The sequence below is a fragment of the Solanum lycopersicum genome, chromosome 8 (genome assembly GCF_036512215.1).
Source record: "Solanum lycopersicum chromosome 8, SLM_r2.1".
Taxonomy (NCBI): Eukaryota; Viridiplantae; Streptophyta; class Magnoliopsida; order Solanales; family Solanaceae; genus Solanum; species Solanum lycopersicum.
In genome coordinates, this window is record NC_090807.1 from 58,381,006 (window position 1) to 58,600,305 (window position 219,300).

Genomic DNA, 219,300 nt, shown 5'->3' on the forward strand with positions numbered 1-219,300 from the left:
TTCATATCCTTTCCATTGTATATGGTAAATTATATGTTTGTAAATAAATATTTTTAAAAAATAAATAAAATAAATTAGATAATGTAAATGTTATTTTTGATATATTAAATTAAACACTTCAAAAGAAATAATTCTGACTAGTATAATTAATTCAAACATTTACCAGTTTTACTAATACCACCTATCCATCAGCATCAATAAGACTATCACCAAATGGTGTTGGATATTTTAACGTCATGACCTAAAAAAATAAAATAAATGCTCGAATAGAAATTTTCTTTCATTGAAATTTTTATTTGAAATTTTTTCGAACGAGTGGAGAATAAGTGATTATAAGCTCTATTTAAAATACTTGATATGTAGTTAGCTTAAAAATATGTGCTTTAAAATATAAATTCGACTTAATTATGAAAAAATTCATAATAATTTAATTGATTAACTAAACTTTAATTTTTATTCTCTTTTAAGTGTTGGATTTATTTCTTATTTTGTTAATTTCTATTCCATTTCTTCTCTCTCCGCTATTTATACTCCATATTTATGTATTTATATTAATAATATTATAGAAGAGTGAGTTCACTTTGTTCTTTATTTTTAGGTGATATTTTGTCATTTTATGATTGGTTGTTAGTATTTTTTATGCTTGGTAATATTTTTTATTTTTAGGTGATATTTTCTCATTTTATGATTAGTATTTAGTATTGTTTTGTGTTTATTCCACATGCATAATAATATTAGGATATCTACAAAATTATTTATGGTCCATACATTCTACATGGTTCTATTCTTTCGTATAATTTGTTATAATTTTTTTCACTCTTTATAAGTACATTAATTTTTAATACTTTTACTAATTTACTTTATATATTTTTAAATATTTTTTCTTTTATTTTTACTTATCATACTTTAATTTGACACATTTATTAAAAAAAATATAATAAGCATGACTATTTAATTACCACACTATTTCTAATAGTTGGTGTTTACTATTAAGTCTTGAAAATTTGAGAAATAAATAATTAATATTTAGTATGAAACACGAAAAAACTATCTTTCTTCATATTAACTATCGAAATTTGGACCCTTCCTAAAAGATCGAGCACTCATCAAGTCGTTGGTCTAAACTCAAAATTATAAAACTATAGCTAATCCTACTTGAATCAATTAAATTATAATTTAACGAATATTATTTAAATTAACTAATTATAATTATTTTTATTACTAATTTCCATAGGCCTGTGTTTGCATGGGCTTGCCATCCTCTAGTAATATATATATATATATAGTTTGTATTAAGAAAAAATCGTTATTTTAAAAAAAAATTAAATAGCAAAGTGAAATAGTATCCCAGGATTCTAACGTAGGCCATGCAAACAATTTTTTTTTACCACGTCACCTTCTATGGTTAGCATGACCTTCATCTATCGACATGAAGAAATGAATTAATGAACTTGAGAATATTTTTCGTTTTAATTCGGTTCAGTGAAAATATAATAGATTTTGATAAAAGAATAAGATAATTAGTGGCGGAGTCAAAATATTTAATAAGGAATTTAAAATATGAAAAGTAGACATACGAACTTGTGGAAGAGGGTTAGACATACCTAAAAACTAATTTTAATCACGTATAAATATTAATATTTTTCGCCGAGGGGGGTCGGATGAATCCCCTAATTAAGTATATGTTGCCTCCGCCTCTGAAGATAATATACTTTCGTAAGACCCTTATACGAATATATGCATGTCCCATTAATATTATAAATTAATAATTCTTTAAATTAAAATTACAAAAATATTTAATACAATTTAGTAAAACATGATTCTATTGTTTCAATCTTTTTTCTAAGAAATTTAGATCGGGTCAAAATTGATCTCTAACTCTTTCTATTGCATTTAAAAGTTCTAGTATTGTCTTTTTGAATTTCAAAAAAAAAACATTGAAAATTTCTTAATGTGATATGTTTCTTTATGGGTAATCGATTTCAAAGATATTGTATTATCTCCACAAATCATAATCTTTTATATTGAGAGATAAAATAAATTGCTTTTCATATACACTAAATTTAAAATAAAAAAGTAAATTAATAAAATAATAAAAATAGAAAAAAAAACAATAACAAAATTTAAAGTAGAATACGTGAGTAATACTACTACTATTACTGATAATACGGTAGGAAAGGAGACATTATGTATACTATAATTATCTTCGGACCTTTTATTCGTATTTGTATTATTTATAATTTTTCGATAAATGTTACATTTTTAATAAACTAAAGTTATATCATATCTATTTTTACGATCTTCATTTATTTTACATATCTAAATCTTATTAAAGCTAATCTTTCGTATTTCTATACATGAATTTAAAAATTTAAAACCTAACTAAACAATGTGATTTCTTCAGCAAATGAATGATATTAGACGTGTCTTAGCATAAGTAGCGGAGCATAAGGTGATTCCGCCACTATCCACCTTTTAACGCATTTCATTTTCATCATTATCACTGTGTCTTTCGTTCCACCATTACTTCATCTCTATTTTCCATACTATTTGTTTAGATTATAGAATATATAAATATTTTTAAGATAACGAACAAAAAAAAAACTTAATTACCTTTTTTTTAAAAAAATTCATTGTAAATATTTTTCTTCATTTTAGAGGATTGAAATTTAAAATAAATATTCTAACAAAAATCATGGGATTATTAAATAATATATACTATATATATAGGAAAATTGATTTATCTATGCATATCATAATTTTTCAACAAAAAGTGTCCTATTTTTGCTGCTATATCAAGAAATAATTTCTGAATCAAGATATATAATCTACTATCATTATCTACTACTTGATTGATAATTTATTCTTTTTAAAAATGTGTTAGATTATTTTCCTTAGATAAAAATAGTTTTGACACTTTAAAATAAAATAACAACAATAAATTAATGTGATACAGTAAATAAAATTTGATGACGCAAAAAATATATATGATTTTATTTCAATCTTTATAAAATTAAGAGATTGTTTCAGATAAATTCTAAGCTAATATAAAAAAAAAGCTAACGTGGGCCAATAAAGACATGTTCAGACATTTGATAGTCAATAAAGTATATAAATATTAGTAATTTATGATAAATTATGAGAAAATTGATGCATTATTTTGTGGGAAATTGATATGCATGTTTTAGTTATTCATCTATGTATTACTTATTTTGTGTTTTTTCATGCATAAAATTATACATAAATTCCCTAATAACTTATATATGTACTATTTCTGTAGATTTTCAAATTGTAGCTCACACATCATAGCAATAATCCTAACTAACTATCAAATATGATATTACTTATACGGTACCTAATATATAAAAATGAATTTCATAACCAACTACCAAATGATTTGCGCACTATTCACACACGTTATTTATGTCATATCAATAAATGAATGATGAGTAAATAATGAATATATTTTCTTTAAAACTTTTCACATTTACTCATGATATTATATATATATATTTTTTATAAATTTCTCAATTTTTGTTTATGTGACAGTATTATTTTTAATTAATCATAATTTTTTATAATCATACAAATATTATAATGTATAATATATTTAAGATCATTAAATATAGATATCGTTTAATTACAATTTTCTTTATTTTTGATCATACAAAAATATTATTTTTAGCCAAACGCAATCTTTTATAGTTATATACACATTATATAACTTATAATTTATATAAAATCATAAAAATTAAAAATCTTATAATCACGTAAATATTATAAAAATATTTCAAAACACAAATCTTAAAGTTCCCTTTTTCTTCCTATGATTTTTCATCAAATACATAGGTATATCTATCAAAACAAAGAGATATATAGTTCTATTCCATTTATTATTAATCAAAACCTATACCTCATATAGTTTGGAGTAAATTTTGAAGGGGCGACACCTTGTTTGGATGGTAATTTTTCAATAATAACATATATTAATAATAACATATATTGTATTGTTAATTTAAGTACTGTTATTACTTTAATATAGATATAATAATTTGATATTTTGGTTGTTATATAAATTTTATTATATCATATTATTAAAATTCATCGTTAAGTAGTAACAAAAAAAATTCATTATATATAACAATTGGCTTAGTGTAATTGTATCATTACTTAATATTTTCTTCTCATTTTATAATTACATATTATTGAATAGTCACATTAAAGATAGTAGTTCTATCACATGATTCTTTTAGGTATATCATCCAAATCGTAGATATGACATATTATGTAACAATATAGTTTATTCAAACATTATATATGTAACTTAGGTTACATTAGCATTTCCACGTGGCAGACTATGAAACAATACAATACGATATATTATGAAACAACATGTAATCGCAGTAAAACTTAGGTCACATTAGCATATCCACGTGGCAGACTATGACAACCTGTACTTTCCTAAATCTTTATGGTACGTCAGTGAAAAATAACCATGGTCTTTCTGTAATTTCCCATCAATTATATGCCTATTTTCGTTATTCATAAAAGCAAAAACCATTATTAATTACTGAACTTTTCCCAAATAATATTTAATCCAAACCGTCCATTCCAGCCAGCATTTAATCTCAACCGTCTATATGTTTCAGTTAAAGCCAATCTGCACCGTCAATAAAATATAAACGGTTAGGATCTTGCCACGTTTTGTTATTATGTCATTATATTTTCTCTACCAAAAAAGCTAATCGTCCACCGTTAAAAAAGTCATCAACGGTGATAAATAGGGACACGTGGCAACATTTATTAAAAATATAATTAAAAAGGGCTCAGATTTTCTGTCTAAAAATTGTAAAAGCCAAAAGGAGCCCTAGAGGCTTTTATTTCTAAAAACATTTGGTATTTTTTTGTTAGGGTTAAAAAAAAAAAATTGGTACTTATTATTTTAGAAAAATTTATTATTTTAAAAAGATAAAAATCAGTTAGGGTTTCAAATCGGACCAAATCAACAATCCCTCAATTTCTCTGATCGGAGCCCTAGAATTCATCCTCTTGCATGTGATGGATCTTCGTCATTTTCGATAATTCCGAGGTAAAGGTACGTGAATTTATTGATTTTGATGTAATCAATTGAGTTGAGAGGAAATGATGCATACAGTTTTTGTGTTTTTTGTTTAATTTGAAGGGGGTTTTGTGTTTGATTTAGTATTTTGTTGTGGAATTGTGGTTAACAGATCTGGAAGCATGTGTTTGTGTGTGAAAATGATGTGTGATGGGATATGAAATTTGGGGAAGTGGTTGTTTTATTGGGATTAAGTGATTACTGTAGATGGAAAGTGGTGTAGAAGAGAAATCTGGTGGTAGTTCTATAGAGAATTCGAAGAAACAAAGGTCTTTGGATTTACAGACACTATATAAGTCTGGGGATTTGAAGAAGGGGAAGGTTTCTGTTGGAGAGAGTGATGTTGATGCTAGGCAGAAGAAGAAAAAAAAGAAGAGGAAGAGTATAAAAGAGGTGTCATTGGACAAGCTTGAGCCATCTGGTAAAAAGAGTAGGAGTAGTAAGGATGAGGATCATGTGAATGGGGATAGTGTGGGACCAGCTGAATCGCTGTTATCATCATCAAAGTTGGAGAAAGGATTGGATTACAGCAATCGGCTGAGTGGATTTTCTCTTAAGTTACATATTAATGGTAATGCTATTCCAAGGCGACCACGTGGTTTTGTGGGGAGAAGTAAGTTTAAAAATGGTCGAGCTTCGCAGTTATCGAGGGTTCAGACTTCTGTCATTGGAAATGTGAAGATAGAAGGTGAACTTGACAAAACTGAGGGTGATCAGCTTCCAAAAAAGTGTGCTTTGTCTGGCGGAGAAGCTAAAAGTGATGAACGGACTTCTAAATTACCTAGTCATTCAGCTGGCAATGGTGTTACTGTCAAGGAAAAGAGAAAGAGAAGTGTTGACGATTCCCGAGTAAAGAAAAAAGATAAGGTAAGTTCAAGTCGGCATGCTAAAGAAGATGGTCATGTAGCTGTAAATAATGGTGAAACATCTTCTGGAAAGCACCTGAGTACTCGTAACAAGAGAAAGGATTCGTCATCTAGGAGTAGAAAATCTGTAAAGAATGATGTATCATCTGGAGATAATTTAGGAAGCTTTCGTCAAGGTTCTCTGATTGATGATGATGAGGTGAACCTTGAGCAGAATGCGTGCATGATGCTGTCGTCGAGATTTGACCCTAGTTGTACAGGGTTTTCTTCAAAAAACAGATCTTCAGCATCGCAATCTGCTGAACGTTTAACTCCTTTACTCACTTCTGGTCAGGATTTTGTTAGTCGGGAGGGGAATTCCTTGACTGGATCCGAATATTTATCTGTTGATACTGCTAGCAGAGTTCTACGACCAAGACAGAAGCTCAAAGAAAGGGGTATTTCTAGGAAACGGCGTCATTTCTATGAAGTTCTTCCTAGGGACTTGGATGCTTACTGGCTATTGAACCGAAGGATTAAAGTCTTCTGGCCATTGGATGAGAGTTGGTATTATGGTCTTTTGAATGATTACGATCCAGAGAGGAAACTCCATCATGTTAAATATGATGATCGAGATGAGGAATGGATAAACCTAGAAAGTGAGAGGTTTAAACTTTTGCTTTTCCCTGGGGAGGTACCGGGAAAAAGGAGAGTCAGAAAATCTGCAAATGCTACAGAAAGCATTGACGAAAGAAAACTTGACTTGGTGGTAGATGGTGACAGCCACCAAGGTAACTGTCCGGACTCTGAGCCCATTATATCTTGGTTGGCTCGATCATCTCGTCGAGTAAAGTCTTCTCCTTCCAGGCCATTGAAGAAACAGAAAACATTACAGTTATCTACACCTGTTGTGTCATCACCGCTGCATGTCAAAACTGACGGCACAAGCTGGAATTTAGGTTCCTCGAACAGCTGTATAGGCAGGACAGATAATGATGTTCTATTGCCAGAGAAACTGATTGATCATAGCATGGCTGAGAATTCTTTTGTCGAAAGTCATAGTAGCCCCAATGATGGAAAACCTGTTGTTTATGTTCGAAAACGTTTCCGTAAGATGGATGGGCTTCCTGTGTATGAAGCTGACAAAGCTTATGTAGCTAATATACCTACTGTTTCTGTTGCACCAGTTGTGGATGAATTACGGAACTACAAATCCAGTGTTATGTGCATCCCTGGCTCTCAGAGCGAGAAGTTCCCATCTGCAATTGATGATGAAGGGGTGCTAAGGTTACACAGGCCATTGCTAGAAGCTAAGCAATTCAGGGTGGAAATATGCCTACCCGTTTTGCCTTTGTTGCTGCTTGAAGCAGAACAGAATTGGTTATCTCGCTCTGTTTTGCTACTGCAGCATGGTGCCATTATGATAAGGTGGCCAACATTTTTTTTAGAGATGCTTTTTGTTGATAATGTAGTCGGACTCAGGTTTCTTTTATTTGAGTGTTGCCTCAACCATGCCGTGGCCTTTATTTTCTTTGTCCTAACATTATTCAATCAAGCTGATGAAGAGTGGAGGTATGAAAGTCTTCAGTTACCTGTAACTTCAGTAAGGTTTAGGCTGTCTTCTATTCAGGATTCTAGGAAGCAGCAATCTTTTGCATTTTCCTGTTTCTCCAAACTCAAAAATTCAAAATGGTTATACCTGGACTCCAAGCTTCAGAAACGTAGTTTGCATGCTAGGCAGCTGCCTCTGTCTGAGTGCTCATATGAGAATATCAAGTCCCTCAATTGCAGGAGTGACCAATTGCAGTTCAACGCTCATGCAGACCCTTCCTCATTTAAGGTATTTTCTAATGTGATCTGTATGGTAGCTATATCTTTTTTTTCTTCTCTGATCTTTGTCTTATTAAGGTACTTAGTGTTCTTAATTCTATAGAATATTGGTAGGATTGTATGATATTTCTCCTTGTTCTTCTTTCTGCTGTTCTTTATTTTTTCCCTTCCATCTTTCTAGATTTAACTATTTTGTTCTTTACATCCATATTTTGTTTACTTGCAGAAGAAGTTTGTGCCAGGTTATCTCCCCAAAGGCACCTCGACAGAGTGTTGCAGTGCAAGGTTTACTAGTTCTACTCTTAGTTCTGCAACTAAGCTTGGAAGAGTTCCTCCTTTTGCTCTTTCATTTGCTGCTGCACCCACTTTCTTCATATGTCTACATCTTAGGTTACTCATGGAACAACACAACTTTGCTTGTGTTAGCCTTCAGGAGAGTTCTATAAATGCTTGCCAGCCAGTTAAAAGTGATGGCAGCCGGGTGAAGTGCTCTGAGATCGCTGGCTCTGAGATTGCTGGCTCTGAGGATATTTCAGAAACTTCATTTACTGGAGCTAGTTCTGCTGGAGGGTCATCATTTGCTGAACGGCAGCTGGGAAGTTTGGCATGTAAACAACAGCTGGGGAGTATGCGCGTTCCATTGAAGTCATCTCAAAATTGTCAATTAGATGTTTCCGGGAGCTCTTTCACCGCCAAACTTTCTGAATTGGACACGTCTGATGTGACTGTTGTGTCAAACAATTTGGAATCTGATGATCAAGTATTGGACCAGTTTGTTGGATCTCCAGGGAGAAGACATTCTAAGAATTTATCTCACCGCTTGTCTAATGCTCGGCGCCATTCTGGTTTGGTGGGGATGAGTGTTGTAATTCCATCATCTGACCAAGTTGAGGGACTATCTGATGGAAAAGAAATTATCGTGGGAGAGGAGTCTCATTTGAGTCTGAATACAGGCAATGACCTGATTTCCAGCCCAAACCATACCGTTACAAGTGATGTGGTACGGAGCTCTAATATTACTGGAACGGGTGATCGCATGGTCCAGAGTCCCAACCCTTCAGGCCCAGGAGGTTTGCCACATCGTAACAGAAACAACTCTAGTTCTTCTCCTTTTGGAAAGATTTCACCTGTATGGGTTGATGGCAAGGCCAACTTTACAGGGGGTGGATTTGGCAATGGCCCAAAGAGACCTCGAACGCAGGTGCAGTACACACTGTCATATGGAGGTTATGACTTCAGTTCAATGCACAAAAATCACAGCCCACGAACTCTTCCTTATAAAAGAATTAGAAGAGCTAGTGAGAAGAAGAACGCAGATAGTTGTGGTGGTTCACAGAGAAATATTGAGTTACTAGCTTGCAATGCAAATGTGTTGGTTACTCTTGGGGGGGTCAAAGGGTGGAGAGAATTTGGTGCACGTATAGTCCTGGAAATTGCTGGTCACAATGAATGGAAAATTGCTGTCAAATTTTCTGGGGCTACCAAGTATTCATATAAAGTTCATAATGTTTTGCAGCCTGGCTCTACCAATCGCTTTACGCATGCCATGATGTGGAAAGGGGGGAAGGATTGGGTCCTGGAGTTCCCTGACAGAAGCCAGTGGATGTTGTTCAAGGAGTTGCATGAAGAGTGTTATAACAGGAATATACGTGCTGCCTCAGTTAAAAACATCCCTATTCCCGGTGTTCGTTTGATAGAAGAAATCGAAGATTATGCATCCGAAGTCTCCTTCATTCGCTCTTCACCGAAGTACTATCGACAGACAGAAAGTGATGTTGAAATGGCCATGGATCCGTCACGTATATTGTATGACATGGATAGTGAGGATGAGCAGTGGTTATCCAAGAATAACTTTTCTTGCTTTGGTGAGAGTAAACATGAAGAGATATCTGATGAATTCTTTGAGAAGGCCATGGACATGTTTGAGAAAGTTGCATATGCGCGACATTGTGATCACTTTGCGCCTGATGAGCTGGAAGAGCTGACGGTTGGTGTAGGGCCAATGGAAGTAGTTAAATCCATTCATGAGCATTGGCAGAATAAGCGGCAGAAGAATGGCATGGCTTTAGTACGCCATCTCCAGGTATGATTACATTGAAATTGACTACTTTAAATTACTTAACAGACTAGTGTCAGCATGCTCCTGTGTCAGTACACCTATAGGCTGTTATTAGCTGCTGAAAAAATGTATTTGACAAGTGCCAAATTGTTTGACTGGCAGTCTTGTCATAAACTTAAAATATTTCTTTTCTCAACAAGCTTACATTTAAACAAACTTTTAAGGGGTTAGAATCCATTATCTTTGGCCTTGGAATCTATTACTTGTGGGATTTGACCAAGTTTGGTAGTTTTTCCCCCTGCAAACGGAGAAGGGACAAAATTGTTTATGTGATAACTTACTTAACAAAAGAACTGTTCATACAATATTTCTTTGACTTTTGCTTCTTTCTTCCTTTTCAGTAATCTGGCACCCCTATGGTGCCTGGACCAAAACTATTAAAATTGTAATGCTTTTTGTTTGTTCCACAAGATGGTCCGCTTCAGTTCATAGTACTCGAGTATCTATTTGTAGAGCAATATATTTTACTTTTAAGTGGGCATCACGTTATGCCCAACAGTTTGACTTGGTTAATATGGACAATGTTTTCCTTCCCATTTTCTTTGCATGCCACCTTAACGGAGTCTGTATTGCATCACTTTGTATCATCCATTGACCTCCATATAATTTTTTTTTTTGAGAAGGTAACGATTTGTATTTCTATTTCCAAAAAATCAAAACCTGCCACAACATATAATTAAGAAACATTGTCCATATTAATAATTGGTCTTCAGTGTAAAAGACGATGCATAACTGATTCTGTAGTTTTTTCACGGACGTAGCACCTGCTGTCTATATCTCATCCTTTGTAAAATTAGGACGTGCCTTGGTTTTCCATGTCTATTTTCCATGACAAGTTCTTCTATGTCGTAGCTTGACTAGGATCTTATAACATGATTTACCTGTAAAGACTCCACTTTTACTGCCTGTCCAGTGTCTAGAATTACTTAAATTTGCCCTTTCAATTACCCAAGAGTGTGGCCTAGTGGTCAATGAAGTGGGTTGAGCACCACCGTGAGGTCACAGGTTCAATTCCCAGAGACAAAACAGTAGGTGAATTCTTTTTTGATGATAAGGGAAACCTGCAGCGGCTACCCTTTAGGTACGCACATGGTAAAACCCCTGCACCGACGGAATAGCTCGCAAACCACACAGAAGAGATAACCCGTGGAATTAGTTGGTATGCCTTCATGAGATTCCCCATTAAAAGAACTTCTGAAGATTCCATTCTGTATTGTTAAGACAGTCTTCCACAGTGCAGTGTTATCAGCTATCAGACTCAAAAAGTTATGAAAACATATATCTTGAACCCATCTTGTGAAGGCAAGAGCCAGCCTAAGTTTGTGTGCAATTAAGATGTGCCTTGATGAGATTTAATCTTTAAAGATGTTCCATTTTCAGACATGGGCCGTTTGATGGTTGAGAGATGAGATACCATGCCCTGTCTGTTTGTCACTTTAGAACTTCATGTGTGTCCCAATTTTATAAAGGAGAACTGTAAAAGAATTGTGCTGTTGTCTTTACTGTGCTTTTAATTGTCCTGGCTAGCTTTTGCTGCCTTGAAGTGATAAAAAAAGGCACCCCTTTGATTTTTTTATGTGAATGTTGTGTTTACTTGTAAGCTATTGATCTTGCTTTATCATATTCCGATATTATTTGCCTTCAGTTATCTGATGGTGATGATGTTGCCTGTTTAAGCATCAACTTTTTGCATGTCACAGTCAATGAGCTATTGAGACAATATAATTTAGTTTGTTTCATCCATCTAGGAGGAATTGTCTTGGATTAGTGGAATGCAAAATATACTTGAAAAAGATAGAATGCAAAATATGCTCACCAGAAAATGGAAGCAAAGGATACCTTGATACTTTATGATCTAACTGGTTTTGGTTGACTCACTTTTCTTTTGGTAAACTGGGGATCCTGGGTGTGCATTAACTTTTTTCTGAGAGAGTACACTTTTATGCCACCATGACTCCTCATTTTCATTGATTCATCCATAAAGGAGTATAACAATGCATGGAACCTTGCATGGTCCTTAAAGTAAGCTATTAGCTTGCTAAAACCCGAGCCATACCCTTTTTTATGGCTTGTTGATTACCTGAACTTTATTTTCCTTGACATACTCATGATGAAAGGTATAGCATGATATAGGGGACCTTATGTGTTTTTATAGATTCCATGGTATGATGAATATTTTGCTGGACACTGCAACAATATTTATGATTGATACCCTTTCATTATGTCTTGTCTTCATGTGAACTGTCAATTTTAGATTAATATCCTTCATGTGTCTTGTCTCTCTACTGATCATATTTTTATTTTTTTTGATGATTGTTAATTCTCCTCATATTTCTTAAAAGCCTTCATGATTATGTTTTCTGTTGTATTCCATGTTTTTTCTGTTTTCTGTTGGATTTTTTGATTGTTAATCCTCTTTTCTTCAGCCACCCCTTTGGGAGAGGTATCAGCAGCAACTGAAGGAATGGGAACAAGCAATGTCAAATGCGAGTTTTGGCTTTGCTAGCGGATGCCAGGATAAAGCAGCTTCCATGGAGAAACCACCTATGTCTGCATTTTGTTTGAAGCCTCGAGGTCTGGAGGTTCCAAACAAGGGCTCAAAACAACGATCACAGAGAAAAATCTCAGTTTCAGGACACAATCATGTTGTCTCAAGAGATCAAGACGGTCTTCATCCCTTTGGTACTTCTCTAGCCAACTTGCTATCATCCTTGCCCTTTAGTTTGAAAGAGTTCATTATTTTTCTTACTGTTGCTTAACTACTTTATACTTTATATTGATTTTTTAAAAATTTGTCATTTTTCTTCGTAGGGAGAAGATCAAATGGATATTCACATGGAGATGAGATGTTCATGTATCCAAACCATGAATATTCAGATGGTTCTCCTATGCTTCATGCATCACCCCGAGTTTTTTCACCACGAGAAGCTTCTGGGTTTGGATATTTTTCCTTGAACTCAGATGTGTCTGATTGGAATCAACCCAAATTTTATAGGAACAAACCAAAGAAGATTGGGTCGTTTCACTCTCACAGTAATCAGCATATGGTGGCTTCCAATGATCAGAGAACTATTGTGAAGCGAAATGGGGTTCATAGGTGGAATATGAGCTTACCTGGGAGGTCTAATAAGAAGCATTACCGTCATGAAGGATCTCGTGGGTCAGCCATTGAGCAATTTGACAGTTCAGATCTTCATGAGTTCAGGTTGCGTGACGCCTCCGGAGCAGCACAGCATGCTCTTAACGTGGCAAAGCTGAAGAGGGAGAAGGCCCAAAGGTTACTCTATAGAGCTGATCTAGCCATCCATAAAGCTGTTGTCGCTCTCATGACTGCTGAGGCAATCAAAGCTGCTGCTCTGAGCGCAAATGGTGATGGTTAGGTTGTGACTTGTGTCTGAGTATGGTGATTACCACCAAATCAAGTTCCTGATCCCTACGAATCAAAGCTTTGGGAGGTACTGATTGTGCTCGTATAGGATCCATTATTGTTGATAGCATTTAGTAGGGTTTTCAAAATAGGTTGCTGGAAAATTCTTGTAGCAGAGTCTTTACTTTTTGCCTAGGTCATGATTTTATGTACTTCAATTATACATAGTCTCATAGTCTTCAGGCAATTTCAGTACATAGCTTTTTAGCCTTTCGTTGCTCGCTAGTGTTCCGGGGGAAGCAGGTTTTCCAGTTCATTGTAACTGAAGGGCTCTTGCCTGTGAAGGGGGTGCATGAAATTTTGCTATGCTCATCGATCATTGTACAGATTTTTATCCATGTTTACCCCCCCTTCTTTTAGCTCTCTATTGACCTACCTACTTACCCTTAGCATAGTGCAATTGCCCAGAAATAATGTAATACATCTCTTGAAAAGTAAATTACATATTTTTGTTTGGGCTATATTTGCATTGAAGTAGAGCACCTTATTTGTTGGAAAAATAGATCAAGTATAGTGTCTGCCCATTAAATGATTTCGAATTTTGTTGTGAGTGTTTGCTTTTGCTTTATTTAATTCATTGTCGCTAAAAATTATTTTTGGTGTCGTAACACTACTGATGATCTGATAGAATATATTAAGAGCAGATGATGTGTCCTTAGAAGGCATTATGAGCCCATAACGATTTTAACTTAAAACTAACTGGTTATAAACATTTTTTTGAAGTTACCTCCAACACCCAAAAAGCGCACGAAGGTTTTATATTTTCTAAAAGATACCTCATGAATTCTATATGCTCTTAAATTAACTTATTTTAAGTCAAAACAATTTTTAAGCACTTTTGAAGAGTTGGAATGACTTAAAAAGTACTTACCAAAATGCATTTATTTACCAAAAGTATAGGTGTACATGACCGGGTTGGTTCGGATTCTTCAAATGTCAAATCAAACCATTTTGCCGGCAGAAAGAATAGTCACTTACATTAGCGAGAAGCAGTACTGAACCGGAGCCACATAGAGTTAGTTTCCCTGAAAGTCTTCTTCCGAACTTGTCAACAAGTATGTGTTGGATTTTTGAATTTATAAACCAAATCAAACTAATAAAATTCGAGTTTTTCAACTTCGGATTTTTTTCGATAAAGTATTCGTACGAATATATATTTTACTTAAACTTCAAATATTTCTTTACTTACCAAAATGTAACTATCTAAGTTATTTCTCAAGAAAATAACAAAAAATATAATATGATTAATGACACTAAAATATCCAACAAAAAAATAATAATAAAATCGCGTAAAACAAATATTGCAAATTAATAAGTCATAATGAAATTGGTCATAATTTAAAGTACTAAATCATGCTAAAATAAGTTAAGTAAGTATTAGTTACATGAATAAATATTAAAAGAAAGTAAAATTAGATCATGTATTTTAATTGTCTAAATCTATGTAAAACTAAAAAACAAATATTCAATATTATTGTCATTTTTAGTGTTGTATTTATTTTCCTTTTATTTAATCTTTATTATAATTACCAACATGCATGGACTATAATCTTTATCAGATCATTAAGAATTCTAACTTTCAAACATTAAATAAATATATTAAAAGACAAATACTATGTAAAAGTATAAGAGATATTTAAAAATTATATCAAAGTAAAGTATTTTTACGTATAAAATAAAATTTTAAAATTATATATATAATGTCGGGTTGGTTTGATCTCGGGTTGTTTTATTTTAGTTGAAACCAAACCAACTCAAATATAGTCGGACTTTTTTTTCCAACACCAAATTAAGTCAAACAAAATCACTAGTCGACTTTTCTTTTCAATTTGGCTCAATTTGCAAGTTGATTTGATTTTCAATTCGATATTGCAACCCCTCACAAACACTTTGTTTTGAGCTAAAATGAGTAAAAATAAACCAGCTGATAATCCCCTCACAATATTCTCAGACACATCACATCATCTACTCTTAATATATTTTTAATCAAAATCATATTCGAGGGAGGCTACTTCCACTAGTGTGTGTGTGTGTGTTTGCAACTAAAAAATCCAAATGCTACACACAAACTTTGAACTCAAATTGAGACAAAACTTGATGCATTTTATAAAAATATCAAGCAAAAGCAACCACCCCATAAGAAACATTTGAAATTACTTCGAACTTCATTAACAAATAAAGGTGCTAACGCTTATTATTGCTCAAACTAAAATTTGTGATTTGCTTTTTCAAGATATGTATTATATTATTTCGAGCAATTGCTCCATCAACATTATTAAACACTATGCTAAGGGTACGTATATAAGTCTATCAATAAAGACAAATAAGGTGCTATCACTTCTTAGCCCAAATACGTTTCTCAAACTATTAAGTGTAAAAATCTCACATCTAGGATAGGAGAAATTAAGAATTGTATTGATAAAAAATAATGTTGAGTTACAAGCTACGAGAAAATTGTAGAATCGTAACTTAACTATACTTAAAGTCAAACTATGATACCTATTACATCTATAATAATAATAATAATAATAATAATAATAATAATAATAATATAATTATAAATAATACAGTTTGTCGCCCCCTAACTTACCTAATAAGCTAGTCTTATTATCAACATTTGTCTCAATCATATTTTATTTTATATTTGGCCCTTTTTCACTAGAATGAACCTATTTTTACATTCCTATTAATATTCCTCACAAAATCTAGTTTTACATCATCCAGCGATGTTTAAAAGGAATAAATTATGGGTGATTCAATGATTCAATAGAAAAATGGTGTATTAAGGTACCTAAGGGGGGAAATCCAACAAATTTAGGGATCTTTTTATGAGTTCGGCCTTGTACAAAATTGATACTGGATACATAAAATTAATATTGAATAGAGTAGATGAAATTGATAATGAATACCGATAAAATGATTAACATAGATATATGAAATTCTAAAGAACAACTTTCACATATAGCAAATACAAAATTCATGTTTGTATGCTATAACAAAGTTTACATAATTGTGCTCCATAGCAAACATAAATATGTATAATTCTCTATACATATACAAAGAAACCAATTGTATAATTTGCTATACATATACAAAAGAAAGCAGTTGTACACTAATCAATTGTATAATTTGCGTATTTATAAAATGAGAAAGCGAGAAAGACAAAAGAAAATTGGACAGGAAAATATTTGTATTGTATGGTTATAAGTGTATCGGACGAAGATATATGTATTTGTAAGTGTATATACAATTTTATCTCGCTTTATACAAACAGAATCAAAATGTAATTTATATATTTCGTTTCTGTTTGTATAAACGAGCGAGATCTGGAGAGGGGAACGAAAATATATGTATACATATATAATTTTTTCTCCCTTTATACAAACACGAATGCATTTTATATATTTGTATTTGTATAAAAGTGAGAGGGAGCGAGCAGAGATGGAACAAGAAAGGGAGAGTGACGAGCAAGAGTTTGAGGAAGAGATGTGACTAGCAAACAGTTTGCAACAGCGGACAATTAAATCAAAGTATGATTATGACATTTAATTTGATTTATTAATTTGTCATTATACACAATTTTCCTGATCGTAAAATACGTGCATACATATATACTATAAAAAATTATAGATACAAAGAGTCATTGTGAATCATAAATACCATGATTTGACTTTTTCAAAGACATAAGTCATAATATATGAATTTATTATTTACAAGTGGAATTGATTTTTTTTAAAATAACATAAAATACAATTTTTTTAACTATGAAACAACCAATCAGATTGATATTACTGAAAAAAAACTATATAACTAAAATAAGCAAACTCTTCAAAAAAATTCATTATAATTGGAGTGTAATTGGAGTGAATCATTTTTCAGATTGATTTTTCCTTCTGTTTAATGCCCTCTCTCGTGTAATTGGAGTGAATCATTTTTCAATGGAGATTTGGAAAAGAAGGAATAAAGTAGGTTAACTAAATTGTTCAATGTCATTTTTCAGAAAGCAAAGATACTAAATTTTTAATGTGGAGATGGGGTTACTTCAAGGGTCAACTCTTAGTCCATTTTTATTTACTTTGGTGATGGATGTATTGATGCGAGACATTCGATATGAGGTGCCACAGTGTATGTTATTTGTGGATTATATAGTTTTGATTGATAAGACACGCAATGGAGTCAATGCTAAGTTATAATTATGGAGACAAACTTTAGAGACTAAAGATTTCAGGTTAAGTAGACTAAGACAGAATATGTGGAGTACAAATTCAATGATGCGATGCATTTAATATACGTGAAAGTGAGACTTGCAAGAGAGGTAAGTTCAAGTATCTTGAGTCTACATTCTAATGGAGTGAAACTATTGACAATGATACAACACACCATAGTGATGCGACGTGGATGATGTGGAGGCTGGCCTCTTGAGTCTTGTATGATAAAAAGGTACTATCAAAACTCAAAGGTAGGTTTTATAGAGTGACTGTTAGACCAAATTTGTTTTATGAGACTAATTAAGTGTTGAAAAGTCAAGAAATTTCATGTACAGAAAATGCATGTTGTGGAGATGAGAAAGTTGAGGTGGATGTGTGGTCATACTAAGAGTTATAAAATTAAAATTGAGGATATCCAGAATAAGGATGGTGTGACCTCTGTGGTTGATAAAATGAGAAAATTGAGATTGAGATGACTTGAACATGTGAAGAGGAGACGCATAGACACACTAGTAAGAAGGTATACGAGTTGGTTATAGAGGGTAGGAAAAGAGAAAGAGATGGGCCAAAGAAGTTTAGGGAGTGATGATACGACATAATATGACACAACTTCAGATTACCGAGTACATAAGTGTGGAAGTATCATATAAGGATAGAAGGGCAATAGGTATTATAATGTTGTCTTGCTTATACACGACCCTTGTTTATTATTATTTCTTAGTAATACTCTACCTTAACACGTTATTTTATGACATTTGATTATAGCATTATTTTATTATTATTTGACTACTTTTACACTGTTTCTTATTTTAATTTCTCTTTAGTGTGTTTGGTTGGAAAGAGAATATCTTTAATATTTTATTTTCCATTTTTTTAAATTTTCAATTGATTCAATATATCGATAAACATTTGATCTAAAAAATGAAGTTTGTCAAAAATAAAAAAAAATGACATGCCTAATAAAAGTAGGAAAATCAGTGTCCACATCCCATCTTTATTCTCGTACCATAATTTTTGGCGAATTCAAAATTAAAATTCGAAGAATACAATCTTTAAAAATTCTTAATATTGAACTCATTAAATTTTTTTTAAATTTATGTCTATTATTTATTATAGTTTTAATAAATTTCTACTCCGCGTCAAAGTAATGGTGCTTATATGTTGAAAATAAACATTCACCCAACAGAAAAAACTGCCAAAAATCCCTCTACACCTCTCCCTCCCACCCCACCCCCACCCCACTCTCAATCCAAAAAAAAAAAAAAATTAATTTTTTTTTACTAGCAACTTTAACATTTTTTTTTGCCTGTTTTCCTAGATCTCCAACAATTTCCCTTTCAATCATTAATTAAATAGTTAACATTTTATCAGGTAATATTTTCTTAAAATCTGCTGATTTAATTAATAACATGTTTCATTTTTTGTACATAACATGTTTTTTTGATCATTAGATTGATAATTTTGTTTTTAGTATTATTTTTTTCTTCTTAAAGTAAAACAGGTAATTGGGAAAAAAGGTTGGAGATGAATAAAATATTCAAAAAAATGAAAGGAGAGGAAAAGATAGAAAAGATAATTCGTGGTCTTTTAAAGCTTCAACACAACAGGAGATGTATCAATTGCAATTGTTTGGTATGTAACCCTACCCTTTCAAATTGTTCCTTTCTTTGATTTTATTTATTCGGTGCCTGCGTAGAGACCGAATCTAAAATCTAGAGTTAGTTAGACTTAATATATATATATTAAAATTGTTTTTCAATATGTGTATGTAGTTCGAGATGAAAGTAATGAGTTCAGTTGGACTTGGTGAAATTGAAATTTGCATATGTATACGTAGTTCGAGATGAAAGTAATGAGTTCAGTTGAACCCGATAAATCAACAAGTGAAATTGAAATTTGCATATGTATACGTAGTTCGAGATGAAAGTAATGAGTTCAGTTGAACCCGAGAACTGGACAAGTGAAATTGAAATTTGCACTTATTGGATAGTACTAGAAGTTTCGTGTGATTTTCCATTCGGGTTCAACGTTGGAATAGGGCATAATGTAAGAAAATGATAGTATATACGGAAAAGGCTCAAAAATATCCCTAAACTATTCGTAATAGCTCATATATATCCTTAAATTATATTTTGGCTCAAAACTACCCTCCCCTTCATACTATTGGGTCAAAAATACCCTTTTAATTAACGGATGTGGATACCACATTGCATGCCAATAGGATTCCACTGCCACGTAGACTAAATAGAAAGGGTCAAAAATACCCTTAAACTATCCGAAATAGCTCATATTTACCCTTTAACTATATTTCGGCTCAAAACTTTCCTTCCCATCAAACTATTGAATCAAAGTACCCTTCTTATCAACAGAATTTGTTAAATGTCATGTGGATGCCACATTGCCTGCCAATAAGGTTCCACTGACACATAGACTAAATCCCAATTACTTCCCCCTCATTTCATTATTTCAGAAATGGTATATTCACCCATTCTCCCTCATTTCGCGGCTAGGGTTTCATACTTTTCTTCGTGGCTGGGTTTCAAATTGGATATTCATGCTTGTAGGCTAGTAAATATTTTTTTTTCTTATTTTATTATGTTTACGATTTCAAAGCATGATAGTTAGGATTTCACAATTTTCCCCAAATTTCGCAGCTAAGGCTTCGTAGCTTTCTTCGGGGCTGAGTTTCAAAGTGGATATTCATTGTTGTAGGTTAGTAAATATTTTTTCTTATTTTATTACGTTTTCGATTTCAAAGTATGATAGTTAGAATTTTACAACTTTTCCGTCATTTTGCGGCGAAGGCTTCATAACTTTCTTCGGAGCTGAGTTTCAAAATGGATTTTCGTGGTTGTAATAAAATAAGAAAAAAGTTTACTAACCTATAATCATGAATATCTACTTTGAAACCCCGCGACGAAGAAAATTGTGAAACCTTAGCCGTGAAATGAGGGAGAAAGGGGGAAAAAATGAGTAATTAAGATTTAGGGATTTAGTCAATGTGGCACATGTGGAATTTGACAACTTCCGCCAATAAGGTCACTTTTGACCCAATAGTTTGATGGAAAGGATAGTTTTGAACCGAAATATAGTTTAAGGGTAAATATGAGCTATTTCGGATAGTTTAAGCGTACTTTTGACCTTTTTTCTTTTAGTCTATGTGGCAGTGGAAATCTATTAAAGTGTCATGTGACATTCATGTGGCATCCACATGGGATTTACAATTTTCGTTAATTAGAAGAGCACTTTTGACCCAATAGTTTGACGGAAGGGTAGTTTTGAGCTAAAATATAGTTTAAGGGTATATCTGAGCTATTTCAAATAGTTTAAAGGTATTTTGACCCTTTTCCGTAGTATATATAGCTGGATAAGGTACAAATACCCCATACTAGGATTTGACCAAATTCCATAGCACACCTTAACTAAACTAATGTCTTATTTCCCCCCGAACCCAATTTTTTTATGTAATTCTGTGCATCTTTTGGGTTACGTAACATCTAAATATCTTCCACGCGCTTCAACTGCATGTAGTTATGAAGTATGCAACGTAAGCCAAAAAGTGTACATATTTTTAAAAAAATGAATTCAGGGGTAATAAGACCTTAATTTAATTAAGGTGCGTCTTTGAGATTTCGGTCATAGTCTAGGGCTACTTGTGTTTCATCCCTATATATAGCTGATACTATGGTTGTGATTAAGTTATAGTGACATTAGTAAGTCGAGTTTTGGTCTTTTTTCTGTAGAAGTCCTTTAGTCATGGTTGCTATTTTGTTGTATATTTGTATAGTATTGGACACAAATGAGCTTAATTAGCACAATATGGATAGTTAGGATTCATATAGCTAATTGAGAAAAATACTTATTTTCGCACAAAGTTCCATCTACATGCAATGGAAGGCTTGTTATTTGTTGGAGAAAATGGCAGTAAGGCTCAACTCAGATCCCCTTATCAACCGATATTTGTATTTAACTTTGTTTCGAGTGATCAGAAAGGACAGTTTCTATTACATATGCTTCAATGTGTCTATCTTTGTTTATTTCCGAGTGATCTGAGGAATATTTTTGTTGCATCTTTTGTTCTACGCAGGGGCCACAATACATTTGCACGACTTTTTGGACATTTGTCTGCACACGTTGCAGCGGAGTGCAGTGAGTATCATCTAATCTTCCCTTCATGAGTACTCTGGAGTTATATAAACCGCGTTTTATTGTTATGTAAACAGTTAACAGGATAAATTTTATTTTCTGTTTGATTCTCTGGATTTGATGATTCATTTTTTCGTTGAAATGATTTTTCAGCCGTGAGTTCACACATAGGGTGAAATCTGTGTCAATGGCTAGATTTAGTGAAGAAGAAGTTAGTGCTCTGGAAGCCGGAGGTAATGAGGTATGCGTGCACATTCTGGCGCAAAGTTTACTTTTAAATGATTCTTGGATCATAGGCTAATTTATTTCTCATTTTTTAGCGAGCAAAGGAAATCTACTTCAATACATGGGATACGTATCGTAATTCATATCCAGATCCCAGGTAATTTTTCTTTCTATAAAGTTATTCCCAGTAATGTGGCACAATACTAATGTTGTTTTTGCATTACAGTGATCTTTACAGACTTCGGGAGTTTATAAAGAATGTTTATGTGGACCGGAAATACACAGGTGAGAGGGGCCGCGAGAAGCTTCCTGTAGTGAAAACAGTAAGTGTCCATTAAAAACATCTCATGCTAGATTGATCTGTCTTATTTTGATATAGGAAGTACTATAGGTTATGGCGTTTACACATCCGCCCAACCAATGGCTATTCATGATTCCATAATTGAATCAATTCCATACCGGTTCATAGAGGAATGCTATAGTAAAACTTTGTTTGAAACGATGTGGTACACAGCAGCGTGTGACTTGAAGGACACAATCCGTTGTGGATTTGTACATATATCTTTCCTACTCCTCTTCAGACACTTGTGTTTTGTATTCTGCAGAGTTATAAAGATGACTACAAGGAAATGTACAGTCCCGGAGCTAGAGATGCTGACAGATGTTCATCTGAAACATACAGTCCAAGAAGGAATGATGATATGAACTTAAGATCATATTCCAATATCGAGGATAGAAGAAGTCCCCGTAACTACAACCAAGGTGCGAGGTTTAACAGGGAGAGGAGCCTATCATCGCGCTTTGAAATAGTTGATGACAGGTTCCGAGATGATGGAACTAGTGATGTTAAGCGATATCAATATCATATATTCTCAAAATCAGAGCGTAGAAGTGACTCACCTGCTAGTTCCCCCAAAATACATTCGATCAAAGACATCTTGGGTGATAAAGTTATACCACTAGAGGTTGGTGAGTCTCCTAAACAAAGTGCTGGCGGGGTTACTCGTGAAATCTCTGCTAATGATGAGGTGAGATTTGTGATCATTTCAAGTTACTTATGACACTTCCCTTTGTAGTCAAAGTAGTATCTTTCTATATTTGAAAACTCCTTAACGTTAGACTTCTCAGTTTACCCTTAATGAAATGCTATTGTAGTTATAGACGTGTTATGATATTTTTAAGACCACGAGTTTCAAGAAATACTACAGTAGACGCTAAAAGTCTGTCTTTCTTAAATTTTGTGTCTGATGAAACATTAGCCTATAAAATTTGACAAGAGTATAAAAACAGCAACTAGAGTACCTAGTCCTGTAACAATGTATCTTAAATGTCTTGTTCTCTCCTTGTGTCGCCGCACACAATTCAATAGTTATTTTCATATGCATATATCTTATTTATCATTATCGATGAAGCTCTTTTCTCAAGTAAAATGATGAATTTGAGTCTTATTCATCTGTTATTGAATAAGATCACTATTCTCTAAGCTTGATTTCTGCTCGGATTAACAATAAATCGGAGGTGGTTTCCATATCAATGTTACATGATCTATAAAATTCTTAATTTCAGAAAAAGGAAAAGGAAAAGGATAAGGCAGCGATCGCCAATATTGATAGCTTAATTGATTGGGAAACTGAACCTCAGCCTCAGCAAGAGACACAACAAACAGAAACAGATCCACCTAAAGAGACTACAACTCCACCTTCTTCAGCAGCTAAGGTTTCCAACATGGATTTACTGGAATCTTTGTTTATTGACATGTCAACTCCACCAGTTGCGTCGACAGAAATTCCAGCTGCTACTGAAGCTACGCCAGTTGGAACTGTAGCTTCGACGAATGCCACTCAATCAGCTGGAGCTTCCCCTGTAGTTTCAAGTAGTTTTGGACCTCCTGTGGCTTCGTTCGAGAGTACCTTATTGTTTCCCAGACCAAATGATTCCACAGCGATACCGATACATAATCAGCATTCTGCAGTGCCCGTGGGGATCAATAGCCCCAATGTTCAACAAAGTACTGCATCATTTGGAGTTGCATATGGTCAGGTGAGAAAAGTTTGTCAAGTTACCCTAGTTATACGCATTACAAATGAAGCAAAATTTTCCGTAACTAGACGTCCAACAATCTTTGGCTGAAGTTGAAAAACAATATTTGGAAGTTGACGTTGTGTTTGGATATGAATTTCAGTTGAAAAAAGGTTGAAATTTTGTCTTGGGGAATCATTATTTCACCTGAAAGTTTTTCAATATTTCACCAGTATTTCAAATGCTGAAATTCAGTATTTGTAAATGCGGAACTTCAGCATTTGAAACGAGGCTTGATACAACTGATTCTGTTTCTCGTGCTTGTTGGCAGAAAAATACTTCGCAGCCTACAGGAAATGCTGAAGCACCGCCAACGGATCCATCACCTCTTCAACCATCTCAAGCTGCCTCTACGACAGCTCTAAATACTAGTCCATCAAATGATCCAAATACTAATGGAAGAAAAGAACTCCCAATGGTAACTTTCAAACTGAATTCTTAAGCATCTTAAGTAGGTCGATATCTCCAAAAAAGAGTGTTAAATGGGGATAATTTTGATACAGGACCTTTTCACATCGAGCTATCCTCCACTTGCTGCAGCTGTTCCAGGTTGGCAGTTTCCCCCTCATGGAATGGCGTATGGCATGCAATACCATCCGTCTGTAATGGTAAATCACATTTTAAAACTCAACCAAAATTTGAACAATGGAATAAGTTAATGTTCTAATATAAAATGAACTGATGATTACAGGCAATTTCAGCTCCTCCAAACTCAGCAAAAACAAGAAATCCATTCGATATTAGCCACGATGGCCCTCAAGTTCAAGCCCCAGAGGTACGTTTAATTTTGGTTTTAGTGAACAAATCCAGTTTAAGGGAGATAAATCTCTTAGAATGGAAGTAATGAGATGATTCCCTTGTGTCTTCCAATCATTTACATGCTCACCAAGGTTATTAACCTCTGGACGTATTTAGTTAGTACTACTAACGATTTAGCTAACAAGCTTTTCGTAACCCTGTGGGATATGTACCTACTATATCCCAATAGATCGACGTTCTAATTTCATTTCACTCTCTGACTCGAAGAAGTTCCTTTCTTTTTTTAGTTTCCTTCGATGTTACCTATGCAAGCAGCACTACCAACAAATGTACAGCCTCAGCCTTATGCTTTGGCAATGCATATGCCTCCACAGACAACTAACTATGGGATGACCATTTCTGGAGGTAAGATCGACTTCTTATGACATTAGAAATCAAGTAAACGAATGTGCTCTCTCCGACTGCTTAAGTTTTTAGACGAGATGATCATATAGTTCAATATGTACCAATTTGAACTTTTCAACTCTCAGTTCGTGATGACATTTGATCTTATCTTTTGCTAATGTTGCAGGGGCATATGCAGGGCAACAAGTTCCCAACAACATGGCCCTTGCCAAGTAATGTTTCTGTTCTATATTTTTGGCTTCGCAATCTTAGACCACATGTAAATTAACCATGACTGAGTTGTTTCCTAAGTTCTTATCATGTAAATTAACTAGCATTTCAATATTTCATCACAGTCCACAAGGGAATACTAGCTTCGGCAAAGATGATTCCGCCTTCGCTTCCTTAAATCCTCTTCAACAGTCCAATGATGCATTTTACGCACCAGCTAGATCAAACAGTTTTTCATCTGTTGGAGGAAATCCATTTGGATAGTCGAAAAACCAACATCAATCATATATATACACAAGACTTCACTTGTGTTCCAGTTTCTTGTAATACCACACACATGTATATCTTCTTAGGAGAAGTTAGTTTCAGTCATTCTGGTTAAAAGTGTATTGCTAGTAGCTGTATATATTCAGAGGCGGATTCAAGATTTTAACGTTATGGTCGTCCTGAACTCACAATTCTTTTTTGCTTACTGGGTTCAGGATTAGATTGTTTATACGTATTAAGTGGATATTGTAGATCCGCCTCTACATATATCAACTAGAGGTGAATCCAAGATTAAAACTGCATTTTGAATTTGGGAAAATGTGTATAACTGGATGTATATACATTGGTCTTTTTTGCACTTGTCCTGTAATTTTTTTCAATTTGAGAAATATAAAAGGATGTGAACTTGTTACAAGCCAATTATTTTGCATTTTTTGTTTCCACCGGTTGTTCTACCAGGATTTGGATTTTCGGGTTTTTTCAGCAAATTATTTATATAAACATATAATTTATTATTCACATATAATACAAGTTTTAATGATGGATAATACATTTATCACACATTTTAATACACTTATAATACAATGTGACAATTTTTTACCAAACAAATATAATATATTTTAAAAACAATTATAATTCAAATACATTGCATACATAATTCACTTTTAATACATATGACAGATTTATCACAATATTGCTATAAATGGTAATAAACAAAAGGTATCGCTAAAATCAGTAATTATTTTTTAAAATGTATTAATTTATGTAATTTTTTCTTTCCATTTTCAGGGATTGAAACTTAATAATTTTGATTAAACATATCATATTCATCCTATCATTGTTCTGATAAAAGTACTTTGCCAAATTAAAGTCACCATGCTAAACCTATAATTTGAACCGGAAAATAGTTTTGATTTTTTGTGCTATTAGGTTATCGGTTCTTAATGATTTGAGAATTTTCTTTTAAAGGATTAGTCAATAAGCCAACCGTAAATTAATAAATTAAATTTGTGTCATTCGATATATAAAATTCTTGTTTTATAATTTAATTTCATATTCTTAATTTTGGTTGGATCTCAAACTTTTGGTTATTCTATAATATGTTTGTATTTATATTTGAGCAAGATGCAATCTGTCAACTAATGTGCATGGTTGATTTTTTTTATCGCCTTGTTTCTAAGTGATTTTTTAATGTTAAATTTTTACGATTAAATCTATAACGACCACTAAACGATAAATCAATAATCAATAAATCAATATCTTAATAGCTCTATTACGATTTAACATATCTATAAATTGAAAAATAATAAACTTCAAAATCGAACAAAACCGATCAATACACGCCCTTTTCTCTCTCACTCTTTCAAAATTCAATTACTTAAAGAGTAAAATTGACCAACTTTTTTAGTCCTGAAATATGTTAACTTCATCCTAGACTCCAAATATTAGCTGTTTTGACACATTGTGGTTATTCCAAAATATTTGATAATATAAGTAGTAGTTTTAGAAGAACAAGAAATTATTTATACTAAACCCCCAACTCCAACCCAAATTAATCTACATTTATTGTTCTGGTTAGTAATATTCATCAATTGAAATGTTTAAGGAGAAAAAAAAAACAAATACTCTTATGATTAGGATATTAACTATTCTTAAAAAGACATAAACATATTAAAAGAAAGATAATATAAATCGAATATAAAATTTCTTTTAATTCATTGGTCTCATTTATTTCTTAATGTCAAATTTAACCTTGAACAATTAAAAAGAGAATATTGATCTTTTATAATACAAAAGAAACAAACAAGTAATTCGTGAGATACATGAAGGGTAAGCTGGTAATTTCACTTAGTAAGTTTGAAGGAAGTTCTTAAGAGTACACATAAAGCAAATTGACTACTTAATCTTTTAGCTTCATATTTGTGAATGTGTTGAAAAATTTGCAGAGGTTTCCACAATTTGCCAAGCAATTTCCAATATTTGCACCACCTGCCCAAGTCAAAATTTCATATTTCCAATAGTTTGTTAGAAACTATGATAAAGCAAAAAAATAATGTAAGTCTAAGTTGGTCCGACTTTTTCAAAATGGCATCAGATTCGTGTCAAATTCTTTAAAAATAGCGCATTTTTTAGGATTCAATACAATTTTAATAACATTTTTAAAGAGTCCGATCAACTTAGATTTAACGAGAGATAGTTGAAAAACGGAGGAGTACTTATTCCTTCATCAAACATGATTCCGTACCTAGGATTCGACCTTGAAAATCTCTAGTAAAGGATGGAGGACACCTTATTTCTTCACCACAATTGTCGGTGGTGGAACTATATTACTCTCTCTGTCCCATATTAAGTGTCTTGATTTAATTGTGCATGATATTAAAGAAATAAAGAAATACATACTATTAAATTAAAAATGTATTAGTACTTTAAAATCGTGATTCATAGAATATTAAAATTCAAAACTTCTGGGTTAGGTTCTTGTTTGTTTTGTTTGAGTCGATTCGATCAGAAATGTTATGCTACACAAAAGACTGAAAATTGTCCTTAGAGGGTTTACTGCACAAGACCCCTGCCCCTGCCCCTGCCCCTGCCGTCGAGCAACTTATTCATTGCTTTGTGTAAAAGCGCTTGGTAAAAAATGAATTTTTTTTAAATTTCTTAGAACAGAGATTTAGACAATAACTAAATTCGTAAGACACTTAAATTAAAATAGTATCATATATATCTTACTTTAACTCACTAGAACTTTCCTTAGCATCATAAATAAGAAAAAAAAAGTGAGATTACTTACCAAAGCTAAGTGGGATGCAAATCATCAAGAAACAACCACCTTGGCATAAACTCCCATAATTTAAAGGGGATGATGTTGTAGAAGAAGTAGGAGTACTAATAGGAGTGCAATTGTTCAAACAATTGTAATAGCATTGATAAGTTTTATCATCATCACTATTTTTTTGAAGAAGAAAACAATTATTGTAACATCCTCCCCAACAACCATAGACATCTCTTGTTGGTACAACTTCATCCTCCATTTTCACTATTTTTGACATCAAAAGCCATAAAATTATAATCATAACCATACAATTTATTCTACCACATCCCAACATCTTCTTCATATATAGTAGATGATTTCTTGATTTTTATTTTTTTTTTTGATTTGATTTGATCTATTCTACTATTTGCACTTATTAGGATGTTATCTCTATTTGTGTGTTTTTTCCATTAGTAAAAACAAATATATAATGTACCTAGGAAGTCGCAAAATTTAACTAAAATTTTCAACATGTGTCTTGGCCTTTAGTTACTTTTCTTGTTCACATAAAATCACTTTGTCATGTTTCATTTCCCAATGAAGTGTAAAACTCCTCTTGTTTCATTCTGAATATAGTAATAGATATGTTTGATCCGATATATCTTTCTTAAACATATCATGCGAAAATTGAAAGAGATATATTTTTATTTTTTATTTTTTATTTTTAATATTAATTACTTAAATTAAATATTAATTAATTATGAATATTATAATTAAATATTCTTATAAATCGTTCTTTCCAAGAGGATTGCGAAGTCTAAACTAGACAAATAAAGATAAATGAAGAGAGTATATATTATAAGAAAACATTGCTCTCCGTTTCAATTTGTTTGTCGTGGACTTAACTTAAATTTAGAAAAATAAAGAAGACTTTAAATTTGATAATCTTAAATAAAAAATATATAGATTGTATCAAAATATCATTTAGTCTTATAGACTTGTTTAAAATAAAAAAGGTATCACCTAAACTACTTAATTGTAATTTTAAAATATCAAATAAATAAAAGTAAACATTGAATTATATTTTCCACATTTGGACATTGGAAAATGAAACGTTTATAGTCACAGCTTTGCGTATTTGTTCATTCTACGCAATTTTTGTCTCTCATTTACTTTCTTTGGCTTCAAGCAGTAATTTTTTGTTTTCTCTTTGTTTGTGTTAGTTGGCTGGTGGCTTGCAAATTTAGTTATGGTTTAATATGAAAAGTATTTTGACAAAATCATAAATATAAATTGTTTCGAATGGATAATATATGAAACTGTTTAGAGAAAATTTAAGTTGATTGAGATTGAAAAAATTGATCTGTAATATGTATATTTTATTGTATAAACAATGTATGTAGAAGAATATGTATCTCTGATATATAGTTATACATTATCTATACACAATTATAAACTATTTATACAATATTAATATATTAGCATAAAAAGAAGTCACAGGTAACAATAACATCTTTCTTTTCGAAATGTTCATTGTTGCTGTAATTTCTAAAAGAAAAAAAAAAGATTCACATGGTTGGAACACGAGTAACTATTTGCAACTGGACAGGTTGGATCAAATTTGAGTAAATTATGAGTTAAGATAATAATTGAATTAAGATTCAATCTGAAATATAACGGAATATTTTGATTGAACAAAAAAAATGATAATATAATAAAAGTATTCTTTAAATATATGGTTTTTAATATGACATTATAATTTAATATATGAATAGAAAAATTATATATTTCTTTAGTTTTATGTTATTTTAACTTGAAAAGAAGTTTAAGAAAATAACAAAAAAATTGAGTCGTCAAGGGTGTATATATTTTCATCTTTCACCCTCAACATTAATTACTTTAGACTAAACATCAACTAATATGAATATTGTAGTAAAATATCAATGTAAATCATTGTTTTCCAAGAAGTTGACAAAGTCCAAACATAACAAGTAAAAGTGAACAAAGAAAGTGTGTGTACATATATATATATACAAAAAATTTCAATTTATTTATCTGATTTTGAACTGACTCAAAATTTAAGAAAATAAAAAAGATTGAAATTTTGTGGACGTACATTGATTTATTCACTTTGGATTTTGTACTACTTTTGAGAATAATAATTAATGTAAGTATTTTATTATAATACCTTAAATCTTGAAAAACAATTTGAAGAACAAGTAATTGACATTAAGACTAATTTTTTTTTAAATATGTTAAAAATGATAAGTACTCCTCCCCTTTATATTACTTATCCCATGTTGACATGTCACATCCCTAAGAAAACTTTTATAGGAAATGTATGTTTCTTATAGTATTATTAATATATTTTGAAACTCTAAATTTGATTAATATTAAGGATAAAAGATAATTAATACAATGATAAAATTTTCTTAATTTTCTAAATTGAATAAATAAAAAGAAGTATATATTTTTGATACAAGAATCAAAAAAATATGAAAAAAAAATAGGTGAAAATTTATTTTTAAATATTAAATAAGTAAAAGTGAACGGATGCCTATTTTCCTGAACATGAGGATTTGAAACGCTTAAAATCACCATTTCCTCGCAATTTTGTCTCTCATTTACTTTCTTTGGCTTCAAGTAATAACTTTTTTTTTCTGTTTGTTTATGTTAGTTGGCTGGTGACTCATAGATTTGGTTTTGATTTAAATATGAAAAATATTTTAATTCATTTATTAAATCAATTGAAAAGAATTATAAATATCTTTTCATATTAATTGTAGATATTAAAACGGATTAAGTTTTTTCCTAGAGCTAGCTAGATGGGTCATGACCTGTGTTAAGCACAAACTCAATCATAAAAAATGTAAGATAAAAGATGTATACAATTTATTTCACATTTGATTTGATATTTTATTTGCTATAATTTTGAAAGTATTAAAAACATCCTCAATTATTTGAAATGTAAATCTTTTTGATCGAATAATATATTACTTAACATTGAAAGGAGTTCATATAAGAATTGCTAGACTGTTCCCAAAAGATTTGAGTTGGTTAAAACTGAACAAAATCAATACAATAAACAATATATATATCTCTGATACATACTTATACATTCTCTATATATACTTATACAATATTAATACATTATATACACATATCCACACATTACGAATACATACATATAGAGATTTTGTTAAAAATAATTTCTAGTAAGTAGCCCTTTTTTTTTTAACTTTTATGAATCACATAAGTACAAATTTTTTTTCATAAATGATTGTAATAAAAAGAATTCACGGTATCTTGAACATGAGGAGCAACTTTGATGATCATCAACGAAATATTAATACCTAACAAGATTAGGTCCATATCACTTAAAGATACATAAATGTATCATGTGCAATTTTTGGGAATAATTACTTGTATAATGTATATCTTTTCTAAACTACAGTATTTTTTAATTAGAATAAATTACATAAATAGCAATGTATCATGTATAATTTTATAGATATAATATGTAAATATGAATTTATATTACATATATTTGATACATTAAATCTATCATGCTATTTATACATAAATTTTGCAACAAAAAAAAAATACATATAAATTCAACCTGTTGCTCCATCGATATTGTATCCTGTTTTTTTTTTTAATTTACTTTACGGTGCAGAATCAACAAAAGTTCAAATTTAGGTTTTAGTATATAAGTATATAGTCAATGTTAATGGGATCAGGAAAATATCATAGAGATGGCGGTGGCGGCGCAAAGGAAGAGACTAAGAGTCCTCAAAGAAGCTCAAAAATTCTTCAAACTCCTGACGATGATATTCATGACGTATCTTATAATAAATTCAATAGAATCTTTGATGATTGGAAGAAAAATTTTGAATTTTGAATTTTTTGTTGTTATTATGCGTTGTGATGGTGAAAATTCTGATGATATGAATATGACTGCGTAATTTATGGGATGTTAATTTGATTTTATGTTTCTTTCCCCTTTCTAGCATAACATAAACGATTTCTAATGTATCAACTTCTATGTATTGGGATTGTTATTGAAAAGATTTTTGAAAATTAGAAGAGTTGGGATGGAGAAAGTAAATAGCTTCTAACACTATGAGATTTCTAAAAAAAAATTATATTTAACTTTAAAATTTATATTTTATCCTTAATAAAATAATTTACTTTCACAAAAATATTTAAGAATTATATTAGATAACAATTCTTTTTTTTCAAAAAAATTCTTAAACACCATATATCCAGTCAAACGGTGCGATTAAAGTATAGGCATAATACATAAATATGTCCTTTAAGTTAGCTTCAAATCATACTTTTAACCTTCAACTTTGGGTGTGCACAAGTAGACACTTAAACTTGTATAAATTTGAATAAATACACACACATGTCCTACATGTCATCCTACATGTCATTTTTTGTCCTACGTGATGTCCTAAGTTCATTGTGCCATGTATTTATTTATTTAAAAGTTGGATAGTTAAAGTCTCTGTTTGTGCAATATGAAAATTGGAGGTCAAAGTTAAAATTGAAGCCAAATTTAGGGTTCAATATATATATATATTATGCCTAATGTATATAACAAGTTCATGAATCGAGTTGAATTAACTCTAGGAGATGAGTCACAATTAATATAAGCCAACAAAAACATTCATCTATAACTCTGAAAAGTATTGTAGCAAAGTCTTTTTTCTTTTCCTTTTCTTCTATTATTACTCTCGACAATCGTTTACTACACTACAAAACATTAATGAAGAAAACAAATAGCAGAAGAATATTTAAAAAATTACAAAGAGCAAATTATTTTGCTAATTACTATTCGTAACTATATGTTAGAGGAGGAGAGAGGCAATCGAGAGAAGACAAAGAGTGGAGAGAGGCAGATTTTATATGTATATATGTCGAATTGTATATGTATATATGTCAAATAATTGTATGTATGTAATGATATACAGATGTATACGTATATCTAGCGAGCGAGAGAGGGATGAGAGTGGAGAGAGACGAACTACATATGTATATCTTTCAGATGATTGTATGTATATAACTGATATAGATATGTATTTGTATATCCGGCGAAAGAGATTGGAAGAGGGAGGAGAGAGGGAAGAGAGTGGAGAAAGGCTAATTGTATTTGTATATCTGACATATTATCCGCGCAATTTTCCCATAAATTTACTATTTATAACAACTCTAAACATGACATCAGAATATCACTAATATTCGATCGATTAGCCAGATTTGTTGAAATTTAACTCGTTAGTATACATTTTACGATTTTTTAAAATCAAAATTCCTTATCAACGAACCAAATTTCCGATCGAACGCCAGTAGGGGAATTAGAAATTTTTATGAGGTAGGGATCGAAGTGGGGATAGGTATAAGTTGCATGAAATTTTAGGTGAAGCATGTTGTGTAAAAACAAGTAGGGGCTGGTCCTATAACACAATATTATAATAGTGCAACTACTATTGTACTTGAAATAATAAATTTCTCATGGAATTGCATGCATGAGCTTGAGGTTTTCACGGTATATAACGTTTCATTCTCTGTCTATTTTTATTTGTTTATTATATTAACTTTATCATATTTTTATAATAAGTCTGTCGATGTTTTAAAAAATGACTATAATTAATAAAATAAACGTTACGAACAAGGATTGTTAGGTAACTGATTAGAATTATGCAAATGTTAGTAATGAATGAATTAGTTATGAGGATATATGTGTACAGTGTATTATCCTGTGTAAATATTAGTTATACAGAGTTGAGTTATTTATGTATTACGTATTCCACTTTATATATCCTATATAAAAAAGTACATACATTTCCTCATTATACATATATTAGTTATGCTTATTTCTAGATTACAAATCAAACATCGTATTATTTTTATACATGAATAACTTACCTCTAATAATATCAAATATGATATTACTAATGCGGAATTTAATACCTACATAACTCAGCTCCAAAACAGCCAACTATATACCGAACAATTAAATTATCTCTTGATTTCTAAATAACTAAATAAAAAAGAAAGAGTATTTCTAATATGATAGATAAGTAAAAGTGAATAGTGAACTATCATTATGAACCTTCAGTGCCAAAAAATAAAACAATAAAAATAGTTATCTTTAAACTTGTTGAGACGATGACGGTCCTGCAACTGTTTAATTTTATACAAATTTAAATATTATTTGTGCAGATTCAAAGTTGGAGAACATTAGATGTCAGCTCAGGCCGAGTGTTCATATGTTTATGCATTATGTCTAAATAGAATGACAATTTTACTATATATTCATTTTTTGATATAATAAATTTGTTATTTTTTTAAGAAATGACTATAATAAATAATAAGGATAAATTAGAAACTAAGCGGACGAAATGAATATCATCATGAACCTTAGTGTGACCAAAAGTTGGTTCCCATTGAAAATGGAAATTAAATGCAAAAAGCCATGCAACAATTAAATACACCATGAATAAATAGTCACCAAATTAGTTGGGACTTTCCATCTGTAGCAGTGTACATATATACTACACCTCTCCCAATCATACCCTCACAATATTAAAGAAGAAGAAAAAAAAGAGATAGAGAAAACTAAAAAATATTCCAAGTGTCAATGGAGAGAATTACTAGCATTTTTGTTAGTTTTTTGATAGTGTTGTTTGTAGTTGGAAATGAAATGTATATTGTTAATGGAGATAGTCCATATGCTTGTTGGGGTGGGTGTTACAATAAATGTATATTATTAACTATGAAATCAAGAGTACCTTCAGGAAATGATCCTTGTTATGTCAAGTGTCTAAGCAAGTGTATTCCTACTTCTTCTTCTGAATACAAGAATTATTGCACCATTGGATGCTCCTTGGAGCTATGTGTTGCTTTTCGCTTCGGTATACATATTTATCTTTTTTCTCCTTTTTATGATTTTCTATCTGGTGTTTGATACATTTCATTTTAAAGCTCAAAATTGTGCTTGAAAAGTGTCACATAGAAGGTGAACCGTTCTCTTTCCTAGGGCTCAGATGGAGGTTCGGTACATACCAACCCCAACCCCAACCCCACCATGATCATTATAATTTCACCTATTTTTACATGTTGTGTTGGACTTTACACGTTCGTTAATAGGGGCGAAATTAAGAAGGGTGGACGGGTTCATTCGACAAAAAGCCACACTATTCACATTTGGTTTAAGTTTATTTTTATGAATATATAGTAATGTTGAAGTCCCTTTAGTTTTTTTTTCTGTTTTTATTTCTTCATATTTTGAACTCCACAATATGAATAATTGTCTAATTATATGATTTTGGATCACTTTTATACATTATGTCATTGTCTATTTTTTAGGATGAGTTAAGCTAGCTCAAGTTTTATTTTCTTAAACTATGATTTTGGATCATTTTTATACATTACGTCATTGTCTATTTTTTAGGATGAGTTAAGCTAGCTCAAGTTTTATTTTCTTATATTATGATTTTGGATCATTTTTATACATTATGTCATTGTCTATTTTTTAGAATGAGTTAAGCTAGCTCAAGTTTTATTTTCTTATACTTATATAATTAATCGATCTATCTCTATTTTTTATTTGTTCTAATATTGGACCCCTTATTTAATAATATTCACATCCAAGAATGCATGCATGCAAAGATGTTAAAGAGTCTCACATTGATTAAAGATCGATTGTCTAATGGACACTTTTAAGTTGTATTTAGTCTATTTTTTATATAAAGATGTTAAAGAGTCTCACATTGATTAAAGATCGATTGTCTAATGGACACTTTTAAGTTGTATTTAGTCTATTTTTTATATAGTAATGTTGTTATAGTCCAAATGGACCATTTCTTAATGTAAAGAAAGAATAGTATTTAATTAGTCAAAAAAGAAAGAATATGTGGGAAATTTATAACATTGTTTGTGAAATTTAATTAACATTGTGCTTATAATTTGATTATGACCTTTGAAAGCAACATATAGAAATTAAATGAGAGTGAAATTAAAGACATAGAACCCCCTTTTTAATATCCTTGTATTTCCTTTAATTTGTATTGCATTTTTTAATTAAAAAATCAAATATAATACAATCATTAATAATTTATTTTTTATTTTATTTTTCATTTGGCAGATGCTGGTGAAGATCTGGATGCATGCTATGGCAATTGTGGAAGAATTTGTAGGGTTTAAACTTTAGAAATATTTATTTCCACAACTCTCTTTAATTTTATATTTAAATTTTAAGTACTTTTTTACTTAACAAATAAATAAATTGTTCTTTGTTGTTTTGTTTTCCATTCGGTGTGTAATGTAACTGAAAAATTTAATAGCTGTATTTTGTTTCTTCCCTTGTGTACTTTGTTATAAAAGAATTAGTGAAATAAATACAATTACAAACTTGGTTGATCTAGTGGCATTTAAAGATTTAAATGTGCATGGTAGGTTTAGGGTTGAGAGAGTTAATTTAATGTTAATTCATTAATTAGAATTAGAACTAGGTCTTCATTATTAACTCAATTTGATCAGTTGGACAAATAGTGCTATCATTCAATAATCAACGTCAAAGTGTATTTTAATAGTTTAGACTGATAAATGAAATAATGAATAGTTTATGACATAACATTTATAAAAAAAAATGATAGTTTAAATTTATAGAAAGTGTCAATTACATAAATTTCCTATTTTTTAATTACATGAAATTATAATCTATCTCTAATAAGTTTCTAATTACATTAATTTTTTAGAAATTTTAAAAAATTGAATACAATAATTGAAGCTTGGATACATTAATATGTAGATCGAATACATTAAATACTATCTCGAATATATTTAAGAATAGTTCAAATACACAATATGTTGCTCAAATACATCGCATACTGACTCATATACATTAATATGTAGTTCATATTCATTAAAAACTAGCTATGATACATTCAATGTAATTTGGTTACATTAATATGCAGTTCGAATACAGTAAAAAAATAAAAAAAAATTAGAAATTTTTCAAAGTAATAGAGAATAATGGAAACGAGTGAACAAAAAATTTATAAATAACAAATTAAAGTGAATGTTGTTCAAAACAAGAATATAAATTAAAGATTAAATTGACTAAACCATCAGCTACCAAATTAGTCTCCTTGTATTAAAAAAAAAAGTTGTGTATAAAGTTGTGTTTTGTGTTTTAGATTTTGATCTAAAAGAGGAAATTAAAAACAAATTAAAGTTGTGTTTTGTAGGTTAGATTTTGTTGTTTAAAAGGTGAACACTAGTTATTGTCTCTCTTCTTCTTCTTTTTTTCCTAATTAATTTGTCTTTTCATTATTTTTTTTCTAATTATTTGTCCCACTGACTTAAGTTTACATGTTAAACTTTTCCCCAAAAAATCGACAACAAAGGCAACATCCTATTCCACCTAATAGCCTATTTTCTGTATATTAAATAGCTTCACAAATTTTAGAAAAACTAGAGAATGATTGTGCCTGTACGGGTCCAATATATATTATGGAAAAAAAAATATAAAGACATCATTAAAGTTATTTCGTATTTACATAAAGACACTTTAACTTTTAAAGTGTTCTATCATTTCACAAAACTATTTGATTTTTTTATAAATGAACCATTTTGACTCATTCTCAAATCTGAATTGTTACCACACACATAAAGTGCGTCATGCAGTATTAACAATCTATTATTGTACCTTTGCGAATTGGATACATATGATATAAATAGTGTTAATTAAATATAAGGCTCGAATATCCCAAAAAAAATTGTAGTACTACATCCTCTATCCAATATAAAATTTATAAATTTTAAAAGTAAAATTCAAAATCCAATTTTTCTTTTGAAAAGGGAAACTTATATAGATGCACTCTAATAAGAAAACATTTATCATATATGGTAATAATAATGTTTTTCATTTGACACTTATAATATATCATAATACAATTTTATTTGTGTACTACGTAAAACATTTTATAAAGCACACATAATACAAACATTTATCATATTTTAAATACATTGATCACTTTCTTAAAAAATAAGCATAATGTATTTTTGAAACACTTATAATACATCTATATTACATGCATAATTCACTTTTAATACATAATGCAAATGAATCATAATATTACATATATTACGATAAATAATATATCATTAAAATCAGTAATTATTTAAAAAAAAAATACTCACCCAAAGAATTTTCCCTATTAAAAAAAGTTCGTATTTCTATTTCGATTTTGGGTTGACCCAAATCCCCAAAATGTGCCCAAACCTGCAAATAATGAATAGAACTTAAATAAGGGTTCTAAAAGTGGCTATCTTGTGACATTTCTACTCCAGTAATGGACCAAATTTAAATTGGGCTTTCACTAACCGATCCGAAATCAAAACGGGTTATGGATCCTCCGCTAAAACCTCTAAAATCAGGGTTTTACACTCTTCAGTATTCTTCTCCATTTTCCCATTCTCTCCTCTTTCCCGTTTCTCCGGTGATCCCAAAATGACCAAATTCAGGAAATTGAATCGTCCGACGGGACATCGGATGTCCATGCTCAGGTTCCTCTTCTCTTCGTCATTACTCGCCTCTATGTACTCTTTGTGTTTCTTCGATAAGTTTATATGATTTCGAATGTGTTTGTTGTAGGACAATGGTGTCACAATTAGTGAAGCACGAGCGGATTGAAACCACCGTTGCTAAGGTAACTGCGGCTTTGTTTACTTACATTTGCAGTTTCTTAATTACGGATTTGTTTTGTGTTGTTTTTTTTCTGCAAAGATCTGTGTTTGCTATTGTTTGATTAGCTAGTTAAGTCATAAGGAATGTATTGTATGCATATTGGAAGAATTTGTAAAGATGTCACAGGTCGCACGGATTTATTTTTTGTTAGATTTCATTGATAATACACCAATATAGTGTAGCTAGTATAAAAGAAATAAATTGTGCACTACGTACATTAGGCCACACAAATGGGCATTTCCGTAACTGTTCCTTCCTGTCTCCGTATTTCTAGGGTGCACAGTTTGTAAGTTTCCGCCACGGTGTTAGTGAGTACCAATTGGATGTTGAAAAACTCATATATCAACAACTATGATTATGATGGATAATGTCGGTTGTTCGGGGCGGAGATTGTTGTTTGATTGCTAGCTTTGGACTAGGTATTCATGATCTAATGTTTAATCATTTGATGTAGCTAATTCCTTTCTTCTGTTCGAAAAAGTTACACTTTGTTAGTCTTTTAAACCTTCTAGGTCTATTAGCCACTGGCTCTCTGTGGAAATAAATATGGATGGGAATTTTAGCTACGGTTCATATTGATAGTTATAGAATCAAAAACATCCACTTCTAAGGCTGGGTTCTCAATCTATTTTTCAATGTTGAAGAAATCTGTTTGGGGACAATCCTTGAGTCTACTGCAGTATCCGGAACTTGGGGATGATTGGCCTGATCTTCGACTCTTCTCCACTGTTATATACACAATTGAGCTAAGAGGTTAGTTAGTTAGTTGCAAATGATTAGGCTAATCAAGGGCAGTTTACTGGATTCTTAGTCACTTCCGAAATTCTATTAGTTTGTTAGACAGTTAGAATCCTTCTGGGAAAAGGATAATAGGATTCCTCTGTATAAATGTTGAAGGCGTGATTGCAATATTATTCTCTCTTCTCTGAATTCCCTCTTCAATTATATCTGGAGGTTTATCTCCTGCAGTTGTTGTTCATTGATCATAGAGACCTGCAGAGCTGTGCTTCTGAATTTAGCACGCACCATCCACTTAAACCAATCTTAGTTCACATGGCAGCACATGGCTTGAACCTGTGACCTAAGTCACAAGTCCCTCAACCTTAGCCACTTGAACTAAGCCCAGGAGGCATGTATGGGTTCTCTATCTTGCGTTCCCCTTTCTGTATATTGGAATGTCTTTGTGAAGTATTTCAATAGCCCTTTCTGTATCACCTTTTGGGATCTCGTGCTTTCTTTACTTGTGTATTTTCTTCAGTTTCCCAGAATTGGTGGTGGAGAAAATTGAGGGCTGTTGCATTATTTTCTTTATAAAGGGCTTTTTCATAACATATGGAAAGACCATTTGTAAGTTGTGATTTGGTTCTGCGGTTCGGATCTTGGTGTCTATTAGTCTTTTTCTGATTAGCAAAAAGGTTGTTAAAATCAAGGATATTCGCTCTTCATTAGATGTTTAGGATGCAAGATATGTGAATAGACTACTTCACTTCAATCCTTGATTTGGTGTTTATGAACGTGTTTGGTTTTCGGAGGGTCTCATAGGAGATATTCCTTTTTCTGGTATTTGCTGTGTTATCCATAGCATCACAGGTTTTTGTTACTCCGGTCTTTTGGTTGGGAAAGTGAATGTTCCTAAAATGAATGATTTGCCATGATTGTCCTCCATGGTACACTTCACGCTTGGCATAAACTATATACATTGAATGAGGTATCAGTCTTAACTGGTCTATATGTGCGTATATAGCAGGAGTCAGATACATATATGTCGTGGATTGCCCTTCTGCTAGGGCATTGTTGTGGCTATTTATAATGACGAGACAAGTTTGTGTCATAGTTTGAGTGAGTTCTGTACTTCTTTCTACCTTTGTGGTATCATAAAACTATAGAAGGTAATGTTTGTGGACATGTTTTATGCTTGAAACTCTAATTTATTTGGCTTGATTGGATTGATAGTGTGTTTTAGGACAAAGATATGGTGTCAGCATTAGCATGTTTAGGAGATAGTGGAATCAACTATAGTTAAAAGTGGTCACATTTACTTACTCATAGTGGAATCAACTATAGTTAAAAGTGGTCACATTTACTTACTCCTTTATGTTTTTCATCTACATTTTAAGATTGTATATCCACTTCTAATTTTTCAAATATTTCCTTATAGAAAAACAAAATTATTCTCTTATATGAGATTCTCAAACATCTTCAGCATGATAATTTTGATTGCTTCTTAATACAGCATTAAATGATCTCGAGAGGATTGATTTTTGTGATTGCATGTGACTCCTTGTTTGAGTTTTCTTATGTTCCTTTGTATACTTGCGAGAATCTTGTCCCAATGTTATCAAAACTGAAAAGCATAAAGAAAAAAGGTCTCTTGGGATCTTTAAGCTCAAACCATAAATAACATGCAAGGTCAACTGAAGAAAGGGACACATAATAACTGTAGACACAAATTATAGTATGCAATCAAAAGAATTAAAAAATCTACAGTAGAAGTGAATATTTATTGTTTATGCTACCATCTTAAGAGGAAGTCAGTAGGCCATTAAACACGCACCTTACCTATAATGAGCAAACTTAAGGAATTAAATCCTTCTGAAGTTTAATGCTTCCTTGAAGTATATCTTGGTTTATTCATACATTAGGGGTGTGCTTGTTATGAAGGAAAACATGCTGTATAAAAGTTTTTCAAATTTTCCTTGTTCGGTTGGTAAAATTTAAGGAAAGTATTTTCTCTAGGAAAGTAAACGAGAAAAATGATTTCCTTAATAGAAGTAGGGAAAACAAGTATACAAATGGAATTCCACATTGATTGTGTCCTCCCCAACCACCTCGTCTTCACCCCCATCCACACCATCCAACCCTCACCTTTCATAGTATTTGTCTTGATTGTATATAAATGATTTTTAGGATAATATTTTTTGCATAAATACGAACAAGCGAACACAAGAAAATAAGTAAGGAACCCTCATATTTTCCTAGAAAACATTTTCTAAGAAAACCTTTTCCATGGAAACATTTTCTTTCGTACTGAACACACCTTAATTTTTTTCTCTGAAGTAACAAAAACATTTTAAAAGCATTTGGAATTTCATTTCGGCAAGCTGCTTCACTGTGTGTGTGGGATGATTTATTTATCTGTTTTTCTTATAATGAATGCAGGCAAAGGAAGTCAGAAGGTTGGCCGACAATATGGTTCAGTTTGGAAAGGAGGTACAAATATGGATAGAAGATTGAAATTTTTAAGTATATTTATTTATAAATGATATCTGAAGTTTTTTGGTATGTAAAGAATGCTAATATGTCGTTTAAGTCTCTAGAATGTTAATATGTTGTTTTGGTTTGATTCATCCTTGATATGCATATCAAGACTTCGTTGAAAAGTGAAATAGGAATATACTGCAAGAAAATGTCAATCAATCAGTAATGTCTGTGTACATAGTTTTTTATTTGATAGATTCTTTATCTAAAATTCTATCACTTCCTTCCACTAGAAGTTGTTTAACGATGTCATTTGTTCTATGAAATTAATAGTCGATCTTTCACAGCTAGTTTTAGAGAGAAAATTTGCCTTCTCTATGATTTTGAGTCTGCAGTATCTTCTGGCAGAAGCTGTAGACATTTTTTCTTCGTCAGAAACCGTTTAGTGTGAGGGATCTAGAGTTGAGCTGATTTACTGAGTAATTTAAGCTACTTGTGGAAAAATGGAAGGTAAATTGGTTGTATTTTTTTTACGTTGATGATGAGGTAGCAAGGTAGCCATCTCTGTCCCTCACTGGTGCGTGCCATGGTTTATGGTGGGAGTTGCAAGCTTGATTATAATGTCGAGAGATGATGCAGATAGAAAGCTGGCATTTTTGGAGTATTGCTTGGTCCTTTAATTTCATTAGTAGGCTGGGTCAGTAGATTTGATCTCAGATTGGTGGTGAGATGTTGAAGAGAGTGACCCGAATTAAGGTATCCAAGTAAGGCTATGCCTTGCTGTACCAAGTTTAGTAACTAGTGCTTGTAACCGAAGTGAGTGCAATAATGTGGTGGGATTTTATGCATTTCAAAGGAGATGCCTTGCTGATTCTCAGGTTTCCCTCAAGGTAGATGCTGAGCAAGCTTTGTAGAAAGGAAGTGGGCGTGTTGTCTTTTTGCTGCTTGGTTGATACCCTTCAGCACAGGGTGCACGTGATTGAGAATAAGAAAACAGGGGATCATAAATTAACCTAATGTGGGCCCCCCTCGATCTTTTGGGCGTTGGACTTTGTTAACAGGATGGGATATATGTGCAGAGGCTTTTTGAATGTGGACCTATTCCTACTGATATATTAAATTCTTAGTGGAAGATGGTGGTAGTGTTTCGAGTCATGTAGGGCAAGAGATGGAGAGTTCTGCTGTAAGGTTGATTTCCATTGAAGAAAGTTCTGTTTTGGTCCCAAATACTTCAGTATTTTTCCAGAAGATTCAGTTTGAATCAGGACAAATGGAAACTTAAGTTTTGGGGTTTGCAGTTTGCTCAATGGTTTTATGAAATTGTCTTAACCAGTTTATGTAAGATGCAGATTACCAAGTGTTTTCACGAAGCTTCTATGAGAGGAAGTGGTGTTCATTGCCACCGACTTTTCCATGGCAATGAACACCACTTCCTCTGGTTAAAGCTTCATGTGCTCACTGGTAATTTACACCTTATGTAAACTGGTTAAGTAAGATAAGTAGATTTTTGTCCAAGTGTAGAAAATGGGAGTACAATAGAATTAATGAGGAAGATAGGGAAGTTATCCCAAAATATGAGGAAGACAAGGGAGAAAAGGACAGTACCAGGGAATTCTTGTCCAAAATGCCAATCTTAAAAAGTAGTCAACCAAAGGAGATGTTACTAATGAGAACAATTAGTGTACACAAAAGCATAATGGTTTTCACCATGGTTCATGAGTAACATGTAATGGGTAGGAAGTTTCTTTATTTGGTTTTGATTTGAGAGCGTATATCACAAGGCTGGAATTTAAGAAATGGGTGAAACATTGTATCCCTTTAGGCAGTGTTATCAAAGGCGCGCTTAAGCCCTGAAGCGAGGCTCAAAACGTGTTGAGCGCTTCGCCTCGCTTTGTGTGCGCTTCAGTGTCGTCATCAAGGTTCTAAGGCAAGGTTTCCTTGTCAATGAGCCTCTTATGAAGAAGTGACACTAAATAATTCATATTTCGCTTTATCATAAAATTTTTTCAATTTCTTTGGTCATATATAATTATCATTCTTGGCCAAGCATATATTTAGTTTTCTTTTCTCCCTTTGCGCCTTTTTTCATTAAAGCCCACACTTTATTTGCGCTTTAAGCCCCTACGAACCTTAGAGCTTTTTTGCACTTTTCGCCTTTGATAACACTGCAGTCTTAGGTTTGTTCAACTTGGATAAATTCCTTTTACTCTAACAAGGATTGTCTTAACGTTGAATACCATATAACTGAAAGGATTATTAGGATCACTTTCTTGGTTGTAGACTTGTAGTAGTGTTGTTGGTTGGAGCTTAAGCTGATTGACCTTGGTGTTGTTGGTTTCTTTTGTGACTCGAGTTAGAAAATACTCTTGAGGTTAATCTAACTTTTTTCTCATGTTTCTTGTTTCAAAATCTCGCTTCAATGACAACTAAAAACAGAATATCTTTGTGCATTTCTCATCTGAAAAAACAGTAAGATGGAATCTAAAGTGCACGTCACTAGTTCTAATATTTCCGCAAACAAAAGCTTGATATTTAAATGGAGAAGGGTAGCAGGTTCATTATCCACTAAGTTTTGAACTGTGTGGCTTCAGGGATTTTTCGGTTATCAAAACATAGTTATTATATACATACGTACTTAATAATAATAAGAGTAGTATAAATTATAACTTTTCTGATAAATACTGGCAGTTATTTGCTCTGTCTTCTCTCATTTGTTCTCTGAGCATTGTCCTCTTTCAGGAGTTTGTTTATATTTTGGCACTTTTTGAACTATTTCAGGGAACTCTATGTGCTGCAAGACAGGCAGCTGCCTTTGTGCGTGGGGATGATGTCATTCATAAGCTCTTTACTGAATTGGCTTACAGATACAAGTGAACCCCAAACCATCAACTTTCTACTCTACTTCTTTTAAATATTGATTTGTAGTTGTAAATATCTTTAAATTCATATGTTACAGAGATAGAGCTGGTGGATACACGAGAATGCTCCGAACTCGCATTCGAGTAGGTGATGCTGCACCAATGGCCTATATAGAGTAAGATTTTCACTTTAACAGATGCATAATCTTTGCTAGAAGATACTTAGAAATGGCTTCCAGATGATTTCGGTACTATTAACACAAAAAAAAGAATATGCTTGCTCAAAAGACCGTGAAGGGATGGCCTATAATAGGCCGATCTCTGACCAGTTTTATGTTGTTTTGACAGGTTTATTGATAGAGAAAATGAACTTAGACAATCCAAACCACCAAATCCTCAACCCCCACAGAGACCAGCCATGGACCCCTGGACAAGATCTCGGCTTAGCCGGCAGTTTGCACCACCTAAGGAGGAGAAAATCTCTGACTCTGATTGTTAGTATGAGTTTTTTCTTGGAAGTGCATTCTAAATGAATTTTGTCTTTTCAAATCATAATGATATATCTGTGTTCTACATGATTGGAGGCCTACACGTAGCAGTGTAATGAAAATAATGTTTCATTCAATAGTACTAGGCATGGTGGGTGGTAGATTGAATTGGTTTTAAGCTTGTGTGTTTTCCACCCTGGCTTTTTCTCTAGTTGATCAATACATATGAATCGTCGTCCAGAAGCTTCTTGACTCGTGTTTTAGAAACCCCACGCGCCACCCTGCGGTGCATAATTATGCTATTGTTGCAGTAGAGTCGGTATTCTCTCTTTGAGGCCTGTACCATGCTCCTTGATAACCTTTCTACATGGTTGATAGAGGAGAGCTTTGTGTGGGAAATCTGTGTATGAAGTATTTGTGGGATGATTATTTATTTTTATTTTTATGAATGTAATCCTTTTCTAGTAAAATACTTTCTAATTCATATATTTTTATGAAAAATAACTGCCTTAACATTGAATTGTCTAGGCAACAGAAGATTTTTTAATTCATCTTGATTAATTTCCTTACATTAAAGTTGTAGAAGTATAAACTCTTGCTCTTATTCATGTTTTGTTTATCATCTTTGTTGCCCAAGGAAAATCAAGATTTACTTATTTTCTGTCCTTGCTGAAATGCTACATTAGAATGGTTCATAAGTCTTAATTTAGTTCTAGGATACAAGTGGTGTCATTTTTTCAGTTAAACCATACTATTAAGTTAAATTAGTTACTAATTGTTGAAAGTATTTGATACAAAGAAACGATTAAGATATTGTTCAGCACACACTTTTTTAATATATTGTTGTTGTTTTTTTTTTGATATTGTAACGCCCTAATATTTAAATGGGAAAGGGGTTAAAAGTATCCCTCGATGTGTTCATTAGTTAAATATGCCCTCGTCATTAAAATAAAGTTATTTTTACCTCCGTTGTCTACAAATTTGTTATATATACCCTTTATTTGAATGGAAAATTCTAAATCTAACAAAAATAACTCAATTTACTTAAATTGATCAATTTAAACTCGACTCGATCCACCATATTCATCTTGGCGGGGCTTAATTTGTGATTCAATAGAAAAAGGATGACCTTTTTAAGGGGTCTTACTTAGGTTCAAATATCAGTATAAAAGTTATAACACTACTCTTCTCAGGAAGCTTCTAATCTCACTGGCAGTTGCATCATGTCATTTAGGTGATTGATTCCATTTACACAGTGTATGTAATACGAATACTAATATCACAGAAAGGAAGTTTGACTATTTTGTAGGGCTGCTCTCTTCTGCGTCGACTGCTATGTGCTAAAGGCTGCGGAAAAAGAGCGATAAGGCTTTCTGGATTCAATGACCAACCTTATCTTGCAATTTTTTGAATAGACTTTTAACACGCCCAAACTTTGATTTAATCATGTTGAAAATTGCCCCTTCTAACATATAAAATACAAAAATATAAACGTCCACACCTTCACTAGCTCTTCATTGATCTTCCACACTCACTCGAATAATCTTTTTCAGAATCAATAATTAATATCATGTTTTATGACACTTAATTTTTTCTTTTATACAACCCTATAAATATAAATATTTATGAAAATCATGTTATACGGAGTAATACATATTTGATGACTTGAAAAGCACTTGGATAATACTTGGGAGAAAAAATAATAATTAAAGCTTCTTGTTCTCTATATACTATCTGCATTTCTTTGCCTTAATTATATTACTACAATTTTTTGATAACAAAACCAAATAAATTATGACACTTGTACGGTAAATTTATCAAGTTATAGGCAATTATGAGCGTTGGATATAAATATGAAAACGTGAATATAATTAATATAATGTATAGTATGCATACATATATATATATATATACACATAAACTAATCATATATATAACTCAGACATATTAACATATTAAAATTATACACTCAATATATCACCGTACTAAAACTCTATATGTTAATTGTTATCAACGATGAGATCAAATTATCTAATTAGCAAAACTAAGGTAAACAAGATTACTGTTTTGATGACATCTTACTTTTGAGGAATTTTGAATTAAAATATTGATAGTCCAATAATAGAGATCAAACTCAATCATTTCATTCTCAAAAAGATAAAGCCTAAATTAAACTCACGTAAAAGATTATATCCTCTTCATTATTTTTCTTAATTATTATTTAAAGAAAAGATCATGAGATTGATGGAGACATGTTTCCTAATATTGACACGTGTCAGCTAATAGTTACTAGCTGACTTATCTCCCTAAATAACGAAGGGAACATAGAAAGAGCTCATCCTCATCCAAAGTTTTGGATTTGAATCTTAGTAGGGAGAAAATTTTATTAGGAATATTTTTTAGAATAATATTTATAATACCTAATTTAAATTTAATTAAGATTTTAATATAGATATTTAACATAAAAATAATAATTCATGTTCAATTTATTGATATTTTTAATCTTTCATACTAAAATTCACTTTTATATAATTAGAAACATTCAATTTTTCAAAAAATATCGTGCTTTCTTAATGAATTAATTTTTAGATATAAATATCTAAGATTAATTTTAATTCGAAGAAAAATATTTTATTTAAAGATTTGAAAGTTCTTGAAACTGACTTCAAAGTTCTGTCTATATTGTATACTTTCTGTATGTTAGAGAAAACAGTAACATTTATAAAAGTAAACACCAAATTATTCTCTTTTCTTTTTCTTCTTGTTATTGTTGTTGCGTAGAAGTTTCTTCAATCTTGAATGGTTGAATTACTTTTTTCAATTCTCATTTATTTTATTTTTGATTGTGTTGAAGCACATTCTCTCCAAATTTTCAAGTATTTGAACATTTTTTCTCTAATTCATAATATTTTTTTTCTTGATTATGTTGGAGCATTTCTCTTCGACTTTCAAGTGTTGAAGCACTTTTCCACACTCGAGTGTACTTCTTTTAAAATCTATAATATTTTTGTAAGTTTTTTTTTTAAATAATTAATTTATATTTATCACTTGATAGATGTTTGTCGATATAATCATTAACTAAACGGACTGATATATATAGATCATGACTCATATGACGATAATTATGATTTTTTTTAAATAATTAATTTATATTTATCACTCGATAGATGTTTATCGATATAATCGTTAACTAAACCGACTGATATATATAGATCATATGACTTATATGACGATAATTATGATTAGAAATTAATTATTTTTTTTCTAAGAATATTTGATAATATGTCAAATTGTTTCACGTGAAGGAAAGGGTAAGGTAACTTATAGCATGATACCTATATTGTTTACGCGTAAGTTGAAAAGTAAATTTGTTCAACCTTTTTCTTATTTTAATAGTTATATAAAAGTAATAAAATAAAGAACAACTTTCGTATATAGTAAAAATATAATTTATATTTACATGCTATAGAAAAGTTTGTATAATTATGCTCTATAATAAATATAAATATATGTATTTTGTTATATATACAAAAAAACACAATTATATAATTTGCTATACATGTATAAAGAAATCAATTGTATACTTGCTATACATGTACAAAAGAAAGTAGTTATATACAAATCAGTTGCATACGTATAAAACGAAAAAGAGAAAACGATAAAAAAAAATTGGCAAGGAATATTTGTATTATACAATTGTAAGTGTATAGAATGAGAAAAATATATATTTGCATGTGTATATACAATTTTCTCTCGCTTTATATAAACAGAAACACAATTTATACATTTGCGTTTGTATAAAAGTGAGAATGAGCGAAAAAGAGTAGCGTGCGAGAGTTTAAGAGAAAGAAATGACTGACAATGAATTTGCTACAAGAGACAATTAAATCAAAGTATAATTATAATATTTAATTTATATACAATTTTCCTTAAAATAAATACATTCAAAAACTTACAAATAATTTCACTTAAATATTTCATAAAATAAGTATAAAATATTATGTTTCTTTTCAGATTTCACCATCGAATATTTTGATGTTATGAACAGTTTTGGATAGGCGAATGGATAATGTGTTTATATCTTAAGCACCGACCTCGCAAACCATTCAAAATATTTTCACACTTATTCTTTTTTTAATTTAAAGGGCCTAATAAGGTTGCGTCGATGTCTTCCCATGCCTAATTAAACAATATTTGATTTTGATTGAATTAATTTTCGACTTTCATTTCATCTTATTTAGAATTATATTTTCAGTGTGTTTTAGGTGAATTATGTCATGTCTAAACACGTGTCTCTCACATCTCCTCACTGGGGCACATCTATGCATTTGCTCTTCACATGTTCGAGTTATCTCAACCTCTCGCCTTGTCCCCGACTTGAGTCACTCCTACCTTGCCTCATATCTCTTTATTCCTGATCATATCTCTCATAATATGCCCATACATTCATCTCTATGTTCTTTAAAAAAAATTATAAATATATCATTCACTTGAACTAGTCAAAATATAGAGAATCGAACAAGTCTTGATTCAATTGAACACCTCAACTCGTAATAAAGTATTCGATAAACATTTTCGATTCAAATTTGAAGTAGAAAAAGGGTGGAGTGTGGAAAGATATTTTGATAAGTCTATAGGGTTAAAATAGTAATAGCATATGAAAAAGATACATGAATGCCCAGCTTTCACAAATTTCATTCAGCACGTCATCTGCCTACACCTTTCAATTTTTTCGAACTCTCTCGATAACCTCCCCGCCCACCTATAAAACCACTCACATTCGAACCCTATTCACAAAAATCCACCATTTTCTCTGTGTGCGCATTTATCTGTATACATTATTCGGCATTTGCAGGTCGGAGAATCTGATCGGAGCAAGTTGTGATCGACGATCGGAGTTGAAAGTTCGTTATTCAAAGTGTTCTGCGTTAGCTTCCTTTTATATTTCACTTTTGTTTTTGCTCCGTAATTCCGTTTTTCGCTCTTCTCATTTCTATTGAATTTACTTATATAGGTAGGTGGATTATATGAATTTTGCGCTATTATATAGTTTCCTCCAAGTATTATTAGACCTGTAATGACGCCTATCTACTGATCTCTATTTTTCGTCTTATTCTTCTGATTTGTCGTTCGTTGCATTTCATCCTCTATGTCGGAATCTATGAAATGTTTGTGCTGGTGAATTTATAGGTTTTGTTTGCTTAGAGTGATTATAATGGATTTGCCTTTGTTTGTATGTGGAGAGATACTTTTGATGGAGTTCGTAGAATTTGTGTTGTGTTGATTGTGCTCTCGTCTAGGTTCCATTTGTTGTGGAATCTATAAGATTTGTGATTGTTGTGTTATGGAAAAAAGAAAGAGAAAGCGACTCTGTTGAGATTATGTTTCAGTGCCATGAGATCATGAATAATTGGTTTGCGTGCTATTGTGTTATGAATGGTTGCCTTGCAAATGCCTATGTTGAATTAGATGGTTATGTAGCGTATGTATCTTAGTGGAATGCTGCTTTATATCACTGAGCTTTTGAGCTTTGTGGTTATATTAATCCTATCCACAATTTTTTATTCACGTAGTGTATAATCCTCAGTTTCAGGGCTTTTGCCTTGGCTGATTGATTGCATGAGACCTTCACTTTTGATTGATTGAGTGGCAGCAAAATATATCCGTAGGAACGATTGACAACTAATTTGGCATTCTTTGGGCTTAGAATAGTTGATGAAATTATCTAGTTTTACTCTTAGCCTTGAAAAAATCATAGTTAAATATATAGGTACCCACAGGTTTAAGATATGGGGTACCTGTGTGGGTGGTTTAGCTATATTGATGTTTTGTGACGGTTTATAAACTGCAGTTATCAAGTAAAATTCCAGTGAGAAGATGATGAGGAATTTAAAGAAAAAGCATATAGTAAAGATCTTGATTAAACAAATACTCTTCTTTTTTCCTGTTCGGTCCCTTTTTGGTTATGAAGACGGAGACTATAAACACAAGCATTTATAAGCATGTATTTGGTCAATCTGAAGTTGCAAAGCTGGTGTCTCGATCAAATGCAAGTAGTAGTCATGATAGTGCCATACTCATTGGACATCTATGTCAATCTTCTGTTCAGTTTGTTCATCACTCTTTCCTTTTTCTATTTTGCGTTAAACTTCTGATGCTGGTATCCGTCGAGGCTATTGGTATTTGCAACTCACTTTTCTTTCAATAATAATAGGCTGACTTAGGATAGGGAGTTTCTAGTGCTTTCCAAGCCTTCTGGTATGCTTTATCTTCCAACCAATCTAATTTTGGGCTCTTGAAGGAGATCATCTGGTATATGTGGTTGTAGCTGTTCTTGACTGCTATAATGGAAGTGTAAACTCTACCTACTTTCACATGAGAGGTAGACACTGGACTGTGGAAAAATAAGATATCGTGGCACATGATGCTTTTTGTTTTGCAACTTTAGTTTTTGTGAATTTTAGTAAAATGCTAGGCATGTGCGATGATGAGGTCTTTCGTTAACAAAGATAGGCCTTGGGGTGAAAAGGTGAACAAAAAAGAAAGGAAAATAGAAAGATGACCACCGGAGGCTGGAGAGTATGGATCAGTTGGATGTTGTAACCCAACAGATAAGATTTTCCTTTCTGACAATGAAAAAATCCAACTAACAGACTGTAGGAATTTATAAAATTCTTCTTCAGGGTAAGATTCCCTTGTTAAAGTGACATGGTGCAGAAGCTCAGACAGAGGTAGGGTTGTCTGTGATGGACAACAAATAATTCATCTCTGCAGTCTCACACTTTTCCTAGTATTTTTCTGTCAGGATGGGTTTGATTGTTGTCCATTGCTTTTACCTTAGGTTGGACTTCCCTTCATCAGTATCTCTTTAAATGGAGTTCTCCAAGAATGAAGTCATCATGCAATCATTATTAGCTACTGCTGGATGCTTTGGAGCTCCTCAATGCTTCACGATAGTTCTAGTTTGGTTCCTTTTGAACCTACTTGTGGATTCTTGTAGATCAACTTGTTTTGATGAAATTCTCATGGTGGAGTTTGCTGATTGGAGCTGTCAACCTTTGTTGGAATTTGTTGTTGCTGGTTTCAATTGGTGTTCATGTGCGACAACAAGAACATTGTCTGAGGTGTTTTGCCCATTTGGAGGGCCAAGTAGTCATGCCTTTGTAGGTTTAGGATTTTTTCCCTTGACTATTTTCTGAATGCAGGGCTTGTAGTTGTTAAATTCATCCATAAGGCTAAATGGGAGACATAGTGATTGAACATTCAGGGTCGCCACATTATGAGGCCTTGAACTTGCAAAATGTTACAACATCTGAGAATGATGCTGATCTGGTTCGGAGTTACTGTGGGGGCTTCTTTCCTGAGGGTAGTACACATGAAGAAAAATCCACTTGCACCGAAGCCCTCGACAGAGGATTCTTTGAATATGGGTATGTTGTCTGTCTCATTCATGAGTCTATTTTTTCCAAACATTTTTGGTTGGTCTTGGTTTGTCTTCATCAATTTTTAACTTGTGTCTATTTTATACAATCATTCTTGGTTGATCTTTGATCATCACTGTTGTAATATTGAAGGTGTAGATACATATCATGATATATGTTTGTCTAAACCTCGTACATAGTGGATATTATGATTATCAATTATTCTCAGATGTGTGTTCTTTTCCAGATGTTCCCACTATCGCCGTAGATGTCGCATTAGAGCCCCATGCTGCGATGAGATGTTTGACTGCAGGCATTGTCATAATGAATCTAAGGTAAGTCCTGATGAATGATGGAGTCAGAATTTGGACAATAAGACATTCTAGTTGATGATGGAACTGACCATACACTTCCGAATAAGCATAACATGTCTGTAGTCAATGAGGTGCACAAAATGCTACCTCAGTAAGATTTGAGATGACAAAATAACTGCATCCAGGAACATGGGCATTATTGTTTGAAGTCGCGTGTAGTGCTTTCTTGTACCTTTTGATTCCAAGGCACCTGATTTACACCTCATAGCATTTGTTGTGGCTATGCGTCATTTAGATTTTACTTTATCAGCAAAGAGTCGTATTTTGCCCCTAAAGATTTCTCATCTCCCATCTTTGGTTCGTAAAGACTTAACTAACATATATGCTTGTCTACAGAACAATATCAACATTGACCAGAAACTTCGACATGAGATTCCTCGTCACAAGGTGGAAAGGGTAATAATCCTGATTGGTTAAACTATTTTTGTGCAAATAAATCCTGCCCCCCAATATATATAATTCTCTTCCTTTGTCTCCTTTCCATCAACTAGCTTTACTTTCTCTTCATTTATTTTTGAAATCTGAACATGATGCATAAAAAAAAAACACTCATTCATTTTGGTTTTTCTGCAGATTATATGCTCACTTTGTAATACAGAGCAAGAGGTGAGTGGTGTTTATGCTATTCCTGCTCTTCTCTGTCATGTGGACACAGTTTGAAGGGTGTTTGTAATTGAGTAATGCAACTCTTTCTTGCTTGAGCACGACAGTTTATTGATCAAGAACCCAATGAAAATCGAGTTATCTTGTTTGATGTTTTGCTATTCTAAGCAACTTGCATTCTGACTAGTTATCACGGATGTCCTTTACCAGGTTCGGCAAGTTTGCATCAATTGCGGTGTGTGCATGGGGAGATATTTCTGTGAAACGTGTAAGCTATTTGATGATGATGTAAGTTTTAACTCTCCTCCCTTAAGATATTCACATGAAACTACTTAATACATACACTGAACTCAAGGAGTTGATAGTAACAAGGAAATGCAGGTGTAAGTGAAATATGTAATGTGCTGACCAACCTCTTCCCCAATTTTCATGTTGCAGATATCCAAAAGACAGTATCACTGCAGTGGTTGTGGGATATGCAGGTATTGTTACTTAGCTGAAATTTGAATGCCTTCCCCGTTCTCTCTCCCTCTCTCATTTCTCTTGAGCTCCTGATAGAGCAAAAAAGTAACTAAAGAAAAGGAGATAATACATCTGCTAACGTCTGTGAAATAAAAACAAAGCCTGCTCTGCAATTCAATACCAATTCATCTGGAATGTCGCATATCATACTTTTGGTATACATTTGATGTTTAAACTCTGTATTGATTCTGATGTTGGTGTTCTATTTTTATTATTTTTGTGTTTCTAGGATTGGTGGGATGGAGAACTTCTTCCACTGTCCCAAATGCAGTAAGTCTCAGTCATCCCTTTGTTTTTATCATAGGCTTCATGTATGTGCACTACTCCGTATTCTCCTTTGGAATTTCATTTATCTTACTATGTGATGGTTGTGTGATACAGGATGTTGTCATTCTGTTCTATTGAGGAACAGCCACCCCTGTGTAGAGGGGGCAATGCATCATGACTGTCCTGTTTGTTTTGAGGTATGGATTGCAATAAAAATTCTCTTCAGTTGTTTTTCCTCTTTTAAACCTTTTCTGTGATGTTACAACCGAATGAATTGAGAATGTTTATATGCAGTATCTCTTTGAGTCGATAAATGATGTAACAGTCATGCCTTGTGGACACACTATTCATAAGAACTGTTTGAAGGAGATGCAGGAACACTACCAGTAAGTTATTGTTACTTTATTGTTCCCTAGTTTCAACATGTGCAGGTTGTCTATACAACTGATGTAACTTTAACTTTGCAACAGATATGCTTGTCCTCTCTGCTGTAAGTCGGTATGTGATATGTCAAAGGTGTGGGAGAAATTTGACATGGAAATTGCTGCAACACCAATGCCCGAACCTTATCAAGACAAGAAGGTGAGTGTATTTTCCGAACTGTTCTTATTGCTGCATCAATATGCCATAAGAGCTTCAAAAAGTAAATTGAACTTATGATATTGCAGGTTTGGATCCTTTGTAATGATTGTGGAATCACCTCAGAAGTGCAATATCACTTTGTGGCCCAGAAATGTCCATGTTGCAAATCTTACAACACCCGCCAAACAAGAGGTGGATAAAAGGACCAAATATCAATAGCCAATCTGGCTTTCAAGTGAAAATGATCCCACACCCTATGTGGCTAGGGTGGTACCTCTGAGTGGGAATGATTGGGCTTTACAAGCTAAGCTTGTAGAAGAAATAACGGAAAGAAGGGGTTCTAATATGATCCTGCTTGTAACACTTCTGAGGTTATCGTGTTTTCGCGTTTTAGTAGTACGTGCGTTTTATATGCCAGTGCAATTTTCAAGACACTGATTATTTGTTCAGTGTTAGCCCTATTATTGTTGGCATGTGTGATTCAATCCTTTATAGCACAAAGCGAGTTGGACTGTGGCATGTTAAGTGGCTGAGAGACTTGATGTGTTGTGTGATATGTATTTTCCAGTTAATTACTCACTTGAAGATAAATTTGTATTATTACTTCATATTTATTAAGTAGTATATTTCTTTAAGAAAATTATGACGTAGTTAAATTGTCCTAAGTTCCTGACTCTGCATTCTTAGAGTGCAAGGTATCGAAACAAAGAAAGGAAAAAGCTAGTCCTTTCGATTTTCTAACGTGCAGTATGCCTTTTCTTTTTTCTGAGCTGAAGTGACAGATGAAAAGAACAGTTGCCTGACTAGATGAGTGACCCTTGTCAACATTTACTCTCACCCAGCCCAAGTTACTTAAATTGGTAACATAACAAAAAGGTCAAAAAAGTAAAAGGAAACATAGACAAGATACAGCAACAAAAGACCCAAAGATTCTGCACTAGTCCATTAGTGGCTAGAGACTTCACTACTGTACAGTATAGCACATGATACCAACATTCTCTCAATCTCCCACAACAATGTTTACATGGAAACAAAATGAAACCCAAAGGGGCCTCTCAGAACAGGACATTTCGAGTAGTTAGAATAGTCGAATATTTGTGTGTATTTACGGCTATTTGGTGTCAGTGTTTTATGGCTATTTGGTGTCAGCGTTGTTTGCAAGTTACATCAGTTCAGGGGCAAAATGGTAGTGTTAGCTATGCGAGACACAGCAGAAGCAGAAGCAGAACTGGTGTATTGCTAATCTTAAGAGTAAAAGGAATAAGACATCTCTGCTAGTATAACAGATAGAACGTTTACCACGTCCCAAATAGAAGCAGAGCTGGTGTATTTCAAATCTGAAGAAATAGAACGGATCTACTCAATCCCAAACAAGTTAGGATCCGCTACATGAATCATCACTATCAATGTTGCTCTGTGTAAGCCCATCTCAAATACAAAACAAACTAGAGTTATTCTACTGACATACAAATTTTAAAAGAACAACAAGATCCCTAGATGTCTATCAACTATCAAGTACATCCAAGAAAAAGATGACAAGTTGAGGATCAAAAAAATGAGCTAGGATCATGGAGGCAACTGGTTGAGGGGTTTTCCAAGAACAACAAAAACAGAAAACTCAAGAAGCTACGCCATCTTCACCGGACTTAAAAGACCAAATCGACATTAACTAGCATCGGTGAAGTCTGAATCACAATCAAGAAAGCATGTTATGACTAACAAACTTACATAAGCTGAAAACAAACAGATCCTATTAACAGTAAACAACGAGACAAGAATGAGCAATTGCAAAACATTTTTATTCATACATAACATAAGTAATGTATGTAGCCATAAAACATTTGTATTTTTGTCAAACTTTAACAGGTAATATTAGCTTGGTGAGAAACCAAAAATTGGGGAGCCACAAGGATGGGCTACAACCCTTCTAGTTAAGTTTCTTATCCTTCTTTTTTTTTTTTTTGGAGATTATACTCAACTATTACATAAACAAATTCAGAACTATATAAAACAAAATTTGCAGTTTGCGACTATTAACCACTAGGACCATGAGAAAGGAAAGATAGTTCACACAGGTAGCAGCAATACATGATCTGATCATCCATGGCTGCACAAAGATGCACAAAAAAACAGCTCTTAGTAAACAGATGATCAGGGTGTCTAGTTGTTAACCAGTGAGGTGGCGGTTTCATCAATCATGGGCTTAGTAGCTACAGCAGTGCGATTCCGGCATCCTATGTAGCAATGAACAAGCCGGTGTCAAAAACTTCATCACGGCTGTTTGGCTTAATAGAGCTTTCAGAATCATTATTGACTTTCTCCATCTCCTCATCAATTAAAATTGCCTCAGAACGACAATCCAAGCTGCAAAAAGCTTTCTCACCTCTGCAAAACACAATACAAATTTTCACTACGAAGTTCATCAAGTCATTAGAACTGTTAGAATTGCGGTGAATATTGAACAGACCTGTACATGTAAATATCTTTTCCGTCCAGCTTCTTCTTGCAAGAGGAACAGAAGCGCAAAAAATCGCTTGAAGGAAATGAAGTGAGGACCTCTGAGCTGTCCGTCACCTCAGGCAGCACGGTTTTCTCATTAGCATTCTTACAAAAATTGGGCAACTCATTGTTGTGACATTCTAAAATGCAGTCACAAAAGATATGAGTTACTTTGGCATTGGGTCCACGGGTTCTCACACAGGTATAGTCCTCAGAAAGTTGTATGTCACTCGCTGAAATAGAACCAACTAAGCTGGTGTTAGAGCCAACAGGTGTTGGTATAGGACTCAATTTCGCACCACCTGCAGGGTTGCCCAGCTTTGAGCAACCTCTAACACATTTAGTTTGTGAAACCACTGGATTTATTGCATTTTCAGAACCAACAGCCACAGTACGGTTCGCCAAGCTTGCGAACCGTGAGCTAGACCTTCCAGAGTCCAGAGAACAAGAACGAAAATTTCTCGAGTACTCATGCTCCGACAGGGCATCTCCAATTCCAAAGACAACATCAGAACTTCCCTTTCGAAGATTGGAGCTTTTGGACAAAGTATGAGGAAAAATCGAGATATTCTTAGGGAGTGACTTAGGTTCCTCAAGAGAATCATCAACACAGCTCTGAAAATCATGTGCTTTGATCCTCATTTGTGTGCCAAAAAGAATATTTTTACTATCGGATGATCGAAAAACTTTCCCCGAATGTTTCATTTCATCATCAAGAGAATCTACAATGCCAAGGCCTACTTTAGTACAACCCCATGTCTTGTTAGCCCCAGCCCCTTCACTAGTTGATGACCTAAAGGGGTTTCCCAAATTTGAAAAGACCCTAAAATCCAGTGGAGAAGTAGGACTTCTCACTGAGTCAGATTCTGAACCCTTAGGATTAAACCCAACAAACACACCAGGAACATTGAAAAAGGAGTTATTTTTATGTTTCCTAACAAAAACATCAGGTTGAAAATAAGAATCTGAGATACCATCAGACATCAAATGCCCCATTGTTTGAACTTTCTGGTGTGATCTGGTCCTCTTCTTCAACATTATCCTTAAACCCTCAGCCCTAAAAGTCCACCAACACCTGCATCAAGATCCAATATTCTCTGCTTTAGTAAAATAAATCATCAAGAATGTAAAATTTATAAAAAGAAAAGAAAAACCCCAAATGAGAAATCCATCAAAACATCTAAAGAACAACTACATCAAAGCTTGCATTTTTAAAGGGATTAGAGAAGGCAGATGAAAAAAGGCACAAAAAAACAATTCAAAAATCCATAAAACATACCTAGATTGTTAAAGAGAAACCTTTTTCTCAAGAAAATAAATAGTTAGAAATAACAAAAACTAGTCAAAATCAATGAACACCAAGAGTCAACAAGAGAAAGACCTGCCAATGTAGGTTAGGGCCAGAACAAAAAGTTTGAATTTTTTTTTATTTTTTTACAAAAACCACCATTGACATCTATCTCCAAGAAAAATGATTAAACCCACATAAACCCCATTTTCAAGATTTCAACTTTAGGTCATACATCACACAAGAATCAATGAAAAAATCAAAAATCAAAGAAGGGGTTTCATTTTCTTGATGGATTTTCAATTTTTTTTCAAAAGGGGATTCACAAAGAGAGAAAACCACCTGGTAGATTAGTTCCAGAAGCTTCAAAGAATTTAGTTTATGAGAGAAAAGAGTATAAATGCAAAGAGGAAAACTCTTTCCCTTTTATCTCTCACAGTAGTGTGTGTGTGTGGCTTCTTCAGTACATCTTTTTCTTTCTCTTTCTCTCACAATTTGCATCAAAATCAGTAAATAGTGAGAGCTTCTCAAATACTCTTTCAGTTTCTCTCTCTGTGTAGAAAATACACAAAATACATGTATGTATAAATACAATGAATAATAAATGATGTAGATAATTTTTGTTTGACTTTTATTTGAAATTTTTTATTTTTTGGAAAAAAATAATAATTAAGCCATTAAGATGGTCCATTAAAAAAGTAGAAGTAGTAACATGAGAGATAAGCAAGTATTAATTGGTAAGAAATTATTTCAAAATGGGTGTTTATATTAAATTATTATTACTAGAGCAATAAATACATCAAATGTTTTATATAAACAAACTAATTATTTAATCATAAATAATTATATTATTTAATCATGATCAATTGATAAGGTTTAATGAACAATTCTTGATCAAATTTATTTTTCATTTATTTTGGAGATAAAAGATATTTTAAAAGAGCTTGTCAAATTAATTATCGTCTTGGATTAATATCTAGACATTTATAAATTATTTGGTTAGAAATAATTTATTCAAAAATTAATATTATCGTGATATTTTCTTATAAAAAAATGTCAAATTAATCTTAGTCTATGATTAATATTAAGACATTTATGATTTGTTTGGTTAAGAACAAATTATTCTAATTTTATATGATCGAAATATTTTAAAAGAATATGTCAGTAAATATAGTATAAACTTTAAGATATTTATGATTTATTTGGTTTTGAACAAATTATTTGAACGTTTTATGATAATCGAGATATTTTAGAAGAACTTGTATAATTATTTGTATATCTTTAAAAAAAAATGTCAAATTAATTGTAGTTTTTGCTTTATCAAGACATTTATAGTTCGTTTGGTTGACAACAAGTTATTTGAAGATTATAGTTATGATTGGAATATTTTTAAAATATTTTAAATTAATTACTCATATTTTTTTTATTAATATCAAGACACTTATGATTTATTTGATTGAAAATAAATTATTTAATGATTATAATAATTGATACTTTTTAGAATAATATGATTCATTGGACTAGAACAAATTATTCAAATATTAAAACATTGAAGAATTCTAGAAAAATAAATCAAATTAATTGTGGTTGTCAGTAATGATTTATTTGATTAGAAACAAGTTATTCAAAATATTTAATAGTAAAAATATTTTAAAAGAAAATATATCAAATTAATTGTAGTCTTTGATTAATATCAAGACATTCGTAATGATAAGTTAAGTTAAAAACAATCATTCATGGGATGCAATGGATATAACTATTCCTTTTTAAATTGAAGATCTTAAGTTTGAGTCACGAGTAAAAAAAATAATTGTAAGAAATATTTTCTTTTGATTAAAGTTACGAGTAAAAAAAAATCTTTAATAAAAAATATTTTCTTTCGATTAAAGCTATATGCACCAAAAATTAAAAATAATCAACTTCAATTTTAATATCATACACAAAATTAATATATATATATATATATAAAACTTGAAAACAAGCTATCTAAATATTATACTGATTGCATTACAATTATAATTAAATAATGATAAAATAAATTAAGTGAAAATAATATAATATAATTAACTAGGATATGTATGGGTTGAGACTATAAATCAATATATTTTAATACTATTTATAATTGCTCATAAAAAAGTAAATTAGTAACGTAAAAGATAATCAATTTGCAACTGTTTATATTAAATTATATTTATAGCGTAAAACATATTTATATCATCAAATATATTATTTTTGAAATTGATAGAAATATAGCTCCATGTACAACAAGTTTTTTCAATATATCCACCAAATTCATTCTTAATAATTTTGAGGGATAAAAGGATTAAAAAAAAATAAAACATCAATTATAATTATATTTGGTCAATATTGTCAAAAAACTGAAAGGTGAAAGGCAGGGGTCGACCTTAAGGTTGAATTTGTATATTTTAAAATAATAATTTTTTATTTACGAAATAAAAAAATAAATATGATCTCACTTATTTTCCAAAACAATATTTTCTAAAAAGAACTAATCATATAAAATATTTTAAAATATTATTACTTCATATCACACCATTTATGTCTTCAGCAAAACTCAAAGTTCATTTTACCTAATATTACAAGTCCAACAAAAAGAATTTCACAAACTTGACCACAACACAATGCCATATATTGATTGTTTATTTATTTTCTTTTTCAATATTTTAATGAATTATCAATTGATGAAATTTATAAAATTCTGCATTAATCTCAATTTTTAAAAATAAAAATAAAGTGTCCAAGGAAATTTGATCCATGTTAGAGAGGCTATTTGACATCAATTGATTTATACAAAAACAATATTGATGAAAATATAAAAGAAATTTTAATAAATTATTTTTTATAAATCATTCTTTAACTAAATCATTTGTTATTGTCACATCCTCACTGAGCTCGCCATATTTTAGATAACAACGACAATATTTAACTTTTCGGCCTATTAACTATTAAAAATGGGAAAAAACGCATATAACGTTTTTTTTCGTGTGTGTGTTTTAATTTACTAAAAGTAGAAATATTTCATTTAATTACAAAATATGGAGAGAGATTAATTTCAAAATATAGTAAAATAGTGTTCATGTTTCTAATAAGTAAATAATTATATTCAGCATATAAAATATATCTATCCGAATGAAATTGTGAAAATATAATTAACTTACATTCACTTGTTTATCATTATATAACGTTTGTATTTCATTAAATACACACGTATCATCGTCAGAAACCATCACTAAATTTCAAAAATTATTGCAAGATGATATACTCAATTATAGTGCTGAATTTATTTTAACAAATTTATACAAGCAAAAAATCAAAATTTAAAAGACACCACAAAAAAGTTTATTTGTGTAAATTATTATTTAGTATTCGTTATTCACTTTTACAATTAATTTAAATTTACATCTAGTAAATCCGAATGGCCGAACTAAATAAACACAAAGGCAATACCTTCTTTTTAACACCATTTTCTCTCTATATATATATTATCTTTTGAAATAAAATGGTGGGAGTTTTGCCTGGTGAGAGTTTTGCGTTTTTCACGATAGTGTTAAATAATCAGAAAATTTTTAAAATTATAGTTTTTTTATTTTAATATAAATAATTTTTTTAATTTTTAATTAAGATATTTTAAAATTAAAAATATTTAAAACAATAAAATATTATAAAAAATATTATTCTAATTAAATTTACTGACTAATTTTTTTCTCCTATAAAATATAAATAAAATAAAGTAGTGGTACTCAAGTATATCTAGTACCAAAAATTATTCTTGGTAGTACATAGTGAGTAGTACTTTATTCAATTGCATGTGAGTTTTCGTAATTTGGTGTCTCTATTAAAAACAAAAATCATTATAAAAAAAGAAAAAGAAAATCATTATAGATTTTGAAAAGGGCAACCTTTTTTCAGAGTTTCAGTTACTATTATTTTTTGTTTGGAAGTGATGATGATTCATCACTATACGACAAATTTAAATACCTTTATAGGGTCCCCCTTTGTAATTTATTTTTCTATTTTATTTTATTTACTTATAATATTATTAAAAAAAATTGTGAATAAATAAATTAAAGAACTATGTCACCTTTCGGTGGCTCCCTGAACAAGGTACAAGATAGAACTCTTTTTTGATGACCGTTACTTTTGAAAAATATAATTTAATTTATTTGAAAAAAAAAATAGTTTATTTTATTTTATTTCATTAACGTCAAAATATGACATGAGCAAACAAGTCTAATGTTTGAATATCTCTAGCTTATTTGTTTTGTGTCATATGAAACATGGATGGTAAAAAATATATGTATAAAAATAATATCAGAAATAATCGCTTGATACGAGAATAATATTATGTTGTTAGGTGGTTGATTCATATGTAGTCAATTGTAAGTCGATTCTAATTTGTAATGATTGATGTGGTTATTTATAACTTGTAAAATTAGATTAAAAATAAAGATGGATGATCTACGTTTAGGTTGGTGTGGATCTAGGAGGAACTATTATTATTCGATAAAAATGGTATATTGTAAAATAATTTTTAGTATGTATAAAGCGATCAATTTAAAATATATCGGACTTTATTGAATTGTACTTGACCAATTTAAGTTGTTGAATATATGTTGGTTGAATTGTACAGATCATTTTGCAAAATGTGTTTTGTTTAACATGTCCAATAATTATGTGTTAGATATCATGATTTATCAAAGTGATGTATAAAGTATATGTCAATTGATCATGCTGTACATACTCAACATGCTCTAATTATAAGAATTTAAAATTGTTTGTAAAATCAAGCGACACATAATTTATTAAATTCAAAGTTATATCCCGTAAATTATTTAAGAGAAATTTACTTTTATAAATTTAGTTAAAAAGCATTTAAAAAAATAGCAGCATGAGATCAAGGGCGTATATTCATCTTTGATTATAGATGCATTTGAACTCGTAACTAATATGTAATATAAATATATGCATAATCAATAATAATATCTTTCGAATTGAATCCATGATAAATTTATATTTCGAATTTGCATATGGCTGAAATAGTTTTACTTGGTGCAAATCTCCCATAACCGATGTAATAAAATATCATATCACTATCGAATCAAACTTCAAATATTGCTTAATTGTGTACAAATAATAGGTCAAAATACACAAATCAATGTCAAATACATACGTGAAATAAAAAAATACAATTTCTCAAAAATTAATTATACAAAAATCAATTCTTACTCGATCTATCTCTTGGATTTATACGTTGGTTTATAATATAAGTAATAATTGTGAAAATGGCCTTGCAATTCATGGTGATTGAGACAACTTTGGAATTATATACAACAATTTAATTTATCAAACATTGTGACAGCATAAGACATGTTGCTCGAGAGATCCAATCTTACCGCAACTATGTTTATCTGAACTTAATATTTTCTATGTCAAATATAAATTTTATTCGTAAAATTTTACCAACAATAATAACAAATGATATATATGAGCTTAAAACTTTTAAAAATACATTAAACTCGAGGATAAGAATTCGAAAAAAAAATCAAAATAATTAAACTCATTATATTTAGATTATCGATCCATTTACGACTGAAATAGACATATTTATCTACTACCAAGATGTTGCATCTCAATTTCGATCAACTTGTACGTAAAAAAACAAAAAAGAATCTGCATTGGATGTATTTATTTTTCATTTATCAAGAAATATTCTCATGGAGAAGCTAAATTAGTAGACGTACGTATAGATTAAATTAACTAATGTGAGTTTTAAGAACATCTAATTAATTATTAAGATGCAATCAATATATATACACTCTATATATAATGCCAAATATTATTTCAGGAACCCTATATCGATTCTAAATAAATATATTACTTTATTATTACGAATAAAATCATGTTATACGTATACTTGCGTAAAAAAATTATATAAAATTTAAACTTGATTTTTTCCTCAATAAATGTAACTTTTAGAAAAAATATAAATTGGATTTCTGTTTTTCCATTTTAGTAAATTCCAAAAATCAATTTTGTGGTTTTTGTCTTAATAGTCATTGTCAAGCACATATTAAAACACATTTATATATTTAATATAGTATTGTAAGTGTTAATGTTATTTTTATATATGTTCCTTGACATTGTCAAACAGGCCGGTCACTTAGAGTAGTTTCTATATTAATTAATTATATATAGACAACCTTTTTCGAAGAAGAAACCACGAAAACATAATCGTTTGTGATTATTTTTATATCTCCCATTTTCATTTAAATGAATAATTTAATGTGTCATAAATCATAATACATAACATGACTAAAATGAGACGCATCAATTTAAATCAAAGTCTTTACCTAAATAAAGAAAATATAAGAATCTTGATGGCTGATGGGACAAACCTTAAGTTCAAACTAAAAATATAAAAAAAAAAACTTAGAAAAACATTTTTTCTCTTAAATAAACTTTATAATCATAATAAAAGCTAGGGAAAAGGCTCAAATATGCCATTGAACTTTCAGAAAGGGCTCATTTAAGTCATCAGTTAAAAATTTGGTTCATTTATGCTATTATCGTTAAAAAAAGGGCTCATTCATGCCATTATATTTTAACGGTGATTTTGCAAAATCATTTTTGACACGTGGCCAATTATAATTCGGTCACGTCATCAATTTTTTAAATAATAAAAAAATCAATTTTTATTCAAAATATTGATTTTTTTTATTGAAAAAAATTGATGACGTGGCCAATTATAATTTGACCATGTCATCAATTTATTTAATAAAAAATATTTAAAAATTGGTTCAATTTTTTTTTCCAGAATTATGATTTTTTTAATTAAAAAATTGATGACGTAGCCGAATTATAATTGACCACGTGTCAAAAATAATTTTGTAAAATTACCATTAAAAAATAATGGCATGAATAAACCTTTCGTTAATGATAATAGCATATATAAATTAAATTTTTAACTCATGACATAAATAAATTTTTTCTAAAAATTCGATGACAAATTTGAGCTTTTTCCCTAAAAACTAATAGAAAACAAAGAAAAAGCTAAAGGACAAGAGTGGCTCCCATTTATTTTATTTAAAATTAATTAAAGTAACTGTTTTTTTTCTTCCTTAAGACCAAATTAAATAAATATAATAAAATCGTATATAAGATTACGTAAATTTAGAAGATGTGCAACCTACCTAGGAAACACAATTGTCAAAGCATGTTTTGTTTGTATATTTATTATAATATATAAATATAATATGTTAAACTTGACATTATTATGCCGGTCGCAATTATTTTAATTAAATCTCATCAAATTGTCAATATAATTGGAGTTTATACAGTAATCTCATCAATTGTTCATCACGTGGCAAATGGTCATGTGCACATTCACCATTTATTATTTTTATGATCATAATTAGTATCTACCTTATTATTGTGCTTAAATATAGAATCTTAGTTTTAATTATATAGATTTGCTTAATTAATCTGTCTGTGGGTCACGCACAAAATGCAACTAATTAAGCTCAATATGTATCTGATCATCAAGCCCAATTATTAGTGTTTAATTTTGTTGGTAAAGAGCTTAAATCAATTTAATTAGGCAGTTCTGAATTGCAAAATCATCAAACTGATTTATAAATGAAGAGAAATATCGAAAATAATTCTAAATTCGGAGCGAATTATAGGTTTCATTCTTCAATTATTGACAGTCTTAAGAATATTTCTTTCCTTGATAAACTAAATTTAAATACATCCTCGATCTGCAACATGAGTGAAAATACACCTCTCAATTTTCGCTAAATTTAAAGGTGTTAATAACACTTCTATCGATTTTTATTAAGAATTTTATACTCCTATAAGAATTTGAGACAACTTGCTATGTCATGTGGTAGAATGTGTGTATCTAAGTTTAGTCAGTCAAGTTGAATGACATTTTTAAGACCTATAATACGAAAAAAAACTGACATTTACGTTAAATTTTAAAGTTTTTTCAATAGCGCTTTCTTAAAAATATTTACACAATTATATTTGCCGAAAGAGAGTGCATACCATGATACTACGATAACCCCGTTACTATGATTTAATTTTCATATATAAGAATCACAAAATATTAGTAGCATAAAAAATGAAAATGGAGATTACAACAAGTAATTTAACCATTTTCTCCTTTACCTAACAACCTTCATCACATTCAAACTAGTATTTTTTATATGGAACATAAATATAAAAGTAATTTTTCTTTTTAAATTTGAGTAAATATTAAATTATGAATTCATAATTTCAAAAATAAAACGTATTTAGTATAAAAATATAAAAAATTAACTCATAAAACTTAAATTTTAAATTCGTGTCTAATTCATCTATTTTATTCTTCTCACACTGTCAAAAAGTAATTTGAACACGATTAAATTCTCTTTTTAACTTTCTTTAAATTAAAAGCAGTAACTTTTTCTCGTGAGTGCACCAAATCTTTTTAATCCAACATTTGACTCTTTTGCATTACAATTTAAGTAGATTTTATTTTGCGACAATTTAGGGATCTTCCTCAAATTGTGTTTAGAAGTAAAAATATATTTAAATGGACATAATCTTCTTCCAAAAGCAACAAGTATTTTAAGCATATATTCTTTACGTCATTGTCACTTTTTACTTGTCACGTTATATTTTTTTAGAATCAAATTATATAAATTTTGATTAATATATTAAAATATTTTTTTTATAATATTAATATGAGAAGGATTAATATTTATCGTATCTTTTATATAATTTTCAAATATCAAAATATAAAATTATAATGAATTTATCTAATTTAACTTAATCATAAAAACTAATTAAATTGACTCTCATTAACCGAAACGTGAAGCAATAGTGGACAGAGGGAAAATTTATATCACTTTTTGTTCATGGACTTTCATGTGTTTTTATTTAGGTCAAAATATTTGAATTTAAATATCATCTGAATAGAAAGATGTGTCGAGTGTCGCTTTTTTCCGTCCTTCGAGAATCTCCATCTGCTCTAAGTGGGCGTGAGCTACTAAGATTTAGATATTTGAATTTGAATATATATCTAGAAAAAGAATTTTAAAAAATAAAATCAAGATTTGAAATTTAGAGATTCAAGATTTTAGATTTTTAAAGTTAACGAGTTTAAACTATAATTTGTGCATATTATATAGTTTTTGAACGGGAAAATGCACAAGTATCCCCTCAACCTATGCCTGAAATTCCAGAGACACACTTATACTATACTAAGGTTCTATTACCCCCTGAACTTATTTTAAAAGTAATTTTTTACCCCTTTTCAGCCTACGTGACACTAACTTGAAAAAAAGTCAACCAGCGTTGGACCCACAAGATAGTGCCACGTAAAACTAAAAGAGGTAGAAAATTATTAATAAAATAAGTTCAAGAGGGTAATAGAACCTTAGTATAGTATAAGTGTGTCTCTGAGATTTCGGGTATAGGTTGAGGGGATACTTGGGTATTAATCCTTTTTGAAATATAATTATAATTTTGGACTAAAGCTAATGTTCAAAATCGAAAAGAAATCTCAAACCGAAAAAAATATTGGTTTATTGGTAATGCCTTATTGGTTTAGCGATTTCAGTAACAATTTTGATTTTTTTTTAGTTTTTCGTTATCGATTTTAACAATTTGAGTTTTTTTCCTTAACTGATTAACCGATAAATCGAAGAGAGTAAATTAAATAATTATATTTATAATATTTGGTACATGTATAAAATCCTTGACTTAGAGTATAGTTTTGTACTTTTACTTTTTGTTGTCTCAAACTCTCGTTTATTTTATACTATAACAGTGTTTGTTTTTCAATAAGATGTAATCTTTCAACTTATTTGCATGATTTATGTGGTTTGTCACCTTATTTATAAATGATATTTTTATGTGTCAAATTTTAACAGCTAACCAATAACTAAACCAACAACAATCAATAATCGATAAATCAATAATAAGCCAATATCATAATAGTTCTTCAACAATTTAGTATATGTACAAATCAATAACTGATAAGTCGAACCAATAAACTTTAGAACCAAATCGAATCAATCGATATGCAATTCGATCAAAATTCTTCTATTATAATAAAATAAAAAAGATGGAGGTAGGGGTAAATTGGTCAAAGGAGTGGTGAAGGTTTAAAATAGAGTTTATTTTTTTGGCAAAAGGGTTAATGAACTTGTTTTTGCTTTAAACTTTTTTATTTATTGAACTTAAAAATAATAAAAGGGATTCTTTGCGGAGTATTTACTTCACTGTAGAGACGGTGTTCCCATTAACCGACAAAAAATCGCGATTCGACGCCGTTACATATAATATAGTAAATTATAATATAATATCCCCATTAAAGGACTCAACATAATCTAAACTTTTTTTTACCTACCATTTTATTAATATATATACACCTAAGTGTTACTTTTTTTTTTCTTTTGGGAATTTTTGTAAAAATATACCGGCCAACAACAAAAAAAATTACAATCACGTTAGAGTAAAATTTCATGGTTTTTTTCTTAAAAAAATTATTCAAAATAACTCAAGTATTATATATATTTTTATTCAGAGCACCTAATAATCACTAAACAATGTATTATTTATTAAGCTTCATAAAATATTTTAAATTAATTTTATTGTTGACAAAGACGGTGGAAGGTAAAAAAAGACATAAAAAAATAAGCTAATGAAGCCTTCTGGATTTGAATTTACGATCTTAAAGCATATATCTCTAAGTCTTTAACTAAGCTTAGTGTCCTATTTGATGATTGATTAAGATGTGAATTACATGGATTAGCCTTTCATAGTGACTACAGGACATCTCTAGTCGTTCACCTCTAATATGACACATTTTTTCTTAATTATAAAGTCAAAAAATCAGTCGGCCAGAAAGAAAAACTATTTTCCTTTTCAAAAGATAAAATCATCCTTTTTATTGACCGAATCCTCAGTGTGGAGGTTAGTCAACATGTAATGAAGCTCTAGAAGTCATATGTTAAATCCTGCATAAGTAATGTATGTTTGTTAGATAGCTATATAGGACTACATTTATAAAATTAGTATGATATTTAGTTTGCAAATTGAAGTAGGGGTGTGCATCGATCGGTTTAATTCGATTTTATGTATTATTGGTTCGATTTATTGATTTTAAATATGTTAAATCAATACGATAAAATTTTATTTTTTCATTTATCGGTTTTGGTCCTTAACCGTTCGATTTTTGACTTAACCAATAAGAAAATACATGACTTTTCTAATAAACCTGATGCGAAAATACAATAACATAACTTTATAAATGCTCGTAAAATAGAAACAATAATAAGAAACATGAAAAGAACTATAGAAGTGTAACACAAAGAAAAATTAAAAATAATAACTTTCTTACTTTAGATTTTAACGTTTTGTATAATGTGAAATTATGAACTCAAAGTCATTGTGAAATGTAAATTGAAACTTAAAGGACAAATATAGTAACTAGTAAGATATTGAAATTAATATATAATATTTATGTACAAGTAAAAGTAGTAAATAGTCTTAATGGATTATCCATTTACGCAATAACCAAATATGAAAAAGCAATGCCTAATCGATAACCCAATAACTTTTTTTAATAAAACCATTAAAAACCCATAAACCCAATGCCCCAATAACAACAAACCAATAACACTTTTATCAGTTCGATTATCGATGAATTCTATTTTTACAAAGCCTAATTTAAAGACATAAATAAATAAAAAGTACATAAATAATTAAATCGTACATAATTAATTTTCACATGAACTAGTTTTTAAAAAATCATTAAATAAATTGAGATACAAAAGAATATAATTCTTGTTTAAAATCGGAGGATTTTTTTTTTTTTATGTAAAATAAAGGTGTACATATTTTCCATTAAGGAAATCACATGTTAAATGGACTAAAAAGGGGGTCAAGTGCAAAAGGAATAAGGAGCAAGAGAAGGCACAAAATGATTTTCATCATTTAAAAATCACATGTTCAATGAAATAAAAATGAATAAAGTGTAAAAGGAAGTAGGGAAAAAGTATAAAGAAAGGGCACAAAATGAGAGTAATAGGACTAGACTTATAATCATTTCCTTAAGAAAAAAGAAAAAGAAAAAAAATAACGTAAAAAACTTATTCGCATTGAATATTTACATTAAATCGATATAATACACGATTTAATAAAATAAAGTATATATAAATTAATTATGATTGAATTAAATAAACTATTAATTAAACACATCACATACATATATTGACTTGGTATAAACTTTCGGTGCATATTTGGAAGTTCCTACTTTAGTTCCAAATAGCTTTGATACCCATTTAATTGTCACAATTTTCCATTACATTTTTTTAAAAAAATAATTAACCAATTCTTAGTTTTTAAAATATAATTTATGTTTAAAATAATTAACTAATTTTACGAATCGATAAATATTTCAAAACAAAAAGAAAATTACAGAGTAAGGTAAATTTGTGTTATGTGTTTACTGTATATAATTATAATTTAAAAGAATTATATGTCAGAATCACATTTAGACTTTAATAACAATCTGCCTCTCTCAAACTCTCGTTCACCTCCCTCCTCTCATCCACCTCTCTCGCTTACCTCTTTCCTCTCTGTCTCGCCTCGTTGTCCCTATTCCTCTCACCCCTTTACCCTCTCTATGGGTGTCTATATTAGGATTTTACAATATGATATCAAATTTGGTAGATAATTAGGAGTCCTTGAAAATTCAATCGTATGGGCAATACCATTGAAGTGTAGGAGCTTTGTTCAATTGAGAAAAAAAGAAGAAGCAAAATTCATTGTGCTCCTCATCTTAACATATTATATTGTTACAAATAACATAATGGTTGATACACGCTAAATACAAAGAATAAATACACTTGATAATTGATATTCATTTATGCAAATTGATACAATTATACTTACTAATACAATTAACTATATTCAAGATACAATCTAATATAACAGATACAATTATATGTGTATTCATTTTTTCTCTTCTAACTCAGCTTTCTCAAATATAATTTTACTTGTCTCTTTCGTTTTTCTAACATGTAACTATAAATCATAACTATATAAATTTTACCTATAGATCCTTAATTAAACTCCATCTTAATAATGTAAAACATAAAAATATAGGAAGGAAGAATTATTTATGACTCTAATTAAACCAAAGTTAAAGGCTATAATGTCCAATGCTACTCATCATTTCACTTTTTTGGACTTTCATTAACTTTTAGGTACAATTCACCTTTTGCTTTTGTCCTTTTCCTTTGTGGGCCCAATAAAACAGGCCTTTTATTTCTATATTAGGGACACGTGTCCGAATTTGGACACAAATCTCTATAAGATCTAACGGTTGTAAAAAGAAGATTCTCCCCTCTGACATTCAGTAATCGACGGCTGAGATATTCTCCGTACCTTAACTCCGAATAGGGAAACGGGTCTACTTCGGGGGCTCCACTTTGCACGTGTGCTTCCTTGTTTCCTACTCCGTGTTATTCCCATTTTATCCCCATTCTTTCTTCTTAATTACAAACTTCTCTTCTTTATTTTATTTTGGGAAAAGACTTAGAATTTTGATTTTTCTTAATCAAAAAATTGATGACATGACCAATTATATTTCGGTCGCATCATCAATTTATTTAGATAAAAAATTGATTCAATTTATTCAGAATTATGATTTTTTTTAATTAAAAATATTGATGATATGACTGAATTATAATTGACCACGTGTCAAAAATGATTTTGCAAAACCATCGTTAAAAAATGAATGAACCTTTTCTTTAACGGTAATGGGATAAATGAGCCAATTTTTTAACTGATGGTATAAATGAGCCTTTTCTGAAAGTTTGATGGCATAATTTGAAATCTGATTAACCCAAATTTGCTCTCCTTATCATGATTTTTTTCATTCGGGGTAGCTCTCCTTATCATGATTTTTTTCATATTCAAAAAACTTGAATTAGAGATCTCTAGTTAAAGAAAGAACAACTCATACTTTGATGGTCGATTTTATAAAGTTTATCATATTAACTTAATGATTATCAATTTGTAAATATGACAAATAATTATAAAAATATTAAAATTGTGATTTATTGAACTAGATTATTGATTCAGTTAAGATTAACATTTTTTTTCTAATGAAAATCACTCAACAACAAATTGACAAATCGAATAAGCCATGCGGACGAATTAATAATTATATTGCAAACTTACGTAAACTTACATCTTATTGAATAACTAAGAGTTTGAAATAGTGAAAATTTAAATATATTAAACATTTAAACTAAACCGTAAGTGAAAGATTTTATATATCGAAGTATAATTGTAATTTATTGTTGAATTATTGTTTAACCCCTTCAAAAAAATTCAAGTATAAAAAATCGATAACTCGATAAAAGATAATCCTAAGATGTAATTGAAATTGTTATAAGACTGACAACACACTATCTACAGATTAATAATTATTTTTATGAATCGAGTTAGGTTTGATTTTGAACGCCCTTACTTGGTGCAGTGACTCATAAAGATGACATCCATTCAGAATTTTAATTTAAAATCTATTTACAAAATTTTAATATATAAATTTAAGTATTAAAATAGATTCACAATTTAATAGTTTTGAGATTTTTAGTAAATTTGACGTGAATTTGTATACTACGTATCAAAAATATTGGGACGTTTATTGGGGGCTTATGTTTTTTACTTTTTATTTTTTTATTTAGCATTTTGTATCGTATAAAAACTCTAATTGAAGTCTATGCATATGATAGAAATTATTTAATAATAGCGCTCTTTATATAATTTTCTTCATATTCATAATTAATCGAAGGGCAACTTTCACATATAGCAAACAAAAAATTTATATTTGTATGCTATAGCAAACTTTGTATAATTGCGCTCCATAGCAAACATAAAACTGTATAATTTGCTATACATATACAATTATATAATTCGCTGGCCTAAATTGTATAATTCGTTGGCCTATTTTGCTGTAATTGTATAATTTGTTTTGCATACAGTTGAATCGAATTAAAATGTATGTATATTACATAATTATAAGTGTATAGCAAGAAGATATGTTTTTCTTGCTTTATACAAAAACAGAAACACAATCTATACATTTCTGTTGTATAGAGCTAGAGAAAATTGTATTTCACTGCAATTGTATAATTCGCAATTGTATAATTCGTTGGCCTTTTTCTCTGCAATATTTGAAGTAAAATGTTTGTAAATTGTATAATTAAGTGTATAACACGAAGATATACATTTTTGCATGTGTATATACAATTTTCTCTCGCTTTATACAAAACAGAAACAGAATTATACACTTCTGTGTAAAGCGAGAGAGACAAGCAAGAATGGAGAGTGGCGAGCGAGATTTTTGGGAGAGAGACGCTGGCAAATTTTAGCTAATGTTTGCTATGGAGCACAATTAAATCAAACCCTAGCTATTCTATTTGATTTAGGTTATTAGTTTGCTATTATATACAATTTTTCCTTAATCGAATCCGATATTTCTGCTTAAAAAGCCCGCCACCTTATATTACATACATATAAGGAAATCATTTATACAAATGATCAAGTTGGATGAATTAATCCTTCTATCTCATTGGTAAAGTGAAATGATATACTATATGTTTGTTTGTGAAAAAGAATGTGCATTTATAAAGATCAAACTAAATTGTGGTCCACTGGTTGTTGAAGTTTAAAATAATCTGTGCTCCCTATGCCACAACAAAAAGATATTCATGAGATCATTTCATGTGTAGAAATAATTTCTTACTATGTCAATTATTACAAATATATAAATTATAATGATGAATAATCAATTTGCCACTTTTTAATTTGATGCATCATCGTTTTGGTCTTAGTTTCTTGTGTTAATACTTCAATTTGTATATTGTAAATATCATAATATATGTAAAGTAAAAATAGAATTGATCCCTATATTTCTCTAATATTTCAATTAAAAAATGTTAGCTTTTGTCAATGAGATCGAGGTATTACTATCAGCAGGGACTTGCTTTAATAGTGGACTTTACTTTGAACCTTTGCTTTTCTTTTGAGTTTCCAATTACGAATATCACGATTTGTCTTCTAACAATCTTTATCTTTAGATGAGAATAATCGATATATGTGAATGCAATTTATCACCTTTTTTTTAATTTAGAAATTCGAACACATATGCAAAGTAAAAATAGAATAGATCCTCTTATTTCTCAAATATTTCAATTAGAGAATGTTACCTTTTGTCGATTAGATCGAGGTATTACCATCAGTACGGACTCGCTTCAATAGTAGACACTAATTTGAACCTTTGCTTTCCTTTAAGTTTCCAATTTCGAATATCACAATTTGCCTTTCAACTGTTGGGTTTTATTTGCCCTAAATTTCTTACCATAAATATGTTTTTCTTGTAGGAAAAGGTTTTGGATTGACTAATCCTTTTCTTGTAAGAAAAGGCTTAGAACTCTATAAATAGAGGCATGCTCCTTCTAACTTAATCAACATTTACAATGTAGTCTTAAGGGCTTTGAGAGTTTTGGTTAGAGGGAGAAATTGTGGGTCACAAGCTTGATACGTTATCACTTGTGTGAACCTCCCATGTATTATGAGTGAATTGGTTGAGGTTGTTTCTCTCTGTATTTTATACTCTCATATTTATAGTAGATTGCTCATCTCCTTTGTGGACGTAGGTCGATTGACCGAACCACGTTAAATTTTCTGTGTCTTTTGGTATATTTCTCGTTGTCTTCTTACTCGTTGTCTTTCGAGGTTTGCATTGCTAGCTTCCGCGTATACACCTGCTTATTTTCGGTCCTAACAAGTGGTATCAGAGCCAGATTCAATGACGGAGTCAGGTTCAGTGGTTCAATAATCGATGATTGAACCAGGTTAGAAAGATGTGTTCATCTTGGCGGTGTAGTTCTAGCAGTAACCTTTTTTGACAGCAATGAAGATTTTTGTTGGAGAAATTGTTTCAGAGAGATTCTTTGTGTTGAGACATAAATTTTGCAAAGGAGATTATGGAGAGGAGAAACAAGTTGTTGAAGATTAAGCCAAAAAGGTGGACAAATTTATTTTGTCAGAAATTCAGGCTAAGGGGGAGATTTGTTGGGTTTTATTTGCCCTAAATTTCTTACCATAAATAGGTTTTCCTTGTAGGAAAAGGTTTTGAATTGACTAATCCTTTTCTTGTAGGAAAAGGCTTAGAACTCTATAAATAGAGGCATGTTCCTTCTAACTTAATCAGCATTCACAATGTAGTCTTAAAAGCTTTGAGAGTTTTGGTTAGAGGGAGAATTTGTGGGTCATAAGCTTGATACGTTATCACTTGTGTGAACCTCCCATGTATTATGAGTGAATTGGTTGAGGTTGTTTCTCTCATTTTGTACTCTCATATTTATAGTGGATTGCTCATCTCCTTTGTGGACGTAGGTCGATTGACCGAACCACGTTAAATCTCTGTGTCTTTAGGTATATTTCTCGTTGTCTTCTTACTCGTGGTCTTTCGAGGTTTGCATTGCTAGCTTCCGCGTTTACACCTGCTTATTTCCGATCCTAACATCAACAACCTTCATTTTTAAATAAAAATAATTTATATATATGAATGCGATTTATCACCCTTTTTTGTCATTTAAAAATTCAAACTCATAATTTTTATATTGAAACTAAAAGAAGTTTACTGTCTGAATAGTCCCGCTCGTTAAATATATATTGATGTTCTCTGTGGAGACATAAATGATGGAAGAAATCAAACCATAAGTTGAAGCCTAGATTTAATAGTACGATTTGTGTACTATATGTTATAATTTAAGGAAAATGAGGACTATTTGCATCATGATGTTTGGTTCAAAATGATGAGATTTTCCACATACTCCATTGCTCTTGATGTAAGAATTTCATCATTAGAATTAATAATTACAATTAATACTTTTAGGTAAGAGTTAAAAATTTATTAAATATAAAAACTTTTTGAATAACTTGATTGTTTTAAATATAAAAATAAAAATAAAACCCTGAATACTATACAACATTTTGTTGCTAAGTTGAAAAACAATTGTAAATTAATTACGTAAAAATCATGACTAAAAAATATTTTTACTTGAAAAGCATAACACTAAAGGGCAGTTTGATCGAAGATTAAGTTATGATATATTATTTAAAATTTATTGTTAGTCATTTGATATATCATATTAAAAATACTATGCAACCTCTATTGTATTTATTAGAAAAATGTTTTGAGAGATTTTAGGAATATTTTTTTCATTTTCATTGTATGTATTTCAAATCATAACTAAATTTAAATACGATTATTTCACATTTTAATAAAAATAAATTACGTCAATATTATTACTTATTGTAGGACTAGTGAACAAACAAAGAATAAAAAAAATTTAAAATTTCGACCCTAAATATTGAGATTAACCATATTCTATATTTACTTTTCTCATCTTGTACTTAAAAAAATAAAAAAATATATGTTACAAAAATTTTAAAGAACAGTAATGGTTTCTTTCACATTTGTGAAGATCCCAATGCAATAATATTTAACTTGATCAAATTAACATAGTCAAATTATCCTCTATAGGAAAAATCAAAAAAAAAAAAAAATTTAAAAAATAAAAATTATTAACTCTAATAAAAATGAAGGGCACGAGGGGTCAGTAGCATATCCAAGGTAATTTGGATTTTTTAGATCAGAAAAGTAATAAGATGACTCAAATGTCCCTATTATGCCCGACAAAAATAATATTAATTTAATGAAATATATAAGTAAGTCTATTATAATATAAGATTTAACATGAAAAAATTAATATAAAGTTTCTGTCAAAATCCCAGTATTTTATTGAGTCGTGGTTTATCACACCCAACGAAAAATTCTATGTCAGTAAAAAATAGAAAAGAAAAAAACAAATTCTTGTTTTTATTCATTGGCTGGAACACCCCATTGTTGAAAACTACAAGAGAGAAAAGAAAAAACAATATAATTAATTTTCTGCTTCTTATTTAATATCCCAAATTTAAGACAGTTGAAAATAATTGATTGTGTAGATCATAAATAAGTCTGTCTTCTCATAATTAAAGTTATTTTACTATTTTTCTTTAGGCTAAACAATAAGAAAGATGATTTTTTTTTTTTAAAAAAAAATCATTTACTGCTTACATCCCATGTAATGTTATAGTGGGTAAAGATTTGGGCTTGTTAATATGGGCTGAATACCGACCAACTCAGTTTAACCTATGATTTAAAAGTAACTTTTACCTATAACAAACATAAAAAAATTAGGGCAACTTTCATATATATCAGACAAAAAATTTATATTTGTATGTTATAGAAAAGTTTGTATAATTGCGCTCCATAGCAAACATAAAACTGTATAATTCGCTATACATATACAATTGTATAATTCGCTGGACTAAATTGTATAGTTCACCGACCTATTTCGCTGCAATTGTATAATTCGCTATCCTATTTCACTGCAATTGTATAATGCACAATTGTATAATTCGCTGCCTATTTCGGGGCAATATTTTTATAAAATTTGCTTTGCATACAATTGAATCGAATTAAAATGTATGTATATTGCATAATTATAAGTGTATAGCAAGAAGATATATGTTTTTCTCTCGCTTTATACAAAAACAAAAACACAATATATACATATTCCGTTGTATAAAGCGAGAGAAAATTGTATTTCACTGCAATTGTATAATTCGTTGGCCTTTTTCGCTGCAATATTTGTATAAAATTTGCATTTGTCTACAATTGAATTGAAGTAAAATGTTTGTAAATTGTATAATTAAGTGTATAACACGAAAATATATGATTTTGCATGTGTATATACAATTTTCTCTCGCTTTATACAAAACAGAAACAAAATTTATACACTTCTGTGTATAAAGCGAGAGCGGCTAGCAGAGGGAGAGTGGCGAGCGAGATTTTTGGGAGAGAGGCGACTGGCGAACTTTGGCTAACGTTTGCTATGGAGCACAATTAAATCAAAACGTAGCTACTCCATAATTATAATTATAATTATAGTTTGCATAATTGCGCTCCATAACAAACATAAATATGTTTATTTTGCTATACATATACAAAAGAATGCAGTTGCATATAATCTACATATACAAAAGATCAATTATATAATTTATCTTTATATAAAGCGAGAAAGAGAGAAAGACAAAATACAACTGGGTAGGAAAATATTTGTATTATATAATTATAAGTGTATAAGACGAAGATATATGTATTTGCATATGTATGTGCAATTTTCTCTTACTTTATACAAACAGATGCACAAATTATACATTTATTTTTGTATAAGCGAGAGGCAAAGGAGAGACTGTCTAGCGATATCTAGGAGTGTGGAAGAGGGGAACGAAAATATATGTATATATACAATTTTCTCTCATTTTATACAAACACAAACACATTTTATTACATTTACATTTGTATAAAAGCGAGAGAGGCGAGGAAAAGAACGAGAGTGATGAGCGAGATTGACCTAGAGAGGCGAAATAACACAAGTTTATCATGAAGTACAATCAAATCAAACTATTTTTATAGCATTAATTTAAATTAATAGTTTGCTATTATATACAAATTTCCCATGATTTTGAATAATGGGATAATTTGTTGAAGTCCATTAAAATAAGTGTGATTCAAAGACCATTTAACCAGTCAACTTTTGGTTGGAATACATTGTATACAAAGTGCGATTTGCATGTATTTGAAATATATTGTGTTTTTCGCTCTCTCTCCTTTTTCATTTGTCTTTCTCCCTTTCTCGTCCTCTCCTTCTCTAGTTCTGTATTTTACAAATGTATTCGTGTTTCACATTTCATATATTTGTGTATCAAATATTAAAACAAATGTATTTGTGTTTCACATTTCATATATTTATATATCTAATATTAATTTTCTACGAGTGTATCCAATATATTATGAAAGCATGTAACAATATATGCATAAGCTTGTATCACTAAGTGTGTATTTTGTGTATTGAATGTCAATTTTAAAAGCATGTATATGTCTATACATGCATAAGCTTGTATCAATTTCTTCGAATATGTATGATTATCCAATATCCATTTCACAATTATCAATGTACATGTATCCAATAACAACTTCATCTAGTATTCAATATCGATTTGATGTGCCCGATGTATAAATTCATGTATCTTGTATCAGATATATACTCAGACATTCAACAAATAAGATGTTTTAATTATACACCTATATTAAGTGTATCAATGCGTCTATACATCTAAAAAAATTTAAATATTCAAGTTTTATGGTAATCCATTTACTTCATGAAGATTTGATTCATGCATTGGTCATAATTGTTTGTTTTTGTTGAATACTATACTGTATATATTGGAGATTCTTAAAGGGGGTGGCTAGTCCAATTAATCCTTAATTCCCAAGCCCAAGCCCAAGCCCAAGTAGTAGATTGGAAAAATTACATAAATTAGTACATTTTAATAAATAATTACCGATTTTAGCAATACTTTTTATTTATTACCATTTATAACAATGCTATGTCAAATCTACAATATGAATTAAAAGTGAATTATGTATGCAATATATATGAATTATAATTGTTTTTTGAAATATATTATGTTTGTTTGGTAAAAATTTGACATATTGTATTATAAGTGTATTAAAATGTGCGATAAATGTATTATTCATTATTAAAATTTGTATTATATATGAATAATAAATTGTTATTTGTAATATGTATTAAACTTGTATTAAAAATGAATTAAAAGTGATCAAGTGAAAAAAAGATATTATTGCTATAAATGGTAAATATTTTTTTATTTTAGTATATTTATGTAAGTTTCCCTTGTCTATTTTGTATTCTTAGATGGATACTCAACTACTAAATTGATTTAGGATAAATTTGGGCAGGGTAATAAGAAGAAATTATTTAACATTTTATCTTGAATGATATCATTTAAAATTATATCCAAGACCAAGGTTGTATATTAGCAACTCGTGAATTATTTATGAACTTTTTATGATTATATCCTGGACTTAAATTAGATTAACTTAACCTTTATTGATATCATTATTTTTACTGTCAAGGGAGCACGAGTGATTCAATCTAAAATATGTTTTAAAATTCATACTCTAACTCTTTTACCCCTTATCCTCCAAATAACGAGTAAAATCTTAAATATTTATGTGAACGAAAAACGTTTAATTTTAAACTGAAAGCAAAAATGATGATTCATAATCTAAACTAATAATACTTCACTTCATTTTCATTGTTGCAAAACTAGACATTTTGTTCCATTATTTTCTAATATTTATTCCTTTTTAGAAACTAATCCATAACATTAATTACGTTAATTTGGCACAACTCAAGGGCAATTTGGACAATTTTTTTTCTTATTTGAACGATACAATATTCGAAAATGCCTAAATGAATTGCCTATAAGAGCAGGAGAAAAAGCGCGCTCAAATTCATTCACGCTTTACACACACTCTCTGATCAAACAGAAAATGGAACTTTCCGGAACCGCCGGTGCCGCCGACGATCAACTTGCTCGGACTTCCGAAATCGAATCTCAGCTTTCCACCGTCGTTTACGGTATCCTCCATATCTATATTGAGTTCTAGTTCAATTTTTTTGCATTTATTCTCGAAGATCTGTAACCAAATGAAATTTTAGCTGGATAATTTGTATATTTGTTTTCTTCTTCGGAGTTTTAGTCTAATTGCGATGTTATTGTTTACTATTTTCTCTGGTAATCCTTTTCCGCTTTTGCATAAGCTTTCATTTGCTGTTTTCTTCTGTCTCAGCGTCATATGGGTGTTTTTTCTCATAAAGTTTTGAATTTCATTTCCGTGAATTGGAGATGGAAATAGTTCGAACAATAAACTTTCAGTTTTTTTTTCCAATTAAATGTATTATAATTTCTTCACTTATAATCTTGTCTGTGTTGATTTTCCGTGTTTAGTTGCTAATGATTGAATTTCGCTTGACGTCTCGATACTTTTCCTAATTTTGTTTTGTTCTGAATTAGAGAGATTTTACAAGTTGTTTGATTAATTGTTAGTAACAATATAGAAAGAACTTGGTATATTTGATTTATTAGAAAATAGTTTTGTATTATCTGTCTAAAGAATAAGGCTTCTATACAGCAAGAGAACTGAGAAAATATTAGCCACTGTCTCAATTGATCTTCAGAACATTTATGAATTGTTACTTGCATGCTATGAGGATAAAATGCTGAGGAATTTGGTTTGAATTGAGATAAAATGAACAATTAACTGATGTAAACTACTGTTTCACATGGTCTTGGTATGCTGCATTTAGCAAAGTTTTAGATCATCTCATCTGTTACATCTAATTTTGGAAGTGCACTCCATCCTAAGTTGGTATCTAAAAGCCTTTCTCCTCATTCCATAAATTGCATGCGTCAGGTGATAAAAAAAGATAGTGGTTAAATTTTTGTATTGAAGATCCTGCATCAAACAATGGAGATGAATTATCAGTCAAAAATTCAGTAGACTTATGTCTACACAATACATACTTCACGGAACTAAAAATGAAATAAAGTGCAAATACTATGTTAGTTTCCTCTTAAATTTAAAATGGAAACTGGTTGCGGAAAATCCAGGAAGAATGTAGTTTATGAGTTGCATAGCTAGATACTAGTGAAGTTTATATTGATCAATATGTAGTTTTATGGTCTTAATCCGATTTACTGACCTATAATGAGAAGGAATGTGGTCTCAAATCCTACTTGTGACTAAGTGCACTGGACGTTCTCCTTACCTCATAACTAACTGATATCCCGAATTCAAATCCATAATTTATTGCTGGATAACTTTTTAGTGGATGCTCTGAAATGGCATGTTGATGGGAATAGTGGAACATCAGGTAAAAAGAAATAAGCTTCACTGAGTCCCAGCAGTTATTATTGATGGTTCGTGCTTGGACTCATTGAGAGGGAACTTGATATTTTCAGTCACCTGCAGGTTCTTAAGGTGATACTATTTGAGAATCCATTTCCCATTGGTCTGGTTATGTTGAACTGGGTCATTTGTTTTCAGTTACTAGAAAATTTGCTAATGTGTTGATCAGTGTTGCCATCAATTGTTTTAGGAAATGTTAATATACCTTGTGGATTGAAACATCATGAGGAATTTATTTGTTCCACAAAATGAATATGCAGAGCTCTCACAACAAGTGCAAGGGGCAATGGAGAACATGCTGAAGATGATAAAGTGAGCTGATTAACACTGACTGAAGGAAGTATAGTTTTATCTATATAGCAACATGAAAAAATGAGCAAATACTTGCATTAGCTTTGAGAATTGGACTTGTATTGTTAATATTCGTCTATTCTATCCTCCATTTTTTAATGTGCTTGACTAAATGTCAAGATTACTATTTTTTAAATATCAAATGTGTTTCAAGCAACCAGGATTTTGCGTAGTTCTCTTCTGAAGCTATTGGTTTTCATATTTCGTTCTTTCATAATAGTCTTTCTTGCATTTTTATTTTAACTGCTTCTTATTCTTTCTTACAACTTAAGTTAGAGTTGAAGACTATTACCATTCATTTCATTGCATCTATGGACAATTCTCTCTCTCTCTCTCTATGCTTGTTTCTGTCCTAAGCTTTCACATTTATATCACTTTCTACAGTGAAGTTGATCAGAGCTCTACTGAAGTAACAGAAGACATGGAGAAGTGCAAGGAATCTGCTCTCGAGAGGAGTAAAACTTTAGAGGAACAGAAGGAACATTTTCAAAGAGCTGCTTATGCTATTTTGAACATGCTGAATAACCATGGAGGATAGAATTTGTATATTTATAAATGATCCCTTAATCTCTGTTTTCCATAGTGGTGATTGTGATTTCAGCTCAGGCATAACTTGTGATGTTTATCTCATAAAAATATTCTATCAGTTTAATTTCTCATGCATAATTTATCATGTCATCTGTGACAGACATGCCGTAAATTGTACATTACTTCACTTGCATATGTTTTAGTGGACAGTCTGCTCATGAATTATGTTTAGATGTATACTAGTGTTAGACTGTTAGATCACATTTGGAAGCCTTTTCAATACATTTTCATAGTTCTTATTCTTTGTGCAGGTACAGAGGACATGCCTGACATTTGACCCCATCACTACTCGAAACAATTAAAAGTTGTAGAGAATCCACAAGTCACATAGCTTTGTAGCATTTTGGGAAATACAGTTGAGTTGCTTGAATTTGAAAGGTAATAATCAATGTATGATCTCTACGAATCATGTGCCTTTCAACTTGTTGAGTTGACTATCCTAATACTTGGGTTTTGTGTCCTCATGAAGCAAAGCTTGAAACTCAAGATTCTTTCTCTTGGTTTTCATACTAAGACGTGAATTTGTTGATTGTTGCTTAGGTGAAGATAGCGCCCGTAAAATGAGCCCATATTTTGATGACGCATCCAATCCGCCCATATTTAATAGGTTGGGTGAGTGATTTTTTACCTGGTAAAATATGGGTTGATACCCATATTCAGCCCATAAAAATATGGGTAAAATATAGGAAAAGTATGGAGTAATTAAATGGGTTAAGCTTCTAACTTTTATGGGGAACTTTCTCATACATCCACTCAAAAATAGTCTAATTACTTTTCATAGATATAGTTTGATAATTATATTTCGTAGCTACATGTTATAGGGAGGAAAAAGGTGAGCGAAATTGGGAGAGAGTAAAAAGTGAGAGGGAGGTGAAATGTATATGTATACCTATTAGCTAATTGTATATTATACATATGTATTTGTATATATGAAAAGCGAGATTGAGAGAGGGAGGAGAGAGGTGAGCGAGAACGGGAGAGAGAGGGCAGAGAGGTGAATTGTATATGCATATCGGTTAGATAATTGTATATTACACATATGCATTTGTATATATGACAAGCGGGATTGGGAGAGAGAGGAGAGAGGCGTGCGAGATTGGGAGAGGGAGGAGAGAGGCAAGTGAGAAAGGGCAGAGAGTGGAGAGAGGTGAATTGTATATGTATATCGATTAGATAATTGTATAATTATGTTCTTCTATAGAACTAATTATTTTTCACTAAATGTGAAGTCTTTGTCTCTTCAAAAAAATATATTTTGAATGTACATGACTTTTTCCACTTATAATTATATTTTTTTATTTGTTTAATTTTATATTGGATAATAAATACATAGTGTAAAATAAGTAAATCATATATTAGTATTGACATTGCTTAAAGTGCATTAAACACGTGTTAGTCCTAAAATGCAATATTCATTTATTTGAAACTAAAAATAGTTTCCCTTGTTATTACACAATTTCATTTTATATTGAAAAGTTCTAGGATTTTATTTTTTACATTTGTGATACAATAAAACTAGATGAACTATTTTTAACATTTTTCATCTAAAAAAAAGACTAAAATATTTTCTTCATGTTGAGTTCTTAAATAGAGTATTATTTACACATAAAAATTTGTGTAAACTAGTATTTTATCAACTCTCTTACCCGATCTATTTTTATCCATATTAAATATGAGCAGGTTGAATTATTATTCATTTAATATTGATTCATTCTCAACCCGCCCAATTAGGTTGAAGATCACTAGCTTCATCACTAGCAAATTTTAGTTGAATCATTCTCATTATTTTTGTTTCAACGTTTTAGCAATTATTACCCGTCTTGGCCTGAAATTAAAGAACATCTTGCATTGACTGATAAACCACAAAATATACATGATTTGATAAGACAAATGTCTAGCCGATGAACTGAAGATAGATATATTAATGCTAGTGAATAATTATGTTGTAGTCGACCTTTCAGAGTTTTTGAGATAAATAAGGATTTAATGTTAGAGTTTTTTTTTTTTTTTTTTTTTAACAAGGAAAAGGTCTGATATATCTTTAACTTTGCTTTTAGAGTTGATATACATGTTGGTGTGTAAATCACTTATATGTACCTTTAATATTGTACAAATGACTCTCATATACTCTCCTCTAATGGAAGTGAAAAAAATAATTTAAATTTAATTTCTATTTTTTTTAAATATAATCCATATGTGGTATTTTTATCCTCCCCACACATCTTTTTTTCACTTTTTTTGTTTCAACAACTAATTCAAATTTATTTATGTTTTACTAATTCTTTTTGTAAAATTTATCATAGATGTCACAAATTTTTTAATAAATACAAAATTTAATTATAGTATAAGCCTCAAAAATAGTTTTAAATAGCCACAAAAAATAACTTAATTTTTTTTCTTTACACTAAAAAATGAAAGAAAAAATAAAATAAAATAAGAAACTCAAATAATGAAAATCAAAAATGTCAAAAAATAATTTATGTATGAAAAAGATTAAAATATACTTTGAACTTTGCTAGACGGATCATATATACTCCTACATGACTCTTTTGTAATTAAAATTAAAAATATAAATTTAAAATTAGTTTTTTCACTTCCTTTGAATAATGGATATATATGAACGGGTATATATGAGCTTCTTTTATAATAATAGGAGATGTAGACAGGTCATTTGCATAACAATAAAAATATACTATACTATTTTTCTAATAAAAAATATATCACCTCTAAATAATAAAATTAAAAAATATATATGACCTTCTTTTAATAATTATGGACAACTTGTGACCAATTTTTTTTTATCATTTAGTATTACCCAAAAAAACAAAAGTGAATAACATATATGAACTCATAAAAATTTAACTTAGTGGTCCAACACTCCAATTAGTGCTTACACCATTTCCAAAGGAACCAATAACTGCCAAATCTATTTTGGTTTTGACCAAACAAACTAACGAAAAGAAATATATTTAGCTCTTTTCTCTCTTTCACACATAGCACCACTACTGTTTTATTTTTTTTATTTATATTAAAGTCTCATTAAATTTGAATTTATGTTGAAAAGTTTTACATCAAGAGATAAAACATTTCTTAAAAAAGGCGACTTCGTATTTAAAGGGAATTAAATCCGAGATTTTTGATTAAAAATAAAAAAGTACTTACCATTCCGCCACAACGCTGATTAGCACTACTTCTTCTTCCTTCTTTCTACTATTTTCTTTCTTTACTCAAAAATGGAAGCTGTAGTAATAATCTTGTTACAACTGCCTCTGTGTTATGCCAATTTAATGATTTGTGAATTATTATTTATATTTATTATTAATGTGAGCTCTAATTAGATAATTGTAATAATTTTTATTGTATTTTTGAAAGAAAAATCTAAGAAAGTATTTAAGCGTTAATATGTGAAAATGAATTTTTAATATGATATATCATATATACTATCCACTCAAACAACAATGACTATAAAAATTATAAGAATCATAGTTCAAATATAAAAATGACTACAAATAACACACGTATTTAAAGTAAAAGAAAGTTTTTATTAATAGAATAATAGTTGGTATGTCTTATTAAACGATTTGTATCATTTAATGATATTTTAAAAAAATATCAATTCTTTCTTTTAATCAAATGCATTAATAATTTTTTTATTTTTATTTAAAATATCGTAAGAATAACTTCATAAAAATATTTTATTTGTAATTTTAATTTGTCGTTTAATAATTATATTTTGATATATTTAAGTATAGACAAACTTCATAAGATGCGCAAGTATAAAATTTACTTAGTTCTGAAGTGCAATTATTTTATTTTAATATATCAATAGTGTAATTACAATTGAGTTGTATTATAAATGTATAAAGTATTTAATTATTTATATACAAAGAATATGAAATTAATTTTTTTTTGTTATTTTAAAAAAGTGTTTTACATCAGTGAAGCTTAACAAACCATAAACTATTTTTTTATATGATTATTTTATTTTTGTCATTCCAAAGATAAAAAGTTTAACCAAATGGAGTGGTTACAATAAAATAATTTATTTTCACTACTTTTAATTTTATTTTATACAGAGACAATGAAAGAGAATTTTATTTATAAGAAGTAGTGAATTGATAAAGAAAAAAATATTCATTCCGTTTCAAAAAGTAATTCTATTCTATTTTTAGTTTGTTTTAAAAAAGAATGATTATTTTTTTTGGTAATATTTAAAACGTAATTTTCCACGTGTCATGTGTAAAAAACACAAGATTAAAAATTATTTTAACATATTTTGATATAACTTTAATTTAGAATCACAAAATTAAAAAAATCTTTTTTTCTGAACTTTATTTCAAGTCAAAGTAGATCATTTTTTTTTAAACGGAGAGAGTAGAAATATAATAAATTAAAAAAAGGAAGAAAAACCATTAAATACTTTAATAGCTGCTACCCAGAGAATTTATGTGGTTGAAATAATAAATGCATCCTAAATTTGTTGTTTAGAGAGTACTTAACTTTGCTTTGAAAAAAAAAAGGGTAGTTTTCTGGCAATTTATCCGCTATCAATATTCTCCCAATTCAATAATAATTGTCTAATTTAAAAATTAAAAAGAAAATAAATAAAACATATCAAATTACTATATAAAATTCACTTAAATATTAAAAAATAAACACAATTGACATAATACGATAAATTAACTAAATAAATATTATCAAATATTTTAAAATAGTATTTTTAGTGAACAAGTAAAAGAGTATATAAAACTAGTGCTTACATGGGAATCTGTAACTGCCAAATCTTATTAGCTCTTTTCTCTCTTTTCACACACAGAGCACCGCTACTACTTCTTCTTCTTCCTTCTTTCTTTGTTTACTCAAAAATGGAAGCTGTAGTAATAATCTTATTATTCAGTATGAACATACTTTTTTTTCTTCACTCATCAACATCAGCAATTCCCATTTCCACCAAAAAAACCTACATTGTTCACATGAAACATCACCTCAAACCTCCATCATTCTCCACTCACCATCAATGGTACAAAACCCATCTCCAATCTCTCACTTCTTCAACCCAAAACTCTCTTCTCTACACTTATACCAACGCTTATCATGGATTCGCTGCAAGTTTGGATTCTCATGAAGTTGAATTACTCCGTAAATCTGAGTACGTTGTTAATATCTACCAAGACACTTTTTACACCCCGCAAACAACGCGCACACCTGAATTTCTCGGTCTGGATAAAATCGATTTTGGGGCTGGACGTACTTCGCCGGAATTCAACATGGCTGCTCAGGATGTTATAATTGGGGTACTTGATAGTGGAGTTTGGCCGGAATCGGAAAGTTTTAGTGATTTGGGTATGTCGAATGTGCCGTCGAGATGGAGAGGGAAGTGTCAATCGGCGCCGGATTTTGATCCGAAAGTGCATTGTAATAGGAAACTTATAGGTGCTCTGTATTTTTCCGAAGGTTGTCAGGGCTGCTCCCAGGAGATTCAATCGCCTCGGGACTATAACGGCCATGGCACACATACTGCGAGCACAGCGGCAGGTACACGCGGATTCAGAATTTAAACTTGACGGGTTTGATTAGATACGTAATATTTATTGAAAATTTACTAGTTATTTTGTCCCAATTTTCAAATTTTTGAGATTTAAACTAATCATGGATTAATTTTAGGATGAATAGTTTTGGAATAACTTGTTCCCAAACAAACAAGCTTTGAGTTTTTCGAAAACCATATAAAAAAAATATTAGACACAAAAAAATGAGTTCATATTTTTTTTCTGGTTTTAACTAATGTTTCAAAGTTTAATGTGACTGGAAATTTCAAGGGAGCTAACACAAATTGGGAAGGAGGGAGTAATTTTTTCACATGTATATCTAAGTTTTGCGTAAAAAAATATTGGATTCAGCTGAACTCGTATTATATGCAGGATCAATTGTGGCAAATGCTAGTCTTTTTGGCTACGCCAAAGGGACTGCTAGAGGGATGGCGCCACAAGCCCGCATAGCGAGTTATAAAGTGTGCTGGAATGAACAGTGTGCAGGGTCAGATATTCTTGCTGCATTCGACCATGCTATTATGGATGGTGTAGATGTGTTGTCTGTGTCATTGTCTAATAATGAGAAGACTTACTATACTGACCCAATTGCTCTTGGTGCTTTCGCTGCTATGGAGAAAGGGATTGTTGTGTCGTGTTCAGCTGGGAATGATGGTCCTGTGGCATCAACAGTCGTGAACACGGCTCCATGGGTCATTACTGTTGGTGCTGCAACTCTTGATAGAGATTTTCCAGCTACTGTCACACTGGGTAATGGACAAAAACTTCAAGGTGTGTCGTTGTATAGTGGAAAGGTAGAAATGGGAAATAAGTTGTTAAGCTTAGTTTACCAACAAGGGGGAAACTCCTCTAGCAATTTGTGCTTTCGTGGTTCGCTTGATCCAAACATTGTTGGTGGAAAAGTAGTGCTATGTGATAGGGGGGGAAATGCTAGAGTTGAGAAGGGACTAGCAGTGAAAGAAGCTAATGGGGTAGGAATGATATTAGCCAATACACCTGAGACGGGGGAGGAGTTACTCGCGGATAGCCACATATTACCTGCAGTGGCTGTTGGAAGGAAGGTAGGGGATGTAATAAGAGAATATGTGAAAACAGAAAACAATCTAACGGTTGTTTTCAGCTTTGGCGGAACAGTGGTAAAAGTGAAACCATCTCCTGTTGTGATTACATTTAGCTCAAGAGGGCCAAATGCAATTGTTCCAGAGATATTAAAGCCTGATGTTATTGGCCCTGGAGTGAACATCTTAGCAGCTTGGCCCCGAAATATTGGACCAACTTCACTTGATATCGATAGACGAAGGACCTCATTCAACATTGTTTCTGGCACTTCCATGTCTTGCCCTCATGTTTCAGGAGTTGCTGCATTGGTAAAAGCTGTACATCCAGAATGGAGTCCAAGCGCGACCAAATCAGCAATCATGACAACCGCATACACTCAAGATAACACCAACTCCTCATTTCATGATTCTGCACTATACGGTACATTTTCTAATCCATTCGCTCATGGCTCAGGCCACGTAAATCCCCAGAAAGCATTCTCCCCTGGACTCGTATACGATATCAGGATTCAGGATCATATCAAGTTCTTGTGCTCCTTGAACTACACCATAGATCAAATTCAATCTATTGTTAGAAGACTAAATTTCACTTGTGCAAAAAAGTTTGCTGATGTTGGGCAAATCAACTATCCTTCCTTCTCTGTCTTGTTTGAGATTAACTCAAAGCGAGTTGTTCGTTACACTCGAGAAGTGACCAATGTTGGAGCTGCAAGTTCAGTGTATGAAGTAGCCATCGACGCTCCTCCATCCGTTACGGTAACAGTGAAGCCAACAAAGCTTGTATTCAAGAAAGTAGGAGAGAAGCTTCATTACACAGTGACATTTGTGTCCATGAAAGATGTTAAACCAGGAAATGCATTTGGTTGGATTTCATGGAAAAATGCTAAACATGAAGTGAGAAGTCCAGTTGCATATTCCTGGTTGACACCTCAATTAGATTTGGAAACATAAAGGAATGATGTATCTATAAATGACTTTATCTTATAGCTAATGAAATGATGGGGTTCGATTATACACATAAAATGTAGAAAAACATTGTATTAGATTTGGTGGGGTGCGCCAGGCCCGTGCAGTAGTGCAACGCATGGGAGATGCGCAAGAGCCCAGGTAGCAAGCTACCTTAATGGACTCTTCCCCTTAAAAAATTGAGTTAATATCGTGTGGATCAATGATCCACATATCAGATATTCAACTGATAAGAACAGATACTACACTTGATCTTAGCCAAAAGGCCGAAAAAGGTATGCTTGCTTCAGTGTAAATGAGTGGGTTTTGTGACAAAACACTTTGCTCAAGTCCTGTTTGGATACCGATGTGGGAATCGAACATACGGACATCTAACTTGGACAAAAAATTAACGAGAAGCACTTGCATGAATAATGAAAGTTAAAAATAAATAAAATAATATTTCCTTTCATCTTGACTTCTTTAAGCATTTGATGCTTAATTTTAAAACTTATCAATACGCATATTTGAGGATTTTCCCCTTCAAACTATATACAAGTGATCATTTTATCGCAAAGCAGCCAAATCCTTGTGTTGGGAGTCATCTCCATGAGAATTAGGCTTTCATCTTTTGCCAAACATTTTTTTCTGCATTGACTAAATCTATTTAGATGTCCTAACAGTAAAAATTCTATATAGGATCTAGTATCATATCATGTTGGAGAATAAAGAGAGAAGAAACAATGTCTAAGAAGAAAAAAGAAGAATTGCGGAGAACGATCACGTTATATTTTTAAAGCAAATACTTAAATAGGAATTAAGACTCAACCACCTAAGAGAACCACAACGTTATCTACTAAGCTAAATATTAGCAACTAACAAAAGATATGATTTGACTCAAGTAGGACTCCTAACAAACGTGTTACTCTGCCAACTAAATAGGAACCTTTGAATCAATATTAAACACTCCCTCTTGATTCAAAATTACAAGATCCAAGTTTATGCCGGAACTGATCATGCTTGGCTTGTGGGAGTGTCTTGGTGAGAATATCTACAATTTGATCATTTGTATCGCAAAACTTCAACTATCACCTGTTGCTGTGTGGTCACGAATGAAATGATAACGGATCTCTATGTGCTTTGTTCTTCTGAAAAGCCGAATTCTTTGTTGTCACATCCGAGATTACCCCCTAGACATAACTAATGTCGTCGTCCTCTTTGAGGATTAAGACTAGCCTCTTAGCTTACATCATTACATTCATAGGTCAAAATTAGTGAAAATTTAAAACTTTTTACTACTTTTACATTGAGGTTTACATAGACCTCTACATACACGTAATATATACATATCGAGTATATATAGACCCTTCGTATAGGAAGATTACTTAGTCTTCTACTTTTATTGCACATAGATACATAGAATATAACATAGTCTCAAAAGCATGTCTAATATCCAAATGAAAAGGAAAGAATATAATAGTCTTAAAACTAAAACAACATCATAGGCTTGATAGTGACACTATCCTTGGAAAGTGAGGACCTACCCAACTTGGATGATTAAGAATTCCAAGTTTTCTTCAAAGTCGTCTCCAAAAGCTCTTCAACGACCAGAACCTACAATGTAAGGGAAAAAGGAAGAAATGGGGTTAGTACACTAATTGTACTATGTATGAGACTATATGCACACATATCATGAAAACATGCTAAAAGGGGAAAGTTCATTAAATATGCAATTTACTTTGAAAACCTTTATGCAAATTCAACAAGACCATACCAAATCAACAAGACATATTCATTAAGTCATAGACATGTACATCACAAGACCAACAACATCAAAACTAGTCAAGTCAACATGCATATCATATAATTGAATACATAGTCAAGTAACTCTATCATCAAGTCATAAATAACCACAAGCATGAATAAGAGTTCATTATAACATAACCAAAGTAAGACAATTATCCACGACTACTATCAAGTCAACAAGTGTAATGACCAAGCAAAGCCCCATAACCTTATTCAATCAAGTAACTCAACAAGAATCATGACCAACATCCCGCTTCACATAGCATGACATTTAAGAGTACATATCATCATACTTTAACAATGTAGACCAAGACATATTCATAAGTGACACCAATCAACATATAGTATCAACAATGTGCAAGTTCATCATAAACATATCATGTACCACTATAAGCATATTCATACATAAGAACATCCCCTAAGACTCCCTTCAAGACTAACTAGTGCAATGTTTAGGTGGAGTGCCATATCCCTACCTAGACTAAGCTAAACCCCTTAGGTTATCTTAGTTAGAGTTCATTCCTTTAATTCATTTTACCATTTGGGAACATCTTGCCTAACCGACATAGACCACATGAGCTAATGTGGAATCCAGTGTCATGGAACCCTATACTGAAAGAAGGCGGACTATTTGCCAAGGTAGTAATAAAACATGAACATAGCAACTATGTAGAACCACTAGTTAGTATTCCTATGGGGGCAACATAGTTCAAGAATTAGGAGATATAGTTGGGACCCTTTTAATGCTACATGCATTGTAATCTCCAATCTCAAGAGTATATTGGTGATCTTACATTCCCTATGTGAAAAGGGACACTCCTCACTCTAGTTCACTTGGTGCTAAGCTAGATTCCCTTTTTGAAATGTCTTTAATATCTTTATTAATCATCATAACTTAGTGTAGGTCATAGGTTCTAACCCTTGTATAACATCATCATCATCATACCTCAATAAGAATTGCATGAGTATTGTCCTTTCATTATAATTCATATAGGTGAGGTTAGCACATTAACATTTTCATATCATGATAAGGCACACCGGTAAATTCATTTACCATCCTTATAACATTTACATCTTAGCTAACACCTTACAAACCATAGTCAAGACATTTCAATTCAACATCATACCAACCCTATCAATCCTAATACAAGTCATACTCCAATATAACATCATGACTTAATCACAATTAACCATAATTGAAGTAAAGAATAGGGATCACAAGACTTACCAAGTCTCCTTCATAATTCATCATCAATGTCTTACCATAAACCCTTACTCTAACTAATTAGGGTGTAGTATCATCATATAACCATAACCAACATGGTAACAAGACTAATGGAATCACTACATCAAAATCAAATACTAGTTCATAGCTTAATATAAGACACACAGATCAAAGTCATAATCTAAAGCAATTACTCAAAAACTAGCATGGTAGGACTATAAGTCACCCTAATCTATTCATGATTAATACAAAAACATCATCTATTAGTAATTCAACCATAACCAAGTCAATTGAACTAACATTACACAATTCTCATCAAGATCACAACTTAGGGTTAAGGGGTAAAGGTCATCTTCTACAAACTAGACCGATCCATCAAGATATATCATAATTGAGTTAAATTACATGTTAATCTATTCATAATATCCAAAACAAATCATAACAAAGTGATCCATAACAACACTTTGGAGATTGGATGAAACCCACTTGAAAAATCAACTTTTGAAATCAATTTGGTGGAAACCTTTGAGGAAATAGGTCTCAAAGGTGAAAAGAATCCCATACCCTGCTAATTGATGAAGAAAATTGACCCTTTGCAGCCCTTGAACCCACCTCTCTCTTGGTCTTCAATGGGGGGTTTCTTTGGGAGAGATAAAGAAAAGAAGGAAGAGAGTTTTGGGTTTGGGAATTATGGGGCTTTTAGTTATTCTAATTAGGTTAAGAATTTACATAGATGGTTAACTAACTTAATTAGACCTCTTCTAATCCCTAACTAACTTCCTAACTAATCCAATTAATTAATTAACTTAAGTGAGAGCATGCAGCAAAACAGACCCCTCACAGACAAGACCCCGATTGACGGTCCGTCTGTGAGACGACGGCCACTGCTCCCTCTTTGCTGCACATCCGTCTCTAAGTTCAGAGATTGTGAAAAATGACCCTTCCAAGATTTTGGCTAAGTGACCGTCGATGCCCCGTCGATTGACACACCACCCGTCAATGGCACTCGTCTGTGCACACTGCCTTGGGCAGTCCTTTGACCCCAAAATGCAAAGGTCCTTCTCAAGGGCCCTTGGTTGGTCCTTGGGGGGTTGTGCCCGAAAGTTTCGACTATGAATTAACTCTAATACATGTTAGACACCCTTCCACCAATTTTCATCATTTTCCGACTCCTAAAAGCTAGTCAAATAGGCTAAGACACGCTAGTACCTCCTTGAACTAGTTTCCGAACGTCACAGACGTTTTGTTTTTTAGACTTCCTAAATGACTTATATTCATTAAAGTAGACCTTAAAACATTGTCTAAACCTAATCACACTCATGTTAGGCTCTAGAACACGTCTTGGATTTTCAAAGTGTTACATTTGTCATTTCAATTGTTGCCTTGTTACCGTAGAATATTTTTATTGCACCCTCTTGCCGAAGGAAAACATCAACTGACATTTTTCGTAACCATATGGCTTGACAAGCTGCTGAAGTTACAATAACATATTCTGCTTCCGATGATGATAATGCAAACATGTCCTACTTTTTTGAGCTCCAAAAAATCGCTCCAGATCCTAATTGAAAACATCCCTAGAAGTACTCTTTCTGTTATCTACATATCTTGCCCAATCACTATCGATGTATACTGTCAGGCTAAAATCTACATCTTTGGAGTAACAAATCCCGAAGCCAACTGTCCAAGAAACATAACATAAAACTCCTTTGGCAGCACCAAGATGTTGCTTGGTAGGACTATGCATATACCTAGCCTAGACAACATACTAATAGAAAACATAATATCAGGATGAGTATGTATCAGGTAGTTCAAAAACCTCCAATCAAACTTCTGTAGTGACTAGGATCGGCAAGATCTGTGCCATCTTTAAGCTGAAATTTTTCATTTGCATTCATGGGTATGGCAGCCGCTTTACAACTATGTATACCGAACTTGAACATGAGGTCTTTTGCATACTTCATTTGAGAAACAAAAATTCCTGTTTCACTTGAAGACCAACATACTATTGCAAAATATCTAAATCTGACATTTCAAACTTTTTCATCATGTAAGATTTAAATTCAGCAACTAAAGTTTCACATGACCCCATAACTCATGTCATCCACACAGAAACAAACTATCAAAAAAATCACTCGTACCTTGTTTCTTTACATACGACTCATTCTAGCTCCTTTTAAATCCATTCCACAGGAAGTATGAGTCAATTTTGTTGTACCATGATCATGGCGCTTGTTTTAGTCTATTAATGTCTAGCATGTAGCAACAACAGCTTCAGCCTAGAAATATTTTGGTACACCTTGAGCTTGCATCATGCTTCCTACTCATTTCAATGACTGTTAGATACTTTCGTTCTGCAACACATAATTGTATTAGTATTGGTGGGGTGTGCATACACAGTAAAACATAAAACTTTAATTATAAATCCAACTTAATGTAAAAAAATTGTTTTAGTATTGGTGGGGTGCGCCAAGCCCGTGCAGTAGTGCAACGCATGAGCGACGCACAAGAGCCCAGGTAGCAAGCTACCTTCATGGATTCTACCCCTTAAAAAATTGAGTTAATATCGTGTGAATCAATGATCCACATATCAGATATTAAACTGATAAGAACAGATACTACACTTGATCTTAGCCAAAAGGCCGAGAAAGGTATGCTTAATTCGTTGTAAATGAGTGGCTTTTGTGACAAAAAGTAGCGCTCAAGTCCTGTTTCGATACCGATGTGGGAAAACTAACACATGGACATCTAACTTGAACTAAAAATTATGAGATGCACTTACATGATAAATGAAATGTTAAAAAAAAGAAATAAAACTTCAAACACTACTCTTTGTTAATATTTGCTCACGTTTCATGCAAATTCTAATCTAGCTCTTCCTTTTCTTAAGTGATTTTTTTTAATGCTTAAAAATACTTATGATAGGCATTTGGATAAACAAGTTGTGAATACTCAATTTTGTAACCTCCAGCTAATATACTCCTTCCTTTTCATGTTAGTTGTCAACTTTTTTATTTTCACACTTCCTTTTGATATCATATTAGAGAACGAATTGAAATGAATGCAAAACTAAAAGCAAAACATGAGTCAAAGACTAATCTTTGATTGGAACTTTTCTAGATGAAGCATAAGCTTACTGGTTCCTTCTTCGTATGGTTCTTCATGATTTTGCCCCGTATTCATAGAGAACCTCCTTTAGCTTTTACCTCTCCGTCCATTTTTATTTGTCATGTTTCTCTTTTCGAAAGTTAATTAGACTATTTTTCAATGTTTACGCTAATTCGATATTTTAAACAAAAATTTTTGATACTCAAAAACTATATGAAAAGTACATTAAATTGCAATTTTTGCCATGTCAATATGATGAAAAATTACATGTTAGTCAAAGTTCTTACAATTTGACTCTAGAAATAAAAATCATGACAAACAATAGGAAGGAAGCATAGCGGAGTTCATTTGCTAGAATATGAGTGGGGGATTAGCTTTTCTCATCAAACCTTTAACTTTTATAACTCTGATAAGTTTGATTACTCAAGGCAATTTACATTTTATTCTTTATGATGCTTGAGATGTTTAGTCCTTGCAACCAGAAGATCTGCTAAAATTAAAATTTTCAACCATATGTGATAAATATTTAAGACCACAATTCTTAAAAACCGTACTAGTCAAAGGCCCTAAAATTTGTACCAGAATTGGTGGGGTGCGCCAGGCCCAAGCAGTAGTGCAACGCATGGGCGACGCTCAAGAGCCCAGGTAGCAAGCTACCTTAATGGACTCTTCCCCTTAAAAAATTGAGTTAATATCGTGTGGATCGATGATCCACATATCAGATATTAAACTGATAAGAACAGATACTACACTTGATCTTAGCCAAAAGGCCGAGAAAGGTATGCTTATTTCAGTGTAAATGACTGGATTTTATCACAAAACACTTGCCTTCAAGTCCTGTTTGGCTTCTGATGTGGGAAACTAACATATGGAGACTAAAAAAATATGAGATGCACTTGCATAAAAATGAAAGTATAAAATAAATAAAACTTCAAAGAGTACTAATATTTACTCATTTTATATGCAAATTCTAGTCTAGCTCTTAGTGAACTTTTAATTTTAAATCATTAATTCATATTGAACGTCCGTAACAAGCCCTAAGACTGAAACAAAGCTATCTGCAACCATCTCCACAACAGTTTGCCACCACGCTTCACATTTGATCACTACTGCAACCTCCAGATAATGTACTCTTTCCTTTTCACGTTACTTGTCAACTTTTCTGTTTACACGTCCCTTAAGAACTCATAAAAATAACAATAGTTTCATTATTTTACCCCTTCAAAAAACTTTCTTTGAACTTGTTTACACTTTCAATCGTAACTGTACGACATGGTTGTTCAAGCTTCAAGGAAATTAGGAGATTGTATGATATTTCCTACCATCTTGACTTCTTAAGCATTTGATGATTATCGATACATGTCGTTGAGGATTTCCCCCTCAAACTATATACAAGTGATCATTTTCTTGCAAAGCACCCAAATCCTTCTGTAGGGAGCCATCTGCCAAGAGAATTATGCTTCTTCTTTTGCCAAACTTTTTTTCTGCATTCACTAAATCTAATTAGATACTCTTAACAGTAAAAATATTTTATGTTCTTATTGCTTGGCAATGAATTTAATTGATCCGTAAAAAGTATTCGCGAAATATCATTACTTGTGATATCATAATATTTACTTACCTGCTATTGTTAGTAGAACTTCAACTGACTCAGGTAGATGTATTAGTTTTCCTTCAATTCCACCTTCATTTGGTTTGTCATGTGGATGATATCCATGTATTATAATCCTAGTGGGAAATGTGCCTGACACTCTACGAATTCCTGCAGAGTTAGTCACGAAATCCGTAAAATTTATGGAAAACAAAAAGGGCAATAGAAGCAATGTATGAGTTAAAGACTAAATCTTGATTGGAACAGTTTAGATGAAGCATAAGCTTACTGGTTCCTTCTTGGTTTGGTCCTTCATGATTTCGCTCCGTACTCACAGAGAACTCCTGCAAGATATTGAAGCAATCATCATAGAATTGTGTTTGCTCGGGTGGTGAAATGTGTAAAAACGTTATTCATTCAGCACATAATGATGGTCCAAGTCGAGAAGAGTTTGTAAGCCTTGACTGCGCTTTTTGCTTTGCTTCTGATCGTTATTATAGTGGAGTTCATTTGCTAGAATATGAGTGGGAATTAGATTTTCTCATGAACCTTTAGCTTTTATAACTCCGGTATGTTTGATGATCAAAGGCAATTTACATTTCATTCATTATGATTACTTGAGATCTTTAGTCCTTGCAAGAGAGCAGATTTGCTAAAATTTTCGAAGCTGCAAAAATCTCATGACATGCTTAAGACCACAGCTCTGTCTAACTATGCCTCAAATTGAAATCGAGGGAGGATGAAAAATCAATCCAGGTTTAAGCACTTATTCAGTTTAATGCCATAGGTTTTTTCTAGTTTATGGCAAAGGATTACCTCACTATTCAGGTCACTGAGCAACTCTGATATGAGTGGTATCTCTTGTAGCTCTTCCTTTTCGATTCCTTTAAGATGCTGATTATATTTCGTCACAAGACCATGATGTTAGTTTGATTACAGAAATAACTAATATCTTCCATCTAAAATCTACTACAATACCTGTAGAAAATTGGAGAGGATTATTTTTCCATCTGTGGTAAACAGCTGCAACAGTTGCTTGAAATGATGATGACTGATTCGAACAGCCTGAGAAAGTCTTTTACTTCTCACCGTGAAAGGTTGAGGCATATTAAAGATCACACCTATTTCTCCAAACAATTCCGGGGATTCCAATTTTGACAGGAACTGTTCAGCAGAAAGTAGAAACTTTTAAGGAAAGACCTCTCCGATAAATTGTGTTTTTTCACATTAGATTTTCCTATTACATATGACAAAATCTCGGCTTAATTGACCTATGACTGGTATATTTAGTAGACATAGTTGTTTGGTTCCATCTAACATCACTTTTCAGTTGAAGTTATGGCTTGAAGATGCTATCTTTGACCAACAAATGATTACGTTACGTAGATAATTTTCATATGTTCAAGTTTATACAAGGATTAACAGCATATCTGCTCATATATAAAGATCTTCCATCAGTAACAATATCCAGAACTTACTTAACAGTAGTTTCTTATGATGTTTCTTGATTTTTTCAGTAGTATATTTTAATGACATTTCAGATTGTTGGATGCAGCTTACAGGGTACGATGAGAAAGTTACATCCGACACTTTATAGAACACTCGAGATCAGTATGCACTGTGAACTTGTTTTGGTCCTGTTATCTCTGAGAATTTGTTTTTTCCCCCTCCTCTATTTCATTACTTAAGTTTGTTCATTTTTTTTACTTGATCCTAGCAGATACTAGGACAGCATCGCAAAATAAGAATTAGCATCAAATAATATGAGAAGTGGGATAACTAACCTGTTCTGTTCCATTCTTGTATGTTACTACTTCCTGCAGTTTTCAACCACTGAAGAGTTGACATCGCAGAAATAGTAAGAGCAAAAGTTATTGACGTGCGGGAAATGGGAATTACACATACCACAGCCCCGGATACAATAATGTAGAAGTCTGTTAGTATCTCATTTTGAATAACAATGTCAACTTTCGGTGGAAAGTATTCTGCTTTTATCTCCGAAACCTGTAAGGTAAAATGAGCCAAAACATAATTTAGTTCTGTGGAGCAAAGTACGTGATAGTTTAAGTTAAACGGATGAAAACAACATGCATATAAAGTAGTAGGAAGGTAAGAGAACATTACCAACTGGACTAAGAAGTCTTCGGAGACACCTTTAAAAAGATACGTATTTTGAATGGTTGTATGGAAAAGATGCTGCGCAATACTAGATCTTATTGCCTTAGGCAAGTCTTCGACTACTTCCTCTTGCTGTAGTTCTGCAGTCTTGAATCTGAGTGTTGAATGTGCCAGCATTTGCTCTTTTATACCTTCTGGAAGTCTATTCTTCCTTGCATATCGCAGTATCTCATTGATTGCGTCCCTCTACAATTATAAACTATCATATTTTATCATTCTAAACGTGCTTTCTTCACTAAGACTTGAACTACATAATGCATAAACTGTACTATGTTTTCTAGAAGGAGAGTCATTACCATCGCAAAGGTTCGAGCAGCACTATGGACAACAAGATTGGTCATGTTGCCAATTAAGTAAGCAGTTAGGCCAATGTTGAAGAGCATGTAGAAGATGGCGAAAACCTTCTCCCCTGTATTATGTGCATAGAGATCTCCATAGCCTACTGTGGTGAGGGTAACAACAGACCAATACATGGAATATGTGTATCCAAGAGAAATACTTCTTTCTTGGAAACTAGTAACATTTGATCCAATCCAGGTATTCTCTGCAGTATGATAATGTGTTGCTAGCCAGTAATAGAAACAACCAGCAGAATGCACCGCGAATAAAGTCACCTATGGACAGAGTTATAGCCATAAGATGAATGGTTTGGTTGAAGTAAAAAACTTCCATATCCACATGATCAGGTAAAGCTAGTACAAAGTACTTACACAAACTAGTTTACAAAATCTTGTCCAGAAGTAGCTGAATCGACTGTCCTTCTCTAGCCTGGATCAAAGGAACAACAATGTTAAGATTGAGAAATTTATGCAACTTTCAGTACTGATGTTATCAATATTACCTTGAGAAGAATTTACTAACACGACGTAGTCGCCATAGTCTGAGCAAGTTGAGGAAGCCAAAAATGTCTCCTTCTTGCTTTTTCCCATTAAAGAATTGGTATATTGGTTGGAATGGTATGGTTGATGCAACATCCATTGGAAATCCTAGATGAGTCACATACCTTTCAAAAGAAGTAACCTTTCATTGCCATTCAAAAAATAAAAATCCCAATTGTAATTTCATCTTTGTTTTGTTTCGGGTGGCATCTCAAGTATGTAGTGTCCTACATTTCCAATCCTCCATTTAACTTGTCTGATCTGAGCAATATCCTTTACAATTTTAACTTATAACAGTGTACTATAGAGTGGTGGTTAGGCTGATTCTCTTGTATGGGGTAAAGTGTTGGCTAGTTAAGAACTTTCATGTTCAGAAGATGACATTGCGAAATGAGGTGGATGTGTGGACATACTAAGAGGAATAAGATTAGGAATGAGGACATTGGGGACAGGGTAGGAGTGCGTCTGTGTCGATAAGACGAATGAAGTGAGGTTAAAATGGTTCGAGAATGTGAAATGGAGATGTGAAGAGGACTCAATGAGAAGGTGGGAGAGGTTGGTGATCCTGGTTTGAAGAGGGTTAGAGTTAGGCCAAAGAAGTCTCGGGGAAAGGTGATTAGACAAGATGCGGTACATCTTTAGCTCATTTAATTTAAATGTGAGATAAAATGTTAGTAGATAGTTGAGCATTGTCTCGCTTTTGTGCCGGGTTAGACTTGGTGGTAGGTTGGTGCCCCATACCTGTTTATCCTTTATACAAATAGTAATTTAATATGGCTGCCAGTTATACTTTGGTTATCGTAACTTTGCAATTTATTTTTATTGAATGCTACGTGATGCTTCCTCTAGTATTTCTTATATCTTTTCTTTTTTATGTTCTTAGATTTGTGTGACTTAAGCGGTAAGCCAGAGGTGTTTCTGAAACAACTTCTCTTACCTCTGTGAGATAAAAATAAGGTTGGCATACACTCTACTCTCTCCGTATCGCATGTTTAGAATTACACATATTATATGAGAGTACCTGAAAGCAATTTTGTTGTGATGATGAATGAGTAAATAAGTGGTTTTGTCCAAGTAAGCAACAAAGAAAGTGAGAAGAATGTCTATGGCAAAGAAAGCATCCACCAATAAATCAACAGGCAAAAGGCCTCCACTTGCTGCCTTCTTGAATGCCAACTCAAAAGGAGATGACCATGCTGAGTACACCACCAATATCACCAGAAATGTTTGCCATATTCTTACGAAAAAATTAAAGAAAATGGTCAAAAGTGACTATTTTTTCAATTTTAAAAAGCACTTATTAGACGTTTTTAAGTAGCCAGACAAGCTGTACGTGTTTGTAATGAACACAAATTAACATGAGCATTAGAAACTAACACCACTCTCAACTAGTTGTTATCAGTTTGAAAATAACTTTCTGAGATAATAACTCAACCAATCTGAGAATATCAACAAAAATGAAAGTAATAATTTTAATGATTACCTGTATCTACGATCATAAGGAGCAATAACAAATCTTTTAAGCTTTAGAGTGCCTTCACCCATTACTGTACCAAAAGCTGGCAATAGGCTACTTGAAACTGAAGCTATGTTTCTTATTTCTCCACTTGACTGCCCTTGCGGTGATCTTGTCGATGACATCTTGGTTTAAAAAGTTGGAGTTTTCTTGGTTGTACTTAGTTTGTTGTTTAAGGGGTCAATTTATTACTCATTTTAATATATGGTTTACGTAGAGGATATTATCATATTATATTATACGTCCTACTCTAAGCAAATTATTGCTGGTTTTTTAATATATATATATAAAACCTTGTACATATCTTAGGGACGTAGAGTCGATGTTCTTGGAAGAGTTAACAATCTAGGATTTAACACCGTACACATATGAAGCAATAAGTACACACGATTAAGGTAAAATGATAAGTTTAAAGTTAAAACGAGTAGTCAACACTATAAAGGTTTAATTTTTTAAAATACTGAAAATACAAAACTGTATAAAATAAAACAGAATAATAATAGCAGCATATTCATTTGACCCATAAAGGAAAAGCCCTTTTCAGCTCTCTTCAAATCTTTAAGAATCTACATATTATGGTTCCAACACATAAGTTAGGAGGAGTTTGAGTACAGGGAATTGGACCCCAAACTAATAAAAATGGAAGTCCATTCTGTATCTATTTATATACAAAGATGAAAAAAAAACCCGAACATACGAAAATCAACCACAAATCCAGTAACTCTTCAACTTCATAGCTTCAAGCAACTTCAAATAAGTTGTTCATGCTTTGATCAAGAGACTTAAATGCTGACACAGTAATCTGTGATGTCAGACGGAACGTTAACTGATTGCATGCACATTGGGTTAGCTGGATGAGAAATCTGAAACCAGAACGATGAACAATTCTAGATCCCAAATGAGAAACCCGGCACACACTTCTGAAATGATTGTGCCACTGAGTAAGCTATGTTGCCAATATGAAACAAAGCAAACAATAAACCTTTGATGATGGCTATGCATTGTGCTGCAGGAACAAAAATTCTGCTACTAAGCAACCACCACCTCAAACGAACTCACACCCCAGAAACGAGACTACATGTACTGGGCGAGCCATTGCTTGCACATATCAAGAACTGGATGTGCATTAGCATGTAATGCCTGCATTAAGAGTCAAAGGCAGAAAGAGAAATCAGTAAACAAGTGGTAAAGTTAGTAACCCCTATCCTACAAGATATAATAATTAAACAAATAAGACTCTTAAATGCCTAAATTCTAGTGAAATGAGAAATAACCTAAGATGTTGGAAATCAATAGATGTATAGGCAATGGAAAAAGATCACATAACCAGGAAACAAAAAGGTACTAATACTCTTTCCTAGTAGCTTATATTCTCTATGCCATAAGGTGAGAGGCAAATCCAGGATTTGATAACTGCTGATGCTACTGTGTTTAATGTGAACTCCAATAGAGAATTCAATTAAGCTTTACATTCAATCGGTTCGATCCAATTTGAATTAATTTGATCCATTTGGTTTATAGAACTTTTGATACGTATTCAACTATTTCTCCTGATTCAAATTCTACTGAATCACGTTCTCTGCGAGAGTCCCATGAGTCTAGACCTTGGGTCCAATAGCTGTGAATTTGGCACCTTAGCCATGGAACCCACAATCTTTTGATACTTCGGGTGACACTGTTTAAATATACACGATTTTTTTGTAGAAATTACTGATACATAAAATTTTACCCAAGTGTTCATATGCTGCATCACCCTCAATCCCCTAGATAGATCTTCCCCTGCATAAGGTTTATTATGGAAGCATCTAGGATTTGATTTTGTTTTCTGTCGAAGGCAAACTAACTTGCATGCAAAATATTTGGTCAATTGTTGAAGCACATTTTAAAATAGCGTTGAGGCAGTTAAAAGTGCGATCATAGACAATGTTTGCTACCACAGGGTCAAGGAATTTGAAGTGAGTCTAGAAGCATCCATTTTAACATTCTAGAACACTAGTACTTTACTTTTAACCCTTGTCAACAATATAGTTGGAGCACCTTCCTGAAAGTATCATATTCAAATTCCAGTAAATCTTGTTAAAGATAGATTTAGGTACACACCTCATAAAGGTAGAATCAAGAGGTTTTTACTCTATTTTTCCAGTTTCTCATAGGCATAACTAGCTAGAAAAACGCAAACACATCAAAATCAGATAATTCTCGATCTGCATCCATGACAAAACAGGTTCACAAATCTAAAAATCTGTTGTCCGTGGAATCCCACTCACTGGATACTGGTTGCAGAAAGATCTTTGTAAAGGTAGATACTAAATGATAAGTACGTGGGAAACAACTTGTAGGGACAGAATGTGAAGAGAACAGTTCTACCAGTAAAGATTAACAACTGTCCAATTATTTACCGAAGCTGAAGGTAAAAGCAGGCTAAGGATCAACCAAATAAGCCAAAATAACCAGCTGAGAAACAAGTTTTTTGCATCTCTCAAGTTGACATCGAACTTGGTCATTAAGGTTCTGAATATTTATCACCCAAACATTAACAAGTTTATCTTTGGCATTGGTTAAAAAACCATAGCATCGTTTGGAATACCTTAAACCAATATATTGAGTTCTCCAGAAAATGGGCCCCTCAGAATATGAACGGTAAAGCAGTACAACATAATCTCATATGGGTATTCCTTGAAATATAATTAGGTTTTGGTGGAACAAGGTAGTATTTAACTTTAAAGTTCATGAACGCAACAAACCTGATGTGCAACATATTGAACATCTGCCACACTTCCACTTCTAGATGCAATTTGGAATGCACTTTTGAGACGCCCACAAACAACACATGCAAGTACTTTCCTGTGAAAGGAAAGCTAAAAAATGAAGTGGCACTCAAAGTTTACCAGCTAATTTCTAACAGAAATTAAAAGAAGTGTATTGCTGATTTCGGCAAACCGTCTCACCTAAAAGCTTAACCTAGTAACAGCTTGATCTGTTAGAGAGCATATATCTTTGTTTATTTATTCAAGGTATCAATATAAAAATATTTCGTAGATGAATGACGGGGTAAGAATCCAACAGCTCTATTTGCTAATATCTCGTTGAACTATGGAGTTGTCCAATTAGAAGTTTAAATTGTTAGAGCACACTTACAACAAGATATTTAGTTATTTAATCATCTTCTGCGTTATGCCTTCAACAAATATTATGATATCATAGACATGTAACTTCCACCATTGTAGCCCTTTTATCCGACTTAAGACACAAAAAATGAAGAAATCAAACCATTCCAAACAATCATACCAAGTCCAAGGTGAGAAATATTCTTTGAAAAACTTGGATCATTTAATCATTCAAGTGTTGTACATGAGCTAAAGTCCTAACTCATTAAGGGGTAACATTTGAAAAAAGAATGTTCTGAAGGGGGGATAATCTATTTTGGATAACCTTCACATAACAGTGGCAGTGAACATATATCACAAAAGTGTGAGTAGGGCGTTGAAATGTGAGACCACCTCATCGAATATCTTAAAATGATGGAAATGGGACACACTATTTATTTTATATCTACAACATGTTAAAGATTTACTCAAAATAGAGAAATTTAAAGCAAGCGAAGTCTTTGGAGTGAGTGTCATGGGTTTTGAGCATGCAATTATTGACATCATCTTCAGAATGGAATAAAAAAGGCTACAACATCCACAACAACAAGAAGCAGCAAAGAAAGTCAGAAAGGAAGGGGAAAACGAAATCAAAAATCTGATCTGAAGTGTGAACTATGATGGTAGGGAAATAAGAGACGAAGGTAGGAAATACAAGGCTCTTTCTGGATGATAGTAAAAATCTTAAGTTGGAATATAAGGGGGTTAAAATGATTCAAATAAGACACACACACTTAGGTATCTCAACCATAAGTGGAGGGCATGGTCAATAAGCATGATCCAACAAGTTCCGCGGAACAGATGGACTCAGTGGACAGGGTCTAAAGCATGATAATAGAAGAGATACTGTTATAATCAGGGATAAAAAACAGTGGAGCTGTAGTGATATTCAACGTGGAACATATCTCATATATTGTAAACTGGACAGTTTCTAGAAAGAACTCAGATGGTGCTCTACAGTGGTTTACAGGCTACACGCCAATCTGAAACAGAGGATTTTGGCATCAACTAACTGCAAGCCGAGGCACATGGAGTGAACACTGGGTAATTAGGAGGCACTTAAATGTATATAGGTTCAACAGAAAAAGATAAACTGACCTGTGGCTACTAGTCAACATGTCAATCAGGCGGTCAGGTCGCTCTTTGTGTTTGTTCGCATACACATTAATGGCTGCCCCCAAAACCTAAAAATCAATATGGTCCATTAAATATGGCATTAGTTCACTAGATACTAGTAAATAGAAACCTATAACAGTTCAAAATTTAGCATAGATGGAAATACTACTTGCGTCATAAATCAGATCTGACTGTTTGAAAAAAACAATAGATTACATTAGCATTTGGATTTTTGAAATGTTCTTATGCATTTCATCATTCACAAGGTGAAAAAATGACAGGACAGTCAGAGGGGTAATCAACTCCAACCTTTGGCACTTCTTTATCCTTTGATAACCGTTAAAAACTCATGAAGCATTAGATCATTGGAATATGTTGCTATGGTTGGTGCTAATTAAAGCAGTTTTAACATATGATGGTTGAACTAGGAGGAGTAGAGTATACTTAAATACAAAATACATGTCCCTTAACAACAAAAATAAATAGATAAGCATAGCATTTGACACACCTGCATATGAATTCCTTAGGAAAATGAGTGTTAAAAAAAAGAAAAGGGAAAAGGCAGGTCAATCATCTGTCGCTGAACAGACAAAAACACACATTGAAGACCATTGCATTCACAAGAATACCTGATCCCAATCATCATCATCGATGGTGCCTTTAATGTTCCTAAAGAACTCCGTGAGTTGGCTTCCCCTCTTTCTCTCAGCAAGTGATGCAGCAACACCAGCATATATATCAACAGCTGAAACAGTTGGGCATAAATCAATGATAAGTTCAGATACTTGTCCTGGAAAATTCTGAAGAAAAATGGAAGTATGAGTCTATGAGAAGTACCTGGAAGGTTGAACTCATGGATCACCTGGAAAGCCAAGTCAAAATTCCTCTCAGCAAGAGTTTCTGCAATTTCACACCTCCTCCTGCATTTCGATAAATACAAATTTTCAAGCCCTAGCATCGGATAAAATGCTCTACAAAGTTGTCCTGACTATCAAGTCACAAGGGATAATGTTGGAAATGCTGAAAATCAAGGGATTTAATATTGTTATATGTTCATTAGTCCTTTGACACTATAAGGCCACTATTTACTATCTAAGTGACATTACTGACGCTATTGAGATAACTCTTTCTCTAATGTAGCTTCTTTTGCCATGATCAACTTGATTTTCAGTTTTGATTTATAAACTCAAGTTGCTTCACCACCTTATTTGATGTGGTGAGTGAAGAGTCGAGAGAATCAATATTGTTATACCTCAATCTATCTAGGAAAATAGTATAGAATATTTTCCCCAATCCCGTCATAATAAAGAATATAAATATTTAGGCAATTTTCTTTATTTAAAATTTTCTTTTATTTCATTTTGTCTACAATTTAAAAATTCGTTTAGCCTAAACTCAACAAAGAGTTCTTTTTGAATATTCTGCACCAACTGATCCAAAATAAAAATTGCTGGCGTGACTTTGAAAACAAGACCACGAGCTCTTAACACCCTGCCTATTTGAGTGCATAAAATATTGTATTTAGATTCCTTTCCTGCTATTTTAGTACACAAATGAAAAAAATAGAAAAAGCACAGGAGCAAGCAAATAGTCATGAAATAGTTTAAAGGAGCCTCTGCTAGTTTTAAACAGCTAAAACCAAATACCATTTTCGCATATATACACAAGATATCACATTGCAAGGGGGCAAGTCAGTTAAGGTGAATCATACTGAATCTGTTATGAGACCAGTGGGCAATGTTGTCTACAGTGAAGGGCGTGATACTTGGTTGGGATTTCAGAGAAGGAGTCAAAGATGTAGAATATAGGATGTCACATAACTCCTTTGGCTGGGTACTTTGGAAAGGAATAGGAGAACCTTTGAGTGGGTTGATAAAGATATGCATCTAGTTTTTGTTGCTAGTCAATGTTTTATTGCAACCTCACACATTGATCACAGATGACTGGGATGTTATTAATAATATTTTGGTGTAGGTTATCTACTTGTGCATACCACTTGTACAGCAGGAATTGGTTCAAACAGCATCAACAAATTATTACTTCACCAAAAAACACACATATGGTAACTTCAGGGTACATAAAAAACCAAAGCATAAAGCATAAGAAACCAAAAAGGTTTAATATTTAGTTAGATACATTTTTTTTTTTGAGAAAAAAAGAAAAAATGGAGGACAAAAACTAGACCAAATGCATTTCAGGTCACCCCATCAAGGGGAAGACCTTCTGGATTCTCCCTGTTTCTTTTTGCGCAGTTGCCAGAGATGGTAAAATAGTTCTTGATTTTGTATCCAAAATGCCTAGTTTGAATAGTTCAGACAGACGGAAAAATTACGAGATAAAAGGAGATCGAAAACCAAAAACTAGAACAAACCTGAAAGTTTCAGGATCATTTGGATTCCCAAAAAGTGAATGTTTCCACTGTGTTCCTTCTGCATCATTAAAGCATCTGACAACATCTATCTGCAAATCAGCAAGCATGAACAATCACGAACTCAAGATATGCATGAAATAGCTTAAGCATTGAAACCCTTGAGAATGCTAACAATCAAGTTCAATTTACTACTGAATGATGTTAGAAGCATTATCATTAGATCTGTTGGAGGTCATTTACAAAACCTCTTTCCTCAATCATTTCTAATCAGTAAATGGATCTAAGAGATCAGAGATGATTATTTTGACACATAGAATTTTCCTAAAACAGTTCGTTAATGCAACTTGCTTTTTTGAGAAGAATCTCCCATGATTCTGGATCCTTACAGAAGTTTCATGGGAAAATAAAATGGGTATCTTCCAGAGCATCAACTCTTCAACAAAAGAGAGAAAAGGTCCAGAAAGCAGCATCAAATTGAATGAAGCAACAAAAAGCAACAGGATATGCGCCTAACTGCATTTTGCTGACACGTGAAGATATTTTCAGCTTCAATTTACAAGCATCCTATACTTACCTGGATAGCAACTCTAGCAGAAAATTTGACTAGTCCTTCTTCAGTTAGTTTCTCAGAGGCACTTTTCCCTCGGATGCCCTTGGTAATAAGCTTAGTAGACTCTCCTGCTTTATGTCGTGCTGACAAGCCTTCCTCGAAATGCATCTACATCACAAAGGAAGGCTAAGCTGACGGCACAGGAGTAGGTGTACAAGTTAGCAACTAAAACCACACAGAAGGTGATATAATTTAAGATTCAGAAAGTAGAAATGTGACATAAGAGATGAATGTAATCCCTGCATAAGGAAAGAGGAGAGGATCTAAAGATGCAAATAAAGAGTATGAACGCAGCATATGTACTAGCAATGCAATAGACAAATTGCAAAAGAGAAAACAACTTGTGATAATTCACAAGAAGAAATATGTTCCGACGCGATTGAGATGCCAGTGCACTATTACGTTGTGTATATCCTGAGTCATTTATGTCAAGCAATTATCTCAAACTACTTACCCATGTATATATTCAATTATTGGTCTAACTGATGTATAAATACCATAATTTATACTCTTTTAATATCCATGTACTTTCTGCATTTGTATACTATAGACAAAGAAGAAGATATAGGCGGATTACTTCTCAAAAAAAAGAAGAAGATAATGGGTAAATACAATTTTTTTGAAAGAATTCTTAGTAAGACCCCATTGCTGATATTAATTTATCTAACATAATAATTTAATACATTCTAATTAATGTGCTATACATAATAACATAATAGATAACTATATTCTCAGAAATATAATATAATAAACAACTATTTATAAGCACAGTACACACACACTCTATGTATATATATATATATATATAACCAAGCAAAAACCTTTATTTACACAATTAGATATTATGAGCCTAATAAGGTCTTTCTGTGGGAAAAAAAAGCGTCAAAGCATAAGGAAACAAGTTACGCAGATGGCTTGTCATCCTAGAGTTTCAAACAAATCCCACCTCCTAATCATATTGACTGCACTACTGCTATATTAATTATACTTTAGTTGTTACTCAATCATAGTTGATGACACCCATCACTGGGTATCACAGAACTGTATTTTGAAATGTTTACCACATACAACTATTCAGAGGGCACAAATAAATCTATCAAAGACACTTTCTTATTATTTCGCTGATATGTTTGTCATATGGAAAAAATCTATTTTAAGGTCCGAAGACCAATGAAATTATGTCTGCTATATTTAGAAATAATAAATAAGTGGTTAAGTTGCTCCCATCCTTTAAGAATTTTCGTTTTTCTTTGTTGATTAATGATCTATTATTAAATGAAGTGCAAAATTTAATGAAATATCACATATACTCATTACCCTTGAAGTTACAATTACAATAAAAAAATAGAGTTTCCATCACTTCGTGAGCAATCCAATTCAAGGAGCAAGCAGCCATCATTCACAAGGCAGCTGAGGAACATCAAGTGGCTAGTGTAAAATTCACATCTTTTCCTATTGGAATATGACTGTGTTTCTTGCATTAGAGGCCCTCCCACTGTTAACTAAACTGTGCCTTAGCCAGTTTTTGTTGGTTTTCCTAAGCATGAAACTTTAGGACAGAGAGTAACGAGAGCACAACTCTCAAGCTTAGGAAACGTAAAACTAATAATTCTTGTGACCATGAACACCATCTATAATGCAGATGTGCAATAGAACAAGTTCTTAAAATGGACTGACCTTGGCATTATCCAAGTGTCTTATAGCTTCTTCTTGAGAAGAAGAGTTCATAAACAATTGTATACAACAAAGCCCAGCTGCCACATGATCCTTCTTTATCACCTGATCATCAAGCAATTTTCAAATACAAAGAAGACACATGGCATTAGTAGAGACACAAAATGGAAGCAAATTGACTAAGCCAACCTATCATAGAATATGTTAAAAGACTTGACCAAACTCAGTTGCAATCCAGCAGAGATTAACATGTAAGAAACGGCAGGCATAAGAAATGTCTAAAATTGATTAAGCTCCTCTTTTCATGGCCATTGAAACATCACACTTCAATTTAATGGATAGATTGGAGTGCGGAGGGAAGGATGAACTAGTTAAGAAATGTGACAAGAAATCAAAGACATCCAGAATCTTTGAATGGTAGCTAGCTAGTCCAGCAAGTAGATGCTTCAATGTTATGAAGAGGTCTTAGACAAGGAGACCCTATGTCACCTTTTTTGTTCCTATGACTATGGAGGGTCTGACCACATGTTCAGAACAGCAAAAGTAAATGTTTGGGTAAAGGGATTCAGTGCTCAGATAGGGAGGGGTGATGATCTGGATATACACATCTTTTCTATGCAGATGATGCTTGGCTTTCAGTGAAGCAGAAATGGGACAAATCAGACACTTATGAGTAATCCTAACAATATTTGAGGGCATCTCGGAGCTTCAGGTTAATTGGTCGAAAAGTTTCTCTTTCCAATTAATAAGGTAGACAATTTACAAAGTCTAGCTAAGAATCTGAAATGTCAAATAGCTTCTCTTCCTACTAAGTACCTGGGATGGCCTCTAGGGGACAAAAACAAGGAGTTGGAAGCATGGAGTGAGGTGATGGACAGATGTAAGAAAAGGCTCTCAATATGGAAAAGTCAGTAATAGGTACTCTCATCAAGTCAATTTTAGATGGGCTACGTACGCTCATGATGAGTCTATTTACAATACCCAAGAGCATTAAGAAGAGAATCAACATAATGAGAAGATCCTTCATTTGGCAAGGGAACAAAGAAAAGAGAGGCTACAACCTAGTGAAATGGGAGATACTTTGACCAGAAAACAAGGTGGCCTTGGCATGAGAAATCTTAGCTTCCAGAATAACTGTTTGCTATAAAAATGGCTATGGAGATTTTGTTCAGAAGATAGAGCCCTATGGAGAAGATTCATAACAAGGAAATGCGGCTTGTTTAGCCAATGGACTACTGAGAAGGTGATGGGGTTATTTGGATGCAGTGTGTGGAAGACAATTAGAAGGTTCTGGCCACAGTTCAATAACAATAGCTATATTAGTGCGGGCAATGGCCTGAAAACAGATTTCTGGGATGAAATCTGGAAAGGAGATGATAGCCTGAAGAACTTATTCCTAAACCTCTACACCATGAGCTTACAAAGATCTGCTACTGTTGCTCAAGTATGGAACCAACAAGGGTGGAACTTAGTGTTCAAGAGGGCTCTGAATGACTGGGAAATTACGGATGTGGCCAGGTTACTAGAGGTGCTAAACACCACACCATCAAAGAAAGGACAAACCAATTTGGCAGCTACAAAGCAAAGGAATATTCACAGTTAAATGTTGCTAATTGAGGATGAATGTTAGCAGTCAGTGACTGACAAATGTCCTTGGAAGCTAGTGGAAGACAAGAAGCCCATTACAAGTGACATGTTTTGCCTGTTTGTTATAAGAAAAGCTTGCCTTATTCATGAGACATTACAAAAAAGGGGGATGCAGTTTTGCTCAAGATGCTTTATGTGTGAGCAGAAAGCACAAGTAATTAGTCATTTGTTCCTTTAGTAAAGCTGCTTCAAAATTGTGTAATATGTTTGTGTGTAATAGGGGTTAGCTCGGTGATGCCAAAGACAACCATGGAGCTCTTGAATAGCTGGACAGGAATTGGCAACAGAGGGAAAAGTGAAGACTGGTGGAAGACTATCCCAGACTGTATATGGTACTCTATGGAAAGAAAGGATTGCTAGGTGTTCTGAAGGACAAAAAGATAGTTTTCAGAAGATAAAAATGAAATGCTCAAGTATTTTGTTTTTTTAGTGTAGGCAAGATTTGGTAGGGAAAATCATAGAGATAGTTGATTTTATACGAAACTTCTAATTCGGTATATCTTTTTGACGGTGTACCCGCAATCCTGTGAATTGAGTTTCCTTTTTGAGTGTTTTGTCAATACAAAGTTACCTTTATCTCAAATGCATGTTGAATGTAATGTCCTTCACCTTTTTCTGTCTCACTTAGTTGTATTTAAGGTCTAAAGGTTAGAGAGCATCAAAGCCATAAGACTCCTGGAGTGATGTTTGTGGGACAACAAAAAGATAGGGCTTCTTAAATTTTATGAGAAAACTTGGATCAAGAAACCAGATATACAGTAAAAAAGTCGCTAAAGATATAATAAAATATAAGTGTACTCTCTCTATCAGTTTAATCTAGATGCACGGGTCACGGCCACATAATGTAACATAAGTTATACATTAAAACCAGTGTTGTCAAAGGTGTGCTTAAGTCCTTAAGTGATGCTCAAAACACACTGAGAGTTTTGCTTCGTTTATTGTGCACTTTAGTGTCGTCATAAAGGCTCTAAGACATACTTTCCCCAACAAACGAGTATTGCCTGAAGAGACTTCACTAAACAATTGATGTTTCACTTTACCACTATTTTATTTTTTCAATTTCATGTCCATATATTTGTTGAATTTATAATTATTAGCCTTGGACTAAACATATATATATCAGTATTTTTTCTCCATTTGCACCATTTTTCATTAAATCCCACACTTTATTTGCACTTGAAGGCCCAAGAGACCTTGGAGTTTTTTGCGCTTTTCTCTTTTGATAACACTGATTAGAACTGAAAAAATCATTCAGAGAATTCTGGAGTGAAGCTTGTGAAAAAGGGAAACGTTGAGCTTCTTGAGGTTAACCGAGGAACCCAAACTAGGAAACTGGCTATACTGGAACCTAAACATGAAATCGAAGAATTTGGACTTCTCTTTTTTTATTTTTTTGTTCTTTTTTTGGAGTAAGAGCTGAAGCATTCCTTTAAACTGTGAGTAATAAGTCAGAGCAGAGAGGCAGTCCATTCTTAGTCAAAATTTCATAGTGTATCTGCTGAAATGGATAAATTTCACTAGCCTTATAATTTTTGCCATCTCCATTGATTAAAGATCTATATTGCCAAAGGTACATGTAAAGAAATTAAACATCAGATTATATGCAGGGTCACCGTTGCTTCACATTTTAAAGAAAGAGTTCAAAGGAAAAGATTGTGAAATACCTGAAACTTGTATAAATAATTGAAATGCTTGTGAGTTTCACAATAAGTACAGATGCGAGAAAGTGCTGCAGTTGTATGTTTGTTCACTGATGGATCTAGTGTAGTTACATTTGAAGTTCTTCCTGACAATACTTCCTCCAAAACAGGCATGGCCCCATAAGCAATGCACAATTCACACAATAGATCAAGGGTCCCATAATCTGTAGCCAAAGGATCTTGTCGTTGGGGGGAAGAAGACGAAGTGACAACAGCCAATGAAGATGGTTGAGGAGGTGGAGGAACAGAATTGGGAGGGAAAAATAACAAGCAAGCATCCTTGTAATGGCCATGTCGAAACATGAAATCAAACAGATGTTGGCGAGCATACTGCATTTTAAAGTGTAATACATCAGTGGCAACACAGACATCAAGTAGTGAGCATGCCTCACTGCTCTTACATGGAACAAGTGAAGAATTGCAATATCAATAAGCTGAAGACGAATATTAAGAGATGAAGAGAAAAAATAAATGAGGTTGTGGAGTGAAGAAGAACTATACATAAAGCATTTAATGTTTAGGGCGTGCTCACATCCTAGATGAAGGAAATAACTCATTCACTTCCCAAAGACAATAACACCCCACCCCACCCCCCCGGGCTACCAAATGACTATAAATTTAGTACTTATAACATCAAAATGGATTTAACAAAACTACTATAAAAACACCCAATATGTAAGAAAATACTAATCCCAATATTAAACATCACTAAAAAAGAGTTTCAACAAGTTCACAGAAAGACAACATCAATAGCATAATTGAACTTCAATTTTCAACTTATCAGCCATGATAACGAATTAATTTGTATCCAATTGCTTTAATAACTATGATGACAATATCCTCAATTGCAATGATTGATTTTCATTTTCCATCCAAATTTATAAGTCAAAAATCGAAAAAGAAGGAGAAGGAAAAATCATTAATTGGAAAAGAATATGGGTAGCAGAAAAGTAAGAGAGAACGAGAAGAGGACTTAAACATCCTAACAAGAAAGAGTCATCTTAGACCAAAACAAGGAAACGAAGCAAATCAAGAGAAGCTAAGAGACATTAGTAGTAGAAGGTGTAGCAAATCAGAAAAGAAGAAAATGATAAAGAAAAACTAAAGCATACCTAGAGTATGTCTAGTGCATGTATACCAAAAAAACTATTTATTTATTTTTAGAAGGGAAAGAAACTGTACTAACTTTACATGATTTCAAAATTAACATGACATCTATTCTGAACAAATTTCTTTACTTTCTTCACTAACGGCTATTTCCGTGCTCCACTTCGAAACTAAATATAATATTCTTTGACGCTATTCTCTCTCAAACTCCAGGAAAGTCAACCCACAATAACTGAAAAGGCTCCAAACTTCTTGAATTAAATGATAAAGAAGGCTTGTATGAAAATAACATAAGATATAAAAATAAGAACCTAGCATTCATAATTGACAAACTAAGAAACCATGCAGTCATTGGGTAATTAAGTATATATAGTGCAAATGCATGTAAGATATTGAAGGGAATAACAAATGATCAAATTGCTACAAGTAATACTCCAATACAACAAATAGACACAGATGCTTCTTTATGCTTATCGAGATATAAATTGAGTAAAGGATCTTGAATAAAAACAAATAGAGTTATCCCAAAGTGTGCTTGTCGTAGGTAAAATTTAAAACTTACATCTTGAAAATAACTGATGCATTCAGCATATCTAACACTGTCCAAGTTGCTCCTAGGTTCTTCGAAGTGCGTACTGTTGGAAAAATTGTCATTGAAAGCTTCTAAAAAGAACTTGAGTCTCCCTGCCCGTGGAAATTTGGATGGTAGGAACAACACATTGAGATAGGAATCAGCAGAAAGAGAATCATCTAAAATGGCTGGTGCACTTTTAGCCAGATGCTCATACCTTGCATTGTTGCCAGGAAAATCAAGATAAGAACATAACCTCAATAGTGAAGGTAAACATCCCAATAGAGAATGAGCTGAATGATGCATTTTGTGTGTATCTCACTCAGAGCAAAGAGTGACAAAAGATAAGAACTTAAAGTCATTGAATAATTTTTCATTTATTTTTTTTGATGAAGTAATGTTTTATTGTTTGCATCAAGACGATGCAAAAAGATAGTACAAGGATATTGCAATTGAGATCACAAACAAAGATGTTAGCACTTAGCATATTTAAACAGAGCTATTTTAAAAACCAGGGAGCTAATAAAATGCAAAAATATATCAGGGAATCCACAGGGGTTATATTGAACCAACTAAATAAATACAAGAGACATCTAGCCTTGACAAAAATGATTTGGAGTTGATACACCATCAAAGCATCTTATATTCCTTTCTGTCTGTAAAGGGATCTTCTTATTGACTAAGTTACGCTACAAAGGATAGCGTTCTTCAAAAGAGAGGTGAGGGAAGTTTGCAATTGAAAACAAAATATTTTAACAAGGGACAAATGGTCATCTCCAAATCACTTAAAATCTGTTCAACAATCTATGGTCTACAAAATCTACTGTACTATGCCAGAAACTAGTCAGTACACTGCCCTAACAGGATGAAAACCAGATATTATTCAAACATAAAATGGTTTATAATCAGAACTAGTATGAAACCATCAGCTGGAACATAGCAAAGATTAAAATTGGGTCAATTGTAACAGACAAGAAGGAAGTGCTTTAAAATTGCAGAGGGGAACAGCGAAACCATTCAGAAGTTGGACATTCTAGGTTGAATTCTATGATCGCCAAGTTAAATAGAAACAAGACCTATCACCATACCTCTTCCCTAGCAGAAAAAGAAAAAGTACAAAAGAAAAGGGAAAACAAAATGTAAAATGGTTGGCTCCATTGGGTCAGCAACTGATTTTCCTTGTAAAAATATAGCCCAAACACAGAAGAGATACCTAACATGTCATTCATAAAAGTGATAAACAGCATTGATGTTTGGGCATAAAACACCGATATACAAGTAGTATACCAAAAAGTAAAACCTACAGAAGATATGGTTTTCTACAAACGTCACACTATCTTCTAAGCTAAAAGGAACTTCATGGGTGCACCAATAGAAAATAAAGATAAGAGGTTACTCCCCAATGGTACAAATTCATCTCTAGTCTTTCAAAAGCACTCCTATTTCTTCCTCTCCACACGATCCACATAAGTGCTAGTGGAGCCACGATCCATGTTCTTCGTCTTCTCCTATTTCTTACTATTCATATCATTGAATAAAAATCACACCAACACTAAATTTGATGTTGGGTTTAAATATTATCTATGTAGAGTAATAGCTCAAGACAAGATAAATCCCTACAGCCATTGACAATCCGCATCGCACAAGTTCTAACACCCCCCCCCCCCCGCATGTGAAACCTGATTCAATGGCATACATGTGGACTGAAGTCTGAAGATTTCTTTCTTTATTTTTTTCGAGTGAGAAGACTACAGTGGCTCATAATGGGCTGAAATGTGTGACTAGAGCACAGAGAGTATGCTTGAAAATCCAGGGAATGAGCTTTGAGCAGAATGAAAGACCCGACAAACTCGGTGGTTCTAGAACAGATATAATCGCTCGATGGGCTGAACTTAGAGAAAGGCACAAAGCAGCTCAACTGATTGTTTTGAGAGTGCAGCCTAGAGGTAAAAGATTGTGAAATTGACCTACCATATTTAGAGATCAAATACAACGTGAAAGAATCAGAGACCCCAACCCCAAACTTTAATGCAATGTATGGAGTAGCTCAGTTCATTATAAAATACAAAATCCCTTTAGAAACCCTTGCAAAATAACTCTAGAATGCTATTTAACAGCGCCATCTTGTAAATATAGCAGTAGCCTCCTAACTGTTGCTGATTGGTTTTAAAAAAACTAAGAAAAAGAAGAGATCTAACTGCATGCATACAGGAAAGATCAGAACCAGCATTTGCAGATATGATGTCTCATGTGTTCCTTGCACTAAATCATCAACATATACAGTACAAAACTTGTTATTATCTTACATGGACCGAACAGATGAAACATCCACTGGTGGACCTCCTTCAATGGTGCCAATAATCTCCATTATAACAGTTGCAGCATCACCCTTGTATAATTGAAGTGCTTGCCTAAACATTGTCAAAAGGTTAAAAAAGTACGAGATAAGAAATCAAAAGTAGGTTTTTATTGGAGGTTGACAAAGAATTGGAAATAATATTATTTTTACATACTTAAATTTAACACGAGCTTGTGTATAGCGCTCCATCCTAATCAGAGCATGCCCCCATGCATTCCACACAGGGAAAACATCAATCTGAGAGTAAGTTTGCCAATTAGAACTACTTTATGTTGCAAAGAGGACAATCATGCACATAGAACGTCTTTTTTATACTACCTTACACTTCTTGCAAGTGTAAACAGCCATGCTGTATTTCTCATCTAGAATTAATCTATTCCGAAGATGCTCAGATGACTCTTTATCAGCGATATCATCAAGTGAGGCAGCTACTCCGAAACCCAAAAGACTTTGCAGCAATTCAGCACGTACTAGCCACATCTCAGCTTGTCCCAGTACTTCAGACAGCTCATCTGTCGATTGACTACCCACACTAGAGCTGCCAGCATCAGAAGATGCATCATCTGCTTCCCGACTTCTTTCCAAATTACTAGACAAGTCAGTGCTTCCAGAAATCTTTCTAAGAAGGGATTTAGCAAAAAACAGGCCCTACAAGATCAAAGCTCAACATATTACTGCACAATTTCATCAGTAGTTTGATTTAGTCTACACTGAGAGCAAAGTAGATACCTGAACAAAAGTTTCTGTGGCATGATATGCTCGGCCAATAGTTTCCATAGTTGCATTCTCAGGTATCTTTTGGGAGCTTAATACACTTTTCATCTGGCCTATACACAAGTCCAAAGCACCTTTGGCAGATGCACTCTCATCCGAACACATTGAAAGCAGGGCCTGAATTCCAACGTATAAATAATTAAGAACATTAAAATAAAACGAAGCAGTTGAATCGGTGTGTTTAGAGTGCAGAACACAACTTAGAATAAACAGGAACAAGTTCAATTCAAGGAGTGAATTCTGCTTTCATGACATGGAAAATTAGTGCCACGTTTTCTAAAATAAAGAGGAGTGATGTCATAAAAGTATCCAAGTCCTGTATGTCAATCTATCCTCAATCCCAACTTCACATCATCCGTTATGGTCCAGCAAAAACATATTCATCTTCAGTTAACAAAGACAAACAAACCACCTCAAAGCTAGCACCAGGTATGGTCAAGCAAAAACATATTGATCAGGAAAAAAAAGGCATACCTTGAAAAGAGTTATATCAGGGGTACTTTCATACCGGTGAGAAGAACGGACAGCTTCATCCTTCTTTGGGTCACCTGTGAGCATCCACATCTCAGCAATAGCAACAGCAGGCAGCCGTTCTTGCCCATCTGCAGAAAATAATGTAACACGGTCTTCCTGAATGGAAGTAGTTGGCTCCCAAGCCACCCTCTCTGATTGCATTAATCCAGAGCTCTTTCTCTTCCTATCCTTGGCTGTACCTTTATCTCCAGATTGAACCCAAGAAAATGCTCTGCGGGCTTCTTTTTGAAAATTACTAAGGCTACTAGTGAATGATGACCTTGTGGGTGTTCCCAATTTTGTCTTCTGTCTTGCTTTTGGAGTTGAAATTGGAATCCTCGGGTCCCTGGAAGAAGAACTAATGCTGACAACAATAGCTTTAGCAGCATATCTCAGAATCATATTGTTGTCTCTCAAGGAGGGGAATTCCTTAAGTATCTGCAAGGAAAAAAACAAGATTACATCAAAGAAAATGACTAGAAAATATTAACATTCTCAAAGCTTACAACTTATTACCAGAGAAGCAGATTGAAGTTGTTTTCTCATCAACAAAACCTCTAGAATTAAATGAGGGTGCTCATGTAGCGGAGAGCATTTTTGCTGCAACGGTAATGGCAAAGCAGCCAGAACACGTAATCCTAATGCCCAAGAGTTGAGCCTGGAAACTTCTAACTCTGATAAATTATTATCTCTTCTTTTGAGGAAAAAGTGAACCTTCAGAGAATTAAAAAAAATACACTAAAGAAATTGGTAAATTGGAAGGAGAATTTTAAAATTCTGATAGCAATCAATTCCAGAGCAACTCGAATAAAGAATGTTTTAGGAAGAAATGTCATTACGAGAAGCTGCTTTGATCGAAGGTTGGGCAAAAGCTGCATTGCACTCATTGCAACAGGTAAAGCATCTGCAGTGTCACGTAAAGAAGAAAGAAAACGTGAAGCTTCTGCGGGGCCTCCACCGTTTAAAGGATCTGCAGTGAGAAGCTTCACAAGTTGACGCCCCTGCAGCTCTCTGCGCAGTTCAATAGATAGCCCTTCACTTTCAGCAACTTTTAAAGCAGCAGAAACAGCTCCCTTCTCAGCTAATCTAAGGGCAAGACCTTCGGGATCTTCTTTACACTGAGACTCCACCTAAAATTCAAAGTCCCACATGAGATGCAAAGGTGGAATCAAACACTGGGAAATTAAGAAGGAGAGCTCTAGAAACACAAACGTGATTGTAATCTTAGAATTACCCTAAACTCAACCATAAAAAAGAAGGAAGGAGCTAATAACCTCTAACCAGCTGCGGAAGCGGTTATCTGCACTTAATATATGGCTGTACCTTAGGAGAGCTTGTCTCATCTGAACAACCTAGTTGTACCATCAATGCATTAAGAGAAAAGATATAAAGTTAGCATACCAAGTCCATTTGTATAAAAAATCACACAAAAACCAATGCCTAGTAATAGCAATAATTGTGAGCTTAAAAAACCATGGAACTCACATACCTCATCTTTAATAGGATCATTTTCAAGCAAATGGCAACTGCACATAGTGAGAACATCCAAAGCAGAATCTAGTTCCCATCTATGCAAATATCTGGAGACCCAAAAAGAAAGAGCTGAGCTTTCTAAATATCAAACTTCCAGAGCAACACCCAATCTGTGCAATAGTCTAAGTTGAAATAAATTAATTGATCAATGGAACAAAACAAAATGCAAAGCAGCAGAAACATCTGCTCTTGACATAGGTTATAAGGAGGTTGGCACTAAGGCCCCCTATTGATTTTTTAAATACTATGAGAGGTCTGAGACGAACCCACACAAATACAAGGTGAATTTGATCTCCACCCTAGACACATAAAAACAATTGACTATGCTACAGTTATTTATCAAAGCAAGGGTATCTCACTTTAGAGAAGCAAAGGAAATAGAGAAATATTTGTTAAGTTGGACAACTTAGGGACTTGGAGAAAGAAGGTGGCTATGCTCTAGATTCCAGAGTAGGGTAACTTTCTGATAAGTTCTTGTAGTCCTTGATTTCAGTGTTGTTTTTCTATTTATTTCTTTTTTATGAGGGTGGTGTCGGGGTAAGTTGCACGCCGACCACCATTTCACCAGATATTTGCTATCTTCAACCAGCACAAACATTAGGTAACTATGGCCACCAAGGCTTAGACAAATGAGAAGAAGGTTTGCCTTTTTCAATACTGAGAAAGGTTACAATATTATAAATCTTAAGCACACAGGATGTGCTTGAAGCCATAATTACAAGTTGAAAGCAAATAAAAGTATGTCCTTGTTCTTTTTTTCTTTCGTTCTTTCTGTTTTTTTGGAAACTGATAACTTAGTGTACATTGATAGAGACAAATCAATACATGGGCTGTACTGGAGCAACATTTACAAGAAAATCCAAATCATGTTACCCTATGCCTATAATGAGTCTAACACATAAATAATAGATACATGATCATTAGGCCAAATCTGAAAATTATACCAAATACACGGTATGAAAATACGATTTAACTTGATCTGTTCTATACTATTCTCTACATTCTCAAAACACCTAGCATTCCTCCTTTCCAAATTGCCCATCATACGCGGCCAGTATGATTCTCCATGTTGAGAATATCTTTGACTAATAAAAGTTTGCTCTATAACAGTTTAAGTTTTTAGATGATATGGTCACACATTTAAATATGGTATCAGAGCAGACAAAGGTCTTGGGATCGAATTTCAACATTTGAACTGTTTAAAATTTATTGCCCTTTTGGTTTGATAAATAATTTCGTTGCCCTTTTGAAAATTTTCGAAAAATTTTGTTGCCCTTTTGATTCCTTACTCATGAATGTTCCATTCTCAATTTGAAGTCTGAAAATTCCTTCATCCTTGGCACATATCTCTGACAGCACCAATCTCTTCCTATTCACCTTCTCTCAATGTAGCAATTTGGTGCATACACCCCATTAACGAGGCAAGAGAAACTTTGGAGTTGTGCTTCAAACTTGCAAGTTAGAGTATATGATCCTATCTCAAGTATTTGTCCCTTCCATGTACTGTTATCCCACATCATAAATATATCCCTTGTTGTTCTACTAGCCTCCAAGTACTCATACTTGATCCATCTAATACCTAAATTTGTTCAACTAACTTGGTCAAATCCTCCTCCAGCTTTGTTTCATGGAAGCAATAAATGTCTGAATACAAATCAAAAACCAAACTTTTAACAAGTCTCCTTTTATCTCTACAATTCAATTGCCTCACGTTCCAAGAAATTAATTTGAATTGCATCAAGAATTGCGGTGGTTGTTTCTCCCCTTTGCCCTGTTCCCGACCTTTGAACTTAACATCAAAGGACACCAAACTTTTGAGTTCCTAGGCACCTTTGATTTTGGTCTTCCTGCATATTACATAAGTTTCCATTCTCTCTGTTACTATCCACCTGAAGCAGTAGTTTTAGAGCTTCCTCCTCGTGTCCCTGGAAGTCTGCCCCCCAAGCTTTTCCGTAATTTCACCTTGTTTAGTTGAACCCAGAGTGAAGTATCCTTCTCTTTTCCTTGTATGGTTAGCAGTGCTGAAGTGCAAAGAGGCTCGGTATCCTCCACCTCCCAATTTTCTATCGGTTCTGCAAAATTTTGGACTACTATATTAGTATACTCCCTACTATAGTCCTGTTAACCTCTCCCCATTGATTGTTGTGAGATTCCAATCCCTTTGTTAATTGTGAAGGGTACCCACCACTATCTACTCTAGTCTCCATTACTTCATCCTATGTTCTGATTATCTGCATATCAACTGAAGAAATTAGTTGTTTCGTAGAAGTCCTCTTTTCTTGAGGAGATGGACCTTAATCTATTTAAATTATGTAAATGAAGTGGGTTCCTGGGTCCTTCCCAAAGGGTTTTTTTTACCTGTTGATCCCAAAGCGTATTGACCTTTGGCTCTTTTCTCATTAAAATCCACCACGTGTTGTGCACATAAGTTTGACTTTCCAAGTTTTGTTTCTTCCTTCATCTCCAGCCATCCCCCACAAACTTCTCCAATTTCCTAGAGAACTTTGTGCGAGCACAACTGTAAGACTCCACCACTTGATATTGAATTTGTTCTTCTGCCAGTACCACTGATGTTGTAAGACCTGGTCCGCGATGAATCTGTCAGAGAATTCAAACAGAAAGCTGCTATTATCCATCTCATAGATATGGACTGCACGGGTGCTCTTCCAAGAAGTTAAGGACTATCGCCTTATCTCAATCGATGTGTGTCTCTCCCTGTTCTCATCTTCCAAGCCCCCTACCAGACATCTGTTTAGCAGCTCTGTCTCTTGGTCTCCAGATTTTACAGATAGTTCTATTACCCCCTTTATCCCTCCTAATTCTGCTTCTCCAATTTTCTTTGAGTGCCATTTATTGTCTCTAACTGCCTTTGCATAAGGGTAGTTGATGTCAGTTAACCTGGATGTGCCTGCCATATCCTGTATCTTTGGGCATTCAGTGAACTCTTCAATTTTGCGAGCAATGTCACACCAACCAGCATTCAATGCTATCTCTGGATATTAATACTTATCTTCCCCCTTATTTAAGAAAACAATGCTCATGTCTCTTCCGTGTTCATTTCTCGTTCTGGTGCTGAAATGCTCTGCATCTCTTTCCGACATTTTCTATCTTCTGATCAAGTTTTTTTGATCTTTAGAGGCTTCCTACAAGTTGAAGCATATCCATTCCTTAACCTTGATGCTCATCTCTTTCCTTCTCATCAGTCCGCGACTTCTCTTGACCCATTTGTACCAGCCTGTTGTGTTTGTTGTCATCTCTTGATGTCAAAAGAACCGAATTCAGCACTGATGTTGAAATTTGCTTTAAGTTACTGCAGTAACTTTTAGCAAAATAAGTTATTTAGTTTGAGACGAGTTTGAATTTTGAATTTTAGTTAGTTTGTTTATGTTGTTGAGATATTTTAGGTTGTTTAAATTTCAAATTATGCAGATAATGTATTTTACGTTGGCTATTTGAAGCCCCTCAATTCTTAATATAATCATTGAAATCTATGAAAAGCTATTAAAGTCATTTCAATCTATTGAGAGATATTTCAATCAATTCTTTTTGCTGCCCCATATTTTTATAAGAACATCAACACTTGAAGTAAATCCCCCCCCCCCCCCCCAATGATCACTGTTGGAATGAAAGAATAAGAAAGAAAAGCTATCCTGAAATGAAACGACTCGGAGAGAGAAGAGAAAAAGGAAGGGTGAAATAGAAAGATTCCAGCAGGTTACTGCTGGAGGAGATTTTTTTCTCCCTCCTAAGAACTAGGAATGAGAAGTTTCTAGGGGATTGTGCCTATGAGCATTCTACTCTTACCGAATATAAATAATTTCTTTTTTCTTCTTTGTTTTTTACTCGAACATTTCTTAGTAATTCCATCCAATATGCCAAGGAAGTTGCTCTTCATCCAGTATTCATGGAATAGAGCATGTCCTTTGTGTAAGAATATCCACCAAACTTTGTAGGTGGAAGGTTGTAAGATATATAGAGTCAAAAGAGGGAATTAATTTTCCCTTTCCCCACTATACTCTCAATCTCTCATTTCTCACCTCTGCTTCGCCTCTATAACTTTCTTTGTTGGTACATTTCAAAGTTCAGCAAGTGATAGTGTGGTATGTACCCAGGGGCAGCAGGTAGATTCGCAAGGAAGAGGAGGTGAGGCATGTAACCACATTTATACACATAATAAAAAACTCAACAGAGAAAAAGAGACACTTATGGACATACTTGAGCGCAAGTCTAGCTGCCAATTGTTTATCTTTCAAACGGAGACAGTACTGCCAACTGTGGCTCCAATTATTGTTGCCTGAATGACCTTGAGACTGTCCAGATATATTTTCTTCTCCACGTTCAATTAGCAACTGAAGCAACTGATCTGAGGCTCCATTTTGCAAGAAACGATCAGAAATTGCAAGAGCATCCATCATTTTTCCTTCATCAATCAACCTGTTGACATAAATAATGTGACAAAAGGTGAGCCTATGCTATTCCAAGTGACCACTGTTAAGAAGCATAAAAACTTGAACTAGATATTTTTTTCGACAACAAAGAGAACAGTAACCGTGAATTGCAACTGCAGTGTGAAAAAAAAGCCCTAAGAAAGGAATGTGAAACAAAAGACAGCAGAATATGATTAACCGATTTCTATACTTGATGTTGTTGGGAAGTAGTTGCTAGCTAGTTTCTTGAGTTGCTTGGAACTTGTGGCAGTTTCAAGTTCTGAGCATGTACAGTTTTCTTCTATGGGTAATTAAAAAATTTTGTTACCAAAACAAAACAAGATAATAAGAAACTTGCAAAAGAGATCAACTCAATTCAAAACAAAGAGGTTTTAAGAACCAGAACACCTTATACAGGATGCAGTTCCCAGATAGTATGCCTTCTTGTAGGTGAGCTAATGCAACAAAAATACAGTTTATAGGAAGACGAAAATACAGTTCCAATGAGCTAATTTCCTTTCAGACTTTCAAAAATACCCTTCCATACTTTTGAATCCTAAAAAACTGCCAACTCATTCACCAACTTCCCAGCATTCATACAAAATATACCAGCTCATAGTTTAAGATCACCGAGACGTAATACTCATTCATGAAATTTACATGGGAAGACCTCTTAAGCAACTTCAAAAGTTAGTATTTATTGATCTTCACATACACGGGAACTGTTTCATAATCAAACAACATGAGTGTTCGCATAGAAGATGTGGATTACTTCACTGGGTTCTCTGTCTACTTGACCTACTTTCTTGTCTCAATTCCCTTTCTGTGGGAAAATAAACATGTTGGATGCCCAACTAATGAGTTTGATACTCTGTAGTAGACAACATATTCGATCCACTTACAACCAAAACCCATTAGTTTCAGCATCTTGAGAAGAAAAAAGAATTTCCATTGTCATATATTTTACCCAAATCCATTTTACACAGAATACCTTCTTCCACTTTTCTCGCAATGGAGAGAAAAAATTCATGAATAGTTAGTGCTGTATCCATGATTTGCTTCCCCAAATTAATGCATATTAATTCCCAATTATTAATCTTATCACTTTCTTTTAGCTCAGTTAGCAGCACGTTTGTGAGGGTGGTCGTAATGAATTGTTTTGAATACAATGTTTGATGCCGAGCACTGTGAAGGAGGCACTGCATACATGGGCTTGTTAGAGAAGGAAGACAAGTTCAAGCGCATAAGATATTTGCCTTTCTAACTATTATGTGAGTTATATAGAAAGAGAAAAATAGGAGAGTGTTCAAACATTGTTGGATGACTTAGCTACTCATCAAATGTACAGGTTCCATACTTCTTGTACAGGGGATGACTCCCACAATTTTTATCAAGTAATAAGATTTCAATAACAATGGGCAAACACATACGTAAACTTGGAGCATACCAAGAGGTAGAAAACCTTAGAAAAAGATATAATTTTCTATGAATGACATCTAATATCTATACTAATAGGAACCTCATGGGTCTACGAACAGGAAATAAAGGATAAGAGATTTACACCAAGAAAAGGTCGTTTGGTTCAGCACTGACATATCCCAAATTTATAATCTTGGATCAAGTAAAGGTATTCTCACTTATAAACATGGCCACGCTGGCCATACACATGGGGTATACCAAAAGGTAAAGATTCAATAAAAATATGATTCTCTACAAACACCGCTCAATCATCTATACAAAAAGGAATGTTCTGTTTAACCAAAAGAAAATAAGGAGCAGAGACTAGTCCTCAACGGAGAGAATTTGGATTTAATCCTTCAAAACCTCTCTTATTTCTTCTCTCTCCAAACTACCCACATTAACGCAGAAACCATGTTCCAAGCCCTTCGGCTTCTCCTCTTTCTACCTCTCTTCCAACTGAACATCAGATCTTCACAGTTCATGGTTGTTAGAACATGAATAGGTTTATACAATCCTATTAGAATTGGAATACGTTTATATAATCCTATTAGAATTGGAATACGTTTATACAATCCTATTTAGAATAGAAATATGAAATAGAAATAGACATAGGAATAGTAAATAGTATCCTATTTGGTAAATGATTGTATTCTAGTGTCTATAAATAGGGTCTCAATATAATAATGTAAATACAACAACAATTCAATAATATTTTTTTCTATAATTCTCACGTGGTATCAGAGCCTCTACAATCTTTGTAGGAAATCAAAAAGCTTCCGCTACCGGTGGGTGGCTATTACCCATATATGTTGCCCGTCTGGCCAATGATTATGTAAGCAAAAGTTGGCTCACCGTGTACCTTTCATGTGATTATTTTCTTATATCTAATTTGTTTAGCATTGTGCCATCATTCCGGTGACTAGTTTCTTATATCTAATTTGTGTAGTGCCTTGTCATATTTCTGGTGACTACTTTTTCATATTTAATTTGTGTAGCCCTGTGTCATCCTTCCAGTTTGCATAGCACCATGCATCTCTATGACTACTTTTCATATTTAGTTTGCGTAGTACCGTAAATTTTTCCGAACTACTTTCTCATGAGTTGCATAGCATCAGTTGACTTTTCGGTGACTCCTCAAATTTGATTTGCGTAGTCCCATTCGCCTTTCTAGTGACTCATCAAATCGTCAAATCTGATTTGTGTAAGGTTGTGCCATCATTCTGACCCTACCCATATAACTTCTCGTTTTTAGTAGGGTCGTACCATCATGCCGACCCTGCCCATAATATTTCTCTTTTTCAATAGGATCGTGTCGTCAATCCTCCGACGTATAAGCATATTTCAGCCAATTTTTCTGTGACTTTCTTGTTTAATATATATTAATGTAATGATTCCAACACGATCCATCTTCATACTAGATTTTGAGCACTTTGTCGTTCAAGGGGAGTTTAGTAGTCTTGTATGTCGATTATGTAAGTCACTTTATGGTCTGAAATAGTCTTTGCAAGTTCGGTTTGGGAAGTTCAACATAGTAATTTTATCACTCCGTATTTTATCGGCGTTATGCATCAAATAAAGTATTAAATAAGAAGATTAAGCACATTGAGATAGACTGACATTATGCGTCAAATCCAATATATAATGAGAAGACAAGCACATTGAGATTGAATGTCAATTTTGTGAAGTCAACTGATCAACTTGCAGATATCTCACCAAGCCCCTCATCGGTCCTCGTATTGATTACATTTATAACAAGCTAGATTCATGAATTGTATGCACTATCTTAATAGGGAGTGTTAGAACATGATAGGTTTATACAATCCTATTAGAATAGCAATATGTTTATACAATCCAATTAGAATAGGAATAGGTTTATATAATCCTATTTAGAATAGAAATAGGAATATTAAATAGTATCCTACTTGGTAAAGGATTGTATTATAGTGTCTATTAATAGGGTCTCAATATAATAACGTACGCACACCAACAATTCAACAATATACTTTTCCTATATTTCTCACAATGGTATTGCGCAAGGAGTGCGATACCACTTAAATCCCATCATAGTCTCATGGTAATCCTGCGATGTATAAAAACATGGTCCACGTCCTTGCCCTTCTCCTTGCACATGTTACACCAACTGACACACAACCTCTCTAAAATTTTCAACTGTCAAAATAACCCTCTAGTGGCTAGCCACGTGAAAAAGCACATCTTCCTCAGCACACTTGGAACCACTATTATATTACATGGGAAATCAATCTCCTCCACCAAAAGTTTCTCATAAAAAGACTTCACTAAGAACACTCCATTGTTTCCCCAAAGCCCCACCAACAAACATCGGGATTATCCACCGGACTAACTTACCTATGAAGTAAGCGCATCAATCTTTCAAACTCACTTATTTCAGAGATGTCACAATCTCCCGCCTAACCAAGTGAGACTTCTTTCCTTATCCGCGGAGTCACATGAGAAATTTTTGCCTTTCCAGCTTTCCAACCATAACTGTCTGAGCAAGAAACATGGACATGCAATAAGTAGGAATTTTGTCTTCCCTCCTCCGGATAAATATCTATTCTGCGAGGATCCTCTTTAACCCTCTGAAGGACTGGATTTCAAACATTGAGATCCTTATTTGAAGATCCTAACGGTAATCCAAGGTAGGTAGTAGGGACAGCCCCTACCTTGCAATGTTAGACTTGAGCGAGCGTGTCAATGTTATCTACTCCAATAGGTACGATCTCACATTTTTTAAGGTTAATTTTAAGGCCTGAGACCACCTAAACCAAGTTAAGACTTGTCACGGGTAATCCAACTAGATCCCCTCTGCATCACAAAAAAACAAGTATCATTTGCAAACAAAAGAAAGAAACTGAAACGATACCAATTCATCAACCGCAGCCTCAAATCCCTTAATAATTCTGGTCATAATAGCTCCATCATCCTGCTCATAGCATCCATCACCAAGATAAAAAGCAGTAGTGATAACGGATTCCCTTGTCGCAACCCCTCGAGCTACCAAATAAGCTGCACGTATTTACATTCACCAATCTCACTGAAGAGATGCAAAAAATGACCCACTTCCTCCATCCCCTCCACCCCACCCCAAAACCCATCTGCAGCATACTGAAATCAAGGAACTTATTGTTTACGTGGTCGCAAGCCGAATCAAGATCTAACTTGCAGATTAGTGACTTGTTAAACACCTTTAAATCTTTAAACAAGTCCAACCCGCACTTTGTATTGTGACATTTCTCCCAATTAACCAAGAGAAATTTCCTCTCCCCGCTTGAAGTGAGCCGGAAAAAATCCCTCTGAAAATTTTCCCATTTTAATGAAATTATTTGTTTTATCCAATAAAGAAAAACAAAAAGCCTACAGGAGGCTTATACCTGAATCTATTTTTTCCTCGACTAACAGAAGAGCATCTTTCTGCTCCTTAGCCCAGAAAATATTAGGAATTCATATTTTAATTTCCTATATCACTTTTTACAGTATCTGGTGCAAATGATCATTGTTTCTCAGACCTGCACCCAAACCCTATAGTTCAACCACTCTTATGCTGGCTCATTGGGGCTGAGACCAAAATTCAGATGATTCTTGTCAAGTGCAAGCGATATCACAAGAGAAACAGGTTAGATCAGTGAAAATATTGTGGCTGACACAAGCACGACCAACTTTATATGAATAGAAACGGTCAAAACTCAAAGAAAGGAGATGGCGTACCGTTCCACAGCTTTCTCATATGGGCCTTCATTCTCACAATCAAAAGAAAGAAAAACTGTTGTACGATCAGAATTTTCGGATTTTAAGGAATCATGCCTAAGATCAGAAGATCCTCTTGTTTCATTCTTAATCTCCTGGGGATTCTTTGATATATTACTGCTACCAGCAAGTTCATCAACTTCAGATTCAGCATCACTGTCATGATCACGAAATCGCTTCATAGCAGTTTTACATTCAGGTACATCATCTTTACCATCATTCCTCGTGTGATCAGCCATTATCGCAAATTCTGAGATTCGATGAAGATTGGTCTGCATCTGTATCCAGCGATTCAAGGTAGGGAACCTGCTCAGAAAAATCATGAAAAGAACCGGACACAAAAAATAAGAGAACCACATGTATCACATATATAGGTGAACAATTACAAACTCCATTTAGTGTGAACTAACCTCTCAGATTGGTCAAGAGCAAACTCAAAGAATAACCTATCAGCATCAGGAGTTTGTAGAAAGCAACTTTTCAGAGATCTAGATACAGTAGTCTCCCTGCCACGATAAAGTATAGAACTTCCAAAGACGCATGCTAATACAGCTCTAACTGGGGATAACTTGATGAGATGTTTCACTATATCCAGTTGGAGAGGATAGAGAGGTAATTCAGCATCCCCAGCGGAAGGAGTGAAAGACCCAGGCTTGGCCTCTCTACATGAAGGGGATATTACTCTATTTTCAGAGTAGATCTCTGTGTATGTAGGAATTACCGGGATGCAAGCCCAACCATGACCATATCTTGGAGGATAAACTGGAGGAACACAAGCAGAAACCACTTCATGGACAAAATCAGCATTCATAATCTCTGCTGCCTTTTCAGCTGCATCAGTACTTCCTTGCTCAAACACTAGACGAGTTAAAAGCTGCAAGCAAAGTGATGAACTCAAAATTGAGAAAGTTTAGATCAAATAAAAATAAGAACAACTTCACCTTTTTCCAAACATTTTGGGAGAGTCAGAAAGTTCAGATGAAATATTTAAAAGCAAGCATGTTGTTTCCTTTGTTTTCAACTTTGTTCCCTCTCTCTATTTCTATCTTTATTGCAAGGGGAGGGGTCTTCTTAAGTTAAATGCCACAAACATTACCTCTAAAGCATGTGAAAACCTAACAAATTTCAAAGCCAAGGTTTTTATAACAAAACTTGTTCCTTATTAGACTACAAGTAGATTTTGCCAGTTTGCATAGTACCACCCTGCAAAATAGTAAGAAAATTCGCAAAAGAAAGCTTACGTCTTTAGGCCATTCATACACAAGTGAGAAGTAGTTGAAGTCATGAGTGGTATCAGCCCCATCAACAATGTCACCAATAGCAGCAAGGTAGAGGACAAATTGAGAGAGAAACGTGGCCATTCTGGAGCTGAATGGCCCAAATAATCTTTTTCCAGTTTCCTTGACATCATAGCTACCAGAAGGTACATTATTGTCACCAGTTGCTGAAGTTGTCAGCGGCTGCTTGAAGGTTTTCAACCCAAGCCCAAGAACCCCCTTTTTGCTGTACAGTAACAATACTTTTCTATCAGATCGTGAGCCCTCCTCCTTAACCTGTTCCATCTCTGTTTCTTCATCAGCTAAAGCTCTTGCCACATTGTGGAGCTTACCTAAAATTTTCCAGAGCACCAAAATTTCATACGTTTGACTTGAGTGAAAATATACACACACACAGAAATCCACAAGAATCTAGCTAAACATTCAAGAATAAGGTATACATATAGTTAAGTCAAACATATAAAAGATAAAGAGGGAGAGGGAGAGACTGACACAGAAAGGCACATTGAAGAGATGAAAAATGAAGGGAGAGAAACACTAAGATAGCATCACCATTTATTTTAAATCCCCAACCTGCAAAACTTTAAACTGCAAACAATAGATGTAAAAAGAGAGGATCAAGAAGCAAAAACAAACCGCTTAGAAACTGTCTCTTCCCCATATGAGCATCTTCAATCATTTGATGCAGCATAGCTAGTGCACGCTCCTTATGTCCTTGGCGCTGAAGATCCTTTGAGGATAAAAGGATCATTTCTCCAGTTAAAATGTCTTGAAGAGCTGAAGGCTTATCCTGAAATTGTTGACAGTTGTTCGATTAATCAACTTGGTAATCTACATACCAATAAAAAGGTGGGAATAGAAAAGGTGACAAAGAAACATCTAGTGACAAGTATTTATATTTATCTATTTTCTCCTTTCTTTGCAATATCTTCTTCAATTCTACTTTTAAAAAACCCAAAAAGGACAAAATAAACCAGTTATCTGTTCTACTAATGTAACAACTCGTCCCATCATTAAAGGTGAATAAATTCCTAGATCTTAGCGAATGTATTATGGCCCTAGGGAAGGGTTTGAATTCATCCAAAAATGAGAAGAATATAAGTTTATGAGGATTATATAGTGTAACACCTTGGTCTATTCTTGAGAATGGTTATTCCTGATTTATATACCATATTTCACAAGCATAACCATGAAATTTGTAGTACTAGGTATATCATAAGTGGGAAAGCCCTGGCATAGGTGGAAAAATCACGAGGTTGTCCTAGGGTATGAGATTTGGAAATCCGAAAATATTTAGGTCATCTGTGATTGATTTTCTATTATACGATTATTCGGTAATTTATCAGCGCTTCACGCGGGCATAAGAAATCTTTCTAACCTTTTGAATAACTTTACCAATAATTGACTCTTATAAGGAAAAAAGAATTAATTTTTGTAGGTTTTTAAAACATTTCTAGAGAAATTAAATGATTTGACATTATCACATATCTTAAAAATTGTAAATACATCATTAATGATTAAAAATATCTTGATATCTAATTATTTTAACATTTACATAATTTATCATATTATATGTTTGATGATATATTGTCTTGTTAAAATTGAGTCATGTTTTTATATAGCGATTAAACATCACTTTTTCTTTTTTTTATACGTGAAAAATATAGAATCTAATAATTTTATGGTTATCATTATTCCTTGTGTAAAAAAATTTATGTGAAAGTTCTTGATAATCAATATTTGTTATAACTAAGATAAGACCGTTAAAAAATGTACACCGCAACAACATAAATAATATTTTTTAAGAGACAATCTACTTGTTTGTGGTCAAATGTTCACCACTTTTTGTCATTATTACTTTGTTATTCTGACAAAAATTTATAGATAGAGAAAAATATATTTGGAACAACAGCAAAATAATATTGTTGACCCTTATAGAAATTCATTCTTCATTAAACTGCAGAAGGCCCTTCCGGATGCTTCGTCAAATCAACTTTACGACTTTTTCAGGAATATTTATGTATGATTGTTGCATTATAAAAGTACACATAGATTAAAATGTTGGATTCTAGACTCATTTTAAAAAAACATTCTCCAACATTAAAAAATTTAGAATAAGTCGAACCTAGATAATTCAAACGCTCACCAATAACTTGGGACATGAATGACAATAAATCTTTGTTAATAGACATAACTTTTGTCTTAAGATATTACTTTACTTAGAGTAGGTTTTGTTTCATATTCTTCAAATCTTAATCCAAAAAGAATGTTTATTTGGTCAACACCAAGTTGGTTTTTTGGGTCATGTGTTTTTCTGAAGATGGAGTAGCCGCGGATTCTAAAAAGATATCCATGGAGCTGGAATGGCCCGTTCCAAGGAATGTCAAGAAACTTTGCGGTTTCTTAGGTATATGTGTTTTGTTAAGAACTATGGGATCATTGCTCGTCCTTTAACCGAATTGACCGACAAAGATGCTTTTACCTGGCATGCAAAAGCGTAGCAGTTGAAAATCTTAAAAGGATCTTGACATCAATACCAGTACTTCGTCTTCCAGATTTCACTCAACAGTTCTACATTTGAGTGTGATGCTCCATCTGATGGAGTTGGGGCTATTTTACTGCAACAATGCCATCCAGTAGCCTATTTCAGTAAAGGGTTTTCCTTTTCTACTCGCATTAAATCTACTTATGATCGTGATTGTTGGCTTTGGTCCTTGCATTGCAAAAATGGAAGCATTATCTTTTGGGTCGGCATTTCATTATCACTACTGACCATTGTAGCCTAAAGTATCTCTTTCATCAACGGGTGACTACTGTTGAACAACAACTCTTGTTATTTAAATTATTGCCTTTTGATTTCACCATTGTGTATAAGTCAGGAAGTGAAAACAAAGGAGTTGATGCCTTATCTCATCGCCCTCAACAAGCTGACTTTTTTTCTTTGGTGACGCCTATTCCATTAGATCTCACTGATTAGAAGCAAATGAAGTTGATCTATACAGTTTTATCAACAGCGAAATGCAGAAAAAAGCTCTAAGGTCAATGGGGGCTTTAAGCGCAAAGCGCAAATAAAGTGTGGGCTTTAATGAAAAAAGGCGCAAAGGTAGAAAAGAATACAAATATATATGTTTAGTCCAAGACTAATACTTATAAAAATGAATGACAAATATATGACCAAAGAAATTGAAAAAAGTTATGGTTAAGTGAAATATCAATTATTTTGTTTCACTTCTTCATAAAAGGCTCATTGGCAAGGAAAAGCTTGTTATAGAACCTTTATGACGACACTGAAGTGCACATAAAGCGAGGCAAAGCGCTCAACACAGTTAAGCCTCGCTTCAGGGCTTAAGCGTGCCTTTGATAACATTGGATCCGTATACTAAGTAGATTCGAGATCAACTTTCTTCTGATCCATCCATTCATCCTGTTTCTCGTTGTCTACTAACCATTCTTACTATGAATCTCGGTTGGTTATTCCTGATTATCCTGAACTCAAAGCCAAGATTTTAGCTGAGTCACATGATTCTCGATTCTCCAATAGGAGGGCACGAAAGTTACTTGAAAACTCTCAAAAGGGTAACTCTGCAAAAAAAAATTGGCCTTGTTTGAAGCATGATGTTAAGTTGTTAGTCCAGAATTGTTTCATATGCCACCAACATATATATAAAACATTAGCTCCAACTGGTTTATTACAACCTTTGTCGGATCTAACATAGTTTGGGAGGATATTTCCCTTGATTTAATTGTTGGGCTTCCTCCTTATAATGGCTTGATACTATTCTTATAGTGGTTGACAGGTTTAGCAAATAGTCATTTTCTTGCTTTATCTCATCCCTTTAACACAGTGACTGGGGTTTTCTATAAGGAAATTGTAGGTTGCATGGTTTACCTTGCTTCATTCTTTCACATCGTGATGTTGTCTTCATAAGTACTGTTTGGCATGAACTTTTTCGCCTTAGTTGCACTCATCCGTATCGGTACTTCCTAATCATCCCCAATCTGACTGTCAACCAGAGGTGGTTAATCGATTCCTTAAAACTTACTTCCGTTATTTTGTTCACGACAAGCCCAATCATGGCTTCAATATCTATCTTGGGCTGAATATTCTTTCATCAGTGGATACCATTCTTTAGCCAACATGACTCATTTCCATATTGTGTATGAAAGAGACCACCACTTTTGCATCCCTTTGTTCAAATGTTAGAGGTACTACGTTCCAATCTCATGAAGGCTCTATCCAGAGTGAAGTCTCAAGCTAATTTCAAGCGTCGTGACTTCTCTTTTAATGTGGGTGATGTTGTTTTCCTTCGTTTGCAGCCTTATCGGTAAAAGAGTTTAGCCAAAGGTCTTAATAAGAAGCTTTCACCTCGATATTTTGGACCATACAAAATTGTTCGTCGAGTTGGTCCTGTTTCTTATGAACTGGAGCTTCCTGAAACACACTAGGTCCATCCTGTTTTACATTTCTCGCTGCTTCGTCCATTTCGTGGTTGTTCTTGTGGTTGTTCTGATATTGCTTCCCCTCCACCCTTACCACTATCAGGTGAATTAGAATTGATGGTGGAACCTGAAAAAGTTTTATCGCATCGTTCGGTGGACGATTCAGGAGTGCCAACTCCAGAATATGACTTGCTTGATGTTCAATTTCCTTTGTTTTGCCTTGAGGACAAGGCATCTTTTCGGGGGTGCACTGGTACCAACCAACCTCTCAAGACGTACTTTAGAAGAAAAAATCGACAAAAGAATAAAGAGTTGAATTCTGGACAAACAACTGCTACAGCAGTTGTCTAGCAACCGTTCCCTTGATTTGTGCAGTTATTATTATTCCTAGTTTGTAGTTTATAGTGTCGGTCTAAGCCTTTTATGTTCTCTCTATATATATGTAATTAGGATTAGTATGGATTTGTGCAGTTGTTATTATTCCGTATGGAGTCTTGTCCTCTCCATACGGAAAAATTTTATTGGTTTAATTGTGTTTAAAATACTTGCACAAACTATTGCCAGTAAAGCTACTTGCTTTGTTCTATTTCATCAGTTCCGTACTTCTGGTTACAATCACATTACAGTGTAGGTAGATGTCTAACTGTCTCAGGATCCTTTCAACATAAAGGACATATGTTGCACAGTGGGATTCCTTACTTTGTCATATTGTTGGGAGTCAAAACAGCCTCTTTAACAAAAAGTCAAGTGGAACATGCCACTTTGTGTGGCACTTTGGCTTTCCTTATGTGCTCTCAAGCCCACTTAATTATTTGCGCTCTAGTTTGGTTTCTTAGCGTGTATCCCTCTTTCACCTTATATATTCTCTTGCTATGCCCATTCCACCAGAAGCAATCTTCTCCTCTCTGTAGTCCTTGAAAGTTCTCCAACAACTTGTACAAGTCCGTCCCCAATCATTTAAATGTTTTCTGAAGACCAAATACAAGCCTTGTTGTGTCCACATTTCAGCAATTGTAGAAGAAAAATGTCAGGAAATAAGCATTGTAAACTATCAGGACCCATCCATTTGTCTAAAAAAAAAGTCTTGTTGTCATTGTGAACCTTGATAGTAGATTGACTTTTAAGGAATGGCCAGAAGAGCTGACGAATCTCCAAAGACTAACACCATGTCCATAAGGGGTAGTGACTTCCTTAGTAGCCCAATTTTCCAGCTCCCCATATTTGTTGACATTACACCACAAAGCTTGAGCCTTCTGTGGGTAGATCCATAGCTTTGCTCTGGCACTTAAGGTTCTTGATGCCAAATCCACCTTGCCTTTTGCTTCTGTTAATATTCTTCCATTTGACCAGCTGGTAGCCTTTCTTCTCCTTGTTGCCTTGCCACAGAAAATGTCCCCTGATTTTATCCAACCTTTGAACCACTGACTGAGGTATATGAAGTAGGAACAACATGTGAGTTGGTAGAGGATCTTGGGCAGAGTTTATCAAAGTTAGTCTATCTCCCAGTGAGAATATTGTGATCTCCATCTAGACAATTCTCCAAAACTGGGTTCCAGATATCTATGGATCATGACTTTGCTCCAAGATATATAGATGGCAATGTGCCCACCACTTCTCCCAGAATCTGTGATAGGTGCTCCATATTGGAGACCAACTTAATTGGAAAAAGGTAACTCTTGTACCAGTTTATATGTAGACCAGAAATGGCTTCAAAATAAACCAATATCAACCTCAGTATTGACAAGTTTCATCAGCATATCGAAGATGGGTGATCTCTAAACTGCTCCAACTGTCTTTGGAAACTTCAAATTCCTGCATCCATCTTCCCATCTTAGCAATATTTAACATATTTCGTCCATTGCTATGATCCCCCTGTCTAATCCCTCAGTGTACACTGAAGGTAATTCAGTGAGATAACGAGGAAAGTCAAATCTTCCACAATCAAAGGAGAGACAGCATAATCTGGGCGGATTTATGTCAGTCTAAAAAAGAATGGCAACAACTGTATGACCACGAGCTAATGGCTAATGCAACTAAGGCACACCACCAAATGTTTTGTTTTTAGAATGAAAAAGGAAAATCTTTTGGTGGTGCAAGTGGCATTAGCTGACCAGTAAAAGTTAATTTTCCAAGTAATATCTCTCTTTCACATGTACATTGTATTAATAAAATGCCAGTCTTGAAAATAACAGGTTGATGATAGATTAGCAGACCTAAGTATTGATGAGAGGGTCACATTGTCTCTTGTTTCTCTCAGGTTTTTTCTATTTCAAGATTGCCTCACTTATTTAGCAATGCCTCCTGGAGACAGTCCTAGATCTATTGCTTTTGGGTTTCTGTCCATTCTCAACTGCTTGTAAGCTTTATCTCCAGTCTCTAATATGAAATAATGGAAGTTTCATCCACCAGCGAATCATTATGTTATATCCGATAAGAATTCTGAATTAATACCAAAGCAATACCACTGAATATTTCTTTATCATTTGCGAGAGCTGTTTTAGCATTGTATGGATAAATTCTCAACTATGAATGTGAATCCATCTAAGCAAACAAGGCGGTTATTTTTGAAACCCCTGCTAGCAATTCTCATGCACTAATCTTAACATCGGGCTACAGCCTTCTAACCTATATATCTTACTAGCATGTTGCTAAGATAGTGGCTTTCCTGTAATTTTTATTTTTTTATGACCTTGGTGTCTGGGCCAGCTTTCGGGCACCTCGACTAATTCCATGGGATACCTGCCACCTCCCACCATCAACAGGTACCAAGAGTTGTAACTCTGTCCACCAAGGCCAGGACAAATGGGAAGAATCACCTAGTGTTTTTTTGTCTCCGCTAAGTTTTGAAGTTGAGACCTCAGGGTTCTCAACCACTTTCGTAATTCTTTGTTCAGGAATTTCAAGAAGCTTTGATAAGAATTGGACTGAGAGTTGAAAGTATTTATGATTTTTGATCTTTTGCCTTTCCTACTCTGCATTATAAGACAGCTCTCCAACTTCTTCTATCAAATTTCCGGCATCGTTTATTTATTTATTTATTTTTATAAGAAACAAATGCCAAGTTTCTTGCTTTATCTAAACAAGACTCTGTTTTTGGTGGTCAAAACCCAAGCACGAAGGATTATCCAGGGAAAATTGAAGGTGCATATCAAATATAACTTTCTCAAACATTAATATTTCCTTGTTATTTATACGCCAAAAAGAAAAGGAAAGAGAGGCAAGAAAAGAGATACACTTACTTCTAACATCCAACAGCAACAAGTAACAACTACTGTTAATTTGCAGTACTTGAATCTTGTAGCCAAAGCATTTTTTCTATCAACTAGAGAATTTATTCGCACAGAATTATGGTATGGGATCATAGAGACAAACATGTAATAAGATCTATAGAGAAGTAAGATATCAAGTAGAAAAATACTAAGCGCTACTACGTACTTTAATGTGCTGAGAAAATACATGACTGAAAATAAGGGGGAAATGGCATTTAACCGAAGGAAACTTAGTCATATAACACAAACCATACTTGAACCAAGATTATAATTAACAGTACAAGTAAATCGAGAAATCCAGAGCTCATCACATAATGCAACTCCACTCACCTGCTCCAGTTGTTCCTGTAGACGCTTAAGGACGCGCTTGATTACAGATATAACTGCTACTTCACGAATCTGATCCCAGTAGGTTGACCCAATTTTAGGGGAATTACCAGGGTAAATCTCTGACAACATAATTTCTGCCTGCATGCACCCAAGTTGAATTGTAACCATAACAGGATAAGCTCTTAATTTCAACTAGAAACAGGAATTTGGAGAACATGGGAATATAAATGTTTATTCATTTCAACAGAGGTAGATATCAAAGACAAGCTGGAGATTGAGTCGACATCCAGGTCTCCGTTTATCTGAGCTTGGAGACCATTTGGAACGGCAAAGCACCTGAAAAGGTCAAATATTTTGTTCGGATTGTGGCAATGCATCATCCTTGATAACTTATGAGGAAGAGAGCACCCATTTTCGTAATAGATGCTTTTTTGTGAGGAAGAAGCAGAAGAGATCAACCAAAGATCCATTGCAAAATCTCTAGTTAACAGTGGAATTTGGTATTCAACATTTTGGGTGTTGATTGGTGTATAACGAGATTTTTTTCGGAGTTTTTGCTTGCATGGCAAAGAAATGGAATTACTGAACCACTCCTTCCCATCCGGTACAACATTCCTGCAGCCATATGTCGGCTATATGGAAGAATGGAACACTAGAATTTTTGAAGACAAGAATGATATTGTACTTCAACTAAATAAAACTCGACTTTCTGATTTGAGAACTTCCATGTAATGCCACACATCAATAAAATTTACCTTACTAAAAAGGATCGCGTAACTAAGATCTAATATTTCTAGTCCAACAACATACCCAGTGTAATCCTATTAAGTGAGGCCTGGGGAGGGTAGGTTGTACGCAGACCCCTTAAACCTACCTTGGATAGAGAGGTTATATCTGCTAGACCCTCGATTCGATAATAAAGTGATTAGAGGAGAAAAATAACAAAGACCTGTAACAAAATAAGATTAAAAACTAAGCACAGAGTTGCATTTGAATATATGAGAATCAATAAGAGAAAATAGTCAAATGACCCCACAACCTATTACTGGATTCTCAACTACATAGTGATACTTCATGGGGTCCTATTAGGCTATCACCCCCAACCCCCCAATACCATTTTAAACTTAAATTAAATTTGTGCTAAAACGTCATAACCAATCATTTGTCGTGTGGTGAAACACATGCGCTTGACACGAATATTTCACCATTTACTCGCTTTTTAAAAAAAAATAATCTCCAACAAATAATTTCATTACTGCCAAAAAGTTGCGGCTAGAACTACAACCGCCAAGATGAACACCCATCGCTAACCTGGCTCCATCATTGAACCATGGCTCTGATACCATGTGAGAAATATAGGAAAAGAATATTATTAAATTGTTGTTGTCTACATTATTACGAGATACCCTATTTATAGACACTACAATAGACACCTTTTCCAACTAGGACACTGCAATACAATCATCTTCTAAGTGGGACACTATATTATATTCCTATTACTATTACTATTACTATTACTATTTCTATTATAAGTAGGATTTTATATACCTATTACTATTCTAACAAAAGGAATAAGAGATGTTATGAAGGGAAAGGTTAGTAGCTCACAGATGATCAAGATGAGATGTCTTAGTCTTTTGTATGTTTGGTGTAAGCAAGATTTAGTGGGGGAAGTAGACAGCTTCGTGGAGTTTATAGGCCAATTGTAAATTTTTGAAAGATTGTTTTGGATTTTGAGAATGATGGCACCCCTGGGGGTTTGTAAATCCCTCCTCATCAGTTTCTTGCTGAGTTCGTTTGTGTGAATACAAAGTTACCTATTTCAAAAAATAAAAAGATAAAGGATGACCAGACAACATGAGTCATTGGTGAATCGGGTTATGTCCACTTGGAAAGATAAACTTTATAATCATCATGGATTAGCAAGGAGGTCAACCCCAACCAAGAAATAAGAAACAGCAAAGACATAGAAATGATGACTGAACTAGAATAGAAGCAATCGTAGAACTGAAATGAACTGTACTATGCAATACTAAGCACAGTGGTGGTACATACCTGACTTAAAAGCTTACAGGATATGCTTGAAGATTTCGCAGAAGTTGCAGCTATATCAATGCACAGGAGAATCTTAAAAGAAAAGGCAAACACATCAGCGTACAACTTCATCCATGAAAAACGAGTAGGCATGTTTTACATGTATAAAAACATGAAAATAGGGGGAAAGAGACCGAGAAGAGGGACAGGATGTCTTACAGCTGGTAGAGGACCTAGCTGAGCACGTAAAGAAGAGAAATCCAATTCTTGGACTGGAGAAGTTCCATCAGCAGCACGGAAAACAGCATCTTCAACCTTTAAAAAATGACAAATATAATTTTTAAATGTCTACAAGTTGAAAGTTGTCTCAGTTACGCATAAAATAAATCCACTTAGTTGACAACCATCCTTATTCCACAAACACACAAACACCATGAGAAAATTAAATAGGATTATCTGAGTGGAGGTTGTATCAAAACAAATATTTCCGCAATTGAAGATAAAATAGGAACTCTTGATATTGTAAAGAATCCTTGTTGAATTGATATTTATCCATATTGGAACCATATGAAGCACTAGTCATGATAAATAAAAAAGTATTTTCTATACCAACTTAAGTTTTTAGATGTCATGATCACACAACTCAACTTTGGTATCCGGGCAAAGCAAAAGTCGTGAGTTCGAGTCTCACTGCTACCCAATTTATAAAAGAATTTCCACATGCATGGACCATTAAATAAAAATAGGTCGCAGGTGAGGCGGCGTGTTGAAGACTTAGTTAAATAAACAAAATTGTGCACTCTCTAACAAAAAATAAATAAGATCACTACACATTTCAACACCCATCACCCATTATCCAAGTTGAAAAGCATAGTCAATCCTTTTAACTCTGAACTTCAGCATCTTATAAGATGCCCACCACATGAAGAGCATATCATATCAAGAATCTTAAGCTCACAGAACTGATAAGTCCCTGTTCGTTATTGTTTTAAGCAAAAGAAGACTGGTGGTAAATAATTCGTGCAGATTATTTAAATTGAGTTGAGAGCATCACTTCCTGGATTCACATCAGATCCGGCACGGAAAAACTGTTTAAAAAATAAAGAAGTGTCAGATCCATGGAATCCAACATGGGAAACTTATAATACATGTAACCTGTTGTTGGTCACAAAAGAATATGTAGTCTTGAAACAACTGAACCGAAACTAGCATAGATCAATTCTCTTCAGCATTTGTCAGTAAATACCTGACGTCTTGAAAGAAATGGGCCCTAAAGGAGCGGAGCAGATATTGAGCATTCATAAAGCCGACCAACTAGTTTAGAATTGAAGCGATTTTTTTGTGGTTGTAAAGGCTGTCAACTAATAATGCTGATGACAGTGATAATATAATTGAACTCTGTAATCACCTCATTTAACAGTTAAAGCCATTAGAGAGGGTACACTTCCATTAAACTACATTTCCAATGCCTCCTCACATGCCGGCCTAATTCTTTTCATAGGCCAAGTACATAGCAGTTATCTCTTGTGAAAGGTGGCAGCGATAATAAACTAAACTGTGATTAGCTCATCTAAAAGATTAAGTTATTAGGGAACTCATACATGCTCAAAAAATTTATAAAACATAAGTATTCTTCTAATCTTAATAAATTTATTCTCTCTTCAAAGGCTCGTATTTCTCTCTGTATGTAATACACTAGGTGGGCACTATCTTTGAGGCATATTCCAAAGAAAAAAAGACACCGGAGCCCCCTTAAACCTATGCAATCGAAAACTTTTAATTTTTGGTGCAAAGGAAAACAGCTAAAAGAAAGCACAATATTGCAAGAATCAAATTCTGAATGGGTCCTTGTACTGTAAACTGCTATAACATTGTTGGAGAATAACCTGCTTGACAATACGGAGACCTTCGGATCTCATAATCACAAATTGGTCAGTTTAGCATAAGTTTTAGTAAGGTGGTCCTAAAAGGAAGCCAGCATCAACTTGCTTAAAAAAAAATTATAACCCTTGTCCCTTGTGTCCGAGTCAGCTTACGTGCACTTCGACTAATTCAACGAGATACCTACTATCTCTCACCAGCACTGACAGATACAGGGATAACTCTATTGGACAAGGCTTGGACAGATTGGAAGAATCACCAACTATTTACTCCTCGGACAGGAATAATTCAACATGAGACCTCATTATTCTCAACTCACTTCATTGATGACTGTGCCAACACCCTTGGGTGTTCAACTTGCTTAATTAACACAAACATTTTGGGGATACATTAGAAAATATTTGTAAAAGATATAAAAGTTCTGCACAGAATATCAATTAACAGACACACAATCAGCAGATAAGGAACATACAGATGCTCTTCCAAAGGCGCTATCTACCCATTCAGCTAGCTCTAGTGTAGCTTTGTCTTCTGGAGGCAAAGAGAAACGGTTGACAGCCTCTTCTCCAATATCATACTTTGCCTTTTGCATACAGCTGCATTAACGCAATACAAAAGATGTTGCTTGAATTAAAAATTGGCCGAATATCTATGGTAGTAAGAGTGCAGATTAATGGGTAGTTTGATAACCTAATGTAACACTTAAAACATATAGTTTTGATTTACACATACTACCGGAATGCAATGGAATCAAAGTTGTGATGCATCAGATATCTACCATGTAACTCTTTCCTCAGGGGCAGAACTGAAGTTCTACTCACAAGATTGGCAGAAACCAATAGCTTTGATCCAGACCCCGAAATTTCTTATGAACCACTACATATGCATAACCCCGTAGACCGTCTTAAGTAAAATCAATATCTATAAACTCAAAATCCTAAGTCCACTTCTGTCTTTCCTAGGACTGCTAAATGCTATAATGAATTTCAGGATGAAAACTATTCTACCTGAATTTGGAATACCCACTTAACTTGGGTTCTAAATGTAATGATAGTAGCAAATGACATGTCAAAGAATCTAAATATCTAATTCAAAACATTAAATAAGGTTTCGTTCTATAACACTAACCTCCCTTGGGGTTTATAATATTACGCTTAATTCCCTTATTTTGATATCTATATCATAATCTGACTAATTTGTCATATCCTTTTTGTTAATTTTGTACACATTCTTTTTAAAGAATTCCATTAGTAAAAACACAATACATAGACTTATTATCATTTGGGAATACACCTTTATATTGCAAGAATATGGCTTTTTTTCTTGCAATAGTTGTATATTTATTTCATAGATGAAACTATCAAGTATCAATCTGGCAGTTTCACGGGGGGGGGGGGGGGGGGGGGGTGTTCAACCTTATCTTCTTCGTATTAATCCCAAATTTTTCACCCAAAAACCAGAGAAAATCAAAAATAAAACCCAGAGACTCTCCATGGATGTTGATGTTCTTAGCTCGTAAGCTTAACGAAAGTTTCTCTACGTAGTGATTTAACCCATCGATTATGTGGTGTATCCCTATAGGTGTTGTGGCAGAAAGGTTTTAGCTGTGTATTGAGTGTATGGCAATGTTTCGAGTGTGTTTAGCTGGTAAGAACCATCTTTTAGCGGTTTACAACTACCTTAGACCCAAGATAGTAATTTACGGTGGAAATTTGTACCAATTGTTGGATTGTCGCAGTAATTCTTGTTCTTGTTTGTTGATTGAACTTACCACTGTAGTACTGTCGTGGTTGTGCGGGTAGACATGAGCTTACAGCGTGGAATCATCAAAAAAAGGTATGTTTGGCTATTTCCTTCTTTCAACATGTTCCCTTAGAGATGCAGGATTACATATGGGGCTAGAGCATTACCAATAAGGGTATATTTATTGGATTGTATCTGTCGAGCTTATAGGGGCCCTGGTAGGTTGTTTCGTTTGTTTTTTGTACTTGTCAAGCTTATAGGGGCCTGGGTAGGTTATTGTTGATTATTTTTTGTATGGTTAGATTCAGGGGCAGGTCAGTTCACACAGATTATTTTTGACTCGCCTACCTGGTTACTTTCAGTATATTATGATACTTGTTGAATTATTTTGTTGTCTTTCATGCATGGTACTTTATTTCCTATTGATGCCCCGTTGATTGGGGGAGCTGCATTCATGCATGTAGGTCTCGATAGACAGGTACACAGGTTTCCTAAGTAGTGTGGCTGAGTTCCAGCAGACTGGTCAGCTCCACTTTTCTAGAGTTGTTAGATCAAGAGGCTTGTTAGTCTTTTGTTATGTATAGCTAATGGGTAGGTCGGGGACCTGTCTAGGCTAAGTATATTACCCTTAGAGGGTTGCAGACTTGGGACTGTGTAGATGTGCATTGTCGGCCATGTTGGCCTAGTTGTTTTGTCATTTTAGCACAGCGGCTTGTCGGCATTGATCGTATATGTATATATGTGTTCAGGTTATATATTTCTAGATATCATGGTGGCATCAAAAGCACGCATAGCATTAATTGATTATAGACAGCTTGGTGACTGATGGCCTGCACAGTATTTAGTTTTTGTTCAATATAAATTGTTGGAATTCGCTGAGTTTACCACATGTTATGTTGACAAGGGGGCTTGTCGAGCGATGTCTTATTTTTAAGCCGAGATATACTTTTTTGTTATCTTGATTTTCTAGTTGGTATTACGCTGACAGCTTAGTTGTCCAGGAAGGATCGGCTCGAGGTCAGGAGTCCCACCAGGTACCAGCTGCGTCCCTGAGTTGGGGTGTAACATTTTGTTTCCATTACTCTTGAATTTAAAATCAAAAGAAACTAATCTTTTTATTTTTGTTCCCATTTGAATCCTGGCCTTGTTATACACACTATCAGATTTCAACTTTCTAGCTTGTCTGCAGCTATAAATTGTAATGAAGTTCCAAACCACCTCTCGTGACGCAGGAAATCTGCCACTAACGTTTAGCTTAATTTGATCTAGAGCTGACAAAGGCACACTTAAGCCCTAAAGTGAAGCTCAAAATGTGTTGAGAGTTTCCCTTTTTAATGAATGTATTTTTCGGTGTCATCATCAAGGTTTTAAGGCATACTTTCCTTGCCAATGAGCCTCTTCCGAAGAGGCCACACTAAACAGTTGATTTTTCACTTTATCATTAAAAAAAATGAATTTCTTTGTTCATATATTTGTTATTCATGCTTTATAATTATTTGGTTGTGTTTTGTTTTCTCGCTTTGCATTTTTCAATTAAAACCCATGTTTTGCTTGTGCTAAGCGCTTAAGGTCCCAGTAGACCTCAGAGCTTTTATATGCTTTTTTGCTTTTGATAACACTGATTTGATCATATTTTGTGGAACCCAGACTTCTAGAATGGCTTGTTCACGCTCCACAAGAAGTGGCAATGCCTCTTCTTCTCCCAATTTTCTGCAGAGATAACTGAGTTTTGTTTGGCAAAATCAATCGACCTTACTTTAATTACCCTGCTCTTATCATCATGTCTCTACTGCGGTTTCTGTCGCAACTATCTATGCCGAGTTACCCAATTTGGAACATCTACAATGGTTGACACTGCTTTTGCAAAACAGCTCATGTCTACTGCACTTTGGATCTTCACATGTGATGCAGTCTGAATTGGGAAGAGTTCGGAAATTTCAAAGGAAGTGTTGGATGAGTTGGCAGATTTAGTCATAATCTGCTCCACCATTGAGCTGGCAGATTTGATTATAATCTGATCCAAAAATAAAGTTGGCGGATTTGTGTAAATATAGGATTAGAACATATTATTCTAGGAAAATAGTTTAGATGAAATCCTTTGATTCAAGGATTTCCTTAGAATTAGGGATTGATTAGTTTAATTGGTCTTTACTTGTTCTCCTATAAATACTGTACAAATACTATGAATAAAGTATACTTTTGCAGTATCTAAACTTTCATGGTATCAAAGCAGGCCCAGTCTCACCCGATGTTGGGGCTCCCAAAATATCAAAATTGCCCACGCACCAGATGCTAAGCACTGGGCGTGAGGTAGGGTGTTAAAGAATGACAAAAATCCCACATCGGTAGTTAACGAGATGGGTGGACTCCATATAAGGCTTGGACAATCCTCCTCCCTTAGAGTTATAGCTTGTGTGGTGTGAGTTAGGCCTAAGACCTAATTTCACAGGAAGCATCACTGAAATAAGCTGATGAATTTGATCCTTCAAAGTTCTTAAAAATCACATGGGCCGTTAAGTCAGACCCAAGTGAATCAATAAAAGATGACCCCAATCAGACTCATGGTACTGGCCAGCTTGTTGCCCTCATTTATAAGAACCCTATGCCCCTCGCGTGCCATTTCTCTAAACAGCCCTCCATATATTGAAGAAGTACACCCTACATGGTTCTTGTCAGTAGAATCCTATAAACATGGGAATTATGTACTTCACAGAAGTAATCCCCTTTCGTCCACTGGAGATAGCTCGTGTTGGAAACTCATATGCATCGTCTTTTCCAGTGACACCCTCAACTAAATCTGGTGTGATTTCACATCTTGGTTTGCTTTCTGGTCAAATTGGAATGTTGTAAGTGATTCCACTTAGAGTTATCGACAACTCCCTGGCTCCCTCCGGAAGTTTCTTCCATCATTCAGAACCAGAATTCTCGCCCATTTTAAATGGTTTTTGAATTCTGTTTTTTCTTATGTGCCCACCCAACCCCCACAAAATTCTCCAAAATGTAGAAAAAAAATTTATGTGCCACAAATAGAGAGGGATTCTAACTGCTTTAATCCAAGTTTCCTTGACAGAAATGGAGGTCGAGGAGCTTCCCTCCATAGGTTCCACCATTCTAGTTGAAGTCTGAGCTTTTTCCAGAACCATAGCCCTTGAAGAATTTTCTTAACCATGTATCTATTCAGGAATTCGAATTAAAACATCTCCATGCATCTCATAGATGTTCACCCCAAATACATCTTTCCAACTTGTTGATGACCATCTCTTTAAACCATAAGTCTGCCAGAATGGGTCTTTCATGTGCCTCTTCTCCAAACGCCCCACAAGACATCTTAACAGATATCGGGAAAGGAGCTATCCCCTCCTAGAGGGAAGGAGAGAGAAGGTCCTCAGAAAGAGTGTTTGAGAGCATTTTGTCAACAAAGGACTCTAAGGGTACTTCATGTATGCTTTAAATGATATAATTATTTAACATGTTTAAATTATTGAGTTTACATGGTTATATGAGATGGATGGTTTGTTTGTTCCTGATTTGGATCATGACAAAAAGCTAAGGCAATATGGTCTATGTATCACCGGGACAATGCAACCCTACACCGAAATGTTAATTCTACATCGGTCATCCGTTTATTCAGTACCTGACATGCTAAGAATATGGGGTTTAGGAAGAATATGTTTTCGTGAGAAGAGGTGGTAGGCTTGATACGGATTCAGGTGCTTATCACCCATCTTAAAATCAAGTAGTTCAGTTCAGTTCAATTATACCTAACAAATTCCCTAGAGCATCAAAGGAATGAAGGCAAGTCATTGAAGTGAAATTGAAACCAGGATTCCAAAGGTATGGCATAAATTAAAGGAAAAATTACGCAGCTAAGCAAACTTATACTATTTAATTACTCATCATAGCTATAGTTTGCTATAATTACCACTCGCGACTAACATTATACATTAATTACGTAGGCTGACTTCGAGTTTGTATAATTAGTATAATTCGTCAGGATATACAAATACATATGTATAATATACAATGATTTAACCTATGTCCTATATACATAAACAATTCACCTCTCTCCCACTCTCTGTCCTCTCTCGCTCGCCTCTCTCCTCCCTCTCTCAATCTCACTTACCATATATACAAATGCATATGTATAATATACAATTATATACATATATAATTCACCTCTTTCCCACTCTCTGCCATCTCTCGCTCACCTATCTCCTCCCTCTCTCGATATCGCCCCTCTCGTCCCTCTCCCAGTCTCGCTCACCTCTCTCCTCTCTCTCTCAATCTCTCTTGCCATATATACAAATACATATGTATAATATACAATTATGTAACCAATATTTGTCCCTCTCTCTCGCCTCTCTCCTCTCTCTCCCAGTCTCGCTTGCCTCTCTCCTCCATATATCATGTAGCTAAAAATTATAATTATCAAACTGTAGCTATGGAGAGTAATTAATTATTTTTAAGTGGCTATATGTGAAAGTTTACCTAAATTAAAATATTTAACCATTACATGAAAGGAAAAACATTTAAGATTAAATACAATTCAGGCTCACAAAGAACTATAAATGCAACAAGAGAGAGAACTAGCCAGTAAACAAGAGATACAGGTTGACTATGCAAATTGAAAAAGAGCAGTTTTCCACCATAAATACTTCTAGATATTACTAAAATTTCAGATAAACCCACTCTTTCATAGATATAAGATATTTTAGGCATTCCGATTATTCAAATTGATAAAGTAAGAGAAGGAATACAGTGAGGACAACTGGAACAGACATTTTTAAGGTTTTTGACTCAGTTGTCCAGAAAAAAGGACATTTCAAAATGATATGCATCAAATTGGCAATGTAGTAAGAGAAGGAATACAGTAGGACAACTGGAACAGCCATTTTTTAAGGTTTTTGACTAAGTAGTCCAGAAAAAGGGACATTTCAAAATGATATGCATCAAATTGGCGATGTAGAAACACCAATAATACTTACAGGTTTAGTAGTTTCGATGGGGCAGCACGTAGAATAGTAAGAGCCTCCCTCCATCTCCACTGTCTTTCCGAGAATGGCAGAAGGCACTGTAAAATTGACAAACGCCATTCCCAGTCCTCAATAGATCTTTTCGCATTCATAATTCTCCATTCTATGGCTTCTTTAATACCAGCAGATACGTTTACTTTCCAATTATTATCCTTCTCTGAGTTTGAAGATGGTAGATACTGCCGTAAAATATTCAATAGTGGCCCTATTAACATTACAATGGTCTTGTTTTGTCCATCTTGAGCTGCATCCTCAAATTGTTGCTCCTTAGAGATATTGGATGACTCAGATGAGGTGCTTGATGAAGCACAAGGTGTCAAATTGAGAGAGAGACCATCCATATGCAGAAGAGAGATGATAATGTTCACCATCAATATCTGTGATTGCATGGAAAAACATCCCTTTGTTGTAAGTAATACAAGGACTGATTACAAGAAATGGAAGGGCAATACAAATTGCTTAAGAAATCCTTCCTCAAAATTTAGAGAAAAAATCAAACCACAGCCCACAAAACTAAATTTCTGCTGTTGCAATAATATCACAATCATTCAATGAAAGTAGTTTTCACTCCCACTTTCTCTCAATTGGAAGAAAGATATTACTAAGACCAGCTTTGTTACATTCTCCAAAATACTTCTTCCAAACTTATCAATATACAGAATTAATAAATTAAGACGTAATTTATGTTAAAATCTTGTATCTATTCTAGAATCTTGTAGTTATATTATAGGATCAATTACTTCATGTAATTATGTGTTTGTTGATTCTCGTCCCTATCTTAGAACATCTAAACTTAACTAGTTAAAACCAAATAGCTGGAGAAAATATAATCAAGCAGTGTTCTCTATTCTTTCTCTTGTTTCTCACATAGTATCAGAGCGTTTATGAACTTTTAGTCACTATGTATCTACAAGTGATGTCAGGAAGAAATCATCATGTTCTTACTTCATAAAAAAAAAAAGGAAGAAACCATCATGTTAATTTTCTGGCGACTGTTTAAGCCTGTTATTTCCTTAAGAGAGTGTTGCAGCACAACCAACAGCATAGATAGAAACGTGATACTCAGGCGAGTAGCCACATTGTCACATATGAGGGCAAAAAAGATTTCTTCCAATGAGATCTAATCATGCACCAACATGTGAAAAGCCTCCCAAAACTTTTCAGCAAGCTATTTTCTCCTCTGGGACTCACCTCCTCAATCCAAACCTATCCATCCATGTATCAATGCATACCAACCATTTCCTGACCAGGCAATTGCTGTCTGGCCAATCCTATCTTTTTTTACAGTTCTTGCTATACTTCCAGCACTTGGGATCATTATAATATTCTGTAAACCGTCTCCTACTACTGATTTGAGGTTGCTTTTTAAAGATTTGAGATAATTGTTGAAGTTCCCTGGATACACCACAATGTCACACGAATCGAATGCTTTTGATTATAAAATCATAGCTTCCAGCAAGCCGAACCATTCAATCCCCACAAAACCATTGATAGGTAGTATGAACTACTTATCTTGGTTTTTTTCAGTTCAATTATGGTAAAGGGGACAAGGCATTCTAGATCAATTAATTAAACAGGATGAGGATATTGATGAAAAAATTAGGAGAAAAGGGAAAAGACTGATATACTCAGTTATGCCTGGTGTGGAAGTCTATTTGATTCAAAATGCTACCTCTGCTCTGCTTTGTCCTTTCCAAACTTGTTTTTCAGTTTGGAGAAAGGAAAGGATCGTGGTTTATACACAAATGACATCTCTCACTTTTATAATCTGAATTCCCAACTAACCTTTTATCGTTGCTGAATAACCTTAGAAAAGCAGCAATTGATTATATGTATCTACCCATCTTGGACAGGTTCAGGCAGCTACTGAAGAGTTTAAGGAGTTGATGCCCACTACTACTGGTATTGACACCAGTACTACAAGTATTAAACAATTGGAGCAATGTCAGAAGATGTTTTCAGTCTTGACACATATTAGGCTTGATCTTGATATAGTGTGTGACCAAGTTTTGGTGAGCCAAACTACTCCTACGATGGATGATCTTTTCAGGAAATCGGTAATGTTGTACTCCCCAGCATTAAGGACATGTTGGAGACCTCCAAAAGTTTCAGGACCAAAAAAAAAAAAAGAAAAACAGAGAGTATTTACGGAGAACCTAACAAATCAACTAACTGTTCTACATCCTCTAGACTATTTTCTGTACACCAAAAATAAAAGTATACAATGCCATTCCACTCACTTTCTGAACGGAATCAAACCTATCCTCAAAACATCTACTGTTTCTTTCTTTCCACACTGTCCATCAAATACATGCTGAGACTATTCTCCACCACTTCTTCTGACTTTTTCTTTCCCGTATTCTAATCCAACAACTCAAAAGATCAGCAGTATGTTCCGCATTGTCCATCTGATTCCTGTTAAGCTCATGAACAAAGACCAAATCTGTGAAGTTACTTTACAATGTAGAAAAAGGTGACTACTGGTGTCTTCTGCATCATTACATAGAAAACATTTGGACACAATTTGGAATCCCTTCTTTTTCAAGGCTTCCTGAGTGAGACAAGCCTTCCTAGCCGCCAACCAAGAGAAACATTTAACCTTAGAAGGTGCTACACTTTTCCAGATCTGCTCCCAAGGCCCTGTTTCACATCCTGATTGCTCCCTCACATTATCTTTATGAATTCTGTTCACTGAGAAGATCCCATCAGTAGCATTTTCCATCTGATCGTGTCAGGACTTGGACCTGTGCCTTTGAAGCTGCTGATTTTTTACAAGATTAGTGCCAACCTGTTCACTTACCAATCATGCAGATACCTTCTGAAGGTGATCTACCATCCTTGAATGGGCCAATTAACTGCCACTGTAGCCTCAGGTTGACTGCAAAAAGAAAATAAATCTGGATAGGAAGTCATCATGTAGACGGTCCAATCAAACATCTTCCCAGAAAAATGATTCGACTGCCATTCCCAACTTATAGCTAATATTAAAAGAAAATTTAGGCCAAAGATTCTTGATTGTCCTCCAAACTAAGACTTCATAGGTGTTGGTGACTATTTGTACACCAATGACTACTTTGCCCATATTTGTTTTGTATCATTTCCTTCTATAGTGCTTCTTCTTCCTCCACTTACCTCCATAACCACATCATCAATAAATAGTCATTCTGAACTTTCAAGTTCCTTAGTCCAAGTCCCCCTGAGATCTTGTTGAGCTGGACTATTTCCCATTTGACCAAGTGTAGCCCTTTGTCAAAATCCCTTCTCAATTTATCTAGCTTGTTCAGTCCTTCAGTGGGGATAGGAAATAAGGACATAATATAGGTTGGCAATGTATCTTACACAAAATTCATTAGTGTAGGTAAGCCCCCTAATGACAAATATTGTGTCTTCCATGTTGCTAACTTTTTCTGTCTTTTTAATTATCCCATCCCATATCATCATGTCCCTTGTGTTTGTTACTCACAGCCATGCCCAAATAAACAGTTACAGTTGGTAGTTGGTATGTTCTGCACCCCAAATTTGGACATTCCCTGCATCTATTCTAGTTCCTTAATAGTTAACAAAATGGTTTTCCTCAAAATCACATAAGCTTGAAATTGCTTCAAAAATAAAAGGAATCATTCTAATGAGGCTGATCTGTTCTCTGCATATGTATCATCTGCATAGAAAAGATGGCACACCTTCTATGTTGCTCAACTTAAAACCTGTCAACTACCTATTCTGAATGGCTATCCTCGTCATGTTGTTAAAACCTTCCATAGCTATTATAAACAAAAAGGGTCAGAGAGGGTCACCCTGTCTGAGCAAAGAAAAAAACCACAGGTTCTCCATTTATCAAAATAGAGAATCTACCAGTTTTGACACAAAAAACAATCTATTTCAGCCACTCTCTCTAAAGCCCAAGCCCATCTGACTGGGGATGTTTTGGAGAAACTTCCTGTTGACATGATCATATGCCTTTTCTAAGTCAAGCTTATAAATTATGCCTGGATCATCTCCTCCTAGTCTAGAATTCACACATTCGCTAGCTACGAGAGCAACATCCATGATGTGTCTCTCCTTTATGAAAGTCATGATGTAATGTAACAGGATCCTCACATTACATCAAATTACCAAAGAAATAGAAAATGATTATCATTTTCCCAAAGAAAGATCATCTCATGAGACATTGTCACAAAGTTCATGAGGTCAATTAATCAGATTGTAGATATTTACTGAATTCCTTGCCGGTCTCAGAACATGTTAATATGTAGAAAACTTGGTACATATGATTTGTATGAAACGGGGAATCTTAGTAGTTCATATGGTTGCCTACCTGAACTTTCACCTTGTTGGTGAAAATCTGATTCCCCGCCTTGTGATCCTCTACCCCATATCCCCTACCCCTAATATTTTTCAAAATGATTTGTATGAACCGACTTAAGGAGGAGTGTTAGAATGTTGAAAATATTCTAGAATCTTGAAATTATAAGATTCTTAAACTACACTTACTGTAATTATGTATCATTAATCTTGTTCCCTTCTTAAAACATGTTTTAGTTACTTACCCTAATAGCTTGAGAGAATTATCAAGCAGAGTTCTCTCTTGTTTCTCGTCTTTCTACCAATCCATACATGAACTGGAAATCAATGGCTGTCTCTATAACTTTGATGCAACATGATATGCTCCCTCCACTTAGCAAATTGCTTTTCTACCTCTGTATGACCTCATCCTCGCCCTAGTTTCAACATAAAAGCAACGAAAAGTAAATCAAACGCTTACTGAGTTGACATTCCTGATATTCTGCTTATATTCGTATTCTGCCACAACCTCAAGTAACTGATGTTAATTCAGCCCAAATGCAGACAAACCTGGTACATCTTAGCTGGAGAAAGATCAGGATCACAAATCGAAGCGTGTCATGGCCAAAAAGGAAGAAATAGGAGAGGGGGCAGCACTTCTGACTACAGATTCTTCTGGGTCTTGCTCGGTGGTCCAGTAATGGGGAAGAAAAGGGGAATATGTCACATTTTATTCCCAACCTTCTCAACTAGAGAAATATCCAAATTAACTAGTCAATGATTCAAGATAAATCTCCAAGAGCTAGAATGACAAAGTTCTACATGAAACCATTTTCTCCTCTCTTCCATACATAACCCACACCTATAGTGGATTCCCCTCATACATATTCTCCTCCTCCTAATGGTTGGATTGGTTAGGAAAAAAAGTTGATCAGGTAAAGTATTTCATTAGTAAGAACAAAGCCAACATGGTCATATACAAGTGGTATACCACAAAAGGAGAAACCTATAAAATATATTTTCGCCAAAAGACACCCAATCCTCTACACAAACAGGTTGGATTGGTCAAATATCTCTGGGAATGTCTAGTTTTTTTCAGAATTCATCATATAGGAAGGCAGAGGAACGAGGATTTCACAGGTTTCTCTTTCTACTGTCAATTTATCCTCATTTCCAAGCATATAGACACTGTTCAGGATATTCACAACGTACTTTCTGCTCATTATTTGTCTATCTTCTTTTTTAAAAAAAAATGGTAAGATACCTCTATATATCCACAAGTATACTACATCAAAGTGTAGTCTCCCTTCACAAAAGTTGTCACTTAACAGAATCCTAGTATTCCTAGTTACATCAGTCAATAGCATTAAAACATCTTCTGTGCTGTCTATGACTACTTGTTTGCACCAAAAATACTAAAAATCTAATCAGTCTGTCTTGATCTTCTGTATATTTCTCTGTTTGCCTTCAAAACACCTCTGATTCCTCTCTTTCCATATAGTCCACCATATACATCTTGGGACCATTTTCCATCTCTCCTCCTTCACTGCATCGACATCTCTATTCCAGATTCATGGCACTTCTTTAATCCTCCCAGGTTTCACCCATATGATCTTCCTCTCTTATGGATGAAATCTGCCACAGCTGGCCTATCCATCTGCAGTGTAAGAAGAGGTGATTGACCGTCTCAACCTGTTTTTCACACAGGTAGCATCTAGAGCAGAGATTGAATTTCCTCTTGTTCAGGTTCTCATGAGTGAAGAATGCTTCTTTTGCCTACAGCCAGGTAAAACAGATTACCTTATACGGCACTTTGGTCTTCCAAATCATTCCCCTTCACTTTACTTCTACAAATTAAAACATCATACCTTCTTTGAATTAACTAAAACATTGACGTTCTGCCAAACAAAAGTATAAGAAACGACATCATATGGTTTGTGATTCAGATCAATTCAATTTAAATTACTCACTTAGAGGGACTGTCCATTAATTGAGGGATGTTAGCCCACTCCCCAATTAACATCTGCAGACACACCTATTTGACATGCATGGCAACCTAATAGATACAGTAAGGAGTTAACCAGCATCCCAGATTGAACCATTTGAACATTCGAAAGCAGAACTACGCAAAAATTCAAAGACAAGCATTATAATCACATTTTTCTTTACTTTATCAGTGATAATGAAATTTAAAAGTTCTCTACCAGCTTAGTGCCATGATCTTTGCAAACAAGGTCATGTTTTTCATCATACTATAAATTCACTTACATTAATAACTATATGTGGGCTTGAAATAAAAGGACAGAAGACAAGGATAGAGAAAGAACTACATAAAAGAATTTCAGATAGCAGACACCTTGCGGAAAATGTTGTTGATGGCATCAAGATGGTTCTTCAAATCTTTCAGGTAGCACAAATTGATCTGGTCATTTCCTACTCCCTCCCCTAAATTCTTTTCCATCTCTCCAAGTGCAAGGACAGCAGATTCCAAAGCATAACGCATGTGCATGAGTTCAATGTCTTCCATCCTACAAAGCATACAAATGGAAAAAGAGGGGAAGTGTATGCAGTAAGTTAACCTACTTCATCCATATACATGTAAGCCTTAAAGAGTTTAATCCCATGCTAGGATCAAACATAGAATTTTGAATAATCACATTGTAATATTAAGGACATTAGTATAAGCTCTATCTGCCAGAAGTAATGCATCAACAAGCACAGCAGCTAATAACATTGAAGGGCAGCCGATGCAGCATCCTGCGTTCACCCAGTGCGCACCCCAAGGGGTGTGTACTACAACAGTCTATCTTGACACAAGCATCAGTACATGATAACTTTATCTTACAAATCATGCTTGCCTGTCCAATATTCATCCGGATCCAAAGTATCTATATGCATGGCATAAATTGTTACGAAAATAGATGTTGGACCTAACTCAACCCCAAGCTAGTTCATGAGGTGAGAATAGTCCAAGACCATATAAAGAGACAAAATCTCCATCTAACAACTAATGTGGGACAAGGACAAACTCAACACCCCTCGCACATCAAGGACTTCAAATTAGAGCATGGACAACATACTGGGGGCCCAACATTGGGTAAACAAAGAATTGGATGAATTTAACTGTAATACCATGTTAAATTGTGCTAGTTAGAGAGAATATACTTTTACTTATTTAATTATTTCTTTCAACATAAACATCAAAATTGACCCCAAAGTCAACAAAACATTGCAAAAGAGTAAGTCCCCACACCTCCTCCAGGCGGATAGATTGGAAGTAATTGGCTGCATGCTCATCAATTCAATAGCATCTTGAAACTTAATGCTTGGAACCACATCAAATAATACCTAGAAGATGGCAAAATATTATGTAACAAGAAACTGAACAATTAAATCAGCAATTACTATGTCGCAAGTAACTGTAAGAAAAATACCATTTTAAGACATGAATATCAAATTCATAATAGAAGCAAAAGAGAGAGAGAGAGAGAGAGAGAGAGAAAGGATAAGGAGAGGTGGCGGCAGAGAGAAGAGAGAAGTAATATTTGCAATCATTTACCAAAAATATACTTTGATAATCTTAAACTTAAATTTTCTGGCTCTGATTGGTTCAACTTATTTCTAGTTTCCTGGTGAATATAGGCAGTTTGATGATCTTTTTAGGGAGGCATGTGAACATGTACCAATAAGCACTTCATCACCTCATCTCTGGACAACCTTATATCCACTCAAATTTTAATGAATCTTCAGAATTTATGGATAATGTTATATCAAGAAGAGAGACAACAGTTAACTTGATCCATGCACACAAACTGCAGATGGAACCTCAGCCTCAATTGCAGGCAAGTAATAAAGGCACTGAATAAATGCAAATGCGCTTCAATGAAAGCTCAATCCAAATTTGTAAGTAAAAGCTACTTTTAAAAATAAAAAAAGCAAACTATATAGATTTAAACTGAACAAGGAGGGCACAAAATAACTGAACAGGTGGGACTTAAAACAAGTTGGTTCCCTTCAATTAATGTTAAAACTTTCCTTCTATAAAAGATACTTCTCTTCCAAAAAAAGAAAAATCCAGAATCCTGTGAAACGCATCAGCAGATCAAACGATAAAAGTTCTATTGTGGAAGGACAGCACAGAGTTTACCCGCAAAGGACTCTGTACAGATAATCTTTCCAGCACAAAATTTTCAACAAAGGGATCCCAATGCGCATCTTCATTTTCTTGCTGCAAATACTCTTTACCGGACAACAGTAGCGACGACTTCAAACTCCATGACCTGCCAGAATTCACACATGCTACAAAAGAAGCAAGATCAAGCTGATAACAAAGGAGATCACAGAGATGTTCAACACAGGACACCTGCCAAAATAAAGGTTGTTTTAGTGAAAACATACAAACATATCCGCTCATGAAAGCACATAATGCAACTTGCAGAGAAAACATTAGAAAGGAAGTGGGAAAAGGAAAGAACAGCAGCCTGCTCCATTCTATCATAACAGAAGCACGGGAAACTACCTCATCTGATCTGTTCCCATAATTTGGAGAGTCCTCCAAACGAAGAACTTGTGATTTACTTGTCCACAGAAGCTGCATTAATTTCCTTCTTAAATCCGTTTTACCAGACAAAAGATCCCAACCAAGGACGGCTAGAAGAGGTTGGAGCCGGGGAAACAGCAAAAGAATCTAAATAGAAAAAAGAATTAAGAGTTTTTATTAGCAAAAAGTAAGAAGTGAGTTAATATCAAAATGAGCCATTATTTTTTCTCTTTCTTTTTCCTTTTTTTAGTAGTATAAGAATGTGCCATTGCTATGCTGAAACCAAAAGAAAGCAGGTTTATATCTGGGCTTTCTGAAATATAAAGTCAAAAGGTTAACTGTGAACAGTACATTGCTAGCCTCATGCAGTTCCTGTTTTCTCACGGCAGACAGAGCAGCGTCCATGACACATTCCAATAAATGCACGCCATGAACACGAGCATACTGGTACATTTCTCTCATGCAAGAAGTAATAACAGTCTCCAGCAATGAATTTGTGCTGTTTAAAGTTGTCTCAGAATTCAGTTCTTGGATAAAATTTTGGAGATGCTGAAGAGGTAGAGGAATCTGATCACTTTCAGAACCTTTGACACTCTCAATCTCTTCCAAGAGCATTTCATCATGAATTACCTGTAAATACTCAAGAAGTTAACATTCATTTCCACTTATTAAGGGCGAATTATTAGGTATTTTTAAAAATAAATATGTGGGTTGTGCCCCTAGAACTTTGGTCCAGTGGTAAGGGCATAGGAAATGATGTGTCAGTTAGCCGAATATCACGTGTTTGAACCTGTCACATATAAAACCCTAGTATTGAAATGGAGAAGGGCAGTCGAGACATTATCCATCGAGTTCTAAACTGTGTGCCACACTAGGGAATTTATGGGTTATCGAAAAGAACATGTGGGTTGTCTGCCCTAAGGTAAGCTTTGATTTAGACCTTCACTCAGAGCTAGGCGAAATCATACAAAAAAATATACTGGTTGGTAATTTGTTCTTGTAGACAGCAGTTTCTAACTCAGTATTTTTAAAGTGAAAAATGCAAAATATGATGAAAAGCGTCACAGGGTTAAAGCAAAAGGAAGCACAAGCTTCTTTATAAAAAAGTTAATTTTATGGATAGCATAAAAGATACTATAAATATAGGAATTTAGTATCACAACATCGAACATAATTAAAGCTACTGTAATAATAATGATATTCATCTAAGCACAATTAACATTTAACTCCAAACAAGGACCCAAAAAAGCTAACTTGATTCGAAGAATTAATTTTCAATTTTAAAGTGGGAAAATTTACTTGGATGGGTACCTTTTAATGAATAATTTCTGATTTAGCGATAGTTTTTATTCATTACCATTTATAGCGGTGAGAAGTATAGGAGAAAATATTACTCCCACCATTTCACAAAGAATGACCTAGTTTGACTTGGCACGGAGTTTAAGAGTATAAAGAAGACTTTTGTATCTTGTGGTCCTAAATTAAAGTTAGATTAAATGTACAAAATTGTCCTTTGATCTTGTGGCCTTAAACATGCCACATGGAAAGCAGAATTCAAAATGTTACCAAAAAAAGAAAGAGATCATTCTTTTTGAAACAAGACTAAAAAGGAAAGGAGGTCATTCTTCTTTAAACGGAGGGAGTATTGAATTGTTGTTTTTAAAGTATTAGATACCTTTTCCAACTAGGACACTACAATACAATCTTTTTCTAAGTAGGATACTATATACTATTCTTATTACTATTACTATTCCAAGTAGGATTGTATATACCTATTACTATCCGAACACTCTCCTCGAGCTAGTGCATACAGATCATAGCTTGTTACAAATGTAATTAATACAAGGACCAATGAGGAGCTTGGTGAGATATCGCAAGTTGATCACTCGACTTCACAACATTGACTGTCACTCTCCGTGTGCTTAGTCTTCCCATGAAATACTGGATTTGGTGCATAATATCAGTCAATCTCATGAAATACTAAATTCAAGACTGCCCATTCATACCAGGTAGTCACTTGATTAATGTAAATAAGAGGTTATCCACATTTTGCATGAACTTCTGCACATAAATCACTAGCTAACATATGTAATCATCCTCTTCCTCAAGTATCCATTACTCAAATCGGCCTCACTGCTGTTAACCAAGCAAAGAAGAACATCTTTCTAGGCACCAAGGAATCCACACCGATACATCCAGGAACCCCATGGCCACCTGCCACCTCCCTCGCCAAAAGTTTGTGGTAATTAGGAAAAATTACACCTGAAGTGAGAGTTGGAGTCCTAGGAGACCTGGTAAGAAGGAAGCTTTGTGGGAAAAGATTATCGTAGACAAGGATGGAGTTCAAAAAGCAGTTGAAGGCCAGCCAGATTACTTTGTCATTTTTAATATCCCTCTTAGGTAGTATAACAGAAGTGCAGGAAGGAATTTTTCAGGATGTTTAGAAGTAATGCAGGAAATGGTGCAAGAATCTAAAACTGAAACTAAAGTAAGTGATAGTTCTATAATCAATTTTTAAAAACAGAGCCTTCTATAAAGCTTCACTTTCAATATTTCTGGCCAACAGACAGCACATTCTCTCAGCTGATTATGAGTTGTACATTTTGCAATTGATGGTACATTGTCCTTTTTTGTAACTCTTTCTGTTTGTAAGTAGAAACAATCACATTTGCTCATGAATATATATCATACCCTCTTCCCAAATCTAAGAGAAAATAATTATCCATCTAAGACATCGCAAGGCGTCTAAATTACTCTTATCAGCCCAATGAAAAAGCATTAGAAGTAAAACTTTTAAAAAGTATTGTAGTTGACCTTGTGAATTTGTTAAAGATAATGATTTCAAGTGAAAAGATGGTCAAACGGGTAGTTGATAAGATGCCAAATCAAATTTTAAACAACCTAAATAGTACTCCCTCCGTTTCAAAAAGGACCGCCTAGTTTGACTTGGAACGGAGTTTAAGAAAAGAAAGAAGATTTTTTAATTTTGTGGTTCTAAATTGAAGTTATGTCAAATGTACCAAAATGCCCTTTAATCTTGTGGTCTTAAACATGTCTTATGGAAAGTTAAAGTGTTGCCAAAAAAGGAAAGCGGTCATTCTTTCTGAAATAGACTAAAAAGGAAAGAGGGACATTCTTTTTGAAATGGAGGGAATAGTTAGTTTATATTGGATCAAAATGGTAGAAAGTAAAAAAACAAATTCATTAAAGGAAAGATGTCAATTTTTTTGGGACACAAACTAAAACGGTTACAAGGTCAACCTTTTTTAGAAAAAGAGTAATCAGAGTGATGTTGACTTTGTGTAAAGAATTACCTCTTAAAAAGGATTTTAAACATAACCAAGCATTTCGTAGACCTAATTAGAGCAATGAAAGAGGAAAAAATAGCAACGGAAAGATTCTTGTTTTATGACAGTGGTGTTTGGGCCTGCTTTCGTGCGCATCAACTAATCCACCAGTTATATCTATATCCCACGACAAAAGGTATTGGCTAAATATTTTTTTTATGACAAAGGAAACCCGCAGCCGCTACTCTTTGGGTGTGCACAGAGTAAAACCTCCGCTCCAATGCAATAGCTCGCAAACCACATAGGAGAAAAAACCCGCACCGACCCGGTAGGGCAAACAAGGTATTGGCTAAATATGTTCACCAAAGTTTTGATTCGAAAAAAATAATACCTAATGTGTTTCGTCTTTTGCTAAAATTTGAACCCTAGTTTCACATGGTCGGTTCCTGCTTCATTGACCAGTATGCAACACCTTTGGGTGCAACCAAGCAAACATTTAAAAAGGAAGCACTTTACTAAGCATCTATTAAAAGCAAACAGCATTAAAGTAATCATATAATTTCAGATATTGTGGGCTGCAAAAGCTTATTTTTTGACAATGCCATAAAAAACAACATTCAGCATGGAGCGTACTTTTGGCAAGAATTATCATCACCACCTGTATCATCTTAACAAGAGGAGTACAACGAGATGAAAGTGCTTCCCCATAAACTGACAAGAATTTGCTTCGCATCTCACGCCGGGCATCTCCATAATCATCCTTTCCAGGTAACACCCTTCTGAGTAGATCTTTTGAGACCACACTACATAAAACAGAAACAAGAATATAATAATGAAACAGAGGCAAGAATGGCCAAGGAAAATAAATTGAACACCAAAAAAGTAACAAGCACGTCAAACACTACCCATTCAGTCATAATGAAAAGGTGGTTAAAAAAATACTTTTTCCAATTCCTCCATCCACATGATGGCAGAAACACAATATACGTTTCTTTTCTTTTTTTCTTCTAGTACAAGATAAGCAGGTTGACCATCCATCAAAACAAAAACATGTTGATCTGCATTAGCGGAGGACAGAATGAATAATATTCGAGAAAAAACATATGGTCATGTTCATTAACCAAATCTATATTGCCTGCTCAATCTTAAAATTCAGTGGCATGGCAGATAACACTAGAAGAACAGTAGTTCTAATAAAAGTGGAACTCTTCATCTCAGAAATGTGCTTTATCCAGAAGCAGTATTTATAAAAGCATTCTTAGCAATGAAGTAAATCTTGATAAAACTAATATGTTGATGTACTACTGTCTTTTATAAGGTAAATAGCTTCGTCAAGCATATCTAAGTCCACCTCTCAATGTTCGTAAGTATGACTCCTATTCTTATTTTATCAACTAGCTTTCTACTTCAGACCAATCCAAGGATACCTTTTTAATCCAACGAAATTGAAATTGTGTTCTCCTCAACAATGTCGATTAATATAAAGAGTACAACCCCGTAATAATTTCAAACTCAATGTGATTATCTTTTTTTTCACAACAATGATGTGCAGCCCAGCCTGCGCACATCTTGACCATTTCACCAACTAAGGCTTAGGGCCTTAGGCAGAAGAGAAGAAATCACCTAGAGTTTGTCACCTCTGTTAGGATTCTGAACCCTGATCTTCCACAGTTTTCATGCCATTTTTTGACATCTTTTTGGTTTAGAATATGTAAAGAGTTACAAGGTAGAATTATTTTAAGCTCTTATCCGTTAAATATCAAAGTATTGATCCATTCAACAATTTAATTCCTAGATCTAGGTGAAAGTCGGCCAAGATCAATCGAAATGGATCCAAGATAGTAACAACTTCGGGGAAATACATTTTAATTTGCTTCACATTTTAATGCAAAATAATTTTCAACAGCCCACTAGGTATTTCATATTTCAGCAATCATAAAATGATGGAACTTACAAACCTCAAGTACTAGTCACTTAGCAATTTACTTACTAGGTAATAATAATATTGAGCAAACTTAAAGAATTAAAGCAAGAATCTTGTCAATAACTATGTAAAACCATGATTCTGCATACCGATACTCCTCCTCGGTGATACCATAATTCAAATGTAGAAATCGAATATGTGAAACAGCTCCATCCACATCATTATCCATCAGGCATTCCCTCATAGCATCCAAATGTGCAGTTTGAATGCATTTTTGCAGCGATTTAAGCCCATTATCCTCAACCTCCTTATGATTTACTACTGTCCTGACTGTAATTGCCCTATCGGAATCCTCATTTTCAATCCAACCAACTTGTTTCTCTATATTTAGTGACAAAACATCAAAGATATCTGCATTTTCAAGAAACACTCTGCTCAAACACATCATTTCCTCTTCCTCCACTACAATATCTCCCCCAGTATCTATGACATCATCAATTTCAATCAAATCCGGCCTCAAGCGCCTCAAACCCATATCAGAAATTTTCACTAAAACCCTCAAACATTCACCTAAACCCTTCAAATCCTCATTAATGCCCGAAACATGTCCATTTAATTCAACATCATCGACAGCTTCTGCACCCAATTCCGAACTCGAAATGCTTTCCGAAACCCTTGAAATCACATTTTGTAAGATCAAACAGAACTCAGCCCTCAATTTAAGAGCACCAGCATCAAACGACCAAAGCTGGGAAGTGGGTTCGTTAAATTGGAGAAGTTCGAGTGTACATAGGAAAGTGAGAAGTGCAGGAGACGGGCAAGACTGAGACCAGATAATCGAATCGAACCTTCCTCCATTTGCAACAATTGTTTGAAGAATGACTCGAGAAAGTTCAGGATTTCGAACACGAAGACTGCGTATAGTGGCTCGAAATGGCTCAAATTGAGCTAAAAAAAGATGGTTCGCGCTGACTTTACACAGCAGCTCTGTGTCTTTGTCTTCCATTGTTACTTTACAACTAGCTATGGCGATTCATGTGAGTGAGATATGCGAATTGAGGTAAACAACACTAGGGTTTTTGAGATGGATTTTTCTTCTGGGGATTTTTCATGGATCGGTTACAACGGTTGAAACAACAAAGGAAATGTTGACAAGAAAAACAGAAAGGGATTTATATAGATGCTCGTAAATATTTTTTCTGGGAATTAACGCCGTCGTTTAATTGTTTGTGTGTAAACTATTATAGTATAGCTTCTTATGTACTCCCTTCCGTTTTATTTATTTTTATGTGTCATTTTTCAGATTTTGAAATTCAAATAAATTTATATTTAATCGTAAATTTTTTGTAAATATTTTGAATTAACAATCATTGTGACTTATACGTAGATTACAAATATATAAATTTTATTTTTTTAAAATTGAATATTTCATGCGCAAATTTATTGTGAAACAACTCTCGAAAAATGAAAAAACGTCGCATAAATAGGGACAAAGGAAATAGTATAATAAAAAATAATAAAATTATAACTATACTATGCAACTTTTGATTAGCTATATCAATTTTTTATTTACCTTTCTAAATGAGTTTTACTAGTTTAGAAGTTAATTACTTAATTACACTATAGTTTGCAATGTTATGTGTTTTATCAGATTTTAATACCTCTAGATATGTCCAGATACATGTATCATGTTTGATATATTTAATCAAAATTAAGTGTAATTTATTTAGATACATTGTATTAAAATTGATTTGTATGTATCTAAAATTCACAACAAATCTTGTTTGTGTCTCTCTCATCTCGTTCGTCAATCCCTTATGTATATGGGATACATATGAATCACACTCTCTATTTTTGTGTATATGATAGTAGTATATCTGTATCTAAATATATTTTCTTCAATATGTGAAAAGAAACTCTTAATTAGTGGTATGAGATCTAATATTTTAAAATCATATGTAATAAAATATGATAATAAAGTATATATAATTATCTAATTTTTCTTTTGTTTTTTAGTTGTGACCTCGATTGACTCATGCCTAAAATTTAGACATACTGTAATGTATACGTGCTAGTTAGATAAATTTATATCAAAATTTGTCGATAATAATATATTTGTTACTGTAATAAAAAAAAAATACCTTATTTGTCTTATATAGTATGGTATCAATTATTTCCTCATTCTCCTCTATCCTTATTTTGTGGCTTACTACTTCTAGATAAATTCTTACAAAAGCAAGAATTGCTATTACATGATTTCTACATATATTACCCTTTGTAATAATTTTTGGTTCTTGAGCAAGCTTCTTCTCATTGCTAGGTTACTTTCTTCATTGTGAATTTATCCTCCTAGAGACCAATTCCACAATAGTTATAACTTTTTTTTTATTTTTTTGTAATCTCTTCACTGTTTTTGGTGTTATCAATCACACTAAAATTGTGTGTTATTTTATAGTCATTTTTTGTTAGAGAATTAGTGAAAGACGTGTTACAATATTTGTAAGCTTTGAGGTGCATCATCTTTTTCAAGTATTATTTCATATATTATTTTTAATTAGCAAGTAAGACTAATATGTCAGCATACTTTTATTTCTTCTAGATAAATTATTTTGTTTCGTTATCTTTGAGATTTATTTTACGACTAATAATGTATTTGTTGTGATTTTTCTTGACTCTTGTATATAGGATAAAATGATAACATCAAGCGATGAAGATTAGTGGATTTTGAGTTATATGTGTTGATTATTCTTTTTTTTTAAAGTGTTTAAGAAGTAATGTTTCTATTATATATTTTTCTTTTGAAGTAGTTATGTTTTGTCAAAAATGATTATGTAGGGGAATTTATGATTAAATGTAATTTTCCCTAATTCTTTATGAGATATAATATTTTATTTTGTTAACTTTGAAATTCAATTTTAGGATTGATAATTTATTTGTTATTATTTTTCTTGACTCTTGTACATAGGATGAAATGAAAATATTCAGAGATGGAGATTGATGGATTTTAAGCTATGTAGTGATTATTCTTTATTTTTTTAGGTGCTTAAGAAGTAATGTTTCTATTATAATATTATTTTTTTTAAATTATTTATGTTTTGTCAAAAATGATTATATGTGTTAAAATGTAATCTTTTCCTTATTCTTTATCTTAATCTTCTTTTGGTAGATAATTTTTTAACTTATTTAACCAGATTTGTCGATTATAGGAGATATATCTATAATGAAAATGATTAGACATTCTTGCATATTTTGATTTTACAAGGAAAAATAATTTGATGTGTCTAATATAATTACAACTCTTTATTTGTCGAAATCATACATTTAATATTATTTGTTTGTGTTCATGAAGATAGAAATCCTGAGTTTTTTTAAGAAAAATATATAATTGATTCTCTTTAGACCTCTATATGACTCTTAGATAATTTCATTATATTATAATGGCAACACTCTTCAAAAATAATTATTTGTTCAGGTAGATTCATTTCTCATTTTCTTTTATTGATAATATTAGGTTATTGTGTTTGTAGCGTATAATATTTTAAAACATAGAAGTAGAAAATGAGTAAATGAATATCGATATGCTACTTAAAGAAATATGTACATATACTTTCATAGTCCGCGCAAATTTTATTAACAAAAATGATAAAACACAAGAGTGTAAGTTAATTTATAATTTTGAAAATACACATGATTTTATTAAAAATAAATTATTTATAAACATGTAAAATTGCAATTCTTAAATTTTTCACTTTTGTTGTTTTTTTTAGAAGATTTCAAGTTTATTGTTTTTTTTAGAAGATTTCAAGTTGTTTATTAAGAAGTCTTCATATTTTCATATTATTTATTTTTCGGGGGTTCTCAAGTTATTTCGAAATTGCGATTAATTTATAGTTTTAAAAATAGTTGATTTCCTTCCTTTCTATTTACTTATAATGAAATATTTATCTCAATAACTCTAATTTGTTTGTATTTTCATTTTCTATAATTAATGTTCTTTATCAATGTAATAATGTACAAATACTACTCATTATGTTACAAAAGTTCAAAGTCACATTATTAATCCTCTTAATTACTGTGACTTTTTATTCTTAGCAATTTGTTATATTAAATGTAATATTTATTTAAAATGTGAAATATACTTTTTAATATTTTGTGTTTAAGCCAAACAAAATTAAAAGATATAGGAATTTTGTATGTCTCATTTTCTTGATCTTTTTTGCATAGTTAATTCTCTCTTTTGTTCTCTTTTATGTTATTTTTAAATTTTACATTTTTTTCAATATAAGTTGTTTAAAAAATAATTGGATATCTAAATCTAAGTATAATAATAATAATAATAATAATAATAATAATAATAATAATAATAATAATAAGATATGAAATTTAACCAATTAAGATTGTTAAACTTTTTTTTTAATTTAAAATTTAATTATTAAAAGAATATTAAACAAGTATTAAATTAATCTAATATTATACAATAAAAATAATTAAAACATGTGATGATTGAGTGATGACGAGGACAAGTAATAGTAATTGTGGATAATAACTAATAATAGTATTGACTAACTATATAGTCATGAATACTAACTATTAATAGCAATCCGAATTACACATTGCTGAAAAATTATACTAAGAATATAATCATAAAGATTACAAATAAGCATAAAAGAACGATCAAATTTCAAGTTTAAATAAAAATATATAGGGAAAATGCACAAGTACCCCCTCAACCTATGTCCGAAATCTCAGAGACACACTTATACTATACTAAGGTCCTATTACCCCCCTGAACTTATTTGATAAGTAATTTTCTACCTCTTTTTAGCCTACGTGGCACTAGTTTAAAAAAAAAGTCAATCATCGTTGGGCCCACAAGATACTGCCACGTAGGTCGAAAAGGGGTTAAAAATTATTAATAAAATATGTTCAGGGGGGTAATAAGACCTTAGTATAGTATAAGTGTGTCTCTGAGATTTCAGACATAGGTTGAGGGGCTACTTGGGCATTATCCCATATATATAAATTATACTAAAAAAGTCTCAAATAAAAAAGAAAAAAATGATCACAAGTTTACATTTAAGTAGTTCTAATATTACCCAATTCTTATTACCTTCCCTTTTTCTCTGTGAAATTTATTTTTAACATTTAACTTTTCAAAGTTCACATATATTGATTGCTTAATGAATTTCATATTTAATCTATATTTTTCATAGCTTCTCTTCTACAAAATTATGTGATTAACACAAAATTCTTTTTATTAAAATAATTATTGATATTGATATATGATTTTATTTTAATTCTTTTCATAACCGCGCGAAGCGCGACTAAGTACACTAATTATATATGATTCTTATTCATGTCTCCCTAATTTTTTTCTTTACGTTTTTTTTAGGGTAATTTACTTCACAATTATCTTTTACTTTTAATGTGGCACAACTAGATCTTATCTGATATATGATAACCATGGCAATGGATGTGGTAGTCTCTTTTCCTAGATCAAATGTAACATCTCAAAAATAGGTAAATTGAATTGAAAAGGTAAAAATAGTTATCACACTAATATTGTAATGTACTAATTTAATTTATGAACTGTTGAAAGTTTTACGGGTAATAGAAATACAGTTATAGAATTTGAGTTGAGTTTTGAAAAATGTCAAGTCTCCAAAAATGGTTTATGAAGTTTACGTAGGTAAGTAGAATCCACTTTTATCAGTGTGAGGTTTACATTGAATTTCGTATAACTCACATGGTCTTATTATTAATTAATGGTAAATATCCCACAAATAAACTATGTTTTCTTCAAATTGTTTTTTGAAAACTTTCCTTATACTTTTAAAGTATGCATTAACCTAGTTTATGACTTTTGGTTCTTTAAATGCTTTTACTAAGTTTTATTTGGCCATGCATATAAATTATGTTAAGGTTTCTTGCATGATTATGTTCATGTATTTATGCATTATCCCATACTAGAACATTCAGTGTATTAATGTATACTAGTGCATATATTGTCTCATGATATAGGGGTTGACGTTTCTCCTCCCGCTCGTGGCTAGTTTGGATTGTCCTGACAACTTATTGGATTGATGAATCCTCGTGCTCCGAGGACAAAGACCATAGATGCTTTAGTACTTTTCTTGTCTTTCCGCTTTTTATTTGTACGTGGTTTATAAGTTACGTCCAAAACACTCTTTTGATGTTCTAAAGGCTATATCAGACACACTTAGAATTCCACACTTATATTTAGACTTCTTATATGATATGAGACTTCTATTGTCTATTCTATTTTGTGTATTTCTTTTACGTTGTGCTTATGTCAATTGGCTTGTTTAGGTCTTCTTGGTTTCTATTCACCATGTCACATTTAAGGTATACCATGTCAAGGGCTCTTGAGCTTGATATTGGATTTAAGGACTTTGAAACTTGTTCTTAAATCTCCGATGAACTTGGATTTTTACTTGATCTTGACTTTTGTTTGAATTTAAAGGTTTTGAGTCTGTTCCTGAATTTGGTGGTCTTGACTATTCTAAAACTTGAATTCTGAATTTTTAAACTTGTAGTTTATATAAAAATTCACGACGTTTGATCTACAACTTTCTCTAACTTTTTGTTTAAAATTTTATGTCCCTTTTTTGAATTATGAGAATATCTATCTATAGTTTTTGAAAATGGGAGTTGTAGTAGGAACTGGTTTCCTTTCGGCTTATCAAATTTAAGTGACATGACATATTAACTTTACGAATCAAGCTTGCTATCTTGACACATGACATGATCCTGTTGACTTCTTTGTTTGAATTGACATGTTACGTAATTTGCCACATCGCACCAAAATAGATCTCTGAGGATGAGATGACATTGGACTTAACACACTAGGCTCATCTATTGTTACCCAAATCACTTAATTTGAACTTTAATAAATTCATTTTTAGCAAATTTATATGATTAATCAAATTGTATTAATCCATAGTATTTATTTAAACTAATATAATAATGAATTTAATAGAACTCAAATCATTTTATAAATTTATATTTTAATAAATTTTAAATAATTACACTTTTCAGGTCAGTCTTGTGAGAATTTATCAATAATAACATAATGTAAATTTTCATTCAATTTCATCTGATATACTTAAAACTTCATTATATAGGGATTCTCCATGGAGGTAAGAAATTGTTTTTTAGGCTAGTTTCAAATATACGTAAGGGATTATGCATAAGTATCCCCTTAATTTATGTTCGAAATTTTAGAGACACACTTATACTATACTAAGGTTCTATTACTCCCTTTAACTTGTTTTATCAATAATTTTCTATTCCTTTTCGACCTATGTGGCACTATTTTGTGGGTTCAGTGTTGGTTGAATTTTTTTCCAAAATAGTGCCACGTAGGCCGAAAGGGTAGAAAATTACTTATAAGATAAGTTTAGGGAGTAATAGGACCTTAGTATAGTATAAGCGTGTCTCTGAAATTTCAGGTATAGATTGAAGGAGTACTTGTGCATTTTCCCTATATACAATAAAATAATTAGTTTACATCAAATATAGTCATGTTTATTTATATAAAAAGTATTCAAAAGTAATAGAAAACTGACTATACAATATAGCTTGTCAAAAGTTATAGAATATATGACAATAATACAATATAACTTATTTATATTCATAAACTATACATTATGATACATTCAAAAATCTAAATACATGTTAACTATACTAATAAATATACATCAACTATGACATGAAATGTATATTAACTATTTAATTTTAATTAACTCAAAATCACCTTTAAACAATCCCATTTTTTACATATGAAATTTTCTTAATGTTTTGTGTGTTTTAATATATCATTCACTCAAAATAATTCACATTTTGCAGTATACCAAATTTTAAAGAATAAGAGAAAAGAATAAAAAAAGGGAATAAGCAAAAGCATTATACATAGGACAAAAAGAAAGAAGAGGAGGAACGCAAATGGCGAAAAGAAGAACAAGAATGCAAATGGGATAAAGAAGAAAGAGTTTTTTTTTTTTTTTTTGTAAATTTAACAAATTGGGCTAAAAATATGATAAGTAAAATTTATATTATGTAAATAATTACATTGTAATTATGTTGATTTTCTTATCCACTTTTATTTGTCATTATACACTTTTTGAAAGTCAATTTGATTAATTTTTAAAGTTTAATTAGATTACGTTAATTTAATATTTCTTTAAAAAAAAAGTACATATTCAAAAAATATACAAAAAGTATTATAAATTACAATTTTTTTGCATATCAATATAATTAAAATATACATCGTAAAATATTGATTAAAATTCTTATAATTTGACTCTAAAAAAAATCATGACAATTAATTGAAAACAAAAGGAGTTAATTTTTATAATTACTTCTATAGTATAATTTCAAACTATATACTCCCTTCGTTTCATTTTATGTGGCAATATTTGATCGGACACAAAATTTAAGAAATGATGAAAACTTTGGAATGTTTACCAAATTGTTCTTCAAAAAAAATAAACTCATTTTTCTCTCTTCTCATAAATATATTAGAATACTATCATTAAAGTTAAGTGGGACCAACATGAGTAAAAAATGAATTGTACTTTTAAATAATTATCATATTTGAACTGACCAAAAAGAAAATAGTCTCATATAAAATGGAAAGGAAGGAGTAATTACTATGCTAATAATTATATTAAATGGGGTGAATTTTCAATGAGCCTTTGAGAAACTATAACAAGGAGATGAGTATTATTTAATACTCCTTCTGTTTAAAAAAGAATAATTCTATTTCCTTTTTAATTTATTTAAAAAAGAATGATCCTTTTTTTTTTGACAACATTTTAACTTTAACTTTCTATGTGGCATGTTTAAGAGCATAAGTCTCAAGGTCTTGACATTTTGATACATTTAACATAAATTTAATTTATAATCATGAGATTAATTTTTTTTTAAACTCCGTTCCAAATCAAACTAGACCATTATTTTTTAAACGAAGAGAGTAACAAAATACTTTTTATAAAAATTCATATTTAGAAAGTTCCACCAAATGAGCTTTTTAGTAGGAACGCGCCGGTTCAGCACCTGTGTCCGAAATTGGACCCGAACAAGGATCCGGCCCGTTTGTAAATTACTTACCCTAAGGTAAGGCAATTAGGCGGGAAAGTTAAATCCCTTAAAGAACATTTTTCACACTGCAATACCATTTTTCTCTCAAAATCCGATTTTTTCTCATCAAACTAGCGGTTTCCGACGAAAGAGATATACGTCGGAGACATGGAAATGGTAGACACAGCGCCGGAGCCGACGTCGGAGATAGAACTCGAACGTCGTAAGCTTCGTGAACGGTGGGAGTTGGCCTCCGTTCTAAATTTTCTCACCGTAAGATTTTAGCGTTTCGCAAAAAGTTCAACCTTTTCTTCAGAAATCGCATATCCCGTGTACACTTTTTTGGCTTGCTTGTATATAACATATCTTTTATGAATATCTCAAAAATTCTACAAGTCATCTATCAACGGTCTGAGATACGCTAAGATATCTAACTACGGATCGTACATTCGTTCTTTTCGTGCTTGTTTATGTACGTGTTTGAGGGTTTTATGAAATCTGAATATGATTTTGTGGTTAATACATTTGAGTTTCTGGTTGGTGTGTGCTTCCAAATGTGTGTGTATGTACTGATTCATACGCATCATACCAATATGGTTCCGACAATTGTGATGGATTGTAGCATTGGTTATATTAGCTTTGTGCCTGCTAGAATGAGTAGTGTTATGTTTTTTGTTCTTTTTTGTTGTGCATATTATTGGGTTTAATGCAATATTTATTGTATACTTATGGATTAAAAGACATCAACATATCTAGTGTAATCTCACTTAAGGGGTTTGCAGACGTTAATGTTTACGTAGACCTTATCCCCACTTTGGGAGTTTGAATGACTTTTTCCAGCAGACCTCGACTAAAAAAGAACATTTAAGAAATTATGTATCTTATAGATAAAAATTGAAGTAGGTATTTGATGGTTTTGCCTGGCAACTAGCAATAACGAAATTATTTTATTAAATGTAAGATTACAAATGTACTTTGGAGGTTTTGCCCTGTAACTTACAATCAAGAAAGTATTTTAATAAATGTAAGGTTACGATGACTATGAAATGTTGATCGGAAAGTGGACCTAGTTTTCCATTGAGTGGAAACTTGAATAGATGTACTTGAAATATGTTTAAATGGGTTATGCAAGCTTGCCTTTCCTTTCTGATACTTGTTCATGTACTCTAACGGGCATTCTGCTATTTGTACATCATATAAATGTGTTGGATGTAGTTTGAAGGCACTTGAAATTCTTTTAAAATGTTTATAGGTTTTTGAGCCAGTGCTTGAAATCAAATTGAAAATTTCAGCTAAGGAGATAGAAACAGCCCTCATTGAGTCAAATGATAATCTTGCGCAGCTGCATATAGTGCTTCTGAAGGTTTGGCTTCCACTTTACTGTTATATTTGTTACTCTTTGTGTGTATACAACTATGTGTTTGCGTTGTGATTTCCAACATCTTTTTGATCTAGCAGTAGCCTTAAGTTCTCTAATACTACTGCAAAGTGACTTTAGAAGAGAGAATGCACTTACAGGATATCAACCATCTTTTCTTACACTGATTTCACCCAGCAGATCTAGTTACTTGTCCTCAATATTTTGATTATCCAGCCAAAAACAAATATCGTAATTGATGAGCAGCTGCCACAGAAAGAAAATAAACAAGGTTACTTCCCATATCTGGTTCACCATTCCGGCAGGCATTTGGTGGACTTTTTCAAGGGAAAGGAACCATAGAAGTTTTTAAAGCAAAAATGGAAATGTGATTAGACTTTATCACAAGTTGTTACTTTGTCATCCTCTTGCTGCATGATGGCTTTTTTACCTGATGTAGACACTATTCTTGATAGCGTCAGCTTTGTTGTTCTTGTGAGGTAAATCCTATGACGTAAATACACCACCTTTACCTTCTTAATGCACACAGCAATAAAAGTTTATCCTTTATCCAAAAATCATTGAGTGCTTGATAGAGACCTTAACACTAAGAATAAAGAGTCTGCTTGGATTGACTTTTGACTTATAAGCCAAAAGTCATAAGTTAGTTACTTATGGTTTTGGACTTATTTCTATGACTTGCTGAAAACTAAGTGCTTATAAGCACTTTTTAAATTTATCCAAACACTCCAAAAGGGCTTAAAAATTATTTTGGCTTAAAAGCACTTAAATTAAGTCAATCCACTGGCTCAGAGTCTTTCTTTCATCACCAAATGAAACTGTTGAGGATCCAAGATTGATGGGTACAGAATCAGGTGGTACTTTTTTAATGATCACAAATCGCTTGTTATCACGTTGTATTCTTTTGCAAGATCAGCTTTTAGATGGAAAAAATCAAATGATGAAGGGGAAATGGAATGTCGGATTTAATCGCCCTGTAAAAAAACCGAAGACAGAGAATTAGAAAGCTACGAATCCAACTGTGATAGTACTGAATAGTTATAGAATTTAAGGTTGTCCCTGCACGCTAAAAGAAAGTATTGGTGCTGGAACTGAAGGTTCAGCTATAGTTCATTAACTTGGATGGTGCTATACTCTTTCTTTTCATTCAGATTTTTGCCATGTTGACTAATTATCATTCTTAGTTAAGTTCGTTGCTTTCTGTAAATTTTAGCTGCAATTAACAACCAAAAAACCTGTTCAATTTTTTAAATATTACTTGTGCTAAAGTTTTATAGCCATGAAATCCTGGGATGTATCAGACTGAGTTATGATGGTGATTATATTTGAGGGATCTTTATGCTATTTGTGTTCGCATACATTTGTGTATTTTCTTCTTCATGCATACTTTTAAGATCTATTTGACAGTTTCTGTTATAAATCTAATATCGGATAAAACAATGCAGCAATCATCCTGTTCCAGGAGATACGATAAAGATAAAAATTGGTTTCCTTGATTTGTCATTGTCGCCTTTGGGCCAACTTGATATTTTTCTTGTAATGGGATTGAAAAGAGTAGCAAAAAATGGTGCAAATAATCTTGTTCCTTGAGATATTGCAAATGCAAACATGCATTTTCTCTCTTCACCATATGGGGTTGTATAAAATGTCATGCATGTGTGGTGCAAATATTTGATTACTAGGCTGACAATTTTCTTCTTACATGCAAAGTGAGCTCTGTATTTTGAGGGTAAGATACATGGAAGTAATATTTTGTACTCCAAGAAGTTAATTTGATTTATGCGATCAACACTGCTTGATTCCAGTGTTGTCATAGGTGCCCTTTAAGCACACTTAATCCCTGAAGAGAGATGCAAAACATGTTGAGCTCTTCGAGTCGCTTAGTGGGTCCTTCACTATTGTTATTAAAACTCTAAGGGACATTGTTGTTATCAAGACTCTTCAAGGCATACATTCCTCTCTGATGAGCATAATCCTGAAGAGGCAACGCTTTGATATTTAACTTTATTATAATCTTTCAAACTTTCTTTGCCTATATATTTGTCATTTATGCTTGTAATTATTAGTCTTGGACTACACACATATTTGTATTTTTGTCTCAATTTGTACATTTGTTCATTAAAACCCACATCTTTTTGTGCTTTGTACTTGAAGAACCCAATGTACTTTAGAGCATTTTTTGCTCTTTTTGCCTTTGATAACAGTACCTGATTCTTACAGACACTGTCTTCGCTGACTCAGTACGACATGTATCAATAACATGACCTGAGAATATCATATGGCAGCTTAGATCATCAAAAAAGGCAGTTTGCAATTGATACTGCCTATTTCATGACTTTGCATAGTCTGCTGGCATAAAATTTTCGTAGACAATGGACTGACACATGAAAGATAATTGATAAATGGGTGCTCTTAGTGGTGATAGTCGACATCATTTTTGCATTCTCAGAGGATAAGATCACTTAGTGAAATTACACATATGCTGATCGGCAGTGAAAACTGGCTAGTAATATTTTCATTTTGTGGGAAATAAGTTCTATCTTTATCAAAAAATAAAAGAAGATAAATAATAACCAGAGCCTTTGGAAAGAAATAGCACAAGCAAATTTTTTTTGAACTTCCTTAAAAGGGAATGTATACTAATAACTTGTATGAAATTTACCAGCTGTCTTAAGAAGGTGAGCAGTGCATTTAGTGTGAGTAACCATACAAGAAACTCTTGGCTAATTTTTCTGTCAAAAATATTTGTCATACTTCTGTTTTTGTCCCAAATTGTTGTCCACTTTCCTTGAACTGAACTATATATGAATAACAGAGAGATTTTACTGGGCCCAATTTTATACCTTCAACTTTATCCTCTGTTATGCTCTTTTCCAATACAAAATTCAAACAACGACTCCACATTTTTCTCACTAATGCTACATTTGTGACAAGTGACAAGTTAAAAATGGAGTAGAAAAATGGCTTGGAGGGGAGTACTCGAAAGTTTTATGTCCAAACTTATTTTCATGTCTCAATTTTTTCTTTGAAAGTTCCCATTCTAATTTCAAGTTCAAAAAAAAATTGCATTCCTTTCGTGTTGTAAGATGCACTTTGATTTTGTAAACTTGCTAATTCTTTTTTTTTACTTTCTTCTACTAACATGGTTATTTCTCAGGGGATACCTCCTCTGAATAAACTACTGAAGGATTCTGATGGATGGGTGATAGCACTTAGCAAGAAACTTGAAATGTGGTGGCCATGGGTAGGTGATTCTAGTTGTCGACTGATATGTGCTTTGATTCAAGAGTGAAGATTTCATTCCACTCCTTTTGGCATTTCATTGCAGGTTGCAGAAGGGAATTTCCCTTTGACTGCGAAAAAAGGGTACCAAATTTCTGTCTCCCTCCCTCCCAAAGAAAGGAAACTACTCTGATAAGTTTACTTTGATGAAAGATATCTCTTCAACTTCTGTTTTTCGTTTTTCAGAGAGGAAATGTCCACATACAAGGCACTCAACCCGACAACTCGCCTGCTTGTCCTTAAAGCACTCTGTGAAATACGAGCTGATGTATTGCATTTGTGTTTCCCATTCCTTCTTGATTTACTGTGATTTTCTCTAGTCCTCACTCTTCTGCATCAACTACAGCAATAACAATCAAAAGTTGGATGAAACAATACATGCTGTTGATCTCTCTTAACATATTAATAAATGCTGCTTTTAGTGCCGTTCACAAACATTGTTTTATCTTTTCAGCAAAGTGACACCATATCTTACATTAATGATGAAACGAAAAATAGAACCGATTCTACTGCTTTCCGCAAAGAGAAGCTTGGGGGCAATGGAAATGAAGTTTCATACTGGTAAGTTCTGAATGCATACCATTAGTCATAAAGTATATGCAAGTATGGTTTTGACAGCTCAGGATTTCATGACAGGTATGACGGGAATGAAACTCTTGGTCATAGACTATACAAGGAAGTTTATCAAGTTGAGTCCATGTCAAAAGTAAAGGACAAGAAAAGGGTATCAGCGATAATTTCTCAGTGGGAGACGCTTGCTACCACTTTTGAAGAATTTCAGAATTTTGTGGTAAGGCCACAGTTCTCTTTAATTTAACTGTATTTAGTGGTTATGCCACAGTTCTTTCTAATGTAACTGTTCAATAGTCTTCACATTCTTTTGCTCTCAATGATAGGAGAAGTTCTCATCAAGTCAAGTTAAATGGGAAGCTGATGTGGGCAAGGCTGTTGAAGCTCATGCTATTCCTGCTCTTCAGAAACTTCAGAGGGTTAGTAGTATCATTCAGACTGTTTATATGAGTTGTCTTATTTCTTTTGGTTCTATTAGCTGAGGATTCTGAGATAATTTATGCATATTCTGCTTTCGTCATAAGTTCTTGATGCATATAGATGTTTTCCTTTTACAGAAGAAAGATAAGGCACAGAAGCGACAACAAAGAGAACAAAGGCTAGAAAGCTTAAGAAGCCTTGCCGTTCATCGTTCTTGCCGGATTCGTAGGCCAGTCAATTACACATGTGGTATATATGAATTTGTTTGGTTAATAACTGTTTTCTGATTCTGATCATTGTGAGTTGTGGCATTTGCAATTTCAGGGAATTTTATCTTTGAGAAAGAAATAAAATTCCCTAGAATTGTAAATGTCTGTTTCCAGTTTAAAGCGTGATTTTAATAAATGGGGCTGCCTTAGTATGAGTTTGATATGATATAAACTTCGAATAATGTTGGAGGATATCAGTGAGAATTTTATATGAGCATGGTACATAAGGAGGGCGTGGAGACCTTCAGAAATATTTGCAGCATAATCAGATAGTATATAGTTTCTGAATGATTTTCTTTTTATGTTCCAAACGTTGGATGCTTACACAAGTGTAAATTCATCTGCAGACGATTTTGACAGAGCAATCAAGGAGGCTATATCAGTAACAAAGTAAGTCTTGGTAGTATGTCGTTGTCATGTCTGAGTTACTTCATATAGGTAAAGAATTTCTCTGCATGTCACTCAATCAACTGGAGTCGTCCGACATAAAGGAAAATTTTACAATAATAGTTGGCTAGCTTTTAAATGCTGTCAAACTGAGTTTCTGGTGAATGATTGGACCATTCGAGGTAGCCTGATGACTAGGTTGGGAACTCCCAAAAGTTACTGGGATTCATTGCTGAATCTGCAAGCCCATCACACTTGCAATGTGAATCTAATCACTTTGCCTTACACCACATGATGCTGTCATTTGTCGAACTTATTTGACACTAATTATGACTTTATCATCAATCATTTATTATTGTCCATTGCATCCAATGAAATGAGTGACGTAGATTGCCTAAAATTGAATGAACCCATACTGGAACTTATCCAGACCTACTGAACTGTTTGACCCCCCTTAACTACATGTATCTTAATCCACCTGGTACATAAAGTCTTGTCAACAACAAAAAGAAAGTTGTGAGCATAAACTATCAACTCAAGCATATGTAAAATACTGTGCAACCACCTACAGTTGCAGTAATGGCAGTTTCCATTTTTTCTTCTCTCTTTTTTTTTAAAAAAAATCCTTGCAATTGTTTTCATGTCAAAGCTTGTTGTGACTTTAAAATCATTTCATATCCAAGCTCTCTTCCATTTGTGGCACAATGAATTTTGTCCATTACTGATAACCTTGGTTTATGGGCAAATAATTTCTGGTTTAGCAAAAGGAAGGCAACTGAAGACTCAAGAAGTGAAACTAGACTGAATGAGCATGGCCCTAGGAATGAAACCAATTTGCTGGACTCCTCTCCTGCATCTAACTCAATAAGCAGTGATGCAGCAGACAGTGAATCTGAAAGTGACAGACCTCAAGAAAGCAATGAAGCTGTCGATGATACCAGTGATGAGGTTGATGAAGCTGATCTTGATGAAGATGGTACTGTCTCAATGAAGGGAAATGGTCAGTTATACCATAGGCCAAGCAGTTGTCGTTACAGTAAGAGACTTGCAGGAGTGACTGGCTATGCTGTTCCAGAAAGCTCTCATATTAGTGCAAAATATAGGTTGAGGCAGAGACCTAGCATTAATACAGCTGCTAAGTCTGTTGTCATTCTTGATTCTGAAGATGAAAATTGATCAAGATAACAGGAGGGCCTGCCGTGAGAACTGATCTCTGTTTTGGTGCAGTTTCATCCAAGCCAAATGAATATAGGTTGGCAAAAGCAAATTAGTTGCTACCACCTTAATCATAATTTTGTCCCTGTAGTAATAGCTAGCAACATGACTTCAGAAGATTGTCTGTAAACTTGTGTAAGGCAGTAAGTTCACTTAATGCTTCATTAGTTTTTTGTGCTATTATGCATTCATTATGTTCTCTGCTTGACAGCACTTGTTGAATCTCAAGAAAAATGTAAGATTACCTTGAGGTATTAAGAGTCCATTTGGATCAATTTTTAAAAAAGTAATTTCAAGTTAAAAATTTTAAAGTCAAAAGTTAAATGTTTTTAAAGAACAATATAAAGTAGGTTAAGATTTTCTTTTTCTTTAACCTTAGTGTTGTTGCAAATATAAATGCATTCTTGTAAAAGAGAAAGGTATCTAGTTAATACAAATTGCACGGCACTTGCTAAGTTTCAATTAAAATCTAGGGTAAATAATAATTTACAACCATGTCTACAAATTAGCTAAAATCAATTGAAGTGAATACTTCTTGTATCAATTCAGATTCACATATTGTGCTTAACAAAACCTTGTTTGCACAATTCAAATGTGATTGGACATTACTATTGAAAAAAAACTCAATATGCCCTCTCAATAGTACTGATAAGCTCGTTGAAAGTTTTAGGTGCTTTTTCATGTTGTAACTCGTAAGGACTGAATAACACTAATCTTGAGCTACAAAATATTCAAGTCCGGAGAACTTTAAGATTTAAGCATGTCAAATTGTTTTTCTTTTATGGAACTTTAGTTGAGAAATATTATATTTCATATAAGATTCAAGTAATTTCACAAGTAAAACTTAAGGTGAGAAATATTATATTCCAAATCATATTCAAGTAGTTTTCTTAAATGGAACTTTAGGTGATAAATATTATATTTCATATCAGATTCAAGTAATTTTCATGTAGAAATTTTTAGCTCCAAAAAATTTTTCACGATTAGTTTCTTTTTTCCTAAACTATTAGTTTAGAAAGATTTTGGATAAAAAAAGTTAAGTGCAAGAAAAACTTAAATTAGAATATACGGTATGTTACTGATTAATTATACTCTGTTAATCATGAGTTTATTACTTTATGACATATTTATTGATTTTTTTGTAATTTGTAAAACACATAAATAAATAGAATGTACTTTTTTCATTTAAAAGAGTTTAAAGGCAAATTAGTAAAATAGAAGTATACTCTCTTATTTCTTATGGAGATCTGTAATGGATTTATATATAAATAATAAAAATAAAATAAATTAAATCAACAAGTCAGGATGGCCGAGTGGTCTAAGGCGCCAGACTCAAGTTCTGGTTCTCGTAAGAGAGCGTGGGTTCAAATCCCACTTCTGACATTTTTATTTTTTTTTAGGTATTTTCCTTGTTCACGTTAAAAGATGGTTAGGTTAGATTTGAAAATTTATATTATTTGATTTGATTTTATTACTAAAACAATTAAATCAAATCGATAAATTATATATATAAATTTTATAATTAATTTATATGTTATTCAAAATTAAAATATTTTGTTAAATTTTTATCAACTTAAGTGTTTAATATTATCATTTTCTCTAGCTCAATATTTGAATTTTAATCCAACTATTAAAATCTCAAAACCAAGTCTATCAAAATCCATTATTTTATCTTTACCTATCGTACCTTACATCACATAGTCACACTTTCTCTTGATTGAATCGAATTATTTGTGTAATAGTAACTTTAATATTGCTTAATTGAATCCATAGTTGAATTATTTATGTACTAGGTGTGTGTTTCTATTGAGATGTTTATGTTCTCAACAAATTTATTACGTACTTTCAAACCAAAACAAGCAAAATAAAATCGAACCAAACCAATAATAATATTTTTTCTTCGTTTGGTTTGATTTGGTTACAGAAATTTAAAAACTGATTGTATTAGTTTGATTCTAATTTTGATTAATAACCGATCCAAACTGATCCATGTTCTAGCTGAACTCAATTGTCAAATAATGCTGAGTTAATTTTTTAATCATAAAAAAATAAATGTTAGATTCTTAGATAATAACTATTATCATATATAATAACTACTAGTTGAATGGTTATCTAAGAGATTTTTACAAAAAATATTCTTCCGTCCTCAAAATCTATCGACATAATATATAAATATGTCATTTAACTTTATCCCCGTTTCATATTTATGTCCTTCAACTTTGAATGTGAATAAATAAATGCTTAAACTTGTATAAAGTTTAAAAAATATACACATAAGTTCTACGTGACATAATACATGTAAATTATCATATAAAATTCTTATGTATGTATTTATTTAACTTTATATACAAATTTAAGCATTTATATATATATATATATATAAAAATTTTAAAAACATAAATATGAGTTCGAATCTAAAATATATTTACTTGTTAATGCTAAATTTATTTATTCGCTCGTTTGATACTTAAGATAAAAGTAGTAAATATGCAATTCCCGCATTGGGGATATAAGTGTAGTAATACAGAAAAATGAAGATTATAAATTTATATTTATTTATTGTATTATAGTAATATATATATATAGTTATTATTATAAGAAAAGAAATGCAAGCACAACTTGAATACGAAGGGAACAGCTCTTGTCACAGATACGAAAAGGATAATAATGGCGACGAGCGGCAGAGATACCCGACGACGTCGTATTGTTGAACGGGGAAATGACCGATTAGCTCTAATTACCGGCCGGATCCCAACTCTACCATCGGAAACTGGATCGGGATCGGAAACTCGTCATTTGCACACCGCCTCTTGCCCTACTTGGATTTCTGAAAATCATCTTCCTTCTAACCAATCCTCTCCTGGTACTCTCCTCCTTACATCTTACAATCTGAATTGTTTGCCGCCGTTGGTTAATATTTCTATTTAAATATTTTGCATTATTTGCTTTTCCAATTAGAATTTTGAAGACTGGAAAACTAGCAATTGATGTATCTGTACATATATTGGCTCCACTTTTTGACTGGCTAATTGTCCTATTGATTGTTGGGTCAGGTCAAGGTGGCGATGGTAAGGGTCTCTAGTTCAAACCGTTGAAGTATAGTGTTTTGTTATGTGTACTTTTTCTTAGAACACATCTAGTGAAATGGTGTTAGCATTACCTAGTTTGTGTCCAATGGAATAGGTCAGTGTTATTAAAAGCTCTTGTTTTGTTGCTTAAAGCGATGAAGCAACATATAGCAAGTGAGGAGTCATCGGGTAATGAGAAAGCATGGCGCTTTGAAACAATGACTTGCAAAATGGTCCCACCGTGAAGTTATTGGTTCTTTAAATTTCAATTTGGAGAGTTGGATTGTTATCTGCATTGTTCTGTATTGGGTGGTGAAATTAGTTAATTTAATTACAATTATTGTAGGACTGCGTTCATAGATGTTCAATATTTTTTATGTTCTGTAAATGGAGCCTTTCATCTCAGAGAAGTGTGCTTTTACTTGCTTTATTGCTTCAAGCCCCATGAATCCTACTCTTTTCTTTTTGCTGTTTTAGCTTTAGAAAGAAGTGGTTTTCATCATATACTCCTGCCACTTGACATAAAAAAATCCCAGTATTTACTCTAGTATTCTACAGGATAGTGCTAAATTGACGACTTTCACAAGTGGAAGGGATTTTTTTAGATAAGGTTTACATATACAGAATATTGCACAAATCTTGTTAGTTTTGCTCAATCTTCCCACATGACTTGATTTGTAAAAGGTTCAATTTGAAAATTGATTCGAAGCACAGAGGAGGTTAAAACAGTTGGTGATTTATTTCCATCTGTTCAAGCCTTGATGAATAGAGTTATCTTGGTACCTGAATTGGTTAGAGGGAGCAGGTACCCCATGAAATTAATCGAGGTACACACAAGCTAGTATAGTTTCTTTCGCAGCAAAAATACTAAGAAATGTATAAAAAACTATGGTCCAAAGATATATAAGTTTAATAATTGAGACGCTATCAAAGACATACAATTAGGGTTGGAGGAGTATTTATCTTTCAGCTTGATATTAATAAAAATAAATGATGGTGATGTTTCCTTTAAAGGCTGTATAAATGAAAGAGTTTTGAAAATGCATTTAGAGTTGTATCCTTGATTCACAGCTTGACTTGGAAACAATTATAAACCATTGCATATTTGGTGGCTATGATAGTTAGTATCCACTATTCAGGCTTATAAATCAGAAATTGTGATACTGATAAACCAATTGAGACTTCCATGTTGGAGGTCTCAAGTTCGAAACCCTTTTCCAGGGAAAGCAAGAGGTTTGCCTTCTGGGTCGAGCTCGTCACATCGGGCTTACCTAGTGGGGGTTACCTCTCCTATTTGGTTTTCGAGCTATTGCATAGGAACAGGGTTTTACCTTGTGTTCACCCAAAAGGGTAGCAGCTACGGGTTTCCCTTGACATGAAAAAAAAAAACGAGAGGGGGAGAGAGAGATCATGACAATTAGACCAGTCTCTTTAGTGATTTCTCCTTGTTGATTTGTTGAGTTTTTCCTGATGGCTTACATTGATCATAGGGGAAGGCTTTTCGATTCTTGCTTTAGAGAGTCAAAATCAAGGGCTAGCCTCAGGCAATCAGTGTCTGCTGTATCTCCACCCTCACAACAATACAATATGTCCTGTAGATAATCCTGCTCCCAATCATTGAGGATAAATACCATCATATCATATCTGTGAACTTCCTTTACCACAAAAATTTTGCATTGATCTGATTATAATGATTTTCAGATCTATATTAGAGAAGATCAAAAAGAGAATCTAAATACACTTCCCAACCCCATCAGTGCTTAGCAGTTGCTTCCTCACATTCCTACAGCTTCTTTTTTGTTAGCTTGGAGCCGTGGACTATAAACCTGTCAATGAGTCTGCTAGAGGCCTGCTTAGTCAGAAATAAAATGTTCCAAGTCGAAGGTCTTGGTCCCCAACTCATTCTATAATTGAAAATTTTAAGCAACTGAGGTACCACCTTCCCCCATCTCTGGGGACAGAAAATCTTGCTATAACCTTTTGTTAGAAAATTCAATTTTGTTCAATGTGAAGGAAAGAATATCGAAGGTTGGGGTAAGGCCTGCGTACATCCTACCCTCCCCAGGCCCCACTTGTGGGATTGCACGGGGTATGTTGTTGTTGGAAGGAAAGAATATGTGAGTTTGTTGAGAGTTAAATGTCATGGCGATGTGATTTATAGTGCTTGTGTTATTAGTGTTACATTGTTTGCTGTTGTTTTTAATGCCTATATTGTAAGAGTTAGATTGTATTATTTATAGATACTAGACTTGCTGACAGATATATATTCTCTTAACTGTGGTTTAAAAAGTAGGCATGTGAAGCATGACATTGGTGCTTTCACATTCTTGTGTCTTTCCTTTCTTGGGAGTTCTTTTACTGTTTGAATTCAGGAGAGTCCTTATTAGACTGGTTAATCATTTATTGCTACTTGGCAGTTTCTATTAAGGAGAGTGCTTATTGTACTTGTCACTCACTTATTGCTACTTCACAGTTTCTATTAGTGGGAGCGAGGGCTCTAGACCATTGTTGTTTGATGGTGATCATGGAATTCAGCCTGGTGAGCATGAAGGATCTGATGGCAAAAGCAGAACAACTCCATTTATGCGAAAATGTGAGTCAAACATTGAATCAACAAGTGAACCTGCCTTGTATCTTGATGACAAAGATCATTTATATGCGGATTCATCTACTGTAAATCCTCCAAGCCTTTCTGCTTCTGATGGGGGTCGATTTTCAAAACTGAAGAGCAACTATCACAACATTTTCGCCCCAAATAAAATAAGTTCTGCAATTGCAGCTTCTGAGAGTATCCGCCTCAACTTTTCCCTCGTGGCTGCCATTTTGGTTCTTTTGTCCTATGACAGCCACTTCTTCAAGTTGGTCATATTTTTCAGACCTCTTCTGCTACTGATGTTGACCAACATATCGATTGTTATTGCACGCCTTCTCGCAGAAGAAGCTGGGTCACAGAGGAATCAAAAAGCAGCAGCAAACGGTATCCCTGGCGCTGGTATGGTTGATCAAATTGGAAAGGCTCTGGAGCTGGGATTGTTATTGCAAAACGTTATGGGTGCAGTGTTTATGGATTGTAGTATCTACTCAATAACAGTCGTATGTGGCCTTTCAATAGCACAAAAGCTTGGCTGGTAAAGTTTTTCCTGGCTGGAGGATGATCTTAATAATAGCTGTATCATCTTTGATGAAATTGTTGTCTGTTTTTTTCCCTTGTGTTGAGAAACATTTTGCTTCTTTTCCTTCTTAATATGCGTCCCCCCAAACCCCCCCACCCCCCCAAAAAAAAAAAGCACAGAAAGATATCCAATTTTTTGTAGCTTCACCAGATCTGAAAAATGGACTTGTTGTGAGATTGTGCTACACTACATTTGTGTCAAAATCATAATGCAATTATGACAAGGCAGAATGCATGCCCACATATGCTTCGCACGTATGTGACACTTATTTTGAGTCTACTCTATATAAAGAAATAGTAACTTAATTGAAATTTCTGTATTTACAGTTACAGGTTCATCTTTAGACCATAAATATAAAAGAAATTACTTTTTTTTTAAAATGATTTTTGTTCGATTTCAAATGATGACATATACACTATGATGAGTAATTAACTTTTTAATGTCTATTTTATTCTAATATAATATATATATATATATATATATAATGAGTAATTAACTTTTTAATGTCTATTTTATTCTAATATAATATATATATATATATATATATATATATATATATTATTTTAGACCATAAATCTTAAATTATTTTTCTATTTTAAATAGGTGTTTGACCATGCGATAACATATCACGATATGATATCGTGAGATGGAATCAGCGTTTGGACATGCAATTTTACGCTGATTCCATCTCATGATTTCATATCATGAGATGTGATTCTATATTCTCCAAAAATCATGATGTGGAATCATATGAGAATACATATTATGATTTGAGATATTTTAATACAAAAATTAATTAATGAGTTTATATTTTATTAAAACAACTCCACATTTGTATCTACTAACCATTGATTTCATATTTAACTAAAATTTATAATTACATATTACTTTTTACAATTTATTATTCTCACCGATATAAAATTTATTATTCTCACCAATATATAGTCACTTTAACTTACACTTCATAATTGTGGAGTAATAAAATTTTGAAGAACCTATTAAAAATGTTTCATTTTTTCTCAATTATATCGAAGAGAAGTGAATGTTAGATTGAATCAAGTACTTAAGTGGAGAACAACTAGCTTTATAATAATTTATTATGTAATTTTATATTTTTTTATTTATCTGATAAGATTAAATAAATATTGAGATTATTTTAATAGTTTTAAAACTTATAAAATTTTCATATGAAAAAATATATTTAAAAAAAAATTTCATATGCATCTATAAATATATTTTGTTACCTCACAATGTCTGCACCTAGAAAGCCAAAAACTATGGGAATCATCTGGCCCACAGTTTATCAGGCACCCATCCCCCCTCTTGCCTTGTGGTTATCAGAAAATAAAAAAATGAAAACAGATAAAAGAACTTTTAATTTAAGATGCCTTCGTATCACATTTCTTGAATAAAAGATTGTGTTTTATTAAATTTAAGTGTTCAAAGGTAGAAAAATTTAATTAATAATCTGAATCAAGTACAAGGCCAATTGAGTTCAATCTGTCTAGGGTCGTCAATATGAGTTAGGTTTATTGGGCTAGTTTGACATAATTCAAAATATAGTAGGTTTGAGTTAAAATTTTTACAGTCCATTTAAGAAAATGACTTTTTAGTTCAATCTAAATAAGCTTACCGATCACTTTTACATGTGTCAAAAAAATATTGTGGTTTGAGAAATATCAGTATCGTCAGCTTGTGGGCCAATAAATTATTAATTAAAAAATATAATATAATATTAAAATTTAATATTAAAGAGAGTTCAAACTCAAAATAAGTAGATAATATTTTTATTTAGATATTTATATTTTTACTTGAAAATAAAATTTAATAAATATTATAAAGATAATTTTATTTATTGATTTGATTAACAAGTAGTAATATTAACATAATGTAATATTATTTTGTCGATATTTATGATAATATTTTAAAATATTTAATAATTATAAAAAAATATAATTTTTGAAAAAGTAGGCTGACCCAACAAGCCACACTTGTGGGTTGGGCCGATCGTTTTCTAGCCCACACAAAAAATGGGTTAGCTTGACCTGATCAGTAAAATATCAAAATCTGTATAAATTAATCAAAAGGGAAATTTTTCAAAATATCAATATTTTAGCATTTAAGAAGACTCATTAGCAACAATTTCAATATTTAGTAAAAATGTCATTTTAATTTGTTATGTATCTTATTTATATTTTTATTATTTATTTTTAATTAAAGAATATAATTATTTAATAACAAAAAGGAGAAAATTAAGGGGGGAATATTTCAAAAAAAGACAAGCATCCTTAATTTTCTCATCTGTTACATTTTCAAATAAAATTTAAATTTTTTTTCTCCAGAATTTTTACCTTTTTAAAATTATATTCATTCCCAATATATTCTATTTATATTTATTATAGTTTTTTATTAGTTTGTATTCATTCCAATAGGTATGCGAATCTATCTATATAGTCATTTAAGAAATATATTTGTATTTTCATATATTTTTTTCATATATAGTTATTTTTTCTTCAAAAATCCTGTATGTATTCATTTCAATATGTATTTTATTTGTATTTCTATTTAATCTAGTTTTTATTTAGAATTTTGTATAATAATATATAAAATACAAAAAATTAGTATGATGAAAAAGTGAATGAAATATAAAATTGAAAAGAAATAATTGAATATTTGGTGTACTTATTCTTAAATAAAATACATACCTAGTTGACATACCTTTAAAATAAATACAAATTAGAAAAAAAGGTCAAATTCATTTGACATACCTTTATTAGTTTGTATTCATTTCAATATGTATGTCAAATAAAATGTAGCTACTTAAGAAATACATTTGTATTCGTATATATTTTTCACTGTGTATTTATTTTTCTTTTCAAAATCTTGTTTCCTTTTCTAAGTCGTATTCACTCCAATATGTCTATTATTTGTATTTTTATTCGAATACAAATAAACTAATAAAAAGTTGTTCTTCTTATAAATAAAATACATAACTAGTTGACATACATTTGGATGAATACAAATTAGGGACAAATACAAGATTCATAAACCATGCAATATGAAATTTTTAATAAATACAAATATTGATAATATACATAGTGATTTGAATACAAATTAAGAAAGCATACCAAATTCTAAAAAATAACTATAAATACAAAACAAACTAATAGAAAATTGTTCGACAACTATCCGATCTTCGTTGTCTTTTTCAAGATCCTCACGAGTAGACAAAGATTCTACATTTGCGTTCTGAATTTGAGGAAGGTTTTGCACACCAATGAGTCTTGTAAATGTTCTTACTCTCTTTCTTCCCTCATTTTAGCAGCGGATCATACATTATACACTATTTGTTAAGTAATAAATAAATTAAAGGATGAAAAATCACCAGAAATCGGTTGATTAAGATGAATACCTCTAGTAAGCCTCTTGGATTCAGCCATTGGAGAGTAAATCATAACGAAAATTGAAAAATACAAACACCATTTTTTTAAGATTTAAACAAAAATAAAATTAGAAAAGAAATCTGAAAATAGGATAAAAATTAGAAAAACTTTAATTAAAGGGATTCTTGTTGATTCAACTTTGAATTAAAAAAACAACCAAAATATATGGCAAAAAGATATTTGCAACTTGAATGTTGGAGGAAAATAAAAAAAGATAACCATGAGAGAAAAAAAAATTAAATGGGAGAGAGAATTAACAATTTGAAAAGATAAATATGAGAGAGAATGATTTTTTTTTAAAAAAAAGGATATATATATAGAATTAATTGAAAAAGAGAGATAAAATAGGAAGAAAATTGGGACACATAAATTTCTTAAAATAATGACATTTTTGACATTATTGCTAATATTTATAAAGTATGGATATTTTTACTAAATATGTTATTTATTTTGACTAGTTTACTAATTTTTGCTAATCAAAATGAAGTGGACTAGCCCATGACAACTCTAGTTCTGCCTAAAACTTGTTATTTTTTTAGCTTATTCAAACATTATATTCCATATATAATTTTTTTTCGTGAAAATTATTTCTGGTTAAAGAAAAGATATTTTTGCGTATCTAAAAATGAATTTAGCAAAACTGGAATCAGATTCCTCCAAAATTTATTTTTTTAAAAAAATTGGAGAACCCTCCATTCATATTTCTTCAATTTGCCATGTCACTATTTAACATGGCCCTACAAAGTCCCACTTTCAGACGAAAAGGCGTGTAATCCACGCGACCGCCATAAGCTCGTATATAAAGGCGCTCTCCACCTTCTTCAACTCTCTCAGCACTCAGCAGCCATTGCCAACAAAGAGTGAAGCAAAGCAAAAGAAGAAAAAAAAATGCAATCATTGCAGCAGAAGGCGTCGGAATGGAGTGGGGTTGACCCGAATGATGCATTCGCCATTGATGAAACCAATCTCTTTGAAAAACTTGGTCTTCAGGCTTTCATCAATCTCTCTACCAATTTCTACAACAGGTTCATCCTTCTGATGATTATGTTAAAAAGAAATGTTTTTTATTGATGAGTATTCAGTTTTCTTTAATGGGTATTTAACAAAATTTGTTTTTGGTTGAATTGAATTACTGTTGGGCTTTCTGTTTTGTGAGTCAATCTGAAGGTAAATATGTTTTATTAATTTTGTTTGTGGTGGGTGGGATTAGTAAGGACTTATGAATCATTGATTATATTAACAATTTGGTTCTCTCTTCTTTTATTTCCTTTTTACTGTTTGGTAAGGAAGTTCTGTATGTGTGATTGCTCACTTAACTATTTGTTCTTCTCGAGTAAAGTATCGTACTCTTGTTCTCTGTGCTAAGGAGTCAGACTATGCCTAGTTCTCATTTATGATGTTTGAGCTGTGTGAGTTCTAGCTAGGAAGCAAGCGCCGCAAAGGGTTGATTTGGCAGCTCAGCTGGTAAAAAAGGAGATGGTACCGACATGGGAGGGTTGTAGGAGCTGCTAGTACAATGACCAATCTAATCATTTTTCTCTACTAGTGCAATGACTAGTTATTATAATCACTTTGTAGAAGCACTGAACTGTATTTGTCCTGTTACATTTGCAAAAGAGGTGTTACAGGGATCCTTGATTTGTTGAATCTTTTGTTGTGTTAGTACATCCTTAGACGTTAAGGAAACTGATTAGTGATAGAAGTTACTGTGAATAATATAAGCAGGATTCTGAAATTTTGGATTTTGTATTTAGTTTACTTGTTTGGAATGAAGTTAGTGATTATTGTAATTGTTGGATTTGCTTACTTTTTTTCCCAGATAGCTTACCCTCATGAGGGAAGACATCTTGTTTTTGTTTCAGAAAATCAAGATTAGACTTTATATTTCATTAATACTTGTTCAAAGCGCTCCTTTGGGTGGTTCAAAAATAAGGTTATTGTGTCCTTTTTTCTGAGTGTGTGTGGTTGGTTTTTTTGGGGTGGGAGGGTAGGCAATGTCTCTCGAATCATTGTTTTCAAGGAATCAATTGGCGGTTTAAACATACTGCGGATAAGTTGGCAAAGTTGTCTTCATATTACTTATTTGAAATGGAGGTTGACTGATAGAGTGGTTGCACTTTTCTCTTCTATGATAGGAGGTACGGAGGTTGCGAATTATGATAGAAGGTTAGTAGATAGTTGAGCATTGTCTTATTTTTCGACGGGATATGGCTTGATGGTAGTCTAGAGCATCGTGTCTATCGTAGTATTAGCCTTATTTGTGTAGTTTCTGGCTTTTGGCATATGTTGTCATCTATTATTTACTACGTTTAGGTGATCCCACTATGTTGTTGTCACTGTTCCTTGCATGTACTATTAGTTGTCATGTTTTCTTAAGTGCTGTTCTTCTTTTACATCATTACTTTGATTTGCTTTATTTGGGAAACAACCTCTCTACATCCACGAGGTAGGGGTAAGGTCTACATTCAGTCTACCCTCCATGAGGTAGGGGTAAGGTCTGGACTCTCTACCCTCCATGAGGTAGGGGTAAGGTCTGCATACACTCTATCATCCACAGACCCCATTTTGAGATTTTTTACTTGGTATGTTGTTGTTGTAATGGTTTACCTTTCTTGAGGGAAGATATTTGACTCTTGTTTCTGAAATTGAAATTAGGGTGTATGATGATGAGGAAGAGTGGTTTCGATCAATTTTCTCTAATTCAAGTAAAGAAGATGCCATTAGGAATCAATATGAATTCTTTGTACAGAGAATGGGAGGGCCTCCTTTGTACTCGGAGCGAAAAGGTAAGCAAGTGTTACCTGATATATCCGTCTATTGTGGTGCTATTTTATGGCGACCTCAATTCTTGAGATTGAATCTATTTTCTCTCATAAACTTCCAACTGAACCTTCAAATTTTTTTATTGAGATTGGAAAGCACAAAATTAACTGCTTTGATATCGGCAATAAAGATTATTTGTGATCGAAATAAACCTTTGTCTTTTCAAAATGGTTCCCTTTTTATAATATTCTTCAACGTTTATTTGTCCAGAGCATGTGATGTTGGTAACATGCCACTTGTAGGCTAAGTTTTTCTTCCTTTTGAGTGTCCACAACATTGTCTTGATTAAGCAATCTGAATAAACAATACAGTCCATGTGAAAAGAAAAGTAACAAAGTTGTGGGAGTGATTTGAACTAAGCCCTTCACCATCCTCTTATAAACTCGCCAACTAGCAATACGACATAGACCGAAATTGCAAATGAAATAAGAAGGATTCTTTGTATTACTGGATGCCACAACCTTTTGAGAATGAAAATTTCTTGGCATTTTAATTAGTTTAGTAGTGGAGAAAGAAACTGTCAGCAAGCTTGCTTTGTAAAATCCCATTTGGGGAGTTTAGAGTGCCTTTGTCCTGTTTCCTAAATTTTTGGTGTACTACAGATGTTCAGGATTTATTAATGCTGGTCACTTTTTTGGAGTCTTTGACCATAAAACACTATTTTGATGACTATTCTCATGCCATCTTAGTGCGTTTTTGTTACTTCTGAATTCTCAACAGCAAAGTATCACTAAGGGGAAGGAAAATAATTATAGGATAAGAAAGTTCATATAAGTATCAGTGTGGAAACAGATTGTAATGACTCTTTTCTTTCAGAGAATGGAACAGCTTAAGTGTTCCGTAATTATACCATGAAAACTCCTGTTTAAGGATAACATGACAGGAGATTTTCAGTCTGTTAATAAATGTCCAGTTCTTGATTCATTGATCAAGTCGTTAAACATATAAGGCTTAATACATAAACAAGCACTCAAACTTTGCCTTAGTTGGCAAGTAAATGCTTCAACTTTGAGTATGCACATCTAGACATCTCAACTGCTTTATCTTCACTGTGTCAGTTGAACCCTCCAACTCATACTTACAAACTGGTCATCTAGGCACCTTCAAAATTTATGAGCCACGTCAGCGTCAGGTATCCACAAGACACAGTTGGGACGAGTTTGGAGTGTGTAGTTGCCAGTTGAGATCAAGTTGAAGTGTCTAGATGTTACTTGCCAGCTGAGGCCAATTTTAAGTGTTTGTTTACCTATATTGTCAACATAAAAGGTAGTTTTTGATGCTAGTTATTTCTCTTCTCTTTTTCCAGGGCCATTTTCGCTATTGGGAAGGTTAGGCAGTGTTTTGGAAGATAAAATATCCAATTTCTTTTGTTTTGATTTTTTTTAGAAAAGAAAGGAACAGATGAGAACTTTTTTGTTGGATTAATAAGGGAAATATCTTAGTAGGATTGGGCTAGGTAGATCTAAAGTAGGCCTTCGCCTTTGCTTAGAGAGCCTTTCAGGGAAGTCACCAAAACACTAAGAGATGCAGCTTAGCCATCCTGTGCTGTTTTGAAGAGGATGGAAGTAAATAATAAAAATAGTTTGCGAAACTATTATTGCTTGTCCTTTTCTAATATGTTATAGATGAATTTTTTAGTGAGTTGGACAGGAAATAAGAAAACATGAAAACTTCACATTTTCATCTTTGCATCCAAAGCAACAATTTGTAGTGGTTTTGAAACTTGATTGATGTGGTTTCTTTTAATATTTCTTTCTCCATAGTTAGTGATAAAGTTATTCTCTCTAAAATTAGACATATTTTCATATTTTCTTCATCTGCGTCCTTCACTAAGATAAGAATTTTAATTGGCCGTTGCTCTTAAAACTCCAAAAGAGTGTTTTCCTACATGTTCACCTTTGACACTGTAGAATTAATGAGGTCAGATAATCGAATCATATTACAACACGACTAATTTCCAACAATGTTTTCCTAAGCTTTCCTCAAGTGCAGAAATAATTAGGTCAGGTCATCGAATCAATATTTACACTCTACTAGTTTGTCCCTCTTTTAGCTCGTGTCACCACTGTTGTTGCTATTTACTAACCAGGAGCACTTATGTCCCTATTATCTTTCTCAGCTAGAAGATAGTAAATAGATTTGCTTGGATCCATCCTCATCCCTACTAATTTTCTTGTTCTTGTCTTAGATCATAAAAAGAATTAGTTATTACCCAATCAACCAAGTAATCAGTTAACACATATCTATTGCAAATCAACTACTTCTTCAATTTAGCCATTACTACACTGCGTTCTTATCTGCACGATGGTGGCTTTGAAGACTTTTGCTAGATCGGTAATGATTGATCTTTTGTGTCTAATGAAATCTCCTCTGCCACTGTGATAGGCTTGTTAATTGCTTGAAGGTTTTGGTCAACAGTTTGTGCTATTTGTGCACTAGATTATTCCATTTTTCTTCTGTATCTGCCAAAACTCAGAAAACTTTCCCCATTCTGCTTAACAAATGCTTTCGACCACTTGTGAATCCAGAAAAGAAAAACAAACAAAGAAAGAGCAGTACTTTAAAATATTGATAAAATAAGCTTCTTGGGGCTGAGTTGGGACTCCTATGGTGAGGACCGTTAGGAAGGCCATCAGCAAATCAACGTCCAACTGCTCAGTGTTTGATATGGTTGAGCTGTAGGTATTTGAGGTTTAAAAGCTAATCGAAACTCCCAACTCAAGTTTTCTTCCTGCCATGTGATGAGATGATCTGGAAATGTGATGTCAATAATACTTTCTTGAAATGATTGGTGGACAAGTTAGTTGGATGTAGAATTTCAAGTTTCTCCTCTACATTATATCTTAAGTAGTCTCATTTCTCTTACTTGATGCTTTTTGTAGTTTGAAAAGCTGTAAGGACCTTACTTGAACCTTATGCAGGTCATCCAGCATTAATTGGACGCCATCGCCCATTTCCAGTCACTCATAAGGCTGCTGATAGATGGCTACAACATATGCAACAAGCACTAGACAGCGTTACAGACATTGATGAAGACTCCAAAACTAAAATGATGAACTTTTTCAGGTACAAGCTAGATCTTATTTGAACTTACCTCAAGTAAATGCACTTGTGCAGACTGAAAGAACCCCGTACATTTTTTTTTGGTTTGCTTTTCAGGCACACTGCTTTCTTTCTGGTAGCTGGAGATGAGTTAAAGAATCAAAATCAGAGTGTTGCATGTAAACATGCTGCCAATAAGCCAGCTGCAGAATAAGCTTTTACAGAATAATTGATCATAGAAATAACATATGTACTATGACTATTGACTTATGATTATCTCATCAATCAAATTTATGAATGTACCTTCTCAATCATTGAGTCCTCCTACCTTTGGTTAATTATCATTACCCCACAGTTAAGCTCATAAACATAAATGTAGCAGGAAGACATTATCATGTGTGTATTTCGCGTAGTCTCGAAGGGAGAGAGAGAGAGTCTTTTGCCCGAGTCAGAACTTACTCCATCATGAACTTCGTTATCTTAGGACAGTTATAGTTATGGTCATTTTTCATCGGGCTCCTGTGATTGGTTCTTAATCCAAACATATTGCAAAAAAAAGTTGTAAAAAGAAATTGCCATCTCCAAGTTGACATTTCTAGTCTTTGATTCTCTCTCTTTCTCCTGGGGAAGAGATGATTTGAGTTTACTGAACTGAAATATTGGTTATATATGAGAAGCCAAAATTTAATGAACAAAGACCAATTGGATTAAACCAAGCAAAAAAAAAAAAAAAAGCATAAACTCTTTATTTACAACCACAAAAGCTTAAAAGGGGTATCAAATATCCAATCACATTAATCAACATAGGCCAATAATACTATTAAATCGACCAAATTTTCACTAAAGAAAAAGACCTGAGATAAGAAATCCCGTGTTTCACTAAGACTTTGAATAGACATAGTCCTAACTCCTGAATTCAAGTTGATTCTATTTCGTCTCTTCCTCGTATTATAAGCCCAGAAATTCCTTCTTGCGAGAGGATCTAGCATATCTAGCTGAAAAAGACCTATAAAGATTATCAGGCTCTACTCTTCCAACTTCTCCTCCATCAAAATTCTTCATATATGTTTCTTCATCATATACACAAGAAAAATTATCATTATTATTATTGGAACTTTTCTTCTTGTGCATTTTTATCCTCCTCCAAAAAGCTAGCCACCTTGGTGATGATGATGATGATAATAAACAAGAAGAAGAAGCATGATCACATGATGATAATTCTCTTTGCATGTAATTTTTCCCAAGCCTTACACTTTTGCTTCTTGTTTTGTTCCAATTCACTTTCCCAATTATTTGCATTTTTTGTCCCTCTTTCTCCAATAATCTTCAATTATATTTGAGAATATATATATATGTATGTATTTGCCTAGCATTCAAAAAAAATTATTGGCCTTTTATAGTTGGAGAGTACTCTCATGGGATGTTCCCTTCTTTGTTCTTTGATTAGATATAATTAAAGCAAATTATAAACTAGTGGTGTGGACACATTCTCTAAACATAATTAACAAAAACAATATTACCTAAAATTCTAAACTATTTTATTTTATTTTCTTGCAATATTACCTAAAATTCTAGTTGTGTTTATAATTCATCCAATAATGTGGATGGTTAATTAAATGTAACAAATGAATATAAATTATTAGTCTTTCCATTCACATTTACTAGTTCATTGCGATTTTTTAAAAAAAACTTTAACTTGTTCACTTCAATATATCAAGAAGAAAAAAAAGATTAATTTTAATTTATCCTTTAACATAAGCTGTTCATTTCTAAATAATATTTTTCAAATCTGTTAAAACCATATATTAATTAATATAGAGAAATGTAAAAGCAAAAAAAGAAAAAGAAAAAGGTAAAAGTAATGTTGGAAAAAAGAAAAAGAGTAACATTGCTTTTCACTTTTGTTACTCTCTCCCGGCAATTTTTTTTTGCAAGTGATGTGAATATTTGAACCACTAAAACAAATGAATAAATTATTATTAATAACAATAATAATAAGTGATATATTTAAATTTGAAGAAAAAAAGGATAATAAATTACTTCACTTTTATTTTATACAAAAAAAAAAACTCAAAAATTAAATTTTAAAATAATTTCAGTTCCCATGATATTATCCTATGAATAATATGTACAAATATTAGTCTCATTGGTAGTCCACCTAGGTATTTTCAAACTATTTGTTAGGTAAGATGTCTTTTATAATAATAATAATAATAATAATAATAATAATAATAATAATAATAATAATATTTTTATCTAACTAGGAAAATGATTACCACATGAGCCTTGTATCTTAGACAAAAAGAATCATAAGGAAAAAGGGACCTTTGAATTTATATTTTAGGTTATACCACAAAAGTAGGATGATGAAGATAAGGGTTTCATGTGATTTTGTCTTTTGGTTAATAAAATGGATAGTATTTTTTTTAATTTAGTGTTTAATATAATATTTAAATTTAATTAATTTAGATTCACGCTACGTAAAATTATCTTATTTAGGAGAAGTATTTTCTATTAAAAAGAATTTTATATGTAGAATTCAAACTCAAAATCTTTAATTAAAAGAAAAACAGTTTCATTCGTATTATTTCCATTGAAACAAACTTACTGCCGTAAACCATTGTTGGGTCATTCTATTTCTTTACCTTAATAAGAGTTGTTAGCTTTGTTATTTTATTATATATATACACATTATTTTCTATACGAACATTAAACTATAACAATCAAGTTTTTCCCTTAAAATCGAATACTCATATTCAGGGATAGAGTTATATAGACATCCTTTGTCGAAAAATCAATCATATATTTATGTAAAATTTTGTTCAAAATAGTTAGATTTAATACGTTCGACACCCTTTATACAATAAGATATTGTGGTGCAGATTCGAATCCCTGCATGACTCTTTTTCTTTTTTTATAGTCATTTTTTAAAGAGCTCGTATTTTATTATTTCTTTAATTGTCTAACGTAATAGTTAGTAAGCTTAGATTAATTGAATTTTCAATGAATTTAACTTTTTATTTATTTTCATCAAAGTTTGAAATAAAATTCTAATAACAAAAGAAGACCTCGGTTGTTTCTATTTCAATTTTTCATGTCTCGATATTGTTGTCGTCACTAGAGATTAATGTAAGTTTGAAACTTGAAAATACGTTTATTTATAAAAAAAAAAATATTAATATCACGTAGTTCGATTTTAAATTTTCCAGTGCACCCATTCATCAACTTTTTTTAACTTATATATATTTTTGGACATTCTTCGTGAAACTTCTAGCTACGCCACTGCTCATGTTATGTTAATCATCGACAATATCTAACTATAAAAATAAAACAACATTCAAAAAATTAATTTTAACTTTGATGAAGCAAGATTTAAAGGATGCTATAAAATAAGTCATGTCATGATTAGTAGCACTATTAGCCGAAAGACATTCTTCTTGGTTCAATTTTTAACTCATCTTAATTAATTTCTTGTAGGTTAATTAGGATTAATTATTGCTAATCTTTTGCTTGAAACACTCAATATTCTTCTTCCTCCGAGTCACTTCCTTCTTTTCATCTTTGCCTCTTTTTTTTTCGAAAAAATATAATATATGATATGATTAATTTGCTTATATATATATAAATATAAAATTTTAAATTCCCTTAATTAAAATGAAGTTCATCTAGGGCTCGAAGGGCTTACACTTGGCTTGTGAGAGATATTTTTTTTTTGGGAAAATGCACAAGTACCCCCTCAACGTATGCTCGAAATCCCAGAGACTCACTTATACTATACTAAGGTCCTATTACCCCTGAACTTATTTTATAAGTAATTTTCTACTTCGTTTTCACATCTTAACAAACCCTTTTTCCTATCAGATATTTTGATATTAATATATGTGTGTTTATTAATATTCTTGTAAAGAGGAGATAATGAGGAGGTGCGAAAGGTTAGCTATATCGTGTAAAAAATATATAATTTTCCTTTTTTAGTTTTACTAAAATAGGCTTAAAAGTAGTACGTTCATTAAAAATTTATTTTTAAAAAAAAAATATTGAAAATTTCCATTGATTTGATGCAAATTATTAATTTCATTTATGAATTATCGATATTCTAAAGTAAATCTTTCTAATTAACGTTAAATACACCTCGATATATATACAACATGACATAATCATTGGTCTCAAACTATAGTAGAAACATATACTCTTGATAAAAATTCGAAAGAATATTCTAAATTTGATGAGAATCTAAAAATATATTTCATTCATATTGCAAGATCGAGAGAGTATTCAAGTTCAGATAGCTAAATAAAGAGGTACTTAAAATAACTATTAAATAGTTTAAAAATGAAATTAATAATTCACGCTACTAAAATTTCACTCTCCAATTAGTATCCAAGAAAAAATTGGAGCATCAGAGAAGAAAAATGGCATCTTTAGAGCAAAAGGCATCAGAGTGGAGTGGAGTTGATCCAAAGGATGCAGTTGCCGTTGATGAGATTAATCTCTTTCAAAAACTTGGTCTTCAAACTTTCATCAATCTATCTACCAATTTCTACAACAGGTTCATTCCCAATCCCCAAATATATAGATGTCTCTACAATTTCTTCAAATTGGTATTATAGAGAACACATTAAAGTTTGAGGCTTTTGTTGAATTGACATTTTTGTTTTATTGGTTTATTTGGGGAGGTGAAAGGGAGGTTTATATTAATTTCTGTGTTTTTTAATGGAGAAAGTTTGGGCGGAGCGGTAAGTATTCCTTCATCTTTGATCAGAGCAATCTCGCGTTTTAGTCTCCTTAGTTATGGAGTCGTCTTATTAAGAAAACACATTACCCCCAAATGTATGGTTTCCTGGTTGCAAATTCAGACTTAGTCGGGCTTCGATGGAAATACTAATACCACCGAGAGGGAAATCTAAAAAAAGTTCGATATTACAAATGAAATCTAGAGAGATTAATAGTTGTATGCTTATCTTACTACTTCTAACTTTTGTGGACATAGAGAGCTTGTTTTTTATAGACTTTTTCTATCCGAAGAAATGATTCATCGAAATAATGAGTCACCAATGATATCGACACATCTGAGATCGCCAAATGCTCGGGAGTTCCTCTATTCAATCCTTTTCCTTCTTCTTGTTGCTGGATATCTCGTTCGTACACATCTTCTGAATAGAGTTTATCTATTTGCTACATTATATTACTATCTATTTTTTGTTATCCTTGATGAGGGTAGAAATTTGACTCTTGTTTTTGGAATTGAAATTAGGGTGTATGATGATGAGGAAGAGTGGTTTCGATCAATTTTTTCGAATTCAAATAAAGAAGAAGCCATTAGGAATCAGTATGAGTTTTTTGTGCAAAGAATGGGAGGCCCTAATTTGTACTCACAGAGGAAAGGTAATGAAGAGTTCTCTTAAGACCTTGTTTGTATACTTCTCATGTTCTAGGTGTTATATATATATATCAGTGTCAATTGTAAACTTATTCTTCGAGAAATCTTCGAGGGTTAGTGATGTATCATTCGAAAAATGGACTCACCCCTCTATCCTTATTCAGTTAAATAAGTATCTGGTCTTTGTCGATGGCTGACTCTGAGCCGGTGACGTGTGATTAATCTACACATTATACGTTGTGCTCTTATCACTGGACCAAAGCCCTCGCCCCTGGGGCTATGATAAAAGATTATTTGCAAACGAAATGAAGCGTTTTCTCCAAATGGTTCCCTTTTTTTAGTATCCTCAAGGTTTATGTTGAACAGAAAAAGTGCTATTAGCACCACACTGTCTGTTGAACAACACTAAGAGCCGGGGTTGTTTGATTGTTGGTTAGGAAGTGAATTATATTCATGTATTAAATTAGTACACCACATTTGGTAGCATTTGTTTAAAATTCAGCACATCAAGTACGACCTGTTGTTATCAGTTTACAATCCCGCATAGCTATTACATGTATAAGTTACAAGGGAAAATCTACGTATTATATTACTAAATCTTGCATAACTAATACCTGCATAATTCTAGCCAACAACGAAACGAAACCTAAGTACTGAATCCCTTTTTTTTAGTGTCTGGAACATTTCAAGAATGAAAATTAGTTACCTTTTGAATTAGCTGTGCAAGAGAGTATGAAACTGTCAGCAAGATAGCTTTGAGAAACTTTCATTTGTAGTGTTTATTTGAGCTTTATGCAGGCCATACAGCATTGATTGGACGCCACCGCACGTTTCCAGTAACTCATAAAGCAGCAGAGAGATGGTTACACCATATGCAACAAGCATTAGACAGTGCTGCAGATATTGATGAAGATTCCAAAACTAAAATGATCAACTTTTTTAGGTATATATATGATAAGCTAATGTCATCTAAACTATGTATGTACATTGTTGATTCGCCTTTGCAACGTTACATTTTGTTTGATTTTCAGACACACTGCATTCTTTTTGGTAGCTGGAGTTGAGTTAAAGAATCAAAACAAAGGAACAGGATGTAAGAACTGCAGCCACCACCACTAAGCAAGTTGATGAGTTTAATTGACTATATTGATAAAAGAATTGTGCCTCAATCGCAAACTAGTTGGAATTGACTATATGAATCCTGACCGTCTATGTTACCGCTCCATGTGAGGACATGATATGTAATAATGCATAAATTCCTTTTGTCAATGGAACACCTTATAGTAATGCCTTGCATCCATTTAAATTGTTTAATGTGAAAACAAATACACTATTGTAAAGAGGCTAACTTATTCATATAATTAATTTTTGTATAAGTTATACAAGATTTGGTAGACAAAACTTTAGTTCTGAGCTCACAAAATTTATTGTGTGTTTCTAAGAAATTTAATATCGATAAATACATTTTTCGAAGAAAAAAAAAAGAGACGCTGGAAGCCACCCTAAATATATATCAGAGCCAGGTTTCGATCCTGGGACCTGTGGGTTATGGGCCCACCACGCTTCCGCTGCGCCACTCTGATTTGTTGTTATGAATTTATCAATAGAATTTAATAAATTTGTTTTGTGATATAAAATAATCTTTGAAGCCATCCGAAAACTTTTAGGTGAAAATTTACAGAGAATCTCTTTTTTCTCGATCGTTGTCTGATATCTGCATCGGAGCTTTACTAATTCGGATTCATGCAAAGAGATTCATGAAAGACGATTTATATCTACATTGAAGGTCGACTACTCCGCATTTTCGTGCGTCGTACCAGCTACTCAGCATCATAAATATCACTCGATATTAACATTGAAACTGGACTAATTCGAATTCTCACGCATCGTAATTTATTGGTAAAACCAACAATATGACTGCTGGTTCGGGCACAGATACGAGTTTTTGTAAGATAGGGACCCAAATAACTAAGGTGAACACACATTTGTAATGTATGTATGTATACACCAGCCCCCTTCCACCAATCTCAAACTAGTTTAATGTATATATCAATATAATAAACTTTTTACACTAGCAGGTCACTAAGAAAAATGTCTACAAAAAATGTAAAATTTGTAATGTTCAAAACATAAATTTATAAGTAAACCTCATCAAAACTTAAAAATAAGACTCATTACCTTCTTCGATAGGTAAAGATGACTTGATAATGTAACTGATTGTGCATATAACTTAAACTCAAATAACTAAATTTCAAATATTATGCACGAAAATATTGCAAAGTGCTGAAATGGGACTTTCCCATATGTTTTGAGACTCCAAGAAACATCAGTACAGTCAAATATATGCTGCTGTTCATGAGGTCGATAAACAAATCAAGATGCCGCTTTTCATACAATACATGGCAAAACATCAGCAATACATAAAACATTATCCAGGAATAACTTACACTTCACATTTACTAGTTACTACAAGAGATCACAACAACATCAAAAAGGGGCAAAGAGAGGAGAGCCTAAGACCCTTATGAACTCCCGTTTGAGTGCTGCGACTGTACGATCAATCTTAATCGACCATAAGCCTCTAGACATGCATAAGAATATTCTGACATGACTCGGAATAGTTCAGGCAACCGGATCTTGAGACTCCCTAATGACTTCTCCCTAACTTGAATGCAGAGCCTCTGGTGAGCTTCTGTCTCCTCGTCCAACCTCTTCTTCAATGTGTCCACAAGCAACTGCTTTTCCACAACAGGATCTTTTGGGTTGGAGTCTGCAGCTCTATCGGGATCTGTCATATCGGGTGGAGTTCTACGTTGCATATACTTTTGATACCAATCTTCAAATGCTTGCCTTTTGCGTATGTACTCCTTTTTTGTTTCCTCACACTTATCCTTCAGCTTCATCTCTTCCTCCTGATGAATAATGATGGTCCTTATCACTGCTTCAAAGGAAGCAATGGCACTTCTGGCGAGCTCATCAGGCAGCTTCTCAAGAAGTTCCTGCCAGGAGTGGAGAAGGGCTTGAATTGGGGGACTCTGTGCTCGAGGAGGCGACGAGATCTTTTCTTTTAGGCTGCTTTCAATGGGTATGAGATTTAGCTTCAACCAGCTGTGGAGTGTTTGGATGTATAGCTTTTGATTTTTCACAAGGTTGTCAAAATGATCATGCCATTCCTTGATAACATTACCAAGCTGGATCGTACGTTCATGATGATGTTTGCTTGTTTCCAAGGGGAACCCAGAGATTTCAATGGCTTTGAGATCAGTAGCCAACTGCAGCTGGTTCTTGTGATGACTAAACATGAATTCCCACATGCTAACCATCCTGCAAAGGAAAAGCAAAAGCTGATACTCGGCACGTTTGACTTACAAACTTTAGATATTTGTAGGATTATGAATCATTATTTCATAAGCATAAAAGAAGTATTTTAAAGTTAAATTATTTCTAATTATAGAAAGTGATATTCCTTTTGAGACTAAATAATCAAATAAATTGGCACAAAGGGAGTGTTATGATTAATTAACAATTACAGTGTAACAATTATATTGTTTAATATATGTTTAATAAATTATTAAATTGTTTTTTACTTTTCATGTTATTATTAATAGTATCTAGTTTTTTTTAATTGCAACTATGTCATATGGTGGCGTGACCCTTTATATCATTACCAAATATTATGTACTACTAGGCAGAATTTATACAAATCCATAGTCCCAGCAAAGCAGCTGCACAGAAGAAGAAATAACATTCAAAACCAACCCTTCGGGGAATATATACCACAAAAAGGTACATGGATATATATAGAGGGGCAACCAAGAAACTACTAATTCAAAAAAATTGGTACTTCTTGTGCTTGTGTCTAGGGTGTGTTTGGTAGGAAGGAAAATGTTTTCTAGGAAAATAAGTTGGTTTCTAACTTATTTTTTCATGTTTGGTTGATGAATGGAAATACAATATGATTGGAGAATAAAACTAAGTTGCTCGGACTTGGGTGCGGGTGTCCGATACGGGTGGGGATCTAGAGGCCGAATCATTCGTGATCTAGTTTTTGAGATTCGGGGATATCGATCCATATATGGATACGGGTGTGGGGATTTACCTAAAAATAATTAAAATATCTATAAATAGAGCTATAAAAACCTAGATTATGAGATATTATGAGGAGAACTTGAGAAGAATCATGGAAGGAGATTAAAGGAAAAGGAGTGATATAGAAATTTCTAGATAAAAGGTATTCCACTTTCTTCAATTTCACCTTAGCTTTTGTATTTATTATATGAATCATTAAAATTGTCCAGACTTTCCCCATCGATTTTGGTCAAAGTACCCAAATCACGTTGACCGATTCGGACACCGATCCCACACCCATGTCGTGTCGACAAGGGAGCGGCCTCAAAAGTGAAGAGTCTGAGCAACTTAGGAATGAAAAACTTTTTTAGAAAATATCTTATATTATTTGGCAAGACAGTAAAAACACCTTCTATGAAAATAGTTATTAAACTAAAAACCAACCCCCATTGCCTAGCCGATCCAAGACCTGACCCCCTGCTCCGAACACGACATTTGAACTAGGACATGACTTGACCATGACCCAAATGAAGAAACGATCCCAAGACCTAATCTTGACTCCAGCCCGAGACCCAAGACCTAGTCCGACCCCTGACAACCTGATACCCAACTCAAAACCTCTTCTCGACCCCGACACTTGACCTGGAATTCAACCTTCAATCCTAACTCAAGATTTGACCCCATCTCAATCTGAAACTAAGGAGTTGGGTCTCAAATTGAGGTCGAGAGTCGTGCCTTGAATTGAGAATCAAGAGTCGAATCTTGGATTAGTATTTAAGGAAAGTCATTTTCCTTAAATTGGAGGAAAATTAGTTGATTTGGGAAACATTTTCCATAACATTTAATTCAACCAAACATGAAAAAATTGGAAAACATTTTCCTTGATACCAACCCACCCAAAATTTGGAACATACAGATGATAGGAAATCCATCTGTTTCATAAATCAGTAGACAGCATCACAGATGCCCTAGAAAGGATATGTATGCTAATGTAGATTACTCATCATTGAGGACAAAAGGAGAAGACAGCCTGCTAGAATATCAAAAAGTAAATACCTAAACCTATGCTACTTGATTCCTAAATTCCGAAAATATGCATAACAATGTATTTACACGGGTTTTAAGCTAAAGAAAGAAGGAATCATAAGCTTTAAAAGAATCCTATTCACTAGGCTGAAAGCTAGGGAAGAATTATGCACGAAGCAAAACCAAATGAATCAATTCTACTAATATGAGGCAGGTCAAGGACTCACATACTAATACTGGCTCTACAGTAATGCACGAATTGAACTGTCGTTCTTCGATAATGAACTTTCAGAGATTCATAAATGAATTGGTGGACCCATCACAAACAGCAGAAAAGAAGATATTTCCAAATGTTCCGTGTCTAAAACAGGTCCAGATAGATAGATATACAACTTCTTTCTTGTGGCAGGAAACTTCAAGAAAACTTCTAACTTATATTCCACTCAATTAGCGAAATCACCAATCGTTTGTGTTTATATCTTACAATTACATCGTGCTCCATAAGGACAAAAGTCAATTACAACTCCACTTGAGTCCACCCAAGAAAGACCTCGGTTCCAAGCACATGTACCTGGTAATTCTATTCAACCCGACTGGTACAGACCTCAAGAAATCACTTAAGTGTGTTTGCCTCCACTGGGATTGGAACTCATAGTTCTCTACCCACTTCATTGACCACTAGGACACACCCTTGGGTGCTATTATTTTTTTTTGTATCATATTGGCCTGAGATGAGTTCATTTAGATGGAGTAACAAGGTCACTCAGAAATCATGCAGCAAACCTCAACTTATTTAAAATTGAGGCATAGTTGTTATTGTTGTAATAATGGACTGGCCCTCTACCCTTCTCAGCTTAAATTACAGTCTTTTTTTCTGCAGAAGGCCTCAAAAATCCATGGCATGCGCCTATAATCCATATATCACACACTAAGCTCTTACCACTAAGACCACCCCCGCCATTCTTGAATTGATATAAGAAGGTATACATTTTAACTCTCATTTTAATGCCACTATCAAGCCAAACAAGCAGAAGAGGAAAGAACATCAAGGTTCGAGACCATTGGTGTGGACCAAGAATAAAAGATGCGGACAGTTCAATGACTTGACCTCTTTTTTTCTTTCTTATATGTTTTGAAGTCGAAGTGACCCTTCACTCCTTAATTAAATCACATGCTTGCTTCTTTTTCAGGATCAAACGGTCGGGAGAAACTAGTTTGAGGTGTTTTGGTAACACAGATGTCATTTGAAAGCCAGAAATACTTGAGGACTGTCTGACAAATGTTGAGTCAAATTTTGATGGGTAGAGTTGTCATAATACACAATTTGGACAGTGAGAAATCATACAGCCAGGAATTTCTTCGATCTTCAAAAGAATAATTTTGTAATTTATTTATTTTTTGATAAAGGACCAAGTGTCTCACTAATTTTGTGATTAAGGCAGAGTAGTAGTAGTGGTTGCATACCATTGACTCGTAAGAATTTTGAATTTTTTTTTGTAAGTAAATCTAGTCATCAGAATTTGTCATAGGAGCTTAGTTAGTAAGACCATTGTTCCTCTGAGGAAGACTAACAGAGCAAACTATTGCTTAATAATATCAAAACCATTATTAAGCAGAGGTGCAAAAGTACACCGAACAATTTATGGAGTTTATTGGTTCCCTCGTCTTAGATTGACTAAACTATAAAGGAACTACCTTTTTCTTTATATAGGTTTTCTTTAGTCAATTTTACTTTCATTGTAAGATTTAACTATGCATCTTCTTGATGCTCTTTTGTGAATGAAATACCTTACTTTATCAACAAAAAATATATATCAGAACCATTAACCAATATTGTGATAAAATAGGATGACGAGCATCTAAATGCTAGAACTTTCAAAATTATCACTCAAGTGTAAGGTTTCACCTAAAAGAAAGCTTCAAATGGTTGGTGACTTTGCAGGTGTTTCACTTAAAAGACAATTCTAAATTAGATGTTTTACACCTCTAAGAAGCTCCCCAAAAGAGATGAGTAAGCACACGGATATGAATCCACACTAGCTAGCTCCATGCCTTCCTTTCATTTTTACATAAGAATATTTGCCTTTCCCATCATAATATAGGGAAAATACTGGCATGCTGAAACAGATCAACTCTCAATATTACACAACTTCTGTTAAAAAACCGCAATTTCCAAAGACTTAAAAAAGAAGACTGACCTTTAAATCAGGTATAGTAGCAACAGCTTCTAGATGTAATAATTTCTGGTAAAGAAAATCTATATACGATGGTAGTTGGAAGATTACACATGAGAATGTCCCTAGTGGACCAGAAAGAATGGCCACTGGAAACACATGCATTAAAATGTAATCTTCATTATGAGGAACAATTAGGAACATGAGAACTTACCCTTGAACAAGAGCAGCCAGCTTAGGGTAAAGCTGCTTGTCACGAATGTCATTTACTTCACTAACAGTCGAATCCAAGGACTGCATGTCAACTATATATCGCGTATGCAAATGGCTAACAGCAGCCTTTGTCTTCTCCAGTGATTCCAAGGTAGCATTCCGTTTCTTCAGCTTGTTTAGCAAGGCAACTTTCCTCTGATATTCTTGCTTTATAAGCTCACCAGCCTATTGAAATCAACAAAATAACACTTCCATAAACCATCAGCTTTTGGACAATAGGAACAATATGCCATTATTGAAGGTCAATGACATGACACTAGACAGACAGACACCAAATAGTTGTATAGAAACTTAAACTCAAAAGGAAGGATAGGCTACAGAGAGAAACAGTATGAAATTGTAGGTACAGAATGCAACTAGGCATGTGTTATCAAAGGCGAGAAGCGCAAATAAGCTCTAAGGTCCGTGAGGGCTTTAAGCGCAAATAAAGCGTTGGCTTTAATGAAAAAAGGCGCAAAGGAAGAAAAGAATACATATACGTTTAGTCAAAGACTAATAATTATAAACACGAATGATAAATATATTTCCAAAGAAATTGAAAAAAAAATTATGATAAAGTGAAATATCAATTATTTAGTGTCACTTCTTCATACGAGGCTTATTGGCAAGGAAATGTTTGCCTTAGAACCTTGATGACGACATTGAAGCGCACATAAAGCAAGGTGAAGCGCTCAACACGTTCGGCTTAAGCGCTCTTAAAGCACGCCTTTGATAACACAGGGCGCATGCCCGGAGTAGCTTGGACGATGACACAATGATAGTGGTGTTTTAAACAGACATTTATACAAACTAGGATTTAAAAAATTAGGGGGCAGACTGCAAAGTACAAATGATTAATGTATAAAACTGCAAAGATCTCAAGTTTTTTGAGTTTGCCACAACTTAAATAGACTGGGTGAATGCACCAGCAACCTCCTCTTCCAGCATCTTTAACTAGATGGAGATAGCAGGGTTGAATTTTCTGCCAGATATACTCTGAGCGGGATCTTATTCACACATTTCATTTGCTACATCCTTCCTAGTAATTTGCTTTCTATATCTATATAAGAAGTTCCCTTAATGGAAAAGCATGTTGAAGTTGACGCACATTGATGTCAGAAATTACCCAAAGGGTGGGGGAGATAATAGGGGTTATTCTCCAAGTCTAGCCGAGTAGGATCTGATATGCAACAGAGGATCTGGTGACCATGCTTCTTATACCCCGTATCTCAAACATGAATCATAAATTTCAAATACAAAATCCAATAATTTAGCAAAGAGAAAGTACAGGAACAAGAAGCAGTAAACACCTTCATTTCATCATAAAGTTTCTTCTCCCAAGCCAGCAATTTGTCCAAAACAGTGGCATGAGTCTCATATTCGTCGATGTCATAATCATCCTTACTACCATCACCATTCGGTACACCCTTAAATGATTTGTTCCACGTAATGACTCGCATTACCCTAGCTGCATGGTCAATATGTCCTGCAGAAAAAGGACTATTCACTATAACATCTAATAAGATCAAACAGCATTGTTGCTTCAGTTTTGTGCTGTTTAGTGTTTTGGACGTCGAAAGGCAATAAAAGGCGACAAGGGTCTGCCTCGCCACGAGGCGAGGCGAACGGCGAGGTGAACGGCGAGGCGCTCGCCTTTTTGAAGTGCGGCACCCTTTAATACCAAAAAATTAAAATATTTAATTGCATATGTAAATAACCAAACAATAACATATTAACAATTTTTTCAATTCAAAAAGTAAAAATAGATAGTACATACTAAAAGTCTAGAACTTGAATGAGAAAGAAAAGAACAAAAGTCAAAACAAAGGTAGAAGTGACTCAAGTCTGAAGAAGAAAAAAAGAAATATGTATTATGTTAACTTTCTCAAAAAAAGAAGAAATATGTATTGGTTAGACTTTGAAGTCACTGGAAAAGCCTGGCTAGTTGCTGGAGGAGTCTAGTCAAAAATCCTAAAATTACCTTTTAACTTTTATAACCCTAGATTGGTCGCCTTTTTTTTAAGAAAATACAAAAGGCGACACCTTTCTAGCCTTTCTCGCCCCTTGCCTCTAGCCTTTTGTCGTCATAGCGTCGCCTTTTGAAGATCGCCTCGCCACAAAGCTAAAAGGCGATGAATGGTTGCCTCGCCTTGCCTCTTGCCATTGGCGACGAGGCGATCGCCTTTCACAACACTGGTCACTGTTGTTAAATGCTTGGATCATAAAAACTAACTGTATCGAAACAGGTTCCTTTTTGTTTCCCATAAGACAAGTAGATATACTGTGAATAAACAAATTAGTAAACAATAGATTGGAAAAGCCTAAGTCCCTGTACCCAGCTGAGTTCAAACTGTCACTGATATGAGTGTTTTTACCATATCCCCATTCTCTTTTAGTAGCAAAAAAACAGGACTTTGCAGTGCTAACATCCGAAAGATAAAACAATTAGGGTATCTATCCATTCTATATCATCTTAAAGTATGACTAAACATCAAATTACCTCGATTATCAGCGAAGTTTGAGTGGTAATGCAATCGAGTAGCCTCAAGCATCTTTGAAACCTCTTGTGCATTCTCGGAAGCTTTAAGGAAGTGATCATCAATCTCGCCTAAAACTTTAAAGAAATCAGCATTGTTACCATACACAACATTCCCACCTCCCATTACTACTCCACCTCTCATCTCAGAAGGCGCAGTGTTTGAATGCTTAAAGACTCTCTCTGGTTCATCTGCCGTTGGAGTCTCTTCAACCTCACTCTCCACTTTCCCCTTCTTCTCTGGTGTCTTGAACTGATCATCTCTATACTCATTTCTACCCATATTATCAAATCTTTTGTTTTGAATTTGGATATTCTCTTCATTCAACTCCTCCTCCTCCTCCTCTTCTTCTTCTTCCTCCACTTCTTCTAATGAATGTCCCGTGTCCACATTCTCAAAGAAATAATCCCACGACTCCCCTGGACCCGGTGGCCGGGGTGGCTCTGGCTCCTTCATAGGCCTCTCATACCCCAGTCCATTTCGCTTTTCTCTCAGTTTCAAACCTTCACCTTCCTCTTCCTCCTCCTCCTCCTCCTCCTCCTCAATTTCCTCATCATGCTCATCAATACCAATGCCTTTCATTTTCCTACCTCTGGGTTTCGACAGTTCAGGCATAGTAAAAGAGCGTTGAAGTGGGGTTAAAGGTGAGAAAGTCGGTGGGGGAGGAGGGGGTGGTGGGAGTGGGCTAGCTTCCATATTCGACATCGGTGGTGGTGGCGGCGGCGGCTCATTAACAGCCGGCGGCGGCAGCTCAGGTGGGGTTTCACCTTGCGCATAATCACTCAAAGCAGCACCAGTGTTCTTCAAAGCAATGGAATAAGCTGAATGTGCAGCAGCAAAGAAGTTTCTATAGTTTACAGCTTCTTTCATGAAGTTTCTCCGATCTTTGCATCTTGAAACTGATTCTTCGTTATCTATTCTTGATTGAGCACAACCCATTTCTCCACTGTTTTACCTCCTCTAGGGCTTGAAAATTGAAATGGCAAAAATGGGTGTGATTTTGAGGAAATGGGGTTCAGATTTAGAGAGAGATGAAAATGAAGATTTAGAGAGAGAAAAAGTGAAAAGGACAAAATTTGAAGCAGAAGAGAGAAGAGTACTGTAACAGCACAAAGACGAAAGAGGAAGGTGAAAAGCACGCGCCGCTCATAGAGTGTTCCTAATTTTGAATACACCTGGGATTTTAACGGTCACATCTATCGAGATACTTAACGACGTCGTTAATATCTAAACCTTATTTAGTCTCCCATCTATAATAATAATAATCTTAGACACACGATTCTATTTATTTTTATTCGATTTAAGTTTTTCTCATATATTTTGAAATGTAATTTAATGAACTTAAAATTTTATTTAAACATGCATTTTTTAAGTTAAAAATAATGAATTTTTGTGAGTGTAATTAAAATTTAAAAATATTTTTCAAGATAAGTTTTTATAATTTGCTTCAAAAAAATATATAGTCAAATGTTAGCTAGCTAACCCTTGCATCAATTTTTTTCTCCTTAAATTGAATATCAAGCATAAACTTATTTCTGAACATAAGCAATTGATTAAATTTAGCATTTATTTTAATTTAGTTCTTTTATTTAAAATTATTTTTTAATATGTGAAGTTTCGTTAGTATTTATTGCATACAACATAAACATATATGCTCATTTATTTTTAAAAAAGAATAACTTACATTAAGAATATTAATAAATATTGTCATAGATTGTCCAAAACTTTTTCCTTGTGCTCCATAATTAGGAATATTATCTTTATAGTACATGATTGTGCTTTTATAAATGGGGGAAAGCTAGCTTTTTGAAAATGTTACTATTCATAACTCAAAAAGGGTACAATAAAGTCATTTTATAAAGTTTCTCTATAGAGAATTTAATATTTATTTATTATCCGGTTCATTATTTGATATTATCTAATAGGCTCAAGGCTAAATAATATCAAATAAAGAGTTATTATTGTTCATCGATTGAGCAAAGAATTGGGATCGGGAAGAGGAGGTCTTGTGAAAGCGATGTCAATAATCACCAGATCATGTAAAATTATTCTTGATATACTGAGATATCATCAACCCAAAATACATCAGTAACATTAATATGTTGCTGAATCATGATGGAAAACTCTATTGCGATCCTATTTTTTATTAAATTGATGCTTTCACGTATTAAGGGTCCGTTTGAATGGGCTTAATAAAAACAGCTTTAAAAAAATATTTTTAAAAGTGCTGAAACTTATTTTTAAAATAAGCAGTTATGCGTTTGGATAAAAGTGCTGAAATTGTTATGTCAAACGTGAAAAGGGAAAAATGGAAGAAAGAAATGTTAGGGTTATATGGGTAATTTGGAGATTGTATAAAAATATTAAGAGCAAAAAGATAAAAATGTGGTCAACTTAAAACAGCTTATAAGCTTAAAAAAAAAAAAAGCACCCCTACCACAGCTTTTAATTTTTGGCTTAAAATAAGTTATTTTGAGTATTGTTAATAAGTTATTTTGAGTATTGTTAAACAGCTAAATAAGTCAGTTTGACCAGCTTTTAAGTTAGTTTGACCAGCTTTTAAGCTGAGCCAAACAGACTCTAAATCTCAACTAATCTTTTCATCAAGCTCTAATTCTATCGCATAAATGATTATGAAGTCCACTTTAGCATGATAATACATGTTTATTTTAGCACGTTAAAACCAATATTAGAATATGTTAAATACTACCAATTTAAAACAAAAACATACAATCTTAAATATATAAAAATAGCAGGTTAAATGCTTTTGAGAGAACTTTTATACTTTATTTTTTAAAATAAAAAAACAAGTATATTTTTGAGATAGTTGGTGTTTATGGTGAAGAAAAAGGTTGATATAGTTAACCTAATTGTAGTAGATTCTAACAAACTTTTCTGATTGCTATATGTAGGTAAAGATATCAAAATATATTAATTAATTATCGATAAGCATCAAATTTAACGATATATTAATTAATAATTATCCAATTACAAATATTTTGTTTGGTAATATAATTGTGAATATTGTTTGAGAGAATCATGTTGAAATAATCTTATAATTAGGGGTGTGCATCGGTCGGTTCGGTTCGATTTTACATATAATCGGTTCGGTTTATCGGTTTTCGGTTTTAAAATATGCTAACCCAATAACAAATCAATAAGAATTTTTTTATCGATTTATCGATTTTTTATGTTATCGGTTCGGTTTCGGTTAACCCAATAAGAAAATGTCAATCAAATAATATATAATAGTACGTATGTTATAATTACATGTTACCAACTTACCGCCAAAACATAATAGAAAACTTTGAATGTTGATCAAATTACTAACATTCACAAACTTGCAAAAGTTATCGCCTACAATTACAAACTAGAATTAAAAATAAAATAAAATATTTCAATGAGACAATCTTGAACAGTTGCTTGATTTACCAGATAATCAACAAAGTTCTCACCAATTTTCTGACAAAAAAATCACAAAGCCTGAAAAGTTAATATTGAATCTATTTATGTATTAAATTATGTATATTTAATATTGAGGAAGGATAAAGTAGTAAATAACTATCATCTTATTGGGCTATCGATTTACCCAATAACCCAATACGAAAAACCGAAACCGACCCAATAACCCAATAATTATTTTTTCTAAACCCATTAAAAACCCAATAACCCAATAACAATTACCCAATAGCATTTTATCGATTCACTTTATTGGTCGGTTCGATTTTTGCACACCCCTACTTATAATATTGTGAGTAGAACAAAGTCATGTTATTTTATTTTTTATTAGGAAAGCGGTGTATACAAAAGAAAATAGTGAATATTTACTAAAGGAAAAAGACTCAAATGCATCGAACTTTCAGAAAAGGCTTATTTATATCATTTGTTAAAAAATTGGCTCATTTATGTAATTACCGTTCAAGAAAAGGTTCATTCATGCTATTATTTTTTAGCAATGATTTTGCGAAACCATTTTTAACACATGCCCAATTGTATTTCAATCACGTCATCAATTTTTTAAATATTTGACTAACGATATTTTTTTCTCTTTAACATACCTATTCGCGAATATTTTCTTAATAAAAATTGACATTTAGTCTTCTTTATTTTTAGTGAACCATGATGAAATTAATAATTTTTAACCTAATTATTAAAAAAAATAACTCATCACATGACAATTGGATGATCTTATAAGTTTGTTTAGGTAATAAAAACACTTTTGGTGTGAGGAAAGTTCACTATCTTGTTTGTCTTCACTAAGGAATCATTCTTCCATCTATTTTTCCTTCTTTGATTTTGAGAAATTAAAATTAATCTTTATTTTATATCTTTATATTTTATTGCCAAGTACTAGTTATTTATATTTCATTTTATAATTGTGATATTTTATATTTTATTCTACGGGGTATATATACGCTATTTTTTGAAGAGTGTGTTCAGTGACAAAATTTTTAACGATGGTATAATAAAATTAAAATGTAATATTTGTGGTTTGAACTTCAAAATTTTAAATCTCCAAGACAATAGACCTCCATGTATATATATAGGGTCGAATGAATATCCTCATAGTTCTCCAGATTTATCTTTGAGTATGCCAAGTCAATTATAAAAAAAAAAAAAGTAAAGATGGATAGAAGAAGAATAGATCCACCCTTTGTCACTATTACTTTTTTTTTTTCTATATACAACTGTTAAATCGAATATATCATTATAAATGGAAATTTATAAATTAATAGTCTCAAGCATGCATTCGATATGAATAATCATAATTACAATCATAAAGAATTGATTAGTTTATTGTAGTTTTATGACGAAATTGAAATAGTCAATTAAAAATTGAGACATGAGACTTTGATGA

At 33.0% G+C, this 219,300-nt stretch overlaps 14 protein-coding genes, 3 long non-coding RNA genes and 5 other non-coding genes across 31 annotated transcripts; 12 read left to right on the plus strand and 10 right to left on the minus strand.

Moving 5' to 3' along the window:
- The first annotated feature begins 4,846 nt into the window (after window positions 1-4,846).
- LOC101258290 (uncharacterized) lies at window positions 4,847-13,801 on the plus strand. Of its 2 annotated transcripts, none has more exons than XM_019215275.3 (5): window positions 4,847-5,089; window positions 5,232-7,804; window positions 8,021-9,877; window positions 12,340-12,595; window positions 12,725-13,801. In XM_019215275.3, exons 2-5 carry the CDS (start codon window positions 5,327-5,329, stop codon window positions 13,291-13,293), a joined length of 5,160 nt encoding a protein of 1,719 aa, XP_019070820.1. In that variant the 5' UTR covers window positions 4,847-5,089; window positions 5,232-5,326; the 3' UTR covers window positions 13,294-13,801. The 2 variants fall into 2 exon arrangements, with proteins under 2 accessions (XP_019070820.1, XP_010325156.1); XM_010326854.4 differs by having other exon boundaries at window positions 4,849-5,095.
- Window positions 13,802-18,779: 4,978 nt separating this feature from the next.
- On the plus strand, window positions 18,780-26,059 carry LOC101249391 (probable ADP-ribosylation factor GTPase-activating protein AGD14). 4 transcript variants are annotated; one of them, XM_010326971.4, is made up of 14 exons: window positions 18,780-18,919; window positions 19,050-19,180; window positions 21,636-21,697; window positions 21,848-21,935; window positions 22,015-22,076; window positions 22,146-22,242; window positions 22,525-22,947; window positions 23,486-23,959; window positions 24,270-24,416; window positions 24,502-24,606; window positions 24,690-24,773; window positions 25,045-25,162; window positions 25,329-25,374; window positions 25,498-26,059. In XM_010326971.4, the coding sequence occupies exons 2-14, from the start codon at window positions 19,073-19,075 to the stop codon at window positions 25,634-25,636; spliced, it is 1,953 nt and encodes a 650-aa protein (XP_010325273.2). In that variant the 5' UTR covers window positions 18,780-18,919; window positions 19,050-19,072; the 3' UTR covers window positions 25,637-26,059. The 4 variants fall into 4 exon arrangements, with proteins under 4 accessions (XP_010325273.2, XP_019070626.1, XP_019070627.1 ...); XM_019215081.3 differs by having other exon boundaries at window positions 18,791-18,919; window positions 19,042-19,180; XM_019215082.3 differs by having other exon boundaries at window positions 18,806-18,919; window positions 19,020-19,180.
- A 1,341-nt stretch (window positions 26,060-27,400) lies between these two features.
- Window positions 27,401-28,878, minus strand: LOC112942023 (uncharacterized). The gene is made up of 2 exons (XR_003247856.2): window positions 28,431-28,878; window positions 27,401-27,628 (listed from the first exon to the last, which is right to left on the minus strand). It is a non-coding gene; the product is annotated as an uncharacterized lncRNA (long non-coding RNA).
- A 6,095-nt stretch (window positions 28,879-34,973) lies between these two features.
- Window positions 34,974-36,818, plus strand: LOC101253405 (uncharacterized). Its single transcript, XR_742845.4, has 2 exons — window positions 34,974-35,311; window positions 36,544-36,818. It is a non-coding gene; the product is annotated as an uncharacterized lncRNA (long non-coding RNA).
- A 1,996-nt stretch (window positions 36,819-38,814) lies between these two features.
- On the plus strand, window positions 38,815-46,241 carry LOC101252799 (uncharacterized). The gene is made up of 6 exons (XM_004245194.5): window positions 38,815-38,969; window positions 39,058-39,112; window positions 42,310-42,360; window positions 45,127-45,218; window positions 45,305-45,382; window positions 45,555-46,241. The coding sequence occupies exons 1-6, from the start codon at window positions 38,914-38,916 to the stop codon at window positions 45,703-45,705; spliced, it is 483 nt and encodes a 160-aa protein (XP_004245242.1). The 5' UTR covers window positions 38,815-38,913; the 3' UTR covers window positions 45,706-46,241.
- A 4,153-nt stretch (window positions 46,242-50,394) lies between these two features.
- Window positions 50,395-56,103, plus strand: LOC101254223 (probable E3 ubiquitin-protein ligase RZFP34). Of its 3 annotated transcripts, none has more exons than XM_010326857.4 (12): window positions 50,395-52,425; window positions 52,536-53,124; window positions 53,363-53,450; window positions 53,826-53,885; window positions 54,063-54,095; window positions 54,303-54,380; window positions 54,531-54,574; window positions 54,844-54,884; window positions 54,996-55,078; window positions 55,176-55,267; window positions 55,352-55,463; window positions 55,550-56,103. In XM_010326857.4, exons 2-12 carry the CDS (start codon window positions 52,934-52,936, stop codon window positions 55,661-55,663), a joined length of 936 nt encoding a protein of 311 aa, XP_010325159.1. In that variant the 5' UTR covers window positions 50,395-52,425; window positions 52,536-52,933; the 3' UTR covers window positions 55,664-56,103. The 3 variants fall into 3 exon arrangements, with proteins under 3 accessions (XP_010325159.1, XP_004245246.1, XP_069144273.1); XM_004245198.5 differs by having other exon boundaries at window positions 50,398-50,598; window positions 52,900-53,124; XM_069288172.1 differs by having other exon boundaries at window positions 50,493-50,598.
- A 1,138-nt stretch (window positions 56,104-57,241) lies between these two features.
- On the minus strand, window positions 57,242-59,811 carry LOC101254717 (FCS-Like Zinc finger 10-like). The gene is made up of 3 exons (XM_004245200.5): window positions 59,593-59,811; window positions 57,931-59,037; window positions 57,242-57,848 (listed from the first exon to the last, which is right to left on the minus strand). Exons 2-3 carry the CDS (start codon window positions 58,998-59,000, stop codon window positions 57,698-57,700), a joined length of 1,221 nt encoding a protein of 406 aa, XP_004245248.1. The 5' UTR covers window positions 59,001-59,037; window positions 59,593-59,811; the 3' UTR covers window positions 57,242-57,697.
- A 21,942-nt stretch (window positions 59,812-81,753) lies between these two features.
- LOC101258579 (uncharacterized) lies at window positions 81,754-84,682 on the plus strand. Its single transcript, XM_004245365.4, has 4 exons — window positions 81,754-81,899; window positions 83,491-83,542; window positions 83,966-84,124; window positions 84,421-84,682. Exons 1-3 carry the CDS (start codon window positions 81,812-81,814, stop codon window positions 84,117-84,119), a joined length of 294 nt encoding a protein of 97 aa, XP_004245413.1. The 5' UTR covers window positions 81,754-81,811; the 3' UTR covers window positions 84,120-84,124; window positions 84,421-84,682.
- A 1,142-nt stretch (window positions 84,683-85,824) lies between these two features.
- Window positions 85,825-91,788, plus strand: LOC101258884 (subtilisin-like protease SBT1.8). Its single transcript, XM_004245366.5, has 2 exons — window positions 85,825-89,704; window positions 90,091-91,788. Exons 1-2 carry the CDS (start codon window positions 88,930-88,932, stop codon window positions 91,725-91,727), a joined length of 2,412 nt encoding a protein of 803 aa, XP_004245414.2. The 5' UTR covers window positions 85,825-88,929; the 3' UTR covers window positions 91,728-91,788.
- Window positions 91,789-91,821: 33 nt separating this feature from the next.
- Window positions 91,822-95,591, minus strand: LOC138337793 (uncharacterized). The gene is made up of 2 exons (XR_011211230.1): window positions 95,317-95,591; window positions 91,822-93,335 (listed from the first exon to the last, which is right to left on the minus strand). It is a non-coding gene; the product is annotated as an uncharacterized lncRNA (long non-coding RNA).
- LOC112942090 (U2 spliceosomal RNA) lies at window positions 91,826-92,021 on the minus strand. The gene has a single exon (XR_003247959.1). It is a non-coding gene; the product is annotated as a U2 spliceosomal RNA (small nuclear RNA).
- A 1,617-nt stretch (window positions 95,592-97,208) lies between the features above and the next one.
- On the minus strand, window positions 97,209-97,404 carry LOC112942108 (U2 spliceosomal RNA). The gene has a single exon (XR_003247987.1). It is a non-coding gene; the product is annotated as a U2 spliceosomal RNA (small nuclear RNA).
- Window positions 97,405-98,444: 1,040 nt separating this feature from the next.
- On the minus strand, window positions 98,445-98,640 carry LOC112942101 (U2 spliceosomal RNA). Its single transcript, XR_003247979.1, has one exon. It is a non-coding gene; the product is annotated as a U2 spliceosomal RNA (small nuclear RNA).
- A 99-nt stretch (window positions 98,641-98,739) lies between these two features.
- Window positions 98,740-104,174, minus strand: LOC101259180 (potassium channel KAT3). Its single transcript, XM_069288173.1, has 13 exons — window positions 103,988-104,174; window positions 103,526-103,741; window positions 102,468-102,629; window positions 102,337-102,394; window positions 101,923-102,240; window positions 101,573-101,812; window positions 101,354-101,452; window positions 101,233-101,265; window positions 100,427-100,612; window positions 100,265-100,342; window positions 99,738-99,792; window positions 99,479-99,619; window positions 98,740-99,341 (listed from the first exon to the last, which is right to left on the minus strand). Exons 1-13 carry the CDS (start codon window positions 104,143-104,145, stop codon window positions 99,238-99,240), a joined length of 1,848 nt encoding a protein of 615 aa, XP_069144274.1. The 5' UTR covers window positions 104,146-104,174; the 3' UTR covers window positions 98,740-99,237.
- Window positions 104,175-104,534: 360 nt separating this feature from the next.
- Window positions 104,535-168,047, minus strand: LOC101259468 (uncharacterized). Of its 4 annotated transcripts, none has more exons than XM_004245368.5 (36): window positions 166,983-168,047; window positions 165,568-165,712; window positions 161,974-162,252; window positions 161,602-161,769; window positions 161,230-161,445; window positions 160,336-160,430; window positions 159,439-159,610; window positions 152,754-153,178; window positions 146,498-146,621; window positions 144,364-144,459; window positions 144,166-144,237; window positions 142,111-142,248; window positions 134,708-134,861; window positions 134,036-134,403; window positions 133,205-133,668; window positions 132,756-133,100; window positions 127,357-127,575; window positions 123,098-123,188; window positions 122,883-122,960; window positions 122,448-122,738; window positions 122,125-122,322; window positions 121,570-122,046; window positions 121,051-121,212; window positions 120,640-120,969; window positions 120,476-120,558; window positions 120,269-120,373; window positions 117,954-118,179; window positions 116,249-116,614; window positions 112,941-113,042; window positions 111,228-111,371; window positions 110,654-110,742; window positions 109,120-109,202; window positions 108,912-109,027; window positions 108,265-108,350; window positions 106,765-106,864; window positions 104,535-105,160 (listed from the first exon to the last, which is right to left on the minus strand). In XM_004245368.5, the coding sequence occupies exons 1-36, from the start codon at window positions 167,837-167,839 to the stop codon at window positions 105,095-105,097; spliced, it is 7,530 nt and encodes a 2,509-aa protein (XP_004245416.1). In that variant the 5' UTR covers window positions 167,840-168,047; the 3' UTR covers window positions 104,535-105,094. The 4 variants fall into 4 exon arrangements, with proteins under 4 accessions (XP_004245416.1, XP_010325160.1, XP_010325161.1 ...); XM_010326858.4 differs by having other exon boundaries at window positions 122,125-122,346; XM_010326859.4 differs by lacking the exon at window positions 166,983-168,047 and having other exon boundaries at window positions 122,125-122,346; window positions 165,543-165,679.
- A 7,868-nt stretch (window positions 168,048-175,915) lies between these two features.
- Window positions 175,916-183,636, plus strand: LOC101259776 (DDT domain-containing protein DDR4). The gene is made up of 11 exons (XM_004245369.5): window positions 175,916-176,208; window positions 177,188-177,298; window positions 180,471-180,557; window positions 180,642-180,679; window positions 180,782-180,863; window positions 181,050-181,156; window positions 181,232-181,385; window positions 181,492-181,584; window positions 181,723-181,834; window positions 182,202-182,244; window positions 183,003-183,636. The coding sequence occupies exons 1-11, from the start codon at window positions 176,104-176,106 to the stop codon at window positions 183,415-183,417; spliced, it is 1,347 nt and encodes a 448-aa protein (XP_004245417.1). The 5' UTR covers window positions 175,916-176,103; the 3' UTR covers window positions 183,418-183,636.
- A 1,119-nt stretch (window positions 183,637-184,755) lies between these two features.
- Window positions 184,756-184,839, plus strand: TRNAL-CAA (transfer RNA leucine (anticodon CAA)). The gene has a single exon. It is a non-coding gene; the product is annotated as a tRNA-Leu (tRNA).
- A 1,198-nt stretch (window positions 184,840-186,037) lies between these two features.
- Window positions 186,038-190,008, plus strand: LOC101255319 (uncharacterized). The gene is made up of 2 exons (XM_004245202.5): window positions 186,038-186,319; window positions 188,998-190,008. Exons 1-2 carry the CDS (start codon window positions 186,124-186,126, stop codon window positions 189,654-189,656), a joined length of 855 nt encoding a protein of 284 aa, XP_004245250.1. The 5' UTR covers window positions 186,038-186,123; the 3' UTR covers window positions 189,657-190,008.
- A 3,840-nt stretch (window positions 190,009-193,848) lies between these two features.
- LOC101255613 (group 2 truncated hemoglobin 3-2) lies at window positions 193,849-199,316 on the plus strand. Its single transcript, XM_004245203.4, has 4 exons — window positions 193,849-194,165; window positions 195,796-195,926; window positions 198,885-199,029; window positions 199,123-199,316. Exons 1-4 carry the CDS (start codon window positions 194,029-194,031, stop codon window positions 199,217-199,219), a joined length of 510 nt encoding a protein of 169 aa, XP_004245251.1. The 5' UTR covers window positions 193,849-194,028; the 3' UTR covers window positions 199,220-199,316.
- Window positions 199,317-203,334: 4,018 nt separating this feature from the next.
- On the plus strand, window positions 203,335-205,786 carry LOC101255906 (group 2 truncated hemoglobin 3-2-like). Its single transcript, XM_004245204.5, has 4 exons — window positions 203,335-203,554; window positions 204,260-204,390; window positions 205,184-205,328; window positions 205,417-205,786. The coding sequence occupies exons 1-4, from the start codon at window positions 203,418-203,420 to the stop codon at window positions 205,502-205,504; spliced, it is 501 nt and encodes a 166-aa protein (XP_004245252.1). The 5' UTR covers window positions 203,335-203,417; the 3' UTR covers window positions 205,505-205,786.
- Window positions 205,787-205,896: 110 nt separating this feature from the next.
- Window positions 205,897-205,968, minus strand: TRNAM-CAU (transfer RNA methionine (anticodon CAU)). Its single transcript has one exon. It is a non-coding gene; the product is annotated as a tRNA-Met (tRNA).
- Window positions 205,969-206,750: 782 nt separating this feature from the next.
- On the minus strand, window positions 206,751-215,593 carry LOC101255018 (protein ALTERED PHOSPHATE STARVATION RESPONSE 1). Its single transcript, XM_004245201.5, has 4 exons — window positions 214,406-215,593; window positions 213,216-213,391; window positions 211,868-212,091; window positions 206,751-207,709 (listed from the first exon to the last, which is right to left on the minus strand). Exons 1-4 carry the CDS (start codon window positions 215,379-215,381, stop codon window positions 206,908-206,910), a joined length of 2,178 nt encoding a protein of 725 aa, XP_004245249.1. The 5' UTR covers window positions 215,382-215,593; the 3' UTR covers window positions 206,751-206,907.
- Between the last annotated feature and the right edge of the window lie 3,707 nt (window positions 215,594-219,300).

Coding starts and splice junctions, on each gene's coding strand:
- LOC101258290 (XM_019215275.3), top strand. CDS start 5,327: ATGGAAAGTGGTGTAGAAGAGAAATCTGGTGGTAGTTCTATAGAGAAT. Junction 9,878..12,339: donor CTTTAGTACGCCATCTCCAG/GTATGATTACAT, acceptor TCTTTTCTTCAG/CCACCCCTTTGGGAGAGGTA. Junction 12,596..12,724: donor AGACGGTCTTCATCCCTTTG/GTACTTCTCTAG, acceptor TTTTCTTCGTAG/GGAGAAGATCAAATGGATAT.
- LOC101255906 (XM_004245204.5), top strand. CDS start 203,418: ATGGCATCTTTAGAGCAAAAGGCATCAGAGTGGAGTGGAGTTGATCCA. Junction 204,391..205,183: donor TTTGTACTCACAGAGGAAAG/GTAATGAAGAGT, acceptor AGCTTTATGCAG/GCCATACAGCATTGATTGGA. Junction 205,329..205,416: donor AAAATGATCAACTTTTTTAG/GTATATATATGA, acceptor TTTGATTTTCAG/ACACACTGCATTCTTTTTGG.
- LOC101254223 (XM_010326857.4), top strand. CDS start 52,934: ATGGGAGACATAGTGATTGAACATTCAGGGTCGCCACATTATGAGGCC. Junction 53,886..54,062: donor CTCGTCACAAGGTGGAAAGG/GTAATAATCCTG, acceptor GTTTTTCTGCAG/ATTATATGCTCACTTTGTAA. Junction 54,885..54,995: donor CTTCCACTGTCCCAAATGCA/GTAAGTCTCAGT, acceptor TGTGTGATACAG/GATGTTGTCATTCTGTTCTA.
- LOC101255018 (XM_004245201.5), bottom strand. CDS start 215,381: ATGGGTTGTGCTCAATCAAGAATAGATAACGAAGAATCAGTTTCAAGA. Junction 213,392..214,405: donor AAACTTCGCTGATAATCGAG/GTAATTTGATGT, acceptor CTTTTTCTGCAG/GACATATTGACCATGCAGCT. Junction 207,710..211,867: donor CTGGCTGCTCTTGTTCAAGG/GTAAGTTCTCAT, acceptor TTTCCTTTGCAG/GATGGTTAGCATGTGGGAAT.
- LOC101259180 (XM_069288173.1), bottom strand. CDS start 104,145: ATGTCATCGACAAGATCACCGCAAGGGCAGTCAAGTGGAGAAATAAGA. Junction 101,453..101,572: donor AAGACTTCTTAGTCCAGTTG/GTAATGTTCTCT, acceptor TTTACCTTACAG/GTTTCGGAGATAAAAGCAGA. Junction 100,613..101,232: donor ACAAGAATGGAACAGAACAG/GTTAGTTATCCC, acceptor TCTGCTGAACAG/TTCCTGTCAAAATTGGAATC.
- LOC101259776 (XM_004245369.5), top strand. CDS start 176,104: ATGGAAATGGTAGACACAGCGCCGGAGCCGACGTCGGAGATAGAACTC. Junction 180,680..180,781: donor CCTTTGACTGCGAAAAAAGG/GTACCAAATTTC, acceptor TTCGTTTTTCAG/AGAGGAAATGTCCACATACA. Junction 180,864..181,049: donor TCTGTGAAATACGAGCTGAT/GTATTGCATTTG, acceptor TTATCTTTTCAG/CAAAGTGACACCATATCTTA.
- LOC101249391 (XM_010326971.4), top strand. CDS start 19,073: ATGAATAAAATATTCAAAAAAATGAAAGGAGAGGAAAAGATAGAAAAG. Junction 24,417..24,501: donor GAAGAAAAGAACTCCCAATG/GTAACTTTCAAA, acceptor ATTTTGATACAG/GACCTTTTCACATCGAGCTA. Junction 24,774..25,044: donor CTCAAGTTCAAGCCCCAGAG/GTACGTTTAATT, acceptor TTCTTTTTTTAG/TTTCCTTCGATGTTACCTAT.
- LOC101255319 (XM_004245202.5), top strand. CDS start 186,124: ATGGCGACGAGCGGCAGAGATACCCGACGACGTCGTATTGTTGAACGG. Junction 186,320..188,997: donor TTCTAACCAATCCTCTCCTG/GTACTCTCCTCC, acceptor GCTACTTCACAG/TTTCTATTAGTGGGAGCGAG.
- LOC101255613 (XM_004245203.4), top strand. CDS start 194,029: ATGCAATCATTGCAGCAGAAGGCGTCGGAATGGAGTGGGGTTGACCCG. Junction 194,166..195,795: donor TCTACCAATTTCTACAACAG/GTTCATCCTTCT, acceptor AATTGAAATTAG/GGTGTATGATGATGAGGAAG. Junction 199,030..199,122: donor AAAATGATGAACTTTTTCAG/GTACAAGCTAGA, acceptor TTTGCTTTTCAG/GCACACTGCTTTCTTTCTGG.
- LOC101258579 (XM_004245365.4), top strand. CDS start 81,812: ATGGAACTTTCCGGAACCGCCGGTGCCGCCGACGATCAACTTGCTCGG. Junction 81,900..83,490: donor GCTTTCCACCGTCGTTTACG/GTATCCTCCATA, acceptor ATGAATATGCAG/AGCTCTCACAACAAGTGCAA. Junction 83,543..83,965: donor AACATGCTGAAGATGATAAA/GTGAGCTGATTA, acceptor CACTTTCTACAG/TGAAGTTGATCAGAGCTCTA.
- LOC101252799 (XM_004245194.5), top strand. CDS start 38,914: ATGACCAAATTCAGGAAATTGAATCGTCCGACGGGACATCGGATGTCC. Junction 38,970..39,057: donor CATCGGATGTCCATGCTCAG/GTTCCTCTTCTC, acceptor TGTTTGTTGTAG/GACAATGGTGTCACAATTAG. Junction 39,113..42,309: donor TTGAAACCACCGTTGCTAAG/GTAACTGCGGCT, acceptor TAATGAATGCAG/GCAAAGGAAGTCAGAAGGTT.
- LOC101258884 (XM_004245366.5), top strand. CDS start 88,930: ATGGGAATCTGTAACTGCCAAATCTTATTAGCTCTTTTCTCTCTTTTC. Junction 89,705..90,090: donor TACTGCGAGCACAGCGGCAG/GTACACGCGGAT, acceptor TATTATATGCAG/GATCAATTGTGGCAAATGCT.
- LOC101254717 (XM_004245200.5), bottom strand. CDS start 59,000: ATGTTGAAGAAGAGGACCAGATCACACCAGAAAGTTCAAACAATGGGG. Junction 57,849..57,930: donor AAAGATATTTACATGTACAG/GTCTGTTCAATA, acceptor TGTGTTTTGCAG/AGGTGAGAAAGCTTTTTGCA.
- LOC101259468 (XM_010326858.4), bottom strand. CDS start 167,839: ATGGAAGACAAAGACACAGAGCTGCTGTGTAAAGTCAGCGCGAACCAT. Junction 120,970..121,050: donor CCACAGAAACTTTTGTTCAG/GTATCTACTTTG, acceptor TTGATCTTGTAG/GGCCTGTTTTTTGCTAAATC. Junction 105,161..106,764: donor TTCAATATGTTGCACATCAG/GTTTGTTGCGTT, acceptor CTCTTAATGCAG/GCATTACATGCTAATGCACA.